This window comes from Panthera uncia, chromosome A2 (genome assembly GCF_023721935.1).
Source record: "Panthera uncia isolate 11264 chromosome A2, Puncia_PCG_1.0, whole genome shotgun sequence".
NCBI lineage: Eukaryota > Metazoa > Chordata > Mammalia > Carnivora > Felidae > Panthera > Panthera uncia.
Genome location: NC_064816.1, coordinates 15,762,446 through 15,988,899, shown reverse-complemented (window position 1 = coordinate 15,988,899; position 226,454 = coordinate 15,762,446). Strand labels below are relative to the sequence as shown.

General features: G+C 47.0%; 5 protein-coding genes, 1 non-coding gene and 1 pseudogene across 9 annotated transcripts in view; 4 read left to right on the top strand and 3 right to left on the bottom strand.

Moving 5' to 3' along the window:
* SMARCC1 (SWI/SNF related, matrix associated, actin dependent regulator of chromatin subfamily c member 1) overlaps positions 1-8,784 on the top strand; it is a 173,598-nt gene extending 164,814 nt beyond the window's left edge. The window contains exons 28-29 of the mRNA XM_049639431.1: positions 4,209-4,385; positions 6,615-8,784. Coding sequence (XP_049495388.1) covers positions 4,209-4,385; positions 6,615-6,712 — 275 coding nt within the window. The 3' untranslated portion in view covers positions 6,713-8,784. The remainder of the gene's footprint in view (positions 1-4,208; positions 4,386-6,614) is intronic.
* Positions 8,785-14,720: 5,936 nt separating this feature from the next.
* CSPG5 (chondroitin sulfate proteoglycan 5) lies at positions 14,721-28,771 on the top strand. 2 transcript variants are annotated; one of them, XM_049642614.1, is made up of 5 exons: positions 14,721-14,979; positions 15,582-16,695; positions 19,674-19,862; positions 21,677-21,752; positions 28,228-28,771. In XM_049642614.1, exons 1-5 carry the CDS (start codon positions 14,883-14,885, stop codon positions 28,387-28,389), a joined length of 1,638 nt encoding a protein of 545 aa, XP_049498571.1. In that variant the 5' UTR covers positions 14,721-14,882; the 3' UTR covers positions 28,390-28,771. The 2 variants fall into 2 exon arrangements, with proteins under 2 accessions (XP_049498571.1, XP_049498572.1); XM_049642615.1 differs by lacking the exons at positions 19,674-19,862; positions 21,677-21,752; positions 28,228-28,771 and adding an exon at positions 18,436-19,665.
* A 24,234-nt stretch (positions 28,772-53,005) lies between these two features.
* Positions 53,006-53,697, bottom strand: LOC125930678 (AP-3 complex subunit sigma-1-like; annotated as a pseudogene).
* A 20,166-nt stretch (positions 53,698-73,863) lies between these two features.
* On the top strand, positions 73,864-90,045 carry ELP6 (elongator acetyltransferase complex subunit 6). The gene is made up of 7 exons (XM_049642629.1): positions 73,864-74,462; positions 76,524-76,602; positions 77,824-77,894; positions 80,766-80,884; positions 82,294-82,495; positions 84,548-84,694; positions 86,559-90,045. The coding sequence occupies exons 1-7, from the start codon at positions 74,409-74,411 to the stop codon at positions 86,685-86,687; spliced, it is 801 nt and encodes a 266-aa protein (XP_049498586.1). The 5' UTR covers positions 73,864-74,408; the 3' UTR covers positions 86,688-90,045.
* Positions 90,046-95,232: 5,187 nt separating this feature from the next.
* Positions 95,233-168,202, top strand: SCAP (SREBF chaperone). Of its 2 annotated transcripts, none has more exons than XM_049642590.1 (23): positions 95,233-95,376; positions 131,420-131,629; positions 144,980-145,109; positions 154,287-154,444; positions 155,231-155,451; positions 155,631-155,736; positions 156,376-156,548; positions 156,945-157,071; positions 158,842-158,954; positions 159,940-160,034; positions 161,246-161,344; positions 161,493-161,711; positions 162,542-162,918; positions 163,397-163,585; positions 163,659-163,860; positions 163,933-164,048; positions 164,152-164,674; positions 164,770-164,855; positions 166,779-166,861; positions 166,972-167,129; positions 167,288-167,368; positions 167,551-167,757; positions 167,840-168,202. In XM_049642590.1, the coding sequence occupies exons 2-23, from the start codon at positions 131,508-131,510 to the stop codon at positions 168,083-168,085; spliced, it is 3,831 nt and encodes a 1,276-aa protein (XP_049498547.1). In that variant the 5' UTR covers positions 95,233-95,376; positions 131,420-131,507; the 3' UTR covers positions 168,086-168,202. The 2 variants fall into 2 exon arrangements, with proteins under 2 accessions (XP_049498547.1, XP_049498546.1); XM_049642589.1 differs by having other exon boundaries at positions 131,410-131,629.
* On the bottom strand, positions 103,752-103,853 carry LOC125931117 (U6 spliceosomal RNA). The gene has a single exon (XR_007460373.1). It is a non-coding gene; the product is annotated as a U6 spliceosomal RNA (small nuclear RNA).
* Positions 168,203-168,534: 332 nt separating the features above from the next.
* On the bottom strand, positions 168,535-204,231 carry PTPN23 (protein tyrosine phosphatase non-receptor type 23). Of its 2 annotated transcripts, XM_049642587.1 has the most exons (25): positions 204,081-204,231; positions 195,246-195,320; positions 177,226-177,353; positions 176,897-176,973; positions 176,196-176,245; positions 175,907-176,038; positions 175,560-175,640; positions 175,334-175,465; positions 175,190-175,237; positions 174,779-174,835; positions 174,581-174,639; positions 174,342-174,421; positions 174,113-174,227; positions 173,954-174,019; positions 173,437-173,582; positions 172,826-173,146; positions 172,597-172,751; positions 172,360-172,511; positions 172,087-172,266; positions 170,232-172,014; positions 169,945-170,129; positions 169,754-169,858; positions 169,538-169,676; positions 169,324-169,437; positions 168,535-169,245 (listed from the first exon to the last, which is right to left on the bottom strand). In XM_049642587.1, the coding sequence occupies exons 1-25, from the start codon at positions 204,162-204,164 to the stop codon at positions 168,766-168,768; spliced, it is 4,944 nt and encodes a 1,647-aa protein (XP_049498544.1). In that variant the 5' UTR covers positions 204,165-204,231; the 3' UTR covers positions 168,535-168,765. The 2 variants fall into 2 exon arrangements, with proteins under 2 accessions (XP_049498544.1, XP_049498545.1); XM_049642588.1 differs by lacking the exon at positions 195,246-195,320.
* Positions 204,232-226,454: the final 22,223 nt, after the last annotated feature.

The window sequence follows — 226,454 nt, the reverse complement described above, 5'->3', positions numbered from 1 at the left end:
CTCCCTCCCTCCCCCCTCCCTCCCTCTCTGCCCCTCTCCCCAACTCATGCTCTCTGTCTCTCTAAAAATTTTAAAAATTAAAAAAAATAATAAAAGTCCAAGGCTTAAAAGCAGGCCTCCTGCCTCCAACGACAAAAGTCTGCTGTCTCCCTGTCACACCACCAGAATACCTTTAACAATGACTTGTAGAGACTTAGACTCCAGAGCAGATGGTGACTTTTAGTAGTGGCCTAGTTCGGGTACGTGGCAGTAGAGGTGCTGGAAGAGCATCTCCTAAAAGTCACAGCCTCTTGAACAGCGGCAGAGGACTGGTCCTGACTCAGAAGTCTGGGGCACTGCTCGTGGGAACCTTCAAGAGTTCGGTACCTTCCCTGCACCCCACCTCATCACACTCCACTCACTGGGTGGCCAGTCCCATGTCTCTCTTTCCCAGAGCAGGAGTCCTTGCCTGTCCTGTCCACTTCATCCCCGCTGCACTCTGCCCGCCGAATTCTTCCCCTGTATGCTTGCCCTCAGCCTTGCTCTCTCACCCAACCCCAGGTTGCCTGTGGGGTGCTGTCCCCCACCCACCCCTAAGCTCCTACTCTTATCTACACTTCCTGCCCTCACACAGTCCTTGCTTCTCTGCAGAAGCTCTTTTTCTCTGCTTTAGGCTCCAACTCCTCTGTATCCCTTCTGAAAGCTCTCCACACAGGCCATGAGCCCCACATTCCTCCCTCTTCCAAAACCTTTCACCAGGGGCCACTTGGGTGGCTCAGTTGGGTAAGTGTCTGACTTTAGCTCAGGTCATGATCTCACAGTTTGTGAGTTCGAGCCCTGCATGGGGCTCTCTGCTGTCAGCACAGAGCCCTCTTCAGATTTTCTGTCTCTTTCTCTCTCTGCCTCTCCCCGACTCATGCGTGAGCGTGTGTGTTTGTGTGTGTGTGTGTGTCTGTCTCTCTCTCTCTCTCTCTGTCTCTCTGTCTCTCTGTCTCTCTCAGAAATAAATAAGTCCCCATTCTCTGTGCAGGGCTCATCCAGCCCCTTTGCTGAGTCCTATCAGACAGACCGTGAGTAGCATGGCCCTAACCTGAGTATGTTTTTCTTAACCTTTTTGAGCCTGCTGCTCCTCAGCAAAGTGCAGGTGATGGGTAATAAAGTGATGCAGGTACCTCAGGGAACAGCAAGTAGAAAGATGCTACAACCAAGTGGCAGCTCTCAGGAGTAATAGGAGTGACACTCATGTTATTTTCTGATTGCTTAACTCAGGCTGGGCCTTGTGCTTAGGAAAATCTGCTGTTGTCCTATCTCTAACCCCCTCCTTCAGTTTATTGCACGTCATCTAAAATCCCAGGTCATCCACAAGATTGTCTAAGTTGACTGGAAGGTTCCAGGTGTTTTGGCTTGCTCCTTCTGTTGTTTTCCTCTTCCAGCATCCTGCTACCCTTGTACATCTATGGGATGTATGATGTATAACATACTCTTCCTTTCATCCCCATTTCATTCCCTAAGTTGATAGGCTCCTCATCACTATCTGTATGTGTCCTCGCACTGTGGTATGGGCACCCAACAGCATTTGGCTCTGATGGCCAGTTGGTATAAGAGTGGGTGGCAGTGTCAGACCAGAAGTAAGCCCAGTAGCTGCTCTTGCCTCCTCTGAAGCGATTTGACCAAGCTGTCCTCCAGTGGATGGACCTTGGAGACTCCTCTGCTGGGCTCTCAAATGATTGCATTGTAGAGCTCAGAAAGATGGGCCTCAGGGCCCAAAGCTTGCTGTCCCGTTTATTCTGAGGCACGATGTTGGTATACTTTGCTTTACAAAAATTGTCCCCCAGAGACAATAGACCACTCTTCCCTGACTCTCGAACCTCCGGAGTTCTCTTCACTGCTACCCCTGTAGTGAGGGCCTCCTTTGTCTGGGTCCTACCTAGGTCAGAGAACAGACACTGGAAATAGATGGTGTGAGGCTTGAAGCTTTGTATGTCTTTCTTAAGACAGGGCTTTTTCTAAACAGTGACAGAGGACATCCCTTAAGTTGTCTCCAGTACTGCTCTGTATGTTTTATTTTTTTATTATTTTTTGTAATGTTTATTTATTTTTGATAGAGCACAAGTGGGGGAGGGCAGAGAGAGAGGGAGACACAGAATCTGAAGCAGGTTCCAGGCTCTGAGCTGTCAGCACAGAGCCTGATGCAGAGCTCAAACTCACAAACTGTGAAACCATGACCTGAGCTGAAGTCAGACGCTCAACCGACTGAGCCACCCAGGCACCCCGCTCTGTCTGTTTTAATTGACCATTAGCTATCAGATAGTCCCATGTCCCAAATTTTCCAAGATTGGACCTCAAGCATTCTTACTTCTAGCTGTCTCAGAACTATGTCTAGAAACCTGTATTTAATTTTTTCTTTCTTTCTTTCTTTCCTTCTTTCTTTCTTTTCTTTCTTTTCTTTCTTTTCTTTCCATTTAGAGAAAGAACACATGAGTGGGGGAGGAGGGCAGAGGGAGAGGAGGGAATCCCAAGCAGGCTCCATGCTCAGTGCAGAGCCTAACTAATGTAGGGCTTGATCCCACAACACTGGGATCATGACCTGAGTCACCCAGGTGCCTCCTTTGTTAAATTTGTTTAAATTTTTATTTGTTTTTAAAATAATCTCTATGCCCAACATGGGGCCCAAGCCCACAACCCGAAGATCAAGAGTCGCACGCTTCACTAACTGAGGCATCAGGTGCCCCGAAACCTGTATTTAGTTTCATACAGCTGACCTTACAGAGATACTGAAATCCATAGATTTATAAAAACAAAACCATAGATTCTCTTTCCTTATTCTGTAGAGACTATAATTTACCTACATGTATGTAGAGTTCATATGCACATGCAAAAGAGTGCTTCAACCTTGGTTTGTCCCCATTAAACTAGTCTCCTTTGCTTGTGGCCCTTTAAAACCAAGCCTAGCAGCCAAACTTCTGAGTTTAAGAGAAAATACTCCTATCTAAACCAGGATTGGCAAACTACAATCTGCAGACCAAACCTGGCCCATCTCCTGTTTTTGTATGGACCACAGGCTAAGAATGGTTTTTACAGTTTAAATGGCACAGGTGGGGGACTCAAAAGAAAAATACTTATATCATATGAAGATTACATGAAATAACACATTTCAGAGTCCATAAATATTTGAGATTCAGTCTCACCTATTATCTACGACACCCGTATGCCATCTGTAACTGCCTTCATGCTACCTACAGTGGCAAAGTTGAAAAGCACCTGGGTAGCTCAGTCGGTTAAGTGTCCAACTCTTGATTTCGGCTCAGGTTATGATCTCACGGTTCATGAGTTTAAGCCCTGCATTGAACTCCCCACTGACCGTGCAGAGCCTGCTTGGGATTCTCTCTCTGCCCCTCCCCTCTCCTTCAAAACTTAACTAATTAGTTAATAAGAAAAGCTGTGAACAAGACCATATGATCTGTAAGGTCCAGATATTTACTATCTGGCTCTACAGAAAATGTTTTCTGAAAGTCCTGAAGGCTCAGTGTGAAACTGTAGACAAGGAGGTATTTTACTGTTCTTGTGTATAGTGTCTCCGTTTGTCAATTTCAAACCGGTAGAAAGAGATGAAGGTATTATCCATTTTTCTTGCTAATCCCTCACAACCACCACCACTGTGGTTCTCTGGGGCCAGTGTTTCATGGTGGGGTTTTGAAGGAGAGACTTTTTTGTGGACAGGACTTGGAGATTCTGGTCAGAATCGCTTTATAATGTTGATTTCAGTTGTGACCAGTACCTTTTCAGATATTTCCTCCCACAAAGCCCATGTGTAAAGCTCATTCTTAACTGAGCTGCTATCCTCAGACTGTGCACTCGTGTGCTGTTAAAGTCCTCTCCATCCCCTGTGGTCTGTGCTTGGCATTTTGTGTCCTCAGGAAGATGTATGACCACTGTCCACCCAAAGTAACCAAAATGACAGCTTTTTTTTAGGGTGTTTTTCTTGTAATGATTCTTCAGCTGCCTGCCTATACCAGTGTTTAGGGTAGTCATTCACTCCATAGATGCCCCATTATCCTTCCTTCTCCTCCAAAAAATGAAAATCTGGGCATAGAGATTATTACAGATTATTCTTTTGGTATTTTAAATCCTTTGGAGGGTTAGGTATTTGTATTTAGCATTCTTGGGCATTGAATTGATCCCTTTCTTCCTAGTACACTTACCTTAATACTTTAAATCTCTTTCCACAGGTCAGATACCAGGCCCAGGTTCCATGATCCCTGGGCAGCCCATGCCAGGCCGCATGATTCCCACCGTTGCAGCCAACATCCACCCGCCTGGGAGTGGCCCAGCTCCTCCCGGTATGCCTCCAATGCCAGGAAACATCTTAGGACCCCGGGTACCCCTCACGGCACCTAACGGCATGTGTAAGTAGCGTGGTGGGGGGAAGCATCACCCTAGGGTCTCTCTGGGAGGGCTGGAGACAAGGGACAAAGGCTTTGTTCTCTAGATTATCTATAGTGTGGCAGGTCCGTGGACAGTGCAGCCTGTGACAGGGATTCCAGAAGATCGATCTGTGGTCCATGCTCTTCACCGCCCCTGATGAGCAGGTGCACAGGTGACGAGTGCAAATGCTTGCAGCATTTGGCTGCATGTGCCATAACCTTTGTGGCCTGCACTCTCGACACTGAGGTCTGTGGGGAGGCCAAAAGGTCATTCCTCGCCTGCTCCTATTTAAGCCGGTCTAGCTTGAATCTTATTAGACATACTGAGCTGCTAGTTGTTTTCCTACAGGAGCCTCTATGGACACAGGTTTCAAAATTGGAGGGTCAAAGAAAGAAAAAAACAGTTTAGGGCAGAAATAACAAGTTTCTCATATCTACTCCGGGATGTCGGTAGTAGCAACTTAGACTAAGGAGGGAGTATTGAGGGGCTATGTTGAGAAGGAACAGGAGGTCCCAGCAGACTCCATGGAGAGGACACAGTGTGTGTCTGGCAGGTGTATGAAGCCAGTTCCTTGCTCTCCCTCAGTCCTGGCCTCCAGAAGACTGCTTCAGAAGCTCTGACCTGTCCTTTACTCCTGTAGATCTTCTCAGAATGGTCCCAAAATGCAGTCAGTAGTGGCCAGATAACCCAGCCACGTCTTTAGTCCTGGTTCATTTAGATGTTCACATACGTGCCAAGGAGTCAACTCCTATTGACAGTACCGAGAGCTAGGTCTCGAGAATTCCTAGTCTCCAGGAGCTGTAGTTGGGAAAACAAGAAACGAACAAGTGGATAGTAGTATACAGGATTTACCACAAAGTGCCTGGAGTGCGCTGCAGCGCTCAGGGAGGCTTCACAGGGCCAGGAGGCAGGCTGCATAAAAGCTCATCTCCTTTCTCTCTGGGCCCCTAGGGACTAAGATAGTGTGGGAGCATGGAAGAAAGCCGTGTAGCTGGGTATAGGATCATGACAATAGAAAAAATGATCTCCTTTGAGTCCCAGTCAGAGGTTGTAGTATAGGGATACTTCTTTTCCTTGGCAAGAGAACCTTCACGTCGTTAACTTACAGATGGTAGGCAAATGTGTCAGCCTGCCGGGAGACTTGCCCGATTTGCCATCCCAGTTGCAAGAGCTGAGATCACTGGTCTTTACACTGTCCAGGATTTCATCCTGAAGGGCCGTCAGGGGAGCACCTTGAGAATATGGGGGGTTTCAGGTCCCCACTACCTGCCACAAGTGAGTGTTTCAGGGATTCTGAGCCACTGACTTGGCTGTTGGGTACCAGGCAGGCCTCCTCGGCCAGGGTGCTTCCTCCCTTCAGGCCTTAGTTTCCCCCTCTGAAAAGAGGACTCAAGAGATTTGACCAGTGGGCTCTCTCTCAGAGCTTTGAAGAGCTTTGGCAGTTTGGTGGCAATCTCTTGGGGGGAAGTTGGATGAACTGACCAGTGAGCAAGGCTGTGCTTGAATTATTTATTTGTTTCATATGTTTTTATTTCTGACAAAATCAAAAGGTTTTAAAAGCCCTGGATTAAATAATCTCTAGGGTTCCTTTGTACGCTAAGCAGCTAAAGTTGAAATAAGAAAGAGCCCCAGACACTGATACTAATTGTTCCCTTCAGGACCTGACCTAGTTTTGGCCAAAAATCCAAGGACTGCAGTTCAGGAGCTGTGGGGCATCCCAGGACTGTCCACCTTGTGAGCAGCCGCCTCGAGTGAAGCTCTCTGGCCCTGGTGGAGACACTTAATCAACAAGAAGTTATTGATAATCTATTTTGTGCCCACCTAGGCCAGGCACTGTGAGACAAAGAAGACCCAGAACTTGCCCAGGAAGGAGCTTATCATTTAACTGAAGAAATAACAATTAGAACCATCAAAATGCAATAAACTCAAAATACACTTAAGTTCTGACAAGGTCTGGAGTGATTCTTGGAAGGGGTGGGCCTCGCCTTGGAGGAGGTTGGGACAGATTCAGACACCCCAGCACCTGAGCGGGGACCTGGAGGGCCAGTGGACCTGAACTGCGAAGACCACAGTGGCAGCAGTGCCACAAAGTCTGTGCTGATTGCCTGCTGCGAGGAAGATTACTTCCCGTGGCATCTCTCTCTGAACGGGCTCTTCCCCAAGCCCTTGCGTTTCCAGCAATGACGAGTCCCTCTTGGCTGTGTTTGCAGATGCCCCTCCGCCGCAGCAGCCGCCACCGCCTCCGCCGCCCACGGATGGAGTCCCTCCGCCTCCTGCTCCAGGCCCACCAGCCTCGGCCGCCCCCTAGCCTGGAAGATGCAGGCCGTGTCCACGCCCGGCGCCACCAGCTGGAGTGCGGATGACGAGACTTGTGTTCCTCAGCTTCCTTGGGTTTCTTTTAGGATTTTTCTCCTCACAGCCCCAAGCACGCATCCCATATTTCCCCATTCCTCTTGCCAGCCCTCTCCATGCTCTGACACCTCTTGTGTTAGTTCCTCAGCCAGTACACAAGGAGAGGCTTATGGTGACAGTGTGCCCTGGTCATCCTGACAGTAGCCCGCATCCCCCACAGCCTGGTGTGGGGTATGCGTACAGTTTCTCTGCAGGTCCTGTCAGCATTAGATTTTGATGTCTGTCATTTTGGCTCCCCCACAGTTTTTTGCTTTGTCTTATGTGGATAATGCTTTATAATCATTATCTTTTTTTTTCCCTTTGTCATTGTTGCTTTAAACGAGAGCATCCTAAGTTAATAGGAACCAAAAAAATGGTGATGGGCAGAGGGAATAGCCAAAAGGAACATACCTAAAGGCATTATAAGTGACCTTATTTCTGCTAACCTGAGCTGAGATTGGTGCTGATGATGAAGTTTCATGAGACTTTTGCCCCACACAGACGCACCAAAATTCGAAGAGATGGGGAAGGGACCCCACTGATTTTATTCCCAGCGAGGACCATGAGGGACCTCCACCCTGAGTAGCGGAACACGCCCCTTCAGTCCCTGGTAGGGTAGCGCACAAGCATTAGAGCAGACCCACTCCATCCCTGGCCCACCGGTTTGGCTTTCTATGCAGATGGTTTGTTGGTTTGGGGGAGGGATTTGGGGAGGCATTCCTTAGTTCCCTAGACTAGCCAGGAAAGCTGTAGGAGTCTAGGGCAATGACTATCGAATGAGTCTAGTCCACTATTCACTGCTTTGTACTCATTCTTTTTTTCCCTCTTTCAAAAAACCTTTAAAAAGGAAAAAAAAAGAAAAAAGTAAGTAGATAGTGCTAAATATTCTAGCTCATGGAACTTGGTTAGGATGGCTGGGGGTTCAAGTCCCCAAACTACCTCTTGCAGTCCAGGGTGAGTGGGGTTTAGTGAAGCGGTACTTTAGGTTTGGGATGGGATTGGAGAAGTGGGGCAGGATCAATGGCCTCTCATACCTTCTCCCTTCCCTTTCTGAGATCTCACATTCCATCTGTCAGGGTTGCCAAGGAGATGCTGGGGGTACCAAGGAACCCAGTTGGCAATCAGAGCATCATGCTTTTGAGGGCTGGGGTACTCGGAGTGGGAGATTGGAATGCCATTCCAGAGGAAGAGCCACAAAAATGCCTTAACTTGAGCCCATTTCAACCCCTGCTGATGAATGACTTGAGAGTTCTTGGTTTTCTCTTGTCCTTCCTGCCTTCTGTTCTTCTGTGGATGAGGGAAGGGTGTGTTTGGTGGAGCTTGATTTCCAAAGCACCTGGCCTCTTCATGTCACCCTCTCAAGTGGCAGTTTCATTATTTAGAATGCAAAGTGGAACACCTTTTGGGTATCTTTTTCTATATATTCTGTAAAGCTTTACATATGAGAGGATGTAGGGAGGTATTTGTAAAACACCTCAACTTTTTCTCTTAGTATCAGAAAGCAAAAAAATAAATAAAACCACAATTAAAATTTGCCTTTCAAACCCTCAGGTGTTGCCTCTAACCAGGTAGCCCCGGTTACCATCAGAGTACTGGAACCAAGGAGACCTTGTTCCTTTTGTGTGTGTGTTCTAGACTCTCGGAGTGAAAATGAGCTCGTTCCTGCTGGAGTTTGATTCCAATGCATTTGCCTCCAGAAAGATCCCAGTGCCTTTTGACAGTGGCCAGGGTTTTTTTTCCCTATTTCCTGCCAGTCTTTCCCAAAGGAAACTCATTCCAAATACTTACCTTTTCCACTGGGTTCTTAGAAGGAAAATGGAATTCTGGTTCATACTGTGGTCCCTTGTAACCTCAGGTCTTTAATGTGATCGCTTTCAAATTTAAAAGATCCAGGTGGAAATATTTTTACTATGCTGGTAACAATTCTACAGAATACCTGAATTCTTAACACTGTTATGTTTCAATATAAGTGGTGACTTTTTCTTTTCATGTCTTTGATCTGGTTTCGTTCCTGTAATACAGCCACCCAATTTGGGGGGGGGGGGGGATGGGAATAATACGTGGGGGTTTTTTTGTACAAACGTGTCTCAGTGTGGTGTTATTTTGGAGAAGGGGGAGTTTTGGAAGATTGGAGGAAATTGATCAAGAAGGCCTAATCTCCCTTTTTCAGTGAATAAATAGAACGTTTCTGGATTCTAGTCCCATTCTCTGCATTCACACATCAGTCTCTTCATGTGTCCTATGAAGAACCTAAATATTCAGCCCCACCCAGTCCTGGTCAGCAATTAAAGTTCAGTGATTCGGGGCCTCCTGACTGACCATTTCATGACACTTAAGGAGTATACAGTTAAATGTGCCTTGCCCACTGTTTGTTTCCATGGTAAAAATGAAGAAAGGGGTATGGCCAACATCCTGACCCTGCCAAGAGAAGAATGAGTAGTTTTGCTTTGGCAAGCTAGAGAATGTCAGGATGCAGTGTAGACAGCCTCAAGTTGGAGGCAGGCCTTAAGGGCAGTTAATTCTGTGAACCTTGATACACTTTTAAGGACAGCCTTTGAGCACCCACAGATGCAAACCCTGTGCAGAAGACAGAAGCCATTGCCTTCAAGATGCGTATGAACCCAGTGAGGCAAAAAAAAGTGGAATCTGGGTCTGCAGAGAGGTGAACGTTCGGCTTCTTCCAGAAGTGTGCCGGGCCAGTTGTGCTTTGCTTTCAGACCTGTTCCAACTCTTCCCTCCAGTAAGGGGTGTTCAGGCCAGCGGGGTCCCCCAGAGTTCCATTGCTACCCTAGGGTGATGAAGGAGGTTAATCCTTGATCCAAGTTAAAGACTGGTTTATAAATTTGAGTGTGAGTTCTATTTAAAGCATAACAGGACATGTACAATCAATCAATCTCTCACAGTCTCCTCAGATCCTTACTGTGGTGTGGTTCCCCCAAATGTGATTAAGGACAGCAGTTTTCCAACCTCAGTATGGATCAGGGTCACCGATAGGATTTTTCGCATGCAAGCAGCTGAGCCCCGCCCTCAGAACTGATTCAGTAAGTCTGGAGTGAGTTCTGAAATTTTGTGTTTTTAACGTATTCCCAGGGGATCCTGATGCACCTGGTCAAAGGACCACCCTTTGAGAACCACTACTCAGGAAGGCTGTATGGTAGAGCAAGATCTCTACGGTTCCTGACAGTCCATCCTATGAGCTCCATTAGCCCAGTTAACATTTGCAGGCGTATGTGCCAGGCATTGGACCTTGCATGCCACGAAATAATAACTATGAATAAGGTAGGCAAGGCCACTGCACCGCAGGCCGCTTATGCTCTTATGAGGTGGAGGAATACCAGACCCAAAATAGCTAGTGAGAAATAGGATTTTTTTAGAGAGTGCCAAGTGTTCCTGAAGAAAAAGAAATGGTGTAATTGAGCTTTCTGGGGGGTAAGGTAAATAGTCTGTGAATTGGATGTGCTTTCACAATTTCTGTCCTGTCCTGTCCCACTGGATGTGATAACCCGAGGAGGGTTCATCTTTCCAGGAAGACCTCATCCTAATAGAGCACCCTTTTATCTGGATATGCAGTGCCAGCCCTGAGTCTTTATGGAAACCCCGCTGCTTTCTGTTCAACCGTTCCTGGAACATGATGGCACTTCAGTTGCTCCTGTTGACGGAGGACTTCTTGGGGACAAGGTCAAAGTACTTTGATCCCCTGTTAATGGGTTATGTCCATCCAAGAAAGTCACCTTGCAGAATGGGATGGAAGTCCAGGAGCCCTGATGTTGGGTCTCCTTGTGAATAGCCCCCCTGGACTTCATTTCCCTGTGGCTTGTTTTTAGGCCTGCCACCTCTCCTATTAGGAAGCACCTTTGACCCTGAACTTGAAACCAGAGCTGAGACAGTAGTGACTAAAGGGGGAGAGTCCTGTGAATCAGCTTAATCAGAGGTTCCAAAAACAGCCGGAGCTAGCTCTCCCCGCGGATCCCCCAGCCCTCTCCCAACTCGTGAGACCCCAAGGAGGGAGAGCCTTTTCTGATCCCCTCTTCCTGTTCCTCACCTGCCTTGAAGAACTAGATCCATCTTTATTCTCTTGTGTCCCCAGAGGCCTCTCGAGGCCCTTCCACTACAGACCTTTAGGGTATAGCCTTTGCAAACTTCAGCAAAATAGCCATGCCTTAATACAGCACTGTGACCACCACCTTTAGACAACTGAGGAAAGAAAATACCCCCCACTCTCTTCTACGGCAACCTCCCACCTAAGGTGCTCTCACTACCACCAGATGGTCCCTGAGGGAGTTAGGAAGCAGCAGTGACATTGGATGGTAATAACCCCGTTGCACAAGCTGATTTCCATGGCTGATTTGGCCCTGCCACTTACGGATTTCCCATGGCCATCCAGATTGACTGGCATTCCTTTTTCCGGTCTGCTTATGGTACAGTAGCTGTGGGGTTCCTGAGAAGCACTTGGAGAGGTCGCCAGCTGGGAGAGGCCTAGTTGCTCCATATCTGATGCTGTGTTGGCTGTGCTGTGTGGCTTTCTCCCAAATGACTTGGCTTTAGGGTAATGAAATTCAGGGGCTTTTGCAGCAGTCTTGCAGCAAACCCACTGCCTGCCTGGACAAGATGCCCACCTCTAAATTGTCACATGCTTTTCTAGGATCAATACTTGTACAATTGAGAAGAACCCAGTTCCTGCGTGAGGAGGTGGTTGTCAGCGCTAATAACTCAAGTCCCTGGCCCTTGGTTCTTCTCTTCTTCCTGGTAATAGTGCAAGAAGGTTCACTACCAGCAGCTCATCCCCCAAAATGGTCAGAGCTGACTGCCCTGCAGCCCAGAACTCTGCTGGCAGGGGAGAGGCCATGCTAGATGGCCCTTTCTGACTCTGACTTAGGACATGAGTCTGGATTATTGTCACACTCTACCCTGTTAAGAAATCATAGCATTAATGTTTCAATGCCCAGGTGTGGGTGTTGGGGTTGGGAAGAGAGGCAGGGCTTCCATTCTGCCAAGTGAGGCCTGACCTCTGCATCCTGATCACTCTTATGAAATGAAGCAAGAATGAAAAGGTTTGAAATCAAGATCTTAGCATAAGTCCTGGCCTTACCAATCTGTGTCAGTGTGCAAATGTGCAAAATGGTAAGGTATTTGTAGCATGATGGTGAAGAACGAGACAAATTAGAGTACAGTACTAGGAAAACTAAAATGACAGTAGTTACTACTGAGGAACCATGCTGCATCCTGTCCCAATGAAAGTATGTCCCAGCCATGGCAACCAGAGCAGCTCCTGCCCTGGACAGCCCCCTAGTTAAGCTAGAGGCTTTCTGTGCACATGGAGGCAGGCTGTAGCCATGGCAATGGGCCTTATGCCTGCTTTGGTACTGGAGGCAGGTTGCCAAACCCAATAGGAACCTCCGAGGCATATGGAATCTTCATAAAGCATCCCTGATGCCCAAATGCAAAAAACTTGAATGGACATGGGCACAAGCTCTAGATCTAATTTTCCTTTTCTTTCACTCCTATGTCTTAACCACTGTGCCCAGAAAAAGTATTGCATTCACTGGACACTATGTTTACCACTTTCAACATATGTGAGTTGAGTTACTCTCCCAAGGTCACACAGATCTGATGCCGAATCCCGCTGTGTCACACCCCATTGCACGATGAGCTTCCATCCATCTCAGAGGTGTCACCAAACCAGGTATGCTGTGCTGAGTTCTGAAACTGCTGGTGAGGTCTGCTAGGGAGGATCAGAATGAAAGTGAGTGGCAACCATTGATATAAAATCCCAAAATGAAGAAGGTTAAAATTTGTCTCCCAGGAAGGGAAGAAGGTCGTTGAGGAAGGAGACTTTCCATATTTCATTTTATACCATATGCTCGTTATAATTCAAAAATTGAACTTAAGGGGTGTCTGGCTGGCTCAGTTGGTGGAGCATGCAACTCTTGATCTTGGGGTTGTGAGTTCAGACCCCAGGCTGGGCGTGGAGCCTACTGAAAAAAAATTTTAATTGAAAATAAAAATATATTTAAATATTTAATGAAATATTTTAAAACGAAAAACAAGTAGCTAGAGTCTTAACAAAGAAGTGGAAGAATGGCCCCGTTCAGACCTTATGAAAAACACGCGAGTAGTTGTCATACCCCAGACCTCAAAGGGACCCATCCTTGAGGCATCCTTCCCACACAGACTGGCCTCAAGAAGGAGGAGATAGACGTGTCCACCAATATCCTCCACTCTGACAAACCACCACTCAAGAGTCCAGGAGACACAGAGAAGCAGAGGAACACCTAAAAACATGTACATAGGCCAAAAAAGAAGATACAGGGATAAGCTACAGACAAGGGAAGCGAGATGGGGTTGGAGGCTGTATTAGTGCCTCTGTGGCCAACCAACAAGTACAAAGCCCAGCCTGACCCTCTGCTCAGAGAAGGTGGTTGTTCCAAACTGGTATTTACTGTCCCCAGAGGCAGCAAGAAGCCATGTGGAAAGAGCCTCAGGAAGTCAGCCCCTTTGCGGAAAGCTCCAGACCTATGGTTCTGGGGTGGGAGTACCTGGTTGCCATTCATTTGTTTATGCTTCTACACCACCTCAGGGAGCCTCCCTGTGCCTGACCCTGTGCAAAGTGCCTTGCAATCCAGTGGGGAATTATCGTAGACAATTCAGTGACAGGTTCGCAGAGGCAAAAGGTGACAGGAACTGAGCTTTCTGGGGTAAGGAGTTTGCCAGGCAGACCTGGAAGGAAGGGAACACCAGGCCTGCTTAACAGACCGCTGCAGCAGTAGTTTCAGTGAGAGAAACACACTTTGAACCAAGGAAATCCCATCCAGAGCCACACGCTAGGACATTAAGGGATAGATTCTCCAATTTAGTCATCTATGTGGCTGCCTAGTTGCAGAAATGGGAGTGTCTCAAATACCAGGGGTGTCACGTCTAAAGTGTTGACCCTGAATGTCATCATTCGGGTCATTAACACATCAGGAGGTAGACGGTTGCTTTGGGCAATAAACTAGGTAACTAGGCCACAACTCTCCAGCCAAGCAGGGCTCTGGGGATGAGGGGTCCCTGGCCGAACTGAGCTTTGGACGGCCCGCAGACTACTCTAACGCTGGGCCTGGTGCCCGCGCGTCCATAGGCTGTGATCTAGGCCATTTGGGTCTGTCCAGGAGCTTTAACTTTGGTGACCTGGAGCACATGGGCGGTGATGTATCCTGCGAGGAAGGGACCAGGATTAAAGGCCGCTGTCCAGGCTGCCCCGAAGAGGCAAGAAGGAAGGTGGGGTAGTCGCAGTCAGAGGAAGGTCTTGCCCCCTGCCCCTGGGATGCATTGCGGCGGGCCTGGCTGTGCAAGGTATGGGCTTTGGCTATGGACGGATTAGGTCTGATCCGATTAGAGCCCGGGCCGTCGGCTTCGCCCCCTTGCCTGGCGCTGCCAGCGCCCGCCCCGCCCTCGTGGACACCCGCAGACCTCCCCGAGACCCTTCCCCTCCCCGAACACGGCATTGGCGCAGAAATCTGAGAGGCTCCGTGCACCCCGGGCTCGGCTCATTTCCACAGCTCCAGCTCGGGCTTCCGCCCCCTGCGGCCCTTCCGAGCCCCGCCCCAAGCTTGCGGATGTCTGGGCCCCCGCCTCCGTGCTCGCCGCGTGGCGGGTGGGTTCCTCGCAGGTGGGGGGCCCGTGCCAGCCCTCCACCGGGAGGGCGGGCCCCGCCCCACAGGTCTCCCGCCCGTGCACCTGTCGGCTAACACCACGCACGGCGCTGTGCTCCGCACCCGCGCTACTCCACGTCCGTTTGTCTTGGCGTCCCGAGCCGGGGGTCTGTCTGTCCCCGGCAGGCGGATCGAGCGGGGCCGGCGTCAGAGCTACGTGCGGCGGGGCGGGCGCGGCGGGCGGGGTGGGGGCGGCGCTGAGCGCGGCAGCGGCGGCGCGGGGAGGCTGGGAGGCGCGGCGCTCCGGGGACAGCGGCGGACGGCGGCGGCATGCGGCTTCTCGCGCTGCCCATCGTGGGCTGAGACGGCCGCAGCGCGGGCGGGAGGCGCGGCGGCCGGTGAGCCGAGGGCGCAGCCAGCCGGGCAGACCGCGGATAGCGGTCGGGGCGCCGCGCCATGGGCCGAGCCGGGGGCGGGGGCCCGGGCCGGGGGCCGCCGCCTCTGCTGCTGCTTCTGGGGGCCGCGCTGGTCCTCGCCACCCGGGCCGCGCCGGGTAGGTACCGACTGCGACCAGGACCCCCGCGGCCCTCGCGCCCCACCCTGGGCCAGGGTCCCGCTGGCCTCGGGTACAGGCGGAGTTAGCGAGCTGTGGCAAGGGGGCGGGGCAGCTCCTTGCCCGCGACCGGGGCGGGGGAAGGGGCGCGCGCAGAGGTGGGATACTTGGGGGAGGCCGAGGGGTTGGGGGCGGCCCCGGCCCGGGTGTTCGGACAGAGGTGCCGGTTGGGGGAGGGGCCTGGGTGGGAGGGGCCTGAGGGTGAGACTTCGGGGCGGGACCTTGAGGTGATGGGGCCATGAGGATGAGAGTTGGGGCGGGGCCTGGCGTGGGGCGGGACCCTGAGGGTGCGACTTTAGGGCGGGGTCTGGAGGTGAGGTGGAGCCCTGAGGGTAAAACCTCCGCCTTGGGTGGGAGGTGGGAGCAGCCGCGGGTACACTGCGGGCTTGTCGGGGGCGGGGTATGATGGCCGAGGGGCGGGGCCTGAGCGAGAAAAGGGCCCGGGCGGGGTGGGGGCGGGGCCTTGGGAAACCTTGAATTGGTCTCTTCGGGTGGGCGGGGGGCGGGGCCCTGACGCCGCGCCCCCTACCTCCCGTCCACAGCCCGTGAGACTGGCGGCGCCGTCGAGGCCCACGAGCAAGTGAAGAGCATCCTGGCGAGGGAGCCGACTGCCAACGAAACGAGGGAGAAGGCCGGCCCACCAGCAGCTGAGGAAGATGAGACCTCGTGGACCGCACCTGGCGGTGAGCAGGCCATGATGGGGCCTAGTGTCGGGCCAGAGGAGGTGCTGGAGGCGTCGGCAGCGGTGACCGGCGCACCCTGGCTGGAGGCTGACAGCCCTGGCCTGGGTGGAGTGACCGCAGAGGCCGGCAGCGGCGACACCCAGGCCCTTCCAGCCACGCTCCCGGCTCCCAAGGAGGCCCTGGGACAGTCATCGATGGCCCCCTCCATCCCCAAGGCTACAGAGGCCAGCAGACCACCCTCCCCCACACCTGGCGACATGCTGAGCCCCGGCCCAGAACACCCCAAGGAGAGTCCCTTGGAGGTTTGGTTGAACCTGGGAGGCAGCACACATGACCCTCATGGGCCAGAGCCCACATTCCCCTTTCAGGGCACAATGGAGCCCCAGCCAGCGTCAGATATAATTGACATCGACTACTTCGAAGGATTGGATGGTGAGGGCCGTGGTGCCGACCTGGAGAGCTTCCCAGGGTCGCCAGGAACCTCAGAGCACCACCCTGATACTGGGGGAGAGACCCCTTCCTGGAGCCTGCTTGACTTATACGATGACTTCACCCCCTTTGATGAATCTGACTTCTACCCCACCACATCCTTCTATGATGACCTTGATGAAGAGGAGGAGGAAGAGGAGGATGACAAGGATGCAGCGGGAGGTGGAGACCTGGAAGATGAAAGTGACCTTCTGGTGCCTACCGAGAAGCCTGGTCTGGGGCCCGGGACTGGCCAGCCTACCAGTCGGTGGCATGCTGTCCCCCCACAGCATACTCTGGGGATGGTCCCTGGCAGCAGCATCGCCCTCAGGCCCCGCCCTGGAGAGCCAGGCAGGGACCTGACCCCAAGCGAGAATGGCACTGAGTGCCGCAGCGGCTTTGTGCGACATAACGGCTCCTGCCGGTCAGTGTGCGACCTCTTTCCAAGTTACTGTCACAATGGCGGCCAGTGCTACCTGGTGGAGAACATAGGGGCCTTCTGCAGGTAAGGGTGTGGCAGGCAGGTGCACAGGGGCTTGTAAAAGAACTCCTGAAGAGTGTATGTGAGGCAGACTCAGCAAAGAGGGGGATGTGATAGGCACAACTTCCAAGAGGTTGTATGTTCCCAGGCCAAGAGGATCAAGAGACATTCACTCAGATATCTTCTATGGGGAACTACTTCTTAAATGTACTTCCTGTGATCTCATCACAAGGAGAGATTCCTCAGAAATAAGATTTTGTATTTCCTCCAAGCGTGTTTTCTTTATCAAACCACTAAGCTTTATAAAGGCAAAGGGAGGGGACTTCTCTAAGGGTTTTGGAAAGAGGTCTTTACTGGCTTCAGGTGTTTCGTTGGAGAGTTCTGGCTATGCTAGCAGAAAAAGTAGGCCTATAAGCCGACTCTGGAAGAAAGATGGCTGCGGAGCACTCCCTCTGAGCCATGTGTGCGGCTACAGGAAGACCCTATCTCCCTGCAGGGCATGTGTAGGGAGGTGGGCATGTAAAGTCAGAGTGAGGACCTTCTTATTGGGAGCAGACCCCAAAAGCAGCCATTCAAAAAGGTCAAGTCAAACAAAGTATCTTTCCTGGCATATCAGATGTGGTAGGGTCTCTTAATTTGGGGTAGTGGATTTTTCCCTTCTACCTTGATTTTTGTCTTCCTTGGGATACCCAGTGCAGAATGTTTTGAAGACCCAGAGAGGTTAGTGTCTCTAAGGACATTGACTGTAGCCACCATCCCATGCCACCTCAGGAATACCTCATACACCTGCCGTCATGGCGTGAGAGCTCACTGGCTTTTTGTGGAAGAATCACAAGTCAGGGGTGATGTGGATAGTTTCCTTGTCTCCATCCTCTACAGGCCCTAGAAGTAGAGTAGAACCCCCAGATTCCTCTGGTACCTGTTTCCATTGGTCCTAGGAGGAGAATTTCTGTAATCTGGGGGGTCTCTTTAAATGTCATTCCTGATGTTTCTCTTTCTTGGTTTTTTTTTTTTGGAGGTGTGTAAAGAATTCAAATTCTGTAGGTCTTGATGTTCTGATAGAAGAATAACATGTAGAAGGCGTGAATGTTGTGCCTTTGGCATTAAAGCTTGACTTCTAGTTCCTTCTTTCATATAAATGATCGTGAGATGATTAGGGTCAGTCATATAGGATGTGCCCACACTGTTCTGATTGGAGTAGTCCAGTCATTGCTAAAAGGAACCATGATCAAGAAATTATGGCAACAAGACCTTGCCTGTTGGTTAAGGGCTACCAGAAATATGTGGAAACCCTGTGATTTTGCTCCTCAAGCTTTCGTTAGGGGAACTACAGTGATGATTTTAGCCTGGGAGCAGTGAAATCATTATCTTCCACCCTATTGGAGGCCCGCATTTTCACCTTCAAAGTAGTCTTCTCCTATCACAGTATGAAATGTAGGGTCCTTGCTGCTTCTGGAGAGCTAGAAAAGGTCCCAGAACCTCCTGGAGCTCTTGGGACGCCCCAGTGAGAAATTAAGCTTGTCCTTAGTAAGCTGTGTGGGTGTGCTGACCAGGGACCCTCCAGTGGGTCCTGCCTCAGAAGGGCTTTTCCATAAGTCTCCCCCCGCCCACCCTCCCCCCCCCCCCCGCCCCCCCCCCCCTTGCTCACCTTCCATCCCGGGGTCACTCTCCGGCCTCCCCCCTCCTCCCCCACAGCCTCCTCCTCCCGCTGTGCACAACCAGGCTCGGCTGTGGCCCGGAAACTGTTTTGCATTCCACTCACAGGAGACTGCCAAGCCCTCAGTTGCAGACTGCAGCATGCCTTTGTCTCCGCCGCCCTGGCCCACTGCAGGGAAATGATCGGAGCTACAGCAGAACTTCTCCAGAGCAGCAAGTTAGCAGGATCTTCTTTCCCCGCCCTCCCCAGACACATAGCCTCCCTGGACTGCAGAGGGTCAGTTGGAAAAGAAAGAAATTTCCTGTTAAGTCACATCTCCCCACCCTATTCCGGAGGTGGAGGAGCCCAGTTCTCCAATGCTTAATTTCCCCATTCCTGGACCCCTTTTCTCTTGTCTGTCATTCACCCTGAGGTTCATGTCCTCCCTCATTTGCCTGCTTCTGTATCCTTCCACATCTTTCCTCTTTGAAGCAGCCTGGTTCCCATGGAAACAGCAATGTCATTGGAAGAGTTGGAGCCTGGGAATGTCCCCAAGGGCAAGAGAAAGTCACTCAACAAAAGGACTAAAACCCACCCAGAGGGTTGATTCTCACTGTGCTTTCCTGACATTTCTCATGGTAATAGGACACGAAGTTTTAGGGGCAGAATTTGGGGGGCTGCGATAGGAGGGGAATGTACATCCATCTTTGTGTTCGTCCTTGTCTGTCAACTTCCTTACATTTTGGCGTCTGGATAGCCTGGTGAACTAGATGGGACTGCAGAACAGCAAGATAGGTTCTCACGTGCAGAGTGAATTGACTGCTTTTGGAGCCAGAGGTCCTATTATCTTGTCTTTCACCCAGAGCCAAGGGCAGGGGGAGCTGAGAGAATCCTGTGATTGTCATTGAGGCTGCGAGGGGGAAAGCCAAGGTTCTCACCCTCCGCAGTCACTTCATACTCATGGGAATGACCAGTTCACTCAGTTTCTCAGTGCCCTGGTTGCCTTGTTTATATCATGGACCTTAGCGCTGCTCTGCCCACTTCATGGGACGTCTAAGATTTACTTAAATTCAAGTTAGTTAACATACAGTGTAGTACTGGTTTTAGGAGTAGAAGCCAGTGATTCATCTCTAACATACAACACCCAGCGCTCATCCCAACAAGTGCCCTCCTCAGTGCCCGTCACCTCATGGGGTGGTTGTACAGAGTCTCAGCTATGAGGCCTGCACAGATCGGGGACATCTCACTTCCTCAACACAGTCCCAGGAATGGGCTGTTGAGGTGAGTATGGGGCTCAGGGACCAGGCCCTCGCTGTGGCCACGGCTGCCTGCCTGTCATCTCAGTCTCTCTCTGTCGCCGCCACAGGTGCAACACACAGGACTACATCTGGCACAAGGGGATGCGCTGCGAGTCCATCATCACCGACTTCCAGGTGATGTGCGTGGCCGTCGGCTCGGCCGCCCTTGTACTGCTCCTGCTCTTCATGATGACAGTGTTCTTCGCCAAGAAGCTATATCTGCTCAAGACAGAGAATACCAAGCTGCGTAGGACCAAGTGAGTCTGTGTGGGCCCGCCCCACCTGACCCTACGTCCGCACCCCTCCACCTGCTCCAGGGACATCGTCACGAGGGGCCCGGGCACCTGCTCTACATCCCTAGTTGTGTTTTTCACACCAAACACTCATCCAAGTGTATCCATTCCTATGCGGGATGTGCTGGCATTGCCGTAGAGCCCAAGACCCCGTGGCCCCTCTGCCACTGTCTGGCACTATTCCCGACACCCCCCACCCCGGGGATAGATGGTGCTTAAAGAAAAGGCCACCAGTGCACCTGGCTGTGGTCCCCCGTGTAGGTCACTATGCTCACCCCACCACTGGCTGACTGCACCTGTTTCCCAGGGCTTTGTCCGTCATGGCCGGTGTGAGGATCCCACTCACACATCTACAGGAAGGAACCCCAGCTCCCTCAGACCTGCTGTCAGTACGGGCTCTTCCTCCGCGAACACGGAAGAGAAGGGGCTTGGCAGTGCATTGCTGTAGAAAACTTGTCAACCCTTGGTCGGGACAAAAGTGCAAGGAATTTCGGGAAATCCACTTTACCTCTCCTAAGTAGAATATTGGGCGTGGGAGGGGCTAGGCTTAACTTCTGCTGTGGATTTTAAGGGCCAGATGGGAATAGAGTCTCGTGTCAGCTTCTCTCTCAGCAGAGGAGTGGCTGCTGTGTGCTTGTGTCAGTCAGCACGCATTTGCCTTTACATCCGTGCCTTCAACACTTGGACGTGACCTTATATGCTGAGAGAATCACTCTTAGCACTGAGCCAAAGAATGTCCTAAAGTGTCACTGGAGTCAGAAAAGGAGGAGGTGGCAGTTCAGCCGCCTGGGGGCCCGTGAGAAAATTTATGCAGAACTGCCCCCAACCTCCCTTTTACCCTGTTGCCCCCTTATCCCCTCCCCCTGACCTGAGACCCCCTCCAGAGAATGTGACTGAAGGACTTTCCCTGGGTCCTGGGAAAAGGACAAACACCATCTGTTGTTGCTCCTTTGCTGGGTAAACTCATGCAACGTGCACTCGCTGGCCTTTCAGCTCACCATCCTGGGGCAGAAGGGGTCTCTCCATTGTGCCTGTGCACTGAGGCGGGGCCGTATCTGTGCCTGTGATCACAAGCCAGGACCCTTGTTTCCCCACGCCTGCACCCAGGGCGGCTGCAGCAGAGGGGAGCAGAGGGAGAGGGTGCGACCACCTATCAGGATAGCTGCTGAGGAGGGTGGGGGAGAGAAGGGGCAACTGCTAGGGGGGCAGCAGCCAGAGACAGGGCCCGTTCTCGGCCTTCCTCCCCTAGCAGGCTACACATTTTGTACAGAGCATGGCCCCCGTGCCCCTTCAGCTCAAACGCTGTCACCCTCATTTCCCAGGGCCGGTTACCGCTCTGATAACACCACACGTAGCACGACAGATACTGCTGTGCTGTACTGACTCTAAGATACACATCGCCCCTGCCCCCATATTCACATGCCTGAAATTGGTTGCTCGTATCTTATAACCACTGTTGGCCAGATGCAGTCATGATGTAGTTGTGAGCGCCTGGCGTTCGCGATCCTGGCCAGAGCTGTTCATATCACCATCAGTTCTTTATCTAATGTCACAATGAGCTACTTCCAGTATATAATAAATGCTCTAGGTGATAAGAAAGTATTGGATCACAGTTTAAATGGTAGAAGTTTTTTTCTCAGCGGTCCAGCAAGTAATGGCACATCTTATTACGGCCCATGGCATTTGATGAAATACAGTATTTGACCCAGGAAGCTCTCGTCAGGTTTGGCCGTGATCACTTCACTCACATTTTCCCTGCTCTCTTCTGTCCTAACCAGCAAATTCCGGACCCCGTCTGAGCTCCACAACGATAACTTCTCCCTCTCCACCATTGCCGAAGGCTCTCACCCAAACGTAAGGAAGCTTGGAGACACTCCCCGTACCTCCTTCCCCCCTGCCCTCGCCTTGGCTCTCTGTGGTAACTTGTCTGTCAGGTAACTCGTCTTCCCCCCACAACTCCCCTCAGGCTAATGCACACCCGGCCCCTACCCTGTCTTTGATCTATTTCCAAGTGAGTGTGGAACCCCTCCCCACAGCTCTGGAGGTCAGCTCAGGGTGACCTGCTGGGACGGGGATTGTGGAACTGAGGGCAGGATGGCGTGTCATTTCCTTGATGCGCAGAGTTACAGGTAGTATGGAAGCTCTTTGTCTAGGAGGACTCCTGATTTTTATCTTCGTCTAGACTTTAGAAGTCCGATTTGTCTTTCTCCTTTTCTCTCTATTTTCTGTATCAAGAAGAAACACTCTGCTTTCATTGAGAGAGAATTTCCTGGCAGGCACTGAAGTGAATGGTAGTTGCTCTTTGGGATGAGAGCAGAAACCTCTGGATGGCTAGGAAAACAGTGTCCTTTGTATTGTTTAAGCACCCTAAAACTGGCAGGCATATATCCACTGGTGAGGGTAAGGTAAGCACAGAACACTGGTGGAAACATGAGTCTGGGGGTAAGTTCTCTTCTTAGGAAGATGGGCTTGTAAATGTCAGTTGAAACCCAATAGAAGGTCCCAATAGACCAGTTTCTAAAGATCCGGGCTTGGTGTGTTATCTGGACCAGACAACCAGTTAAGTACTGGATACTGTCAGAGAGAATTTCATAAATAAAGCGGAAACCATCCAAGCTCCAGATCGTGTCATGGCCAAGTCCAGGAATTCGGCACATGGCTCGTGCTACCGTATGGGACAGCACAGATCTAGATCGTTGTTTTCCTTTTATAGATGGGTAAAGTGTAGCCCCCAGAAGGAAAAGAGAGAAGAATAGTAAATGGGACCTTGTTCACCAAACCTCAGGAAAGAAGAACTTGGCCTGGTGGAGGAGGAGCAAAGAGGTCCTTTAAATAAGAAATGAAAGAGGTTAGTTTAGGATAATTTTTTGAAGTCTTTGATATAAAGGGTAGAGAAACAACAGATATTATTTTACTTGGTATGCATCAAGATATTAATAAGTTCAAGATGGACATAATAACCGAGGAAACAAGATGTCTTATAAACTTTAATCTTGATAAACACATTCATCAGCCCACAGGATATAGGCCTGTGCGTATACCCCCTTCCCACCTAGCCCAGCGCCTCGAGGTAGTATGCATTCAGTCATCTGTGGAATACTGGTGACTGATGGCCTACTGCAAGGTCTTCTGGTTCTGTTGTCTGATCTGCCATCTCATACATGTGGGGCAGCAGGTCAGACCTGTACAATGGTTCCTCCAGTCAGGGTATTCATTGTCCGCAGAGTGCAAATGTCTTAAGAAAGTTTCTGACACATACATTTTCTGTCACCCCAAGTGTAGAAAGACTCCTTCCCTCTTCCCAAAGAGGGAGAGGAAGGAATTAGCTTTTCTCGGAGGTCTTGGTTGCATGAGCCAATACAGAGGTTTCCAGTTCTTCTTGGCTGACCCAACTTTGTGGAAGGGACAGCATTTGTCCATGAACGTTCCCACTGACCTTGAACTCAGAACATGGCAAGCCTTAAAAACGGAGTGGAGCAGGGACTGGGCAGCTATGGCGGACTCTGCTGAGAAGGGCCGTGGGGTTTTCTGGGCAGTGCTCAGGGCATCTCTCAGTGAAGTGGCAGCAAGATGAGTTCTGGAGGTCTCTGTCACCTCTTGGATCTCGAAGGTCATTCCCACCTGGCATCTTTCCCTCAACTTGTGTCCCAGGGGACATCATGTCCTCTCTGCCAAAGCTCTGAGCATGAGAGGGGATGCCTGTCCCGTCCAGCAGGGTGTGTACTTGTGGATTTTCTACCTTCATCTCTTAACACTCTCCACCTAGCCCAAAAGTCAGACTTGGTCATACTGAAGGTCTTGCAGGCACTGGCAGTTAAGACCGTTGCCACTTTATTATGACGTGAAGCCCTATCTGTTGCTTCAGCCGCCACATTGGCTGCTTACCAGTGATGCTAGCAGCAGGATGAAAGCCGGGAGATCTCCAGGCGAGCTGGGAGGGGGAACCAGGAGCCTCCAAGTCACATCCACCCATGTAGTCTCTGCCACCTCCTTCCCCTCACCCCTCAAATGCCCTTGGTATTGAAGGCTCTGAAAATTTTGGAGAGTCCTACTTATCTTAGGGGTTATTTCTTTTACATAAGTGAAGTGGACTGAGTGGGTCATTTTCCCCACCCATCTCCAGCAATCTCTACAGGCCACACTCTGAATGATTTCAGACAACATCTGGGAAGGAGCCGCTGCTGGTGTCTGTGCCGGCGACACTTCCCCTCCCCACCACGGCTCCAGTGGCCTCGTGCGGCTCCTCGCCTGGGTTCCACAGCCAGGGAGCCAGTGGCCGAAAGTGCGTGGGCCCTGGAGCTGAGCAGCCAGCCCCCGAAAGGAGCATCGGGGAAAGGGGAGGAATGGCTAGCGTGTGGGCAGCACAGCGTGTGGGAAGTCACCCGAGTCCCACGGCAAACGCTGCACCGTCAGCGAAGGTCGTGGATATAACTTGGTCTTCCTGAGATTTGACAGACCTTCCAGGATTTCAGTCTAGTAATTACTAGACTTGTCCATGGGGTCCTTTAGTCCTCCCCTGACCTCCCCATCCCCAGTTTAAATCTTTCTTACTCCTAGGCTCAATTTCTTTCATGTATTTGGTAAAATACTGACTGCCCATCCCCTTCTGAGAGAGATTTGTGTCTGGACAAGTGGGGGTGCGGGCCTGAACCCACACTACCCCTGGGCTGAAGGATGTCCATTTGGCTGGGGTGGAATGCCGGGAAGGGGGATGCAGAGCAGTTGCCAGGACTTAGGCCAGATGGAGGGCCAGCTCCGTCTCCACGAGTGACTTCCGCAAACCAAAGGCAGACGGGCCTTCTGCAGAGGGTTTCAGCAGCCCTAAGCTTAATAGGATCTAGTTCTGGTGTCACGATCTCGCGGTCCGTGAGTTCGAGCCCCGTGTCAGGCTCTGGGCTGATGGCTCGGAGCCTGGAGCCTGTTTCCGATTCTGTCTCCCTCTCTCTGCCCCTCCCCTGTTCATGCTCTGTCTCTCTCTGTCCCAAAAATAAATAAAAAACGTTGAAAATTTAGTTCTGGAGGAGACATGTGGATTAGGATAGCTCCATCTTGGTTTAGACACTGCCTCACCTGTGCTGTTTGTTGGAAGTACTTAGCTTGTCTAATAGCATCGTGGGATACATATGTTCCTTATTTTTAGAATATCCGTATCCCACCTATCGGCCCAGAAGTCGGTTTTCTCATCTGTCTAAATCCCATGAGCCCTCAAGGGGCCAGGTTTCATTTGGGCCCTCACCTTCATGGCATCACAGCTTAGATGTCCAGATCTGTAAACACCCCTAAATCTACTTTTCCTCACATGATGCCCCTGTTTGCCCTCAAAGCCTGTCTGATGTCAAGGATGGGGTGGGGGGAGCAGGATGTGGAACAGCACAGAAGTGAGAACTGTCCTCGTGAGAGGGTGGGTGAACACAGGCTATCCTCTCCTGTTCCAGGCTTGCTGTGATCCAAAGTCTGTTCTATCCAGGATCTTTACTTTTTTTTTTTTTTTTTTAAGTTTATTTATTTATTTTGAGTGTACTTGGGCATGAGTTGGGGAGGGCAGAGAGAGAGGGAGATAGAGAATCCCAAGCAGGCTCCGTCCTGTCAGCACAGAGCCCAACAGGAGGCTCAAACCCACGAACCGTGAGATCATGACCTGAGCCAAACCAAGAGTCAGACGCTTAACCGACTGAGTCACCCAGGTGCCCCGACCCAGGATCTTTAAAGGCCCACCTCTCAAGCTTCCGTGCCCAGTGTCTTTCCCCAAACCACGCAGAAGTACATGGAATGAAAATTGCAGTTCTACCCCCTCCCGCTTCCCTCTCCCTAAAGCCTGTGTGTGTACGTGTGTGTACGTGTATACATATACTTAATATATCATGGAGATCTTTCCATCTCACCACATCTAAATTTATGCTCTTGAAAAGGTTTTTTTCTAAATCTCTCCCAGCAGTAATAGAAAATACCAAGTACCTGAAATCTGCCTCAACACTATATGAAGTTCATTTCTTCTTATTCTTGTGGAGTTGTGAATGGGGAACGTGTGTTCTCCTGTTGTCCATAAATCATTCCTGAGGTCTTTGAAACTGTATTATAATGCTGTATTCAAGCCAGTCTTCTGAAAAAGTGCTAAGTGAGGCTGGGAGCAGGGGGAGGTGACAGTCGTTTGTTTAGGCACAGGACTTTTGAACACCCGTAGTGTCCTGTATAAGCCTGAAGCCTTTCCCTACCTTCTGTCCAACTAGTCACTACCCTGACCTAGTGCTGTTATGGGTCAAACTCAGTAGCAGTCAGCATGGGCAAGGACTCGCCACAGTTGTGTGGAGACTGTCATGTTCCTTCAGCATGATGATGACCTTCAATTTTGGAAGTGGTTAAACCAAGAAAGGTCTGAGCTAGCTGGTCAGATAGCAACATTCTCTACCCTTCTGGCCACCGGTGAGCCTGCCTGGGTGTTCACCCAACCTCTTTGATCAGCAGAGTTCCAAGCACTTACAATAGCTATTTGGAGTGCCTAAGAAGGAACTGAGGCCAGCTGAATCACACTGGGTATATAGGCATATCTCCAAGGTATTGTGGGTTCAATTCCAGACCACTGCAGTAAGTGAATGTCAAGATAAAGCGAATCAGACAAATTCTGTGGTTTCTCAGGGCACATAGAAGTGATGTTACAGCGTGTAATCTAGCAGGTGTGCGATAGCACTTTGTCTAAAAAGATGTACGTATTAATTAAAAAATACATTATTGCAAAAAATGCTAATCACTATCTGAGCTTTCACTGAGTCATAATCACTGATGACAGATCACATGACAAAAATAATAATAATGAAAAAGTTTGAAATATTGCGAGAATCACCAAAATGTGACACAGAGACACGAGGTGAGCAGTTGCTGCTGGAAAAATGGCACCTACAGACTTGCCTGCTGCAGGGTTACCACGGACCTTCAGTGTAATAACATTTTGGGGCGCCTGGGTGTCTCAGTCAGTTAAGCTTCCCACTTCGGCTCAGGTCATGATCTCACCCTTCGTGAGCTCGAGCCCCTCATCGGGCTCTGTGCTCAGCTCAGAGCCTGGAGCCTGCTTCAGATTCTGTCTCTCCCTCTCTCTCTGCCCCTCCCCTGCTCGCAGTCTGTCTCTCTCTCTCAAAAATAAACCAACATTAAAAAAAATAAATTTAAATTTAAAAAATTTAAATTTTCAATGAAAAGAAACGGCAGTGTCTGCAAAGCATAATAAAAATGAGGTGTGCCTGTAACCCCCAGATGGCCCTGCAGGAAAAGCACGGCAGGAAGGCCGGTGCCACTGTGGGAGTTCTCTGAATGCCCAGAACACAGACCTGGAGGACTATGTACTGGTGTGGGGTTTCCAGAAAACCTCTGACAAGCAAATTCAGTTCAGGGCCAGGAGGTTGTCACAGGGCTGCAGGCAATGTACATGGAGAGACGTGCATACATGGGGCGGGTTCACGTCAGAAATGGGTGGGAAGCTAGCCGCATGAGTATTGTCAGTATTGTCTGACGCAAAGCTGCACGAGTACCATGGAGGCGGCCAGACTCACCCGGGCATGGATTGTAAGTTAGCATCTTTTTTTTTTTTAATTTTTTTTTTTAACGTTTATTTATTTTTGAGACAGAGAGAGAGAGACAGAGCATGAACGGGGGAGGGGCAGAGAGAGAGAGGGAGACACAGAATCGAAAGCAGCTCCAGGCTCCGAGCCATCAGCCCAGAGCCCGACGCGGGGCTCGAACTCACGGACCGCGAGATCGTGACCTGAGCTGAAGTCGGATGCTTAACCGACTGAGCCACCCAGGCGCCCCTAGCATCTTTTGGTAGATCAACTTCTCCTGGTAAAGGAGCACGCACATCTCTGGCCTCTTGTCAAAGGAGGTATACTTGCCATGGGGAGAGGGGCCCTAGTTTTGCTGGGAGCAGCTCTGCACCTGACCATGGGCCTATTCGTGCCCCTGACTAGGGGAGCTCCCTGACCAGTACCTTTCTGGGAAAGCAGAGCCGCAGCAGGATGGAAGGCCCTGCCCAAGGGGAGCTCTGAGACTCTTGAGGGGCCAGATCAAGTGTTAAAGGGACTATTTCTCTCCCCCTTCCCCCACCCCCTCCCCCTCCCCTCTGAAAACCTCAGACTGGCCTCCATTAAAGGGATTTGTAATCCGGTTACCTGCCAGGTTTCATCCCTGTCTGGCTAGTATTTTTTTAGGAAGACATTCCTAGAAAGTAGCTGCTAAGAGTCTTAGAGCCTCTTTCTTTCTTCTTTCAAAAGCCTAGAGTGTTATTTGATCCCTCTACCCACTGTCTCCTTCATGCCCCTCCTCATCTTTTCTCCTCTTCCAGGATGACCCTAGTGCTCCCCACAAAATCCAGGAAGCTCTCAAGTCCTGCCTGAAAGAGGAGGAGTCATTTAACATCCAGAACTCCATGTCACCCAAACTTGAGGGTGGCAAAGGTGACCAGGCTGACTTGGAGGTGAACTGTCTTCAGAATAACCTAACCTAAAGCAGAACAAGAAGAGAGGAAATGGGGGGAGGGGGGGTGCGGGGAGAAACATGACCTCCTCTTGTACAGAGTCTATTTCTTGTAACCATTTGTTAAACTCTTTTCTTTTTCTGATCTCATGGCATGCTTTGATGTATTTTGTACAGGAGGGGAAACACACACACACACACACACACACACACACACACACACTAAGCAAAGAACCCAAACAAAATTGCATACGTTGGGTTGTTTTGTCTGTGCTGTCTGTACATTGCTTCTGCTGCTGTGATTTCTAAACCTACGCTGTTATTCAACTACTTTTTTTTTGTACTTTGACCCACCTTTTTTTGAAATAAGAGTAAAAAACAAAGTTCTTGAAATAAAACTTTTTAAAAAGCCATTTTCCTAATGTCATTGTGTCCACTCACCACCCATTCTTGTCAGTTTGAGTTGGAATTCTTACCTTCACTAAAAGCGTATATTTGTACATGTTTGAAATCCCAGAAATGGTCTATATATTAGCTTAGATGGCCATAACAAAATACCACAGACTGGGTGGCTTAAACAATAGATATGTCTGGAGGCTGGGTGTCCCAGATGAAGGTACCACCAGAGTCGGTTTCTGGCAGGGCCTCTCTTTCTGGCTCGCAAACAGCCACCTTCTTGCTCTATCCACCAATGGCCTTTTCTCTATGCACACGTGGAGAGGGAGGTCTCTGGTGTTACTTCTCTTCTGATAAGGATGCCAGTCCTATGGATTAGGGCCCATTTAACCTTAATTACCTCTTTATAAGCCCATCTCCAAATACAGTCACATTAGGGGTTAGGGCTTCAACATGCAACATTTGGGATGACACAATTCAGTGCATGAGTCTGTAGCGCCTATTATTAAAAATACCCTTTCCTAGGGGTTCCTGGCTGGCTCAGTCAGTAGTGCGTGCTACTCTTGATCTCAGAGTCATGAGTCCCCAGCCCCATGTTGGTTGTAGAGTTTACTAAAAAAAAAAAAAAAAAAAAAAAAAAAACATTCCTTCTTTCATAAATATTTACTGAGCACTTAGCCAGGCGTTACACTAGATGCCAGGAACCCTGGAAGAATAAGACATACCCTAACCTAAGGAAATTAACAGTATACTTGAGAAACAGAATTCTAAATAAATAATTATAATACACTGTGCCAATGTCATAATAGAGGTATATACAAATCTGTAAGTGTTGGAATTACTAGTTTAGAAAGGCTTCAAGGAGAGAGCTTTAAGTTGGACTTTGAAGGATGAGGAGGCATTTTTCAGAATCATGTGGGAAGAGAGGACATTCAAGGCAGCAGGAGGATACCCATAGGAAAGTCTTGCCATATGACCAAAGATTGTGAGAGGGAGGTGTCCTAGGTAATGAGGCTGGAAAGGGCAACTTAGGACAGATTGTGAAGGGCCTTGAATGCCATTAAACATGCTGAAACAATGTCAGATTTCTTTTTCTTTTCTTCTCTTTCCTTTTCTTCTCTTTCCTTTTCTTTTCTTTTCTTTTCTTTTTATGGTTTCAGGTGTAGAATTTAGTGATTCATCACTTAAATACAGCACCCAGTGCTCATCCCAACAAGTGCCCTCCTTAATGCCCATCACCCATCTAGCCCATCCCCCCCCCACCTCCCCTCCATCAACCCTCAGTTTGTTCTCTGTATTTAAGACTCTCTTGTGGTTTGCCTCCCTCTCTGTTTTTATCTTATTTTTCCTTCCCTTCCCCTATGTTGATCTGTTTTGTTTCTTCACATATGAGTGAAATCATATGATATCTTTCCCTGACTGACTCATTTTGCTTAGCATAATACCCTCCAGTTCCATCTTGCAAATGGCAAGATTTCATTATTTTTTGTCGCTGAGTAATATTCCTGTGTGTGTGTGTGTGTGTGTGTGTGTATCACATCTTTATCCATTCATCAGTTGGACATTTGGGCTCTATCCATTTGGCTATTGTCGATAGTGCTGCTATAAATATTGAGGTGCATGTGCCCCTTTGAATCAACATTTTTGTATTTATTCTTTGGATAAGTACCTAGTAGTGCATTTGCTGGGTCATAGGGAAGTTCTATTTTTAATTTTTGAGGAACCTTCATACTGTTTTCCAGAGTGGCTGCACCAGTTTGCATTCCCACCAATAATGAAAAAGTGTTCCCTTTTCTCTGCATCCTTGCCAACATCTGTTGTTTGCTGAATTGTTAATTTTAGCCATTCTGACAGGTGTGAAGTGGTATCTCATTGTGGTTTTGATGTGTATTTCTCTGATGATGAATAATATTGAGCATCTTTTCATGTGTCAGTTGGCTATCTGGATGTCTTCTTTGGGAAAGTGTCTATTCATGTCTTCTGCCCATTTCTTCACTGGATTATTTGTTTTTTGGGTGTTGAGTTTGATAAGTTCTTTATATATTTTTGGATACTGACCCGTTATCTAATATGTCATTTACAAATATCTTCTCCCATTCCATCGGTTGCCTTTTTGTTTTGTTGATTGTTTTCTTCGTACCTCATCAGATTTGTTTTCTAAGAAGACAGCTCTGGAGAGAGTGGTGACGGCAAACAGAATGGAGATTGTATCAGTGCAGGCAACAAACAAGGGTGGATTCGAGAGACAATTAGGAGTTCAAATAGCCAGAATTACTACTGGGAGAGTTTTCTAGAATTTTGCCTATGTTCAATCTGTGATAATTCCAATAACTGGAATTGCTGTGTGTGTGTTTCTGTTGCCTAATTTCTGCTACTTCTCCTGATCTGTCTTCCCAAATGCCTCGTTATTCTTTATTTTGTGATGGACATTGTATTTGGAAATAGTTTATTGAAATATTTTAAGGCCTAGGATGATTTCTTCCTTTAGAAAAGGTTTTGTTTGTTTGTTTGTTTGCTTGCTTGCTTGCTTGCTTTCTTGCTTGCTTGTTTGCTTTCTTGCTTCTATCAGGTGCCCAGGGGCCCTAGAATTCTGGGATCACATTATTCCAGATCAAGGTTGGAGATTTTCCAGGCCACTGAAACCAGTCCTATCAGACTGCAAGGGCTGGTTTGGTTTGGGTTCATCTTTACCTCTAGGGCACAATCTTCTGGGGCCACAGCCCCAAAAAGGCAGTGGTTTACCAGCATCTTTCCACCTTTGGTGGGCCCTGTGCTCCAACTTGCCCCCCATGCCCCCAAATGTTTGGAAACACTACTGTCCTCACCCCCTCTTCCAAATGGGTAAGTGCCTCCAGGGAAGAAGTGGCCCTAAATGCTGGGCTCATCCGTCTGATTTCCTGTCCTCTCTGGGACGTCAGCCTTGTAATTCTTTAGTATCTTGTTAGCTCTCTGATGCTTTTCAGATGTTTGCACAGCTTTTGGTGTCCTTAGTGGAAGGGTTGGTCCAAATTTACCTAGTCTCCCATTTACTAACAACAGAAGTCCTCTGTTTTCATCTTGGGACTCTTGCCCAGACGGCATTCAGCTGGTGCCATGAGCTCAGTCTGCTCTTTGCTATTGGATAGGGCTGCAAATTAGGATGTTGGGTTATGGCCTGTGTGTATTATGGCTTCCTAACCTGATGCTTATCCACTTTAGGGGGTTTGGCATGGTTTTACTTAGGATTTCCTGTACTCTCTGAATTAGGGGACAGACCTGTCTTTCATGGTTAGGCACCTCTGGCTCCTTTCACGAGGAGGCCCAGTCAAGAGGGATTTTTTGTGAAAGTACTTTGTAAGTTCTAAATCCCATCCAGACATGAGGGTTTGTTAGTATCATGTTTTGTTTTTCTCACAAGAGTATTATGGGATGCAGATCACTGCCCTTGGCTCTGTCCCACCTTCACAGCATACGCAGGAGGGATAGAAAAACCCAGATCTGAAGGGGAGCAGGAGACAAAGCAGGTAACTCTAATGAATAGAGTTACCAGGTGTCACCAAGAGTCTTTGACCCAATGAAGAGGCTGCTGTGTTGCAATAGGATATACTGATGTCTATCTGTGCTGGCCCTCTTTCCTGCCAGAGTGTTTGTGCCTCTCAATGATTGTGCTCCAGGAGGCCAGCCAGCATCCTCTCTGGGGACCTCAGCTCTGCTGTCAGCTCACTCACCCGCCCCTCCATGATTATCTAGTGCTTGAGACATCCCCCTTCGGCTCCCTCGTGCTGTCAGGCGATGGGCCCTAGATCCCTCCTCTCTGTTTCTTCCACCCCACTCCATAGCCTGCTTTGTGTCCTCCTCTCTAAAGAAAGGAAAAACCAAAAATGTAGGAAAATTAGGCATCACAGAAGAAAGTTCATTTGTCTAGGCGCCTTTCAGCACTGATGGATCGCTTCACTTAGGAGGAGTGTGCACGCAGTGCTGAGCCATCTGTCTCTACAGGGCACATCCCTGCCACATACGCCTCACCTGTGTCAGCTTCCTGGGGCTGCCGTAACAGATGAGCACAAACGGAACAGCTAACACAACAGAAATGTATTCTCTCTCCATGAAGGCCAGAGTTCTAGAGTCAAAGTGTCAGTGGGGCTGTGCTCCCTCCGACTGTTCCAGGGAAGAATCCTTCCTCACCTCTTCCTAGCTTCTGGTGGTTGGCCGATAAACCCTGGCATTCTTCGGCTTGTAATCACATCACTCCAATTTCTGCCTCTGACTTCATATGGCCATCTTCCCTTTGCATGTCTCTGTCTCTTTACCAGGCCTTCTTATAAGGACACCAGTCATTGGATTTAAGGTCCCCTCTAATTCATTATAACCTCCTCTCAACTTGATTACAGCTGCAAAAACCCTATTTCCAAATAAGATTGTACTCACAGGTAATGGAAGTTAGACTTCACTATATCTTTTTGGTGAGACACAGTTCAACTCACAAGCATACCTTACCATTTTTAACATTTTTTTAATGTTTATTTATTTTTGAGAGAGAGAGAGAGAGAGACAGAGCATGAGCAGGGGAGGGGCAGAGAGAGAGAGAGAGAGAGGGAGACACAGAATCTGAAGCAGCCTCCAGCTCTGAGCTGTCAGTAAAGAGCCCGACACGGAGCTTGAACTCACGAACCATGAGATCATGACCTGAGCCGAAGTCAGATGCTCAACCAACTGAGCCCCTTACCCTACCATTTACAATACACTTCATAGCCATGGTCTTCTCACATCCCTACCGGAGTCTGGCGTTGGAGTCTTAGGACCGGAAAGCATCAGTGACGATATTGGAACCCAGGCTTTATTTTTTTTTTTTCTTTTTGGAACCCAGGCTTTAAACTTCTATTTCAGTGTCCTTTCCTCTGTGTGACATCATACCACAGACACAGTTCTTTGTCCTTTCTCATATAATTTATAGAAATGAAAGGTTAGCCTGTGCTCTGAAAAGCAGCACTAACACCAGACTCAGAGCTAGAAGGCTCCTAAGTGGAGTCAGATGACCTCTCTGAACCTAAGGTTCTCCATCTGTAAAGTCCTCACCTCTTCACAGGACCACCTAGGCATCAGGGATTACAGCAAGGAACAAAATGGACCAAAGCCCTGCCCGATGGAGCTTACTTCCCAGGGTCATGATGTGCATACAAGGTAAGGTATGTGAATGTATTCTGAAAAGTAGAAGGGGCTGTACAAACCCACCCTCCAAGCCCAAGGGAAAGGGACGTAAAGGCAACTTTATTGGTCAAACAAGCAGTGAGGTGTGTGAGCACCGCCACCCCTGAGAACGGTAGCAGAGGCTCCTCCCTCAGCCCTGGAGCCCCTCACAGGCATATGAGAAGCTTCGGGGAGGGGAGAGTCTCTACTCAACCGAACATGGAGGTGATGTCTCCTGGGCGTGCAACCATGAGAGTATACAAAGTGGGAGTGACGAAGAAATGCACAGTTACCCTGAGGGATTTGGTGGCCAGTCAGACTACGCAGTACCTTGGCCAGAAGTTCATCAAAGCTAAAAGAAGGATGTGTCGATCACAAGGGTCGGCTTCGGGAGGTATAGTGCATGCAATTCTGAGGTATATATGTAGGAGCAGAACTGCTAGGATGGAATTTAGCCGACCTTTACCTTGACGAGATCATGTGAAGGTGGCTCTATCAATCAGCAACTCCCACCAGCAGTGGATAAGAGTTGCCTTTGCTGCACACCCTCATCAGCACGTGATATTCTCACACTTTTTAAATTTTAGCCACTCTTTAGGCATGTTGTGGCATTTGCATTCTCTCCATATGTTTATTCGTCATCTACATTTCTGCTTTGTTTTTATTTTTTTAAATATTTATTTATTTTTGAGGGAGAGAGAGACAGAGCGTGAGCGGAGAGGGGCAGAGAGAGAGAGAGAGAGGGAGACACAGAATCCGAAGCAGGCTCCAGGCTCTGAGCCGTCAGCGCAGAGCACGACGCTGGGCTTGAACCCACAAACCGTGAGATCATGACCTGAGCCAAAGTCGGACGCTTAGCCGACTGAGCCACCCAGGTGCCCCATTATTTTGATTTTCTTAATGTTTATTTATTTACTTTTTTTTGAGAGAGAGAGAGAGAGAGAGAGAGAGAGAGAAAATGAGTAGGGGAGGGGCAGAGAGATCAGAAGCAAGCCGTGTGCTGATAGCAGAGAGCCCGATGTGGGGCTCAAAATCACAAACAGTGAGATCACGACCTGAGCCGAAGTTGGACGCTCAACTGACTGAGCCCCCCCAGGTGCCCCCCCATTTCTGCTTTTGTGAAGCATCTTCTTAACTCTTTAGCCCGTTTTTCTCTTAGACTATCTTATACCCCATTTATGGTCTGTTTTATTGGTCAATATGTATTGCAAATATCTTCTCCCACTCTGTGGCTTGCAATTTCATACTCCTGATGTTTAATTAATATTAACCTTAATTTTTATGTAGTCAGACTTATCAATTTTCCTTTGCAGTTCCAAAATCATTCCTGGAAACTTGCTTCCACCTAGGGTGCTCAAAGTCACATGAGGACATCACTTACATCCTAATAGCAAGAAAAAAGTCAGATAACCTGCACAATCATGACTTCTTGGGCTCTTCAAAGAGCTCGGGTCACAAGGCAGCCAGATAAATTGAAATCCAGAGGGCAGCAAGCCCCTTCAAAGAGAGAACACATGGATTTTGTCCATGGCAGAACCTGGAAGGAAGGGACAGCACCCTAAAAATGGGAAGGGAGACAGCCATGTGGTAATGAATTCATAAAGGCAGAGTTTAGCTTGACAGGTCAGAATCTCTGGAAGCTCCAGACACAAGGGTTGTCTGCAGTCTTTCACGCGCTCTTTTCCATAAGCCTCAATTGGGTGCTCACGAGAAAAACTGGGTGCTCACGAGAAAAATCGGGTGGGGAGCATGAGACCTGAGAGCATCCAGTTAGTGCTGCGCAAGAACAAGACAACACCCACTTTCCAGACTCTTCTGTCAATCAAAGCAAAGCCTTAAGCTTCTGGAAACTTTCCTGTTCCCACAAGCAGGAAAAATGAACTGCCTCTGAGGGTAAGAGCACAGCCACCTGTCTCTGCAGGGGCGGGAAGCTCCTCTCCCCGCTACAAGCCTCATTTGCAATAACCGTGAGGGAAGAACAGAATCCTTTTGCCATCAGTTCCAAGCAAAGGTATGATTTAGGGGGTGAATGCAAACACAATGCCCCTGGGGAGGAGGGGAGGGGGACCCAGACCCTGCGTGCAAAGGCGTGCAGCCTCTTGGAGGCTAAAGACTGTCTAAAGACTGGCTCCCACCCCGGACTCCCCTCACATACAAGTCCCAGAGTTTGGCTGGCAAGGAAGGGAAGGGCAAGAACGGGAAGAAAGGCCCACCCTGAGACTCAAGTGTGCAAGGTCTATCTAAGCGTGAAGCTGAAACAGGAAAAAAATGACAAAAACTGCCCCCATCACGGGTCCTGCCCTGGTTAACAAGCAACAGCAGTTTACACCTGAGGGAGTGGGAAGAGCAAGAGACCCTCCTCTGAGGTTCAGACACACAGGGCCTGCTGACAGTGGAACGCAGAAACACTGAGGAAAACACTCTGGCATCTCAGGCCTCACATGAATCAAAAGGTGGCAGCAGCTTTGCCCATTGGAGAAGTTCTAGCAACAGCAAAACCCAAGCTCAGCTCTACTATTGACTGGACTGATTCGATCCCTGTTCTGAACAACCTAACAGAAAAGAGACATGCCCATCTTTGGGCATCAAGACTATTTACCTAACGCTCTACCCTTCTTTTACACACAATATCTAGCATTTATTCCACACCCAGAAATGAAAGAGAAAAGAAAAACCACTGTCAAATGATAAACGGGTCAAAACAACCAGACCAAAGGATGACCCAGGTAATGAAACTACCAGAGACTAATCTGTTAAAGGATCCAGTGGAAAAGACAAACAACATGCATAAACAGATGGAGAATATGAGCAGAAACACAGAAACTACAAAAAAGGAGTCATGAAAATGGTAGAAATAAACAGCAAAAAGATCACCACAAAACCAGAAGTGAGGAATCCCTTCAACTATATTAACAACGTGGAAAATAAAATTCAGAACAATTTTACAAGGATAAAGAGGGGCATTACATAATGAGAAAGATAGTTTATCAAGAAGACAGGACAGAGGTGCCTGGTGGCTTAGTTGGTTAAGCATCCAACTCCGGCTCAGGTCATGATCCCACAGTTTGTGGGTTTGACCCCTGCGTCAGACTCTGAGACAGCTCAGAGCCTGGAGCCTGCTTCGGATTCTGTGTCTCCCTCTCTCTGCCCCTTCCCCACTCATGCTCTGTCTCTGTCTCTCAAAAATGAATAAACATTAAAAAAATTTTTTTTGAAAGAAGACAATTCTAAAAGTGCATAAACCTAATGACAACTTCAAAGTATACAAAGCAAAACCTGATTGGAAAAAAAAAAAGCAAAACCTGATTGAAATCAAAGAAGAAATAGCTAAACTACACTTATAGTTGGAGTTTTGTTTCTCTTTCTTTTTTAAGAGAAAATTTATTTTGAGAAAGAGAGCTTGCCAGTGGGGAGAGGGACAGAGAGAGAAAGAGACAGAGAATCCTCAGCAGGATCCATGCTGTCAACACCCAGGGGTCGATCGCATGACCATGAGATCATGACCTGAGCCAAAATCAAAAGGTGGGATGCTTAACTGACTGAGCCACCCAGGGTTCCCTATAGTTGGAATTTTCAATGCTCCTTCTCAGGATATGGAAACCAAAAAGTCATTAAAGATACAAAATACAGGAATAACACTATCAACCAACTTGATCTAATTGATCTTTCCAGAATACTGCCCCCTACAACAGCAGAATACACAGTATTTTCAAGTGTGCATAGAACATTAGTCAAGATAGATGATATTCTGAGCCATAGGGACACCTCGTTGGCTCAGTCAGTATAGCATGCAATTCTTGATGGGTTGTAAGAGCCCCATGTTGGGTATAGAGATTACTTAAAAATTAAAAAAAAAAAAATCCTAAAAAAAAAAAAAAGGAAAAGCTTTTAAGATGATAGTCTGGGCCATAAAATAAATCTCAAAATGTAAATATATTGAAATCATACAAAGTGTGTCCTGACTAAAATAGAATTAAACTAGTAATCAATAATAAAGATATCTGGAAACCCCCACCTCCAAATATTTGGAAATTAAACCACACATTTTGACCCACAGTTCAAAAACTAAATCACAAGAGAAATAAAATATTTTTTATTGAATGAAAATGAAAACACAGCAGATCAAAATTTGGGGAACAGAGTTAAAGCAGTGCTTAAAGGGAGATTTAGCATTACATGCTCTTATTTAAAAAGATTTCAGAGGACACCTGTGTGGCTCAGTTGGTTGAGCATCTCTTGAGTCAACTCAGGTCACGATCCCACAGCCCTGCATCAGGGGGAGTTTAAGATTCTCTCTCTCCCTCTGACTCTCTCCCCTGCTCATGCGTTCTCTCTCTCTCTCTCTCTCTCTCTCTCAACAAACAAACAAACAAACAAACAATGAGAGACTGGGTCACGCAGCACTACAAGTCCTACAGACATTGAACTAATAATGAAGAATGTTGTGAATGATTTGATGCCAATAACTTTATTAGTCTCAACGAAAAGGACAAATTCCTTCAAAGACAACTAGTACTAAAACTCAATCAAGAAGAAATAGATAACTGTAAGAGCCCTATATTTATTAAAGTAATTGAATTCATAGTTGAATTGTATTGATAAAATGTTTTATTTTGAAAAAAATTGAGAATTTCTGCTCTTTGAAAAACACTATTAGGAAAGGGAAAAGATAAGACAGAGGGAGGAGAAAATATTTGCAAAACACATATCTGATAAAGTACTTGTATTCAGGATAAAGAACTATTACAATTCAATATATGAAGACAACCCAATATTTTATTTTATTTTTAAATGTTTTATTTATTTTTGAGAGAGAGAGAGAGCAGAGTACAAGCAGGGGAGGGGCAGAGAGAGAGGGAGACACAGAATCCGAAGCAGGCTGCAGGCTCTGACCTGTCAGCACAGAGCCTGAGGTGGGGCTGGAATCCAGGAACCGTGAGATCATGACCTGAGCTGAAGTCAGATGCTTAACCAACTGAACCACGCAGGCGCCCCTGAAGACAACTCAGTATTTAAACAAGCAAACTATTTGAACAGACATATCAATATAAAATATATTTTGGGGGTTCCTGGCTGGCTCAGTGGGAAGAGTGCTCAACTCTTGATCTTGGGTCATGAGTTCAAGCCCCACATTGGATATAGAAATTACTTTTTTTAAAAAAGATATTTGGGGGGCGCCTGGGTGGCTCAGTCGGTTGAGCGTCCGACTTCGGCTCAGGTCATGATCTCGCAGTCCGTGAGTTCGAGCCCCACGTCAGGCTCTGGGCTGATGGCTCAGAGCCTGGAGCCTGCTTCCGATTCTGTGTCTCCCTCCCTCTCTGTCCCTCCCCCGTTCATGCTCTGTCTCTCTCTGTCTTAAAAATAAATAAATGTTAAAAAAAAATTAAAAAAGATATTTGGTAACAAATAAGCACATGAGAAGATACTCAACATTGTCAGTGTTTAGGGAAATGCAAATTGGAACTACAATAAGATATCATTCGATAGCTGGTAGAATTGCTAAAATTAAAAAGACTGACAATACCAAGTGCTGGTAAGGATGTGGAGCCACTGGAACTCTCAAACATTGCTTCTGGGAAAGCACTCTGGAAAATAGCCTGGCAGTTTCTTATAAAGGCAAACACACATTCACCCCATTAATTGCATCTCTAGATACTTAATAGAAATAAAATATACGTCCATACAAAGACCTATGTGTGTGTGTGTGTGTGTGTGTACAGCAATTTTATTCATAATCACCAAAAACAGAGAACAACCCAAATGTGCAACAACTGTGAACACATAAACTGTGGTACAGCCTTACAATGGGAAACTGTTTAGCAACAGAAAGGAATGAGGTATTTATATGCATGTGAACATGGATGAATCTCAAAAGTAACAGGTTGAGTTAAAGGAGTCAGAATCAAGGGGTTATATACCAAGGTGCCTGGCTGGCTCAGTCAGTAGAGCATGTGACTCAACATCTCAGGGTTGTGAGTTCAAGCCCCACGTTGGGTGTAGGGTTTACTTAAAGGTTGCATACTATTTTACATTCTGGAAAAGGCAACACTATAGGGACAGAAAATAAATCAGTGGCTGTCAAGTGGCTGAGGATAGAAGGAGAGAATTGCACAAACGCATAAGGAAATGTTCTATAACTTCCTTGTGCTGGTGGCTACACAGGCCCATCAAACTGTATATTTTAAAAAGGTGAATTTTGCACCTTGTGTCAGGAGTCTCCAAGATCATCCCCAGGTATAACGATTCACTAGCAGGATTTACAAGAGTCAGCACACAGTCCTATTCACAGCTAAGATTTATTACACTGAAAGCAATACAAAGCAAAATCAGCAAGGAGAAAAGGCTCGGAGAGGCAAGTCCAGAGAGAACAAGGGGTGAGCTTCCAAGAACTCTCTCCCAGTGGAGTCAACACAGGACACACTTAATTCCTCTAGCAATGAATTGTGCAAACAGATTTGAAATGTGGTCTATCGGGGAAGCTCAAAGAGATTCAGTGCCCAGAGTTGTTAATGGAGAGCTGGTTATGTAGGCCCCCACTGCTTAGCATGTAACAAAATTCTGGTCTCCCAGAAGGCAAGGCAGGTGTTCAGTGTAAATAAACCTCATTGTTTGCAGAAACAGTTCAGGCACAGTGAGGCACTGGTAAGAGGGAGTGTGAGAACCCTTCTGATATCTGAGTTCCCAGACACCAGCCATGGATCAACCTTGTAAGCAGTCCTTTCCCCAGGTGGGCTATATTAACTCTTTTCTACACCTATCTCAACGAACCTAACCCAAAAAAAGAAAGAGAAAAAGAAACAGTTCCCTATGTTAATATGATGAAAGTACTTTCCTGGGGCTCCTGTATGGCTCAGTTGGTAGAGGATGCGACTCTTGATCTCGGGGTTTGAGTTTGAGCCCCTACCTTGAGAGTAGAGATTACTTAAATCTTAAAAAACAACTTTTTAGAATTGTAGAATAATTCCATATTTTTTCACAAAAACTATGTTTTGCCTTTCATATTTAGTTGTGCAATCAGGGTGGGCTAGAGCTGGCTTACACAGGCTCAAGAGAAAGTTTGTTAAATGTTCACGTATTTTGTGAGCCAATTGTTAAATACAGCGATTACTAAAAATTAACCTGTATAAACTGAACAATTAAATAGATTATGTAAAAAACAAAAGCAATAAAAAAATAGCCCAAATTCATCACTTCCTACTCATTTTACTTTTATCTCTGTTCTTGAGGTTATTGATGTCAGTTGAATCTGTATGGAAATACCATCTACGTACTGCTAACACGCGTTCTTTTCCTCCTACTCTGCCTTCAGTGACCTTACGTTGGTTGCTTAGAATCAGCCAGGGTAGGAGTATTTACACCACAGAACTCACTAAACGTTGGAAGTCAGGGATTTTGCCCTTTGGGGAGCAGCAGGTTGTTGAATATTCATCAAGCACACTGCTGGGATTGATTTTTGTAAATGACATTAGGTAGGGATCTAATTTCATTTGGAGGGGTATCCAGTTGGTCCAGCATCATTTACTGAAAAGGCTCATTTCTCATTTCCCTCCCCATTTCTCATTTTGCCATTGCTCTATCGCTTTTGCATTATTCAAAGGTATCTGTATGAATGGGTCTGTATCTGAGATCTTCACTCTTCCTTTGATCTACTTGTCTACCTCAGCACCACTATCACACTGTGTCCCCAGATTCATTTAAACCTTGATATCCAGTATACCAAGCCCTCTCAGTTTGTTTCCCAAAAGTATCCTAGCAATTCTGAGTGCTTTCCATTTCTACATACACTTTAGTAACGGCTTGTCGGGTTCCACCAAAACAAAAGCATAAACAAAAACCCTTGAGATTTTGATTGGAACTGGGTACAATCTTAGGTCAATCTGGAGAGAATTGATCTTTACAACATTGAGTTGTCCAATCAATGAACATAGTCTATCTCTCCATTTATTTGCATCTTCTAGAATTTCTCTAAATATTGTTCTATAGATTTCTACATGAAGTGTATTTGTTAGATTTCTTAACAGGTATTTGATTTGTTTATAGTATTAGTATTATAAGCAAAGCCCGATGCGGGGCAGGAACCTACGAACTGTGAGATCATGACCTGAGCCGAAGTCGGACACTCAACCGACTGAGTCACCCAGGCGCCCCTAACCCTCTTTTTTTTTTTCAATATATGAAGTTTATTGTCAAATTGGTTTCCATACAACACCCAGTGTTCATCCCAAAAGGTGCCCTCAATACCCATCACCCACCCTCCCCTCCCTCCCACCCCCCATATCAACCCTCAGTTTGTTCTCAGTTTTTAAGAGTCTCTTATGGTTTGGCTCTCTCCCACTATAACCTCCTTTTTTTTTTTCTTTTCCCTTCCCCTCCCCCATGGGTTTCTGTTAAGTTTCTCAGGATCCACCTAAGAGTGAAAACATATGGTGTCTGTCTTTCTCTGTATAGCTTATTTCACTTAGCATAACACTCTCCAGTTCCATCCATGTTGCTACAAAGGGCCATATTTCATTCTTTCTCATTGCCACGTAGTACTCCATTGTGTATATAAACCACAATTTCTTTATCCATTCATCAGTTGATGGACATTTACCTAACCCTCTTTTTAAAAAACTGTTTATTTATTTTGAGAGAGAGTGAGCAGGGGAGGGACAGAGAGAGGGAGAGAGAATTCCAAGTAGGCTCAGCACTATCAGTGCAGATCCTGATGTGGGGCTCGATCCCACGAAATGTGAGATCATAACCTGAGCTGAAATCAAGAGTCAGGCACTCAACAAGCTGAGTCACCCGTGTGCCCCATATAATCCTTATACATTTTAATTCTCTTTCTTGGCTTATTGCATTATCCAGGACCTTTCAGTGTGTTGTGAATAGATGTGGTAAAAGTAAACATCTTTGTGTCATTGCCAGTCTCAAAGGGAAAGCCTTCAACCTTTCATCATTAAAAATAATGTTTTCTGTAGACTTTTTGCAGACATAGTTTATAAAATTAAAGACATTTCCTTCTATTCATATTTTGCTAAGAGTTTTTACTTTGAACGGATGTTAAATTTTATCAAAAGCTTTTCTGTATCTATTGAGATAATCATGTAATTTTCATCTTTTATCCTCTGAATACATAAAACTACATTGATTTTTTTCAAAGGCCAACCTAATTTTGCAAGTTTGGAGTAACTATAACTTGGTTGGAAGCATTAACCTTTCAATTTGTTGCTAGACTATATGTTCTAACATATATTTTTAGAAATTTCACATACACATTCCTGAGTTAGATTGGCTTGTAACTTTCCTTTCTTGCACAGTCTTTGTTAGGTGTTTGTTATCAAGGTTATTTCAGCTTTGTAAACTGTATCGGGTCGCCTTTTAGGGTTCCAAGACCCAATTCTAATGGAGGGATGGGGGTGGGCCTTCACATAGAACACTAAGCAATTCTCAGACTCCAGCAGGGTGTCCAAGAATTCAACTCAATTCTGATAGTATCTACCTGGGGATAACATCAGATCCAACAGGTTAAGGGTTTAGTCCTACAAGGCTGCCCCACAACCCTCCTCTTCAGATGCCAGTCACAAGCCTCAGACTGTTACCTGTGCTTCGGACAATTCACTACAGATTGGAGGTTCCAATGACCTTCTTAGGTTTGTTTGGTTTGCTAGAGGGCTCACAGAACTCAGGCAAACACTTACATTTACCAGTTTATTAAAGGCTATGATAAGGGATATGAATCAATAGCCAGATGAAGAGATACATTGGACAAAGTCCCACACAAAGGAGCTTCTGTCCTCAGTAGAGCTTGGAGCCCAGTGTGGTGATATGTGGAAGTGTCCTGGTTCCCCAAGTATGGAAGCTCTCCAGAAAAATACCAAAAAGCTGTTCTCTTGGGTTTTTATGGAGACTTTATTACAGAGTCCTGATTGACTAAGTCATTGATTATTGGCTGATTCAACCTCCAGCTCCTCTCCTCTCCCCTCCTGCTGCTATAAACAACTTTGTATAGGGCTTTATGTGGACATAAGTTTTCAACTCCTTTGGTAAATATCCAGAAGTGTTATTGCTGAGTGTTATTGCTCGATTGCTGGTAAGAGTATGTTTAGTTTTGTAAGAAACTTCCATAAAAAAAAAAAAAGAGAGAGAGAGAAAGAAAGAAACTGCCAAGCTGTCTTCAAAGTGACTATACCATTTTGCATTCCTACCAGCAACATATAAGCAGTTCCTGTTGTTCCGCATCTTTGTCAATATTTGGCATTATCACTGCTTTGGCTTTTGGCCATTCTAATAGGTGTGTACTGGCATCTCATTGTTTTAATTCACATTTCCCTGATGGCACGTGATATGGGCCACATGCTTATTTGCCATCTGTACATCTTTAGTGAGGTGTCTGTTAAGATTTTTGGTCCATTTAAAAAAAATTTAACATTTTTAAATTTATTCTTGAGAGACAGAGTGCTACTGAGGGAGGGGCAGAGAAGACAGGGAGACACAGAATCAGAAGCAGGCTCCAGGCTCTGAGCTGTCAGCACAGAGCCGGATGTGGGGCTTGAACCCACAAAGCATGAGATCATGACCTAAGCCGAAATCAGACACCCAACTGACTGAGCCACCCAGGGGCCCCTTGGTTCATTTTTAAATCAGATTTTTATTTTTTTATTTGTTTAAAGATTTTATTGGGGCGCCTGGGTGGCTCAGTCGGTTAAGCGTCCGACTTCGGCTCAGGTCACGATCTCGCGGTCCGCGAGTTCCAGCCCCGCATCGGGCTCTGGGCTGATGGCTCAGAGCCTGGAGCCTGCTTCCGATTCTGTGTTTCCCTCTCTCTCTGCCCCTCCCCCATTCATGCTGTGTCTCTCTCTGTCTCAAAAATAAATAAACGTTAAAAAAATTAAAAAAAAAATAAATAAAGATTTTATTTATTTTTAATTTACATCCCAGTTGATTAGCATATAGTGCAATAATGATTTCAGGAGTAGAATCCAATGATTCATCCCCTACATATAACACACAGTGCTCATCCCAACAAGTGTCCTCCTTACTGCCCCTTGCCCATTTGGCCCATGCTCCCACCCAGAACCTCTCCAGCAACCCTTAGTTTGTTCTCTATGTTTAAGAGTCTCTTATGTTTTGTTCTCTCCCTGTTTTTATATTATTTTTTCTTTCTTCCCTTATGTTCATCTGTTTTGTATCTTAAATTCCACATGAGTGAAGTCATATGATATTTGTCTTTCTCTAAGTTCACTTAGCATAATACCCTCTAGCTCCATCCACCTTGTTGCAAATGCCAAGATTTCATTCTTTTTGATTGCCGAGTAATACTCCATTGTATATATACCACATCTTCCTTATAAAAGATTTCATTTTTAAGTAATCTCTACACCCAAGGTGGGGCTCAAACTCACGACCCTGATATCAAGAGTCACACACTCCACTCTCTGAGTCAGCCAGGTGCCCCATTTAATCAGGTATTTAAAAATTATTGTTGAGTTTTTTTTTTTTTAACTCCCCCAACTCCCAACCCATATTTTTGAGTTTTAAGAGTTCTTTATATATTTTGGGTAACAGTCTTTTATCATATGTGTCTTTTTAAAAAAAGTTTATTTATTTTTGAGAGAGAGAGGACAAGCAGGGGAAGGGCAGAGAGAGAGGGAGACACAGACTCTGAAGTAGACTCCAAGCTCTGAGCTGTCAGCAGAGTCTGATGCGGGGCTCCAACCCACAAACTGTGAGATCATGACCTGAGCCAAAGTTGGACGTTTTACCAACTGAGCCACCCAGGCGCCCCTATCATATGTGTCTTTTGCAAATAATTTCTCCCAGTCTGTGGCTTGTTTTCTAATTCTCTTGGTCTTGTCTACTGCAGACCACAAGTTTTTCATTTTGGTGAAATCCAGCTTATCAGTTATTTCTTTAGGAGATCATGTCTTTAGTGTGGTATCTAAAAAGGCATCACCATACCCAAGGTAATCAAGGTTTTCACTTATGTTGTCTTCTTGGAGCTTTATAGTTTTGCTTTACATTTTAGTTTATGACCCATTTTGAGTTAATTTTTATGAAGCATATAAGATCTATGTCTAGATTCTTTATTTTTTCTGAATGTGGATGTCCAGTTTTTCCAGTACCACTTGTTGAAGAGATTATCTTTTCTCTCTTGTATTGCCTTTGCTCCTTTTTCAAAGATCAGTTGATTATATTTGTGTGGGTCTATTTCTGGGTTCTCTTTTCTGTTCCATAGATCTATTTATCTGTTATTTTGCCATTATCTCACTGTCTTATTACTGTAGCTTTACAGTAATTCTTGAAGTTGAGTAGCATCTATTCTTTAACTTTGTAATTCTCCAGCAATATAGTGTCAACTATCCTGGGACTTTTGCCTACCCATACAAACTTTGGAATCATGAATGTTGGTCCATAAAATAACTCGGTGGGATTACACTGAATCTGTAAATCAAGCTGAGAAAAACTGACATCTTGACAATATGGAGTCTTCCTATCCATGAGCATGGACTATCTCCATATTTATTTAGTTTTTCTTTGATTTTATTCATCAGAGTTTTATAGTTTTTCTCATATAGATATTGTATATATTTTGTTATATTTATATACCTAAGTATATCATTTTTGGGGGTGCTAATATAAATAGTATTATGGTTTTTTGTTTTGTTTTTTGTTTTAATTTTTATTTATTTATTTTTGAGAGAGACTGCATGCGAGTGGGGGAGAGGCAGAGAGAGAGAGGAAGAGAGAGAATCCCAAGTAGGCTGTGTGCCATCAACACAGGGCCCAGTGAGGGACTCATCTCACAAACCATGAGATCATGACTTGAGCCAAAATTGAGTTGGATGCTTAACCAACTGACAAACTAGGCACCCCAATAGTATGATGTTTTTAATTTCAAATTCCACTTGTTCATTGTTAGTATATAGGAAAGCAATTGACTTTTGTACATTAACCTTTTATTCTGCAACCTTGCTAAAATAGTTTATTAGTTTTAAAATGTTTTTGTTGATTCCTTCAGATTTTCTACATAGACAATCACATCATCTGCAAACAAAGTCAGTTTTATATCTTCCTTCTCAATCTGTATACCTTTTATTAACTTTTCTTGCCTTATTGCATTAGCAAGGACTTCCAGTATGACGTTGAAAAGGAGTGGTGAGAGGGGATAGCCTTGCCTTGTTCCTGATCTTAGTGGAAAAGCTTCAAATGTCTTAGATTTAAGTAAAAAGTTAGCTGTAGGATTTTTGTAGATAACTTTTATCCAGTCAAGAAAGTTCTTTGTAGTTTTCTGAGAGTTTTTATCAAGAATAGTAATTGGAGGGGTGCCTGGGTTGCTCGAGCAGTTAAGCATCTGACTCTTGATTTTGTCTCAGGGCATGGTCTCATATTTGTAAGATTGAGCCCTGAGTTGGGCTCCGTGCTGAGCATTGAGCCTGCTTGGGATTATCTCTCTCCCTTTCTCTCTGCCCCTCTCCCTCTCATGCTTTGCACTTGCTCGCTCTCTCTCTCTCAAAACAAATAAATAAACATTAAAAAAGAATTTAAAAAACAATCATTGGAAAATAAGTCAGTCAGAGAAAGACAAACACCATTTGATTTCACTCATGTGGAATTTAAGAAACAAGACAGATGAACATAGAGGAAAATTTTTTTAATTTAAAAAAAAGAGAGAGAGGCAAACCATAAAGAGACTCTTAACTATAAGAACAAACTGAGGGTTGCCAGAGGAGAGGTGGGCAGAGGGATAGGTTAAATGGGTGATGGGTATTAAGGAGAGCACTTGTGATAAGTACTGGGTGTTATATGTAAGTGATGAATCACTAAATTCTACTCCTAAAACTAATATTACACTATATGTTAACTAACTGGAATTTAAATAAAAACTTGAAACAAACAAACAAAAGTTAATACAAAGTGGCAAACTAGGCATTAAGATAGGGTGGTACAGGGGTGCCGGGGCAGCTCAGTTGGTTAAGTGGCCAACTCTTGATTTCTGCTTAGGTCATGATCTCATGGTTCATGAGATCAAGCCTGGCATCGGGCTCTGCACTGAACACTGCAAAGCCTGCTTGGGATTCTCTCTTTCTCTCTTTCTCTCTCTCTCTCTGCCCCTAGCCCCACCCCTCTCAAAATAAATAAACTTTTTTTAAAAAAATAGGAGGGGTGCCTGGGTGGCTCAGTTGTTTAAGTGTCTGACTTAACATATTGGGTCAGGATCTCAAAATTTGTGAGTTCGAGCCCCACTTCAGGCTCTGTGCTGTCAGCTCAGAGCCCACTTCAGGTCCTCCGTCTCCCTCTCTCTCTATCTATTGATATGATCATATGGTTTTTCTTTCTTAGTCTGTTGATGTGATGCATTACATTAATTGATTTTCAAATGTGGAACCAGCCTTGCATACCTGGAATGAATCCTACTTGGTCATGGTGCATATAATTCTTATACATTGTTGGATTCGATTTGCAAATTTTTGTTAAAGATATTTGCACGTATGTTCCTGAGAGATCTTGGTCTGTAGTTTTCTTTTCTTGTAATATCTGTATCTGGGTTTGGTATTGGGACGATGCTGGCCTCATAGAATGAGTTAGGAAGTATTCCCTCTGTTTCTATCCTCTGAAAGAAATTGTGGAGAGGAGCGCCTGGGTGGCTCAGTCAGTTAAGCATCCAACTCTTGATTTTGGGTCAGGTCATAATCTAGCGGTTCATGGGATTGAGCCCCACATCAGGCTCTGCTCTGACAGTACGGAGCCTGCTTGAGATTCACTCCCCCTCTCTCTGTCCTGCTCATGCTCTCTCTCTCTCTAAAAATAAATTAAATAAAAAAAAATTGTAGAGAATTGGTACCATTTCTTCCTTAAATGTTTGGTAGTATTCATCAGTGATTGCATCTGGGCCTGATGCTTTCTGTTTTGGAAGGTTATCAATTATTCACTCAATTTCTTTGAAAGATATTGGTCAATTCAGGTCATCTATTTCTTCTCACGTGAATTTTGGCAGATTCTGTCTTTCAAGGAACTGGTCCATTTCATCCAGATTATCAGATTTGTGGGACCCCTGGGTGGCTCAGTTGGTTGAGCAACCGACTTCGGCTCAGGTCATGCTCTCACGGTTTGTGAGTTCGGGCCCTGTGTCCAGCTCTGTGCTGACAGCTCAGAGCCTGGAGCCTGCTTCGGATTCTGTGTCTCCTTCTCTCTATACCCCTCCCCTATTCATGCTCTCTCTCTGTCTCAGAAATAAATAAACATAAAAAGATTGTTTCAGATTATCAGATTTGTGAGCACAGAGTTGTGCATAGTATTCCTTTATTATTCTTTTCATTTCCAAGGGATCTGCAGTGATGTTCTCTCTTTCATTTCTGATATCAGTAACTTGTTTCTTCTTTTTTTTCTTAGTTAACCTCACTAGAGGCTTATGATTTTATTGGTATTCTAAAAGTTCCAGCTTTTGGTTTAATTAATTTTTTTCTGTTGCTTTCCTGTTTTCCATTTCACTGATTTCTGTTCTAATTCTTACGTATTTTCTTCTGCTCACCTTGAATTTAATTTGCTCTTCTTTTTCTAGTTTCCTAAGGTAGATACTTAGATGATTGATTTGAGATTTTTCTTCTTCTCTAATATGTATGCATTTAATGGTGTAAATTTCCCTGTAAGCACTACTTCTACTGCATCCATAAATTTTAATGTTACGTTTTAATTTTCACTTAGTTTATTTTTTGTTTTTTTTTTTTTTTGACGTTTATTTATTTTTGGGACAGGGAGAGACAGAGCATGAACGGGGGAGGGGCAGAGAGAGAGGGAGACACAGAATCGGAAGCAGGCTCCAGGCTCTGAGCCATCAGCCCAGAGCCCGACGCGGGGCTCGAACTCACGGAGCGCGAGATCGTGACCTGAGCTGAAGTCGGACGCTTAACGACTGAGCCACCCAGGCGCCCCAATTTTCACTTAGTTTAAAATGTGTTTAAATTTCTGTTGAGATTTCTTCTTCAACTCATGCATTATTTAGAAGTGTATTGTTTGGGGGCGCCTGGATGGCTCAGTCAATTAAGTGTCCAACTCTCGATTTCAGCTCAGGTCACGCATGATCTCACGGTCATGAGATCGAGCCCAGCGTGGGGCTCTGCTCTGGGCATGGAGCCTGCATTCTCCCCACCACCCCACTTGCGTGCACGTTCTCTCTTTCTCTCTCTCTCTCTAAAAAATAAAAAAATAAAGTAGGTTTCTTACAGGCAACCTATACTTGAGTCTTGTTTTTTGATCCGTTCTGATATTCTATTTTAATTGGTGTATTTTGGGCATTGTCATTCAAAGTGACTATTGATAGACTTGGATTAATAGTTACCACTTCGTTATTGTTTTCTATTAGTTGCCTTTTTTTTTTTTTTAATTTTTTTTTCAACGTTTTTTATTTATTTTTGGGACAGAGAGAGACAGAGCATGAACGGGGGAGGGGCAGAGAGAGAGGGAGACACAGAATCGGAAGCAGGCTCCAGGCTCCGAGCCATCAGCCCAGAGCCTGACGCGGGGCTCGAACTCACAGACCGCGAGATCGTGACCTGGCTGAAGTCGGACGCTTAACCGACTGCGCCACCCAGGCGCCCCTCTATTAGTTGCCTTTGTTTTTGGTTCCAATTTTTCTCTTCCCATCTTTTCCTGCCTTTTGTTTAATTAAACATTTTATATTATTCCACTTTCTTTCCTTTTCTCAATTTTTCTTTGTAACAGCTTCACTGAGATATAATTCCTATGCCATACAATTTACCCACCCAGAGTATACAATGCAATATGTTTAGTGTATTCAGAGTTGTGAACCATCACCTCAATTTTAGAACATATCTATTACCCCAAAAAGACAACCCATACCTATTTCCCTTTTCTAACCACCCCCCCATAGTCCCTTGCAACCATGCATTGATTTTCTGTCTCTATGGATTTGCTTTTCTAGATATTCTTATAAATGGAATCATACAGTATACGTTCTTTTTGTGAGTGACTTCTTTCGTTTAGCGTAATGTCTTCAAGCTCCACCCATGTTGTGGCATGTTTCAGTTTTTCACTCTTTTTATGACCACATACTATTCCATCGTAGGGATATATCACATTTTATTTATCCATTAATTGGTTGACAGGTGTTTGAGTTTTTTCCACTTTTTGGCTCGTATGAATGTGCTATTATGAACACTTGTGTCTAAGTTTTTTGTGTGGACATATGTTTTCACGTCTCTTAAGTAGATACAAAGGAGTAAAATTGTTGAGTCATATAGTAATTCCATGCTTAACCTTTTGAAGAACTGCCAGACTGTTTTCCAAGGTGACTGCACCATTTTACATTTCTACTAGCAGTTTCTATGGGTTCCAATCTCTTCACACACGAAACAATACTTGTTATCATCTGTCTTGTGGAGTGTGGTCATTTTAGTAAGTGTGAGGCGGAATCCCATTGTGGCTCCATTAGTTTTGATATGTAGTATTTTTGTTATCCAGTTTCTTCCATTGACCCTTTGCTTCTTAGAATTATGTTTCCTTCTTTCTAAACCTGTAGGAGTTGTCTGATTTTGTAGTTGTTACTGAATTCTAACAAAACTGTGTTGTAATTAAAGAACATATTCTATATAATTGAAATCCTTTAAAATTTGCTGGCGTGTGCTTTATTGATCACAAATGGTCATATTTTGTCATTCTCTATATGCATGAAGAATTATCTGCAGCATGGGGTTTAGTGTTCTAGGTACGACAACTAGGTTATGGTAATGTTACTTACATTTTCTGTATCTTAATGGTTTTTGGTCTGGTTTTTCTATTGACTGTGAGAAATGGGTTAAAAATTTCCTATCATGATCACAGATTTATCTATTTCTTCTTATAGTTACATCAATTTTTGTTTTACAAAATACAAGGCCGTGTTACAGAATGCATACTGATTTAAAATGATTATATCCTAGTGAATTGAACCTTTATAGCATTATGGGGTGACTGTCTATGTCTGTTGTAATGACTTTGGCCATTTTGTCTGATCCGATGGTACCATAGTTACATCACTTTTCCTTTGGTCAGTGCTTACAAAGTGTATATTTCCCTTTTTTTTTTTTTTTAACTTTCAACACCTGTATCCTTTTCTAACTTTTTTTTAAAAACCTATTTATTTATTTTGAGGGTGGGCAAGAGATAGAGGGAGAAGGAAGACAGGGAAAAGGACAAGAGAGAGAAAGAGAGTGGTAGAAAGAGAGAGAGAGAGAGAGAGAGAGAGAGAGAGAGAGGATCCCAAGCAGGCTCCACACTGTCAGTGAGGAGCCCAATGTGGGTCTCAAACTCACAAACCATGAGATCATGACCTGAGCAGAGGTCTGACACTTAACTGACTGAGCCACCCAGGCACCCCTGTATCCTTTTGTTTTAGATATTTATCTTACAAACAGGATATGGATGGTTTTACCAGTCTGGATTTTTTTTTTTTTTTTTTTTTTTTTTTTTTGCTTTAGAAGTTCAGTTACCTTGGAGTTTATTTAAACTAAGAGAAAAAGGTCACAATGTTTTCATGCAATACATACTTGGTTCTTTTTTTTTTTTTAATGTTTATTTATTTCTGAGACAGAGCATGAGCGGGGGAGGGGCAGAGAGAGAGGGAGACACAGAATCCGAAGCAGGCTCCAGGCTGTGAGCTGTCAGCACAAAGCCTGACGCGGGGCTCGAACTCACAAACTGCGAGATCATGGCCTGAGCCGAAGTCGGTAGCTCAACTGACTGAGCCACCCAGGCGCCCCCACACTTGGTTCTTTAAATAACAACTGTGACAAATAACAGAAAGAACTCTGGAATGCTGCACTTGTGATCCATACAAAACACCAACATTTTGGATGGTACATAGTTGAAAGAAATGTCTCACACACTTTTTGAAATACCGTAGTGGCCAATACATAGAGGCATGCCTTAGGTGGGCACAGGAATGCAGCTTAGAAAAGAAAACAAAATGTCACACTGGAACTACTCCATTTCTTCAAAATCACCGAACAGGAAGAGCAACATTGAACTTCCATACCAATTTTACACAACTTCTCTGTAGTACCTTGACTTCAATCCAAGAGCAAAGGTTAATACTCTCCTCCTCTAGTTTTGGAAACAACTGCATGGTAAACTTAGATGACTTTCCCCCCTGGATTTTCCCTGGGAGTGGCCTTTTTAATTTTTTTTTTATTTAAAAGAGGGCAGGTTGGGCACTTTTATACTGATGTCACCAATGTTAATATTTCTTGGGATCTCAAGAAGATTCATATTCTTTACAGCTGATACAGCACAGGCTGGAGCTCCCGCTAAGCCAGCCTCAGATTTCTCCAGTTTACGCGTCAATTTGTGTCACAATCTCATTCATGTTGACCTCCAACACCATTCCCCCCATCACCATTTCTGCAAGAATATCGTGAACCTTGTCCACATGGAAAATTAAATCCGGTTCAGACATCTTCAAAACACTTGTCTAACGTTTCCACAAATACTTGAATTAGATCTAAAATGCCAACTTCACTTTCTGAAGAATCCACACAGAAGACAAAATATAATGTTGCATCGTGTCTATCGATCAGTTTGCTGTCAGATCCTCCAATTAACAATCCTCCTTCTGGGAAATTACAAACATCTTCATCTCTCTTAGATACCAAATGGAATGTCTCCCTGATGATTTGCTGTTGTGTATCTTCACTGTAGGGGCTGGTAGAACTTGGAGAGCCGCGGCTTCCCGTGGTTGTTGAAGATGAGGGTTGCCTTGATCATGGCTGAGCCGGGCCCACTGGGTGGGCGCTGGGGGCCAGGGCGGGGACGGGCGCGCAAGCCTCGCCTCGGGATCTCACTGGCGATCGTTCCCCACCCGCCCCTCCCGCACGCTTGCTGGAAAAATTTTAACTGAAAGATTTAGTCCATTTATATTACAATTTCTGATAAACTTAGATTTAAGTCTCCCACCTTACTCTGAACTTTATCTTTATTCTCTGTTCCTCTTTTTCTTTTTTTCATCTTTTAGATTTTCTTACTTTTTAATTTTTTGCATCAAAACACTCTACACTTTTATCTACTACCTGACAAAATATTTTTCTTTCTTTCTTTTTTTTAATAAATTCTGTGCCCAACGTGGGGTTGAACTCACAACCCGGAGGTCAAGAGTCACATGCGCCTCTGGCTAAGCCAGCCAGGTGCCCCTAGCAAGATCTTTTTAAACAATCTCCTTTGAAAATTCATGTGTTGAGTTGGAGCTTCAAAGTCGTCTTGTTTACCATTTGCCTAGTTTACAAAATGAAATGATTATTTTTATCATTGCATGTTTTGCCACTATCAATTTGAAAGTTAGTAACTCCTTTTCTTTGTAAATGTTTATTTTTGAGAGAGAGAGAGATAGAGAGAGAGCGCACGCATGAGCGGGGGAGAGGTAGAGAGAAAGGGATCTGAAGCAGGCTCTGCACTGACAGCAGAGAGACCAATACGGGGTTTGAATTCACCAACTGTGAGATCGTGATCTGCGCCGAAGTCGGACACTCAATCGACTGAGCCATCCAGGCGCCCCTATTAACTCTTTTTCTGTTTATTTAGTGGTTTCTCTAGAACAGTTCTGACCAATTTTCCATCCTGTGATCACTGGAAATGTTCCAGATTTATGCTGTCCAATGTAGTAGCCTACTAGCTACAAGTGGCTATTGAACATTTGAAATGTGGCTAACAGAACGGAGGAACTGAATTTGAAATTGTTTTTTAGTTTTACCTTGCTTGATTTTCAACACCCATATGTGGCTAGTGGCTATCATATTGGATAGCACAGCTCTCGAAATTGCAGTATACATTACTTTCTTTTACTGATACTAATCTGATACTAGTATTATCTGATACTAGTATTAGTGTCTGATACTAGTATTGTTATTACCCTTCTCCCAGACAATGCAAAAACCTTAGGAGGCTAACTCACTTGTTCCTCCCTCGACATATGTGCTACAGTTAATATTTTAAAATTCTCTCCATATATTTGCAATTTCTAAAGCTACTATCGTTATGATTTTACACTGTGTCCCTTTGTTCAATCCATTCCTGAGTCACTCTGGTCTTTCTTTCCCTGAGTTGCAAGCTCATTTTCACCTCAGAGTCTTTTTGTACTTGATACAAAGTACAAGTGCCTGTCTGCCCAGGCTATCTTCCCCTTATGTAGATGTAAGGTTGACTCTTCCTCATTATTCAGATCCCCACTCAGGTGGATTTTTTTTTCTTTGCTTTGCTTGTTTGTTTGTTTGTTTGTTTGTTTCAAGTAAGCTTCATGCCCAGCATGGAGCCCAATGCAAGGCTTGAACGCATGACCCTGAGGTCAAGACCTGAGCCGAAACCAAAAGTCAGATGCTCAACAACTGAGCCAACTGGCATCCCATGGGTGGATATTCTCAATGAAGCCTTGCCTTACAGTCTATTGCATACTTTGTTGACTGTCTATCCATAAGGTATCACATTCCTAACAGCCTTCATCATTATGCCTCTTCTGAGAGACCCCATGTTTCAGGGTAGGTCCTGATTGGCAAGCCAATCAGGGTGATCTCTGTCACCATGCCATTGATTGGTTTTGAGCTTGAGCATGAGATGCTGCCCTGGTAAATGAGAGAAGCTTGCTGGAGGAATTCTGTGAAAAATTTCCTACTGCCAGGAAATGATGATCTCTTTAGTAAATGTCATGCCTGCCTGTAACGCCTGGCACTGCAACAGCCACCTTCAGACTGTGAGGGCACTAGCCTGAGGGCAAGGCTAAAGATAGCAACACAGAGAAATGGAGAGTGCCTGGTTCTTCAGAGATATCACTGAACATAAGAACTGACCAGTTCTGGAGCTGTTCTGTCTTCAGGTTTCTGGAAGCCAAAAGCATTTCAACTTTTCCCTTTTCTAATATGCTTCCCTCCACACACACCCTCCCCATTAAGGTCCTCATAATACTTTTCACTATTGGGCGCTATTTTTATTTTTTAACAAATATTTGTACAGTGTTTACTATATGCCATTTACAGTTTGAAGTACTTTACAAATATTAACTCGTTTAATCCTTGTAACTATGCCATACGATAGATGCTTTTATTATCCCCACTTTCCAGAGAAGAAAGCTGAGGCAAAGAAGTTTTAAATAGCTTCCTCTTGGTCAGAAGGTGGAGCTAGAACTGGGACTTGAACCTAGGATTTCTGACCCTAGAGTCAATGCTCATACCCACCGTTGCCTCCCTGGGTTTTCATTATTGGGTACTTGTTTTCTGTCTGACTTACATGGAATAGCAGTAGTTTCTTGAGAGCAGAGATCCTGTCTTGTTCACAACTGTGGTTCCAGGGCACTGCAGGGAGGTGGAAGTCTTTACTGAATGGATGAATGAATGATTGGATGGATGTATGAATGATTGGATGGATGAATGGATGGATGGATGAATGAATGAGCTGTAGACTCTAGTTCCCTGAGAACAGGGCAGTTTCTTATTTACATCCACAGCCTGGGGCCAGGAATAGGACTGAGCCTTCCTCAGGGTGTATTCATTGGGGCCTGTAGAGTGAACCCATCGCTGGATCCCTGAGGACGCCCCATCTCTGGGGTCCCCAGGGGAGGCTTGTGCAGAGGTCCCAGGAGGCCTCAAAAGCATGGCCCTTTGTTTGGCATTGCCTTGTTGTTGCTGGGTGCTCTTGTGCTGGCTCCTTCTCATCCCTTCCCTGCAGAAGGAACGGAGCTGGCCTGCTTCCCCCTTGGCACTACATGTGCTCATTTGAAGTTCCTGAGGCCAGGCCCAGTGGGCGGCCCAAGCTGCCATCATTAATCACACAGCCCGCTGCTGCCTGCCCACGCGGCCTGCTTTGAGGGTTGGCCAGAGACTCCGGTGGGAACTGCTCACTGCCCTAATTGGGCCTCTCTTGGGAGGCGGCAGGTCCCGCTTCTCACTTGTCTTTACCCTGGCTGCCACTTCAGCCTCTCAAGGAGGACAGCATGCTTCCTGGTCTGGCCGGCTCTGTGGCCAGCCAGGGCAGAAGTTCACCCTTGTTCTACAAATGGAGAAATGGAAACCCTGGGGTAGACTGGGTCCCTGCCCAAGGCCATGACAAGGCCAAGGAAGGTTGCCAGGAATAACCACCAGAAAGCCAAGTGACACAGCTCTGTTCCTCACTCTGCTGGCAACTGGAATGAGTTCCCACAAGAAAAAAGACCTCCCTTCGGCTCCTGTGGCCACCCAGGCCCTGCCAAGCACCAGGCACAGGACTCTGCTCTGGCATCCGTGCAGATGTGTTCATGTGAGAATTGTCACACTCCCCAGAGACCCTGACAAGCCCCCCAAAACCAGATGAGATCATGGCCAACAAAAGTAGATGGCAGGTCCCCTCTGAAGTGTGGTGGGCCAAGCTGGCTTGCCAGGTACTGCTGTGATGTCTCTGCTCTATACCTCAAAATTTGTACTTCCTGGAACATGGGAAGAGTTTTCAGATGTTTGATGGTGGGACCAGGGGAGGCCTCGTCTGTGAGCGACTTGCAAGGTGCCACTCATCAGTCAGACTCAGGTCAGGGAAGAGCTTAATTATCAGCTGGTCCTGGTCACCTCTCTGTAGCCTAAATCACCTCTAGAAAAATCCTTCAAGATCAGCAAGAAGGCTCTCATGACCTCCCTCCACAGTCCATTTTTCCTCTTCTGCCACCTTCCACACCTTCTTGTTACAAGAGTCATTTTTTTTTTTTTAAGTAGGCTCCATGCCCAATGTAGGTCTTGAACTTACAACCCTGAGATCAAGAGTTGGATGCTCTACCGACTAAGCCAGCCAGGCATCCCTAAATGGGTCATTTTCTATTGAGCCCTCTGGCCCCTCTGTCCATGTCACCTCCTGGTTCTCATTTCATTCTCTATTCACTTGGAATGAATCAGGAAGTCTCTTTGTTGCTTTCATGGTCTTTTCAGGACTCAAGGACAGCCAGAATGCTGTTCCTGAACCTTCTCTTCTTCCAGGTGAATGTCTTAATCCCTTCAGACATCCCTCATATGATGGCTCTCCTGGCCCCCTGGTTTCCTGGGTGCTCTTCTCAGGAAATCCTGGGTGGGTCCGGGGGTCTCTGTACTCTAGGTGTGAACCCAGAGGGGACACTTGCCCAGGTTCACCCCAGCACTCACAGGGCCAGGCCTGAAGTACAAATGCAGATCCATGTCTGAAAGTTTACAAGTTACGATTCACACTAACCATTCAATAAGCTCTGCTACTTGATCTTCATACCCTCCTAATGTCTTAGAAGGCTAAGCTTGCATGTAGGATTCTTGAACTTGGAGTTCTGCCCCAGAGTGTGATGGAGCTGGGACAGCAGTCCTGCAGCCTGGTCCCCTTCCCTCCTAGGCCTGTCTCCACCTTCAATGCAAGACACACCAAGAACACGCATAGGGACACCTGAATCCCCATGTTCCAGCTTTGTCTATACGCCTCAGCCTCTCCAACCCCATCCCTCAGGGAGAGGGCTAAGGAAGCAGGCTCAGGGCTATTTGGGCAAGAGATTCTGGGGTTCCAGGTACCGAGTATGGCCTAGAAGAGGAGAGTATGGATTCTGAGCAGGCATGTCCCTTGACCCTGAGGACTCTTGTTGCTTGGGTCTGAGGACCTTGACAACTTGCCTTATACCCACACCCGCACCGTGCATGCCTCTGTTGGGTCGTCCTGAACTGATACTCATGCAGTCCCTGAGGTCATTTTCCTGAGGAACGTGACTGCTCTAACTCTTCAGTTGGGTTTGGGGACCTGTGAGCTGGACTTGGCCTTTGTCAAAACCAAGTTTTGTATTTCTAACCTGGTAAGCTTATTCTGAGCCCTACAGTTAGTTGTGTCCTCTAGAAACATGTAAGCTCTAACTGCCCATATCTTCGCCACCCTTGTGTTTGCTGAATGTGCCACCAGGACACCCCCAACCAAGCCCTTCATAAGTCATCGTTCAACCTGGGGCCTGGCTTTTCCCCTGCTATCAACTCCTCTCTGGCTACGTCAGTTCCGGGGTGTAGGGTTAGTGGCGTTGAAAGCCAGCTAATGACGGCGGTGGGGATGGCGAATGGGGAGTGTGAACGGCGCTTCGTGAACTGTGAAGCTCCCACTCAAGCTCTCCTTCCTGGCGGACTTTGCAAGCCCATCAGCGGAGCTGTAGGCAGCAGGTTGCACGGTTCCGAGCTTCAGGATGTAACAGGGCTCACAGCCCCCAACTCCCAGAGCTCCAGCTGGCTCAGGGTCCACCCACAGGCCAAGCTTCCAGGTCATCTTCCCCGTTTCTGTCATTTCAGCCCTCCCTCCACATAACCTCGCCCTGATGGTCCTTCCAGCACCTCCACCTCTGTGCCCACCCACGTCCTGTGTCAGTGCCACCACCCAGATGCTCCCCCAGGAAGGACCTTGGTCAGCTGCTCGAGGTCACCCCCTTCTCACGGTGGCCCCCCACATCGAACAACTGATCCAGCGGGGGGCAAAACCCCTGGCCACCTTGGCCCAATGCCAGACAATCCTGATGACCCATTTTAGCTCCAGGCCTCCCCGTGGGGTCAGCGGAGGCTGCCATTGGGCCTGCATCACATCTGGGCTCCTCTGGCGCGATACAGACAGGAACATGTAGGTGACAGCAGGCTTGATGGGGGAAATTTAGAAGGTTGCCGCTCAGCCCTTGAATGACCATGATATTCCTTCACCGTAACCCTCAATTCCTTGGGCTTTACTGAATTGTGACTAGTATGCTTACTAAGAGCTGCTCTGGAGCCAGGTACCAGACGAGGCGCTCAAGAGCATTACTTCATCTGATTCTTACGACAGCCCTCAGACATGTTGTAGGCATCACTTTCTCTGTTCTTCAAAAGAAGGAATGTGAGGCTCAGTGAAGTTAATCGAGGATGGGGACACACGGCCAACGAGAGAGACATCACACCAGACTGATCTTTCTTTCTTCTCCCCCGCTCCACTTCTTTCAATGTTTATTAGGTTTACCAAATGTGCTTTATCTTTCTTTCAACTGTGCATTTTTTCTTAAGAAACCTCAACTGGGATGCCTGGCTGGCTTAGTCAGTAGAGCATGCAACTCTTGATCTCAGGGTCATGAGTTTGAGCCCCACGTTGGGCCCAGAGCCTACTTAAAAAAGAACGAAAAAGGAAAAAAACCTTACCGAAGGCACATTATTCTCAAGTACACAATTAGAATAATGTCACTCATCCCAAGATGATTGCTTAATGTATTTTACTTTTTTAACCAGGTATATAGAAAGAGGGACATAAAAATTTAGTAGTATATTTCTACAGGTTTTTTTTTTCAGACCAGCATTTTTTAATCCCTTAACCTTCTTATATATTCATTCAAATATCTTTATGTTCTTATTAATCCTCTAGGGAAAGTTATTTTGAAATTTGCATTAAAAAAATCTATAGGCACAGTACTTATTTTCTGGTTTCTCAGTGAAACAGCTGTCTTCCTCATTGTGTTTCCCGAGGGCCCAGGAGAGGTGAATCCTTGGGGGTTAAAGGAGTCATGAAGGAATTACTGAATGGAGCAGCAGGGGTGACAAGTGTATGACAAGTGTGAAGTACAGTGAGAAATCTTCAGAGAGCTATCGGAACCTTTCAGCTCTCAGCTGCAGATTTGGGGACCACACTAAGATCCTTTGCAATACGGGGGGGGGGGGGGGGGGGGGGGTGAGGTGGGGGGGGGGGGTGGGGGGGGGGGGGGGGGGGGGGGGGGTGTCAAGTAGGAGGGGTTCCCAGCAGGGGATCAGGGCTGTGAGATGTGGTAGAAAGGAAGGGGCTGTTCTTTTGTCCACACCCAGCAGAGAGCCCTCAACACCTGCAGCAATTGTTCTAAAACCAAAAATGTAAGCCACTGTGGGCTCAGAGCCCTGGGGAAAGAGGAGGGAGCTGCAAAGGAAATTGAGAAGGAACAGTGGGGGGAGTAGCTGGACAGGCAGGCAAATGAGCTGAAGAACCCGTGTCAGGGCGTGATGGGCCATGTGAAGGGCTGCTGAAGCTCCATGAGGTGGGGAGCAGTGAGACCTGGCTGTGGGTGAGCCACGTAGGTATCCCGGATGACCTCGACTTGAACAGGTCCAGGGAGTGGTGCGGGTAGAAGCGTGATTAGAATGGAGGAGAGGCAGGGGCACCTGGGTGGCTCAGTTTGTTGGGCATCCGACTTCGGCTCAGGTCATGATCTCACAGTTCGTGGGTTTGAGCCCCGTGTTGGGCTCTGTGCTGACAGCTCAGAGCCTGGAGCCTGCCTGCTTCGGATTCTGCGTCTTCCTCTCAATCTGCCCCTCCCCTGCTCATGCTCTCCCTCTCTCTCTTTCTCAAAAATGAATAAACATTGAAAAAAAAAAAAAAGAATGGAGGAGAGGCAGTCCACAGTGTGCTGGGGGCCCCGTTGCCTGGGGCCTTTCCTGTGGAGGCTGGGGGCACCCATGTTGTTGGACCCATGCCTGGCTCCCAAGTGCCAGAGAACCCCACCTCTGGCATGCATCAGCTCTGGGACTGGGCAAGGCTGAACCTGCGGGCCCCACTGCAATCCTGTCCTGGGCTGCCCCTCTCTCCCCTGTCTGCCGCAGAGGAACATAGGCGCAGCAGCAGGCCGGGGTCTCCAACCCGCACCTCTGCACGTCGGGGTGTGTGACCTTGCCTGCCCCCTACTTCCGCTCTGGCTTCTATCCCAGGACATCACCATTCCTGTCTCGGCCCTTCTCCTGGGTTGCTGCACAGTCTCCTCCCTGCCATGGACTCAGGTGCCAGTTCTTCCCGCCCACGGGCCTGAAGTATGTTGAGGGGCCTTCCTTCCAACCAGGTTCCCGGGACACACAGCGTTCTGATCCTACCCTTACCAGGACACATTACAATACCTGCCCATGGACATGCGTCTCTCTCAGCTGCACCTTACGGGTGGAAGGTAAGGGCCCTGGGTCTGCTAGCAGAGTCTGAAGTATCTCTACAAACACACATTTTTTTTTTTTAAAGTCTCTTTATTTCATCTTTAAAATTCACATGAAATTTGCGTTTGACTTCATGGTTCTGTTTATTTTAATTTTAATTTTTGTTTTTAATGTTTATTTATTTTTGAGAGAGAGAGAGACAGAGTGAGTGGGGTAGGGGCAGAGTGAGAGGCAGACACAGAATCCGAAGCAGGCTCCAGGCTCTGAGCTGTCAGCACAGAGCCCAACATGGGGCTCGAACTCACGAACTGTGAGATCATGACCTGAGCCAAAGTCAGACGCTCAACCGACTAAGCCACCCAGGCGCCCCTGTTTATTTTAATTTTAAAGGATCGACTATTGTAGCACTTATACATTAAATTCTTAACTTCTCGGGGCGCCTAGGTGGCTCAGTCGGTTAAGCTTCCAACTTTGGCTCAGATCATGAACTCGTAGTCTGTGAGTTCAATCCCCTCATTGGGCTCTGTGCAGACAGCTCAGAACCTGCAGCCTGCTTCGGATTCTGTGTCTCCCTCTCTCTCTGCCCCTTCCCCACTCATGCTCTGTCTCTCTCTCTCTCTCTCTCAAAAATAAATAAACATTAAAAATTAAAAAAAAATTCTTCACTTCTCCCCCAACTAAATATTCAAGTAAAGCCGATGCCCAGGTTGTCCCCTGGCTTCCTGAAGCCCTGCCTCCCTGGGGTAAGTGTCTCCCATTGCAGGTGCCCAGGCCTCCAGCACAGGTTACATTTTACAGTGTCTGTGTGGCCATTGCCAGCTACTCTCCCCACATCCTCAGAATGGGCCTGTCCCCTCTTCTCCCAGCCTGGTCCCAGTGCCCTGTCCACCCCCTCTTCTCTCTTCAAAGTTCGCAAAATCTTGCCCAGCCTCCTTGGGGTTGGGCAGGTTGGACGCACCTGCCCGTGGCCACACTGTTGCTGTGGCACTTCTTGGCTGGTTGGAGGTGTCTGTCCCTCCACTCCTATGACAGGGGCTCCGATTGTGCTTCCTTAAGGGGTGGGTGAGCTCAGATAGACCCTGTGACTATCCAATCAAGTCCCCCCGACTTTATCGCTTGAGGAACATTCTGGGCCCCCAGGGGAGGGAGGCAGACCCTTGGGACAGGCCACACTGGGCAAAGTTGGGGCTCTGTAGATCCTAGGGCCAGTGGATGCTCAGATTCTCTTGGGCTGGCCAGTCCCGGCCAGAGCTCACAGTCTAATGGCTCCATCATCAGAGACCTGAGTGGTGATTACATTCAGCTGTGCAGTTCCTTGGCCCGGGATGCCAGACTGTGTGATGGGATGGGGCTGGCACCAGAGTGTGGGACGAGGGACGGCTGGCAGGGAAATCAGAGCGGCCCTTCTGCCACCGGCTCCGGCTTTCCGCTGCTGACGTGTAAGAGGATTAGGGCTCAGAACTCTGGACAAGGGGCTTTTATTCTCAGGGCTGCATTTTCATTGGCTTGCACAGCCCTAGAGACAGGAACAAAAGCTGAGGGGGCATTGCCAGATCTCTCACCCTCCGAGCCCTGTGCTTTGCAGGAGTGAGGGAAGCCCCAGCCCAATCAAGGTCGGTGCCTGGCATCCAGCCCCATCCAGGTCTGCCTGAGGCTGGGTCTCCAGACCCCGAGGGAGAGCTCCTCACCCTGCCTGGGAGGCCCAAGCCACCTGCAGGCTGGCTCAAGGGATTTCCCGAGGTGGCCATGGCTTGCAAGGGAATCAGAGAATCCTGGAATGTCAGGATGGGAGGAAGCATCAGACACCCATTCCAGCCTCCACTGAAATGTACATGGGGGAAACTGTGGCCCAGAGAGAGGCCATGACTTGCTCAGGGTCACCTGGTGAGGGAAGGCCCGAGCTGGGACTAGAAGAAGGAATGTGAGACAAAGAGGCTGCCTGGCCTTGTCTGGAAGTCGGGCCTTGCCCTCCAGAAAGGCACTGAGGTGATGTCTTCCCAGCACTGGTCAGTCTTGCCTGCTCTCGAATTGCTTATAAATGGAATCATTCAGTATATACTCTGTTGGATAGGATTTCTTTCTCTCAGCATAATGGTTATGGGTGTTGACTGTATCAGTATTTTGTTCTTATTGCTGAGAATATGGCACAGTTTATCTGTTCACCACCTGATGGGCATTTGGTCTGTCCCCACTTTCTGCTACAAAAGAAGCTGTTATGAACATTTATGTACAAGTCTTAGTTTTATAAAAAATGTTTTGTCATGGAAAGGATAGAAAATAATGTGGCAAGTTCACTTTTTAATCAAGTGTAAGCATCTTGCCATATTTGCTTGTTTTCTTTCGAGAAGAAAATACACATATGATGAAGGCCCCTGATATTTGCTTCCTGGAGGTAACCACCATCTAAACTAGCATCATGATTCCTGTGTACATTGTTGGTCATTTTACTAGGTATAGTCATTCATTCTATTCAACAAATATTGACCACCTACTATGTACAAAGCCTGGATCTAGGCACTGGTGGTACAGCAATGAAGCTGACAGGCGAAAATCCCTGCCCTTGGGAGACACTGAGTAATTAAAATATATGATATGTCAGGTAGTGGTAAGCGCCAGGTAGAAAAATCAAGTTTCTATGGCTGTGTAAGAAATCATCCCAAACAAGTGGCTTATGCACCAGAATCACTTACCATCCCTCTTGGGTTCTATGGGTCAGGAATTTGAGAGCCGGGTAGTTCTGACTCGGGGTGTCTCATGAGGTTGCAGTCAGAGGGTGTGTGAGCCAGGACCATCACTTTGAGGGCTCCTTCACTCACATGTCTGGTGCCTGGTCTGGGTGAGACCCAGAGAGCCACATCTCTCTCTGTCTCTCTGTGCTCTCTCCACTTGCTCTCTCCCCCAGAGCATCTCATGTTGCAGTCAGGGCTCTAGAAGCATGTGAGTGGGAGAGATTTCCAGCTTTGGAAATCAGGGTCACTTCTGCCATCACCTTGGTCAAGGCAATTACAGAACTCTGTCGGGGTCCAAGGGAAGGAAACACAGACATCATCCACCCTACCCCTAAAGGAGTGTCATTATCATGTTGTAAGAAGATCATGTGGAATGGGATTTATACTGATATGGGAGAGATACCATCTGCCCGAGAAGATAGCATTTGCATGGAAGCCTGAAGGAGGCGAGGGGCAACCAAGTGCAGATCTTATAACCGAGGGAAGAGCATTCCAGGCAAAGGGAACCAACAACAGTTGGAGGTAACTACCTGGGGTGTTCAAGAACCAGCAAGAAGTCCAATGGGGCACTGAGGGTGAGTGATGGGGAGGCTGGTAGAAGAGGTGAGGTCAGAAATGTAACCTAGGCAATGAGGTCACTGCAAGGGCCCCAGCTCTTCTCAGAATGTGATGGGATCCATAGAGGGATTTATAGCAGAGGGGTGCTATGGTCTAACTCAGTTTTAAAAGGGTCACTGCACTTAGGCTGAGGCTGAGGCAAGGGCAGGAGCAGGAGGACTGGTTAGGAGCCTACTGCACTGATCCAAGCACGTGGTTCTGGAGGTTCAGAGTGGGCTGGTGGTTGTAGAGCTGGGCATATTTTGGAGGCCGAGGCACCAGGTGTTGTTGATGGATCCAATGTGGGGATGAGAGAAAGTGAGGAATGGAGGGGAACTTGACTTCAACACCAGAAGGTCAGAACTGGGGGAGACTGGGGGAGAAGCAGGTTTGAGGAGGTGATCATGAGTTGGTAGGAGGTGCCTATTAGGTGTCCATGTACAGATGTCAGTGAGACGCCTGGAGAGAGGTGTGGGCTGGAAATGTGAGTCTCCATGTTGCCTTGTACTGGAAGTTCAAGCCAGGGTAATTGGCAAGGGAGTAATATAAAAAGCATCCAGATTGGAAAAGGAAGAAGCAAAATTATATTTATAGATGGCATGAACTTGTATGTAGAAAATCCTAAGGAACATACACACACAACTATTAGAGCTAATAAATGAGTTTAGTAAGGTTGAAAGATACAAGATCAATATGCAAAAATTAGTTGTATTTCAGTACAACGAACTGTCAATGAAATTTAAAATAATGCCATAAATTCTCATCCTTTGTTGGTGGGAACGCAAAATGGTATAGGCACTTTGGAAGACAGTTTGGCAGTTTCTGACAAAGCTAACCGTACTCTTACTATATAGTCCAGCAGTCTCCCTCCTTGGTATTTACCCAGAGGAATTGAAAACATGTTCACACAAAAACCTGCATGGGATGTTTATAGCAGCTTTATTTATAATTGCCAAAACTTGAAAGCGACCAAGATGTCCTTCAGCAGGTGAAGGATAAATGAATTGTGGTACATCCGGTAATGGAATATTATTCAGTGTTGTTAAAAAGTGAGCCATCTGGGGCTCCTGGGTTGGCTCCGTTGGTGGAGCATGTGACTCTTAATCTTGGGGCTGTCAGTTAGAGCCCCATGTTGAGTGCAGAGTTTACTTAAAAAAACACACACACGCGATTTCATACGTCACCCAGTGCTCATCACAAGTGCACTCCTTAATCCCCATCACCTGTTTCACACACACACACACCCCCCCCATCAACGTTTTCAACAGTATGCCTTGGGGCATAAACTGATCCACAGACTGATCTAGTTAAGATGGGGCTCCTTTGAAGGAATCTCTCTCTCTCTCTCTCTCTCTCTTTTTTTTTTTTTTTATAAAATGTTTATTTATTTTTGAGAGAGAAAGACAGAGACAGAGCGTGAGTGCGGGAAGGGCAGGGAGAAAGGGAGACACAGAATCTGAAGCAGGCTCCAGGCTCTGAGCTGTCAGCACAGAGCCCAAATGCAGGGCTCGAACTCAGAAACCATGAGATCATGACCTGAGCTGAAGTCAGTCACTCAGCCAACTGAGCCACCCAGACACATGCCCCCTCTTTTTTTTAAGTCTATTTATTTATTTAGAGAGAGAATGAGCACAGGAGGGTCAGAGTGGGGTGAGGGGAGAGAAAGAATCCCAAGCAGGCTCTGCACCCCCAGCACAGAGCCCAACGCCGGGCTTAAACTCATGAACCGTGAAATCATGACCCAAGCTGAAACCAAGAGTCAGACTCTCAACTGACTGAGCCACCCAGGCACCCCGAAGGAACATCTCTTAAGGGCCATGTTTGAGATTTGTTCTGACCCCAGGATAGCTCTTCTTGGCGATATCTTTCCCCAGTTCTGTCTGGTAAACTAGCCAACCTACCATTTAACTTCTATCTCTAATGAATCTCCCATAATTGCTTTTCAGCACAACATGCCTTGTTTTGAGAGCGCCCTTAGGCTGGAACTTCTCCACACTCTGCTCAAATGAAGTCAGTTCCTTTGAGAAGAAACTTGGAGTTCCCTTTGCCTTCTCCTCGCCCCAGGCAAAATCTCTGAGCTCCAGCTCAGGACAATCTTAGGGACAGGGCCCCTCCGTCTCTGAATGACCCCCTGCTCCAGGAACTGGAGGGAAGAAGCTTCAACTCTTCCCAGCTCGTCTCCACTTTATGAGCCCGGGTGAGGACGCGAGGGCCCCAGTGTTCTCAGTGGCACTGAAGCCATCTACAGCCTCTCACGTAAGAGGGACCTGAGCTGACTAAGGGAGCTACCGCCTCAGGTGCACCCACCCAGAACTTAGCCTCAGCAACGGGGGAACGGAGTGGGGGGGTGTGTGTGGAGGGAATACCCCATGCTGCCCCTCACAATTTCTGCTCTTTTTATAGGAAAGAGCTGCAGAAAGTAGAAATGTTACTTCAATGCTGATGATGGTCACCTAGTGATTTGATATCTTGTAACATCCAAGCAAAATAGTAATGATACCTTCAACAGTCCCCTAGAGGTCCACTTCTGGCTTGACAGTATGAGGAGCTCTGCAGTCCCCTTCCCCAGTCCAGCTGGTGACAATTATAAAGTCTCTGGAGGGGCACCTGGGTGATTCAGCCGGTTATGTGTCTGACTTCAGCTCAGGTAATGATCTTGTAGTTGGTGAGTTCCAGCCCCGAGTCGGGCTCTGTGCTGACAGTTCAGAGCCTGGAGTCTGCTTCAGATTCTGTGTCTCCCTCTCTCTCTCTGCCCCTCCCCCTGTTTGCATTCTGTCTCTCTCTCTCTCTCTCTCTCTCTCTCAAAAATAAATAAACATAAAAAAAAAATGTTAAGTCTCTGAAAATTGACCTAAGGGCATACAACAAAAAAAGAAACATATTCAAAACACCTACTAACACTCGATAAAAGAAGGAAAGCCAGGGGCGCCTGGGTGGCTGAGTCAGTTAAGTGTCCAACGCGATTTCGACTCAGGTCATGATCTTACGGCTCGTGGTCATGATCTTACGGCTCGTGGGTTCCAGCCCTGCATCGGGAGCTGTATTGACAACATGGAGCTTCCTTGGGATTCTCTCTGCTCCTCCCTCGCTTGTACTCTCGCTCTCTTTCAAAATAAACTTAAAAAAAAAAAAAAGCAACTTAAGTAAACTTAAAAAAAAAAAAAAAGGAAAGCTATGATATTTGAATCAGTGCCATTCCCACTCTCTCTCCTCCTAGTTCGGCGGGATGAAAATTCCACTCCAGACTGATGCGGGCCAGAGGACCAAGCTCTCTTTCCTGCCAGCTCCCGGTCAGAGAACCATCTTCCTGGAAGGGGCAGGTACCCTCAGGTTGGAGCCACAGCCTCTAAATTTCCCAAACTCCTTCAGGACTCTGCAGGTAGAGCCAGCCATATTGAGCTTGGAGCCGTGGCATGGTTACCTCACATTAGGGCTGAAGAAGTATATACTTACTAGACACCATATTCTTCACATTCCATGGCAGCTGTAGGCCCAGACTTCTCACAGCCCGGCTCCCACAGGGCCCATTCACCGCCCTCTATTAGGAGGTATGCATTCCAACCCTGCCTTGCCTATCCACACAATTCTCAGGGACCCAGGTGGCTGTTGAGATTTTAAAGAATGATTTATCTTTCTCTTGGCCTCATGAAACTCCAAAGGGGCAGCCCAGACCAGACACCCCCCTCTATCTCTGATTGGTAATGAGGAGCCTCGCAAGGGCTTCTGTTCTCCCTCTACTCCAAAGCTGGGCAGGGCAGCAAACTGGGCAGGCCGGGGCAGGGGGTCTGGGTATCTATTCGATCCTGGAGGTAACAAGGAGAACCACCGAGGCGGCAGGAAGTATGGCTCATCTGGGGAGTCATATCAGCCAGAGCTCAGCCAGCCATCTGGAGCTAAAGGGAGCCTTAGAGACTGGGATTTTAGACAAGACCAAGGGGAGGCCCAGAGAGACGGCCCTTCCTCACTTCAGCCAGAACAGCGGTGATCCCCCACCTAGTTTCTGACCCAGACCACTAACTGGGCCACAGGTTCCCATGTAGGCTGCCGGACACGCCCACCTCCATGTCTGGGGCCTCAGACATGTTCATTTTAAACCCATGCCTCCCCCCTCACCTTATCCCTTTCCCCCTGCCTCAGTCTTGTCACCTCTCCAGCCTGCATGGCATTTTCAGATTCCTCCTCTCCTGGTCCTCACTGCCAAGCCCAGCTCAGCCCCTGTGGGCTTCCTGTCTCACCCCCTCTACAGCAGCTGTGTTGTGGCTTCTGTGCCCTCCTTAGTCACATTCTGATGACATCACTCCCACCTCCTGGCCAGCATGGCCTCTGAGTCCCCTGCCTTCACCTCAGCGGTCACACAGCACCTCACAGACATTCCTCCATGTCAGCTTTGATTCCCTCTGTCTGTTCGCCCCTCACCCTAAATAGGCTCTGCAGAGGGCTCAAGGGTACAGGCAGTGTGCACTCCCAGGCGACCCTCCACCAGTGGGGATGGAAACCAATAGAAAAAGGTTCCAGTCACCTGTCCTTCAGGTGCACTCTGCATGCTTTTCCCAGCAGACCCTGCACTTTGACAACACAACCCTGCCCCAGTCCCCCCACTTCTGTCTCTCCCTGCTCCGGGTTTCCCTTCCCTGTAAGTGACGCCATCTCGGCTCAGCTTTTAGGGAAGCCAGGCTAAGAATTCTCCTCCTCCATCTTTTACAACCTTTCTCAAAAGCACATCTTCCAGCTATGCAAACAAACCACAGGTCCTTGTCCCATTCATTCCCCCATCACATTTATGTAGCACCTGCTGTAGGCAGGCACTCTTCTAGGCACTCTTCTTTATTCTATGAATAAAGAGACAAAATCCCTGCCCCCACCCAGCCTAGCGAGGAGGGGCCCTGGGTAAGCCAATGAAAAGATGGGGGAGGCAGCCTGATCGGGGAGAAGGAGAGCTTGGTTGGTACAAAGGCAACAAAGCCTCAGTGGGGAGTTCTGGAGCAAGTTTGGTCTGTCAGAGTGTCCCATCTAGGCTGGAAAGGTCAAGGTTCCATAGCCCCTGCCTCACTCAGTCACCAGATGCTGCCCTGGAAGACTGTGACCTCAGGGAAGGCTCTGTGCAGCTCAGGTGGACCCTGGAGGATCTGAGAGCTGGAGGTTATCTGGTGATGGCTCTTCCTGAAGATCTTTCTGGAAAGGGAGTCTGGCTAGTGCAAGCTCTGTGTCTACCACATGGACTGAGCTCAGGGAAGGCCTCGTGGAGCAAAGATTTGAAGGAGATCAGGGAAGCAGAAGCTGAGACATGTAGAGGAAGAGTCCTACAGACAGGAAACAGAGAAGCACACATCCCGGGTGTGCTTGCCACTGAGGCCACTGAAGCAACGCGAGGCTGAAGTGAGTGAGCAGCAGGAGAGGAAGTCAGAGCAGTAGTGGGCCAGCTCCAAAGCCACGTGAAGAGTCCCACCTTTACTCTGAGCAAGAAGGGCGCCATGGATAGGTGGAGGTTGGTAAGGGTAGTAAGGACATTACCGAGGGAGGGCGATTCTGGAGCAGGAGAGCCCGTGAAGAGTCCACTGCTGAGCTTCCAGAGAAGGGAGCTAAAGACGGTCAGCGCCCGCACCCTGGAAATGCTCCGGAATGCAAGTTTCAGGATCACCCAGGCCTTGTTTACCCTGCATCTTTAGGCAGTATCTGCTGCCCTCTGGTGGATGTGCTAGAGATTACCCACACCCACTTCCCGCTTTGCTTTGCTTTTGCCAGCAGTCTATGGGGCTTGTGGGTTCACCTTCAACTTGCAGTTATAAGAACTCTTTTGTCATGGATCTGATTGTGGAGGTGTCAGGCAGCACTTGGTGGAAACATTTCATCAACTTAGACAAAGGAAGGCAAAGGGAAACTGTGGTGTGGATGCAACAGTATTTGAAGTGGGGCTGGGGAAGGGCCATGTGATGTTTTCTACCAGTGATGATTAGAAGCAGAGAAGTGGGGCTGAAGAATGTATCTAGGGCTGGAGGCTGTAGAGCAGGCACTTGTTCTCAGGAGGAGAACAAGGTGAAAACACTGAGGGTGCTTGCCAGAGGGCTCTGAGTTCCAGGGCAGTCATGGGATCATGCTGGGAAGGGAAGGGAATGGGGGGCGGGGGCAAGTCCCAACTCACAGAAAGAAAATGGGACACCTGAAGGCCTGTAGGTCAAAACAGAGCTGGATATCTGGTGGAGAGAGAGTGTGAGAAGACTACAGACAAAGGGGGAGCAATGGGAGCCATGGAGCCACTGGAAGCGTTGCTGTGGACTTGGCTGCTGCTGGACAGAACCCAGGCACCTGCACCCCCACTGCTCCTAAAAGTCCCCACCACTGCTACAGCCCACAGTCACCCACACTGAGGCTGACACAGGGAGGAAGGAAGGAAGGAAGGAAGGAAGGAAGGAAGGAAGAGGGAGGGACAGAAGGGAGGAAGAAGAAAGAAAAAGAAAAGATGGCATATATAAATATATGCAACAACAAGTTGAAAGACACTGGACATCAGGCAACAAAGGACAGTGACCCTGCAGAAATGGGCAAAGAACAAGGTGAGCCCTGTGATTGTCCTAGCTGTCTTATTTCCAGACAGGGAGGAGGAACTAAAGTGTAATACTCCCTGAGTTGAAAAGTTGAAGCTAAGAGCCTGGGGAGACCAAGGCTGCCTGAGTTCGTAGATAGGACAGAGTACCAGCAAAGAGAGAGTTGCACAGAGAAAGATCCTTGAGACCTGCAGGGGTCACCCTCAAGTACTCAGCAAGTGAGGGAATGCCCATGGCTGGGGAAAGAAACATCATAAAGAATAAGAAGACTAAATACGCTAGAAATAGAAGGGAATTTCCTCAACCTGATTCAGGGAATCCATGAAAAACCCACAGTTAACATCATACTCAGAAGTGAAAGATTGGATGCTTTCGCACTAACAGCAGTAACAAAACAAGGATGTCTTACCTCACCTCTCCTATTCCACAGCATACTGGAGGTTCTGGCTAGGTCATTTAGGCAAGAAAATTAAATAAGAGGCATCCAGATTGGAAAAGAGGAAGTAAAACTATCTCTATTTGTAGATGACAGGATCTTATACATAGAAAATCCTAAAGAACCCACTTAAAAAAACTAGAATAAACAAGATCAGCAAGGTTGCAGGATACCAGCTAAATATACATAATCAATTGTATTTTTACACATTTGCAATAAACGACATGAAAAATGAAGAAAAAATTCCATTCACGATAGCATAACAAAGAAAAAAGGAGTAAATTTAACAAAAGTACAAACTTTATATTCTGAAAGCTACAAAACATCGTTGAAGGAAATTAAAGATCTAAGTAGATATAAAAATTTCCAATGCTCATGAATTGGAAAACCTAACATTGTTAAGATGACAATATTCTTCAAATCCATCTACAGATTTAACACGGTCCCTATACAATCCCAGCTAAAGGGATCCTTACCTTACACGATGTACAAAAATGAACTCAAAACAGAGCGGGGCACCTGGGTGGCTCAGTCGGTTGAGCATCCGACTTCGGCTCAGGTCACGATCTTGCGGTCCGTGAGTTCAAGCCCCGCGTCAGGCTCTGGGCTGATGGCTCAGAGTCTGGAGCCTGCTTCCGATTCTGTGTCTCCCTCCCTCTCTGCCCCTCCCCCGTTCATGCTCTGTCTCTCTCTGTCTCAAAAATAAATAAATGTTAAAAAAAAATTAAAAAAAAAAAACAGATCAATGACCTAAGTGTGAGAGATAAACCTAGAAAATACTTAGAAGACAACAAAAGGGTAAATTTTCATGACCTTGGATTCTGCAATGGATTCTTAGATGACACCAAAAGCCCATGGAAACAAAGAAAAAAGAAGATAAATTAGATATTATCAAAGCTAAAAATGGGGCACCTGGATGGCTCAGTAGGTTAAGTGTTGGACTCAGGTCATGATCTCATGGCTGGTGAGTTTGAGCCCTGTGTTGGGCTCTGTGCTTACAGCTCAGATCCTGGAGTCAGCTTCAGATTCAGTCTCTGTGTTTCTCTGCCCTTTCCCTGCTCACACAGTGTCTCTCTCTCTCTCTCTCTCTAATACAAATAAACATTAAAAAAATTTTTTTAAGCTAAAAACTTTTTTGCTTCAAAGGAACCACCAAGAAAGTGAAAAGACAGCCCATGGTTACAGAAAAATACACTCATTACTTCAAAATGAGCACCTGCCATGTGCCTGGCAATCTTTTAGGCACTGAGGAAATGAGACTTAAAATGAGAGACAAAAATCCCAGCCCTTCTGCCATCTGGTGTGGAGATTCAAATAAGGACATTAACCTGTCCAGCTGTTCATCATCAACACAGATAAAACCAGCTGTAACCAGAAACAGTATTTCTCTCAATACGGCAGCTGCTAGTCTGATAGTATCCTATTTCTCTGAGTGACTCCTGCTTTCTTACTGAGAAACTGTTTTCTAAAGTTGAAATTTGGCTGCTAGAAATCATGTCAATTCTTTCCAGGCAACAACCACCAGAAATTGATCTATTGTTGAAAAGTTTGGTTTGTTATTCATTGCTGTAAAAGAGAATGCGTATCATGGGAAATTGTGGGATATATCATTAAGAGTGTTAGAACATAATTACAGGATTTGGACTTGTTAGATGACTGGGAGGAGGGTTTGGGAAAGGATGCTGTCAGAAAGTGGGGATAATTCTATAATCTTAATAGATTTCATCTACAGGGAGGCCAACTAGAGTGAGGCTAAACCTGGGACTGGTAAAGAAGCCATAGTCCTCAGGTTGGGGAGAGGATGTCTAGTAACTTGTGGTTTGGACAATGTTCATGTTTTGTGTTCTTTTTCCAAGAACTTTTCAAAGTACAATTCTGTGTTCATTGCGTTTGCGAGAAAGGGCAGGCATCCTCACGCATCTCGTTCCCTATGTAGCCCTAGCTTTGAGCAGTGGGGGACACACAGCAGGTGCTCGACAGGCACGTGTGGAGGGGCGAACTGCATTGCCCCAAATCCCAGCGTTGGGGAGAGAGCGAGGCCAAGTGAAGGAGCAAAGCACCAGCACCTAGGACCCTCAGAAAAAGCGCCACAAGACCCGTACCATCCACCACCCCAGCCGGATGCCCGCCCTCGCGCGTGCGCCGGCAGCAGCCCAGATCCAGGCGTTTGGCTGATTGGCTGCGACGGCTCCTCGAAGCGGCGTTGCGCGTGCGCGCTTTCCTCGCGCGGGCTCGACTGGTGTGTAGCTCTTCGTTATTCCCCGCCGCCGCAGCCCCAGCTCCTGGTCCGGGACGCCTCATCCTCAGAGCTCGGAATGTTCCCTGAACTCAATAACCTTCTCAACACCACTCCTGACAGGGCGGAGCAGGTAAGGCGTCGCGCGGTGGGAAGGGGGCGGATCCCGGAACGTGGCGGAAGACCGTATACCCGGATGAAGCGCACGCGGACTCGTGGGAGAGGCACGACCTCCGCGGGCATGAAGCGCCTGGGAGTTGTAGTCCAGGGATGGCCGCCCCGGGGACTGGGCTCCGCCCTGGAGCCTGCGGGAGGTGGGCGTCTTCTCAAAGGCTTGTGTATCCTTGAAAGTGCCCAGGAAGGTTGGCCGACTATACATCGGCTTACGTACACAGACGGGTACGGGGGGGCGCTGTGCGTTCTCACTGGGGTGGGGGGCCCGGCGTCTAGAGGAGGTTGCCTGAGAGTTTGATTCTCCACCCTTCACTTGAGACCAGCTTCTTAATCGTCCTCGGTCTCTCTCTGGCCCCTCAGTACTCCGCAGTGAACGCTGCTCCTCCTGCTTTTCCTCATCCTCCTCTTGGTCTTTAATAGTGCTGTTCCAAACTGCCTTCAGCCAGCGTTGGCTTGTATCAAGTCTGCCTGGGGCATAGCAGCCTCGCCACTCTTTCCTTCTTTCCGTACTTTGGGGCATCCCGAAATTTTTTATTTTAACCCAGGGGTTATTTCTTTCAGGAATTTACCTGGTTCATTTTATAACCATTGTCTTCCTAAGGAAATGGTAAACTCCAGGCAGCCAAGACATCGTATCGATCAGGCTTGCTTGCTTGCTTATTTATGAAAAAATTTAAAATGTTATTTATTTTAGAGAGAGAGCCAGAGTGCGAGCAGGGGATGGGCAGAGAGAGAGAGAGACAGACAGACAGACAAAGAATTCCAAGCAGGCTCCAGGCTCTGAGCTGTCAGAATAAAGCCGATTCAGGGCTCCAACTCACAGATGGGGAGATCATGATCTGAGCTGAAGTTGGATGCTTAACCGACTGAACCACTCAGGCGCCCCTCAATCAGGCCTTTTTATGACCCCCCCCCCCCCCCCCCCCCCGCCCCGCCGTGTCAGGCAAATTATAGTTTTAAGTAGACCCTTGTGGATTTCAGTTGCTCAAGCCTGAAGATGTTTCTGGTGACCTTGCTAATTACTGCTGGCACCTCCAAAGTGCTCAGCCCAAGGCCAGAGTGAAGGAATGGAAGATCAAAGTGGGCACCAGGAAACGACAGCCCTGGAGGTAACCCTCAAGGTCTGATGGTGCGATCTTTCATATTTTATAAGTGAAAAAAAAGTCACAACAGTACAGAAGTGTCGTGTCTGATACCATTTGATTGCGACCTTCCCTATCACTGAAAAGGAACTAGAGGTGGCTGCAGCAAGGCAGTCAGCCACTGTGGAGACCATCTTTAGAGGTCTTTCCAGAACTCTCCATGATCAGAGCTTTTCCTGAAGCAGTGTCTAGGGCCATTGGGATGAGAATTTTGTTATTGGAATTCTCTGTCAACAACTACTCTTCCCTCTCTCCCACCCTATTGTACAGATTTGGTATCGGAATTAAAAATAGGGAGGCGCCTAGGTGGCTCATTTGGGTAAGCCTGCCACTCTTGATTTTGGGTCAGGTCACCATCTTACCAGTAGTGAGTTCAAGCCCCTCTTGGGCTCAGTGCTGATAACTCAAAGCCTGCTTGGGATTCTTTCTCTCTCTCTGCCCCTCCCCCGCTCATGCTCCCTCTTTCTCTCTCAAAAATAAATAAACTTAAAAAAAAAAATAGGAAGGAAGTTGGATCATACTACTTTTTTGGAGCTCCATTCCAGTCTTAGCAGGCTGTGATTTTTGTTGGATTCTAATGGTAAAACCTCTAGTTCTTCCAAGATCGGTCCCTCAGTTACCAAGGTGAATGAGGAAGAGAAGGGTTTTTATTCTCTCTTTGCCTTGGGAAAGTGGAAGCTGAGATACGCTTGTCCGTAATGAGTGACTTTAATAACAATCACTCTAACTTTTGTTTTTTTCATAGTTTTGACTTACTTTCTTCTTTCTGGTAGTGTGTGTATGTGTGTGTGTGTGTGTGTGTGTGTGTGTGTGTGTGTATGTACTGACCTCTTTCCAGGGAGTCTAATTCACCTTTTTGTGTTCCTCTTAACTCGTAGGGGAAACTGACTCTACTCTGTGATGCCAACACAGATGGCAGCTTCCTTGTGCATCACTTTCTCTCCTTCTACCTCAAAGGTATACGACTCATTGGTGCTATAGAAAAAGAAACCTAAGGCTAAAAGCAATGGGAATGGTATTAACTAACTAGGTCTTAGGTGTTTGGGTAGCCAGATGGCTGTTTATTAGGTAACAGGTTACTTGACCATCTTGTTCCCTGCTCATCCCTGCCAAAGGGTGGTATGTGCTCCTATCTTCCCTTCTCCACCCAGTGTGCAGGCATGGTCTCACTGAGATCCTCGTGTGGCCTCCTGATTTAGTTGCTCCTCAGTCTTTATGTATCTCTCTCTTTTTTTTTTTAAACATTTTGATTTATTTTTGAAAGAGAGAGACAGAGCATGAGCAGGGGAGGGGCAGAGAGAGGGAGACACAGAATCCAAAGCAGGCTCCAGGCTCCGAGCTGTCAGCACAGAGCCTGAAGCAGGGTTCGAACCCATGAGCTGTGAGATCATGACCTGAGCAGAAGTCAGATGCTCAACCGACTGAGCCACCCAGGCGCCCCCCAGTCCTTGTGTATCTTGAAGTCTTTGGGCTCTGGACCCATTGACATGTTGCCCTGGAAGTAGATGCTTCCTAAAGAACATAGGAAAACTGTGGGGCCACTGCGGTTTACATATGAAAATGGATTAGAAGAAGAAAACAGCCAAATGAAAAAAAAGACTCATTTATTAGCTGATTCTCCGTGAGCCCCTACTGAGCCAGGCCAGAATAGAGGGTACACCTTTGGCACTCTTAGTTGTAATCGTTTACAGCTTTGAAAGTTGTTTTCTTTTCCAGATGATATTATTGTCAGGATTGAAAGAGGAAGAGAATCTATAGATAAAATATTAGAACTAATTATGTTCATTAAGGTAGCTAGAGTTTCTTTGTGTTCCACTTATAATTTCTTGGATATAAGACCAGTTTTTTAAAAAGTGAGTTGTTAAAAAAAAAGTTGTATTTCTGTACAAACAGAAAAGTATTACTTTTTAAAAACCACAGTTTATTTACAATAGAACAAAACAAGGTACCTATTGATACACATAACTGAAGAAGTACATTTCAGGATCAATGAAATAGGTATAATTATTATATATGAAAAAAAGTGCAGCTTAGAATCAAATTGGGGATGTCTGGTTGCAAGCCCTCTTGGGTCTATAGACCCAATAAAGTCAGAGCTTTATTTTCTAGAGGTACAAAGTATATGAGACTGATTATACATAGAGACTTTATTAAAAATCTGTTTATTTTGTTTTCTAGCTAATTGTAAAGTCTGCTTTGTGGCACTGATCCAGTCCTTCAGTCACTACAATATCGTGGGACAGAAGTTGGTAAATATTGTAGACTTCTGTGGTGCAGAGTATGTGGGTCATGCAGGTGTGAGTGGGGCCAAGGCTGGGCTCCCCTGGTTGGGTTGTAGAGAACTTAGCAAGGGAGGGACTGAGGAAATCATGGAGTTCTGAAACCCTTATCTGAAAAGCTAAGGCAGCATCTCTACCTGTTTTACTCATTTAGAATTTATAGAACCAAATCAGTTGTTAATTAATCAAACCTAGCTCTACTGACTCTGGACCAGTTAAGATTTTCTCCTTCTCACTGTGGGCTTTAATCTTAGTTCTGCTGGGTTGGAGACCCACAGCTTGGTCTACCACCAAGTTGAGTGCCTCCTACTGTTTCTCCCTAAGTCTACGGCTTAGTACTCAGAGGTGGAGAGAGGTGCTTTTGTGACCTGCTCCTTACCTCATCTCGGCCTGCCTTTCATGTTGTCAGATGTAGGCAGGCATGAATAAGATGGCCAAGAGTCTGGTGAACCTTCTGGCCTAGTCTAGGCCATCACCTGTGACCAGTGACCAGGTGGGCTTAGTAGTTTTTGTTTGTTAGTTTTGTTTTTATTTATTTATTATTTAAAAATTAAAAAAAAAATTTTTTTTAATGTTTATTTATTTTTGAGAGAGACAGAGACAGAATGCAAGTGGGTTGGGGCAGAAAGAGAGGGAGACACAGAATCTGAAGCAGGCTCCAGGCTCTGAGCTGTCAGCACAGAGCCTGACGCAGGGCTCGAACTCACAAGCTGTGAGATCATGACCTGAGCCGAAGTTGGACGCTCAACCGACTGAGCCACCCAGGCACCCCTATTATTATTAAAAAAAAAAAAATTATTTAATTAATTTATCTTTGAGAGAGAGACAGAAAGAGAGAGCATGGGGGGGTCAGAGAGAGAGGGACAGAGAGAGAATCCCAAGCAGGCTCTGCACGCCAGCACAGAGCCCAATGTAGGGCTTGAACCCACAGACTGTGAGATCATGACCTGAGCTGAAACCAACAGTTGGACGCTTAACTGACTGAGCCACCCAGGTGCCCCTTGTTTTGTTTTTAATAGGCTAGCCTCAGAGAGGGAAAGAACCAGACCACCCATTAGCAGTGACTACTGAAATGCCAGTCTTCCTATTGGGCCATTACACTGCCTGATGTCACTCTGATGGGAAGAAAGAAATGAGAGAATGGGAGGAGGGTAGACTCTTTCCCATCCTTTGCAGATTAGGAAGACCTCCTGTGGTAGAGGTCAGAGCATGAGCTCAGGGAGAGCAGTCATGTCAAGAACACACGTGCATTCCAGGTCTGTGAAGCATGTTTCTATGGCCCTCACATCAGTGTCTCTGGGTGAGAAAGCTGTGTACTCTCATGTCCAGATTGGCTACTTCTTCTGTTGCCTTTGAATCATCAGCACAGCAGGAATGACAGACATGGTACAGGGCACGTGAAGTCCATGAGTGTGAGCCTCCATACTCTTGGCGTATTATTGAACTGCCATTAGTAGAATTGTCATGAGCAAGAGCAAAGGTGAACAGGAGTCTTTCTCTCTGCCAGGGGTGGCTGTGGAGCTCATGGTGCTGCATAGCGGAGGACACTGGGGTATAAATGAGCAGTTGAGACCTGGTCTAGGGGCATGAGGAATCTTTAAGAGTTCCACGTGACCTATTTCTGCACAGAGAGAGCAGTGAGTTGCAGATTTAGATTGTGTCTGTTCTTGGGTGTTTGTTGAAATGCAGATTCTTGGGCCTTGCCTGCAAAGCTTCTGATTCTGGAGGTTTGGAATGGTGCTCAGGGATCTTCATTTTAACTGGGTGTTTCATAAGAAAAAGATTCCTAATTGGGTAGTTTATAAAGAGCCATATTAAGAAGTTCTGGTCTAGAGGTGCCTGGTGGCTCAGTCGGTTAAGTGTCAGAGTCTTGGTTTCATCTCAGGTCATGATCTCATGATTTGTGAGGTTGAGCCCCGCACCAGGCCTGCGCTGACAGTGTGGAGCCTGCTTGGGATTCTCTCTCTCTCTCTCTCTCTCTCTCTCTCTCTCTCTCTCCATCTCTTTCTGCCCCTCCCCTGTTCATGCTCTCTCTCAAAATAAATAAGTAAACTTTAAAAATTTTCTAGAAAATAAGTTTTAAAAAAGCTCTGGTCTAGAGGAGGGCTAGACAGAGTGCAGCCACTGCCATTTGTTTATGAATCGTGTGCGACTCCACAGAGTATTGCAGCATAGATTGTCTCGCCCTTTGCAAAAAAAGTTTGCTGAGCTCTGAACTAGTGCATCAAGAGCTCGTATTGTCCTAACTCTCATGGGAGTGCTTCCTCAGAGGTAGAGGGAAGAGAAGGAGAACTTGCTGGTAACGCGGTCTTCCTGTATTCTAGGCAGCCTGGCAACTCCAATCTCTGAGTTATGTTATTTGAAAGCCTCAGAGCAACTCTGAGGTCCTGTGCCACTGATGTGTAAACAAGAGGGTTTGTGAAATTCAAAGTCAAAATCTGTCCCTGTCTCCTTCACCAGCATTTTTCAGACCTTGGTCATTCTCCCACCATTTTATTGTCATTATTATTGTTTCTAAATATACTTAATTTTATAAATATGTGTATTTGTAATACTACTACAAATCAGAACCAAGTATTGAGTAATCACAAAAATGAGCATATAAACAAAAATGTCAGTTTTTTAAAAAGTGATAAATGTAGAGGCTCACCTCAAAACCTTGGGGATCGTGGGTTGGGACCACGCAGTGGAAAGAAGGCGTGGGCCCCATACAAAGGTGTACAGGTACACATTTGCAGGGCTTAGAATGTGTCCTGTACCTTTTTGTGAGCTGGAGTCCAGCCTCTGTGAGGGGTTCCTCTGCAAGGCACAGTAATTCACTCTCCTCTGTGTTGTGTTTAGGGTGTCAGCCTGACTGTGGCACGGGAGTGCGGGCAGCTTGTGTTCCTAGAAGGTCTTAAGTCTTCGGTGGATGTTTTCTTCCGGGCTCAGGCTGAGCCACACCCCTTGCAGTTCCTCAGGTCAGTCAGCCTGCAGCCCAGCCCAGAAGGCTGGTAGGTGGACCCAGACCAGCTTTGCTGGGTGATTCCTCCTGTGCATGGGTTGGGGGACAGAGCTGGCTTTCAGAGGTAGCCATTTCCCTGGTGTTACAGCATTATTGGAAAGCTCTTGGCTCTTACCATGGGCCAGAGGGTATATGGCTGACCCCAAAGCTACGGAAAGCATTATTTGCTGGGAGTATGGCAGAACGGTATGTTTTTCTAACCTTGCTCAGAGCCCTAGCACACACCTTTATTCTGTTTTGGGGTTGATACAGGGATCGGCACACTATGGGCCATGGCTAGCTACCTGTTTTTGTAAATAAAGTTTTATTGGAATAGCTGCATTCATTTGTTTGCATATTGTCCCTGGCTGTTCTCTCCCATAGCACAGTTGAGTAGTTGAGACAGAGATCATTTGACCCACAAGCCTGAAATATTACTGTTGGCCTTTTAAGAAAAGTTTGGTGACCCCGGTTTGCTATTTTGAGATTGGTTTTCCTGCTTTTTGTCTTTTATGAGTGTCAGCCACAAACATAGCTCTGTGCAGACTCCCCACCTGTTCTTCCTTCACCACAGAGGAGTCCGTATGGGAACTCTCCCTGCTGCCCCCTCTCTCAGATGCCACCTTTTGCAGTGGCTGGAAGGCAGTGTGGAGTCAGAAGGCCCTGTGCCCTGACCCTGTGTGTGTGATCTCTCACATAGCTTTTAGCATCTCTGAACCTGGGTGCCTTCGTCTGAGTGATGGGCCTGGTGACACCTGACCCCAGGTTGTGGGAAGTTGTTGTCCTTGCTGTTAGTGGGCCGCAGACCTGGAGTGTGAGCAGGTGCCTGGGCCCTGTGCTCTGCTGCTTTTTGAGCCTCTCTTGCTGGGAAGTGACTGCCAAGGTAGTCATTGGAGAGATGGAGGTAGCTGGGCCAGCTTCTTTAGAAATAGGTGGAATCCAGTAGGTACACAAACTGCCCTTAGACCTTGGTTCTCACCACCAGGTCACCTGAATGGCTATTTAGCTTTTTGCACCCATTATGACCTCCTGGAAAGACCTCTTCTGCCTGCCGAATCCAAATTAATCTTCTAATGCCTTAAGCTCTTGGGTTGAGGGGCTGGCTGCATGGTGTCTCTTAAGGACCCAGGAGGCTGTTTATTTTTGTGTACCCCAGTTTCTAGCACAGTGCTTTGTACCTACTAGGCCTCAAGGAATATTTGAAGTACAGCTTGCTTGTATATGCACGCATGCCTTTTCTTTCCAACCAGATCATGAACCCCTTAGTGCCAAGGACTGTGATCCAGTTCTCTGCCTCCCCCAGCCCTTTCCCGTGGTGCTGCTTGGTCCCAGATAAACATTTGTAGACAGAGGGAACTCTTTGGTGACTCTCGCTTGATGTTCCAGGGAGGCCAATGCTGAGAACCTGCAGCCACTGTACGAGTTTGTGCGGGAGGCTCTGAAGCCCGTGGATGATGGAGAGGCTGCGTGGAGGTGCCCAGTGCTGCTGGTGGACGACCTCAGTGTGCTGCTGAGCCTGGGCATGGGTGCGGTGGCTGTATTGGACTTCATCCACTACTGCAGGGCCACCGTGTGCTGGGAACGAAAGGTACCGACCCGTCTGCTCTCCGTGCTCCTGCCTGTGATCTCCATAGGCCCAGACAGGCCCATACCTCCCTTGCTTGCAGTGATCTTTTTTGCTTATTTGGGGGTTTGGCTTTACCCTGGGAGGCCCAGAAATCTTTTGGTCTGCCATCCTTCCCTCCCCTACTTGCCACTGCTAAAAAAATAAAGCCCTCAAAATTAAAAGATAGACCAGTACTGTCTCAAATGGGACCAGTTGTGTGTGGTACCACGGCCATCCCAACTCTGCCACCCATTGCCTTGTGTCCTGGGACAAGTCATTATCACTCTGGGTGTGTTTTGAAGATCAGTTGAGATATAAACTGCATTAAAAATTGTGAGATGCAGTACAAGTACAGGATGTAACTTTTATTGTCAAATTATGAGGCAAAAATGGGGATTTTACCATAATAGTTAAATAGTGATAGTAGACCCACCTATAAAATAGGAATGGCTGTGGTGCCCACCTCGCAGGAACCAAGCTGCAAGAGTTAAGTGACATGAAGCTTACAACACTCCCATGCAGCGTCTGGCCCCCAGTGGCAGCTCTTCAGCGTGCGATGGCGCCCCTGGGAGGGACCTGCGGCCCTTAGCACGGTGTGGTCAAGCCGAGGGTGCTGGGCGGTTGGGATGAGCCAATGGAGTCAACCAGGGTGCATATACCCAGCACTGCACGCTGAGCACCTCCCATGTGCAAGAGCTTACCTGGCAGCTGTGTTTAGGGGAGCTCCTGGGACTGTGTGGCTACAGGCACGGGGTGGGAACCAGGTGATGGGGAAAGAATGGAAGGAGGAGAGAGTGGAAGGGGCGTGGAGGGCACGGCTCGGTGACAGTGAAGCGGGCACAGCTCCTGCAGCTTAGCCTGCTTTACTAAGTGCAAGTGCCCACTACCTCCCTCGTTTGGTTAAAAAAACCTCTTTTAGCTGAAAAAGCAAAACTTGGGAATGGTTTAAAAAAGAAAAAATAGGGGCACCTGGGTGGTTCAGTTGGTTGGGCGGCCGACTTCGGCTCGGGTCATGATCTCACAGTTCTTGGGTTTGAGCCCCGCATCAGGCGCTGTGCTGACAGCTCAGAGCCTGGAGCCTGCTTCGGATTCTGTGTCCTCCCTGTCTCTCTGCCCCTCTCCTGCTTGCACTCTGTCTCTCTCTGTCTCTCTAAAGTGAATAAAAATGTTAAGATTTTTTTCAAAATAAGTAAATAGCATAAAGAGTACTTTAATAAAAAGTAATGATCTCTTTCCTAACGTGTGTATTCTGGAGAGTGTGTTCAATTATGAACATGTTTTATGTGTATGTGTTTCTGCATTTTTTTTCACATTACTGGTAGCCTGCCTTTTTTCTCATTTCATAATACACGGTGTCTTTTGATGTCCATTGCCCAAAACCAGAATAGACAGATCTGCTTCATCCTTTTTAACTGGACGGTATCCCTTTGAAAGGACTTACTCTTCAAGGTATCCCCTTCAGTGGGTCAGCCTTCCCCTCTGGTTCTGGTTGGGTAACTCCTACTTGCTCTTCTGACTCGGCTCAGGTGTGCACACCACGTCACCCTCCCCTCCGGGCCAGACGTGACGCCTCTTCCCTGGGCTCCCCTAGCCCCCCATGCTCCCCTTTCTCCTGGCTTTGTGTCCTGTGTTGTTAGTATCTTTCTGTCTCCAGGGTCCATACCGGTCCCCTCTTATCCCCACTGTGGTGTCTGACACGTGCTGTGCACTCAGGAGCTGCTGACTGGATGAATTGGTGCCTAGCAGAAAGGTGGCACTTTTTGCTAACAATGAGGACCACAGACTGAGCTGAGCTTGGTTTAAGAGGGATTGAGCTGGCAGTATAGGTTGGATGTGCTGGTGAGACTGTCCAGCAGGTGATTGGAATTAGGACCCTAGAGCGCAGCAAGGGTCCTTCCACGGAGGGGGTGGTTGCAGTGGCAGCCAGAGGCTGCTCTGGGCGAGGACATGCAGGGGAGTGGAGGCACTGAAAGCCCAGTACTCCCTGGTGACCCTGTCTGGAGGAACGATTTTCATCTTCCATCTCTGTTGCAGGGAAACATAGTAGCCCTGGTGCACGACAGTGGAGACACCGAGGACGAGGAGAACAACATCCTTTTGAACGGCCTTAGCCACCAGAGCCACCTGATCCTGCGGGCTGAGGGGCTGCCCACTGGCTTCTGCAGGGACGTGCATGGGCAGGTGCGCAGGGGCTCACTAGGCCTGAGCCTAGACTGTGTGTGGGATAGTGTCAGGCCCTGGGGGTTGTCTGGTTGGGGTGTTTCTTCGGACGGAAGGAAAACCTCGGAAGTTGTGAGAACCCAAATTAGAGTCTGTTCCAGATGGTGCTAGCCTCATGTACCTGTTCAGGTGTTCCATGGTGGTCCCGTTTGTGACCAAAGTGGAGCTCCTAAAAAGGAGACCAGATTGCCTTCTGGAACAGAATGCAGGGGCCCTGCTATCAAATAGCAGAATGCCTCTGCAGGACCACAGCAGGCTTTGTATACTCAGGTCAGTGCTGCTGCTTTTATTTTTTAATTTTATTTTAATTAATTTATTTTTTTTAAGTTTGTTTATTTTGAGAGAGAGTGTCTATGCAGGTGAGGGGCAGAGAGAGAGAGGGAGAGAGAGCAAATTCCCAAGTAGGCTCCTCACTGTTAGCATGGAGCCCAATGTGGGGCTCAAACTCATGAGCCACAAATCATGACCTGAGCCGAAGTCAGACACTTAACCAACTGAGCCACCCAGGCACCCCAGTGCTGCTCCTTTTAAAATACAAATGTGGAGGAGTCAGTTAAACTTCCGACATCAGTTCAGGTCATGATCTCTCAGTTCGTGAGTTCGAGCCCCGTGTCAGGCTCTGTGCTGACAGCTCAGAGCCTCCAGCCTGCTTCAGATTCTGCCCCTCCCCTGCTCACACTCTGTCTTTCTCTAAAAAATAAATAAACATTAAACATTTTAAAAAGTAATAATAATAAATAAAATACAAATGTGGGGGGACCATGCCCATGGCTGGGGTTGTTGCTGCCCCAGTCTTGCCTCTGACCGAAATATTTGAGAACTCAGGCAGAAGCTGAGAGCCCTGCCTTAGAGGAAGGTCAGGTTCTACCCCTCCCAAGGGGCTACCATGCTTCTGTGCCTTCTGGAACTTTTTTTTTTTTTTAAATGTGTATTTATTTTGAGAGAGAGAGAAAAGTGCAAGTAGGGGAGGGGCAGAGACAGAGGGAGAGAGAGAGAGAGAATCCCAAATAGGCTCTGTGCTATCAGTGCAGACCCCAGTGTGGGGCTGGATCCCATGAACTGCAAGATCATAACCTGAGCCGAAACCCAGAGTTCAACGCTTAACTGAATGAGCCACCCATGTGCCCCTGGAACTTCTCTTTTGGAATCATCCCCCAAAGCTGTCATGGCTTCCAGGTTAACTTGATGTTGACCACTCTTGGCACATTAGAGGTGGGTGGGAGTTTTGGCTCAGAGTCATTCAGGGGTAGCTATAGAAAATGAAACAAAGGAGCAAGCTCAGAAATGCTGTGTTGGTCATGTTCATGTGCATGGCATGAGGAGAGGGTCCTGCCAGGAAGCTTGTGTCCTGGCTCTGAGGCCAGTCCCCCTGAGCATTCTAGCATGTCTGGCATTGAGATATCATCAGAATAAGAATAAACGTCTAGCCTTCCTGAGCCTCTGAATTGGATGTACTGATTTTAATGAGTCGATTTTCCCAATTATTGTAGCCAACAGATATAAAACCATGCCTAGGGAAAAGAGCAAAAGAGAACACATAAAAATACTTTAAGGGTTTGTATCTGGGGAGCTTTTTTTCTTTTTCTTTCTATTTCACACTTTCTGTAGTGAGCAAATATCACTACTGTAATGAAGGGGAAACCTATAGTTTTAGTTAGCTGGTCATAAGCTTTGTTTTAGAAGCCAGCCCCTGGCTGCATGGCACATGACTGTGATCTCAACTTAGGGGCCTTAGTTGCAGGTTACAGGGGAGGCAGGTAGGGTTCATAATGGAGCAGGTAACTTGGGGGCTGCTTCTCTCTCATCCTGCTTCTTGTCACTGTAGCTGAGGATCCTCTGGAGGACGCCATCACAGCCCACAACCCAGCGGGATCGGAGCCTCACTTACCAGTACAAGATACAGGACAAGAGCGTGTCCTTTTTTGCCAAAGGAATGTCTCCTGCTGTTCTGTGACCTGATTGAGGGGCAAATGTAGCTACCTTGGACTGTTTTCAGATGTGAAAGATGAAACAACGAGTGGGAATGGATCTGCACACCTTTGAAGTGGTATTTCAGCCTGGATTGCCACCACTGTGACCCGGCGCCGTGGAATGGCTCTGTGACAGTATGCCTTTGTTGCCCAGGGCCCTATTCCGAAAACACATAAGGAATTGCAACCCGGCCTCTGCTGAGAGAGATGCCACATATTGAAACCAGGTGAAAGTCATCCCAGGAGCCTTTCATTAAATACACTTTAGCCTCAACTGCCCATTTTTGGCTTTTGAGCCTTTCAGAGCCAGAGAAGGTATAACTGTGCCAGCCAGAGGACAGTCCTGGGTGTCAGGCATATGAGGTGACAACTTGGGTAATTATGGCTGTGGTAAGGCGAGTCCTACATCATGGCTTCCTCACGATGGATTGTCTCATTTAATTTTCACCTTCATCCAGCAAAGGTATTTTTCCTTCAGTCCAGTAAGAAAACCGGCTTAAAGAGGTTTGGAAACACGCTCACGGTTGTAGAGCAGGCTGTAGATAGTGGAGCCTAACTCTGAAGTCCACACTTGCTGACTGACCCTCAAGGAAACCAGGGGCAGGCTCCCTACCCGGTTCACAGCCTCCTGGTTGTGTGGTCCCTGACCCAGGTGTCATGAAACCGCGGCCTTGGTCACATGAGGCTTCATGGCCTTGGTGACAGGGGTAAGGAGTGTTCTTGCCACCAGGTGGGATAGGGCCTTGGCAAGTTGCTGCCTCCCTTACCTGTAAAGACTGAAGAGGTGAGCACTTGCCCCAGCGTCCCATAGATGCCAACTTACCACACTCTGCCCGTCGGTCAAGATCACCTCAGTAGACACCGGGGGTATTCCCTTAAACTGGGTACATTTTGTTGTACCACAATGAATTATTTTTAAAATTAAAAGTAAATAAAATGAAAAAAATAACACTGCAGGGACTAAGGAAATTTCATACCTGTTGTTTAATTGTAACTTTTCCACATTTTGTAGTCTTCATAAGAGGAAACAATTTATCACTCCTCCCCTCAAATCATAGAAAAAGAAAACTTAAAAAACTAAAAAAAACAGGAATGCCTGGGTGGCTCAGTCAGTTAAGCGTCCGACTGCAGCTCGGTCATAATCTCATGGTTTGGGAGTTCAAGCCCTGCAACAAGGCTCCTTGCTGACAGTGCAGTGCTTGCTTGGGATTCTCTCTTTCCCTCTCTCTCTGCTCCTTCCCCACTTGCACTTTCTCTCTCTCTCTCTCTCTCTCTCTCTCTCTCTCAAAATAAATAAACAAACAAACAAACAAAAAATAAAGCAGGGAAGGGGCCTAGGAAAGTGAGGGATAATGAAATTTTAGTTTTTTCCCTGTAGAGGAATTTCTGAATTAAAGCCTGGATTGGCCCTCACGTGGTATCAAGATTGTTCTTTGGAATGATGGAGCCAGTTAACAGTGACCTCTACGTTTTCCTCCACCAATGTTGGATTTAACTTAATTTTTACTAACTTAATAGTTGTGTAAAGTTTGTAAAAATGAATATCTCTTGAATGGCTAGGATATAATTTTCTTTGTATTTTCCCATGTGTTGAGAATGTATTCCTCACTTTTAATGACTTATCAATTAGAATGTGGTGTCAACTTTGTTTTCTCAGTTCTTTGTAATATTTTGGAAAGGATTTTATCATTGCCTGTGTTCATGTATATTTTTTTCTATATTTGGGTTTTTAAAAATACTTTATCTTGGGGCACCTGGGTGGCTCAGTTGGCTAAGCATCCGACTTCTGCTCAGGTCATGATCTCTCGGTTTGTGAGTTTGAGCTCCGCATCAGGCTCTGTGCTGACAGCTGAGAGTCTGGAGCCTGCTTCGGATTGTCTCCCTCTCTCTCTCTGCCCCTCTTCTATTCTCTCTCTCTCTTTCTCTCTCTCTCTCTCTCTCCCATTTCAAAAATAAACGTTAAAAAAAAAAGTTTTGGGGCGCCTGAGTGGCTCAGTCGGTTAGGCGTCTGACTTCAGCTCAGGTCATGATCTCACAGTTCGTGAGTTTGGGCTCTGGGCTGACAGCTGGGAGCCTGGAGCCCACTTCGGATTCTGTGTCTCCCTCTGTCTGCCCCTCCACTGCTTGCACTCTGTCTCTTGCATTGTTTCAAAAATAAATAAACATTAAAAAAATTTAAAAAGTTTTGTTTTCTATGCAGATATGCATTAATTCATGAAGTTTTTGTGGAGTTCCTGTTTTATATGAGGGACTCAAGATAAAGACGGTCCTCAAGTCACCTGCTGTGCTGTGATGGGGGCTAGGGAACAGGCATTGACATAAATAACGTGCAGCTGTGGAGAAGATGATGCAGGCCACAGAAGCAACTCAAGTAGTGAGTGGGGACAGATTGGTGGTCACAGGAAGGAGTAATTATTTCCCCATCACGTTTTTGTTTTTGTTTTGTTGTTAAGGGAGCAGAAAACTGGGGAAGAATTTATGGAGACAGTACTATTTGAACAAGACGTTGGAATGTTCCTATTTTGTCACTGATGTTACCTTTGTTCTTCAGGACTCAGGAATATATTTTTCTTCCTGAATGGAATGAAGGTGCTGTTCTTTGTTGTTGTTTCTGGTTTAAAATAATTTAAGAAAATTAACTTCTTTAGAATTTGCTACAGTACTGTAATTTGTCTACCTGCTGATAACTAAATAGTCCGACAGCATTTATAGTATTTACTGAAAAGTAGTGATCCTCTTTATGTAGTTTGGCTTTATTTATACATAAAGTTCTTAAAACTGAGCTTTTCTGAAATTTATCCTTTTTTTATTTTTTACTTAAAATTTTTTTAATGTTTATTTATTTTTGAGAGAGAGAGAGAGTGAGTTGGGGAGGGGCAACGATAGAGGGAGACACAGAACCTGAAGCAGGTTCCAGTCTCTGAGCCCAGCGTGGGGCTCAAACCCATGAACCGCGAGATCATGACCCGAGACAAATTCTGATGCTTAACTGACTGAGGCACCCAGGCGCCCCGAAATTTATCTTGTTTTTTAATGTTTGCTTATTTTTGAGAGAGAGTGCATGTGCATGCACAGGCACACACGTGAAGGGGGGGAGGGGCAAAGAGGATCTGAAGTACAGAGCCTGATGTGGGGCTCATATTCACGGACTGTGAAATCATGACCTGAGCCAAGTTGGCGCTTAACCAACTGAGCCACCCAGATGCCCCTGAAATTTGTCTTTAATTGATACTGAAAGTTTAGTATATGTCTGCTCTCAAGAGCCTTTATTAAAAGGATATCGTGCCCTCTTGTTTATCCAGATGAATTTTACCAGCACTTCATTCAAGCTCTAGACAGTATTCTTCAATCTTTTCATGTGTCTATTGGCTATGTGGATATCTTCTTTGAAAAATGCCTATTCGGGCACCTGGGTGGCTCAATCAGTTAAGCATCCAGCTCTTGACTTTGGCTCAGGTCACGATCTCACAGTTAGTGGGTTCAAGCCCCATGTCAGGCTCTGCACTGAGAGTGTGGAGCCTGCTTGGGATTCTCTCTCCCCATCCCCCCACTCGTGTGTGCGCTCTCTCTCTCTCTCTCTCTCTCTCAAAATAAATACACTTAGAAAAAAATACTTGTTCATGTCTTCTGCCCATTTTTTAATTGGACCTTTTTTTTTGGTACAGAATTATATGAATTTTTTATGTATTTTATTTTTTAAAATTATTTTTTTAAGTTTTTTAAAGTTCTAATTTATTTTTGAGAGAGAGAGAGTGAGGGCACATGCACAAGTGGGGAGAGGCAGAGAGAGAGGGGGACAGAGGATCTGAGCAGGCTCTGTGTGCACAGTTAGAGAGCCCGATGTGGGGCTTGAACTCGTGAACCATGAAATCATGACCTGAACCAAAAGCAGATGCTTAACTGACTGAGTTACCCAGGCGCCCCAATTTGATTTTTTTTTAACTGGGCTTCATGCCCAGCTTGGAGCCCAACACTGGACTTGAACTCCTGACCCTGAGATTAAGACCTGAGCTGAGAGCAAGAGTCAGATACTTAGCTGACTGAGCCACCCGGACGCTCCTTTTTATGTATTTTAGATACTAACCCCTTATCATATATATCATTTGCAAATCTCTTCTCCCATTCAATCAGTTGCTTTTTAATTTTGTTAATGGCTTTCTTTGCTGTGCAAAAGTTTTTTTTAGTTCAACGTTGCTCCAATATTTGGGAAATTTGTTAAGAGTGGTGTGAGGTGGGGCACCTCAGTGGTTCAGTCAGTTAAGTGTCTGACTCTTGATCTCAGCTCAGATCACGATCTCATGGTTTGTGAGTTCAAGCCTCTTGTCAGGCTCTGCACTGCTTAGCACAGAGATCTCTATCTATGCCCCCCAAAGCTTGGGATTCTGTCTCTCCCTCTCTCTGCCCCTCCCCCACTCGAGCTCACTCAGTCAGTTAAGTGTCCGACTCTTGGTTTAGGCTCAGGTCATGATCTCACCATCCTGAGATGAAGCCCTGCATCGGGCTCAGAGGGGAGCTTGGAGCCTGCTTGGGATTCTGTCTCTCTCTCTCTCTCTCTGCCCTTCCCCCATTTGTGGTCTCTCTCCGTCTCTTTCTCTCAAAATAAATAAATAAACTAAAAAAAAAAGTTTGTCATTATCATTGGCACTATCATGGGCTTTGTAGTGACCACTACCATATTGCCTATAAGGTTCTGCTTGAAGGTATGCACAAAGACAACTTCTCTAGTGCAGGGAATTAACATCTTCTATTCCTGGCTTCTGATAACATGGCAGGAACTTGCTAGGTAATGAAGGCACTGAATGAGTATCAACACAACTTGGAGATTTTAAATATTTTTAATGACTGTATCATGGTTACAGATACCATGAATGTATCAGAAATAGAATGGCTACTGTTTATTGGAGTCTTGGTATTTTACATGGGTTCACATTGATTCAATGTTTTTGCAGGCCACAGAGGTTGGTATTTTTGTTATTCTTGGTTGCATCTTAGAACTGGACTTGTGAGTCAAGGTTTCCTGAGGTTAATTTTCCCAGCCACAGGACAGTCACTGCTGCTCCGTGTAAGGACCAGGATTCAAATCCAAGGAGTCTGGGGCACCTGGGTGGCTCAGATGGTTAGGCATCCGACTTCAGCTCAGGTCATGATCTCAGGGTTCATGGGTTTGAGTCCTGCATCGGACTCTGTGCTGACAGCTCAGAGCCTGGAGCCTGCTTTGGATTCTGTGTCTCCCTCTCTCTTCTGCCCCTCCCCCACTTGCGCTCTTTCTCTCAAAAATAAATAAATATTAAAAAAATAATAATAACAAATCCAAGGAGTCTGGTCCTGAAACAGTCTTTTCCATTTTACCATGCTGCCAGCTGCTATCACTAATGCTTAATTCATGGTGGGCATGGTCTTGAGTGCAAATGATTGCAGAGACAGACCTGTGTCGTTATAAAACACCCTTCTCTGTGTCCCTGACAGGTGGAGGTAGCTAGACAGAGGGCTGAGAACCCAGAGCGCTGGGTCTTAGCCTGTGGCCACCTGGTCAGTTACCAGAGTGACCTTAGGCAAACCTCCTCCTCTCTTTAGACATTTTCTTCATTTGTAAAATAGACCAAGCCACTATTTTTAAGATTGTCATAAGGATTGGCCCAGTGTGGAAGCTCAGGTATGGGGGACTGTTATCACTTCTTGATGATCTCTCTGCTCCACTGAGTTTTTAAAGCTTTTGGATTTATCATTCCCGTGGGGAGCAATCTGAAGTAAAGTTGAGCTTTGAGCTTTGGCTAGTTAGGGCTAAATGAAGATGTTTCACCTGAATGCGTCATGGGGTGCCGGGGTGGCTCACTTGGTTAAGCGTCTGACTTCAGGTCATGATCTCGTAGTTCGTGGGTTTGAGCCCCACATTAGGGTCTCTGCTGTCAGTGCAGAACCTGTTTTGGCTCCTCTGTCTCCCTCTCTCCCGCTCTCAAAAATAAATAAACATTAAAAAAGAAAAAAGCTGAAGTTGTATCTGTAACTTACCTGGGAATGCATAACAAATTGAATGGATTGTTGGGTGGACAAAGGAAGAGAAGTTTTATTTCGTGTGTGTGTGTGTGTGTGTGTGTTTGATAGGTATAAGATACTAAGCAAAACGTTAACAGCTCTAGGGTATATAGTTGTTAACTGTGTGGTCCTTTCAACTTTTCTCTGTTTTCATAATAAAATGTTGGAGGAGCCCAAAAATCACGGCCACTGCATTCCACTCCTAGGGAGCAGCTTCACCAGGGGCCCAAGAACCTCAGCTCCCAGCCATGAAGGACTCTCGGCAGTGGGTGCTGCAAGGTACATAGACGCTTAGCTAAGTGCTCGTCCATTTTGGAGGCTCTTGTTTTTGGAGGCAGTGTCCAGACCTTGCTGAGAGTCAGTCCCCTGCAGACACAGGTTTGGTGGAGTGTTTGGGTGGGGAGGGGTTGGTGAAGAAGGGTAGGGGGGGTGACAGCACTTCCCAAAAGACAGTCTAAGTCTCTATAATGGGGGTTGTGAAAAGGCAGGCTCCTCCCCCTCTCTGGAGTGGACTCTGATCCAGTGTGCCTAGGATAGGGCTCAGGAAGACAGATTTAACTTTAAATATTCCCCAGGTGATTCTGCTGTAAGGCAAGTTTGGAACCACATTCTTTGTAGAAACTTGGCAGTAAAAGGAAAGGATTGGGACTGAGTCATGCAGGGTCACAGTAGCTTCACCAAGAAAACTAAAAATAAACTGGATAGACTTTATTTTTGCCAAAAGGAATGAGACAGTGGAGAGAGAGAAGGAACAGCTGAAGGATAAGTGGGATCCCTCTTGCGCAAGGTTTCTGAGGGGCCAGAGGATGGCATTTCAAGGGCCAGATGTGTAGAGAGTGATGTGAGAATGGATGAGGGATGTAGGTAAGGCTCTCCACGCTGCTGCCCATTGTGGCCTCTAATTTATTTGTTTCTAAATTGTTTTTTATCATTTATTTTTGAGAGCATGAGGGGGGAGGGGCAGAGAGAGAGAGGGACAGATGATCTGAAGCCAGCTCTGCAGTGATAGCAGTGAGCCCATGCGGGGCTTGAATTCACGAAGTGTGAGATCATGCCCTGAGCCAAAGTCAGGTGCTCAACCAACTGAGCTACCCAGGTGCCCTCCTCTCTCTCTAATTTAAAAACAAGCAAGACGTGTGTTTCCTTACCCCTTTTCCCCTGGTCTCGGGCACTCATGGAAACAGTACCAGTAAGGGACCTTCACGTAATAAAAAAAACACATAAAAATAAAACCAAAAACAAATTCTTCATAGAATAAAAATTCCCATCTAAAGACAGAAACTAATCCTGAATACAGGGCAAAATCTTCAAGATCACTTTGGGCCTAGGCCACTTGTCCTCACTATTGTTTAATTTCCCTGTGACAAAAGTGTGGTGGGGCAGGGAGGGAGGCAAGCCTTAGGCGGCCTTGGAGAGGCGGTCCAGAGTCCAGTGGAAATGAATGGGCGTGAGGGAGGAGTATGACTCTTTGAAGAAGGCTTAGGAGGGGCTGGGGGCTGGAGTCCCATCTTGCATTGTCCCATCCGCTCCTGAGGGCTGGATCAGGATCTGCCCCGGGGTGGGTGCGGCTGAGCTGAGCATGCCTAGGGCGGCAGGGTGGGGGCGGGGCCGACCCCTGGCACTCGAGGGGAGGGCGAAGGGGGTGCGATCCAGGTCCCTGCGCGTGGGCCCCGGGCAGTCACAGCACGCAGCATCCCAGGATGGTCAGCGCTGGGCTGTGTCCCCAGCGCGGGCGAAGGCCCCTCCTGTTCCGCTTGTGTGAGACCCAGTAAGGAGCCCTACGTAAGGGCTTTCGGGACGCTCAGATGAATGCTCAGCTCAGCACCCGGCACATAGTAAAAAACTCAGTGGACGCAGATGTGCAGTTCCAACAAAGACACACAGTATGTGTAAAATGAATGGTTAAATGCCCCTCGGCGGATAGGAAAGCCCAGCACCCTAAACCCGCCCGCCACTCAATCATATCTGCCCACCACACATCAGCAGCACCCAGAGCCTTCCTTCTCTGTGGATGACTTTTCACAAAAATGAGATCGTACTGCACAGCTCATTTTGAACCATCTTTCAAGAACAGGTTTCAACATCAGTAAATATTCATAAAACTTATCCTTTAAAAAGGCTGTAGGGAAATCTGTTTTATGGACAGAAGTTATTCCAGCCATATGTATTTGTTGTGCATCTGCATGGTTGTTTTTAATTTATCGCTGTTCCAAACGGGGCCATAGGCATCTGGTGCACGTTCTTGATAAATTCTCTGGAAGGTGCTGTCTGTCAAAAGCCCTGGTGCAGTCCTCAGGGCCCTGCCCCATCTTCACGCCCCGCCCCGCCCCGCCCCGCCCAGGACCGCCGCTTCTCCCTCCCTCTGTGTGTTGTGGCGGGCGTCCGCCAGGGGGCAAGCGGGAGCCGCGGGCGGGGCTCGACTACGCATGTGCGCGCCTCTGGAGCACGTGCGGAGGGCGGTGAGGGCGGGAGGGGAAAGGTAGAAGGTGAGAGGTGAAGGGGCGGAGAGCTGCGCGGGCGCCCGGCGGCCGGCATAGAGAGGGCGGGCACCACGCACCGGACCACGGGCCGGGAGCGCGCACGCCGCGCCCCGCCCCCGCCGCCGCCGCCACCGCCGCCTGGGAGCTGCTGCCGCCACAGGTACCGCCGCGCGTGTCCCCACGGCGCCTGTCCACGGGCTCGGGCTCGGGCCTCCGGCCGCGCGGTCCCGGGAAGTCGGGGGTGCGTACCGCCGGGGGCACTGGTGCGCGGGCGTGGGCGCTGTCCAGCAGCCGTGCGGGCCGGGAGACCGCAGCCCGGAGAGGGGGGCCGGGCCGCCGCGTCCCCACCCCCACCCGGGCCGCGCCCCCGCCCGCGCGCCCGTGCTCCCACCCAGCCCCTGGTCCCGCGTGACCACTACCGGGGGAGGGGGTCTTGCCGTTGCGGCCGGCCCCTGGCCCGCGGTCCCGGGAAGCCGCCGCTTCTAAAACCTGCTTTGGGGCTGTCTGGGTTTTCTAGAGTGCGGGGGAGAGCATGCTGTCTACTCCTGTCTCTTTTGGGCTCTCTGGTTTTGAGGCAACACGTAGCTTCTTTGCTGGGTTTTGCCTGGCTTCTAGTTTTATGTTTTGCCGAAGCCCAAACTTTGCTCAATCACGTTGCCTGTGTTTACCGTGTTGCTTCGTGTTTATTATTACCTTAGTATATCATACAGGATTATTTATAATGTCACGGTTGCAGGGAGCCTGGACCGTTTGAATCGCGGAAAGTTGTACAGGTGGAAATGCTGTTGGCCGGAGGGGGCGGCGGGTCCCTGTGGGGGTTCTGGGAGGAGTTCTCCTCGGTCTGGCTTCTGGCTATCCCACCTCTTAGGGTGACAATCAGAGCTGCGTGATTACACTCTTTGGGGATTTTGTAATAATATTTGTGAAAAAGACCTACGAAAGGTTTACTTAATGATGTTAGATTTGTGTTTCTTTTATCCGACCAGACGTTTTGCGGAGTTTGGTTATATGGTGGCTTATTGGTGTGCTGCTGTCTCAGGATATCGTGCTAAGATTGAAGGCTAGGGTCAAGGATGTCTGGTTAGTGCCGAACACACCCTAGTGTTCCTGAATGCTGCTTAAATGATGAACTATTTCTTTCCTTTTTTTTTTTACAGTTCCACATTTTAAGATAAAAATTTTTTGGAGTATGGTTGACTTGCAATGTTACATTATTTTCAGATGTACAACAGTGATTGAACTTCCTATGTTTTGCTCACCACAAGAGTAGTTGCCATCTGATCTGTATATTGTTTTTGAACATTTATTCATTTTTGAGACAGCGAGAGAGAGAGAGAGAGAGAGAGAGAGAGAGAGAGAACGTGAGGGGGGGGCGGGGGGGAGAGGGAGGGAGACACAGAATCTAAAGCAGGCTCCAGGCTCTGAGCTGTCAGCACAGAGCCCAACGTAGGGCTCGAACTCACCAACTGCCAGATCATGACCTGAGCAGAAGTCAGACGCTTAACTGCCACCCAGGTGCCCCTGACCTGTATATTTCTAAGTGAATGTTAATATAGTTTTGGTTTTAAGGTGTTTTTACACATTTGGAGCATTCCCACTAGGCACATGATATAAAAAACAAAATATAAATGTATCTTAATATTCTTTTGGTCATAGATTGAAAGCATTACTTCTCATTTATTATGAACTAATTGGGTGTTTGAGAGCTCTCTCTCTCTCTCTGTCTCTCTCTTTTTTTGCTGTTGTGCAAAAGCAGCATGTCTCCTGAGGTCCCCGTGTGCTTTATAATCATTCGTATCCCCCCCTCCCCCTCACCATCCCAGCAGTCTAGACTAGTTTACGGTTGTGGGGTGGATAAAAAGTCTACTCCTAGTGGGCAGAAAGACTATGAGTTGCCTGGGGTCATTATGAGTTGCCTGAGCAAGTAAACTGTCCAGTTGGGAAGCAAACCATGCCTGTGGGGTTCAGTACTCATGCATTTATTAATGTTTGGCGGCAGACTTTAGAGATGCTTACTCTCTTAGTATCTAGCCATGCACATGAATGTGTCTTAAGGACCGTGGAATGACACTTAGGTTTCTGTGCTGTTTAACCTCACCATTGGTAGCCATTTGCTGTCTCCAGGGTTAGTTATATTGGCTCTGACGGGTACTTTGTATACGGTTTATGTCATCACTTCCATTTGAGCCGATGAGAAGGTTGCCTCTCGTAGAGAAAGTGGATTTCCAGGGTCACCCAGCTTGTAAGTGGTGGATCAGGCCTTCAGATCTGCCAGACCCTGCTACTTGAGCTACTTCCACTGTAACTTAACTTGCTGCCTTCCTGAGTTGGCTGATGAAACAAAGTCCAGGTGACGTGTTTTTTTTTTCCCCCTGCCTGAAGTAGTAATTTTGAGTGAAATATTTACTGAACGTGTGTACTGTCTAGATACTGTGTTAGGTGCTCTAATAATAGCTTATCTCACTTAATCATCGTAGTAACTGGGGGAGATGATACTGTTATCACCCCCTTTAATGATGAGTTTTACAGATGTTATCTGCCTGGCCCCGGGTCACCTGCTGAGTTAGAGGCAGAGCCCAGGCTCTGCAAACCTAGGCTTGCTTGATGACAGTCTGTACTTTTATGTTCTTCTTGCGCCTGCTGGCTTCACAGTCTCCTCCGTTGTCCGTTGGCAGGTGAGAGGTAGCAGAAGAAGGTGATGGGGTGAAGGGTAGAAGCCAGCATCACAGACCCAAGTCTCAGATGTGGAACTCAGCAGGAAGTAGACTGCATTTGACGGCCCTGCATTTGACAGCTTCCACTTGAGTGGTCAGGGGCACTGCCAGAGAACGCTTGCAGGGTTGCTGGCCCATACATGAGTTTTGCAGTGGAGTCCAAAGATGGGGAGTGCATGCATCAAAGGTGCACATGGGTCTCAGGGAAAAAAAAAATCAAAACTGACTTTTGTGTTTATTTTAGCTTTACTTAATTTTTATTAGGTTATTTTATAATGTACACTATATAGTAGTATATACATATAACATGTACTAGTATATATATATTGGGATGTTTACTCAAATTCTTGTTGGGGTTTCATAATCAAAAACATTTGGAAACCTCTGATTTGATATTTAGCATTTGTATCAAATATGTAAGGTGTGCTAATCATTTCTTCCTGAGTTGGAAGTTTAATGAAGTTCAGTGTGATTCCACATAAAGAGGGAGAATCGTATTTCATATTAATAACCAATTATAAATTATTTTAAAAGTTGCAGTTACAATTTTGTGAAAGAGGATATGGTTATTTTAATGGTCTTTGTCTCAAATATAGCAGCAGTTTTAAGTTTGAAGCTATAGTGACTGAGCTAGCCCTTTAGAAATTAAAATTTTGTTGAATCTCTTCTATTTTAAACCTGTTAATGTCAGAAGTGAGACACTAAAACAATCAGTTAACGTAAATGTGGCAGTTGTAATAGTCGTAGCTGTTAAGCAACTTCAGAGTATTTGCAAATTTTAGATGATAGTTAGATATATTGAAATTCCAGATACGTTGATTCCTTACCGCTTTTTACAAACTAGATTTGATTTTCTTCAGGTCACTCCTCTGCAGTGATTGGTGCATTATATTAAAACAAGAAATTCCAGAATTCTAATTTAAAAAATATATTTAAGTTACTTCCAGCTTATTTCACAGTTGAATAGATTAGTGCATGTTTAGGAGTTCAGGTTAAAATAACAGAAAGGGGTTTGAGCAAAAACTGTATTTCTTTGGCTAGACAAGCTTTTTATTTATTTATTTTTAAATCCAGGTGGGACATGATTCATACCAGCAGTTCTTACTTTAGTGTGAATCAGAATCACCTGGAGGGCTGGTTTTACCCTCACTTCACTACAGTCCCTGACTCTGTAGTTTACAGCTAGGCCTTGGAATTTGAATTTCAAACAAGTTACCAGGTGCTGCTGCTGGTCTAGGGAACTATACTTTGAGAGCTATGGCTCCATCAGTGCACCTAAAACCAGAGCATGATGCCAGTACTTACGTGTTTCACACTGAATCCCATCAGCGTTAGTCGTATACTATAGTTTTGCCAAGTACATAACTGGCTCTTGTTCTTAGCCAGTTTTCTCATTATTTTTAGATGATGTCATAATTCTCAATTCTCAGTTGAGAATTTCATTCTCATTATATTGCTATTTTTATTTTTTACTGCAATCCTATATTTCTAAATTTGTTGAGGGGTTAGAGATGTTTAAAAAATACAAGTTGTCTGTTGAAGAACAGTTAATAGGCAGGTGTGCATGTGCACAGGTTTTTTTTTTCCTATAATTCCAGTGGCAGGCTTTATTCTTGCTCATTTTCTTGTTCTCGCGTGTTCTTTCTCTATAATGAGATCATACTGTCTTGTATCCATTTTTTGTTGTGTAAACATGATTTTATGTAAAACACTATTCTACAGCATTTATTTAAAATTTTTTTTTTATTTTTGAGACAGGGAGAGACAGAGCATGAACAGGGGAGGTCAGAGAGGGAGACACAGAATCTGAAACAGGCTCCAGGCTCTAGGCTCTGAGCTGTCGGCACAGAGCCCGATGCGGGGCTCGAACTCACGGACCGCGAGATCATGACCTGAGCCGAAGTCGGCCGCTCAACTGACTGAGCCACCCAGACGCCCCTATTCTACAGCATTTAAAACATTTTTTTAATGTTTATTTTTGAGAGAGAGTGCGTGCATGAGCAGGGGAGGGGCAGAGAGCAAGGGAGACACACAATCCGAAGCAGGCTCCAGGCTCCAAGCTGTCAGCACAGAGCTCAACGTAGGGCTCCAACTATAGAATGCGAGATCATGACCTGAGCTTAGGTCACACACGTAACCGACTGAGCCACCCAGGGACCCCCATTTTTGTTTTTTTAAAGTTAAAATTTCATTTATTTTTATGTTTCCCAGTAACTTTCAACTTTGAGCAGCTTGCTGTGTTTGGCTGTGGGTTGGGATTGCACCTTTCAGAAGACTGCACTATCACTCAAAGTCTCCAATCATGGTCCTCTTCAACAATCTTTAGTAGCTCCCTGCTCTCATGATCTTCCCCAAAATGACGTACCCAACTCTTCTTCTCTCTACCAGCTCATGTAGATGCCGCCTCATCTCCATGGGGTGATTAGGTCCTTTCTTTCAGGCCTTACCTCTGGTTGGATGTGGACGTCCATTTTGATTTGTCATCCCTGCACCAGTAACTGTTGGAAACATCAAGACCTGCCTTTAGCAAACAACAGAGAATGTTGCATCTCATATTCCTGTCAGGGAGGATAATCTTGAATTTTTCACTTCCCAAATGCCATCCCAAGCACAACTGTGAGAAAACATTCGTGAGACTGTGCTGGAAGGTGTTTCAATGCACATGTTCTGGGCAGTGTTTTGTCTTTGAGTGAAGCCAGATCATTAGGAGGCAACATAATTTTGGCCCCTCCTCCAATTGTTTTTTAGTAAACTGACTTTGCATGGTCCCATCAGCTTGCATGGAGATCTGTGTGAGAAGTCCCTAAGAAAATCTCTGAGGCCTACTGGAATTTCCTTGAGGTTTAATGCTTGGAGTGACTGTGCCTCTTCGAAGCCACTGTTTTGATTTTGTCTATAGTGTGAACTAAGTCAGTAATGGTTCCCTCTTTGCATTGGCTATTTGGGAGTTCAGAGTCTGATTTGTACTCAGAGTTCTATGGTTTGTATTTTCTATATTAAGGTTACTTTTGGCTTATGATGTTCTTTTTAATGTCTAGTTATTTTGCTCTTTTAGATTATACCGTAACATATATAACACATTTGGGGCACCTGGGTGGCTCAATCAGTTGAGTGTCCAAATTTGGCTCAGGCCATGATCTCACAGTTTGTGAGTTCTAGCCCCGCGTCGGGCTCTGTGCTGACGGCTGGGAGCCTGGAGCCTGCTTCGGATTCTGTGTCTCCCTCTCTCTCCCTGCCTCTCCCTTGCTCATGCTCTGTCTTTGTCTGTCTCTTGAAAATAAACGTTAAAACAAAAAGTCTCCCTGCATTAAAAAAAAATATATATATGTATATATATAGACACACACACACACATACATATATATAAAACACATTTCATCCCTATTCTAAACATTACTGTAACTATATTGTAACCAAATCTCTGTTCCCCTCCTATTTCCTTTCCTTCTAATACACTTAATCCCTCCTAGCCCTGTCTTCCCCCCCCCCCCCCCCCCCTCCTGTGTGCTCCTTCTTTTTTGTTGTTTAATTTTTTTTATTGTGGTAAATATATATAATATAAAACTTGTCATCTTAATCATTTTAAGTGTACAGTTCAGTGGTTTGAATAAATTCATAATGTGCAACCATTAATACCGTTCATCTCCCATTTCTCTTTATCTTGGAAAACCAAGACTCTATACCATTGAACAGCTTCCCATTCCCTTCTTCCCCAGGCCCCTGGCAACCACCATTCTACTTTCTGATTTTGTCTACTCTAAGTACATCATATAAATGGAATCATACAGTATTTGTCTTTTTGTGACTGGCCTATTTCATTTATTATGATGTCCTCGTGATTCATCCATGTTGTAGCATGTGTTAAAATGGAATTTATATATCACATTTTATTTACCCATATATCCAGTGATGGATATTTGGGTTGTTTGTACCTTTTGTATATTGTGAATAATGCTGTTATGGATATGGGTGTACAAATATTCAAGTTCCTGTTTTCTGTTTTGGGTATATACATAAATGGAATTGCTGGATCATATAGTAATTCTTTGATTAATTTTTTAAGGAACCATCATACAGTTTTCCACAGTGGCTGTACCATTTTACATTATCACTAGCAATGAACAAGGTTTCCAGTTTCTCCACATCCTTGCCAGCACTTGTTATTTTCTGGGGTTTTGTTTTGTTTTGATGGTAGCCATCCTAGTGGACGTGAGATGATATCTCATTGTAGTTTTGATTTGCATTTCCTTAATGGTTAGTGATGTTGAGCATCTTTTTATGTGCTTATTAGCCATTGGTGTATCTTCTGTAGAGAAATGTTTATTCAAGTCCTTTGCCCAGTTTTATATCAGATTGTTTGTTTTTTTGTTGTTTTAGGAGTTCTCTGTGTATGCTGGATAGTAATCCCTTACCAGGTACTTGATTTGTAAATATTTTCTCCCATTCTTTGTGCTGCCTTTTCACTCTGTTGCTGGTGTATTTTGATGCACACAATTTTAACATTGTTAAGAAGTCCAATCTGTTTTTTTCTTTTGCCTGTGTCCTTAGTGTCATATCCAAGAAATCATTGCCAAGTCCAATGTTGTGAAGCTTTTGCCATTTTTTTTTTTTTTTTTTAAGTTATCTTACACCCAACATGGGGCTTGAACTCATGACTGTAAGGTTAACTGAGCCAGCCAGGTGCCCCTTGCCCTAGGTTTTCTTATAAGAATTTTATAAGGATGCCTGGGTGGCTCAGTTGGTTGAGTGTCCAACTCTTGATTTTGGCTCAGGTCATGATCTCACGGTTGTGGGATTGTGTGCGTGGGGTTTTCTCTCTCTCTCTCTCTCTCTCTAAATAATAAATAAAGCATAAAGAAAAGAATTTTATAGTTTTAGGCCTTAAGCTTAAGTCTTTTAACCCTTTTTTTAAGTTTATTTTTTTTTAGTAATCTCTACCCATTGTGGAGCTCAAACTCACAACCCCCAGATCAAGAGTCGCATGCTCTTCCAACTAAGCTAGCCAGTTGGAAGGTCTTTGAACCTTGCATATTCATTCTTGCTAAATTTTGTAAGGGGATAAATTCTAAAAAGGTTTCGCACATTACAAAGACTTCCTTGTTTATTAATGTTTATTATGGTAAAATTCAAATATATACAAAAGCAGAGAGCAGTGAGCTTTTGTGTGCCTATTATTCAGTTATATCTGTTATTTACTAATTAACTCAGGGCAGTCTTGCTTCATCTGTATCTTTCAGTCTTCCTCTTTTTATATTTTCATTTTTTCTTTCTAAATTGTTTTATTTTTAACTTTTTAATTTTAATTTTTTTTACATTTAAAAAAATGTTTATTTTTTTTTTACTTTGAGAGAGAGCATACATGCGTGCAAGCAAGGGAGCAGAGAGAGAATCCCAAGCAGGCTCCACACTCAGCACGGAACCCAACATGGGGCTTGATCTCATAACCATGAGATCATGACCTGAGTCAAAAATCAAGAGTTGGATGCTTAACCAACTGAACCACCCAGGCACCCCTTTTCTAAATTATTTGATGAGTTTTTTTTTTATTGTGATAAAATATACATAACATAAAATTTATCATTTTAACCATTAAATTTTTTTTAATGTTTATTTTTGAGAGAGAAAGACAGACTGTGAACAGGGAAGGGGCAGAGAGAGAGGGAGAGACAGAATCCGAAGCAGGCTCCAGGCTCTGAGCTGTCAGCACAGAGCCTGACATGGGGCTTGAACTCGTGAACCACGAGATTGTGACCTGAGCCAAAGTTGGACACTTAACAGACTGAGCCACCCAGGCACCCCTAACCATTTTTTTTGTTTGTTTTAATACATGGAATGCTTCATAAATTTGTGTGTCATCCTTGCACAGGGCTATGCTGATCTTCTCTGTCATTTCAGTATTACCATATGTTACTGCTGAAGCACCATTTTAACCATTTTTAAGTGTACCTTTCAGTGGCATCAGATATATTCACAGTATTGTACAACCATCACCACTGTCCATTTCCAGAACTTTTTCATCATTCCAAACACAAACTCTGTACTCATTAAACAACTTCCCATTCTTCCCTCCTCCTACCCCTGGCAACCACTATTCTCCTTTCTGTTTCTATGAATTTGCCTATTCTAAGTTCCTCGTATAAGTGGAATCATACTGTGTTTGTCCTTTTATATGTGGCTTATTTCACTTAACATAGTGAACATTGTTCATCCATGTTGTATCATGTGTCAGAATTTCATTTTCTTTTCATTCCTTTTGGAATATTTTCCAAATATTCTCTTGTATGTATATCCACATTTTATTTATCTCTTTATCTGTCGGCAGACATTTGGGCTGTTTGTCCCTTTGCCTATTGTGAATAGTGCTGCTATAAACGTGACTGTACAGATATCTGTTCAAATCCCTACTTTCAGTTCTTTGGATATATACCCAGGGGAGGAATTGCTGGAACATATGGTAATTCTGTATTTAACTTTTTGAGGAACTGCTAGATTGTTTTCCACAGTGGCTGCCCCATTTTACTTTGTACCAGTAACTTACAAGGGTTCCCAGTTGCTCCACATCCTTGGCAACGTTACTTTCCATTTTTATTTGTTTTTGTTTATTATTTTTAAAGATGTTTAAATGTTGACTTATTTTTGAGAGAGAGGGAGAGACAGAGGGAGAGGGCATGCGTGCAGAGCGGGGGCAGATAGACAGGGGGAGAAAGAATCCCAAGCAAGCTCTGCACTGTCAGCACAGAGCCTGACATGGGACTTGAACCCATGAACCGCCAGATCATGACCTGAGCCGAGATCAGGAGTCGGACATTTAACTGACTGAGCCACCCAGGTGCCCCTGTTTTTATTTTTTAATAATAGCTATGCTTGTGGATGTGAAGTGATATCTCATTATGGTTTTTGTTTTTAATTTTTTTTTTCTCATTTTTTTGGAGACAGAGACAGAGTGCGAGTGGGGGAGGGGCAGAGAGAGGAAGACACAGAATCTGAAGCAGGCTCCAGGCTCCGAGCTAGCAACACAGAGCCCGACGTGGGGCTTGAACCCATGAACCGCGAGATCATGACCTGAACTGAAGTCGGACACTTAAGTGACTGAGCCACTCAGGCACCCCACTGTCATTATTGTTTTAATTTGCATTCCCTAATGATTAGTGGTGTTGGGCATCTTTTCATGTGCCTCTTGGCCATTAGTATATCTTCCCTAGAGAAATGTCTATTCAAGTCCTTTTCCCATTTTTGAATAGGCTTTTTTGGTTTTTTGTTGCCAAGTTATAAAAGTTTTATGTGTTCTAGATATTAAGTCCCTATCAGGTATGATTACTTTTTCCCACTCTGTGGGTTGTCTTTTCACTCAATAGCTTCCTTTGATGCACAAAAATTCAGTTTTTGAGGTCCAGTTTTTTTTTCTGCCTGTGCTTTTGGTGTCATATTCAAGAAATTTTTGTCAAATCCAGTATTCTGAAGCTTTTACTCTACTTTCTTTTAAGAGTTTTATAGTTTTAGCTCTTTGTTTAGGTCTTTGATGAATTTTGAATTTTTATATGTGATGTAATGGTCCCGTCTAACTTTTTGCATAGTGGCTGTCCAGTTTTCCCAGCACCATTTTTTGAAAATGGCTGTGTCAAGGAGAAGAGCTCCAGGTGAACTTCATCTCAAGCTCTCTCTCACAGTGCTTTTGCAGATTTATGTTGGGAATGAAACCATTTTCTGTGTAGCGTTTATATTAAAAGCTTTTGTGACAGTAATGAAAAAGAGTCTCTTCACACTCTCACTTTAGGGTAAGCTATCAAGAACCGTGGTGCCCTCCATCAGGCCACACTTCTGTCAGGAAACCAGGCAAGGGGCCTCTGTCCTGTGTGGATATATATGGCTGTGCTTGCCCACAGTTAGCTGGGAGCAGGCGGCTGGTCCTCGCCATGCTCCCGCCAGCACCTGCTGGGACTGAGACTGAGGGCACCCTCCCCCTCAGCCAGAAGTCTTATGAAATGACTGGGCTGTCCCATTGGGTTCCTGGGTTGCTTCTAGGTTTAAAACAAATTCTTTGCCCACATTCTTAGCAGGGGTCAGTTCAGTCCCTTTGTTAGTCCTTCCTGACCAGGTCAGAAGGGAATAAGAATGTGGTAGCTGTCACTGTGGAAGAAAATCTGTAATATATTTGTTGTTGTCCAGTTGTGAAGAGAGTCGGCATCATGTACGTGGTTACTTGTGATGACCATCACAACCAGTTAATATAATTTGGTCTTCCCTTCGATCTGGGTATTGCTGTGCCATCCTAACAGTTACTCTAAATGTGGCAGTAATCATCCTCTTGAATATATATGTATTTTCAGGCTTCAAGTTCTCTGAAATCAGCTTTCATTCATGAAGTGAAACTCCTCTCTCTGTTCATTTACTTTTAACTTGGTCTGCTGAGAATTCTCTGGATTGTTTGGCTAATTTTGATGCTTTCAGAAGCAGAATTTCCTGTCCTTATCATTGGGCCGTCTTGCAAAACAACTTTCAGAAAAATCTTCTTTCCCCCAAGGATGAATTGTTTGCACCAGTGGACTAGTTTAGCACAGTGAACAGACTTGCAGTGACTTTCCGCTCGGCACCAAATGAGATGCTGGGTACTCTAGGGAACACAAAGGCGATTCAGCTGTGACCTTCTTCCCAAAGGGACCATAATCAATCAGAGGAGGCTCAGAGAGTCAGAACGAACACAGGCATGGGGGAAATACACAGTGACAGAAATTCAGGGAAGACTGCTGCTTCCACAGGGAAGCATTGTTCATTATTTTTAATTTTAGCTTTTCAGTGCAGTAATACATTCACATGGCACAAAATTCAAAAGGAACAACAGAGTATACACAGGGAAGTTTCCCTTCCATCTTGCACTGGCCACCGCATCCTCTCCCTAGAGGCAGCCAGTGTTACCAGTTCTCCAGTATCTGTGCAGGGGTGTTCTTTGCATAATACAGGCAGATACACAGAGAGTTCTTTGCTTTTACATGAAAGTAGCCCACTATATCCCTTGCTTTTTTCTCTCTCTGTTTGTGATAGTTCATTATCGATACATAAGAACTTTCTCATTGTCTTTCACAACTGGATAATTTTCCATTGTCAGGATATACCTTTATTTAGCCAGAGCTCTGTTGATGGACATATAAGGTGTTGTCAATTTTGCTAGTGCAGAAACACTTCTGTAGGCATCATTTGATGCGTGGCCAAGTGCATCTGTCTGGTCACTTAGCAGAGGCAGGATTGCTGGGTTGATGAGTATGTGCTTTTGCAATTTTAATAGCTCTTCGCAGATAAACCTCCATAGAGGCTGTGTCCAGTATGCTCCTCAGCTGTGTGTGGCGGTGGCCTCACCGGCACTGTGATAGCACAGTTTGATCTTTGCCAGTTTGATAGGTGAAAAAATTATTCCTCTGTATGTTTTTTCTTCCAAGCTTAGTTCAACCTATAGAAAAGTTAAAAGAGTAGTAGAGTGAACACTCCTATCAGGTGTAGTTTTAATTTTTATCTCTCCTGTTGCTGTAAGGTTGAAGGACTGTTTTCCATTTTCTTTTCTGTGAATAAGTTGTTCATATCCTTTGCCCATATTTCTATTGGGCTTTGGTGTATTTATTATTTTTTAAAATTTATTTAGAGAGAGAACATGAGTGGGGGAAGGGCAGAGAGAGAGGGAGAGAGAATCCCAAGCAGGCTTCATACTGTCAGTGCGGAGCCTGATGTGGGGCTTGAACTCACAAACCATGAGATGGTGACCTGAGCCAAAACTGAGTCAGACACTTAACTGACTGAGCCACCCAGGCACCCTGGGCTTTGTTTTTTTTTTTTTTTTTTTTTTTTTTTTTTTTAACGTTTTTTATTTATTTTTGAGACAGAGAGACAGAGCATGAATGGGGGAGGGTCAGAGAGAGAGGGAGACACAGAATCTGAAACAGGCCCCAGGCTCTGAGCTGTCAGCACAGAGCCCGACGCGGGGCTCGAACTCACAGACTGTGAGATCATGACCCGAGCTGAAGTCGGACGCTCAACCGACTGAGCCACCCAGGCGCCCCTGGGCTTTGGTGTTTTTAAAATTGATTTTGTAAAAATTTTTTGTATATGAAGGAACTTAGCACCTTGCTAATGATATAACTTGCAGTTATATTTTTCCAGATTGTTATTTATCTTTTTATTTAGAATGATTTTGTCATGAAAAAAATTTTAATTTAAATTCACGTTAGTTAACATACAGTGTAGTCTTGGCTTCAGGAGTAGAACCCAGCAATTCATCTCTTACATATGACATCTAGTGCTCATCCTGAAAAGTGCCCTTCTTAATGCCCATCACCCATTTAACCCATCCCACGACCCACCTCTCCTCCAGCAACTCTGTTCTCTGTATTTAAGAGTCTTTTATGGTTTGCCGCCTCCTCTATTTTGATCTTATTTTTTTTCTTCCCTTCCCCTATGTTATCTGTCGAGTTTCTCAAATTCCACATATGAGTGAAATCATATGATATCTGTCTTTCTCTGACTGACTTATTTCACATGGCATGAATACCCTCTAGTTCTTAATTAGGTCCTACTCATTGAACTTTTAAGGCTTCTTGGTTCTCTATCATACCTAGAAAGATCTTCCATAGTAGAAGAGTATGAAAAATTATCCTGTGGTTCCTTAAAGTACTTTTAGAATTTCATTATTTACCTTTAAATCTCTTATCCATTTGGAATTTATTTTGGTGAAAAGTGTGGGTCCAACTTAATTTTTTCCCAAATGGCCACCCATTTGTTGCAATGCCTTGTATTAAACAGGTCATCTTTCTTGCACTTGTTCAAATATCCTTTACTATATGTGATATACTTTGCCACATATCATATACATTTGGGTGTATTTCTGGACTTTCAATTCTGTACGTCAATCTGTGTATTTATGTTTTAGTACACATTTTAATTTTAGCTTTAGAGCATGTTTTGATATTTGGTAAAGTGAATTCTCATTCATTACCTTTAATTTTCAGAATTTTCTTGGCTATGTTTTACTATATGAACTTTAAGGTAAATTTGCCTGTTTCAAAAAAATCCTTTTTGTTTTTATTGGTACGGTGTTACATTTTTAGGTTAATGTAGGAAGAATGACATTTAGGTGATGAGTCTTTCCCACTGAGAAGATTGTATGCCTTTCTCTTTGCTCAAGCCTTCTTCTGTGTCCCTCAGAGTTTGAGAGATTTCTTGGCATTTCTTGTTAAGTTTATTATCAGGTCTTTTTCTTTGTTTTTGGTGGTATTGAAGCATTTTATCTTCTACCTTCTTGTTGATGGTGTATGTGAAGGCATTATTTTCTATGTATTAATTTTCACCACCTTACCTGATTACAAAACTATAAAGGTTTTTAGTTGACTCTCTAGGTATATAATAATATCATCTGCAAATAATGGTCATTTTACTTTTTCTTTTACATTTACATTCCTGTGTTTTCTTTCAATCACCTAATTGTGACAGCTCGTACCTCTACAACAGTAGTAAAAGGGATAGGCTTGTTTGGCCTTTGACTTTGATGGAAATTATTCTAATGTGTTCTCATTGGACTTGATTTTAGCTTTGGGGTTGAAAAGGATATAAATATGTAGCTGAAGTTTGTATCTTTGTGTGTGTGTGTGTGTGTGTGTACAATGTGAATGACAGGATTTGTTTCTTATGGCTGGATAATATTTCATTGTATATATGTACAACATCATCTTTATCCACTTCTCTGTTCACATTTAGGTTGTTTCCATATCTTGACTCTTGTGAATACTGTTGTACTGAACATGGAGATGCAGATAGCTCTTTAAGATAATGATTTTGTTTCCTTTGGATATACCCAGAAGTAGGATTGTTAGATTATAAGATAGTTTTTTTTTTTTTTAATTTTTGTGGAACTTTCATACTGTTTTGCTTAATGACTATACCAGTTTACATTTCCACCAACAGTGTACAAGGATTCCCTTTTCTCCACATCTTTCCCAACATGTTATCTATTGTCTTTTTAAATAAAAGCCATCCTAACAGGTGTGAGGTTATAACTTGTGGTTTTGATTTGCATTTCCCTGATGATTAGGGATGTTGAGCACCTTTCCATGTACCTGTTGGCCATTTGTATGTTTTTTAAAAATCTGTTCGCAAATTATTAGAGCTACAGTTACTAATAGTTTTGTCTTTTAACTTAAAACAATTTTTTTAATGTTTATTTTTGAGAGAGAGAGTGCAGATGGGGGAGGGGCAGAAAGAGAGGGAGACAGAATCTGAAGCAGGCTGTCAGCACAGAGCCCGACAGGAGGCTCGAACTCAAGAGCTGTGAGATCATGACCTGAGCTGAAGTTGGAAGACTAACCGACTGAGCCACCCAGGCACCCCTTAACTTTTATATTAGAGTTAAGTGATTAGCAAACCACCATATTCTGAATTTGATGGTATACTTGCCTTTACCCGGGGTATGTTTTCCTTTTCCTGGTTAGTATCCTTTCATATTGGCTGAAGAACTGCTTTGAGCATTGCTTGTAAGTCAGGTCTAATGGTGATGAATTCTCTGAACTTTTGTTTATCCATGAAAATCTTTATCTCTCCTTCATTGCTTTTTTTTTTTTTTAATTTTTAAATTTTTATTTACTTTTGTGATAGAGACAGAGTGAGAGTTGGGGAGGGGCAGAGAGAGAGGGAGGCACAGAATCTGAAGCAGGCTCCTGCCTCTGAGCTGTCAGCACAGAGCTGGATGTAGGACTCGAATTCACGGACAGTGAGATCCGTGACGTGAGCTGAAGTCAGACGCTTAACCGACTGAGCCACCCAGGTACCCCTTTCCTTCATTTCTGAAAGACACCTTTGTTGGATATTCTTGGTTGGCAGTTTTTCCTTACGATACTTTGTGGTTTTTTGTTTGTCCTAAATCTTTATCTGAATCACCCAGTACTCATCACAAGTGCACTTCTTAATCCCCATTACTTATTTCACTCTTCTCCTCATCCCTCCTCTCTATAGTTAAGAGTCTGTTTCTTGGTTTGTCTCTTTTTCCCTTTTGCTAGTTTGTTTTGTTTCTTAAATTCCACATATGAGTGAAATCATATGGTTCTCTGACTTATTTCACTTAGCATTATACTCTCTGGCTCTGTCCATGTTATTGCAAATGGTAAGATTTCATTCTTTTTTTTTTTTTTTAATGGCTGAATATTCCATTGTGTATATATACCATATCTTTATGTGTTCATCTGTCGATGGGCACTTAGCTACTTCCATATCTTGGTTATTCTAAATAATGCTGCTGTAAACATAGGGGTGCATATCTCTTTGAATTCGTGTTTTTGTATTTGTTGAGTAAATACACAGTAGTGAAATTGCTGGATTGTAGGGTAGTTCTATTTTTAATTTTTTGAGGAACCTCCGTACTCTTTTCCACAGTGGCTGCACCAGCTTGCATTCCCACCAACACTGCAAGAGGGTTTCTTTTTCTCCATATCCTTGCCAAAATCTGTTGTTTCTTGTGTTTTTGATTTTAGCCATTCTGACAGGTGTGAGATGATATCTCATTGTAGTTTTGATTTGCATTTCCCTGATAAGTGACAATGAGCATTTTTTTTATGTTGGTCTGTTGGCCATCTGAATGTCTTCTTTGGAGAAGTGTCGCTTCATGTCTTCTGCCCATTTTTAAATTGGATTAGTTTTTTGGGTGTTGGGTTTTATAAGTTCTTAATATATTTTGGATACTAACCCTTTAGCAGATAGGTCATTTGCAAATGTCTTCTCCCATCCTGTAGGTTGCCTTTTAGTTTTGTTGATTGTTTCCTTTGCTGTGCAGAAGCTTTTTATTTTGATGTCCCAATAGTTTAGTTTTGCTTTTGCTTCCCTTGCCCCAGGGGACATATCTTAAAAAAAAAAAAAAAAAAGCTGCTAAAGCTGATATCAGATTAATTACTGCCTGTGCTCTTTTGTAGGATTAAAAAAAAATTAATGTTAATTTATTTTTGAGACAGCATGAGTGGGGGAGGGGCAGAAAGAGAGGGAGGCACAGAATCTGAAGCAGGCTTCCAGGCTCTGAGCTGTCAGCCCAGAGCCTGATGTGGGACTCGAACTCACAGACTGCAAGATCATGACCTGAGCCAAAGTCAGATGCTTAACCAACTGAGCCACCCAGGCACCCCTCTTCTGTATGATTTTTATGGTTTCAGACCTCACATGTAGGTTTTTCATCCATTTTGAATTTATTTTTGTGTGTGGTGGAAGAAAATGGTCCAGTTTCATTCTTCCACATGTTGCTATCCAGTTTTCCCAACACCATTTGTTGAAGAGACCTTTTTCCCATTGCATGTTCTTTCCTGCTTTGTCAAAGATTAATTGACAATATACTTACGGGTTTATTTCTAGATTTTTTATTTTGTTCCATTGATCTATGTGCCTATTTTTGTGCCAGTACTTTGTGATTACTACAGCTTGGTAATGTAACTTTAAGTCTGGAATTATGATGCCTCTAGCTTTGCTTTTCTTTTTCAAGATTGCTTTGGCTATTCAGGGTCTTTTGTGGTTCCATACAAATTTTAGGATTGTTTGTTCTAGTTTTGTGAAAATTTCTGTTGGTATTTTGATAGAGAGTACATTAAATGTGTAGATTGCTTTGGGTAGTATAGACATTTTAACAATATTTGTTCTTCCAGTCTATGAGCATGGAATTTTTTTTCATTTCTTTGTGTCATTTTGGATTTCCTTCATCGGTGGTTACAGTTTTCAGAGTGATAGGTTTTTCACCTCTTTGATTAGGTTTATTCCTAGGTATCTTCTTATTTGGGGTGCAGTTGTAAATGGGATTATTTTTTAAATTTAATTTATTTTTTAAACTACATCCAAATTAGCATATAGTGCAACAATGATTTCAGGAGTAGATTTCTTAATGCCCCTTACCCATTTAGCCCATCCCCCCTCCCACAACCCCTCCAGTAACCCTCTGTTTGTTCTCCATATTTAAGAGTCTCTTATGTTTTTGTCCCCCTCCCTGTTTTTATATTATTTTTTGCTTCCCTTCTCTTATGTTTATCTGTTTTGTATCTTAAAGTCCTCATGAGTGAAGTCATATGCTATTTGTCTTTCTCTGATTCACTTAGCATAATACCCTCTAGTTCCATCCACATAGTTGTAAATGGCAAGATTTCATTCTTTTTGATTGCTAAGCAATACTCCATTGTATATATATATACCACATCTTCTTTACGCACTTATCCATCAGTGGGCATTTGGGCTCTTTCCATACTTTGGCTATTGTTGATAGTGCTGCTATAAACATGGGGGTGCATGTGCCCCTTTGAAATAGCACACTTGTATCCCTTGGATAAATGCCTAGTAGTGCAATTGCTGGGTCATAGGGTAGTTCTATTTTTGTTTTTTTGAGGAGCCTCCATCCTGTTTTCTAGGGTGGCTGCACCAGTTTGCATTCCCACCAGCAGTGCCAAAGAGATCCTTTCTCTCCACATCCTTGCCAACATCTGTTGTTCCCTGAGTTGTTCATGTTAGCCATTCTGACAGGTGTGAGGCGGTATCTCATTGTGCTTTTGATTTGTATTTCCCTGATGATGAGTGATGTGGAGCATTTTTTCATGTGTCAGTTGGCCATCTGGATGTCTTCTTTGGAGAAGTGTCTATTCATGTCTTTTGCCCATTTCTTTATTCTGTTTTTTGGGTGTTGAGTTGGTAAGTTCTTTATAGATTTTGGACACTAACCTTTTATCTGATATGTCCTTTGCAAATATCTTCTCCCATTCTCTCAGTTGCCTTTTAGTTTTGCTGATTGTTTCCTAAGCTGTGGAGAAGCTTTTTATTTTGATGAGGTCCCAATAGTTCATCTTGCTTTTGTTTTCCTTGCCTCTGGAGACGTGTTGAATAAGAAGTTGCTGTGGCCAAGGTCAAAGAGGTTTTTGCCTGCTTTCTCCTCGAGGATTTTGATGGCTTCCTGTCTTACATTTAGGTCTTTCATCCATTTTGAGTTTATATTTCTCATGGTGTAAGAAAGTGGTCCAAGTTCATTTTTCTGCATGTCGCTGTCGAGTTTTCCCAGCACCATTTGCTGAAGAGACTGTCTTTATTCCATTGGATATGCTTTCCTGCTTTGTCAAAGATTAGTTGGCCATATATTTGTGGGTCCATCTCTGGGTTCTCTAGTCTGTTCCATTGATCTGAGTGTCTGTTTGTGTGCCAGTGCCATACTGTCTTGATGATTATAGCTTTGTAATACAGCTGGAAGTCTGATAAATGGGATTTTCTTAATTTCTTTTTCTGCTACTTCATTACTGATGTATAGAAATGCGACAGATTTCTGTATATTGAATTTGTATTCTGCAGCTCTACTGAATTCATTTATGAGTTCTAGCAGTTTTGGGGTGGAGTCTTTTGGGTTTTCTACATATAGTATCATGTTATCTGCAAGTAGTAAAAGTTTGACTTCTTCCTTGCTGATTTGGATGCTTTTTATTTCTTTTTGCTGTCTGATTGCTGTGACTAGGAATTTCAGTACTATGTTTAATAAAAATGGTGAGAGTGGACATCCTTGTGTTGTTCCTGACCTTAGGGGAAAGGCTGTCAGTTTTTCCCCATTGAGAATGATATTAGCTGTGAGTTTTTCACACATGGCTTCATAAAAACAACATGTTTTTATGTTGAGGTATGTTCCCTCTAAACCTACTTTGTTGAGGGATTTTATCTTGAATGGATGTTGTACCTTGTCAGATGCTTTTCCTGCATCGATTGAAGTGATCATATGGTTCTTATATCTTTCTGTTATTGATGTGATATATTACATTGATTGATTTGGGAATATTGGACCACCCTTGCAACTCAGGAATAAATTCCACTTGATCGTGGTGAATGATTTTTTTTCTTTTAAGTTTGTTTATTTATTTTGAGAGAGAGTGCTAGTTGGGAAGGAGCAGAGAGAGGGAGGGAGAGAGAATCCCAAGTAGACTCCACGCTGCCAGTGCAGAGCCTGGTGCGGGGCTTGGACTCACGAAACCACAAGATTGTGACCTGAGCCGAAACCAAGAGTTGGACACTTAACCAACTGAGCCACCCAGATGCCCTTGAATGATTTTTTAAATGTATTTTTGGATTTGGTTTGCTATTATTTTGTTGAGGATTTTTGCATCAGTGTTCGTCAGGGATATTGGCCTGTAGTTCTACTTTTTTTTTGTGGTGTCTTTATCTGGTTTTGATATCAGGGTAATGCTGGCCTCGTGGAATAAGTTTGCAAGTTTTTCTTCCCTCTTCTGTTTTTTGGAATAGTTTGAGAAGAATAGGTATTAACTCTTCTTTCAGTGTTTGGTAGAATTCACCTGTGAGGCAGTCTGGGCCTAGATTTTTTTTTTTATGAGTTTTTGGATTACTAATTCAATTTCTTTGCTGGTAATTAGTTCAAATATTCTTTTTCTTCCCGTTTCAGTTTTGGTAGGTTCTATGTTTCTAATAATTTACCCATTTTTTCTAGCTTGTCTGATTCGTTGTTATGTAATTTTTCATAATATTCTCTTTTCTGTGGTATTTGTTATTCTCCTGTCTCATTTGTGATTTTATGTATTTGGGTCCTTTTTTTTCCCTTGATAAGTCTGGCTAGAAGTTTATCAGTTTTATTGATTTTTTTCCCCCTAGAGAACCAGTTCCTGGTTTCATTGATCTATTGTTTTTTAAATTTCTGTATCATTTATTCCTCTTTTTTTAAATTAAAAAAGTTTTTTTTAATGTTTGTTTATTTTTGAGAGAGAAACAGAGTGTGAGCGGGGAAGGGGCAGAAAGAGAGGGCGACACAGAATCCAAAGCAGGCTATAAGCTCTGAGCTGTAACACAGAGCCCAATGCAGGGCTTAAACTCATGAACTGCAAGATCATGACCTGAGCTAAAGTTGGCCACTTAATCAACTAAGTCATCCAGGCGCCCTTGTATCATTTATTTCTGCTCTAATCTTTATCATTTCCTTTCTTTTGCTGGTTTTAGGTTTTGTTGTTCTTTTTCTAGCTCCATTAGCTGTAAAGTTAGGTTATTTATTTGAGATTTTTCTTGCTTCCTGAGGTAGACCTGTATTGCTGTAAACTTCCCTCTTACAACAGCTTTTGATACATCCCAAAGGTTTTGAACCATTGTGTTTTCATTTTCATTTGTTTCCATGTACTTTTAATCTTTACTTTTTTATTTTTTGAGAGTGAGAGCATGGGCAGGGGAGCGGCAGAGAGAGGGGGACAGAGGATCTTAAAGTAGGCTCTGTACTGACAACAGTGAGCCTGACATGGGACTCAAACTCACCAACTGTGAGATCATGACCTGAGCCAAAGTTGGACCCTCAGCCGAGCCACCCAGGTGCCTCTCCATGTACTTTATAATTTCTTCTTTTGTTTTCTGGTTGACTCATTGATTTTTTTTAAAGATTTTTTAATTTTTAGATAATCTCTATATTGAACATGGGGCTCAAACTTACAACCCAGAGATCAAGAGTCACATGCTCCATTGGCTGAGCCAGCCAGGCACCCCTCATTCATTGTTTAGTTGCATTTTTTTTTTTTTAAGTAGACTTCATGCCCAGCATGGAGTCCAGTGTGGGGCATGAACTCATGATCCTGAATTTAAGACCTGAACTGAGATCAAGGGTCGGTTGCTTAACTGACTGAGCCACCCAGGCACCCCTAAGTTGCATGTTATTTAAACTCTATATATTTGTGGTCTTTCCAGATTTTTTCTTGTGGTTGACTTCTTGTTTCTTTTTTTTTTTTTTTTTTTTTTTTTATTTATTTTTGGGACAGAGAGAGACAGAGCATGAACGGGGGAGGGGCAGAGAGAGAGGGAGACACAGAATCGGAAACAGGCTCCAGGCTCCGAGCCATCAGCCCAGAGCCTGACGCGGGGCTCGAACTCACGGACCGCGAGATCGTGACCTGGCTGAAGTCGGACGCTTAACCGACTGTGCCATCCAGGCGCCCCTGACTTCTTGTTTCATAGTGTTGTGATCAGAAAAGGTGCATGGTATAACTTCCGTATTTTTGAATTTTTTTTTTAATGTTTATTTATTTCTGAGACAGAGAGAGACAGAGCATGAGTGAGGCAGGGGCAGAGAGAGAGGGAGACACAGAATCAGAAGCAGGCTCCAGGCTCTGAGCTGCCAGCACAGAGCCCGATGCGGGGCTCGAGCTCACAAACCATGAGATCATGACCTGAGCCGAAGTCAGTCTCTCAACCGACTGAGCCACCCAGGCGCCCCTCGTATTTTTGAATCTGTTGAGGCTTGTTTTGTGGCCTAATATGTGATCTTCTCTGGAGAATGTTCCATATGTACTTGAAAAGAATGTGTAGTCTGCTGCTTTAGGATGGAATGTTCTGAATAGATATGTTAGATCTACCTGGCCCAGTGTGTCATTCAAAGCCATTGTTTGCTTGTTGATTTTCTGTTTAGATGATCTGTCCATTATGGAAGAGGGGTGCTAAAGTCTCCTACTATTAGTATATTATTATTGGTTTGTTCTTTTATGTTTGTTAACTGTTTCACGTATTTGGATGTTGCCATGTTGGGTGCATAAGTATTTATAATTGTTATATTTTCTTGTTGGATTTTCCTCTTTATCGTTATGTAGTTTTCTTGTCTCTTATTACAGTCTTTGTTTTTATGTCTATTTTGTCTGATGTAAGTATTGCTACTCCGGCTTTCTTTTGACAGCTGTTGCGTGACAAATGTTTCTCCATCTCCTCACTTTCCAGTCTGCAGGTGTCTTTAGGTCTAAAATGAGTCTCTTTTAGGCAGCATATAGATGGGTCTTTTTTTTTTTAATCTGTTCTGTCACCATGTCTTTTTAGTGGAGTGTTTAGTCCATTTGCATTTAAAGTAATTATTGATAGACACATATTTTTGCCATTTTATTACTTGTTTTGTGGTTGTTTGTGAAGATTTTCCCCGATCCTTTCTGTCTTTCATGTGGATCTTCTTTATGCTGGTTTTCTTTAGTGCTATATTTGGATTTCTTTCTTTGTATTCTTTACATATTTATTAGTGGTTTTTGATTTGTGGTTACCATTAAGTTTCTATTAATATATTCTGCATATAGCAGCTTATATTAAGTTGATGGTTGTTTAAATTTGAGTCCATTCTTTACTTTTCCCCATGTCTTAGGTGTAAGATGTCATATTTTACATCTTTTTGTGTTCCTTGACTGATTTTTTACAGAAATATTATTTATTTTTTAAAGTTTATTTATTTTGAGAGAGAGAACATGCACACAAACGGGAGGGGCAGAGAGGGAGAGAGAAGCCCAAGCAGGCTCTGCACTGTCAGCCTGAAGCCTGACGCAGGCCTTGAACTCACAAACTGCAAGATCAAGAGCTGAAACCAAGAGTTGAATGCTTAACTGACTGAGCTACCCAGACATGCTCAGAAATATTTATTTAACATTTTTTTCATGTTTATTTTTGAGAGTGAGAGAGAGAGTGAGAGTGAGTGGGGGAGGAGCAGAGAGAGAAGGAGACACAGAATCTGAAGCAGGCTCCAGTTCTGAGCTGTCAGCGCAGAGCCCAATGTGGGGCTCGAACCCATGAATTGCAAGGTCATGACTTGAGCCAAAGTCAGAAGCCCAACTGACTGAACCACCCAGGTGCCCCTGGAAATATTTATTTATTCATTTATTTAAAATTTTTTTTAAATGATTTTATTTATTTTTGAGACAGAGACAGAGCATGAGCAGGGGAGGGGCAGAGAGAGAGGGAGACACAGATTCCGAAGCAGGCTCCAGGCTCTGAGCTGTCAGCACAGACCCTGACGCAGGGCTCAAACTCACAGACTGTGAGGTCATGACCTGAGCTGAGGTCAGACACTTAACCAACTGAGCCACCCAGGCACCCCTGGAAATACTTATTTTTAATGCTTTTGTGTTTCCTATCTTCATACTGTCATTTTTCATCTTTCCTTTCACTCAGAAAAGTCCCCTTTAAGTAGGTTCCACTCTGGGCATGGAGCCCAACATGGAGCTTGAACTCACAACCCTGAGATCAAGACCTGAGCTAGGATCAAGAGTCAGAACTCAACCAACTGAGCTCCAGGTGCCTCCTCCAAAAGTCCCCCTTAGTATTTCTTGCAGGGCTGGTTAATGGTCATGAACTCCTTTAGTTTTTGTTTGTCTGGGAAATTCTTTCTCTCTCATATTCCGAATGATAGCCTTGCTGGACAGAGTATTCTTGGCTGAAGGTTTTTTACCAATTAGCACTTTGAATATTGATTCATGCCACTCCTTTCTGGCTTAGAAAGTTTCTGCTGAAAAATTTACTGATAGCCTTATGGGATTTCCTTTGTATGTAACTGTCTTCTTTTGTATTGTTGCTTTTAATACTTTTTTTTTTAATTTTTTTTTTTTTAACGTTTATTTATTTTTGAGACCGAGAGAGACAGAGCATGAACGGGGGAGGGTCAGAGAGAGAGGGAGACACAGAATCTGAAACAGTCTCCAGGCTCTGAGCTGTCAGCACAGAGCCCAACGCAGGGCTCAAACTCACGGACCACAAGATCATGACCTGAGCCGGAGTCGGACGCTTATTTACCACTATATTTTGCCATTTTAATTACAATTAAATTTTAATAAATTTAAATACAAATTAAATGTCTTGGGGTGGATCTGCTTTTCTGATTTTGTTGGGGGTTCTGTGCTTCCTGGATCTGGATGTTTGTTTCCTTGCCCAGTTTAGGGAAGTTTTCAGCTATTATTTCTTCATATAGATTCTTTGCCCCCTTTCTCTTTCTTCTTCTTGTGGTACTTCTATAATACTGTTATGTTTGAGGGAGTCACAGAGTTCCCTAAGTCTATTCTCATTTTGCATAATTCTTTTCTCTTTTGTTCAGCTTGATTACTTTCCATTGCTCTGTCTTCTAGGTCATGAATTCATTTTTCTGCTTCTTCCAGCCTGCTGTTCATTCTATCAAGTGTGTTTCTCATTTTGTTTATTGAGCCTTTTAATCTTTGCTGTGTTATTCCTTATCTCTATGTTAATGGTTTCACTGATGTCCTCCATTTTTTTCAAGTCCAGTGAGTATCTTTATGATTATTACTGTAGATTACTGTAGGGTTGTTGTTTTTTTTTTTTTTTTTTTTTTACTGTAGGTGTTTTTTAAAAAAAATATTTTTAAAAGATGTTTTTGTTTATTTTTGAGAGAAGAAGAGACAGAATGCAAGTGGGGAAGGGGCAGAGAAGAGAGGCAGAGACAGAATCTGAAGCAGGCTCCAGGTTCTGAGCTGTCAGTACAGAGCCTAATGCAGGGCTCAAACCCATGAACTGCAAGATCATGACCTGAGCTGAAGTCAGATGCTTAACCAACTGAGCCACCCAGGTGGCCCCCCCCCCCCCCGCCATTATTTTTTTAAATAAGCTTTTTGTCCCTTTCTCCTTCTGTTTTCCTTCTAGGATACCACCAGGGCTCAGATAGTTTCTCTTGATGGTGTCTTATAATTCACATGGGCTTTCTTCTCTCTCTCTCTCTCTCTCTCTCTCTCTCTCTCTCTCTTTTTGCTCTACTCTAGATAATTTCAAGTGACCTATAAATTCACAGATTCTTTCTTTTGCTTTGATCGCATCTGCTGGTGGTATTCTTTACTGCATGTTTCATTTCATTCATTGCATTCTTCACTTCCAGGATTTCTGTTTGGATCTTTTTTATAATTTCTGTCTGTTAAGCTTCTGGTTTTGTCTGTGCATTGTTTCCTGATTTCACTGAATTGTCTGTGTTTCCCTGTAGCTTACTAAGCTGAATTCTTTATTAGGCAGATTGCAAATCTCTATTTCTTTGGGGTCAGTTACTGGGAAACTGTTCTTAGGTGTCTTGTGTTGCTGTCTTCGCATTTGAAGAAGCAGTCACCTTCTCCAGTCTTTACTGACTGGCCTTGGGAGAGAAATACTTTCTTCTGTCAGTCTGCTGGGGATTCTGAGGCTTTCCCAGTGCATGATATTCCAAATGCTTTTTAAATGGTTGTCAAGTTCTAGAATCAACCTATACGAAATGTACTAGAGATTTTTGTAACAGTTTAAGAAGTAAATATAAACGTTTACAACATATGAAGAGATAAGCATCACAATAGCTAAAATCAGAAATATGTTCCAGTAAGGGTACCTGGGTGGCTCAGTCAGTTAAGTGTCCGACTTTGGCTCAGGTCATGATCATCATGGTTCATGGGTTTGAGCCCTGTGTCAAGCTCTGTGCTGACAACTCAGAACCTGGAGCCTGCTTTGGATTCTGTCTCTCCCCGCCCCACCCCACCCCCACCTCCCCGCTTGCACTCTGTTTCTCTCAAAAATAAATAAACATTAAAAATATATGTGTGTTCCAGTACTATTTGTATAAATGTATATGTACTACTTTTGTAACTGAAAAGCAATCACTATTGGGGCGCCTGGGTGGCTCAGTCGGTTAGGTGTCCGACTTTGGCTCAGGTCATGATCTCACAGTTTGTGAATCCAAACCCCGCATCGAGCTCTGTGCTGACATCTCAGAGCCTGGAGCCTGATTCAGATTCTGTGTCTCATTCTCTCTCTGCCCCTCCCCTGTTCGTGTGCGCACTCTCTCTCTTTCTCTCTCTCTCAAAAATCAATAAACGTTACAAAAAGAAAATAAAAAAAAAAAAGAAAAGCAGTCACAATTGTGGCTGGTAATGGGGGAACTTGTGGGTAATACTCCTTGATGTGAGTGGTATTTAGGTTAAATGACTATGTTTACTTTCATGGAGCTGTATGCTTATAATTTGTATACTTTTCTGTAATATTTATGCTAAATTTAAAAAGTTTAAGATAAAAAGGCAGTACTCATCATAAAAAATGTAAAAGTATAGAAAGTTGACTTAAAATGTCTCTCCACATACTCATATCACATGAAGACCAGCAACCAGTACTAACATTTTCTTCCATTCTTCTGATGTGTATTTTTTGCCTATAACCTTTATTTCATTATTTCAATTGTAAAAAGAATGCATGCCCTGTATAGAAAACTTGTTAAACACAGTAAGACACTACATACTTCTCACAATGGAATATGATTGACAGAAAGATGCCAACAAGTATAGTGTCAAGTTTCTTTAATGGCAAAGAATATAGGAATTTATGAAGATATTTACATTAAAAAATGAAAGGGTTCAGGGGTGCCTGGGTAGCTCAGTCAGTTAAGGGTCTGACTCTTGATCTCAGCTCAGGTCTTGATCTTAGGGTAGTGCGTTCAAGCCCCATGTTGGGCTCTACGCTGGGTGTAGAGCCTACTTTAAAAAAAAAAAAAAAAAAAAAGGTTTCTGATTCTTGTCAAGATGTAGTAAGCACATTCTATCCTTTCTCTCTGATTGAATACAATTAAAATCTCTGGACAGATTGCATGCATCAGTTGAGTATCCTGGAAGATAATGGTAGCAGGTGGTTTGAGGAAGGAAACTTTTTATTTTTTGTCTCTAAAGAATACCTTTCAGTCTTGGGGCACTTGAGTGGCTCAGTTGGTTAAGCATCTGACTTAAGCTCAGGTTCAGGTTGTGATCTCACCATTTATGGGTTTGAGCCCTGCATCCGGCTCTCTGCTGTCAGTGCAGAGCCTGCTTGGGATCCTCTGTCCTCCTCTCTCTATGCCCCTCTCCCGTGTGCACGCTCTCTCCCTCTGTCAAAAAATAAATAAACACTTAGCATACCTTCCAGCCTGGACTCAAAGGTAGAGGAAAATCTGGAACTGGGTGCATACAGAGTAAGGTCCAAGAGAATCCCTCTCTTTCTAGTCTCAAGAGCAGGAAAGGGGATTCCTATGGGTCAGAGAGTAGAGATGGATGAAGATCTTTTTGTTGTTGTTGTTCACATTCCCCCCTCCCCCATTTTCTCCTGCCCTGGCCCCCATGAAAGTCTATAGCAGTGGAGGCAGCAGTGACATTGGCAGCCAGATGGGAAAGGAGTCCTTTTATTTTTAGGGATTATGGTCCCAAGAGCGTGGTGACATTCACTGGTTTTGTTTTCTCTGTCCTCTCACCACTTTACCCTAGGGGCAATCACAGTAGTGGGAGGTACTCAGCAGAGAAGCTAAAGCCTTTCTTTTTTAGCCAGAAGACCAGGAAAGGGGCCCCTGAGAGCTGAAAAGTGTTAGGAAGATTGCAGAGAGGAAGGAACTCAACAAAGTGAACCCATAGTATTGTGTATGAACTCCTGGGCTCTCCTTTGAAATAGCATGCATGCATCTGACCCCTGAACAGCATACCAAGAGCTTTGAGGATTCAGCGGTGAAGTGTGCTGGCCACTGCATGGTATACCTGGGACAGATCACAGTAGTACCACAGGGGCTGTGAAAACTAAACTGACATCACAACACAGCCCACAAAAGATGGATAGGAACTTGTGGGTTGGACCTAATCAATGTAGTTACTGTTCAAACAAACAAAAATCCACTGTTTTCTATTGCACCTAAACAAGGTCCAGAGTAACATAGCATAATATCCAGAAATTCAAAATTGTCCCGTATATGAAGAGTTGGGAAAATCTTACTGTCTCCTAAGGAGAAGGGACAGTCAGCAGATGGTAACTATGACATGTTATAGATGTTGGGATTATTAAAGAATTTAAGGCAAAAAGCATAATTAAAATATAATTAAAACTTCAAGAAGTAGGGGTGAACACCCTGGAAACAAATGGGAAATTAGACATTTAAATTTAAAATTGTAGGGGCGCCTGGGTGGCTCAGTTGGTTAAGCGTCCGACTTCAGCTCAGGTCATGATCTCGCAGTCCGTGGGTTTGAGCCCCGCGTCGGGCTCTGTGCTGACAGCTCAAAGCCTGGAGCCTGTTTCAGATTCTGTGTCTCCCTCTTTCTCTGATCCTCCCCTGTTCATGCTCTCTCTCTGTCTCTCTCTCTCTCTGTCTCAAAAATAAATAAACGTTGAAAAAAAATTTAAAAATTGTAAAATTTGTAACTAAAACTAAATTAAAAATTCCTTAAAGGGACTCAGTAACAGGGTGGAGATAAAAGAAGAGTGAGTTAACTTGAAGATAGAACAGTGAAAATTATCTGGTCTGACCCAATAGGAATTATTAAACTGAAGACAAGTGAACAGAGCTTCAGGGAATTATGGGACGATAACAAAAGGTTTAGCTTTTCATGTTATTGAAGTCCCAAAAGGAGAGGCGATGGAGTAGTACAGAAAACTGTTTGAAGAAATTATGGAAAGGAAGAAATAAATGCAACCCTATTTGCAGATGACATGATAATCCACTTAGAAAATCCCAAGGAATCTACAAAAAGGACTCTAGATCAAACAGTTTTGAATGGGAGGAATCAGAATACCCATTTCAAAACTTTTTTATAGTTTCGGTAATTGTGAGTAGTATTGGTAGAGGGATAGACACATAGATCACTGGACCTAGGAAACCTAGAAATACACCCACACAAGTACAGCCAACTGCTTTTTGAATGTTTGTGACTCCCCCAAATTTACATTTTAAAATCCTAACCCCGGTGTGATGATACTAGGAAGGTGGGGGACTTTGGGAGGTGATTAGGTTATAGGGTGAAGCCCTCAAGAATGGAATCAGTGCCGGGGCGCCTGGGTGGCTCTGTCGGTTAAGCATCTGACTTCAACTCAGGTCATGATCTCGCGGTTTGTGGTTTCGAGCTCTGCGTCCAACTCTGTGCTGACAGCTTAGAGCCTGGAGCCTGCTTCCGATTTTGTGTCTCCCTCTCTCTCTGCCTCCCTCCTGCTCCCACTCTATCTCCCTCTCAAAAATAAATAAATAAACGTTTAAAATTAAAAAAAAAAAAAATGGGATCAGTGCCCTCATCTAAAGGAGACCCCAGAGAGCTCTTACCTCTTACTCTCTGTCATGTAGGGACGCAGGAGATAGCCATCTGTGAACCAGGAAGTGGGCCTTCCCCAGAAATGTAGTCTGCTAGTGCCTTGATCTTCGATTTCCCAGCCTCCGGAACTGTGAGAAATAAATATATATATGTTGTTTAAGCCACCCAGTGCATGATATTTTTGTTGTAGTAGTTCGAACAGACTGAAATGTGTCAGGACAGTTCAGTGGAGGAAGGGTAGTCTTTGCGACAGTTGCTGTGGGAACAATTGGATATCTATGGGGTGGTCGGGAGAGAACAACCTAGGCCTAAGCTTCACAGCATATAAAAAAATAACTCAAATGGATCATAGATTTAAATGTAAAACTATAAAAAATGCTAGAAGAAAACATCAGAGAAAAGTTTCAGAAGCACAGCAGGGTAAAGAATTCTTATACGTGGCAAATAAAGCATGATCCATAAAAGAAGAAAAATGGATAAATTAGACTTCATCTAAATTAGAAACTTTGGCTATGTCAAAAAGTTTGTAGAAAGAATAAAAAAGGAGACAAGCTACAGAGTGGGAGAAAATCTTTCCAAAGAGCATATCAGACAAAGACTCCTATTGAAAGAATATAAGGAAACCTCAATAACAACCCCTAAAAACCCAGTTATCGAAGAAGAAAGCATAAGAGAAATGAGAAAATACTTTGAGGTGAATGAAAACAAAATCACAAATATGAAAACTTACAGGATGCAGCTAAAGTAGTTTTTGGAGGGAAATTTATAGCTGTCAATGCTTATATTAAGAAAAGAGGAAGAGGGGCACCTGGGTGGCTTAGTTGGTGGCTCAGGTCATGATCTCATAGTTCATGAGTTCGAGCCCCACATTAGGCTTTGCACTGACAGCTCAGAGCCTGGAGCCTGCTTCAGATTCTGTGTCTCCCCCTCTCTCTCTGTCCCTCCTCCGTCTGTGCTCTCTCTCTCTCTCGCCCTCAAAAGCAAATAAATAACAAAAAGAAGAGGAAGATATCAAGTCAATAACCTCAACTATTAAGGAGGTAACTATTCTTCAACTTTAAGAAACTAGAACAAGAAGAGTGAAATAAACCCAAGGCAAACAGAAGGAAGAAAATTATGAAACTAGAGTGGAAACAAATGAATAGAGAATAGGAAAACAACAGAGTAAGTAAAACCAAAAGTTGATTCTTTTAAAAGATCAACAAACTTGGCAAGCCTTTAGCTAGAATGACCAAGCAAATAAGATTCAGATTACTAGAATTATTAATGAAAGTGGGGACAGTACCACCCACCTTCCAGAAATAAAAATGATTGCAAGGATATACTATGAATAGTAAATACTATGCCAGTAAATTAGTTAACTTAGATAGAATGGGCAGATCCTGAAACAAACTAAGAAAACTGACTTAAAGAAGAAATAGATGGGAATGCAAGCTGGTGCAGCCACTCTGGAAAACAGTATGGAGGTTCCTCAAAAAACTAAAAATAGAACTACCTTATGACCCAGCAATGGCACGACTAGGCATTTATCCACGGGATACAGGTGTGCTGTTTCGAAGGGACACACGCACCCCCATGTTTATAGCAGCACTATCAACAATAGCCAAAGCATGAAAAGAGCCCAAATGTCCCTCGATGGATGAGTGGATAAAGAAGATGTGGTGTATATATATACAATGGAGTATTACTCGGCAATCAAAAAGAATGAAATCTTGCCATTTGCAACTATGTGGACGGAAGTGGAGGGTATTATGCTGAGTGAAATTAGAGAAAGACAAAAATCATATGACCTCACTCATATGAGGACTTTAAGAGACAAAACAGATGAACATAAGGGAAGGGAAACAAAAATAATATAAAAACAGGGAGGGGGACAAAACAGAAAAGATTCATGGAGAACAAAGGGTTATGGGAGGGGTTGTGGGAGGCGAGATGGGCTAAATGGGTAAGGGGCACTAAGGAATCGACTCCTGAAATCATTGTTGCAATATATGCTAATTTGGATGTAAATTTAAAAAAATAAAAAATAAAATAAAATGAAATCACAAAAAAAAGAAGAAATAGAAAATCTGAATAGCAGGAAACAAGGAAAGAGTTTGAGTTAATAATTTTAAAATGTCCCACTAAAAACAAAACAAAAAACTTGCCACTAATAAAAGCCCATTATCTGATGGCTTTACTAGTGAATTCTGCCAGATGTTTAAAGATTTATCATGAACTCTTCCAAAAAATAAGAAGGGAGCACTTCCAAATCATCCTGTGAGGCCAGCATTACCCTAATACCAAATGCTGGACAAAGATGTCATAAAAAAAGAAAACTGCAGGGCAGTATCCCTCATGAATACAGATACAGTAGCCCTCAACAAAATATTAGCAAACCTGGTCTACTAACATTTAGAAGTAATGCAAAGTTGGTTCAAAATATGAAGAAAACTCAGTCTTTATAAACCTTATTAGGATAAATAAACACAAGATTATCTCAAAAGACACAAAAAACAATACCCTTTAATGATTTTTTTTAAAAACATCTCGAACTAGGAATAGAGGCCTGATAAAGGCATTTATGAAAAACTTCCATGTAATGTCATATTTAATGGAAAGACTGAATGTTCTCTTCCTGAGCTCAGGAATAAGATGAGGATTCATTCTCACCAGTGCAATTCAACATTGTGCTAGAAGGTCTAGCCAAGACAGTTTTAGAAGAAAAACACATAAACACCGAAATTAGAAAAGAAATTAAACTAACTGTATTTGCAAATGACATGATCTTGCATATATAACATCCTGAGGCATATACACACAGACATGTGGCACACGTGTGTGTTCAGTGTCACTGGTCATTAGGAAAGGATAACTTAGGACCCAATTAGCTATCAGTACACACCTGTTGGCACAGCTAAAAAAAAATAGTGGAAATACTGAATGATGGTGGATGAGAAGAAATAGTTTCATATGTCGCTGGGGGGAATGTAAAGTGGTACAGGCACCCTGGGAAATATTTTGGCAGTTTCTTAGAAAATGTAAACATACCATACTACCCTACGTGTTTCACTTCTAGGCGTTTATTCCAGAGAAATGGGATAGTCCGTAAACCTTTGTGGTAAGAACAAGTGTGACAGTTCCAGTGTAGCCAAAGATTGGGGGAGATGGTGAGTATTTTCAACAAACAGTCCTGGAAAGCTGTGGGACAGAGCCTGTAGTCTGTATAGTTTTTTACATCTTTTTTCCCTGTTCCTCCACCTTCCTTTGGCACATTTATTTTTCTTGGTTGATTCTTTTTTTTTTTTTAATCTTTTTTTAACATTTTTTTTATTTTTGAGAGAGGAGTGGGAGAGGGGCAGAGAGAGGGAGACAAAGAATCCGAAGCAGATTCCAGGCTCTGAGCTGTCAGCACAGAACCCGATGCAGGGCTTGAACCCACGAACTGCAAGATCATGACCTGAGCCACTGTCAGGAGTTTAACTGACTGAGCCACCCAGGTGCCCTTTTCTTGGTTGATTCTTAATGTGTGAGTTGGTTGAAGAGAATTTTAAATGTTGAGTGGTGAATATAGGCACAAAAAGACCATCATCTTAAAAAAATTGTCTTATGTTAACATACCGTGTATGTGTGGATTTTTCTGAAACTTTCACATGTATTTTCATAATTTGGCGCTGGTTCAGAACTGTGGGCACCTCAAGTGAGCTCACAGCAAAGTGGGATGCGCCTGCCTCCCCAGTCTGTCCTCATGGACTCATTCCATTCCTAGTGCCCTTTATTTTCTGAGCCAGAGTGACTGACTTGATCTATGCTTGTTCCTCTGTAAAATTCCTGAGGGCTATTCTGACTGGTTCTAGGAGTTTTTTCCTTCGTGTGCACAGCTCTGTAATTTAGGTGTCTAATAACAAACTCCTTTGTTTTTGCTTATAATGGGGTCTCCCACAAAGGCAGGCGGCAGGGTTGTTTACATTTTTATGTAATGTGGTCCACTCTGGCCTCCTGGCCTCCATCCTTTGTGCATGTTGTGTCTCTCTCTTTAAATTCAAGGAGAGCCATAGATTTTGATCTGAAGAAACCTATGAGTATGGGGCAATGTAAGAAAAACAGGTTTTTGGATCAGGTTGGGTAAATTTTGCTTTGGAGTAGCTTTGCATTAAAATGTGTACAGTGGAGTAGAGATGAATAATGTCTCCTCTTGGTAGGTTCAGGTAGGTTGGCTGTGCCATGAACTAGAATTTTTTTTTTTTTTTGCCTTGTTTTCCAGGTGCTGTGAAAATTAACTATTAGTATAACTACTAAAGGTCAGTGGGAGGTGAAATTAACTAAGATCATGTCAGAAAGAGTTGCATTTGCTGCAAACCGGAAGTGAATTGGATAGTTTTTTCTCTTGTCTGTAGTTCTGCTTGTAAGAGCTGGACTGCAGGGGTGTGACCTGACCCCTCCTGTATTGCCGATGTGTGTGCAGAGGAGGCCAAGAAGGAGATTGGGATTACAAAATCAGAATTTCCTGGAGGGCTTGGTTTTGCGACACTTCAGGGAAGTGACGAGAGACTTGTCAGAGGACAGAGATTGGAAAAGCTAGTTTATGGCCTTCGGTCTTCAGGGATCCTCTTGATAGTGTCTCTCCACAGGTGTGCGTCTCATCAAGGTTTGTTTCCCCACCCCCACCCCAGGGGCAGGATGGAAGGCTGGTGGCGCAGGAGCAGTAACAAATGCTTCCCAGAATCCTTGTTTACGCTGGGTGGTGAGCACTATTGTGGGTCGCCTGCTGTGGGTGCACTGCTAGAGACTTCTTTGGCCTGTCACGCTCCAGGTGAGCCTTGTGAATTGTTGAGCTACTGTGAACACCTCTGCTACTTGGGCCAGCAGCTGCTACCTGCTGGCTCCTCTATCCATTTCCTATTGAATTGACCCACAGAGGATTCTTTGTATTTCCTTAGAGGGTTGCTGGACTGGAAAATTGCATATGCACTGAAGGCTTGTGTTTCCAGGAAGGTGGAAAGATTGGCAGCCATTTGTCTTCTTGTGAATTGGCTGTCGTGTGACTCCTTTTGCTTCTCGTTTCTGGTCTTCACACTGCTGAAGAGTCACCTCTTTGGCCTAGGTTTCCATCAGTGAGCCTGATCAAGCCAAGACACAAGTCCCAGCAGGTTCCCTGTAGCACCGACCAAAGAAAACAGCAACGGGGAACAGGAGAAGTAGGTTTATTCTAGGGTAACATTGGAGAGCTCAGTAAGGAGGGAATTCTAGATCCCTGGCTTCTGCTGGAGTTTTCTATTCTGAATTTACTGGTTTAAGGTTTTCTGGTTGGAAGCAACAGAACTTAATTTTGACTCGTACGAGCAGAAAGGATTTATTGGAAGGATATGGGATGGCTCACAGACTGGGAAGAAAAGCTGTGGAGCCTCATCTTCAGAAAGTGCTGGTGTCAGAGGAGCCGTGATCCTAGGAGCGGGAACCTCTTGGGGTTGAATAAGCACCACCACATCCAGTTCCTGCTGCTGTCTGTTCAGAAGTCAAAGTCCAGGGACAAAGGCCCAGCCGGCCTGGTGTGGGTCAGGGAGTGGCACCTTGACTGACAGTCTGTCCAGGCCCAATCCTGTGGAGGGAGGTGGTTCCCTTGTGCCAGAAAGAAGACAGCTGCTGGGCAGGCAGCAACAGGATTGTGTCCCAGGAACAACTGCCTCACCAAGAGCAGCAGCTTCCACCTAATGATGCAGCCACAGTGAATTTGTTTTCTGTCGGGAGCCTGGGTTTTTTGGTGTTTTTATGTTAAAGGCTGACTCCACTGAACATTTTTTTTTTTTTTTTTTTTGAGAGCGAGTGCACAAGGGGGGAGGGGTAGAGAGAGGGGGAGAAAGAGAATCCCAAGCAGGCTCTGCACATTCAGCGCAGAGCCTGATGCAGGGCTCAAACAAACCGTGAGATCATGACCTGAGGCAAAACCAAGAGTGGGACGCTTAACTGACTGAGCCACCAAGGTGCCCCTCCACTGAACATTCTTTACCAGTGGAACACTGTGCAAGAATGTGTTTTCTGAGGGGCCACCCCTGTGTGAAGTTTTCCCCCAAGGATTTCTGTCGATCTGCCTGTGCCTAGAGAAAGGTGGGGAGGGTGTCCAGAACACCCCTCTGTCAGAGGGCAGCTAAAGGTGATATCTGTTACTCAGCTGTGCTTTCTTGTGCCCCCTGTGAGAACAATGCCCTGTCTGGGGAGTGGTCTTTTTTTTTTTTTTTTTTTTTTTCAAGAGAGAGGGGGCACACATGCGTGTGTGCGCATGTGAACAGGGGAGGGGTAGAGGGAGAGAGAATCCCAAATGGGCTCTACACTTAACTCGGGGGCTTGATCCCACAACCCTGGGATCATGACCTTAGCCGAAATCAAGAGTCAGACACTCAACTTGACTGAGCCACCCACCCAGGAGCCCCTGGGGAGTGGTCTTTTAGAAATTCCTTCTATGGAAGAGGGTTGAGAGTTTGTTATCAGAACTAGAGGGGCAGTCTTTTGGCCTCATTAGGTGTGTGTGTGTGTGTGTGTGCGCGCGCGTGCGTGCGTGCACGTGTGTGTTGGGATTGATGTCTCCAGATTTTGCATGTGGGCATCCTGAAACATGTCTCCACCCACGTCACAGCTGCCTCCCCCAGCAGCCCTAGTGTGCAGAACCAGTACTAGCTGTTAATGTTGACTTTTCTCCCTTGCCAGGTATCTGCAGATGGTGTCCATTGTCAGTGCTGTCCAGCGTGCACCAGGCTGATCCATGGTCACTTTCCGGGATGGCAACAAGGTGACTTCAGCTGAGGATGACCCTGACTGAAAGGCTGCGTGAGAAGATATCTCAGGCCTTCTACAACCATGGGCTGCTCTGTGCATCCTACCCCATCCCTATCATCCTCTTCACGGGGCTCTGCATCTTAGCCTGCTGGTATGTTTCTGAGTTGTCCTGGATATGTTGGGCCAGTGTGTTGGGACAGTAGGTTTCCTAATTCTGACTGCTCGGTAGCCCTTGGACTGTGTATACTTTTTATACACTGACTGGCGGCTGGTTGAAGCTGCTGGGTGGAGAGCTCTAGTCCTGGGGTATTTAGCCACTAGACTGAAACAGTCCAGTCTGGCCCTGACGTAGGGATTCTCCAGATTTGTTCAAAATTATTTCAGAATAATGTTTAAATGCTTTTAAGAAACCACAAGATGATTGAAAGGCGTGATTTTTAAATTTTCCTTCTCAACAGTGACAGTTTCATTTTGGTACATTTTGGTACCTGGTTGAGAGCAGGAGCATTTGAGTGTGTTGCAAAACCAAGTCCATTTGAACAATTTCTTGGACACCCTTGTTCAGGCTCACCCAGAGACTTGGTTCTGTGCTCTCCAGTCATTTTCTTGTGGCCACGAGGAGCCTCTTTCTGATCTCTTGCTGATTCTCAGGGCCAGCTGTGGTCACCAAGGACTGTTGTGGTAGCTGCCTTCCATCCACATCTGTCTTTCTATCACGGGGCCTCACAGAAGCTGAAGGCTGTGGCTTATAAAAGGATAGGCTCGGTGTAAGAAGATATCTGATGGCCTTTTTGGCTCCAAAACACTGACAGCCATGAAAAGAGCCAACTGTATGATCCTTGCCTCTGGAAAGAATTCTGGTTTCCATATTCATTGTACATCTGACATTTGTTAGATGTAGTCATTGCTGTGCTGGAAGGAGGGTGGCTCAGGACTGAGCTCACTGTTCAGTTTGTTAATGATCCCAAGCTCTTTTCTAATTAGGACTAAGAAAGATGAGCATCTTTCATTGAGAATTTCCTGCTGGGTGCTTCATAATAACCTTGGGAAGCGGTCCAGTTATATTTCCATTTAACCAAAGTGAGGTCGAGGATTGAAGACTTGGATGGTGTGCACAGTTAATAAGCAGGGACGCTGGGATTTAAATCTAGGCCTAGGGATTCTGGTGCCAGCACTATGACACTCTCTCACCCTGACTGTCCTCGCTGTGGATGTGTATTTATACTGACGTTTAAATTTTGTTAGATTGTGTTGTAGAGGATACTCCTACATCCTATAGGAGATAAATTAGTAGAACATAGCTCTTGTTTTTTCCTCTAGGTTAATTATTTCTTTCAGAATCTCTTTCAAGATCATACTTTTCAAAAATTGTCTCTCTCCTTCAAAATCATACTTTCCCAGGCTTGGCCTATGTGATAAATCCATGGCTCTTAAACCTGAGCTAGCAACAGAATCACCTGGACGGCATGCTAAACACAGATTGCTGAGCACCACCCTAGAATTTCCATTCATCAGGTCTGGGATGAGCCCAAGAATTTATATCTCTAACAAGTTCCCAGGCCTGGGGACCATGTGCTGAGAACCACTAGACTGTGTCTTTCTTGAAAATTTCTCTGAAGTTCTATCACCTTTCAGTGAAAAGAGTTTTCTCTTTTATTCTGATTCTTGGAGCAGCAGCAGTGTGTGGGGACACTCATGGTTATTATCACTGATGTTGCCTTCTGTTGAGGGTGGTAGAACTTAGCTTCCCCTCCACTAAGTTCTCAGCTCCTCGATGGCCTCTTTACACATGCCTCAGCACATGGGAACATGGTAAGAAATACTTGATGGATGAGTACATTGGATTAAACTTGTCTGCTCGGTGAGCAGTTTGAGTTGAGGAGGTGGTAGTTGTGATTCCCCTTCCACAAACACAACTCTGGCTACGGGAAACGGAAAGTATGTTTCCTCTTTGCTGTTCATCTTCTGGGTATTGGGTGTAGCCAGCTGAGACCAGGCAGCTTCCTGGACAGGGAATGTAGGATATGTGTAGCAGCTGCTTGGGTGCAGTTGGGCCTTATCGTTGAATGAATAATTTGATATTACACAAATGTTTCAGAAACAGACAGTCCTTGGATTTATGATATGAGGGCCTCTGGTATGAAAACCTTAGGAGACAGCTGACATGTCAAGTTTGGAGAACTCCCTCTTGACTCATGGTGAATTAGAATAGGATGGAAAGTTGGGGAAGAGGCAGATGTGATGAAAACAATATTTAACAACCAGTACAGCCCAGATGCAGCCAAGCCTGCCTTATATTTCACAGGTGCTTCTGGCTGAACATCAGTCTAGAGGAAGAGGTGGGTGGTGAGGCTCAGGGTAGGACTAGGCTGATGGGAAGGAAAGGAAGACTGATCTTCGTTGACCTCCGGCTTTGTAGGTCCTTTGATGCTTTTCCTTTCACACACACACTGTTCCATTTGGTGCCTGACATCCTTGGAGGGGGTGGTTGTGTCCTAGATTTTTTTTTAAGGGTGATTAAACTAGTGTGGAGAGCTGGTAAGTGGTAAATATTATGACTGGCAGGTCCCTGTGGAAAGCCCTGTGCTTTCTGTACTTCACCCGTGAAGTTTGATATCACGTTTGATATCATATCAAAACGTGATATGAACGTTTTGAAGAATACTATTTGGTGCTGATAGCTTTCATTGCAAGATGTTTGCTCTCTGAACAAGAAGCCTGAGAGAGATGGTCTCAGTTGCAGTGGGCCAGGATTAGGGCCTGGCAGGATCTGCCTAGACAGAGAACAGTCTTTTTGAGGCAGTAGCCCTATATAACAGAAGTTGGGGAGAGAGCACAAAGTTGGGTTTTCTCAATAAAGATGGCTTAAAAAAACAAAAGATGGCCATAATAAATGCCAAGCACTATGCCAGACCAGTGATGCACACATCATTCCTCTCAGAAGTGCACAGTTGTGGGTCCAAGACATTGGATATTGTGCCCAGCAGATGTGACCTGGCCTTGGGGCAAAGGGAGACAATGTCAGGGAGGCTTCTTTGGAGGAGAGCCTCTGAGCTGAACCCTGCAGGAAGAGTAAGTGGTGTCTTTGTCTTCATCATTTAAGGTCAACAGTCAGCTCATTCAGCAAATGGGCAGGGAAGGGAGTATCCCGGCAAGCCCCTCCAAGAACCTGCTACCTCCTCTGGTCCCGCCCTCTGACGGCACCACAGTTTCCTCATGTCTTTGCAGTCCAAAGTTTTTCTTTGAAGAGAAAAATCAGCCTTGTACTCTCCCATTCTTAGTGCTGTGTACTTACTTTCTCAAACCAACATCTCTGTCGAGTTATCGCAAAAGAGTTTTTTAACAACTTTTCTTAAAATCTGATTGGCTTAGGAAACATTTTCCAAGGCTAGATGAAGTCTGTTAGCCTCCAAAAATGATAAAGTTTGTATCAGAGAATCCACGGGTTGTGGGTCTTTTGGGGCAGGAGATGAGATGTTGTGGACTCAGGGCACAAGCCTCCGTGTCCTCTTCTGACCCGGGAACCTTCCCTCTGCAGAGCAGGTTCCTGCTTCTGTTCAGAGCCTCGGGTTGCCTGCAGAAAACAGAGTGTGAGTAATAGCATTTAGTAATTTCATTAGATACCTAGATTCTGTTTAGTTGCTCATCTTGTATTGTTCCTGGAATGAGACCCTTGTGCAGCTTGAACTCAAAGGGCCCCTGCACTTGATGTCCTTGTTCAGATCTGGCAGCCACCTGAGCTGTAGACCCCATTCTTCAGCACTGGACCACCCTGGGAACAGTGAATGCTTTTTCCTCCAGGAAAATCTGATGAAACTTGCAGCATGTAGACACTGGCAAGAGGTGTCTTCACATTTCCTAGAGGTTAGGCCATCAGGACCTGAGGGTGTGGCCCAGCAGCAGCCCAGCAAGGCAGAGGGCGCCGTTGCTCCCATTGCGCCCTGGAATGTGGTGGGTGCACTGTTGGGTGAAGAGAGAGTGCTCGAGCGCCAGGCTAGCGGACTGCCTGTGTGCAGAGCAGAGGTCAACGTGAGGGTCATTGGGTCACTTGTTGATCCTACAGCCTGCTGCTCATGGCTAGAGATGGTGATTTTCATTTGGAGAGCAAGTTAAATCATAGTGAGGCCATTCTAAACCTCATGAAGGACGGTAATCTTGCAAACTATGTGGGTATTCCAGAGCAGGCTTGGCCCCTTTCCTCGTCCATTTTCTCTGGCAGAATGCAGTACCTTTGAGCTGGGGCTGCACATCTGTTGCATGGTCTCTGTCCACCTCTCCCCCCATCTCCCCACATCTCAAGTTTCCCCAGATCACCATGAGTCCTTGGGAAGTGTGCATACAGGGGCCTGTATTAAAGGTTCCTTCTTTCTACGCCCATGTGGTCACTGTAGACACGTTTATATTCTCTTTGTGATCAAGAAAGAAATCTAAGTAACTGAAGCCTTATGTGCAGTTGTGCTTTGGAGAGCCAGCTGGGTAGCTGAGAATGAGTCCCAGAGCACCCCTCGTCTCTGCCCTGAAGCCTGCACTTGAGAGCCCAAGGGACCAGCTCCTGTAGCTGCTCCAGGATGCTGACCTGTTCAGCATGCCAGAGCCAGAGCCTCCCCCCAGCAGAGGTTAACTCCTGGCCTCACAAACAAGCTCTGGAAAAGTTCTGAAATGCCTGTGGGAGATCAAAGACTCCTTTACCACCCCAAATTTCCTCAAGCAGGAAAGGGCAGGAGGTCTCAGAAATACCGCCTTCTAGTCTTTTGCTACCCCACCTCTAGCCCTGTACTGTTCTCCCCTGAGAGGGGAAGAGAGAAAACATCTCCCACCCTGATGCCTCCAGATAAGTGCCTTATGCAACATCTCTGAGTGTCATTTCTGAGGCTGATGTTTCCATCTGTCTTCGGCATCTCCTGAACCTCCATCCTAGATGACTGGGAGTGAGGAAGAGTTGAGACTAGAGCCAGTAGCATCCGTGTAATTGTGGGATGCAGGGCAACAGGACAGCGCACAGCAGCTTGGTCAAGAAGCAGGGGAAAGGACCATTAAAGGTCCTAAATATACTTGCATGGGAGTGGTTGAAAGGTCCCCCCTCCCCATCCAAAAGCCCACCCTGGCCCAGGGGATGGCCATCGCCTCACCCTGCCCCAAGACACAACGGGATGTGTACATCTGACCCCAAGCCCCCTTGTTTTTATATTCAGGCCCCTGCCAGGGTGGCAACAAAAGGGATATATGGACAAGAAGGGCAGGGCCAGGTCCTGGGATGTGAGAGGGCAGAGGAGCTGGTGGTCAAGAACCTGTCCCAGGGAGGAGGGACCATGGGTGAGCCTACAGTCCATACCCTCAGCACATGCTGTGCTGTGATGGACTTCACTTCAAAAGCAAGTTTAAAGATAAATTTATTAAGAATTTCCATACCGATGAAGACATCCAGATGGCAAACAAACACATGAAAAGATGTTCAACATCGCTCATCATCAGGGAAATAAAAATCAAAACCACAATGAGATACCACCTCATACTGGTCAGAGTGGCTAAAATGAACAACTCTGGAAACAACAGATGTTGACCAGGATGTGGAGACAGGGGAACCCTCTTGCACTGTTGGTGGGAATGCAAACTGGTACAGCCACTCTGGAAAACAGATTTCTCGAAAAATTAAAAATAGAATTACCCTGTGACCCAGCAATTGCACTACTAGGAATTTATCTGAAGGATACAAAAATGCTGATTTGAAAGGGCACATGCACCCCAATGTTTATAGCAGCACTATCAACAATAGCCAAATTATGTATATATAATGGAATACTACTCAGAGATGAAAAAGAATGAAATCTTGCCATTTGCAACAACGTGGATGGAACTGGAGGGTAGTATGCTAAGCGAAATAAGAGAAAGACAGATATCACATGATTTTACTCATATGTGGAATTTGAGAAATTTAACAGGATCATAGGGGAAGGTAAGGAAAAATAAGATAAAAACAGAGGAAGGCAAACCATAAGAGACTCTTAAATACAGAGAACAAAGTGAGGGTTGATGGGCATGGTGGGTGGGGAAAATGGGTGATGGGCATTAAGGAGGGCACTTGTTGGGATGAACACTGGGTCTTACGTGTAAGAGATGAATCACTGGATTCTACTCCTGAAGCCAAGACTACACTGTATGTTAACTAACTTGAGAATAAAATAAATAAGTAAGTAAATAAATAAATAAGAATTTCCATAGAGCTACTGCAGAGCATTAAACCCCAAGCGCTGAGACCTTCTGAGCGCGGGGTCCTGTGCAGCCATATGGGTTATGAAGCCAGCCTCGAGCGTGGAACATCTGGTAGATAAATAATCCTGAACATTTCCTGAACATCTTTTATGTGACTGATATTGGGGATGCAGAAATTAAAATGGCATGGACCCTCCCTGTACATTTCTTATATTAATCATGCAGATGAGAAGTCTCTAGGATCAGTGTTTGCAGGGTGCCGTGGAGAACAGAAGACATGTGCCTACCTGCCTGGGATGGGAGGAATACAAAGGCTGTGTTGCCCTGAAGGACAAGCAGGAATTTGGCTGGCCTTGGGGAGAGCAAGGGGAGCATTTCGTTTTGGGCTCGCCTGAGACAAGGATTTGAGTACATACATGTAGCTAATGTGTAAAATGAAGTGAGCACTGGTAGGAAGGTGGAAAAGTGAAATAGGAAGGAGCATCATCCAGCAACTTACCACCACAGGAAGCTGTGTAATCTCACTGGGGAACGCTGAGAAATGGTGCAGGACGTCCACCTCAGAGCTCGTCACCTGGGTGTGGGGGAGCCAGACTGTGCCAGGGTCAGCAGACTCTTTCCCTACAGGGCCAGTTGGTAAGGCCACATACGGTCTCTGTCACGTAGTTTTGTTTTGTTTTTTTAGTAACCCTGTAAATGTGTAAAAACCATTCTTAGCTCACAGGTCACACAGAAACAGGCCAGGGGCTGTAGTTTCCCAACCCCTGATCTACACAACATCAGCCACTGGTTGAGGGCTGCCTCCAGCCAGCATCAGTTCCCACCGCTTAGGCAGAGAGGCCTCCAGCGGCAACAGAACAGTCTCAAGCGAGAGAGATGCAGATGCTAACAGTTGGAAGTTGAGCCAGCATGCCCAGAAGTAAGACTAGAAGGGAGAAGGGGAGGGCAGCAGCCTCTGGGGATGTGTTGGGCGGCCAGATGTGGGGAGCAGGCCATACAGGCGTGGTAGCAGGTGGTGTGTGGGCTGGGTGGGGGGGAGATTGGAGATTTTAGTTCCATATTTGATTAAGAGATAAGTGATTTCAGGGGTAGAAGCGGAGAGTCTAGCTGGGCTAGTGCATTCATTGTTCTAGGTGAGAGTTGATTGTTGCTTAGTCTAAGCTGAAGGTCTGGAGGTGGTGAGATGTGGTGGTGTCTGGATATATTTTGAAGGTGGAGCCTTCAGGATTGTCTGAAGACCAGATGTGGAATATGAGAAAAAGAGGATCAAGATCAAAGTGCTTGGCCTGAGCAGCTGGATGGGTGGAGCTGAGACAGGAAAAGCAGGGGAGGTTTTGGAGACCTGGTTCATTTCCTTTGCCGCTGTAAGATCAGGCCAAGCCAAGATATAATCTGGTCTTAGAAACGAGTTTTGCGGAAGCAACATGGGGGTGGTTGTAGAAATCTCCAGACAGTTTCTTTCTTTAAATGTCTAGTCTGTTTTCCAACCTTGGAAAAGTGAGTGTTTTTACTTTTGAAAATTGCCTGACAGTTTTCTTCCAAGTTTTCCTTTTGGCTAGAATTTGGTAGCTGTGGATGATGATTATTCCCTTGCGTTTTGCAATTTTGTAGACTCTTTTTCTTGCGTGTTTTTCTTTTGTCTATGTTAAAAGGAATGTGTGGATGTTTCAGTTTTTTAACAAGACAGAAATGCAATACACAGTATTAGAGTGTGATGGTAAGAGCACAGACTCTGATGCCTGTGCTGACATCCTGGTTTTGTCACCTTCTGGTGAGGATATAGCTTCTGCATGTCACACTGGGTTGTGCTGAGGCTTAAATGAGCAGATAGATGGAAGGCACTTGGATCGGTGCCTGACACATAGTAGGTGCTCAGTGAGAGGAACCATGACTAGTATAGAGACAGAGACAGGCAGGTCCGTTGCCAACGGTAAGAACCATGTTGGGGTGAGTATAGGGTCCTTTGGTAGCTCACAGAAGGAGGGGCCCCAACCCAGATTTGGGGAAAGATTTCCTACAGCAAGTGGTACTGCAAGTGAGGCCGCCAAGGTGAGTTATCTAGGAGAAGAATAGGCAAGTGTGTTCCAGCAGGGGCAGAGCCTCAGAAGCAAGAGAGCAGTTGTGTGACTCCGAGGCAAGGTTGGGGAATGGCTGGGAGCCTTTTGAAGAACTTCAAGGCCTGTAGACTTCATCCTGAGAAAGCTGGATGCTCTGGAGTGTGCTGCCCTTCTTTTTCTTCCTGCTGCCATGTTTAGACTCCTGGAATTCACAGATATTTTTTAATTCACAGTTTGAGAAGCAGGCTGCCTTTGGTTCAGTCAGTGTGTTTTGGGCAGCTGTGGTATGGAAAGTGAATGTAGATGTAGAGTGTACTGCCTGCTTTCATCTTGTAGTGAAGCTAAAGCTCCATCATTCTTAGCTCTGGGCCCCGAGACTCCTCTCCACATTCAGAGCCCAGAGGTTAGTCTGTGTTGTGCAGGGCTTTCCAAAGCAGAACCTTAGCTGAATCTCCAGAAACAGCCTTTAACGCCTGTCTCCAAACAGCTGAACCTTGGCTTTTGGAAGCATCGAGAGAGGAGCAAGTGTTCATGTACAAGGGAGTCTCCATGTGATTGACAGCTGATTTCTCCTCAGAAACCATGGAGGCCAGAAGGCAATGAGAAAACGTTTTAAATTTTGAATGAAAAAAATCAAGTATCCTATATTCTACAAAACTAGACTTCAGTAATGAAGGAGAAATAGAGATATCCATATAAACAAAAGCTGAGCGGGCCTGCACTACAGGAAACACTAAAGCAAGTCCTTCAGGCTGAAGTGAAGGGATACTAGACAATAATTTGAAACCATAAATAAAAGTAACACTAGTAAATATAACCAGACTTTTATATTTTTGGTTTGGTTTGTAACGTCTGTCTTTTATGATTTAAAAGGCAGGGGCACTGAATAGTAATTTTAGATCTGTAGTGATGGGCATACAATGTATAAATCGTAATCTGTGGCAATAACAATATAGAAGGGAAGAAACATATATAGCAAAGTGTTTAGACACTATGGAAACTAAGCTTCTCAGACTGGATAATTTCAGCTGTCTTATTTTCAAGGTCACTGATCTTTCTCCTGCCTGCTCACATCTGCAGAACCCCTCTTTAACAACGCTATTCAATCTGGGTTGTTGTAAGTTGTTAATAATAATTGTAATCCCTATGGTAACCAAACAGTAACTTGAAAATACAGAAAATGAAAGAAGGGAGTCAAAGTGGCACATAAAAAAATTAGCCAAATACAAAAAAGGGCAGCAATTGGAGGAATTGAGGAACAAAAGTCATACAAGACATAAAATGGCACAAGTAAACCCTTCCTTGTTAGTAATCACATAAAATGGGAGTGGATTTAACTCTTCTATTAAGAGAGACATTGGGGTTGCTTGGGTGGTTTGGTTAAGTGTCTGGCTCTTGATTTCAGCTCAGGTCATGAACTTACGGTTGGTGCGATCGAGCCTCGCACTGGGTTCTGCGCTGACAGTGCTGTCTGCAGAGCCTCTTTGGGATTCCGCTCCTTCTCTCTCTCTGCCCCTCCCCCACTGGCACGCTTGTACATGCGCCATCTTCCAAAAAATAAACATTAAAAAAAATAAGAGGGGCGCCTGGGTGGCTCAATCCGTTAAGCGTCTGACTTCAGCCCAGGTCATGATCTCACGGTCCGTGAGTTCCAGCCCCGCATCGGGCTCTGGGCTGATGGCTCAGAGCCCGGAGCCTGCTTCGGATTCTGTGTCTCCCTCTCTCTCTGCCCCTCCCCCGTTCATGCTCTGTCTGTCTCTGTCTCAAAAATAAATAAACGTTAAAAAAAAAAATGAGTAACTTTAAAAAAACAAAATAAGAGAGAGGCACCTCGGTGGCTCAGTCGGTTAAGCGTCCGACTTCGGCTCAGGTCATGATCTCACGGTTTGTGGGTTCGAGCCCTGCATTGGGCTTTGTGCTGACAGCTCAGCCTGGAGCCTGCTTCGGATTCTGTGTCTCCCTCTCTCTCTGCCCCTTCCCCGTTCATGCTCTGTCTCTCTTTCTCTCAAAAGTAAATAAACATAAAAAATTTAAAAAAAATAAGAGAGACATTGGCAGATTAAATTTACAACGAATCTATATACTGTCAACAAGACATTTCAGATACATAGTACACTTGAGATATAAGAACACAAAGAAGTTGAAAGTAAGGATGGAAAAATATATTCCATGCCAAACAGTAACAGAGAGAGACCTAGAGTGGCTCTATGATTGTCAGACAACATCTAAAAGGTAACAAAATAAAGGACATTACATATTGATAAATGCTTTAGTACAGCAAGAGTGCATCACAGTTATAAACATTCACACACCTAATAACAAGGCTACAAAATAAATGAAGCAAAAACGGACAGAATTGAAATGAGAAATTGAGAAATCCAGTTATAGTTGGATATTTCAGTTCTGTGCTGTCAGTACTAGATACAAGAAGAGACAGCAAGATAAGGAAACGGAGGACTTGAGCAACAGTGTCAACCAGCCAGACCTAACAGACATGCAGAGAACACCCAGCAACAGCAGAAGACATGTTCTCAAGTGCTCGCAGAGCAGTCTCCAGGATAGACCATCCGTTAGGCCACAGACAAGTCTTGATGAATTAAAGAAGACTGAAATCAGATAGAATATCTTTTCCAATCGCAAGGGAATGAAACTAAACATACTAGAAGGAAAACTGGAAAATTCACAAGTAGGTGGAAGTTAAACAGGATATTCTAAAACAACCAATGAGTCAAGAAGTCAGAAGGGAAATTCAGAAAATACCTTGAGGTGAGGACAAAAACAAAGACACAAAATACCAAATCTTTTTTTTTTTTATTTTTATTGTTAACGTTTATTTATTTTTGAGACAGAGAGAGACAGAGCATGAACGGGGGAGGGTCAGAGAGAGAGGGAGACACAGAATCGGAAGCAGGCTCCAGGCTCCGAGCCGTCAGCCCAGAGCCCGACGCGGGGCTCGAACTCACAGACCGCGAAATCGTGACCTGAGTTGAAGTCGGACACTTAACCGACTGAGCCACCCAGGTGCCCCACGAAATACCAAATCTAATGGGATGCTGTTGATAGTCGTACTACGAGGGAAATGTGTAGCTGTGAGGACGACTCAGTACTCCTGTCTAGAATATATAAAGAACTAAAAGTCAATGAGGAAAAGACAGCCAACCCAATTAAACAGAAGAGGGACTTCACAAGAGGTTATGTCTGAATGGCCAGCAAACACATGAAAGAATTTTCCACATTGCTGCACATTGAAACCGCAGGGAGATACCACTACGTCCTCTTCCACGTGGTTACATTTAATTGGCCTGACAGTGTCAAGAGGTGGCAAGGATTTGGAGCAGTTGGAACTCTTGTCACACTGCTGGTGGGAACATACGTTTGTACAACTACTTTGGAGAATTGGTATTCTCTACAAAGCCAAACACATACACTATAAAATAACACTTCCTTCTGGGAACACACCCAACAGAAATGAGTGCTGATGGCCACCAAAAGCCATCTATGAAAATGACCGTAATAACTCTATTCTTCATAACTGAAACTGGAAACAGCTGCAGGTTCCTCGACAGTGGAATGGATAAATGCAGGGTAGTGTATAATTCAGCGGAATAGCACATACCTACGGGAAAGAATGATCTGATATGTATGGATGAATCTAGCAGATAAAATTTAGGTGAAAGCAGCCAGTCACAAAAGAGAACACCCGTAGCATGGGTGATTTTATGTATAAGTCATTACAAAGGCAAAACGAGTTTATGGTGATGGAAGTTCTGCTAGTAGTTTGGGGTGCTCTTCACTGGGCAAGGGCACAAAGCTGCCTTCTGAGGTCCTGGAAATGTTCTATAGCTTGATCTAGGCAGCGGTTACCCAGGTGTGTGCCTATGTAAAAGTTCATTGCACCAGATAGTTAAGGTTTGTACATGTATTGTATCAAAGTTGTAAATTAAAAACAAAAGTTTTGTTAAAAAGTGAGACATGGCACAAAATGAAAACGTACATGGGTTTGCCAGCTTTTTGTTGTAAGGCCAGGGCTTTTCCTGTGTGAGTGGTGGGTCTAGTGTAAAATCTAGTGTAAAATACACCCTCAGTGTGTTATATACAATTTTTGTGGTCTTTTTAAATTGGAGCAGTTGCCCAGCAATGTACATCAGGATCCTTCTGGATTTTTATTTTTATTTTTATTTATTTATTTATTTATTTAATGTTTGTTTATTCTTGAGAGAGACAGAGACAGAGTGTGAGTGGGGGAGGGTCAGAGAGAGAAGGAGACACAGAATCCGAAGCAGGCTTCAGGCTCTGAGCTGTCAGCACAGAGCCTGACACGGGGCTCAAACTCACAAACTGGTAGATCATGACCTGAGCTGAAGTCAGACGCCTAACCGACTGAGCCACCCAGGCGCCCCTCCTTCTGGATTTTTATACATCCCCCCCCCCCCAGTTTCTTATTGTTGTCTTTTAATTTGACAAGGTTTTTTTTTTTTTTTTAGCATCTTTATTATGTCTCTAAAAATATTCATCCAGTCTGTTTTATCAATTGGACTTCCTTGTAAGCTTTCTGTGGCTAAAAATAAGCTTGAAAGTTTTTTTTTTTTTAATGTTTATTTTTGAGAGAGAGAGAGAGACAGTTGCGAGCAGGGGAGGGGCAGAGAGAGAGGGAGACACAGAATCCGGAGCAGGCTCCAAGCTGTCAGCACAGAGCCCAGCATGGTGCTCAAACCCATGAACTGTAAGATCATGACCTGAGCCGAAGTTGGATGCCTAACTGAGCCATCCACGCATCCTGTTTTTTTTTGGAAAAGTTCTTTTTTTTTTTTTAAGTTTTAGAGAATGGGCACATGTGTGCACGTGGGGAGGGGCAGAGAGAGGAGAGAGAGAATGAATGAATGAATAAATAAATGAATGAATCCCAAGCAGGCTCCATCCTGTCAGCTCTGAGCCCAACATGTGGCTCGATCTCACAAACCATAAGATCATGACCTGAGCTGAAACCAAGAGTCGGACACTTAACTGGCTGAGCCATCCAGGTGCTCTGAGCTTGAAAAATTCTGATATTCTGATCTGGGTGTCTTCTGAGTGTCTTTCTAGTTCCAAAGTTTTATGACTCCGATATTGTGCACACACATACAGTCCCAGCAGGGAGAATGCAGTGCGGCTGTGCTGGCCCCTCTGTCACTCATTTCGGCGCAGATTGTGCTCCTGCCATGTCCTAACCCTTCTCTCCTTCTTGTTCGTCCCAGCTGCCCACTGCTGAAACTGCCCCTGCCAGGGACAGGACCGGTGGAGTTCACCACTCCTGTGAAGGACTACTCGCCCCCACCTGTGGCCTCTGACCACAAACCAGGGGAGCCCAGTGAGCGGCCAGAGTGGGTAGGTGCTCAGTGTGTGTCTGGGGAGAGCCCCGAGGGTTGGGTGGAAATTGGCCAAGGCAGGGGTTCTGGGAGTGAGAGTGAGGGTGGCCAGCTTCGGATTGGTGGGTACATGTACTTGAACAGCTTTTACAAAGACACCACAAGTATTTCATTACACAGTTAATGAATAACCTTTTTTGAAAGGAAACGCCAAGTGACACAAAAATGTGACTGTCCTCAACAGCCAGGTGAGATCTGTGGTGGTTGTAGCTATGGCCAGATGGGTCTAGAGTCCTACCTGGACTGTTCACATACCATGCCCGGGCCCAAGCAGTGCTCTGGCAAGCAGGCCATCTCCTCCTTGTCCCAAGTGGTCACGAGAGCCATGGAGCATCCTTAGAGAATGATCTGTGATCAGGGTCTCATATATCAGTGTGCACCTCATGTTTTCAGATGTCACGTTTGATTTTCTCCTCACAATGAAGTTTGGTAAAAAGTGTTGAGTTTTTGTGTTTTGGGTTTTTTAAATCTCTTTTATAGTTAGGAAAGGGGGCCCAGGGTGATGAAGTGCCTCAGTTACCTAGTTATAGATGGGGTCAGCACTGGATCAGAACTCCAGGACTCCTGACCCCAGGTCCCTGATTGTTCTGGGCCATAGTATTCTCAGTTGATTGCCTCTGAGCTGAGCACTGATGTAGCCGAGGACGTAACGGTTGCTCTAGCTGAGGGTCTCAGGTAGAGGACTTAACCCGCTGTGACGCTGGACTCGTTATTTGGAAATCTTACAAGCTCGATTAGCCCATTTCGAAAGCTTTTACCTGCCAGGTAGTAGATGAAGTGTCCTTCCTTCATACATTGTGCTTTAGTCCCATGGATTTGTGCTGGACTGAGTGTATTTTTGAGGAGGAAAACCAAAGCCTGGGGAACAGAGCTCTTCCTTTTCCACCCTGTCTCTGACAGTGATGATACATTCCTCTCTGTCCTTTATAGGTAATATAGCAGTCAGGTAACTTGTTGTAAACTTGCCCCTACTGTTGCTGAAATAGAGACATAGCTGGTAAGATAGGTGTGTGTTAAGCCATATATTAATCTGGCTTAATGGGACTCTGTCCATGAAGGTCAGAGGGAGCATGGTGTGGTGCTGGCAGAAACTGGTTCTGTAACTTCATGTACCAGCTTGACCATTGGCTCACTATGGGACCTTCTTGGTTCAGACCTTTTACCTTCATTAATCTCTTGAAGCAGTTGTACCACATTATGGAACTGATGGTATGTGGTCACAACAGGAGAGTCTGTGTTTGTGGATGTTTCATGACTAGAAGAGTTCGGTTGGCCTGATAATACATGGTAGGTATTTAATGGTACGGCTGTTGGGGAGGTGACTTGTTTGTGAGCTCTTTAAACTTCCTTAATGCCCTTCATTGGTCTGGGATGATGATAGTAAGTAGGTGTACAAATAACTTCAGGGCTCAGCAGTCAGAAGATTGGCTGTTTTCTCTCTCTTTGGAGCCCCCACCCCTTGAAGGATTGAGAAGGACCCAGGCCTCAGTGCAGTCACCTAGTGTCTTGCAGGTCAGGGGTCAGTTCTCTTACCTCCACTGACCATCCATGATAAAAATTCAGGCCAGCAATATAGGAGCAGTAAGGACTGATTTAGTTATAAGGAAGAGAAAACTCAGCTCAAACCAGAGTAATTAAAAGGAATTTTTAGAGTCCTAGAACTCAAGAACACTATGGTTTGGGCCTCAAAAGGAGTTCACCTCTCAGCTCTTTTGGCTCCACTCTTGATCTGCTTAAAAGCTCCAGCAGCTTGAGCCTTATGTTCTTGCAATATCTAATCCAGTGCAGGATGAGAAGGTGCCAGGTTGTATCTAAGTGAGGTAGCTTGCCTGTCCCCAACCCAAATCCTGTGATGAAGGTGGTGCTTTGTTGACTGACTTCATCAGCTAGTTGTCACCATCACTAGGCTTAGAACAAGAGAGGACCATTTCCAAAGGAAAATCAGGAGGCTAAGGCACTGGGCACAACAATGCAAGCACCTGCTGCCCACTAAGGAACCAGAACATCCTTCATTCCTCCATTCATTCCTGTATTCAGCATATGTTTACATTCTGCAGTGTACCCAGCAGGATGATCTAGGGGACACGTAGAGCCTCACAGCTTCTGGGGAGATCTGTCTGGTTAGAAAGAGAAGACAAAGATGTCAGTTCAAAATAAATATATGTCAAAGGGTCACAGGAGCCAACTGAAAGAGTTCCCAATGGCCAGTGCTGGAAAACAAAAGATATTTTGCAATAAAATAAAGTAGTATTGGATTATAACCCAGAGTATAAAATATCTTGAGTTCATGTGATTAAGTAAATGGGGGAAAATAGATAAATCCAGGCAAAAATTCTAAATAATTTTTGTAAATACTCTCCCTCAAGGGATTAGAATATAACTTCTCTTCCTTAAGCGTGGACTGTGCGTAGTGACTTCCTTCCAGAGAATACTATATGGAGAGAGGGAGCAAAGAATCACTTTACAGTGGAGAACCAGACAGTTACCTCCCCAGCAAGGAGGTCAGGGTCAATGTCAGCAGTGATAGATCAGGCTGATAGTACATACCCTTGATGTGTGACAGGTGAGGCACTCTACCTCTGGTCTTTCTCCCAGAAACCCATAACCCCAGCCTAATTATGGGAAGTTGGATGAATCCCAGTTGAGGGACTTTTTATACAGTACCTGACCACTACTCCTTAAAATTGTCAAGGTTATCAAAAACGAAGAAATTCTGAGAAACTGTCACTAAGGAAAACTAAGGAAACCAAATTTTCTTAGTTTTTACCTAATGTCCTTTTTCTGTCCCAAGATTCCATTTAGGGTACCACATTAAATTTAGTGGTTACTTTCCCTGTGGCCTCCCTTGGCTACAACAGTTTTGCAGACGTCCCTTATCTTTGATGACCTTGACAGTTTGGAGTGGCGGCCAGGTATTTTGTAGAGTGCTCCTCCAGTGGGATTTGTCTGTTTTTTTCTAGATTAGACTGGGGTATGGGTTTGGGGAAGACCGCGGAGGAGAAATGCCATTCTTTCCACATCCGTCAGCCTCTTAAGTTATTTTTTACATTCCCAAACATTAAAGTTCAGTCTTCAGGCCATAAAACTCTTGGCACAAAATTTTTAAAAAGCTTTCTAATGGATGTATAGAGTAATCTCCCTGTGGTTTTAATTTGCGTTTCCCAGATGACTAATGTCGTGTTTATTGTATTTGCATATCTTTCTTTGATGTTTTTAGGTGTTGCCCATTTTGAATGAAGTTGTTTGGATTTCTTTTTATTGAATTGTAAGTCTTTCCATATGCTGGAGGTGGCTTTCTGTACAGTCGTCTTTCTCCCCTTTAGCTGTAGTGGCCCCATAGTGTGATGACAGCTGCAGTGTGCATTTTTGCTTTTGTGTGTCCTGCAGAGGGGACTCTGATCCACCCTGCCAGGTCCTGGTGCTCTTAGGCCCATCCTCTGTTGGAATCACTAACCAGTAGCTTTGTTGGGTTCAGAGGGACACTTCTTTCTGAAAGAGGGATGTTTCTACCAAAGGAAGGGAAGAGCAAAGTAGAAATGGTAGAGACTTTCCATTTTGCACACGCGTGTGACCTTGGGCAAGTTACTTAATACCTTTTTTTCCCTCGTTTCTGCATTCAGAAAATGGGGATGATAATCATACCTACGTTAGACATTGTCAGAGGATTACATGAAGGCATGCAAAGGCTTAGTGCAGTGCCTGGCCCATCACTTGCACTTGACACATGTTTGTGGCTATCACTGTTGTCATCGTCATTGCTCAGATCTGGCCAAAGTTCTGGAGGGTGACCAAAGTTCACATGCTTGGACTGCCCTTTGGGGCGCACCAGGCCTGCACTCCTTATCCTTTAGCCTGAGCTCAGATGCCACGGTCTCCAGAAAGCCTTCCGCAGCTCTCTTGCAGATTCGTGACCTGCCTCCCCTCTGTGCTCTGTTTCCACCCACTAGAGATCATTTTCCATTCAAACGTATATAGTCCAACATTTTAACATAGTAGATGCTCAAGAAAGGCTTCTTGTTGAATAGAGAAACAGCACGGCTTATTTAGCAGACCAAGAGTGTAAAGTGAGGCATTTTTCTTGGAGCATGATAGTTGATAAGGTGGGACCACGTTGAACCCCAAGTTGTGGGGTTTCAACTTTAATTGGGCAGTGGGAAGCCAGTCCCCGAGAAGCATCAGCTTGAGGAAAGTGGCGGTAAGAAGATCAGTTGTATTGAACTTGGAGAAACTTAGAGACAGAGGTGACCATGCTTAGGGAAAGGGTCGGGGTGTGCAAGGGATGGAGAGATAGATCCTCAGGAGATGCCAAATCCAATTATAATAGTTTTAAGCCATGATAATGTGACTACATATAAGTGACCTGTTTTTGGCCACTTTGCCAGATGGTTATGTGTGTTGTTTTGTTTGGTCTTCTCAGTGATGAGGTGAGGTCTGGGACTCCATCCCTGTTCCCTAGTAAGAGACTGGGGCTTAGAGAATGTGGACACCATTGTCCAAGGTGCACAGCCAGGGCTGGCACTGGAAGTTGAACCCAGGTGGGTCCCCTGAGACCGCCATTCCCACCACACCACACCCACTTACCTGCCCAGGGCTGGGGGACAGATCAGCAGCCATGTTTTCCAGAAGAGCTGAGTTAACAGGAGTCCTCTGTCATGTTCTGAAAAGAGCTTCTGGGTGTGTCAGTGTGAAGGTAAACTCCCTGGAGTTTGCTCTGTCTGCATGTAAAGGAAGGACTGTGTTTTAAACAAAACAAGCCTGAGGTCCCTTGCACTGGCCTGGCTCTCCCAGACCAGGTCATCATGAAACCTGAACTTCACACTAAGCCCTACCTGGCAGGCCGCAGAGCTGGTTAGGCTACCAGGGGCAGCATTGCAATGTTTGTGGTGGCTGGCTGAGCCTGGACACAGGAATTCCAAGGAGCCCTGATCAGGGGCCTCATACTGTCAGTGCTGGTGGCCGGAGACCCCAGGGATCCCTAGGACCTCAGCTCCCCTCCTACACTGCTCATGTTGGGCCTTCCCATCTGTTTCCTGCAGGAACTCTCATGGTTCCCAACCACCCAGGCATGCTGGCTGTTGAGAAACAACAGGATTGAGAATTGGGCAGCCCTGGCTTTAATCCTGGCTGGACTGTCTGTCAGCTGTGTCCTTGGACATATCCTGTTGTCTCTCTGGGCCTTGGTTTTCTTATCTGGGTCCCATAGCTCCCGGTCTCCCAAGGCTGAACTCAAGGTGTCAGCCAAGGCTGTACTCTTCTCCAAGCTCGGTGTGGGGACACCTGACTTTCAGGCTCTCTCAGCACCCACCTGGCAACGGGCTCCTTGCAGGCTGTTGAGCTGAGGGTCTTCATTCCTCACCGGGTGTTGGCCGAGGGCCCCTTTAATTCCTTGTTTTGTGGACCTTCCAGAGCAGCTGGCATATGGCTGACTTCATCAGAGTGGTGGTTCCAAAAGAGGGGGGCAGAGGAAGAATCATAGTCCTTTTATCCTTCCAATTTTTATTTTTGTGTGTGGCAAAATACAACATAAAATTTATCATCTAAACCCTTTTTAAGTGTATAGTGCACTGGTATCAAATACATTCATGTTGTGCAACCATCCATCTCTATAACTTTTCATCTTGTAAAACAGAAACTTTGTACCCATTAATACCCCTGCCACCTGCCATTCTTTCTGTCTGTATAAATTTCACGACTTTAGGTACCTCATATAAGTAGAATTGTACAGTACTGACTGGCTAATTTCACCCAGCATGACGTCCTCAAGAATCATAGTCTTGTGTAACCAAGTCTCAGAAGTGACATGTCATTACTTTTGTTGTAGTCTGTTTGCCAGAAGCAGGTCGCTGGGTGTAGCCCTCTCTCCAGGGGGATTGCCTGTGGGCAGGAGCATCAGGAGGTGGGGGTTACTGGAGCCGCGTTAGAAGACTACCTGCCACAGCCTCCATCTAGTGAGGAGTCCGCCCTCTTTGCCCACAGGCATCTGGATCCGCTGGCCCTTGTGCTTCCTCCATCGCTCACTTTGGATACCACGTGTTGTGTCTGTTTCCATGTCTGTTTCTCCCTTGAATGTCCAGTAGTGATTATGATCGGGCCTAGTGCAGTGAGTGGTGGGCCCTGCCCACATCCCGGCTACCCTTTTATTTTAGTGCCTGCCTGCCTGCTTTCCAGCCACCAGTTTCTGCATCTCATACATCAGAGCATCTCTGGTGAAGGCCTGAGGTGCTGGAGGATTCATGCCCCCTGGGAGCAGCACTCGAGCAGTAGCTGCAGGGGTTGGTATGTAATACCTCAGCTCTCTGATCTTTCAGATGGGATGACTCAGCTAAACCCCATTACTGACAGAGGTCACTTGTCCAGTAACACCCTTTGTTGGCTGCTTTCCCTCCCTTGTTCCTGCCTTTACTCCCCTTCCTGTATTTTCTGTACCTTCCGAATAAGCCACCCAGCTTAGGGTCTGCTACTGGGGATCCCAAACTGAGGTAGTGAATGACAAGAGTCAGGCGCATGCCTATTGAATAAACCACTGTAAGAGAATTTTGATGCCCATAAGAGGGGGTCGCGGGCACATATGTTGGGTGACGAGTTTGCTACGATCGTGATAAATGAGGGGACTCAAGATCTTGGAAGAGTTGGAAAAACTTGGAATAGCTGCTTGAGAAGTTCATTTGGAAGTCCGGGTGTATCAAGAGGCTGCCAGCAGAAGGAGGCCAAGGCCGGGAAGCAGGGATGTGCAGTAAGAATCACTGGTCCATGGTTCTTGTTTGTTGAGGCTGGCCGCCTGAGGCGTGCAAACAGAGGAGCTGTGGATTTACGCAGCGCTGGTGGAAGGACAAAGGAGAGAGAGGTCTGGGGTGAAGGAGTTACATGTTCCTGTGAAAATCTGATGAAAGCCTGGATCCTCTCCCCTAAAACTGATGATGGTAGTAGTAATATGTACACTTCCAGGCAGAAACTTAAAAATATTTGGGAAGCAGTGTGCTCCTAGAACTCCTAGAGCCATCCCTAGAGCCCAGGGAGAGGGCTCTAGTTTCTGAGATGTTCGTTAGTACTTCATTGAAATGGTGGTCCGAATGGTCCTGGCTGGGGAGAAGGTGCCTGGGTGGGAAGGAGGCTGGAGAAGAAGTGGAGGGCCCAGGAGCTAGAAGGAGTTTTGCACCCAGAAACGAAGGGCTCAGTTGCACAGGCTCAGTGGGCCTGAGGGTGGAGGTGGAAGTGGAAGGCAGAAGAGGTGGTATGTGCAGTCACAGCCTTGTGCCCGGTGGGAACAAACCCAGGTCTGGAGGCTTCCTGGTGTCATGCTGTCCCTGGATGATACGCTGTGTCCTTCACAGGGCTTGAGGATGATTGCCCTGGGGATGGCTCTCCTCGTAGAGCTGTTCGTCTCCAGACAGCTCCTCCCCATTCAGGCCTGTGTGAGGACTTGAGTCGATGAGCTGCTATTCAGGTCAGAGCCTGCGGCAGCGAGCTCTGGCTTCTAGCAGCCTGAGTCCCGTGCAAATGACAAAGCAGGTGCAGCCTTCTGTCCCCAGAGCCTTTGTAAGACATGGCTTCATAAGTGTAAACTTCACAAAGGCGTAGGTGGTTGCCTTGAGTTGTTCCTTTGTGTCCAGGGGCCCAGGAGACCTTAACTTGCCATTCGTGTTCAGCATCCTGACCTTCGCCTGTGCGATAACCTGTAGTCAGGCATCATCGAGGGGCTAAGTGGCCTTTCATCTACTCCCCCACCCTGTGGAGTCCCTGATGGCGGCACAGGTGTGGGGATCGCCCTCTCAGCTCCCTCCAGCCGGCACCACAGTACGTCACGGCCGTGGACGGTGTTCCCTGCCTCCAGTTGGATGACAGTGTAACTCCAGGGCAGCCTTCCAGAGCACTGTGTTCATCTGGTCACCGTCTCAGAGACACTCAGGGGCTTTTCTTTGGCAACTGGTTAGAATCCAGGCAGCTCAGTCAGGCGTCATCATAGCCACCCCTCATTTTAGCTGTGATTTGTGTTACTACCTGACAGGACTCCTTAGTGCTATCTAGACCGTCTGTGCTCTCGGTGTCCCTGGCACCCCTGAGGCCCTCACTGTCCCTCTCCTGCCAGTCCTTGCCCACCTCGTGGCTCCACTCACCTTCTCCCTTGGCTGTAATCCTGCCACGGCTAATCCAGTACCTCATTATGGGGGGGCTCCATGACCACTCCATCACTGGGAGTTCCTGGCTTGCCTGAGACGTGTCTGAACACTTTGGTTACTTAGGTGCTTGTTGTTAGCTCTTTCAGGGCAGATGGCAGGTTCTAGTGAAAAAGTGTGTGATGTCCATTGAGGAGACATGGGTTTGAGACCTTGCAGCACCCTGCGGGAGTTATGAAGCCCCAGCTAGTCACCTTGCGTCTCAGAGGACTATTGTGGGGGGTTGATGAAATGATGTGCCACACTGTCTATTGCTAACATTTCCATTAATACCTGTCTCTGCACGTGCTATTTGTATACACACGTGTGTCTGTGTGGTGTGAGATGTGTGTGCATCTTGATGCTGCAGGGTGAATGTCAGTCACCCCCCTTTCACAGTGAGGAAACTGAAATCCAGAGAAGTCAAAAATGTTTCCAGGGCCATACACTTGGAGAGCTGGGATTTAAAGTTGGGTCTTTCGGTCTTTAAAAACCGCTGACCTGCAGATGGCAGGATCAGTAAGACAGGCTGCACCCTGCTGGGAGCTGATGGTCTACTGTGAGGTCAGCAGACGTTTTCCATAGAGGGCTAGATGATGAATGTTTGAGGCTTTGTGGGTTACACGGTCTCTGTTGTGAACACTCACCTCTGCCATTATTGTGGGAAAGCAGTCGTGGACAGGACGGAATGGAGTGGGCCTGGTTGTGTTCCAGGAAAACTTGATTTAGAAAAGCAGGCGCTGGGCTTGATTTAGCCTGTAGCCATAGTCTGCCGACCCCTGATCTATGGGGAAGTGTGTAGGAATGTGGTTCATAAATTGCAAAGAACCCCTTGGAGATGTCTTCACTTTTGAAGGCCCATCCTTTGGGCCCCACAGTGCTTTACCCATAGTAGATTCTCAGTAAATCCTTATTGAGTGTGGGCCCGTTTCTCCCTCATGTGCCGAGCTGACATTTTCACCCCTGCCCTATTTCTTCTGCAGTACGTGGGTGCCCCGGTGGCTTATATCCAGCAGATATTTGTGAAGTCTTCAGTGTCTCCCTGGCACAAGAACCTCCTGGCAGTAGATGTGTTTCGTTCACCTCTGTCCCGGGCATTCCAGCTGGTGGAAGAGATCCGGAACCACGTGCTGAGAGACAGGTATCCCTGTCAGTGCCCCCAGCCTCCCTGAATCTGTTCCCTACTGAAGGTGGAGGGCGTACGGTCCTCGGTGTGATTCCACTGCGCCAGCCAGTGCTGCAGAAATTGCACAAGTGAGAATGGCGGGTGAGCCACTTTCACATTGTGGCCCCACTACCCCTCGACCTACACGGATGGCACACATAGTTTCATCCGCAGGTCTCAGACAGAGTAGGTGTCCACGGGGCTGACCCTGTGATGAGCTGACGGGGAACTGCCTGCCTCGCGCCTCAGATGGCTTATTGCCCAACGGTTATGAGATGTGGATATGGTGGTGGTAGCCGAGCTGAGGAGAAGCACACTTCCCCTGGGGATCGCTTCTGAAGCCCCAGCCCGGGTGGCACTCCCCAGCCTGTGCTGGCTTCACAGGCTGCTTCACCCGCTCCGCTGGGTTTTAGTTAGCTGAGGGCTTTGACATGCATTCTGGTGAATGAAATGAAGCCCCTAATTTTCACCCTCGCCTCTTTGCCCACTGAATTGGCTGAGGTGTCTTCATCGGTGGGAGGTTGTGCATGTTCCCAGAACTTACTTAGAGAGGCTTGGGCCCCAAATGTACTTTGGAGGTCAGTCAACGACATGGTTTGGTTGTTGGCCACCTAAAAGAACTTTCTCCTGCTGCCCTAATCCTTAGGCTCTTAGAGATACCAGGCATCTGGGAACCTGATGACAGAGGGTCCCTCTGTAAGTGCAGTGGGCCTGCCCTGTGCTCGCAGACATGACAGATGCCTTGTCCTATGTCCTGCACAGTTCCGGGACCAGGGGCCTGGAGGAGGTATGCCTGCAGGTGACCGACCTACTGCCTGGCCTCAGGAAGCTCCGGAACTTACTTCCTGAGCATGGGTGCCTGCTGCTATCCCCTGGGAACTTTTGGCAGAATGACCGGGAACGCTTCCATGCTGATCCTGACATCATCGGGACCATCCACCAGCATGAGCCCAAAACCCTACAGACCTCAGCCACGCTCAAAGGTACCCCAGGGCAGATTCCCTAGGGGCCCGCAAGGGTGCCTGTTGGTCACTATGTCCTTTTTGATGGGTGCTCTGACAGATCAGGGGTTACCCTATGTTTTTTAGGGTGTGGGAGGGGTCCTTGGCGGCTCTACGGCAGCTGCCTTTTTCTGTCAGTACCTCCTGGTTTCCATCTGCAGACTTGCTGTTTGGTGTTCCTGGGAAGTACAGCGGGGTGAGCCTCTACACCAGGAAGAGGATGGTCTCCTACACCATTACCCTGGTCTTCCAGCGCTACCATGCCAAGTAAGGCTGTCGGCTCGGGGCTCCTGGCTGGGAATGGTATGAAGCTTTGACTAGTCCCTGTTCTGGTCTAGGGTGTCCAGAATGCCCCCCTGGGAACTTAGGGTTTTCAGGCCTCCCGTTGAAATGTTTCTCTCTCTTAGATCGAGGGATGCTGTCTTTTCACATTTGAGCGGGGTGATCTGACTCCTGGTTAAGAATAGGGACTAAGGCAGGGCTGGCAAATTTAGTGTCTTGATGCCTCCACTGGGCTTTCTTGAGCCTGTGGCAGGGGTCCCCAGCTGGAGACTACTGAGCCTCATGTGGCCTCAGGCCTTCCCAGCAAAGTGCTGTAGGCAGCTCCCTAGCAAGGGAGAGAGTGCTTGAGATGCCTCCGGTTGGCTGTCCTGGTGGGCGTTTGGCATTGATAGGTTGGGAAAGGGACATTGAGGAAGGAGCAGGGCAGGGTGGGGTGGGGGGCTCCTGAGACAACTTTAGAATTCTTCCAAGACCCCTTAGAGACTGCAAGGAAGTTCAGACACCACAGAAAAGCCCCCTCCAACATGGGGAGGAAGGAAGCCCTGATGGGCCTTCCTTTCAGGGATTGCCTTTGCCCCTGGCCCAAGAGGGCCGGTCCATCTATCCCACCTGCTCCATGACCAGGTTCCTGGGCAGCCTGCGGGCCCGTCTGATGCTCCTGCACCCTAGCCCCAACTGCACCCTTCGGGCGGAGAGCCTGGTCCACGTGCACTTCAAGGAGGAGATTGGCATCGCGGAACTCATCCCGCTTGTGACCACCTACATCATCTTGTTTGCTTACATCTACTTCTCTACGCGTAGGTCCAGAGCACAGAGGCTAGGGGCTTCCTCCAAGCTAAACGGGCATTCCAGACCGCCTGCTTCCCTGCCTCTGGAGGTGGCTTGGGGAGAGATGTCAGACACGCCCAGGGCTTCATCCCCCAGCAGAGTCTCAGGGGCTCGGGTGGGTCCATGGCTTTTCTGGCTTCTCAGGAAAAGATCTTTCCTGGGTTAGGGTTCCCAAAAGACACACTCTTCCTCTGAGACTGGGAAGTATGAAGTATACATGGTCATCCTTTTCTTAGGTTAAACCAGGGGGCGTCCCTTCCTCAGCTGTCAGGGCACACTCTACTCCTAGGAGCTCTGCACAGAAGGGCCCTGTGAGTCAGGTTCTGGGAGAGATGCAGCCCTGATGTGCCCTCTCTGCCCTCCAGGCAAGATCGACATGGTCAAGTCCAAGTGGGGGCTGGCTCTGGCTGCCGTGGTCACAGTGCTCAGCTCGCTGCTCATGTCTGTGGGGCTCTGCACACTCTTCGGCCTGACACCCACCCTCAACGGCGGGTAGGTCCCCACTAGGCTCCGCTGAGCTTCAGGGAGTACCCTCAGGCTGGAGAGCCCCTGGGCTTGCCGTTACCCTATATCTTCACGTTGTTATTTTGACATTTAAGAGGTACACTTTTTACCTTTGAGTTACTGGGCTTGTATTCATATACGTGTAGATGTAGTATATCTATATATACATATATATAGGCATGTGTGTGTACATACATGTGTGTATATGTGGAACGTGTATTCGTGTATGTGTATATAAGTGTGTATGCATATGTATACCCTTGTATTGCATGTGTGTGTGTATATAGGTGTCTGTGTGTTCACATATTACATATATTCCATCCTACTCCTTGATGGCTTAAGGCACACATGGGTTTTCCCTTTTTTTTTTTTTTTTTTTTTTTACTATTAAAACATTTAAGTGACTAATAGAATAGGTCATTTCAGAGTAAGTTTTTAAAAGACCATAAGCACAGGGGCACCCAGGCGGCTCAGACAGTTGAGTGAGCGACTCTTGATTTTGGCTCAGGTCGTGATCTCATAGTTTGAACCCTGCATAAGCTCTGCACTGTCAGTGTGGGGCCTGTTTGGGATTCTCTGTCTCCCTCTCTCTCGGTTGTTCCCCTGCTTGCGCTAGCATGCACTCTCTGTTTCTCTGTCTCTATCAAAAATAGATGGATAGGGGTGCCTGGGTGGCTCGGTCGGTTAAGCGTCCGACTTCAGCTCAGGTCACGATCTCGCGGTCCGTGAGTTCAAGCCCCGCATCGGGCTCTGGGCTGATGGCTCGGAGTCTGGAGCCTGTTTCAGCTTCTGTGTCTCTCTCTCTCTGCCCCTCCCCCGTTCATGCTCTGTCTCTCTCTGTCTCAAAAATAAATAAATGTTAAAAAAAATTTTTTTTTTAAATAGATGGATAAACGTCATTAAAAAAAAAAAAAAGACACAAGCACACTTGAATTTGCCGCCTTTCCAATGATATTTGCTTTCTTTTGTCCTTTGTCTCCCAGTCGGCTGGAAGCCCTGTCTCCTAGGCCCCGCCCACCTGTCTGTTAGTGGTCGCTGACTGGCCGTCCCCTCCCTGGCTTGTCAGGCCAGTTGCAGGAGCAGCAATGTTGTGTTCTCTGTTACCTCCCTTACTCGTAGAACACTTGCTTCCTTTCCTGAACCTGATGCTAACACCCCTCCCCCGTGGCTGGCTGCTGTGCCAGAGCCTCCTCAGAGCCCTCATTTCCACTGCCCCAAAGCAGAGGTCCCATGAGGCACACACCTCAACTGGTGCGCCCTGTTCATCTCCAGTGATGTGAGCCTGTGGTCCCAGAGAGCTTAGTAGTTTTCTTTAGGACCTGTTCTCCAAACAGTCTCTCCAGAGCCGAGCAGGGCTTGGAGCTCCTCTCGTTCCGCTTCCACTTAGTCCCGATGGCTTGGCCTGCAATGCTGCCGAGGGGTCCCGGCCACGGTCCTTTCCTCTGGCCAGCAGAGTCCTGTGTGGGAGAAGGCTGCTCCGACAGCTGGGGGCTCCTCTGGCCCTCCTTCCACTGTGCTGCATAGTCGGAGGCAGGGATGCTTGCCGGCCTGAAAGCCGAGAACTGGGCAGGCAGAGGCCCTATGTAGCACAGCGGGGGAGTCTAGGGTTTCTGCTCTGTGCTTCTGGAAGTCACTCAGCTGCCTCTCACTACAGGCTTCAAACCCCACAGCCTTCCTGGGGCCCAGACCTGTTGAGAACCAGCCTGTGTTGGGGGCCCTTCTCAGCACTGTCCTCACCCTCTCCCTCTCCGTCCTCAGAGAGATTTTCCCCTACCTTGTGGTGGTTATTGGGTTAGAGAACGTGTTGGTGCTCACCAAGTCCGTGGTCTCGACCCCAGTGGACCTCGAGGTGAAGCTGCGCATTGCCCAAGGTAACACGGCTGGCTGTGGGGGTGCGCCAGGGCGGGCGGGCGGTCTGTGCTGGGCTTCCTCCTGCGGGGGAGATGGGGAGCCCCAGAAGTCACCCTTGCTCTGCCCTCTAGTGTAATCTGGTGTGGGCCACCAGGCCTTGGCAGCTTGTTAGCGTGTGCCCTGAGGAACCAAAGAGTCGCTGGACTTTACCGTGTCCTGGTTCACATGTCAGTAAGAACACAAACTGGACTCTGCTGCGGGACTCGTGTGTTCAGTGGCCCTTTGTCCAGACTGGTACCCGGTGCTTTCTCTCCCCGCCACACTCCACCACACTAGGTCCAGGCTTCTGTGGCTGCTCACTTCAGAGACGCTGTCTCCACAACTGCCAGAAAAGGCCCCGTGGACTCAGTGCCAGGAGCTGGGGATCGGGGTTCTGAGGAAAGTGGGCAGGGAGCCTAGGCCTGAAGGTCTGAAGTGTTGCACTTCCTCCTCCGGACCCCAGGTCTGTGGCAACAAGGCCGAGGGCAGACTGTTTATTCATTCGAGGAACCTTCGTGAGCTCCTGTGAGAGGCCAGGCCCTGCACTAGATGGGGAGCTCTGAGGATGTGAGGGGACATGGCGCCTTTCCCACCAGGGGCTCGCTATGGGGGAAGGGCTGGAGGAAGAACAGCTGGCACTTCCATTGCTCGGGCCTCTGCCACGTGTGGGCAGGCACACTCACACCATGCCCGTGGAGGCCGGCTGTGCCAGAGTGGGTGGCACTGCTCACCTTGGCACCCTGCCTCTCCCTGCCTCTGTGCCCCCTCGGCCCCTTCTTCATGGCAACTGTGCAGTGACGGCAGCACCTGGAGCCTGGGCCCCGGCAGCGTCCCGAGCCAGGGGCGCCGTGGTGGAGTCGCCGCCTCAGAAGGCTGGGTGCCCTCCCCGTGCCTCTCCCCTCTGAGGAGCACAAGGTTGTGCGCAGACATGTGCTGGCCCCAAGGCCCTGTTGTTGTCCTCTGCAGGCCTAAGCAGTGAGAGCTGGTCCATCATGAAGAACATGGCCACGGAGCTGGGCATCATCCTCATTGGCTACTTCACCCTGGTGCCCGCCATCCAGGTAAGGCCCCAGAGCCCGCCACTCGGGTGAGCGCAGAAGCAGTTGACCAGTTCCCCGGCTGTGCAGCTCTGTGCAGGGTGCACCCTTCTCAACACAGGCACCCTCACCTGGGAGATGGGACCTCTCTGCTGCCGGGATGGTGGTTCTGTGCACAGTGCTCCTGGCAGCCCTGGTTCAGAGGTTCTCAGCCCAGTTCCAGTGACACCTGTTTTTCTTCTCTCAGGCAGAAACATCGTGGGGTCCCTGAATCTGTGCCCTCCTCTTTCCTAGGCTTAGCCCTGACCCCCATATGTGTCCTCCAGACACATGGCCACCACCCATTGCTCAGAGTGGCTCCTGCTCTTGGCCAAGTGCCTCACTCAGCTGTGGGGCTGTGAGCAGGTGGAGGAGGACCTCCACTGAGCCAGAACCCAGACTCGATGACCGTTGCTTGAGGGGTTGACGGAAGGCAGTGATGTCCTCCCTGTCCTTCCCCAACGCTGGTGGGCCTACTGAGTTGTGGGGGTGAGCAGAGAACAGAGGGCTGCAGGCTTTTACCCAGAGGGCATCTGCAGGACATATTGCCATCTTGTGACATAGGAGCAGACTTGGCCACTGTGCCACCACGGGCTAGATCCCTCCTCTGCCCCCCAGATTCGAATGGCAGCTGTGGTGAAGGGCAGGGGAAGAAGGCTGAAATGTGAGCAGAGTTTGGGGAGCAGAGAGACTACCTTTATTCAGTTTCAGGGCAGAAATTAATTCCCTCCTGTCCTCTCGCCCACTTTGGTCCCTTGCAGTCACTGGCCAGGAAGCTTTCTGAGAGTCCTGATGATGGGTCAGGCCTGGGCTCCAGGCAGGTGTTGGTCATAGCATTTGAGCAGGGCCAGGGGGGTAGTGGGAGAAGGCTTTTTGGGGGGCAGGCTGGTGGGGCTCAGAGCTTTCAAGATGGGATCAGGCCCTCCTCTCTCGGGGGATGGAAGATGTAGGGAGAGCTCACACCCTTCAGCCTTCTGTGCATAAAGGTGCATGGGGTCTCTGCTGCCCCCTGGTGGGGCAGTGGGAGCAGCTGGCACTGTCCCTCCTTGGCCACTCCCAGACTCAGAACTTACCAGCATCTCTTTTTTGCTGTGCTCTGCCTGCCACTGCCTTGCAGATTCTGAGGTGCCTGCAAGCAGGGAGCTGCTTCTCCAGTGCTAGGCCATGATGTCGTGTCCCCTCATCTCTGATTCCAGGAGTTCTGTCTCTTTGCTGTTGTGGGCCTGGTGTCAGACTTCTTCCTTCAGATGCTGTTTTTCACCACTGTCCTGTCCATTGACATTCGCCGAATGGAGGTAGGAGTGGGCTGTGCCCTGCCCCACCAGCCTCCCCCCTGGCCCTCGCCATGCTCAGGGCTTGGGGTGAGAGCAGTGCGGGCTTTGGTCAGGGGCAGTCCCCCGCCTCCCGTGCAGCCTTGAGCCCTGACTACCGTGCCCCCAACAGCTAGCAGACCTGAACAAGCGGTTGCCCTCTGAGGCCTGCCTGCCCCCAGCAAAGCCAGTGGGGCGGCCTGCACGCTTTGAGCGTCAGCTGGCTGTGCGGCCGTCCACACCCCACACCATCACACTGCAACCGTCGTCCTTCCGAAACCTGCGGCTCCCGAAGAGGCTGCGTGTCATCTACTTCCTGGCCCGCACTCGCCTGGCACAGCGCCTTATCATGGTACCCGCCACCGCTGCCCTGCCCTTCGAGGGCCAGCACTCAGTTCCCTCCAGACTCTTGCACTTTGCCTTGGAGGTGGGGGGTGCTTCTTAGGCCATCATGGCCCCATGAAGCCTGGCTTTGGGAGGCTGCCCACCATACCTTCCTGGCCAGACCCTGGTGGCTTCTGAGGTGAAGCCTATCTCTGGGAGAAGCAGCCCCGGGGGCATCAGGTAGAAGAGTCATCATCTCCCAAGAAGGACCCAGGACAGGAGCCTGGTAGGGCGGAACCACCATGGTTGGAACTACCATGGTTCCCTGAGCAGGGTTTCCCTGCTACATAGTGCGCGGGCATCAGAAAATTCTGGCCCAAATAATTCACTGGCTGGACTGGGGAGCAGCAGAGGAGCAGGGCTGGCCGTTGGCCGGCCGTGGTGCCCCCATGGAGCTACAGTGAGAGGGAGCAGGACTGAGGTCCTCTGAGGATGGGCGCACCCATAAGTGTCTCTGGAACAGGTCAGCCAGCCCGTCCTTCTTGCTGTGCTGACCGTGGGAATGGTGGCCACTTTTTGATATGGAGGTTGGGGAAGTTCTTAGGATGCTCTTTGTATTTCTAGGCCAGGAAACCCAAACCGTGACCATGGAAAGGGAGCTAGGTCCCTTTAATGGCAGTTGGCCCAGGTGGTAGTGAAGGACATGACCAGGCAGAAGGGAAGACAGATTGGGGCCTGTGTCCTCTCCCCATCCCCAGACGTGAGGTCCCTGTGCTGCTGCTTCCTGGCACGAGGGCCAACGCTGCCGGGGCTCGGGGCCACCCAGAGGCCACACTAAGCACCCACTGCCCCCTGTAGGCTGGCACGGTTGTCTGGATCGGCATCCTGGTGTACACGGACCCGGCAGGGCTGCGTACCTACCTTGCCGCGCAGGTGACAGAACAGAGCCCGCTGGGCGAGGGCGCCCTGACTCCCATGCCCGTGCCTAGCGGCGTGCTGCCTGCCAGCCACCCGGACCCTGCCTTCTCCATCTTCCCCGCTGATGCCCCTAAGTTGTCTGAAAACCAGACGTTGCTGGGAGAGCCACCCGAGCCTGGGGGTCCAGCAGAGGGCGCCCAGGACAGCCCAGTGCCAGAGGTAACCTGGGGGCCTGAGGATGAGGAACTTTGGAGGAAACTCTCCTTCCGCCACTGGCCTACGCTCTTCAGCTACTACAACATCACCCTGGCCAAGAGGTGAGCTGGGCTGTGCCAGGTGCCACCTCCCCACTCGGTGTCAGCTCATCCGCTCCAGAGGGGGAGACCCACCAGTTTGAATTCTGCGTTTCCTTTCAGAAAAACAGCATAGGGTTGTGAGGTAGGAACTAGGGCTCGAGTCAGCAGCATTGCGCTGTGCTCCAGGGAGTCCCAGGCGGCTGCCAGCTCCTGGGCTGGAATGAGATCGACTCGCGCGGGCCTTCGCCCGCTCTGTGCCACGATGGGCGGTGGGGGCGCCCGGCATTCGGTGGCGGCCGTATGGGTACTGCTGCCTGTACCAGAGCAGGGTTGGGTGCCCTGAGCTGGGCCGGGAGGGACAGGACTCTGTACCGCCCCCACCCACCCAAGACCGTCCCCAGAGGGTGGGATTGGAGTCCGGCAGGTTGAGCCAGTCTACCTGGCAAGCGGGGAAGGGCCCTTCTGAAGGCACCCCGCCGACCGCCCCGCCCTCCCCCAGGTACATCAGCCTGCTGCCCGTCATCCCGGTCACGCTGCGCCTCAACCCCAGGGAGGCCCTGGAGGGGCGGCACCCTCAGGACGGCCGCAGCGCCTGGCCCCCGCGGCGGCCCGGGCTGGGTGGGCCCTGGGAGGCCGGTCCCAGGGCGCCGGGGACGGCGCAGGCCCACGGGGACGTCACCCTGTACAAGTAAGGCCCGCGAGGCGGGGGGGGGGGCCGGCGGGGGCCGGCGGCGCGCCTAACCACGTTCCCGCCCGCGCAGGGTGGCGGCGCTCGGCCTGGCGGCCGGCATGGTGCTCGTGCTGTTGCTGCTCTGCCTCTACCGCGTGCTCTGCCCGCGCAACTACGGGCAGCCCGGCAGCGGGCCCGGCCGGCGGCGGCGCGGGGAGCTGCCCTGCGACGACTACGGCTACGCGCCGCCGGAGACGGAGATCGTGCCGCTGGTGCTGCGCGGGCACCTCATGGTGAGTGGTGCGGGCCGGGGGGCCGGGGGCGGGGCCAGGTTCTGCCCATGCCCACGTGCCCCGTCCCCTCAGGACATCGAGTGTCTGGCCAGCGACGGCATGCTGCTGGTGAGCTGCTGCCTGGCGGGCCACGTCTGTGTGTGGGACGCGCAGACCGGGGACTGCCTCACGCGCATCCCGCGCCCGGGGTAGGTGCCCGGCCCCACACGTGCCCCACCCTCCTCCCACACTCCCTGCCCGTCACCCCCTTCCGTCCTCACTCCGTCATCCCGGCCCCCCCACCCCCGACAGGCAGCGCCGCGACAGTGGCGTTGGCAGCGCGTTCGAGGCTCAGGAGAGCTGGGAACGGCTGTCCGACAGCGGGAAGGGGGGCCCGGAGGAGCCGGGGGACAGCCCTCCTCTGCGGCACCGCCCCCGGGGCCCTCCGCCGCCCGCCCTCTTCGGGGACCAGCCAGACCTCACCTGCCTGATCGACACCAACTTCTCGGCGCAGCCTAGGCTCTTGGAACCCGCGCAGCCCGAACCCCGGCACCGGGCCGGCTGCAGCCGTGCTCGTGACGGCCCGGGCTATGACTTCAGCCGCCTGGTGCAGCGCGTGTACCAGGAGGATGGCTTGGCGCCGGGGCCCGCGCCAGCCCTGCGCCCGCCCTCCCCTGGGCCCGGGCCGCCCCTGACCCCCGAGGAGGAGGGGGTCTGTCCTCCCGAGAAGGGCTCCCCGTCCCTGGCCTGGGCTCCCAGCGCAGACGGCTCCATCTGGAGCTTGGAGCTGCAGGGCAGCCTTATCGTGGTGGGGCGGAGCAGCGGCCGCCTGGAGGTGGGCAGGGACCCCGGGAGTGGGCAGAGGGCAGTCCCCACGCGGCTTTGAGGGCCTCCCCGGCCCACAGGTGCTCACCGCCTCTGGGCCTGCAGGTGTGGGACGCCATCGAGGGCACGCTGCGCTGCAGCAGTGAGGAGGTGTCCTCGGGTATCACTGCCCTCGTCTTCCTAGACAAGAGGTGAGAGCACTGGGCTGCTTGCCCTGTCCCTAGATGTTCCCTTCCTCGTCCCTTCCCGGTACTCAGCCCCACATCTGTGAACGGGGGGTGAACCACACAGCGGGAGGTGACCACTAAAGCCCTCAGAGTAGGCCCTTGACCACTGTGACAGCATGCAAGAGGGAAACCGGAGTTTTCTTTCCCCCATTAGCCTATCACTGCTGACCTGATCCGGTCTTGGCTGCATTTTCAGTGGCAGAAAAATGCTTTTTCAGCAGAATTTTTGTGTGAAAACTTCCCTTCCTGGTTGGTGCTGGACACCTCCCTCGCCTCCTTCCTTGGCATGCCTGTTGGCTGTGGGTGCTCCCTGGACTCCACCTGCTCACACTGCCTGCGGGCCCGGCCACCAGAGCTCTTGCTCCCTGTTCCGGGCTGATAAACCCAGGTCTCGCTGCGACCAGATGCCTCCTCAGCACTTCACCTGTCCGTCCGTGCTGGCCCTGCCCTCCGGGGTCCCTGACATCTAAGCTAGAGCTGGAGCCTTTTTCTTCTCAGGGCCAGGGCACCCATTGCCCTTAGCGCTCAGGTTCTGGTGGCTGCTGTTGTTATTTTTGCCCCGCTAGGCTGTGCTTGCCAAGGTCATGGCTGATACCCTCCCCTCCAGCCTGGCCAAGTTCTTTGGGTCCCTTCACACTTGTAAATTCTTCCCCGCTGTTTGTTTCATCAGGTTTAGGGAAGGCCCCCAGGTCTCAGCCGAGCCCTCTGACACGATACTTTTGCAGGCTTTGGCTCAGGCCCTTCAAAGTCAGGGCTTGTAGGCCTTTTGCTAGAGTAAGATTTTAGTTTTTTTTTTTTACTTTTTTTTTTAAGTTTATTTTTGAGAGCGACAGAGACCCAGAGCTCGAGCAGGGGAGGGGCAGAGAGAGAGGGAGACAGAATCTGAAGGAGGCTGCAGACTCTGAGCTGTCAGCATGGGACTCAGACGCTCAACCAAGTGAGCCGCCCCTATTTTGTTTTTTAAAAATTTTTAATACTTATTTTTGAGAGACAGCAAATAGGGGAGGGGCAGAGGGAGAGGCTGACAGAGAACCCGATGAAGGAGCTGCAACCCACAAACCAGGAGATCATGACCTGAGCCAAAGTAATGCTCAACCAACTGAGCAAGATTTTTTTTTATTTTTGAGACAGAGCATGAGCAGGGGAGGGACAGAGAGCTGGGGAGACACAGAATCTGAAGCGGGCTCCAGGCTCTGAGCTGTCAGCCCAGAGCTCGACGCGGGGCTCGAACTCACTAGCTGTGAGATCGTGACCTGAGCTGAAGTCGGACGCTCAACCAAGATTTTAAACTCCTGGAGTTGAAAATCCAACCCCTGGAGTAAGATTTTAAACTCCACTCACTTTGAGGTTTTGGGGCCACTGGGCAAATGCCCCCACCTCTGCTTAGGAATTCCTGGGCTGTGAAGAAAATCTTTTCTTTGTGAAAAAGGAAGTAGAGTGGGTGGTACTTGGACTGAAGCTGCTTTAAGAGGGGACGCCCAACAGTACCGCCTGTGGCTCCGACACACAGCCTCCCCTTGGGGCTGATTTCCCCTCCTCAGAAGCCCCTCCGTGAGCTCCAGGCCGTGGAGGGGAGCCCCACCCAGCACGTGCTTGTTTTTTTAACTTCCAGTCTCACATGATGTTCTCCAGGTACCACCTCACACACTACCCCTCGTGACTACCCTGTAAGGTGGGCAGTTGTCCCCGTTTCACAGATGAAGAGACTGAGACACAGAACAGAATTGTAACCTGGGTCCCTCGGCTTCAGCATGTTCCCCAGCCCCTGCACTTGCCTCTTGGCCACGGTCCCTACGTCTGGTGGAGTTGACCTGGCGGGTGCCCACGGTGCTCGGCCCCGGACCTGGGCGTTCTGAGGGAGAGCCATCAGCAGCCACTCTTTTCCAGGATCGTGGCTGCCCGGCTCAACGGTTCCCTCGATTTCTTCTCCTTGGAGACCGGCACTGCCCTCAGCCCCCTGCAGTTCCGAGGTCAGAGGGCCCAGGCTGGGTGGCTGAGTGCGTGCACCTGGCGGGCGGAGTGTGGTGGCTGCCTGCACGGTGTCTTCTCGGAGATCCCTTACTGGGCCTGTCGTCCTCAGGGCGGAGCAGTTCCCCCGCATCCCCTGTGTACAGCAGCAGTGACACGGTAACGTGTCGCCTGACCCACACCGTGCCCTGTGCACACCAGAAACCCATCACGGCCCTGAAGGCAGCAGCTGGGCGCCTCGTGACTGGGAGTCAAGACCACACGCTGAGAGTGAGTCGGCTCCATCTCTTGGGTGCCGAGTGGCCTGCCACAGGTGATGGGGGGGCATTCGGGGGTCAGCCAGGGAGGGGATGCGGGAGGGACTTCCTGGCCCACGTGTAATTGGGAAAACGCCAGAGGTCAGAACCTGATGCCCGTCCCTGCCCCAGGTGTTCCGTCTGGAGGACTCGTGTTGCCTCTTCACCCTGCAGGGCCACTCGGGGGCCATCACAACTGTGTACATTGATCAGGTGAGGGGGCCGTGTGTGGGGTGCAGGGATACAAAGCCGTGGGTTTTGTTTCTGACTCTCAGCAGCTGGCCCTCAGAACCTTCTGGGAAGCAGTGAGGATCTCTACTCCCAGGGCACCGGGACACCCTTGGGTCCAAAGGTGTTCCACCGGTGACCCGGCTCCCTTGGGCCTATTCCTTTAGACCATGGTGCTGGCCAGTGGAGGACAAGATGGGGCCATCTGCCTGTGGGATGTACTGACTGGCAGCCGGGTCAGCCACATGTTCGCTCACCGTGGGGATGTCACCTCCCTCACCTGCACCACCTCCTGCGTCATCAGTAGTGGTCTGGATGACCTCATCAGCATCTGGGACCGTAGCACAGGCATCAAGCTCTATTCCATTCAGCAGGTGGGCACATTGGGGGGCCACAGGACTGTTGGTATTGTAGAGAGGGATTCGAGACACTGAGTTATCCTGTCTTTGCCTCTAGGACCTGGGCTGTGGAGCAAGCTTGGGTGTCATCTCTGACAACTTGCTGGTGACTGGCGGCCAGGGCTGTGTCTCCTTTTGGGACCTAAACTACGGGGACCTGTTACAGACTGTCTACCTGGGGAAGAACAGTGAGGCCCAGCCCACCCGCCAGATCCTGGTGCTGGACAATGCCGCCATCGTCTGCAACTTTGGCAGCGAGCTCAGCCTGGTATATGTACCCTCCGTGCTGGAGAAGCTGGACTGAGGCAGGGTGGAGGGGGCGGGAGCTGCGGTGCAGAGTGGAGTCTTCTGGAAGCTGCCTCTAGAACTGTTCTGCCTCGTTGACTGTAATATTAAAGGTTTTTTTGGTTTTTTTTTTAAATCCCATCTGTCACGGGCCTTTCAAACCACTTGCATCTTCCCCTCGAGCTGCTCCATCACTTCTGCGGGCCCTCCGTGTGCCTGAACCCCAGCACTTAGTCACATGCTTCTGAGAGCTGCTCCAGGCAGGAGCTGTACACGACTGTAGAGGGGTGGTTACAGGGTGGAGCAGTCCAGCAAGCCAGTGCTGCAGGCCGCCTTTCTTAACCTTTCCGAGGTGTGGACACCAGGGGAGACCCCACTGTCGTCGTCCCACCTGTCCACATCCAAGCTTGCTAAGAGGTTCCGGCTCCCTCTCTAAGGCAGCAGTGGGCAGACACTGGCCGCAGAACGGGTTGGTCGATTACTTTAATAGCAAAGAGCTGAAAAATGTCAGGTCCCACAAAGGAGAACTTGACCCAAGGGCCGCGATACATCTCAACCCCACAGGGGTGCGGGCTGGGCCAGGTAGGGCTGAAGGCAGTGGCAATGGGAGAGGCCAGGCCCACCTGAGAGGCCCTGCTAGGCATGGGCAGACCGGCGTGGGAGATGATGTGGCGGAAAAACCGGGTAGGCAAAGCCTGTTCAGGTCTTGTTGAGCGTCCAGAGCGGATCCAGAAGGCTAAGGGGGTCATCGGTGGGCCTGGCAGCCCGCAGACCCTGCCCGTTATGGGCCTGCAGAAAGTTCTGCTTGCTCATCCGCTGCTTTCCTCGCAAGGAGCTGTCCAGGGAGAAGGCCTCCGGAGTTAGGGAGGCCAACAGCTCCAGGGAGGAAGAGGGGGGCCCCAGGCTGGGAGGCGCAGGTGCTGGCTGTTCCTCCTCAGGCTGGGGGACCTCGGGCAGCGGTGAAGAGAGAGGGGGTGGGGAGGAGGAGGGGAGCTGGGCAGACTCCGGGAGGCTGGCTGGAGGCAGGCCTGGGGGCTCTACAGGGGCAGGGAGGCCGGCAGCCGGAGAATCCAGGCCCCCGGCAGGCCGAATGCTGAGCTTGGCGATGGTGGCCTGGATGGAGCTGATGGGCACGTCTCCACCGAGAACCAGGTCCTGGGAGTCCTGAGGAAGGTGATTCTGTGGAGACAGAAGCACGTGAAAAGGAGTCCACGGGGCTGCGGCCGGCCCGGCCGCCCCCAGGGGCGCCTTCCTCACCTTCTGACTGCTGCCTGTGCCGGCCGGAGCCCTGCCCGGAGGGGGCACACCGTGGCGCTGCAGCACTTGCTCCACGTGTCTCACCACCGCCTCGTGGCAGAACCTGAGGTGCAGCTGCAGCGGTGCCCCCGGCCCGGTCAGCTAGGCGGGGCCTCGTCACCCCCCCGGGGCAGGCCCCCCGCCCCGTCCAGCGCCCGCCGGCCCAGCCCCTTACTTTCTCCTGCAGCATGTGTTTCCTCTGCTGCCGCATGCGCCGCACCAGCCGGGGCAGCTCGGGGATCCCGTTGCCGGCCTCCACCTCCTGCACAGCCGCGTAGAGCAGCGCAAAGGCCCCCGTCCGGCCCACCCCGGAGCTGCGGCGGGAAGGGGGCGTGAGGCCGGGGCCGGAGGACCCCCGCGGGCAAGTGCCCGCTCCCGCTCCGTGCCTTACCTGCAGTGCACGATGACCGGCGTGTGCAGGGGCCGCTGATGCAGGTAGTGCGCGTGCACCTCCTGGATGAAGCGCAGCAAGTTGCTGGGGCTGTCAGGCAGGCCTCTGCGGGGGTGGGGGCAGGACCCGTGAGCCGGAGGGGGACCCCATCCGACGCCCCGACCGTCCCCACCCCGGGGCAGCAGACGCACAACTCGGGCCACGTGGGGAAGTGGAGGTGCACGAGCGAGCGCTTGAGGCTCTGGTCGCGGAACTGCAGGCTCAGCACGCGCTCCACGTGGGTCTCGGTGGCGCGGACGCTGCTCAGCGCCAGGCTCAGGGCACCGTGCACCATGGGCTGGCCCCTCTCAGTGGGGAAATAGCGTGCCACCTTTTGCTGAGAGAAAACAGATGAGACAGTTAGGGCTCTTTGCAGGGTCCTTCTTGGGCACGCCCCGCCCCCTCTTACCTTCTCCGCCACCCCTCCCTCCCCCCTTACCTTCTCCATCTCAGCCTCAGACACCAGCATGACAATGACCGACACCTTCTGCTCGTGCACCATGAGCCAGAAGTCAGCCGCCGTGCCGGGCAGTGGTGCCTGGGTGGCCACCAAGGGCGGGCAGTACGGCGAGAGCCCCTCCACGCGGCTGGCGTTGATGTAGTCATCCTTGCCCGAGCGCAGCACCACGCGGTTACTGTCATAGGGCATGACGTCCTGGTGCCGGTTCTTCAGCGAGTAGCAGCGCGCGATGGCGATGGACCGGCCCCGGGCGTCCTGTTCCTGTGCTTCCTGCAGCTCTCGCCACACGGCGTCCAGAGCCCCTGCGTCGCCCAGCTGGCCCCTGAAGGCCTCCAGCTCCTGCTGCAACTGCTGCAGCCTCTCGGGGCGCTCGTAGGGGTCCCGCTCAATCAGCCGCAGGGCCTGTGGCCGGCGGCCCTCAGCCGCGTCCACCTTCATAGGCTGCAGCAGGGGCTGCCCGCCCCCGGGAGGCTGTGTGCCCCCGTGCTGACTCTCAGGGCTGGAGGAGAGCAGGTCTGCGGTCGCGGTGCCCCGGCGCGCGCATGGGGGCGGCTCTGCTGCGGGGGGCTGAGGAGGTACTGGGCCAGGCCCTGGTGACGGGGCCGGAGAAGGCACCAGGTGGGGGTTGGGCGTGGGCTGGCCAGCAGGTGAGGGACCTCGAATGGAGAGAGGGGCTGCCTGGGGGCCCAGAGGCCGGGAGGAAGGGGCAGGACCATATGCCAAGGTGGGATGGGGAGACTGAGGTGGCCCAGGGCTGGGGAAGGGCAGAGCCCCTGAATGGGGGGGCAGAGGGTCCTGAGAGGGGCCCGGGTAGAGCTGTGTGTGCAGGGGCGGCGTTGGCTGTCCCAGGACACCAGGCTGAGGGGTAAAGGGATAGGGAGGCTGGGGGGGCTGGGAGGGCTGGAGGGGTACCCGCCCTGGAGCCTGGGGTGGGAAGAGGTTCGGATGCTGGAGTGGAAGGGGCTGCTGGGGCCCAAATGGTACTCCTGTGGGATGAGGCTGGGGCTGGGGCCCCACCCTCGGGGCTGGAAAACCTGGGGGAATCCCAGGAGGAAAGTGGTGCTGGGCAGGGGGAGCTGTGAGGGGTTGCTTGGTCCCCAGAGGGTAGGTGTAGGGTGCAGGGAGCAGTTGTGGCTGCGGTGGGGACACCGGGAAGCAGGGCTGGGGAGGAGCAGGGCTAGGGTTTGGCCGTGGTGCCGTGTGGCTAGAGATGGGGGCCTGGATGCTATCTACCGTGGTGGTGGCTGGCCGAACCCCCATGGCCAACTCGGGGCCCGAAAACTGGGGAGGTGGGGCTGAGGGTAGGCCTGCCACCGGTGGGGGTGGCCCTACCCCCGCATAGGGGCCGCTCACCACGCCGTGCTGTGGGGAGGATCGGGGCACGAGGCCCAGCTCCGGTGTGTAGGCAGGGGCCGGGTAGAGGGCAGGTCCGGGGGCCATGGCCATTGCAGGGTGTCCCGGGGCCTGGGGGACCCTGGGTGGCAATACCTGGGTGTGGCCCGAGTAGGTACCAGGAGGTAAGGGTCCTGAGAGATAGTGGGGTCCCGGGCCTGCAACACTGGGGAAGGGGCCGGGAGGAAAGTGGAAAGGGGCGGCGGCTCCCAAGTAGGTGTCGGGTGGCCGCGGACCGGCCACCACGTCTGGAGGCAGGCTGCGCAGCTCTTCAGGCAGGTCTCCGGTCTCTACCGCCTCTCCTTCCTCCCTCCGGGGCAGCAGCGGCTTCGGGGCTGTGGGCCGTGGGGGTGGCTTCTTCTTCAGCTCCCTGTAGACGAGGTGAGGAAGTCATGGAGCCAGACCCCTGTCGGCCTAGCCTGGGGTGTGGGGCCGCACCCACCTGTCCAGGAGCTGCTGGCGGGCAGCCTCTCGGGCCTGGCAGGTGGACTGGGCCCGTTCCAAGAGGGCAGCCACCTTGCTCTCCAGGTCGGCATAGAAGTCCTTGCCCTCCTGGGACTTTTTCATCAGGTCCTCGTAGGCTTCACAGGAGGCCACCAGGGTCTGCAGTGTGGACTTCCACCTGGGGGGCAGAAGGGCCAGCACGAGGTGAGCAGCTTAGGCCACGCCCCGGGCGGGAGGCTGGGCGAGAAAGAGCAGGGGGCCGGACACTGACTTTTGGTCCAGGTCACTGAGCACCCGCCGCACGGCCGCGTACTGCACGTTGGCCTCCGTCAGCGCCCGCAGCACGTTGTCCTGGGCGGCCAGGTTCTGCTCCAGGTACACCCTCAGCTGGTCATACTTCTTCAGCTGCTCCTCGAACAGCTTCTGCGGGAAGGAGGCGGAGGACAGACACTCAGGGCCTCGCCGCTTACAGGCGGAGCCCAGGGACACCCCCTGCTCACCCACCCACCTTTATCTCCGAGTGGTCCGTGGTCACCAGTGACGCGGTGATGTCATCCTTCTGGATAAGCTCACGCAGCTGCTGCTCCAGGGACACGCGCTGGTCCCGCATCTCCTGCACCTTGGCCAGGATGCGCTTCAGATTCTGCAGCACGGCCTTGTCCTCTGGGAGCAGCGGTGGTCGTGAGGCCGGAGCCTCCAGCCCTGCCTCCCTTGCCCTGGGGAGGGGAGGGACTCACCTGGGGTGAGGGCTGGCGTGGGCAGGGCAGCCCGGACCTGGTCCAGCGGCCCGCTGAGCAGGCGCAGGTTACCGACGTGCAGATTCATGGCACGGTGCAGCTCGCTGTTGGTGAAGGAGGCCTTCTCGTGGACCTCCATGTACTTGGCCCAGTCTCGCCTCACCTCGGCCAGCTCCGCCTTGGAGCCGGCCCCTCCCGCCAGGCTGGCCCCGGCCTGGCCCAGGGTCTCCTGCAACTTCTGCTCAAGCAGCTCATCCTCCTCCAGCAGCTCCCTGATGTCCTTCAGGGAGGCCTCCACATCCGTGAACACACCTGACAGCACTAGGGGGTGGCGGGGGAGGGGGGGGGGCGCAGTTCCTGAGGTAGGCACACTAGGCGCCCGTTTGTGTCCATCCCCAGGGAGACAGAACCGCCCACTCAGTCAAGGGCCCGTGTGTGACCCAGTGCTCGCCGAGCAGGGCACACAGGGCGCAGGGATCCACGGAGGGATGGAGGTGGGCGCTCGTGCCTAGTGCTCAGAAGTCTAACCTCCGTCCTCGGGGAACAGAGGACACGGAGGCGGCCACTACAGGTGACCTCCACCACCCACCTGTTTCTCCCCACTTGCTCACCCTGCATGGACTGGACAAGGTTCCTGACGGTGTCGGGCCGGACACTGAGAGCGGCACACTTTTCCATAAGCTGGGGCGGGATGTGGCTGTACGCATCAAGGTTGTCCACGGTCTCCGGATCCAACTGCATCGAATCCATGAACTGGCTGTGGGGGCAAGAGGACCAGGTGGGTGTTGACCTAACTTCTCACTCCTCTCCCGAGAGCGAGCCCCACCACTGAAACTGGGTCTGAGGTCCTAGCAAAGGGCAAGTTCGCATCCTGACTCTACCACTGGAGGTCTTGACCTGGCCCCACAGAACAGACCCGGGGCATTGGTGAAGAAAATGCGACAGAGGGACACTGTCCTCCCAAGACCTGTGACTTTCACCCTCTAAATCCAGCACCCGAGACCACGGGCAGGAAAAGCAGTGCTAGGAAACCTGGTGCAAGAGGACATTCGTTATTCCTTTCCCTGCTGCAGGCAGCACTGGGGACCCCACAGACATCTGCTGTGTCACCTCCGGCCCCACACTCACTCCAGGACTTCATTCTTGTCCTCAATCTTGGCCATCATCTCCCGAAGCAGCTTGGCCTTCTCCTCACTGCAGAAGTGACAGAGCAGTTGTTGGAAACCTATGTCCTGAGACATCCCAACCCCACGTGTGCTAAGAACGGGGCCGGCCCCTCCTGCCCACCTGTACAGTGACGACGCTTCGTGGGCAGCCATGGGTACCAGTTTGGCAAAGATGTCAGGGCCCGTAACGGCCGGGTCTGTGGGGTTCACTGGTAAGGGCTTTACCAAGGGGGCACCTGGGAGGGAGAGGAACAACTGGAGACCAAGTCCACACAAGCGGAGTCTGCCTCTGTTCTGTCCTCCCGTCTTCACCCCCTACCCCCAGCCTCAGCCTCGGCTCAGCTCCAGACCTTTCACGGGCTGCAGGGTGTCCAGTACTGGGACAGCCTCGTGGTAGATGAAGTCATTGTCCTTTTTGGCAGAATTGTACCTGGGGTCAGAAGGGGAAGTGGGGAGTCCAGCAATCAGCAGGGATCCAGGACCTAGCCTCCCAGGGGGCCCACTATTCTCAGGTACATGATGCGGGCAAAGGGCCAAGACCCTTCCCAACAAGTAGGAACCGGGGCCACCACCGGCCCCACAGACTCACTTTCCCCCAATGACATCCATAGTGAAGCGAAGCGCATCTTGCACAGTGTCAGGCTGGCCCTGTAGGACAGGGAAGGTGGGGGGGACGGGGAGTGGGGAGGACACTCAGCACCAAGTCAAGCCAGCGTCAGGACAAGCCTCAGCCCCACCATGTACTCTCAGGGCTCTGAGGGGCAGCCATGCTCTTCCTCAGCTTTACCTTGGCTAACTTGATGGCTTCATTAAGCTTGTCCAGGGCACTCTGGAAGTATGCGACCTGTACGGGGCAGCAGGCAGAGCCCGGTCCATCCTTCCCTCCTCCTGCCACCCCATTAAGCCCTGCCCGGCCATCGGGTGACCCATTAGAAGACCAGAAGCTGAGGAAGCAGCCAGGCACCAGCCCAGCCAACAGCTCAGTGTCACCCCCTGCCCCACCTCCTCAGGCCTCTTGGGATCAGGGTGAAAACAGATGGGACAACATAAAAGAAACACCAGGCCTACAGCCAGCGGTGGCCAAGGATGTGGGGGTGAGGGACGGCCAGGACAACCTCTCCTACTCGGTAAGGGAAGTTTCCCCTCTAGCACCCCCTAGGCTGGACTTAGTCCTAACCCCCTGCCGTGGCTCACTCACCCGCTCCCCGAACTTCTGCTGCTCCTCAGCCTGCTTCCCCATGTGCAGCTGGCGAGAGAGAAGAAACGCCACCACTTACTTCCCAGCTGTGGCAGCCCCACCCCCGGCCCATCCCCCCTCCCCCAGTGGTCACAGTGCTCGCACATGAGCCACAGCTGCAAAGTAGTAGATCTTCATCTGTACGAGCTTCTTCCAGTCCTTCTGGATCCGGCCCAGCAGCGAGGCGGTGTCAGGGTTCTCCAAGGCCCGGCATGCCTCCTTGTAGTAATCCACCACCTGGGAGCCAGGATGGGGCCGTGAGTGGGGGTCAGGAGTGAACTAAAGGCCTGCTCTCAGTCCCTTGAGGGCCACCACCCACCCCCGTCCCTACCTGTGCGCTGATGCGGGCCACCAGAAAGCTCTTCCTGTTGTCCAACATTGACTTCTCCAGAAGGCACTCCTGAGCCTGGCCCTGGACCAACGAATGCAGGTGCGTTCGCTTGTTTACCCGGAGATCTTACCCTTCCCATCAGGGGGACCACAGAGGGATTCCCCTCCCCTGTCCTCGCTCCTCCAACCTCCCCTACTCCAAGAAGCGCTGCCCCGCTCTGATCCACCAGGGCTCAAAAGCTCAAAGCCAAGGCCCCACTGCCATCTGCACAGGGCCTGGTCTAGGAGCCGGCACCAGCCGTCCCCATCCCCGGATTCAACCGGGCCCCAACAAGGGCACCTCCTCACCAGCATGAGGTTGACATTGAGAGTGAGGATCTGGCGGCTCATGTCAACGCTGTAGGCATGAGGGAAGTGCTCGCGCAGGTAGGCAAAGGCGCCTGCCGCGCACTGGAAGTGAGTGCAGGAGACCTTCATGCCCTGGGAGGGGAAGAGGCGGAGGATGGCCAGAGGCAGAGCCAGACAGCTGCCCGTGTCCACTCCCGCAGGACAGGACGCAAACTCTGGGGGTGAAGGATGCTCAGCACCCCTCCTGGGTTATGTCCTCTGTCCCACCCACTGCCCCTCCCCTCCTCACCTCCTCAGACACCCGCTTGTCCATGGCCCCCAACATGGAGTGCAGTGCCCCTGGGGAGTCAGAGAACATGGTGTCAGGGCTGGCCCGGGGCCGCTCCCCAGGCTGCCCACACCTTTGTCAAGTGTAAGGCAGAGGGGGCAGTGTTGTCACTCACAGTCAGGAAAACAGGGATCTGAAAACTGGGGCTGCTGGCCCAAGGACACACTCAGAAGTCCAGCCTGGCCCCTCAGTTTGCTGCTCTACACCAGACAGAGGTGTGGGTGTCGGAAGGAGGAGCTCCCATCCATAGCCCCTAGCCTACAGGTCCAGTCTTGAAGCCCCAGGGGTGCCTACACAGGACTCTGGGGCTCCCCAGGTGCCTCCCCTGAGCCACACTAAGGCCAAGTCATCAGGGCTAGCTGAGACCAACCAGAAGCCAAGGCAGTGCTGTCCAGTCTATGAAGACAGGTCGCTACTCCTGGCCAGAGCACACAGCAGCAACACCATGTGGCAGCCAGCCCAATGGAGCTTCTCCCCAGCAGGTGGCTGCCCACGGCCCAGAAAAGAGGTGCTGGCAGAGCTATGGGGGAGGCAGTGAAGGGGTCAGAATCCGGGGACCTTCTGTCCATGAGCACACTGCCTTTGTGACTTTCTGCTGAGCTGAGATCCTAGGTTGGCGGGCCTGGGAGGTAGGGACATGGAGAAGGGGTTAGGCAGCTCACCGAGGTTGTAGAGAATGCAGGCCTGCTCATACTTGATGTCCTCATGGGCCACAGACTTGCCAGAGAAGATCTCGGTCCTGCAGACAGGCCACCCCCATCATCTTAAGGGAAGGAGCTGGCCGGGACCTTGAGGCCAGGTGATGGGACCAGCTACCCCACTGCAGGTCAGAGGGAGGCCTGGGGAGACCACACCAAGCCACTCCCCATCCTCGGCAGCAAGGAAGGGGACGGGAAGGAGAGTAAAGGGAAGGGACACCCCCACCATCCAAACACCCTGGGCTGCCCAGGCACCCTCCAGTCTCCCCCCAGCCCTGCCTGCCAGCTCTTACCAGGTGACAGGAACAGCGGCCTCTTGGCCCGAGCCCATGGGGACCCGACTCTGCAGGTAGTGGAGCTGGCCTAGGTACTTGCGGAGGACACTGCAGCCCTCAAAGTCCCGTGGGACACGGACCGCATTCTGGGGGGCAGATGGGAGAAGCAGGCCTGCCATCATTTGGGGTAGAGTACAGGCAGGTCTGTCTGCCCACAGATGCCCAAGAAACATACATCTGAGCTAGGAGACTGCACACTCCAAGGGATGCAAAGAAAGCCCACAGCTAAACCTGTAGTTGTTCAACACCCATCCCACCAGCCAGGGCTGGCTGGCTGGCTCAGTCCCACCTTTCTGGAAGGCAGTTTTAAAACATACATTAAAAATGTTAATGTACGATGTGTCTGGGTGGCTCAGTTAAGCATCTGACTTCAACTCGGGTCATGATCCCAGGGTTTGTGAGTTCCAGCCCCACATCAGGCTGTCTGCTGTCAGCTCGGAGCCTGCTTCAGATCCTCTGTGCCCCGCCACCCCTAGCCTCTCTCTGCCCCTCCCCGCTGCTCTCAAAAAAAATAAATACTAGGAAAAAAACATTAAAGTACTTAATGCTGACCCACAGTTCTGTATCTAAAACCTACAGTAAAAGATACCCAGTAAAGCAAATGCGTGGATGAACACACAGGGTATTTATCACAGTATTATTAACAGGGCCAAATACTGGATGCCACCAAAATTTCCATTAAAGAGGACTGTTTAAATAAATTATGTCACATCTACCCACAAAAGAGAATACTCTACAGCCACAAAGGCTGAAGACAAGAGTCTCTATTATGTTTAGATGTTTATGACATATTTATCGTTGGGGGAAAAAAAAGTAACAGATGAGCAGTATGATTTCATTTATGTAAAATTACGTAGATAATGAGAGCCAACTAGGTATATACACAAAGACAAAAGATTCTAGAAGGTTATACACCAAAATGTTACATGATTACCACTGGGTCTAAGTAATTTATCCTATTCTCTATATACATAGAGATATGTATTTAATACTCTATTTTTTATATTGAATACTTTTACTCTTTATAAAAAACAAAACTTTTCCCATTTTGGGGAAACAAAACAAAGCAGACAAAACCTGTGCTCAAAGAGAAGAGTAGACAACATACTCTCCAAGAAGCAAGTGCCCAACACAAAAAAGGGCTGGGCCGGAGGCACTGTGCATGCCCTCGCCCCCCAGCTGGGTGAACCAGCCCCCCCACCCCCGGACTCCAGGGCACAGCTGGCCAGCATCACCTGCTAGAAGAAACCCTCCAGGACACCACCCTGTGGAGCTGGGCTCCAAGACCCCTGCCTCAGAAGGGAGAGCTGGGGCCCGTCCCACTCAGCAGCTCTCCCCCGGGCCCCATCGTCCCCTCGGAGCAGGAATGTAAGCTCCCCTGTGGAGCAGCCTCCAGAGGGCGCAGAGCAAGGCGAAGGCTCACGGCCATGCTGGTAAGGTGTGACCGGTCCCTCAGGCCAGGGCCAGGGCGTCTGGAATCTAGTCACCACCCCCTCCCCATCAGAACCTCTGCTGTCATCAAATACCATGGGGACTTAATAACCTTTCCCTTTAGGCTGACGCCATTTTTCAAAGCGGGAGCCGCATCTTAAGCAGCCACCCCTTTGAAACAACAAATCTGATGTGCTAGCTACACATTTTTTAAAATACTCGATAAAGCACATTCAAAAAGGTTAAAATAGAGAAGATTTGTCTTTGTACTTCCTAACACCATCTTTGGGAGACAATGGAAGCAACCCTCCCTCCAAGCCACACAACTCCACTGGCACTTTTTTTTTTTTTTTTTTAATTTTTTTTCAACGTTTTTTATTTATTTTTGGGACAGAGAGAGACAGAGCATGAACGGGGGAGGGGCAGAGAGAGAGGGAGACACAGAATCGGAAACAGGCTCCAGGCTCCGAGCCATCAGCCCAGAGCCTGACGCGGGGCTCGAACTCACAGACCGCGAGATCGTGACCTGGCTGAAGTCGGACGCTTAACCGACTGCGCCACCCAGGCGCCCCTCCACTGGCACTTTTAATCCAGCCAAGAAACGCGGCTCTCCGTGTCCCACCTGCCATGTTCTCTGTCGCCTACACACGGAGGAGCCAAGCAGAACAGGAGTCAGAAAGGAAGCTCTGAAGCCGCAGCACTCCCATCACCCTCATGAGCCCCTCACCACGCTTGCCAGCTTTATGCCCTGCAGTCACAGAACTGAGAATTTCGGAGTTACAACTGGAAGGTCTTCTTAGAGGACGACTCTTCCAGCCCCTGCTTTTCAGGTGAGGAAACTGGGGCCAGATCGCACAAAGAGGGTTGCCTATAGCTTCCCAAATTATATCCACCCTCCATTTGAACTGCAAATCACAGAGTCATGGTAAAAGCTTAACTTCACTTATGCTGACTCTGCTTTGCATGTCTCTCTGCTTTGACACATTTTCTGTAATTCACTAGACCAGTGTTAAAAAATTGCTGTAATAATTTAGTTATTTTTAAATTTTTTTTAACATGGAATTTATTGTCAAATTCATTTCCATACAACACCCAGTGCTCATCCCAACAGGTGCCCTCCTCAGTACCCCTCACCCACCCTCCCCTCCTAATTTAAACTCTTATTTTCGCTTCATGTACTGCTGAACTTGGGAGGTTTTTTGGTCTGGATTATACACAACAGTTTGTTTGCTGAAGAAACACGAATCCAGTCCAATTCTCACACTTTCTGGATAAAAAAAATCAAGTCCCGGCTAGAGGAAGTAGCTATCCTAGTCTCTGTCCTCCCAGGGCCTGGGAAGAGCCTTGGGTCCTGGGCCGGTGCTCTCCAGCCCACTGCTCTGTGCAGGCCGCCTGCCCCACACCTGAAAGAATGTGCCGCAGAAGAGGTTTCGGAGACCAGGAGGAGTGCTGCTCCCAGGGCGTGGCATGTGCACACAAAATGGTGGCAGTCCTGGGGGTTAAGATTCTCTCACTGTTTGCAAACTGTCCAAGTAAAACCTTTTTAAAAAATTTATGAGGAATATTCTGGGAAGTGGAAGAGGAGGAAGCAGCAGAAACCTGTGCCCACCAAGACAACAATGGCACTGGTGGAATCTGTCTGAGGTGACTATTTTGGAGCTCTGGAGTCTACTGAAGGCTTGTAGCTCACAGAGGAAGGCTTAGGTGGTAAATTTTGGTGAATTTTAGCTCTTGGCACAGTAGCAGCTACCCAGCCCCCAGCCCTGCACGTGTTTCTGGAGCAGCCTGCACAGTCTGTGGGAGCCAGAGTAGGCAGCAAGGACTCTGTCCTCCAAATACGGGGCATCTGTGTTCTGATCACGGACTGCTGCTTCCGATCTCAGAGGAGCAAAGGGGAAGGTGGACAAACACCTCCCTCCACTGCTGCACCTTCCCTCAGGTGGAAGTGACTTCAAAGGGGATTTAAAGCTCCAGTGCTGGGGGACCTGGGTGGCTCAGTAGGTTGAGTGCCCGACTCTTGATTTTGGCTCAGGTCGTGATCTCACGGTCTGTGAGTCTGAGCCCCATGTCAGGCTCTATGCTAGCAGCGCAGAGCCTGCTTGGGATTCTCTCTCTCCCTCCCTCCCTCCCTCTCTTTCTCTCTCTGCCCCTCCCCTGCTCACAAGCACTCTCTCTCAAAATAAACAAACATTTTTAATAAATAAAGCAACAGTACTTCTCCTTCCACTCACCCCTCCATTTGTCTTTTTTCCCTTCTGTGAGCCAGACTGACATGTGGGAGCCAGACTGACATTCGAAAGCAACCATATACACAGGGGAAATGAGAAAGTCACCATGCACATCCGGGGAAAGGCACAGGCTTAGAAGACTTGAGAAGACCTTAAGTTCAGAAACCTCAGCTAATTCTTTTTCTTTTTTTCTTTTTGATATTTATTTTTGAGAGAGAGAGAGAGAGAGAGAGAGAGAGACAGAGTGCAAACCAGGGTGGAGGGGGTGGGGGGAGGTTTGCAGACAGAGAGGGAGACACAGAATCCGAAGCAGGCTCCAGAATCTGAGCTGTCAGCACAGAGCCTAACGCAGAACCTGAACTCATGAACCATGAGGTCATGAGGTCATGAGCTGAAGGTGAATGCTTAAGTGACTGAGCCACCCAGGCACGCCTAAACCTCAGCTAATTCTTGACACACAGGCTACAACAAAAAACAAAAAACAAAAAGCCCAGCAAACCCCGAGGAAGGGAGAGATTCTGATTTCCAGAGTCACCGCATCATTAGGTTCAAATGTCCAGTTTTCAACAAAAAAGCACCAGGCATACAAAAAAAAAAAAAAAAAAAAAAAGGGAAAGTGTGGCCCATTCAAATGGAAAAACAAAACAAAACAAAAAACCAGAAATTGTCCCTGAAGGGGCACCCGGATGGCTCAGTTGGTTGAGTGTCCAATTCTTGATTTCAACTCAAGATCTCACTGCTTCATGAGTTTGAGCCCCCCAGTGGGGCTCTGTACTGACAGCACGGAGCCTGCTTGAGATTCTCCCTCTTTCTCTGCCCCTCCCCTGCTTGCACTTTCTCAAAATACATTAACTTAAAAAAAAAAAATTGCTCCTGAAGAAGACTTGGTGGTAGATGTACTAGACAAATACTTTAAAACAACTATCTTAAAGATGGTCAAAGAACTGGGGCACCTGGGTGGCTCAGCTGGTTAAGCATCCGACTTTGGCTCAGATCATGATTTCATGCTTTGTGAGTTTGAGCCCCACACTGAGCTCTGTGCTGAAAGCACACAGCCTGCTTCGGATCCTCTCTCTCTCTCTCTCTCTCCCTCTCTCTCCCTCTCTCTCTCCCTCCCTCCCTCCCTCTCCAGTTTGTGTGCTTACTCTCTCAAAAATAAACATTAATAAAAATAGAAATAAATTTTAAAAAGAAGATGCTCAAAGAACTAAAGGAAGATGTAGAGAAGGCCAAGAAAACAATGTAAGGAAAGATGCAAATATCAACAAAGAGAAAATGTAAAAAGAAACCAAAAAAAAAAAAAAATCTGAAGCTGCAAAGTACTATAACTACACTGAAAAATTCACCACTAGACTGAAAAGCAGATCTGCACAGGCAGACAAAAGAATCAGTGGACTTGACAATAGGACAACTGAAATTACCAAGTCTAAGGAACAGAAAGAAAAAATACTGAATAAAAGTGAACACAGTCTAAGGGACCTGTGAAGACATCTTCAAGCAGACCAACAAAAGCACTGTAGAAATCCCAGAAAAAGAAGAAAGAAAGGGACAGAGAAAACATTTGAAGAAATAATGGCCTAAAACTCCTTAGGTGAAAGACGTGAAACTTAAAAAACTCAAAGCAGGATGAACTCAAAAGACCCACACAAGACACACTGTAGTCAACTGTCAAAAGCCAAAGACACGGAGAATCTGGAAAGCAGCGAGAGAGAAGCGACTCATCACATACAGGGGATCCTCAAAGAGATTCTCAGATCTCTCACCAGGAACTCTGGAGACCAGAGGCAGTAGATCCATACATTCAAAGAACTGAAAGAAAAACGCCTGCTAAGGCGCCTGAATGGCTCAGTCAGTTAAGCGTCCAACTCGACCTCAGCTCAGGTCTTGATCTCAGGTCTTGATCTGAGTTCAAGCCCTGCACTGGGCTCCACACTGGACATGGAGCCCTACTTTAAAAAAAGACAAAGAAAAGAAAAAAACCGTGCAAACAAAAATCCTATATCCAGCAAAACTGTCCTTCAAAACTCAGGAGACATTAGGACATTCCCAGATCAACAAAAGCTGAGCAAATTCACTGCCACCAGATCTACCCGGCAAGAACTGCTAAAACAAAAGGACACCTTATAGTAACCTGAAGCCCAATGAAGAAATAAAGATCGCAGTAAATGTACATACGTGGGCAATTATAAAAGCTAAAATTATTTTAACAAAGATGTGTGACTCCACTTTTTGTTTTCTACATAAGAGACTAATATATTTCAAAAAAAGGAAAAAATTCAATTTATACACAGTAGTTTACCTCTTTAGTATATATAAACATAGCCATTGGGGCACCAGGGTGGCTTAGTCAGTTGAGTGTCTGACTCTTTATTTGGCTCAGGTCATGATCCCAGGGTCATGGGATCAAGTAGCACATTTGGCTCCACACTGGCTGTGGGGCCTGAGTAAGATTCTCTTTCTCTCTGCACCCTCCTACTGGCACATGCTCGTATGTTCTCTCTCTAAAATAAAACAAGAAAAAAAAACCAAAAAGCAATTATCCCTGCTTTGGGAGAAAGATACAATCTCCTACACTTTGAAATTGTAAGTAAAATTTTTATTTCAACTTTTTGTTATTCAAATAGGAAAAGTGGTTTTTAACTTCTTTGAAACAGAGTAGTGAGATATTTCACCTTTTGGACAAATTTGCTAAGAACAGTGTCACCTTCTTTAAAAGTCAGTTAAGTTCCTCTATTTCAACATAATAAAGGCCATATGTGAAAAACTCTTAACTAACATCGTATCAAACTGGTAAAAGCCTGAAAGCTCTTCCTCTATGACTAGGAATAAGACAGGCTTCCCACTTGTACAACTTCTATTTAACATCATACTGGATTGCCAGAGCAATCAGGCAAGAAAAAGAAATAAGAGGCATCTAAATTAAAAAGGAGGAAGCAAAAATTATCTCTGTATACAGACATGATTTTATATATAGAAAGCCCTAAAGAGTTCATAAAAAGCCTGTTAGAAATAAATTCAGCAAAATTGCAGAATAAAAAAATCAGTGCACAAAATTCATTTGTTTGTATATAACTACAATGGACAATTAGAAAATGAAATTTAAAAAAAATTCCATTTACGATAGCATCAAAAAGAATTACACAGAAGGAAACTTAACCAAGAACGCAAAAGACTACAAAATTTTGCCAGAAACTTTAAAATTAAAGACATAAATAAATGGGTAGATATCCATATTCATGTATTAAAAAAATTTAATACTAAGGTGGCAAACCTCCCCCAAAATGATCTACTTTTTTGGATTTTTGATCCTTAGGGATTCAGTGAAATCCTTATCCGAATCCCAATGGCATTTTTTGCAGAAAGAGAAAAATCCATTCTAAAATTCATATATGGAATCTCAAGGGACTCCAAAGAGCCAAGACAATCTTGAAAAAGAAGAACAAAGCTAAAGATTTCACAATTAATTAAAAAAAACATTTTTGTAAATGTTTTATTTTTGTGTGAGAGAGCACGTGTGTGCGGGCGTGCCAGTGGGGGAGGGGCAAAGAGAAAGGGGGACAGAAGATCTGAAGTGGGCTTCCAGGCTGACAGCAGAGAGCCCGATGCGGGGCTTGAACTCATAAACCATGACATCACAACCTGAGCCAAAGTCAGACAATCAACCAACTGAGAGTCACCCCGGGGGCGCCCCTCACAACTGCTAATTTCAAAACTTATTACAAAGCTACAATAATTGAAACAATGTGATACTGGCATAAAGAGACATATACACCAATGAAAGAGAGGAAAGAACCCAGAAATAAACCCTTGCATATATGATGTTATGAGCTGAACTGTACTGCCCCCAATTGATATGTTGAAGTCCTACCCCCCTCATTATCTCAGAATGTGACTGTATTTAGAGATAAAGCCTTAAAAGAGGTAAAGTAAACTGAAATTATACAAATGGGCACTAGTCCAATAGGACTGTTGTCCTTATAGGAAGAGATTAGGACACAGACATGCACAGAAGGACAACTATGTGAAGATACAGCGAGAAAATGGCCATCCACAAGCTCAAGAGAGAGGCCTCAGAAGAAATCAGCCCTATCAACACCTTGATCTCAGACTTCCAGCATCCAGAACTGTGAGAAACTAAATTTGTTATTTAAGCCACAGTCTGTGGTACTTTATTATGGCAGCCATAGTAAACTAATACATGGGGTCACATGATTTTTGACAAGGGTGCCAAGACCATTCAACGGGGGACAGTCTTTTGAGCAAACGGTGCTGGGAAAACTATAATCCACATGCAAAAGAATGAAGTTGGACCCTTACCTTATACCATTTACAAAAATAAACCTAAAATGGATCGAAGACCTAAATTTAAGAGCTGAAGCTATAAAACTCTTAGAAGAAACAAAGGAGAAGAAACAAAGGAAGGACATCTTTGTGACATTGGATCTGGCAATGATTTCTTGAGTAGAACTCCAAAAGCACAGGAAACAAAAAACAGATAAACAGGACTACATCAAAATGTAAAACTTCTGACTATCAAAGGACACAATCAACAGAGTGAAAAGGCAATCCATGGAATAGGAGAAAATATTGGCAAGTCATGTATCTGATAAGGAGTTAATACCCAGAATATATAAAGAACTACGACATAACAACAGAAACTCTGTTCAAAAATGGGCAAAGGACCTGAATAGACATTTCTCCAAAGCAGATACACAATACATGAAAAGATACTAAACAACACTGATCATTAGGGAAATGCAAAATCAAAACTACAATGAGATACCATCTCACATTCCTCAAGATGACTACTATAAAAAAGATGGAAAATAATGCATGCTGGCAAGGATGTGGAGAAACTGGAACCCTTGTACACTGTTGGTGGATAAAGGTGCAGCTGCCGTGGAAAACAGTATGGAGGTTCCTCTAAAAATTACAAATAGAATTACCATATGAACCAGCAATTCCATTTCTGGATATATACTCAAAGAATTGAAGGCAGGGGCTCAAACAGATATTTGTACATGAGCATTACACATACAACCCATCCACACCCACGGTGGTATTATTCACAATAGGCTAAAGGTGGAGGCAACCCATGTGTCCATCAATGGATAAATGAATAAACAAAATGTGGTATGTACATACAATGAAACATTACTCAGCCTGAAAAAGGGAAATTCTGAAACATACTAAAACACAGAGGAACCTTGAGGATATTTTGCCAAGTGAAATAAGCCAGTTATAAAAAGATAAATACTATGTAAGTCCACTTATGTCAAGTAGTAAAGTAGTCAAATTCACAGAGACAGAAAGTGGAACAGTAGTTACCAGGGTGTGGGAAGCAGGAATGGGGATTTGTTGTTTAATGGGTGCAAGGTGTCAGTTTTACAAGATGAAGAGTTCTGGTTGCACGACAATGTAAACGTACTTAACAACGCTATACACTTAAAAATGGTTACGATGCACACACACAAAATGCTTAAGATGTGGGACTCATCAAAATAAAAAGCTTCTGCACAGCAAAGGAAACAATCAGCAAAAGTAAAAGGCACCTGACGGAATGGGAAAAGATATTTGCAAACGACATATGAACTAAAGGGTTAGTATCCAAAATCTGTAAAGAACTTATCAAACTCAACATCTAAGTAACAAATAATTCAGTGAAGAAATGGGCAAAACACATGAATAGACACTTCTCTAAAGAAGACATCCAGATGGCCAACTGACACATGAAAAGATGCTCAACATCACTCATCATCAGGGAAATACAAATCAAAACCACAATGAGATACCACCTCACACGTATCAAAATGGCTAACATTAACAACTCAGGCAACAACAGATGTTGGCGAGGATGCAGAGAAAGAGGATCTCTTTTGCACTGCTGATGGGAATGCAAACTGGTGCAGCCACCCTGGAACATAGTATGGAGGTTCCTCAAAAAATTAAAAATAGAACTACCCTACGGCCCAGCAATTGCACTAGGTATTTATCCAAGGGATACAGGTGTGCTGTTTCGAAAGGACACATTCACCCCCATGTTTATAGCAGCACTATCAACAATAGCCAAAGTATGGAAAGAGCCAAATGTCCATCAATAGATAAAGAAGATGTGGTGTATATATATACAATGGAGTATTACTTGGCAATCAAAAAGAATGAAATCTTGCCATTCGCAACTACATGGATGGACTAGAGAGTGTTATGCTAAACGAAATTAGTCAGAGAAAGACAAATATCATGTGACTTCACTCATGTGAGGACTTTATGATACAAAACAGATGAACATAAGGGAAGGGAAGCAAAAATAATATAAAAACAGGAAGGAGGACAAAAACATAAGACTCTTAAATATGGAGAACAAACAGAGGGTTGTTGGAGGGGTGATGGGAGGGGGGACGGGCTAAATGGGTAAGAGGCATTAAAGAATCTGCTCCTGAAATCATATGCTAACTAACTTGGATGTAAACTTAAAAAATAAATAAAAGTAGTTTAAAGTTCAGTTAAAAAAAAAAAAAAGTCAGTTGAGTAAATCTGATTTAATATTTTAGATCTAAGAAAACATGGCAGGTTTAATCCCTAAGGATTGCAGATAGCTAGGTAAAATAATAATGATAGCTAATACTCACTGAGTGCTTACTGAATACCAGACAATGGACCGATACTGGATTATCTCACCTAATCCACACAATGATAAAATGAAGTAAGGATCATCGGGAAACCCATTTTTTGGACAAAGAAACTGAGGCTAAAGGAGTTCTGAGAAATTTCTGGAAAAGGAGAGGCAGACTGGTGGCTGTCTGGACTGGGAATAGGGACAGGGAATGACCACAAATGGGCAAGAAGTTTCTTTTGGGGATATCACAAACGTTCTAAAATTAGACTGTGATGAAAGCTGCATTAACTCCATAAATTTACTAAAATTCATTGAACTGTACACTTAAATTGAGTAAATCTTATGGTATACAAATGATACCTCAATAAAGCTGTAAAAAACAATGTTTAAGATGCTAAATTTTACATTACCTGTATTTTACCACAATGAAAAAAATTTTTTAATATTTTTTAAAAGTCAGGTAAGTTCCTTGTAATAAGGTTTCTAACAAATTACAAATAATATATTTTTATATATTATCTTCCTAATCATTTTATGCACTGTTGTTAAGACGTGTTTCCCCCTGGGATTTTTGTTAGAAGTCTGAAGGTCTGAAGTCTGTACTGGCTTGACTGAGCTCAGGTCTCAGAGATGTACATACATGCTGTAAAAATCATTAGCTGTTAGTATTTTCTTGTCTATCACCGGCCACATATGTAAGCAGTCATCCTTGCAATAAACCAATAGTACTCGTGACTTTTTAGTACACAAGTGACCTGTTAACTTTGGATGTATTTTCAATTAGACTACCAACATTTTTTTTTTTTTTTTAAATTTACATCCAAATTAGTTAGCATATAGTGCAACAATGATTTCAGGAGTAGATTCCTTAGTGCCCCTTACCCACTTAGCCCATCCGCCCTCCCACAACCCCTCCAGTAACCCTCAGTTTGTTCTCCCTATTTATGAGTCTCTTCTGTTTTGTCCCCCTCCCTGTTTTTATATTATTTTGGTTTCCCTTCCCTTATGTTCATCTGTTGTGTCCCTTAAAGTCCTCATATGAGTGAAGTCATATGATTTTTGTCTTTCTCTGACTAATTTCACTCAGCATAATACCCTCGAGTTCCATCCACGTAGTTGCAAATGGCAAGATTTCATTCTTCTTGATTGCCGAGTAATACTCCATTGTATATACATACCACATCTTCTTTATCCACTCATCCATCGATGGACATTTGGGCTCTTTTCATACTTTGGCTATTGTTGATAGTGCTGCTATAAACATGGGGGTGAAGGTGTCCCTTCGAAATAGCACACCTATATCCCTTGGATAAATGCCTCGTAGTGCAACTGCTGGGTCACAGGGTGGTTCTATTTTTAGTTTTTGAGGAACCTCCATACTGTTTTCCAGAGTAGCTGCACCAGCTTGCATTCCCATAGACTACCAACATTCTCTATATCAGCTATTCAGAAATTAGTACTAGCAAGGACTGGTAAAATGTTAACCAAATAGAAAAATGTATGGATAGGATCTGCGATGGAGGGGCACCTGGCTGGCTCAGTCTGAGGAGACTGCAATTCTCGATCTCAGGGTCTTGAGTCTGAGTACACATTGGATGTAAAGATTACTTACAAATATATAAATAACTAAACTTAAATTGCTCAGTTGCTTTTCTCTACACCAACTCTTAACAGGTGAAAAATATATATAATAGAATGGGGAAGGACACTCAATAGCAACAACAACCAAAAAAATCTGGAAATAAACTCAACAAGACATGTGAAAAACCTACATGAAGGAAATTTTACTGAGAAGCCTGGGGAGGAAAAAAAAAAAAAGATACACACACATACACACACACACACACATGTGTGTGTGTGTGTATGTGTGTGTATGTAATATATATGAAGAAATGCAGAGAAGAGCAACCTCATAAAGATATTAATTCTATCTCATCAACTTGTAAGGTGTATGAGCTCACAAAATTCCCAACACTATTCTGCAGAACTTGACAAAAAGATTCTAAGTTCATTGAGAAATACTCATTTGAGAATAGCCTTGGAAAACTTGAAAAAGAAAAGTTATCACCAGGAATTAGTCTTAGCAGATAGAAAAACTACAATAGATACAATACTTAAAATACTGTGGACCTGTCACAGGCAGATACATGGTGGAAGAGAATAGGAAATTCTGAAAAGACCTAAAGTACATATAAGAATTCAGTATAAGAGTGTTTCCAACAAGTAGAAAACATATGGAGAAAAAGTTAAAGTACAAGCTTCCCCTTACCTATCATATACTTAAATATATGTCATATAAAGACTTAAGTAAAAATCAACCAGTACACGTACTAGCAGAACATATGTAACTGCTCACAATTTTACATGGGTGACAAAGCTTTTCTGGGTGCATAGCAAAGCCAGGTAAAAGGAAGGATGGGATGGACCTTACACATTTATATATAAAATCTGAAGTGTGCACTAAAAACATAATAAACAAAAACAATGAACTGAAAAAAATTTGTATCATAGAAGATAAAGGAGCAATACCATTAATGTGTGAATAAGTCTTATAAAGTAGTAAGAAGAAAGGTAAAGGCACACATCAGAGATATTGCAGGTTCAGATCCAGACCAAAACAATAGAGTGGGTCAAAATGAATTTTTTGGTTTCCCAGTGCATATAAAAGTTATGTTTATACTACACTGTAGTCTATTAAGTGTGCAGTAGCATTAGATCTTTAAAAAGTTCATACCTTAATTTAAAAGCACTTTATTGGGGCACCTGGGTGGCTCAGTCGGTTAAGCATTCGACTTCAGCTCAGGTCACGATCTCACAGTTCGTGAGTTCAAGCCCCACATCGGGCTCTGTGCTGACGGCTCAGAGCCTGGAGCCTGCTTCAGATTCTGTGTCTCCCTCTCTCTCTGCCCCTCCCCTGTTCATGCTGTGTCTCACTCTGCCTCTCAAAAAATGAATAAATGTTAAAAAAAAATTTTTTTTTAAAGCACTTTATTGCTAAAATAATGCTAACCATCATCTAAGCTTTCAGTGAGTTGTAATCTTTTTGCTGGTGGATGGTCCTGCCTCCACACTGATGGCTGCTGACTTGATCAGGGTGGTGGTCACCGATGGCTGGGCGGCCGTGGCAATTTCTTAACCAAGACAACAATGAAGTTTGCCGCACTGACTGGTTCTTCCTTTCAAGAACGATTTCTCTGTAGCGTGTAATGCTACTCGAGAACATCTGACCCACAATAGAACTTCTTTCAAAACTGGAGTCCATCTTCTCAAGTCCCGCTGCTGTTTTATCAACTAAGCGTACATGATACTCTAAATCCTTTGTTGTCATTTCAACAATCTTCACAGCATCTTCACCAGTATATTCCAGCTCAAGAAACTTTTTTTTGCTCATCCATTAGAAGCAACTCCTCATCCATTCAAGCTTGATCATGAGATCACGGCACTTCAGTCCCATTTTCAGGCTCCACTTCCAGTTCTCTTGCTGTTTTCACCACACCTGTGGTTACTTCTTCCACTAAAGTCTTGAGCCCCTCAAAGTCATCTGTGAGGGCTGGAATCCACTTCTTCCAAACTCCCATGAATGTTGACATTTTGACTTCTTCCCATGAATCATGACTGTTCTTAATGGCATCTAGGATGGTGAACCCTTTCCAGAAGGTTTTCAATTTTACTCCACCCAGATCCATTAGAGGAATCACTATCTATGCAGCTATAGCCTTAGAAATATCTTTCTTAAAGGGGCGCCTGGGTGGCTCAGTTGGTTAGGCAGCTGACTTCAGCTCAGGTCATGATCTCATGGCTCGTGAGTTCAAGCCCTGCATTGGGCTCTGTGCTGACAACTCAGAGCCAGGAGCCTGCTTCAGCTTCTGTGTCTCCCTCTCTCTCTACCCCTCCCCTGCTCATGCTTGTCTCTTTCTCTCTCAAAAATAAAAAAAAAAAAAACATTTAAAAAATTAAAAAATAAAAACAGGAGGGGCACCTGGGTAGCTCAGTCGGTTAAGCGTCCAACTTCAGCTCAGGTCATGATCTCACGGTTCATGGGTTTGAGCCCCACATCAGGCTCTATGAGGACAGCTCAGAGCCTGGAGCCTGCTTCAGATTCTGTGTCTCCCTCTCTCTCTGCCCTTCCCCTGCTCATGTTCTCTTTCAAAAATAAGTAAACACTTAAAAAAATTAAAAAAAAAAAAAAAGAAATGGATTTCTTAAAGAGTAAGTTTGAAAGCCACAATTACTCCTTGATCCATGGGCTGCAGAACAGATGTTGTGTTAGCACGAATACAACATTTATCTTGTACATTTCCATCAGTGCTCTTGGGTGACCATGTGCATTGTCAATGAGCAGTAATATCTTGAAAGGAATCTTTTTTTTTTTTTTTTTTTGAGCAGGTCTCAACAGGAGCCTTAAAATACAGTAAACTACATTGTAAATACATGTGCTGCCATCCAGGCTTTGTTGTTCCATTTATACAGCACGGGCAGAGTATGTTTAGCATAATTCTTAAAGGCCCTAGGATTTTCAGAATGGTAAATGAGCACTGGCTTCAACTTACAGTCACCTGCTGCATTAGCCTGTAACAAGAGAGTCAGCCTGTTCTTTGACGCTTTGAGGTCAGACATTGACTTCTCCTCTCTAGCTGTCAAAGTCCTAGATGGCATCTTCTTCCATCAGAAGGCTAAGTTTTGTCTCCATTGAAAATCCGTTGTTTAGTGTGGCTGCCTTCACGAATTATCTTAACCAAACTTTCCGGATCACTTGCTGCAGATGCTACATCAGCACTTGCTGCTTCACCTTATATTTTTATGTTAGGGACATGGCTTCTTTCTTTAAACCTCATGAACCAGCCTGTGTTAGTTTCAAACTTTACTTCTTCACCTCTCTCAGCCTTCACAGAATTGAAGAGAGTAAGGACTTTGCTCTGGACGAGGCTTTGGCTGAAGGGAATGTTGTGGCTGGTTTGATCTTCTATCCAGACCACTCAAACTTTCTCCACATCAGCAATGGCTGATGTGGTTCTGTCATTAATCACGTGTTCACTGGAGGAGCACTTTTAATTTGCTTCAAGAACTTGTCTTTTCCATTCACCACTTGGCTACCTGGCTAACTGGAGCAAGGGGCCTACCTTTCAACTTTTCAGTCCATCTTGGCTTTCAACATGCCTTCCTCCCTAGGCTTAATCATTTCTAGCTTTTGATTTAAAATGAGATGGGGCGCCTGGGTGGCTCAGTCGGTTGAGCGTCCGACTTCGGCTCAGGTCACGATCTCGCGATCTGTGAGTTCGAGCCCCGCGTCGGGCTCTGTGCTGACAGCTCGGAGCCTGGAGCCTGTTTCACATTCTGTGTCTCCCTCTCTCTCTGACCCTCCCCCGTTCATGCTCCGTCTCTCTCTGTCTCAAAAATAAATAACAGTTAAAAAAAAAAAATTAAAAAAAAAAAATGAGAGACATGTGGCTCTTCCTTTCACTTGAAAACTTAGATGTTATTTTAAGGTTATTAACTGGCCTAATATCAACATTGTTGTGTCCCAAGGAACAGGGAGACCCAACGAAAGAAAGACAGGGGAACAGCCAGTTAGAGCAATAAGAACACACCCAGCATTTACTGATTAAGTTCAGTCTCATATGGAGTTTGTAGTACGCAAAACAATTACAATAGTAACATCAAAAATCACTGATCACAGATCAGTGGGGTGCCTGGCTGACTCAGTTGGTGGAGCATGGGACTCTTGATCTTGGGGTGGTGGGTTCTAGCCCCCCATGTTGGGTTATCGAGATTCTTAAAAACAAAATCTTAAAAAAAAAACACAATAAAGCAAAGCACAATGCAAGGCATGCCTAGGGGCGCCTGGGTGGCTCAGTTGGTTGGGCTTCCAATTCTTGGTTTCGGCTCAGATCGTGATCTCTTGGTTTGTGGGTTCAAGCCCTGCATCCGGCTCTGCACTGTCAATGCATAGCCTGCTTGGGATTCTGTCTCTCTCACTCTCTCTCTGTCCCTCCCCCATTCTCACTCTGTGTCTCTCTCAAAATAAATACATAAGCTTTTTTAAAAAAAAGTATTAAAGAAAAAACAAAACAAGGTATGCCTATATAGAATAGAAAAATAGGGGCACCTGGATGGCTCAGTAGGTTAAGTGGCCGACTTCAGCTCAGGTCATGATCTCACACTTCATGAGTTTGAGCCCCACGTCAGGCTCTGTGCTGACAGCTCAGAGCCTGGAGCCTGCTTCGGATTCTGTGTCTCCCTCTCTCTCTGCCCCTCCCCTGCTCGCACACTCTCTCTCTCAAAAATAAATAAACATTAAAAAATTTTTTAAATGAAAAAAAATAGAAAAATGGGCAAAGGACATTGACAATTCCTAAAAGAAGGTATACAACAAACACACTGACAACTGTGAAACCTTACTACTAATGAAATAACTGAAAATTAAAATTAAATACCCTTTTCAACTACCAGACCGCCAGAACTGAAAAGTAACAGGAGTAGGCATGTATATCAGAGTTAGGGGTGCACATGAAAACAAGTGCATCCCATCTGCCCACTAATTCCTACAGAAACAATCCCATACGTGCCCAAGAATGCAGACAGGGATTATATTCACAATGCCAAAAACTGAAATAACCTAATGTTCTCTGAGACAAGACTAAATTCCAGTGCAATGTGATGATTACAGGACATTAAAAATACTACTGTTCTACTTTCATCAATACAGAAACAAATCTACAATACATGAAGTGAAAAAAGCAGACCACATGAGCAGTCTGGGTGGTGTATGATCCTACTGTGGTTGTATATAGTACACACAGTTGACACTTACAACAGTGAGGGGGGTACTGGGTAGGGGCACTGACTCCCATGCAGTCAAAAATCCACTATAATTTCTGACTTTCCAAACTTAACTACTAATAGCCTACTGTTGACCAGAGCCTCACTGATAACAGTCAATTAACACACATTTTGTATGTTATATGTATTATACACTGTACTCTTACAATGAAACTAGAGAAAAGGAAGTGTTAAATCACAAGGAAGGGGCATCTGGGTGACTTAGTTGGTTGAGCACTGGACTCTTGATTTCAGCTCAGGTCATGATCTCACAGTTCGGGAGTTCGAACCCCAAGCCAGGCTCTGTGCTGACAGCATGGAGACTGCTTGTGATCCCTTCTCTCCCTTACTCTCTGCCAGTCCCTTGCACGCAAGCATGCGCTCTCTCAAAATAAATAAACTTTAAAAAAAATCATAAGGAAAATACATTTATAGTACTGTACTATAAAAAAAATGCATGTAAGTGGACCCACACAATTCAAACCCATGTTGTTAAAAGGTCAATCATATCATATATGTGTGTGTATATATATATATATATATACACATGCACATATTTATATAATTTAACATATATATTTATGTTATAATTATATATAGTATATAAACATACATACACATTTAAATATAAGTATATAAATTATATATAAATATGTATAAATTATAAAATATATATGCAAAACTTTCTGAGAAGGATTTTTAAGTTTATCTTTTACTTTTTACATTTTTTTTACTTTTTACATTTTCAAACTTTTCTATCATTAATTTTGCTGCTTTTACAGAGGAAAAAATACTAAATTAGAAGAACACAGTTCCAGGTGGTTTCTTTACCTCCCTATCAAACCAATCCTGTTCATATGTGCATAAAAATACTATCCTCCTACCTGTCTGAGCAACTCCAGTTTCTTCAGTTCCTCATTATAGGCTTCTGGGTTCTCCCCATAATTCTTCAGGACAAACTAGAGAGAGACACATAGAGACACACACACATAGAGAGAGAGAGAGAGAGAGAGAAAGAGAGAGAGAGAGATGTAAGCCAGGAATACAAAACACTCCCCGGCTCCCACTCCTGCCCAGAGTCCTTGGAAGTCACAAGTCAGGGCTCAGGATTGGGTCCAGACCCACAAGCATGAGCTTACCTCCTGGTCCACCGGAAACTCTACCTCAGTAACAGGGCAGCACTAAAAGCTGACCATGAGAGCCTCCACCTTTGAGCAAAATGGAAAGTAACACTGGATGACCCTGTGTGAACACCCTGGCTGGTCTTTGTCATGCTACTGCCCTCTTTGTAAAGTCCAGGACTCTGGCAGGTCAGGAATGGGGGAACTTAGCTGGCTGAAATAGGATCCTACTGAGCATCCCAAAACAGGCCACAAATTCAAGCCTCCTTCAAGGACTGGACCCTGCTGTGTTCTGAGATCACAACCATAATCCCAACCCAACAACCAACACAGACAAGAGATACCAAGTAAGAGTGGGAGTGCAAAGGCTTCTTCACCAGCCAGCCCTTCTCGCTAGGAAAAAGCACCACAGAATAAAGGATTTACATGAGGACAGGCCCACAGGCGTGTGATGGCAATGATCCAGACAGGAGACGGGAAAGTCACTGCCCGCATCAGAGAGGGGACTGGCACGCCCGCCCACAACAGCACTCTTCACCTCAGGAGCTGACTCTCTAGGACAATGAGCACACTCATCAGTCTGGAGGCAGAGCCTGGGCCAAAAGACCCCTTGTTTACCTAAGATCAACAGGCTAAGGCAGCTGAACTACTGCCATTGCAGTTCCCGCTGCCCGAGTTAGCAATCTGGGTGGGGGGAGGGGGGCAGATGCATCCATTCCACCAACACTGAGCACTGATGCCCACCTCACAGGTTCCCTGAGGTTCAAAGACTGAAAAGAGGTGGCCTCTCTGTCCAGCAGCACACTCGCACGATGTCTGTGGCCCACTCACCTGTTGTGAGGTCCCTTCCCAGGACCTATGCCACATGGCTAGGGAATTGGCCATATGGAAACCTGGAAGGCTGTGGAACAGCTCCTATCTGCCCTGGCAGGGAAAGGGAGAGGTGGGACAGACAGAAGGGAGGCTACTGCTGAATTTGTTTCAGCGTCACCCAGTCACGCTCCCAAAACCTCTGACCCTGACCACTCTTCTGTTGGCTTTACCTCCTGAAAGTCCCATGTGTCCATGAGCTCTCCTTTCTATCCTCTTGCAACCCTTTCAAAGCTATCGCTTACTTAGAGGCCAGAATGATCTTTCTAGCACAACTCCAATGTCACTCCTAACTTCAGAGTCTTCTGAAACACACACGCACCTGGGGAAAAAAATAAACCAAAATATGCTTTTCTTAGGATAGTGAGATTATGAGAAATGAGTTGCAATCTAAAGACAAAAATTGTAATCTAAAAAGAATGTGCAACAGTAGCTCCCCAAAGCCTCCAAGTCCAAATCTAATCTCCTAGGCACAGAGTTCAGGGCTCTTCAGAGCCCCAACAGCCTTCAGAGACTGTCCGCTAGCATGTTCCAGGGACACCCAGCCAACAGTCCTATGGAATTGCTCTCAGGTCTCGATACCTGTCCCCATGTTGTCACCTCTTCTCTATTAAGACTCAGATGAAATGTCACTTCCTTGAACTTCAGCTGCTGCTCTCTCTACATTCCAAACATGCCTGCACCAGACTGTGCCTTGTGGCAGGGTCATGCCAGTGACACCCCTCCAATCCACACCAAACAATGAGTGCGTCAGGAACAGCAGGGGCCTCGTTAGTATGTGTTAGATCCTCAGCAAATGGCTGCCTTTACAGGAAATGCAGAGGAGGGATGAACAAATTGAAAATACTAAGAGGAGACACTCCGAAAAATTCAGAAGATGGGACATTCTGCCCAACAGGGCCTTCTGTAAGTCCTTTGACAATATGATAAAAGCCATGAAAGAAATCTTCCTAGAAATGCTCGACTATGCACAAACGCAAAAATGTGCAAACAATGTTAGGAGTTCGCAGACACTCTGAAGCCCGTTTATGGGCTCCTGGTTTACAATCCTCGCTTGGATCTAGCCAAACCTCTTCTCAACCAGCCCTCCAAACACCATAAATATAAAGTGTGGCCTGGGCTGTAAGGTAGAACTTGACTAAAATGGGCATGTATTCCTTGATTAATTCCCTTTTGGTAAGAGGTTTTAGAGTAACAGTACACACAGCCCGGAGGCCCCATGGGATAGAGGAACACTGGAGTCTTAGAAACAAGGCTTCTCCTGGCGTCGCTAAAAACACCTGTCCTTGCTGTTCACACATGGTGAAGGAGAGAGAAAGGCTGCCCCCAACCCCAGCAAACTGTCCCTAAGAGGTCACCTTCTACCTGTCTCATTCCTCCTCTAAGATCAGCAGCAGCAAAAACTGACTGAGCTCCTGCCACAGACCAGGCTCTGTGGTGAGCACCTAAAACGTTCCTCAAACCCTGTAACAACCCCAAGCAGTAGATACTATTATCATCACCATTTTACAGATGAGGAAATGAACAAACTGAGGCAAAGAGGTCAGGGCATCTGCCGGGTTCACAGCACTAATAACTGATGGAACAGTAACTAAAACCCAAACATTTGGGTTTCAGAGCCCAGGTTCTTAATCACACATTAGACCAATTCATTCCCTCTATTTTTAATACAGTTCTCATAAATAATTCTGGGGAAAGAGTTAGAGAAAATGAATCTCTAGCCACATAGTGAATCTCATAGCCACAACAGAGCAGCCAGGTTATTTTTTAAACTCTGATGGAGTCCTCTATGACTGCAGATCACTCCCCCACCAAAGAGAGGAAAAAGGCTGGCTGAAGGTTCTAGAGTAAAAAACAGAGACCATCTTGCAGTCTGTGTTCTACAGAGCTCAGAACAAAGTCTGGTCAGGATGTGAAGCTCCCGACAATCTGAGATGGAAGGCCTAGCAGCAGGTCACTGCCACCATAGAAGGCAATGACAGGACCCCAATGCACCCACACAACCAACAGGTAGTTAGGGTCAACAGGACCCAGAGAACCTCCAGAGCCCGGCCGGGCTTTGAAGAAGTTGGGGATCCTTTTCTGAGGAAACAATAAGACCTATGGACATGTCTATGTTAATTGAGAGCATGTCTAAGGATCAGAGACACTGGGGGGGGGGGGGGGGGGAGAAGAGAGGAAGGAGTTACAAGTGCAAACAATAAGAATACAAAGGCCATTTCCAGAGAAATATCAATACGGTATGCCAAGACCTCTCATAGGGACTCACATGCATTAATTCTTGTTCTCACAGGCTTAAGAGGTATATTATTTCCATCTTATAGGTGAGAAAAATGAGGACCAGATTAGTTTTATAATCATTTGTAGCAGCTGAAGGTCACCTAGCAATTAAGTGGAAGGGATGGGACCTAAACCAAGGTCGGTCTGATTCCAATGTCTAGGCTATTTCCATACTACTCTGCTCTTTTACTGAGCAACAAATGGCACAGAATTTTGTAGGCAGATAAGATCACATTCATCACAGATGAGAAACATTCATCCTAGGTCCTGCCATTCTTTTGCAGACTGGAAAAATGGAAACTAGAGATCAGCAATGGCTGTGCTAGAACTCCAAGCCAGGTTTCCTGACTCCTGACCCAGGGATATTCCTTTTGTGTCACTTTCTCTTGTATTAATTAGCATGTTCTCATTCTTCTGTGCATGCTTCCCCCACCCCCACCCCCAGATGCTGGCGGTGTTTAGCTTTTGCTCTTAATTTGACAGAACATCTTGGAATTTCACGGTACTAATTAAAGCAATAATCCAAGAAGAAAAGAGAATAAAAGGCATCACAGGTGTAAACATTACCTTCGTTCACTGTACATATATTTCTCTTTTCTCCACTTGCAGTATTTACTCAAATATGGGGAAATCGGGGATTCCTTGGGCTGGTCCATGGAAATACACACAAAACTAAGTCCCACATATAGGGTTATTAATAAATACAATACGATATATGCTTTGCTACTGAATTTCACATGAGATTAATTTTATTCAGAGAAAGGAGTTGGATTGCCTCTTGGTGTCAGCAAACCTAAAGCCAAATAACAAGCCAACAGCACTGAGGATGAGAACAGAGTTTCATCCTCGCCTAGTCTAACCTCTGTCTCTACACTCAAGGAATCTCTCCCACATCTCTTCTAAACAACACCAGCAAGGACAACTCAAGTTACATCTCGTGGCAGGTGCCAGAACTAGACTAGGTCATTCATCCAACACTTATGAAGCATTCTCCACACATAAGTATTTATTACTTCCCGAGGAAAGGAAAGAATCTCAAGTGAAATGGATACAGGCTTTTGGTGTAGGAGATTAAAATCAGAGAAGAATGGGGGGCGCCTGGGTGGCGCAGTCGGTTAAGCGTCCGACTTCAGCCAGGTCACGATCTCGCGGTCCGTGAGTTCGAGCCCCGCGTCGGGCTCTGGGCTGATGGCTCGGAGCCTGGAGCCTGTTTCCGATTCTGTGTCTCCCTCTCTCTCTGCCCCTCCCCCGTTCATGCTCTGTCTCTCTCTGTCCCAAAAAAAAAAAAAAAAAAAAATCAGAGAAGAATGAACTGGACAGTGCACGTCATCTGTTCCTGGAGCCATTCTGCTGTAAAACACAGTGGGCAGACAGGCTCGGTAACTCCAGATCTGTGGTAAGAGAAAAGACAGGTCATCACCACAGGTAATTGGCAATGTCCCATGCTCCTCACTGTTGAGAAGGCAGGGCCCCCTTTTAGGCCTCTGGCCATTTGATTTCCTTTTCTATGTAGCAAGTGTTTCAAAGGAGTCAACTATCCCATGAGAAATCGCAGCGGGGAGGATTCCACAAACCTGAAAATGAGGCTTTACCTACATGTGAATAAGATCAACAGTAAGAAGAGGTAATAAGAGTGTGCACTCTGTGGTGCAGGTCAACTGAGTGTTAATAGCGGTAGGCCTGGTCTGAATTTAGGAGTGTCGTATAACAGCCAGGCAGCTAAAGGGGCCCTGAGGAGGTATGGTTCAACCTGAGTGATGAACAGGAAGAAAGGAATTCCAGCAAGGACCAGAGCAAGAACAATGACCAGATGTGGAAGGAAAAGAGACTGAAAGTTCCTATAGGAGAGGCCTGGGGGAATGAATTAGAGAAGGAGGCTGAAGCCAAGTGGTGGCAGGCCTTGAATAGTAGGCAGATTCTCTGGAGGAACCTGGTGGAAAAGTGGAGATTCAGAAACCAATCCAGCTAAGGGTGGGGAGGAGAGAGGCCAAGAAGTCACTGAGTTGGCAGGGTGGCTGCTACATGATACATCTGCCCTTGAGGATAGATAACCATGTGGACCCTAGAAGGTAAGCTCCATGAAGGCAGGACTTTTTATCATAACATATAGCCCTGAATTCCCAGGGCTGGCACATATAGTCACTCAGTAACTATTTGTTCAATGAATGAATCAGAAATGGATGTTAACACCTAAGTCCAAGTGAGCTTGACTTAAGCTCTAATGCAGTTGATTAAAGGCAGGTATTTGAGACCAGAAGAGGAAACAACTTCAAACACCAACACCTGTCCCCAAAATCACTCAGTGATGAAAAGTATAGGTCAGCCTTCATCAGTTGCCAATGAGTCAGCACTCTGGGCTCCAAAGCACAGGAAACAAAGTGAAAAGACAGCAGCATTTTCCCACTAAAAAATTATGTGGGTCCAGGTATCCCCACCTAAAGCTTGGCACTGCAGCTCAAAACCATTTGCTGTTCTCTTGGCTCTTATTTCACATTATTCCATAATTGAAGGCATGTCCATCAGGAGCGAAAACTAATACTAACCACTATGAAAGGTCTTTTCAACAGCCCAGGCCTCACAAAGAAACAAGCCCTTTAGCTATCTAGAAAATTCCTATTCATCTTTCAAAACCCACCAAGCCTTCTCTGATGGCCCCTCCTTAGGCTGGTACTTCTGTATAGTGCACATACACTTCCACTAATATTACCATTTAATTTTAAGTTTCCTCTACTAAACTGAATTCTTTAAAAAAGAAAGAAAAAAAGAAAGAAAGAACAGTCTCTTATTCATCTGTATTTCCAAGGCTCAGCATAGTGCTCAACAGGTTGACCTCAACAGAACCATTTTTACCCTAGTATTCTACATTAAATTCTACCTCTCAGCTCCAAGTCATTGGTGAAGGTTCCCACAGCTGAGAGAAAGGGTAGAAGAAGACAAGGGTACGAGTGGCAGAGGCAGAGTAGGGGCTCTAGGGCTGAGGAGAGGAGTCCAGGTCAGGAAGAGTTCCCAGGCTGCAGTGGCTTCTGCAGTCTTCTCTGCAGGAAGAGATCCAGGGTACCCCGAGGGAGCTGGCCCTTCTCGAGCCCAGCCTACCCACAGGCTGCTATTCCTTTTCAGTGGGTTCACGCAATACAAGCCCCAATCTTAACCTATCAAATAAACTGGTGGTATCTTCCCCAATCCCAAAGAGGAAACAAAAAGAGGTGATGTCTGCAGAACGAAGTTTCTTCTGCATCTGATACCACCTCAGGCTAAATGGTAATGAGCAACTACTCCAGCGAAGTCATTACTCACATAAAACCTTGTTGGTTAGGCAAGAGTGATCAGAATATCAAAGGATAAGTTAAAAACAAAACGTCTCTTAGGATTTTCTGGGCTAGGATCTTATCCACTGGATTTCCATAAATGTATGGTCACCATGTCTAAATTCCCTTTAGACTGTCATTCAATCATTTGAGAAATGTTTTCCTGAATGCCAACTATGTAGAGGGGGCCCTGCTAGGCTTCGAGCAGCATGCAGATGCCTCCCAGGTCACTTAGAATTGAATAGAGGAATTAAAACATAGCACACATACTGACACCAGGAAAAGAATGGAAAAAGGGATTCAGAGAAGGGAAAGATTAATCCAGATGAACGGATTCAAGAAGCCTTTTGGAAGAGACAGAACTTAAACTGGACCTTGAAAGATGGACAGAATATACGGACATTAAAGAAGGATCCCATTCCCATCCCACAAGGCAAAGACAAGAGTTCTTCTGGGTGGGAGAAAATCCACAACCAAAGGCAGAGAAGAGCAAATATACAGAGAATGTTAAGGGAACAGCAAATGGCTGAATGTGAACAGAATCTGTAACAAATACATAGATCAAGCACACACTGGACCCTCAAAAAATACTGAAAGAATTGGGGTTGGTCAGGCTGACCTCTAAATGGGTTGGGACTGAACTAGAAAACAAAGGAGTTTTGTTGTTTTAGAAAAAGTCATCTAATTGTGCTTGTATGAGAGAGCAGATAGAAGGCCAAAGTCTGAGGAAAAGGTAACAAAACTCTTTAAATTTTTTTTTTCAACGTTTTTTATTTATTTTTGGGACAGAGAGAGACAGAGCATGAACGGGGGAGGGGCAGAGAGAGAGGGAGACACAGAATCGGAAACAGGCTCCAGGCTCCGAGCCATCAGCCCAGAGCCTGACGCGGGGCTCGAACTCACGGACCGCAAGATCGTGACCTGGCTGAAGTCGGACGCCTAACCGACTGCGCCACCCAGGCGCCCCAAAACTCTTAACTTTTAGATTAATCTAATTTCCTGTCTTCACAAATGAGGAAACAGACACCCAAAGAGATTTCATGACAGAATCAAAGGAATACAAACTGTGAGTGTCTGAACTAAGGCAGGGGCAGTGTAAAGAGGAGGGAGATAGTTTACTGGGGTAACTACTTCCAAACCTACTGTCCTTCTTCTATCCCTCTTCTTCAGCACCCTGCTGGGTGGTCCACTGCCTAGATTACCTGGGACTTACTTTGGTAGCTGCTCTACTGAAAACACAAGGATGCCAACCTGCAACAACCTGGCTCCTTTTCTCTTCTGCTCTGACCCACTGCAACTAGGTGGCCCTCCCCACGGGAGATGTCTCAGAGGGCACCCGATGCTCATTCAACACACCTGGCCCCTCTCTGTACCAGCCCCACCTGATCTCGCCACAGAGGTCTCTTCCTCCATCACCACCAAACCCGCCTGCCTTCCCCGTCCAACTGACGGTTCAACACAACGACTGCAAATGTTTCTTCAGGAGCTACAACTGTTATCCCCTTCGGGCAGTTAAGAAAAGCAATAACCCTCCCCCAAAATGACAAGGACCTGTATCTTTCGGTCCAAGGGGGCTCCTGAATATGGTTCTTATTCTCAAGAGACCGGAGAGAATCGCACTGTCAGAGAGACCCCAAACGCAGAGAGGTCAGGCATTCCTCTGGTTCCCATCTTGAAACACACATGCTGAGCCATCACCGGCGTCCATCCCAGTCCGCTCCTGGACTGATAGCGCACGGAGGGCACAGTTCAAACTAGACGGCCAGGGCCGCCCACCGCTCCCCCGCGGGGCGGTCCCGGCGTGGAGGAGGGGCGGAGCAGAACTAGGTCCGGAGCGTCACACGGAGGAAGTCTGGTGCCTCGGTGGGAACCGTGGATGGCCCGGGGAAGAAGTAGGGAAGCGGTTTTTAAAAAGGCTGCGGATGCTGGCCCCGAGCGGGCGAGGAGGGGAGAGGAATGTCTGCGGAGGGCGGGGGGGGGGGGGGGGGTGAAGAACCAGGCTGAGAAAAGCCAGGGGAGGCCCCTCCTGGCCTCATCCGACCCTGCGACCAGGGCCTAGGGAAATGATGGACGCGCAGGGGGCGTCACGCGCTGGCAGACGGAGCTACGCCGGAGAGGTAGGAGGGGGGGGGGGTGCACTTACCTTCTTCACAGCCGGCTGGAAGAGGAAGTCACCGGCCTCCTTCAGGTCCAGCCAGATCATGGGCATGCGGGGCACAGCCTCCATGGCGGCTTGTGCCCGCCGGCCACCCGGCCGCTCCCCTAGCTGCCCCAGCTGCTGCCTCAGCCTCGCGCCCCGCCCCTCCACGCCGGAAGTCACTCGTCACGCGGGGCCGAAAATTGCACGCAGGGCCTGTTGGGAAATGCAGTCCTCCCCCGCGCAGCCTTCAGCGCCAAGCACAGCTGCCGTTGCGCATGCTCACTCCTCCGCGGGGAGGGCGTGGAAGGCGAATCTCCAGCCCCCTTCGAAAGGGTGTCTGGGAATGATAGTCTTCCTCCATTTAGCTGCGGAGCCGGGGCAGGGTGGTTTTCTCCTCCCTAGCCAGGACATGGGGTCCTGGCCTTGGCCTTGGCGCTCCTGTGTCGGAGCAAGTGCATTGGAGCCCATAAGCTTATAGTCCCAAGTAGAGTCGGGGACATAGAAGACAGGGGCAGGCGTTCTATAAAGATAACGTGGCAAGGGGAGCCTGGCTGGCTCAGATGGTGGAGACTGCCGCTCTTGATCTCTGCGTTGTAAGTTCGATCCCCAGGTAGGACGCAGAGATAACTTAAAATCTTATGGGTGCCTGGGTGGCTTAGTCGGTTAAGCGACCAACCCTTGATTTCGGCTCAAGTCATGATCTGAACAGTTTGTGATATCAAGCCCCACTTGGGGCTCTGCGCAGGGAGTTAGTGTTTAATGGGCATAGAGTTTCAGTATGGGATGATGAAATAGTTCTAGAGATGGATGGTGGTAATAGTTGCAAAACAATGTGAATGCACTTAATGCCAAATTGTACGATTAAAATACAAACTTTGTTAGGTATATTCTACTACAATAAAATTTTTTGAAAAGAAAATGCAGGACCTTGCAATTATTTTTTTAAGGGAAGGGAAAAATTGACCAGTACCTTAAAAGAGCTTATTTCTGGAAGACCATCTTGAGGTCGCCTGGCCATAGGTGAAGGCATTGAAGATAATGCCCATGCCCTGAAAAATCCCAACCATGAGGAAGAGGAGAAAGTTGCCCCAACACAATTTATAGTAAATGAAATGCAGGAACATAAAGTAGCCCATCTTGGGGTCCTCTGATTGTGTGGTAGTGGCCAGCCATAAGGGAATCATTAGACCTGGACACAGCAGCTGGGACCAGAGGAGGCTATGGCAGTGGGAGACATAGCATAGCATCGCTGAGCAAGGAAAGAAGCAAGATAGGACATGGGACTATGAAGCAGGCAGCTACAGGAAGCAATTTGGCCACAGGACAGACAGTTTAGGCCCCAAACACGAGACAGCAAAGGGTCAGGATTAAGCAGTTGGAAGTCAGTATGGACTGGAACAGTCAGAAAGGGACAGGACAGGTTGGGAGTAGGAAGCCTCCTCCTAAGACAGGGAGGACCCAGAGAGGCAGGCATTCCAGGTGGGTGGAACTGCAGCTACAAAAGAGATCTCTGGCTAGGCTCCAGGATTCAAAGGAGCCAGGCAGATGGGTCCCTACCTAATCAGTTTCCTAGAGCAGCACCTTTGGCCCTACTGTCCTTCCTTCCCCTAGCTTCACTCTCCTCTTTTCTTTTTTTCAACTTTTTTTTTTTATCTTTATTTTTGAGAGAGACAGAGCATGAGTGGGGGAGGGGAGAGAGAGAGAGAGAGGAGAGAGAGAATCTGAAACAGGGTCCAGGCTCTGAGCTGCCAGCACAGAGCCTGACACAGGGCTCGAACTCATGAACTGCGAGATCATGACCTGAGCTGAAGTCAGATGCTAAACTGACTGAGCCACCCAGGTGCCCCTCACTCTCCTTCTCTTTAGAATGGGACCACCTTGTCCCCACGTGGTGCTTCTGGGGTTGAACTACAATTACAGATATGATCACAGACTGAGTGGCTTTAACAGCAGAATTTAATTTTTTCACAATTCTGGAGGCCACAAGTCTGAGATGAAGGTGTTAGCAGGGTTGGTATCTTCTGAGGCCTCACTCTGGTTTGTAGATGAATGTCCTCTACCTGTGTCTTCGCATGGTCTTCCCTCTGTGCATGTCTGTGTCCTAATCTCTTAGGACACCAGTCATACTGGATTAGGGCCCACCCTCATGACCCCATGTTAAATTAATAACCTCTTTCTCCAAATATGGTTACATTCTGGGTCCTGGGGGTTAGTACTTCAACATATGCATTTGGGGGAGACACAATTCAGCCTATAACACAGGGTCAGTGATGTAAAGGGCAATTGGTGTGAGACGTATCAAAAACCAAGAGGTTCTGTGAGAGGGCCTTGAATGTTAAGGCAATGGGTAGGGATAGGCCATTGGAGGCGAGACAGCAGAAAGGATGTGCCTGGGGTAAGAAGTGCCCTCCCAATGCACATATTTCCTCACAGGAATGGACAGAGTTGGGAGTCTGGGGAAGCCTAAGACTCCATAGGACTGAGGAAGAGGAGAACCCATCACAAGGGGGCAGCAAACACCCCATTCAGCCAGATCAGTTCACCCCTTTCTCAACACAATCCCATCACACTCAGCAGGGCTGGAAGGTCCTCAGAGACACAGACATCCACCCCCCATTTTATGGAAATGGAAATTGAGGCCTGGATTTGTGAATGGATCGCTCAAGTCTCCCAGCAAGCGAATTGTAGAGTCCAGGCTGGGCCTGGGTATCGTCCCTCCCAGCTCAGTTATTCAACAAATATATACTCAACACCCCCTGTGCCCTGTGCCCTGTGCACCGTTCTAGGTGCTGTTGAATAAAACAGGTAAAGATCGAGGCGCGTGGGTGTCTCAGTCAGTTGAGCCACTGATTCTTGATCTCGGCTCAGGTCATGATTTCGTGGTTTGTGAGTTCGAGCCTCACATCAGGCTCTGTTGGTGGGAGCACAGAGCCTGCTTGGGTTTCTGACTCTCCCTCTCTCTGCCCCTCCCCAGCTCGCTTGCTCTCCCTCTCTCTCTCAAAAATAAATAAACTTAAAAAAAATTTTTTTTAATAAAACAAGCAAAATCTCTGCCATAATGAGCTCACAATCTAGTGAGGGGTCACAGACATTAACAGAATAAAGAATATACGGTATGTTTGATGGCAAGAAGAGCTATGGTAAGACAAAACATATAAAGCAGCAGAAAAAGGAGGATGGGAGTATGAGGAAGGGACATTTACAATTTTGTATCTATACGGGGTGGGGTGGGGAGGAAGATTCACTCAGAAGGTACTATTTGAGCAGAGATCTGAGGAAGTAAAGGAGCAAGCCAGGGACATAGCTAGGGGAAGACAGTCCTAGAAAGAGAGAAGAGAAGAAAATGCAAAGACCCTGAACCAAGATTGTGCCTGGAGAACAGTAAGGAGGCCAGAGTGCTGAGTCCAGGGCATGTAGAAAACAGCAACAGATGGGGTCAGAGAGGGTGGAGGTGAGGTCGGGGGTTGCATGTGGTATACGGTCCCTAAAACCATGGTGTGGACTTGGGCTCTTCCTTGGGTGGTCTGGGGAACCACGGGAGGGTTTGGCACAGAGGAGAGATGATCGTACCTAGGTTTACAGGTTACACTGGCTGCAATATTGATGGACTGGGGAGGAGGATGGTGACTCGGAGGAAACGCCCATACCAAGAATTCTGGATTCCCAGGATTCTGTTCTGGGCCCTACAGAGAGGAGGTGGGGGCAGAACTGCTGCCTCAGGGTCTTCACAGAGAGGACCCGGGCACACACAGGAAACGTGGGGTGGACTTGAGGAAAGAATATACCACGGGGAAGAATGGGGTGGGATTTGGTGTGTGTTTAGGCCACATCGCCTCCACAGAACAGGGTAGAGGGTGGGTAGAGTGTGAATCTCGGGGGTGGGGAATGGACAGAGAGCCTAATGGGGTAGGTGAGGAGAGAAGTCTTCCTAGAAGAAGAGAGGTTATCCTCACACTGTGCAATTCCTGTCAAACTCCCAATGTCTGTGTGTGTGTGTGTGTGTGTGTGTGTGTGTGTGTGTAAGTTGACAAGATGTGTCTCAAATTTATATGGAAAAGCAAAGGTCTAAGAAGAAAGTATGCAGTCTTAAAGAAGAGAAACAAAATGAGAAGATCTGTTCTACCAGATGTCTAATGCTGTTAGAAAGATGAGTAATTGGAACAGGGTGGGTATTTCATCAGGAACATAACATTAGACCATTGGAACAGTGTAGAAAACCCAGTAACAGACCAAAGCCTCCCATGTCCATCTTTTATTATTTTTTAAAAATTTATTCATTTTGAGAGAGAGACAAAGAGAGAGAATCCCAAGCAGGCTCCATGCTGTCAGCACAGAGCCTGATGTGGGGCTTGATCCCACTAACCATGAGATCATGACCTGAGCTGAAATCAAGTGTTGGCCGCCTAACCAACTGAGCCACCCAGGGCCCCCTGAACCCTTCCAAGTCCATCTAATGGACTCCAGAGTTAGCACCGCAGGCCAGAGAGGAAAGGGGAGGGGGGGCGCCACTGACAAAATGATGCAGGTCAACTAGTCACCCACGTGGAAACAATTAAATTGGAGTCTGTTAAGGGGTGAATTGTATCCCCCATGAAGATATGTTGAAATCCTAACCCCCGGGTATCTGTGACTGACTGTAGTTAGAAATCAGGTCTTTGCAGACATAATCAAATTAAGATGACATCATATTGGATTAAGATGGGCCCTAATCCAGCAACTGGTGTCCTTAACATATTTTGTCCTTAACATACCTACATACTTTGGTTGTGGCAAACCCCTCAATCACGTTAGCCAATTCCTTAAAATCAGTCCGTCTATCTACATGTCTATTAACTATCTATCTGTCTTCTTTTGGTTTCGTTTTCTCTGGAAAACCCTGGAGTCTACCTCACATCATGTTTCCAGTTATGCATGAAATCAGGAGAATGGTCATCTTTGGGAGTGGGGGAAGAGAAGTGATTGGAAGTAGGGGGCACACGAGGAGCTCGTGGGATTCTGTGAATGTTCTGTCTCTTGAATGATCAGGGTGCTGGTTACAGGAATTTGTTTCCTTACTTCTGTAAGAGGTAAATAAACCAGGCTGTACACTTCTCTACTGAGCATTTTTTGTATTCGTGTTACAGTTCAAAAGTTAACATAAATTAATTCCAGGTAGAGGCACCCAGGTGGCCCAGTCGGTTAAACTTGATTTAAGCTCAGGTCATGATCTCACTGTTTAGTTTGTGAGATTGAGCCCTGAGTTGGGCTCTGCGCTGACAGTAAGGAGCCTGCTAGGGGTTCTCTCTCTCCCTCTTTCTCTGCCCCTCTCCTGCTCGCACATGCATGCACTCTCTCTGTGTCACTCTTTTTCTCTCAAAAATAAATAAACTTTAGGGAAAAAAGTAGTTAATTTTAGGGATATTAAGGACTGAAATGAGAAAGGCAAATACCTCTAACTTTTAAAAGTAGATATAGGAGAATATCTTTATAAGTCAAACAGGGAAAGATATCTTAGGGTATAGAAAATACCAGCCATGAAGGAAGGTCAATAAATTCAACTTCATCTGAGTTAAGAAATTCTGTTGAGCAAGACATCATAAAACACAGGAGCTAGCTTTAAGAGGCTTCGTCCACCAAATCTGGGACAATTTGAGAATCAAAATATAAGGCTACTAAAGGATTATACCCCATCAAATGAAAGAATACATGAACTTATACAGGTATAAGTAAACAACAGGACAAACAGCCGAAAGCCAACTGCTAGATTTATTAGGAAGGAAGAAATTAGAAAACCACTCTTCAGCAACCATCATATTAATAATTCAGGCAAAATCATCAATGGACATAAAACTAGTGAACTTAAGAAATAAAGGAACACAGCAATTATATAGTCCCATAGTATCTCCCCACGATATACTTATTAATTACAAAGGGAAAAATAGTAACTTTCAAATGAAGAAACTTGATAGACTCCACTTTAACTAAGTGATGGAATTTAGTATCACCAGCAATGGGGTAAATCGACGTCATGTGCTTTTAGGTATTAGGCATTGAGGACAAAGCCTCAAAAATGCATTGCTTTAATCTTGAATCAAAGTTAGACAAACCTACATTAAGGGTTTGATGACATGACTGGTTTATAATCTTCAAAAATGTCAGTGTTATGAAACACAAAGAAACGCTGTTTCAAACTGAAGGACACTAGAGAGACATAACAATGGAATGAAACACATGATACGGGATTTTCTTTTGCACCAAAGGACATCACTAGGAAAACTGCTGAAATCGGAATAGGGTCTGTAGATTAGATAATGGTAGTGTACTAGTGTTAATTTCTTAAATTTGAGACTTGTTCAATGTTATATTTATGTATAAGGGAATGCTCTTATTTTTAGAAAATATACACCGAAGTATTTAGGTGGGAAAAGGCATCATTCTGCCCCTGTCCCTTACTCTCAAGTGTCTGGGAGGAAGGGGCAGGGAGAGAAGAGAAAAAAGTGTGTGTGTGTGTATGTATTATATATATAATATTATAGAAAGAGAGGAAGAGGATGCAAATATGATAAAATATTAACATTTGGGGAATCTGGGTAAAGAGTATGAAGAAATTCTTTACACTACTTCTGCAACTTTTCTATGTAAGTCTGAAATTATGTAAATATATAAAATTAAAAACAGGACACCATAAAGAAAATGGAAGGACAATACAAAACTGGGAGAAGGTATCTGTCAGACATAACCAACAAAGGATTACCATCTAGAATATGTAAAAAACTCGGAGTGTCTGGCTGGCTCAGTCAGGAGAGCACATGTGACTCTTGATCTCGGGGTTGTGAGTTCGATCCTCACGTTGAGCATGGAGCCTACTTAAAAAAAAAAAAAAAATAATAATAGAATACGTAAAGAACTCTCACCAGTTCCCAAGAAAGACAAACAGCCTGATAGGAAAATAGGCACACAACTTGGAAGGGAACTTACAAGAACAGCCCGACACAAATGGAAAGATGTCTAGCCTCATCAGTACCCAGGGAAATGCAAACCCGAACCCTGATGAAAGTCCATTTTATACTAATCAGATGGATGAGTAAACATCAGTCAAAAATAAGCAGTAGCACAGCTAAACATGGCAGAACTCTGAGACATCCTGGCCTTTGCAGTGACAGCCTGGCCTTTGCAGTGACAGCCTGCAGTGACACCCCCTGGGCGGGGAGAGGGGTGCCAAACCTGATGGGCCAGGGCTGGGGTCAACACATGGGATTCTCAGATGCCAAGGTCTTCCTAGCCGAGGTCTCAGTGTCTGTGGGTAGTAGAGCCAAATTGCTGGTTCTGGAACAAGTGTGTGTCCCCGTGGGCCCAATACGGCCGCAGCTGCTTTCTCCACCCCATTTGACACGTGCAGGCCACTGGGCGGGGGCTCTGTTCCTGGAATCTGTGCCCCCTCTCTTGGCCACCCCATTAGAGCGAGGGGGAAGCTAAGGCCCGAGAAGGGGAGGGGCTTGGCCAAGGGTTCACTGGGCTTTTCTCATAATTCTTTGGCCCGTGTGAAAATTTCTTGCTCCAAACATCTTCTCGAGGAGGTGAAGAAGCTGTGGGGACATTCAGAAGGAATTGCAGGTCTCAGCTGCCTGTGGTGCTGGCTGAAGAAAAAACTGGCGTAGACCACTCACGTGAATAGGATCTTGCCTCCCGAAGGTGGATGACTTTTCTGGGGAGTGTCCACTTCCTGCTTGCTCCACCCTCCAGAGTCCCCCAGAACCTCACCCACCCCCTGGCTCAACCTCAGGCCCCCGGGCCGAGTCACCTGCTCTGTGGGTCTCGGAGAAACCTCCTGCTGGGCAGACGCCTGGAATCCTGTCTTTACCCTGTGCAGCTCGGCTCCCAGCAGGCTGGACCACCCCGCAGCCCTCATGCTGAAGACGCAGTAGTTGGGATCCCAGCACCTCCACTTACCAGCTCTGTGCCTGGGTCCAGTTCTTAACTTCCCGGTGCCCGAGTTTCCTCATCTGCAAAATCGGGTCCTGGTCAGAGCCCAGTCTCAGCTGCATCTCTAGGCCATCACTGCCCCCCCAAACCACCACTGCCCTGAAAGCCACCTCAGGTGACCGAGGTCACCCAGGGTCCTCTAGGTAAGTGGAGCTGGAATTGGTACAGAGCCACTCACATGGCTTCCAGAACTAGGGAACCCACCCCTAAAATATCTTTCTGAGGTGGCAACTTTCAGTGACTGTCCCTATTTGGACTGGCTGCTCAATGGGGTCTCTGGTTTCTCCAGCAATCAAGACTCCCAGGTGTCTCTTACTGGACGATATCCTGGCCAGCGTGCAGTTTCCTCCATCTTTGCCTGCAGGGCAAATATACGTATTTGTGTAGGTGAAGGCTTGCTATTAGGATGATGCCAGGGACCCCTCAACAGGCCTCTCCCATGAGTCAGCCTTGCCTGACACATTGTCCTGGCTACCCTGATGTGCACTGCCTGAGCATGCACCGGCTGCACGTTATTAGCAGGCCTCCGTCTGCAGGGGGCACTCTAGGTCCATGGATCTGTGGCTGGACTCCAAACACCAGAATGACCTCAGGCTGTAGAGTCCAGACTTCAGAAATCTTTCTGAGGCTATATTTTAAACTTGGTGTCTCTTATTGGATAGGATAAAACTTAAAACTAGGCAGATGCCAGTCACTCCAATTAGCCTGTTCCTGTGACTAGGCCTCTTCCCCACAGCTGACCTGTTCCAGGTCCCTGGTTTCCCTGGCCTTTGCAGTCCCCTTGTGCACAGCCTGCGCTGTCAGCTGGCCTTTGGCTGCTGGGTCCTTTCAGGCCACTGGGACTCTGGCCAGCCTCCAACTCCTGGACAGCCTCCAGAATAGAGGGAGCCCACCCCCCAAAAAATCTTTCAGAGGCGCCATTTAAAAAATAAGTTTATTTCTTTATTTTTGAGAGACTCAGAGAGTTGAACTCACAAACCTCGAGATCGTGACCTGAGCTAAAACCAAGAGTCAGAGGCTTAACCACTGAACCACCCAGATGCCCCATCGGAGGCTCCCTTTTAAACTGGGGACTGTCAGTCCCCATTTGGACTGGTTGCCTGATCTGTAGCATAGGAAAGGAGAGGCCCCTTTCAGGAAGGCACCAGCCCTACATGTTTCACCAGCAGGCCCTTGGGCAAAATGGCCAGGGTAGCACCTAAAAGGGATTGCAAGTGGCAGTGGATCAGAGGAAGGACAATGGCGGGGGTCTGGAGGACTCTACGGCTAGAGGTAGGCTTGGCAGCAGTGGCCTGTGTGGCCCAGTACCAACCGAGCTATGAGGAGACTGTCACCCAGGCTTTCTGGTTCTTCAGCGGGGGCAATGAGGTCAGCCCCTCTTCAGCCTTCTGGAAGCCATCCTGCCGCCTAGTTCGGTAAGTGTCTGAGGGCCCAGGCTGGGGAAGCAGGTACCATCTGCCTTAGAACAGGAAAGAATGCCTGTCACAGGCACAGAGTGTTTGGTTAACATTAGCTATTGCTGTTATTATGATAATGTTTCTTCCATGGTAACGTAAGACAGAGATTGTAATCTCAAGGCCTGACAGCTGGCTAGCTGGTAAATTTGGGGGTTTGCCCAAGGGTGAAATGTGGCTCTAGGGATTCAGCCTATACTCAGGCCCTGGGCATAAAGGAATATGCAGAGCTGTTTTTCAAAGGACAGACGAGAATTGAACTGGTCTCTCTAGAGCCTCACACGGGGGTGGGGGTGGGGGACTTCCGGTGTCCGGTGCCAGCCCTATCGCCCTTCTCCCGCAGCTGAATATGCAAGGCAGGTATTCTTACGTCACAGAAGTGGAAATTGAGGGGCAAAGCCAGGAAGTGACCCCTCAAGGTCGTATGCAGCTATGCAGTGGCATCCTGTAGCTAGTTCCTGAAAGCCCCCCACACACTAGATCTCCGTGGAGGCCACTTAGGAGGCCCCTTTAAGAGGTTTTGGTGGGAAGTGCAGACACCTTGGCTGAGCCCCTTCCGACGTGTAACTGTGCTTTTGTTCTGTCATCTGAAAAGGGAAATCTGATCACCAGTTTCCTCCTGCTTCTTTGGAATCCCAACACCACCACCCACTTCAACTTCAGGAGAAAAGAGAAGGTGTGCCTTCAGGGAGGGTGGGGTGATTTCCCAGCCCCAGGCAGTGGAAGAGAGTCCTGTCCACTCTCCCACCTCAAGGGCGCTCGCTGTGTGTCTGCCTCCACCCACCTCAACCTGGCCATGTGAGGTTGGACTTTTTAAAAACCTGTTTTTCCCTTATTGCTTTTTCTTCTTATAAATGATTATCAATCCTTATTAAAGAAGCAACGCATGCTTTAAAAAATTACTAAATATAAAAAAGAGAACAAATCAGGACCAAAATCCGCCCAGAGATCATCGTTTTTATAGAATTAGGAAAATGACGTTTTATTATAGGGAATGAACAAAATGCGGAGACGCAGAATAAAAATTTAATTCTCCTGCAACCCCACTACCCAGGGACCGACATTAACCGTTAGTGTATCGTCCTCTGTATCTTTTCTATTGTACACACTTCTATTTTCCACAAATATGGCCTCCTCCGGGCATGCTAATTTATGGAGGCCTTTTCCCATTTAATCACTTACTGAACGTCCTTTATTTAGTGCACGCCTCCACTGTGGGCCCGGCTCGGGGTCATCCTCTGTCTGCATCCCTGGTTCGAGGAGGGTTCGAGTAGGGTTCGAGTAGGGCCGCGGAGGGTCGTGCAGCAGGCGGGCTCCCACGGGGATCCCGTCCGTGCGCTCGCTCCCGCAGCAGGGACCAACCAGCCTCCTCGCCCTCCTGCTGCCGGCGCCTCCGCGGAGGGAGCAGAGATGGGCCCCGCCTCCTCCACGCCTCTACACCCGTCCCGCCCCCTTCTACCCCCCTCCCCGCCTCCTCCCCCAGTCGCTCCCGCTCCCCATCTCCCCTGCACCCTCCCCCAGTCCTTCCCACCGCCCCCCCCATCTCCCCTCCAACTTCCCTACCTCCCTCCATTCCCCCCCTACTCTTCCCACGCCTCCACCCACCCCTCTTCCTCCTCCAGCCTCCCTGTGATTAGTTCCCATCGCTGGTGGCTTTCTGCCAGGTCACTGTCAGACCACTGAGGGGCCACCACTGAGGCCATTGACTTCAGCACAGTGGGGCCTCAGTTTCCTCATCTGGGAAATGAAAAGACTCATCAAAGTCTTCTCAAGGCAAGTTGTCTTGAGAAGGTGAGGGGAGGAGATGACTGCCCAAGGTTTGGGAGGTGGTGAGGTGGGGAGACACTGGTGGTCCTGGCTTCCCGGTTCTCAGGACAATGCCTGTGCTCTGGCCCTGAGCTCTGGACCCAAGACTCCTTGGAAACTGACCCTCCTTCGCATCCCACGTTTGGGAAAATGGGAACCAGAGGTGGGGCCTCCTGGCCACTGAGTGGAACAGCCAGAGGAGAAACAAGTCTCACAGCCCAGGCCTGGCCAGGCCCTTTGGGTTCCAAGGGGAAGGGCTGACTGGGGACCTCCTCCAGTCCTATCACCTAGCTTGCTGCTAGTGCCTCAGTTTCTTCACCCCTGCCTTGGGAGAGATGGGTCACGGGCAGGGCAGGAAAGGGGGTCAGTGAGGATGATGGGATTGACTATCCAGCATCACCTCTCCAGCTCCCTGTACCTGCCTCCCCAGGTATTCTGCTGGGTCCTCTGGGGCACCCACTCCAGGAGCTGAGAGCTCCAAGCTGCCACCTGTGCTACACGTACCAGGAAGCCAAGTATGACACCGTGGCCAACATCCTGCAGAATTTCTAGGGCTGGAGAAGGGAAGAGGGGCCCTGCAACCCACCTTGACCTCTTCTCACCCATCCACTTTCCACTGCTGCCCTAAGCATGCCCCTTTCCTGTATTTCCCCATATCCCTCTGCCTTTGCACACCTACTTCTCTCTGCCTGGAATTCCTGCACCACCCCGTCTATAAATCCTACTCACCCTTTAAGACACAGCTCCAAAGTCACCTCCCCCAGGAAGCCTCTCTGCTCTTCCCCAGGCAGAAGTGTTCTTTCCTCATTCATGATCCTCAAACCAGCTGGCATTACCTGTGTCGCCAGCCAGATAACACTGTGTCTACTCACAGCTAGGCCTTCTGGAGCCAGCTGCAGGTGGCTGTGGAATGAGTTTCTAACAAGGCGCCCCTGGAATGCCAGGAGGGCAATTCTTTTCACGCAGGACCCTGAGCGCCCCTGCACCCTGCCCAGTCACTGTGACAATTAAATGTCCCTTCACATATCCAGGTTCCTCCAAGGGGGTCAGTCCACACTCTGGTGAGAACCACAGGAGAGAGGCTCAATCAAATGTTTCTGAAATAAATGATTGAATGAGTGAATGAATGAAGTGTTAGAGACGAGCTGGACTTGAGGGGAGGAGACCAGTGAGGCAGCCCTGGGTGCAATTCCACTGTGCATCATGGGAACCCAGACTCCTTGAGGTCAGGTCAGGGACGGAGGAGAGAAACGGGCTGAGGGCAGAAGGAGGCTGTCCGAGGGCTGGCCTGGAGATTCAGGAAAGCAGAGTAATCTGCCCCAGCTTCTTCAACTGCCATTGGTTCCTTCATGCTACCTTTATACCCCTCCTTTCTCTCTCCCTGAACCCCAGACTTGTGTAGCAGACTGCCTCCTTCCCATGGATGTCCACAGGGTACGACACACTCAGTATCTTCCTTCCAAACCTGCCTTTCCTCCAGCCCATCCCAATCCAACCAATGGCAACTTCATTCATCCAGAAACCTGAGTGTCATCCCTGGCTCCTCACTGTCTCTCACGACTTGCTCCTTGTCTACCAGCAACCCCCTGGCTTTGGTCACTGGGGCATCCCTCCCTAAGAGCAGTGTCTGGCCTGGCACACCATGACGAAGGCTCAGTAAATGCTTGGTCACTGGACATAGGCTCGTTCCTTCTTTCACTAGCCTGCTTCTTCGAGTCATTGCTACAGAAATAGCCAGGAGAAACTCTCTCATCTGAGGGGCTATGGTGCACAGCTCCTTGGGGAAATGGACTTTTTAGGAATAGTCCCAGGGAGGCCAAAGACTCCTCTCTGTGAATGAGAATACTAGCCATTAGCATTATGAATGCCACTTCCCATACAGTCTTCTCAGGACTCCCTTGCAAGCTGCAGGTACCATCTACAGCTCTTGGGGAGGAAACAACGTGTCCAGGAAATTGGTTGACTGAACAGCAGCCCACACTCCAACCCCCTTGCCACCTAAATCCTGGATAGCACCCACTGGTGGGTGAGAGGAGGAGAGGGAGTGAGCAGGGGGTGAGCCTTGGGTGGGGTTGGGAAATAGGTAGGTTTGGGCTGAGCAGGATAAATAAGCCCCTCAGACCCTCTCCCCATAGTGGGGAGACGATGTTCAGCTGGAGGCTACTTCAAACCCTTGCAGCCCCCACAGAATGCACGAGCACCTCATTCACACCCGCATGCCACTTCCTTGCCTGGCCCCCTGCTCCTGAAAGGGCATACTCCCAGTCCTCCCAGTCCCTTGGGCCCTGGACACTGGGCTGAGGAACTTCTCCCAGGAGGCTCCAGGCCCATCTGTGATGGTCAACAGCATATCACACAAGGCCTGGGGAAACTGGCCCATCATGCTATACCCTGCAGGAGAGGGGGGCCCATAGGACCAGCCACAGGCCCTGCGGGGGCCTGCTACACTGCTACACTCTCACAGCCCCTGAGATAACTCAGAGGCTCCAAACTGCTCAGTTTCTTAGCCTGGCAGCTTCTGAAAGCCTTCAGGGCCACAGAAGCAAGATTAAGAAGGAAGCATTCACTGGATTTGGGGGTGGGAACACAATGGGTGAACAGACCTCTAGGGCAACATTTAAATGGCTGCAGGAATCAAATTTTACTCCATACATGTGCAGATATACACACGCACATGTGAGTTTTATATTTTTTATTTTTTTTAATGTTTATTTTTGAGAGAGAGAGATACTGAGAGACAGAGAGAGCGAGCATGTGCACAAGCAGGGGAGAGGCAGAGAGGGAGAGAGAGAATCCCAAGCAGGTTCTGCACTGCCCGACATGGGGCTTGAACCTACAAACCACGAGATCATGACCCAAGCTGAAACCAAGAGTCAGACACTTAACTGACTGAGCCACCCAGGTGCTGAGTTAGATTTATTTATTTATTTATGTATTTATTTAAATGTTTTCAATTTTTATTTTGATTTTATTATTTTTTTAATTTGAGGGAAGGAGGGGCAGAGGGAGAGAGAGAGAGAAGCTTTTTTTTTTTTTTTAATTTTTTTTAACGTTTATTAATCCTTGAGAGACAGAGCATGAGCAGGGGTGGGGCAGAGAGAGAGAGGAAGACACAGAATCCGAAGCAGGCTCCAGGCTCTGAGCTGTCAGCACAAAGCCCTTCGCGGGGCTCGAACTCATGAGCAGTGAGATCATGACCTGAACCGAAGTTTGGCGGTCAACCGACTGAGCCACCCAGGTGCCCCCTGAGTTTTATTTTTTAAACAAAATGACCTCATGGTATATGCTCCATTTTATAACCAGCTTATTCTCATGTAAACATATCAGCAATTCAGTTGCTTCTGATCCAACGTATTTTTTTATCTGCCCAATGCAGATATGATTTAAATCACTTCTGCTGCTGAACACAGAAGCCGTTTCCATGTGTTTTGTTCTGAAATTGTGGTAAACAACGCTGAGATGACAGTAAGTTCCTAGAATGGACGTGGCATCCAGGCGTGTGGCCATATAAGAACTGAATGTATTGCTAAACTACTATCTAAGGTGGGGGTAGAGGTCTTTAGGCAGGTTTATTTATGCTACTGGGAAATAGGGAATTGCCTGAGTGCCCAAGAGGGGAATGGTTAAGTAACTTATGTCATATATCCAGTAGATGGAATATTGTGCAGCTGTTAAAATGAATTTGAAGACACTATTATACCAAGGAAGATGCTTGCGTTTCGTAAGCCTGATAAAGAGGAGAGAGGGCAAAGTGAGTTCACGTGACATGAAAGGGGAAGAGCCACAGATACCCAGAGACCAGAGTGATGGAATTCGAGAATTTGCAATAAATACAGACACAAATACATACATACATACATACATACATAATAAATATTACTTTATGACTGTTTACTACCCTGCCACAGAGAATGAAAAGCTGGAGGAAGTGAACGATTTCCTAGCTAAATATGAATTATCAACCTTGACCCAGATGGGGAAAAAGTGGAAAGGTCAGTTTTCTCAGACAGAGCCTGGAAAGGTGATGAGAATTTCAGGACAATATGGCCCACAGCTGAGATTTACTTAGGCTGTAGAGGGGGGCTGCTCAGTGCACACAAGGGTCCTCCAAGGACTTGTCCTAAAACACAGCTTCCAGTCCAGTAGGCCTGGGTGAGCCCCGGGAATCTGCTTTTGCCAGTAGCTTTCAGGTGCTGCTGGGTCCAATGGACCACACTTGGAGTAGCAAGGCTTTAAAGGACATCATTCTAGGGACGCATGGGTGGCTCAGTCGACTGAGCACCCGACTCTTGATTATCAGCTCAGGTTGTGATCTCAAGGTCATGAGACTGAGCCCTGCATCAGGCTCCACACTGGGCATGGAGCCTGCTTGGGATTTTCTCTCTCTCTCTTTCTCTTTCTGCTCCTCCCCTACTCGCTCAGGTGCTCTCTCAAAATAAATAAATATTTTTTTTAAAAAGGACATCATTCCAAAGTTATTTAAACTTTGTTAATACAGACAGTCCCTGACTTAACGATGGTCTGACTCATGATTTTCCTGGACAATGATGCAAAGCGACACGCATTACTACAAACTGTACTTCAAATTTTGAATTTGGATTTTTTCCTGGGCTGGCGACACGCAGTACGATCCTCTCTCCTGATGCTGGGCGGTGGTAGGAGCCGTGTGATCACAGGGTGAACAATTCATATGCTCACAATCATCCTGCACCCATACTGCCACACTGCTTTTCACTTTCAGTACAGCAATCAATAAATTGCATGGATTTTTTTAAAAAAATGTTAATGTTTATTCTTGAGAGAGAGAAGAGACAGAGTGCAAGTGGGAAGGGGCCGAGAGAGAAAGAGAGAGACAGACAGACAGAGAGGGAGACACAAAATCAGAAGCAGGGTCTAGGCTCCAAGCTGTCAGCACAGAGGCCAACACGGGGCTTGAACTCACAAACTGAGAGATCATGACCTGAGCCAAAGTCAGGTCCTTAACTAACTGAGCCACCCAGGTGCCCCAAATTACACGAAATATTTAATACTTTGTTATAAAATACGCTTGATATTAGATGATTTTGCCCAACTGCAGGCTACCGTAAGTATCCTGAGCATGTTCAAGCTAGGCCAGGCTAGGCTGAGATTCTCAGTGGGTTAGGCGGTGTATTAAATCATTTTAGAGTATTTTCAGTTTATGGGCTAATCAGGACATAACCCCATGGTAAGTCAAGGAAGAGCTGTATTTCTGTAAAATATACACAAAATCACATCTATCTATATATAATAGTTATTTAATTCAAAATCAAGGAAAAAGACAGAAAAGCTCTTCAGTTAATTTTATTAATCTCAGAATACACTTCACGCGAAACCTAAAGATGGTATAAAAATCACTTTATGAAGCAATTCTCTATAGACTATTGGCAACTAATAACAATAGTAATGTTGGGAATCGGGCCTCTTGTACTGCCTTCCCTGGGATCTGAAATCCCGTGTCCTTTACCCACTCTGTTACACTAGCAGACATGAAGTCAAATCTTTTCTGATCTGAAAAATCCCAGTTTAGGGAGCTTCTAGAGGAAGCTCTAGATTTTTGCAGGTTAAATTCAGCCAAATTAGAGCCCAATCAAAATGGAAAGAGAAGCCTTCTAAGTTAAGCTCCAAGAGGCAGGGAACTTGATTGGTTTGTTTGCTGCTTTATCTCCATAATTAAAAATTCAGTACTTATTAATTAAAAATAAATCCTGGGGTGCCTGGGTGGCTCAGTCAGTTAAGCATCTGACTCTTGGTTTCGGCTCAGGTCACGATCTCATGGTGGTGAGATTGAGCCCTGCGTCAGGCTCCATGCTGGGCATGGACCCTGCTTGGGATTCTCCAGCTTGACCCTCCCCTGCTCTCTCTCTCTCTCTCTCTTTCTCTCTCTCTCTCTCTCTCTCTCTCTCAAAATAAAATAAAAATGAATTCTGAACCAAAATATTTTCTCAAAATATATAAATTTAATATATTAGAATCCATTAGGATCCTAAAAGGGTTTGTGTGTTTTTGAAGGGAATAATCTTATTTTTATTTATTTATTTTTTTAAAGACTTTAAGATCTCCACACCCAATGTAGGGCTCAGACTCACAACCCTGAGATCAAGAGTTGCATGCTTTACTGGCAGACCCAGCCAGGGGCTCCTAGTCATCTTAAAATTCATTTGTGAGAGGGGCGCCTAGGGGGCTCAGTCGGTTAAGTGTCCAACTCTTGATTTCGGCTCAGGTCATGATCTCACAGTTCGTGGGATGCCAGGCTCTGCACTGACAGTGGGGACCCTGCTTGAGATTGTCTCTCCCTCTCTCTGCCCCTCCCTCACTCATGCTCTGTCAAAAATAAACATTTAGGGGCGCCTGGGTGGCTCAGTCGGTTAAGCGTCCGACTTCGGCTCAGGTCGTGATCTCGCAGTCCGTGAGTTCGAGCCCCGTGTCAGGCTCTGTGCTGACAGCTCAGAGCCTGGAGCCTGTTTCAGATTCTGCGTCTCCCTCTCTCTGACCTTCCCCCGTTCATGCTCTGTCTCTCTCTGTCTGAAAAATAAATAAAGGTTAAAAAAAAAAATTTTTTTAATAAACATTTAAAAACACTTCATTTGTGAGAATATATGTTGAAGAACAGCCAAGAAAACTGAAAAAGAACAGTGAGTTGGGTCTGGGAAGGGGGGTAAAGGGCACGGAGGAACCTGGAAACAGGTTGCCGTATATCAATGAGAGGGTGACTCTCATATGTGGATGATGAGGACAGCAGTGCAGTTCAGTGGGAAAAGGTAGTTTTCAAATGAGGCAGGCCTGGGGCGCCTGGGTGGCTCAGTCGGTTAAGCGGCCGACTTCGGCTCAGGTCATGATTTTGCGGTCCGTGAGTTCGAGCCCCGCGTCGGGCTCTGTGCTGACTGCTCAGAGCCTGGAGCCTGTTTCAGATTCTGTGTCTCCCTCTCTCTGACCCTCCCCCGTTCATGTTCTGTCTCTCTCTGTCTCAAAAATAAATAAACGTTAAAAAAAAAAAATTAAAAAAAAAATGAGGCAGGCCTTACTGGTTTGCCACTTGGAGGAAAAAAATATGTAACATCTATTAATAATTCCAGCTGAATTAGAGACACGGGTGTAAAAAATAAAACATCTTTCAAGAAAACCAAGTGGCCAAAATGTGGAAACATAGAGGCAACCAGGAATGGCTGGCAGAATGGCCGAATGAGCGGTGGGACAAATACGTGGGGTAGATCAGAGCTTCGGCAGAAGGTGCGAGGAAAAGAAGGCTCAACAACTATGTACAGTAGAATCCATTTTCTGTAAAACAGACAAAACCTCGCACATGTGGACAGATGCACACAGATGGTTTGTAGGAATATAGAGAACAACAGAGAAGAAAATACATGAGTGTTAGCAGGGGTCTTTGTTGGGGGCTACCGATACAAGCAGTAGGAGAGTGAGGAGAAGTCGAGCAGAAAAGGACAAAAGTGGGGGGGTGCCCTGGAGCGAGGCACCCTTCTTATTTATGTGAAAGGGGAAGGAGTCCGTATAAGGTGAGTGTATGCATAAAGAAATTGAACAGTGATAATCTTGAGGACTGCTGGAATGTCGAGGAAAGTGTTTGTGTCAAATGGCAAAAGCAGGACCCCAAAGTCTACCTACACAGAGGACATACCAGGCACCCCTTGGGAGCTGCTGAGCTGGGGTTGTCCCCGTGTGATGGAGACTACAATGTCCTGAGAGCCCACAGGACCCCGTACAGTCCTGGGAGCCCCAGAGGACACAGCTGCCCTTGGGGACTCAGAAGCTGCAGTGAGGTTCTCTGCAGTCAGTGTTCTGCTGCTTTAAAAAAAAAAAAAAAAAAAAAAAAAGAGCTTTATTGAGCTCTACTTGACATACAATAACTTGCATGTATGTATTCAAAGTATGCACTTTCGATACATTAGATACATTTGACATAGTATACACCAGTGAAACCATCACCACCAATCAGAACAGTACACACATCCACCACCCCACAAAGTTTCCTCACACACCTTTAGAATCCCTGCCTCTTCCCCAACCCTGCTGTTTCAGGCAACCACTGCTTTCTTGATGTCACTACAGATTAGCTTCCAATTTCCAGAGTTTTATATAAATGGAAGCTCCTATAGATTGGATGATTGAGTCCCCTCAAAATTTGTATGTTGAAATCCTCATCCCTAAAGTGATGGTATTTGGAGGTGGAGCCTTTGGCAGGTAGTTAGGTCATGAGGGTGGAGTCCCCATGAATGGAATTTGTGCCTTTATAAAAGAGGTGGCAGTGAGCTCCCGGCCCCCTCTCCCCCATCCTCACTCCCACTTTGTGAGGCCGCACACAACAAAAAGTTAGCTGTCTGTGAACCAGGAAGCAGGACCTCACTAGACACTGAGTCTGCTGGTCCCTTGATTGTGGACTTCCCAGCCTCCACAACCATGAGAAATAAATTTCTGTTTAATAAATAAGCTACCCGGTCTACGGTATTCTGTTATAGCAACCTGAATGGACTAAGATCGAATCATACAGCGTACATTGTTTTCATGCCTGGCTCTTTTTCACCGAGCACTATTATTCTGAGATTCATTCATGTTGTATCAATACTTCATTCCTTTTATTGCCAAGTATAGATGTATCACAATTTGTTATCTACCTGTTGATTTTCTGTTTACCACTTATTGTTGAGTGACCTTGGGGAGGTCTCCTCCCCCTCTCACCTTTAGTTTGCTCATCTATAAGATGGGGATATCCCTGCTGTCTCTTTGGGAGGATCCAACGAGACCTGTTGGACAAATACTCTACAAAGAACCAAGGAGAGGGGCGCCTGGGTGGCTCGGTCGGTTAAGCAGCCGATTTCGGCTCAGGTCATGATCTCGCGGTCCGTGAGTTCGAGCCCCACGTCAGGCTCTGTGCTGACCGCTCAGAGCCTGGAGCCTGTTTCAGATTCTGTGTCTCCCTGTCTCTCTCTGTCTCAAAAATGAATAAACGTTAAAAAAAATAATAATAAAAAAATAAAGAACCAAGGAGAGCTCTGCTTGGGGTGGAGGAGCCAAGTGTCCTACGCCCTCCATCTCCAGGGGCCACACATCTTATCTGTTACAAGAGCTGTGTCTGAACTGCTCCCTAAACCATCCCAACAGAGCAGGGCCCGAGGCCCTGGGGAGTCTCTGGAGAGGTCTGAGCAGCGTAGTGACAAGATCTGATTTACAGCTTTACAATTTCACTCTGGCTGCTCTGCTGCCTATAGACTGCAGGAAGCACAAGGGTGGAAGCAGGGAGACCAGTTAGGAAACCATTATAGTGATCCAGGTTCCAAGGGATGTGCTGATGGTGTGGACTCGCGTGGAGGCAGCGGACAGAACTGGACTGGAGGTAGAGTCAACAGAACTAGGCCATGGCTTAGCTGATGGAGAAGAAAAAGACAAATGACTCTCATCCCTTCCCCAATCCGAAACCCACCACTAGGTTCCTGAGTGAGCAACTGGGAAGATGAGAAATGATACACTCCTAGGGTGGAGAAAACTAGGGGATGACGAGTTGAGGCTCCACTTGGACATGGTCACATTGGGACACATCCAAGTGACTATGAGAATCTGTGCCCGTCTAGAGATGGACTCCAGATGCCTTCTTCACACAAGAGAAAGGGCAAGATCAGCTAGGGGGAGAATGTATGGGATGAAGTCAGAGCCCAGGACAGAGCTCTGAGGCCTCTTACACTTGGAAGTAAGGAAAAGGGGGAGGTGGGCAGTACAAGTGTGGAGAACAGAGATGATCTTTGAGACAAAGAGATGGGAGCATCACCAGAGAAGGGAGAGAGGGTAATCTCAATCCCTGCTGAAGGGGCAAGAATTTCCTGAACCATAAGGATCCAACTCCCTAAGAGAAGCAGATACCTACCCTCAGGGGGTCACCAGGCAAGTGAAGAAAACACGGAGCTCGAACTCACAAACCATGAGACCATGACCTGAGCCAAAACCAAGAGTGAGATGCTTAACTGACTGACCCACCTAGGCGCCCCTCAAATATTTTAAATTAAAAAAAAGTGTTTATTATTTTTGAGAGAGAGAGAGACAGAGACAGAGTGCTAGCAGGGGTGGGGGTGGGGCAGAGAGAGAGGGAGACACAGAATCTGAAACAGGCTCCAGGCTCTGAGCTGTCAGCACAGAGCCTGACGCAGGGCTTGAACTCGGGAATGGCAAGATCGTGACCTGAGCTAATGTCAGACGCTTAACCGACTGAGTCACCCAGGCACCCCTCAAATATTTAAAAAATAACACCAATCCTTCACATACTCTTTCAGAAACAGAGGAGTAAGAAACACTTCACTCCTCCCATGAGGGCAGTATTACCAGCCAAAGACATCACAAAAAAGGAAAACTACAGAAAACATCTCTAGTGAACACAGATAGAAAAATACTTAACAAAATATTAGCAAGCCACATCCAGCAACATAAAAAGGATTATAAAACCATGGCTGAGTGGGATTTATCCCAGGCATGCAATGTTGGATCAACATCTTAAAAAATCACTGTTATATGCCATAATAACAGGTTAAAGGACAAAAATCACATGATCATCTCAATAGATGCAGGAAATACCTCTGATGAAATCTAATACCCATTCATGACAAAAACTCCCAACAAACTAAGAAGAGAATAAAACTTCCTCAATTTGAAAAAGGTCACTAATGAAAAATCCACAGCTTAACATATTTAATGGTAAAAGACTGTACGTTTTCCTCCCTAAGACTGAGAACAAGGCAAGGATGTCTACTTTTGCCACTTGTACACAACATTGTATTGGAGGTTCCAGCCAGTGTAATAAGGGAGGAAAAAATTAAAGGCATCCAGATTGGAAAGGAAAAAGTAAAACTGTCTTTATTCACAGATGATATATATCTAATATATATATCTTGTATATATCTTATATATATCACAGACGAAAATCCTCAAGAATATACATGTCTTTTTTTAAAGATAAAAACTAAGGGGCACCTGGGTGGCTCAGTCAATTAAGCGTCTGACTTCGGCTCAGGTCATGATCTCACGGTTCGTGAGTTTGAGCCCCACGTTGGGATCTGTGCTGACAGCTCAGAGCCTGGAGCCTGCTTCAGATTCTCTGTTTCCCCTCTGTCTCTGCCTCTCCCCTGCTCATGCTCTG

Coding starts and splice junctions, on each gene's coding strand:
- CSPG5 (XM_049642614.1), top strand. CDS start 14,883: ATGGGCCGAGCCGGGGGCGGGGGCCCGGGCCGGGGGCCGCCGCCTCTG. Junction 16,696..19,673: donor AACATAGGGGCCTTCTGCAG/GTAAGGGTGTGG, acceptor TCGCCGCCACAG/GTGCAACACACAGGACTACA. Junction 21,753..28,227: donor CCGAAGGCTCTCACCCAAAC/GTAAGGAAGCTT, acceptor CTCCTCTTCCAG/GATGACCCTAGTGCTCCCCA.
- ELP6 (XM_049642629.1), top strand. CDS start 74,409: ATGTTCCCTGAACTCAATAACCTTCTCAACACCACTCCTGACAGGGCG. Junction 80,885..82,293: donor CACCCCTTGCAGTTCCTCAG/GTCAGTCAGCCT, acceptor TTGATGTTCCAG/GGAGGCCAATGCTGAGAACC. Junction 84,695..86,558: donor GCAGGGACGTGCATGGGCAG/GTGCGCAGGGGC, acceptor TTGTCACTGTAG/CTGAGGATCCTCTGGAGGAC.
- SCAP (XM_049642590.1), top strand. CDS start 131,508: ATGACCCTGACTGAAAGGCTGCGTGAGAAGATATCTCAGGCCTTCTAC. Junction 157,072..158,841: donor ACACCCACCCTCAACGGCGG/GTAGGTCCCCAC, acceptor CTCCGTCCTCAG/AGAGATTTTCCCCTACCTTG. Junction 164,049..164,151: donor ACGCGCATCCCGCGCCCGGG/GTAGGTGCCCGG, acceptor CACCCCCGACAG/GCAGCGCCGCGACAGTGGCG.
- PTPN23 (XM_049642587.1), bottom strand. CDS start 204,164: ATGGAGGCTGTGCCCCGCATGCCCATGATCTGGCTGGACCTGAAGGAG. Junction 176,039..176,195: donor ACAAGCGGGTGTCTGAGGAG/GTGAGGAGGGGA, acceptor TTCCCCTCCCAG/GGCATGAAGGTCTCCTGCAC. Junction 174,640..174,778: donor AAGCCATCAAGTTAGCCAAG/GTAAAGCTGAGG, acceptor CCTGTCCTACAG/GGCCAGCCTGACACTGTGCA.